This window comes from Pelmatolapia mariae, linkage group LG16_19 (assembly GCF_036321145.2).
Source record: "Pelmatolapia mariae isolate MD_Pm_ZW linkage group LG16_19, Pm_UMD_F_2, whole genome shotgun sequence".
In the NCBI taxonomy this organism is placed as follows: domain Eukaryota; kingdom Metazoa; phylum Chordata; class Actinopteri; order Cichliformes; family Cichlidae; genus Pelmatolapia; species Pelmatolapia mariae.
Window position 1 is genome coordinate 58,306,704 of NC_086241.1, and position 243,793 is coordinate 58,550,496.

At 40.4% G+C, this 243,793-nt stretch overlaps 5 protein-coding genes across 8 annotated transcripts; all 5 read right to left on the reverse strand.

Annotated features, from left to right (window-relative positions):
- Nucleotides 1-480: 480 nt before the first annotated feature.
- On the reverse strand, nucleotides 481-81,862 carry LOC134646014 (ephrin-A2-like). Of its 2 annotated transcripts, none has more exons than XM_063499674.1 (4): nucleotides 80,804-81,862; nucleotides 9,536-9,828; nucleotides 4,442-4,507; nucleotides 481-2,941 (listed from the first exon to the last, which is right to left on the reverse strand). In XM_063499674.1, the coding sequence occupies exons 1-4, from the start codon at nucleotides 80,944-80,946 to the stop codon at nucleotides 2,817-2,819; spliced, it is 627 nt and encodes a 208-aa protein (XP_063355744.1). In that variant the 5' UTR covers nucleotides 80,947-81,862; the 3' UTR covers nucleotides 481-2,816. The 2 variants fall into 2 exon arrangements, with proteins under 2 accessions (XP_063355744.1, XP_063355745.1); XM_063499675.1 differs by having other exon boundaries at nucleotides 481-2,937; nucleotides 4,441-4,507.
- Nucleotides 81,863-85,341: 3,479 nt separating this feature from the next.
- Nucleotides 85,342-99,931, reverse strand: LOC134644791 (polypyrimidine tract-binding protein 1-like). Its single transcript, XM_063497863.1, has 16 exons — nucleotides 99,872-99,931; nucleotides 99,043-99,096; nucleotides 98,754-98,784; nucleotides 95,364-95,424; nucleotides 95,024-95,196; nucleotides 94,478-94,624; nucleotides 94,045-94,218; nucleotides 93,709-93,819; nucleotides 93,340-93,517; nucleotides 93,148-93,225; nucleotides 92,822-92,979; nucleotides 91,349-91,382; nucleotides 90,178-90,270; nucleotides 89,679-89,895; nucleotides 89,370-89,447; nucleotides 85,342-89,078 (listed from the first exon to the last, which is right to left on the reverse strand). The coding sequence occupies exons 1-16, from the start codon at nucleotides 99,877-99,879 to the stop codon at nucleotides 88,946-88,948; spliced, it is 1,728 nt and encodes a 575-aa protein (XP_063353933.1). The 5' UTR covers nucleotides 99,880-99,931; the 3' UTR covers nucleotides 85,342-88,945.
- Nucleotides 99,932-101,978: 2,047 nt separating this feature from the next.
- On the reverse strand, nucleotides 101,979-127,844 carry palm1b (paralemmin 1b). Of its 3 annotated transcripts, none has more exons than XM_063498780.1 (7): nucleotides 127,015-127,844; nucleotides 114,780-114,838; nucleotides 111,813-111,855; nucleotides 111,045-111,125; nucleotides 106,574-106,689; nucleotides 106,171-106,241; nucleotides 101,979-105,916 (listed from the first exon to the last, which is right to left on the reverse strand). In XM_063498780.1, exons 2-7 carry the CDS (start codon nucleotides 114,824-114,826, stop codon nucleotides 105,537-105,539), a joined length of 738 nt encoding a protein of 245 aa, XP_063354850.1. In that variant the 5' UTR covers nucleotides 114,827-114,838; nucleotides 127,015-127,844; the 3' UTR covers nucleotides 101,979-105,536. The 3 variants fall into 3 exon arrangements, with proteins under 3 accessions (XP_063354850.1, XP_063354851.1, XP_063354852.1); XM_063498781.1 differs by having other exon boundaries at nucleotides 114,780-114,881; XM_063498782.1 differs by lacking the exon at nucleotides 114,780-114,838 and having other exon boundaries at nucleotides 127,015-127,838.
- An 8,826-nt stretch (nucleotides 127,845-136,670) lies between these two features.
- Nucleotides 136,671-156,761, reverse strand: LOC134644998 (phospholipid phosphatase-related protein type 3-like). Its single transcript, XM_063498211.1, has 9 exons — nucleotides 156,298-156,761; nucleotides 151,601-151,704; nucleotides 150,957-151,142; nucleotides 148,437-148,566; nucleotides 147,511-147,706; nucleotides 145,116-145,173; nucleotides 142,801-142,974; nucleotides 141,151-141,972; nucleotides 136,671-140,727 (listed from the first exon to the last, which is right to left on the reverse strand). Exons 2-9 carry the CDS (start codon nucleotides 151,679-151,681, stop codon nucleotides 139,774-139,776), a joined length of 2,601 nt encoding a protein of 866 aa, XP_063354281.1. The 5' UTR covers nucleotides 151,682-151,704; nucleotides 156,298-156,761; the 3' UTR covers nucleotides 136,671-139,773.
- Nucleotides 156,762-160,676: 3,915 nt separating this feature from the next.
- Nucleotides 160,677-243,256, reverse strand: LOC134644995 (glutamate receptor ionotropic, NMDA 3B-like). The gene is made up of 12 exons (XM_063498210.1): nucleotides 242,471-243,256; nucleotides 198,230-198,930; nucleotides 191,735-192,231; nucleotides 190,389-190,660; nucleotides 189,502-189,738; nucleotides 184,754-184,900; nucleotides 183,335-183,480; nucleotides 180,422-180,537; nucleotides 167,241-167,392; nucleotides 165,866-166,030; nucleotides 164,502-164,569; nucleotides 160,677-163,691 (listed from the first exon to the last, which is right to left on the reverse strand). The coding sequence occupies exons 1-12, from the start codon at nucleotides 243,002-243,004 to the stop codon at nucleotides 162,734-162,736; spliced, it is 3,993 nt and encodes a 1,330-aa protein (XP_063354280.1). The 5' UTR covers nucleotides 243,005-243,256; the 3' UTR covers nucleotides 160,677-162,733.
- Between the last annotated feature and the right edge of the window lie 537 nt (nucleotides 243,257-243,793).

Here is a 243,793-nt window from a genome sequence, read left to right on the forward strand (position 1 = left end):
CAGGTCTTCGAAGCGCCTATTGTCATAGCCAGATCTGAGTACCTTAAATGATCATTTGAATGATTTATGATTACAAAAAGCGTAATAGGTCAACTTTGAAGACACTGCTTGGTTATTAGCACTTGCAGGCCACCCTTCTTGAAATCTGATGGAAACAGAAGAGGAAAGGCTATCAAGTTATTCACTCTCCTTGTTGTCAGCAGTTCAGATTAGCTGTCACATCACTGAGGGAGAAACAGCTGAAGATTGGAGAGGGTGATTTCATCTGAATAATTTCATGCTTTGACTGGCAGAGCTCACTGCTCACCGTCCCACAGCTTTGATGTCAGAGGAAGATAGACTGGGCAAAATAAAGACCCAGGTGCAGTATGATATATATATGAATACAATTATCAGCACTTTGGAGGAAGAAAACAAAAAACAAACAAAGTTAATTCACATTTCCACTGAAGAAATTCCACTCACTTGGCTTGATTTCCGAGTAGACAAAAAGACAATCTTTATTTGTGTGTTTCTCTCCTTGCTCTGACTTCTGTGTTTACTTTTGACTGACTTTAATGACTGAGGTCAGCGTCCACAAGAACACAACAAACAGAAAAGGAGACAAACTCATACATGACGCTCAGCCCTGGAGGCATCCTACCACTACCAACCATGGATCACAAACCAGAGAAGAAGAAGAACAATAGAAGGACAGCATCAGTGGAATAGAAGAAGAGAAGACACATTTTTTTAATCTTCCACAGGCTATACCCCATCACTGCTTTCCACACAGGAGTAATTAACAGTGATTTTAAATGCTACAAAAATAAGATGAAGTTGGGAAAGAAGTGCTTCCCCTTGTTTGTGTTTTCTTGTGTGTGTGTGTGATTGTACATGTGTGTATGTTCATGCCATGTCTTTGTAAATGTCTAGATCTGCATTCGCTCTTCTACATGTCTTTACGTGTGTATATCTGTACATGGGTCATCGTGTGTATGCAGGTGTGTGTTCACAGTGCTTACTCATTATGTTCACTTCCCAACATTAAAGAGGTCTCAGTCCCATCATACACACATGCTTTCTCTCCCCCCCTCCCTCCTCTCTTCGCTCTCTCTTTGTGCTGTTCCCTTTATAGTCATGACCATGAATGCTCCCACCATCTCAGAGGAACAGTCTCGTTATCAAAGACTAAACATGTGTATGTGAATACGTGTGTGTGTGTGTGTGTGTGTATACACCCATATGTGTTTTTTTGTGATGCTACCACACACTTACACACGCACACACACACACATCTCGCCTCATTTGCCACAGTCTATGCGCTTCCCTTATTGGTTTAACCCTCAGACCCAGGACCAGCTTCAGTCAGTGTTTACGTCCATTGTGATCTGGACTGGGCTCTGAGGGCTGATTTCCAGTCAGTTTCACCCTGTGGGTCCATTTATCTCCGGGCCCAAGCTAATCCATCAACGACTGAAAGCCAGACAGGAGAAACCGTGTGAGGAGAGAGGTTAAATTTTCCTTTTGATGTCTGAAAAAGTCTCAGGGAGAGCAAAGGAGCGGCAGCAGGGTGTTTCTGATTTTCCCCATGAAAAAATATATATCATCATTAGAAACAAGATTGATCTGAAGGTTTCACAGTGGTCATGCAACTTAAGTGTCGCCTCCTTTTCTCACCTGTCCTCCGTTCATCCTTGCTTCACCCCCCGCCCCAACTCCCACATGTCATCTTTTCAAATCCCCGACTATTTCATCCTGCCAGTCTGAGAGAAGGTACTGTAAGTGACCACAGTCATAATAATACAGAAAGACAAAGAGGTGGGTGACCAGTGGTACATTCATACATGAGAAAATCATGGTTCCAAAAGTCACCCGACCCAGTCAACATTAGACAGTGCTGAAGACGCCTGTGCTGGCCAGGCTGTGATAAATGCTTTGTTTAGAAACACGAATAAGACAGAACACATCCCACCTGAAGATCTACATCTCATCGAACCTACCCCGAACACCCCCACACCCTCCCAATGAAACAGGCTATGGTTATACTTGTCATTTAAATGAGTTATCTGAGTCTCTTCTAAAACTGCATGAGTTTCGTATCACATTGCAGTGACTCTACACTGGATCCGAAAATATCAACACGTGTAATATTACATTTCCCATATGGACGTATTCATGTAAATCTGTGCTCGCATTGTTTCCCCTTTTCTTTTCTGCACAGCCTGAGCCACTGTGCTCCTCTCCTCTATGCAATTGCTCTTATTGTTGTTGCAGCTGGAATTGGTCCAGATAGCATAGAATTCCAATTACAATGCAAGCTTGGCCACTTCCAATTCTTGGTTTGAGGATGGGATAGCAATGTGAGCAAAATTCAATTTTTGTGCATCCAGGCCTATCGCTTAATGCATCCTGCCGTGATTGCATGATTGGAATTGCCCCAGAACGACAAGTTTAATCATAGCCATGGCGATATCTACCCCATCAGTGGCCAAGAGTCAATAGTCAAATCAAAAGGACCCTCTGATATGAGTGCAGAGACATTTCTCTTGTGTTTTTCAGCTGAGAGGTGCTTTTCCACCTGGAATTCAGGGACCAGAGATAAACGACAACTTCCCAGACAGCTTAAGACCCAGCCCTCTTAGTCAGGCCTGTGAAGGGTGTCCGTGGCTGGGCCATAAAGGATGCTGGCAGTGGGGGTGGTTGGTGGTTGTATTGAGGTGGCGGTGGGAGCGGAACGGAGACAGAGGGCTTCCCTGAGGGGTGGTGGATTGAGAGGGACAGCCAGCCCAGCCCATTATCCCTGGGCGGGAGCTCCATGAAGAAGGAGAGAAGGGTCACAGCCAGTAGAAGAGTCCCAAGAAGAGTGAGGCCAGAGCAGCTAAGAGGGTCATGCACCCTGCCCTCCAGCTTGAACCTCCATCAGTCAGGAAAGGCTCCGGAGAATCATATCCCGACCCATCTGAAACAAAGAAATGAGAAAGAGAAAAAAAACGACAAAACATCTGAACTGAGAGAGGACGCACAGACAAAGACAAAACAATCTAAAACACAGCAAATGAACGAGGGAGTGGATTTAGCCAAAGAAAAATGGTAGACAAGTGAAACGATTACAGTTGGGGAGAGGTGGAAAGCAAGCAGCAAAGCACAAAACTCTCATCCTTTAACAGCTAAGGAGCGGCAAAGGAGGAAGAGGAAGAGAAGACGACGGCAACTGAGCTCTGCAGGGGGTTTAACCAACCTAATTACAGTTTAATCACAGAGACTCAGAATCTGGAGCGGCTGACACACACACACACTCACAAAGACACATCCACTCACACACATGTACAACTGCTCAGAGCTCATTCGAATGACAACATTTCACAGAAAAGATGGAAGCTGCAATGTCAGACACATTGCTTTAACAGCTACTCAAAGAGGAGCTGGAGCAACGACAGAATGTACATTGTTTCAGTAATTATGAAGGAGGAGAGAATTTCCTTTTCCCTTAGCGAGATATGGAATGATCTGAACCTGGAAAGCTGTGTAAGCTGACTCTCTTTTATGAAGCTCTTCAAAGCCATGTCATTATCCAGGGAGACGTGTAACTACCCAGGTTTGATTCCTTAGTGGGGTTTAGGCTGGGGGGGGGGATAGAATCCACATTTGTAGACATACAGGTAGATTTTCAAGATAACGCAAGTATAATGTAATGCTTGCCATACTCTGATCCCCATGTACGCTAGGCTTCTCTTGAGTTATTTTTAAACAGCGCTATCATTGGACAACATGGCTCACTAGTGTCAGCGCTGCGCTCTGCCTATGAGGAAGCACTTTTCAAAGGTGTGTGTTTTAGCAAGCAATTCATCCCTCATCTTCTCATCATCTGCCTTGTCAACTTTAAAAACAAACCTGAAACATTAGGAAAACTTTAAATCTTTAAATTAAACTTCTACAGCATGCAGCTGGTTTATTATTAGATTGCTTTCTGTTTCCTATGAGTGATTCAAGCAAGTCTGATGATGTTGAGGCTTGGTAACATTTTTAGAGAGCACTTTCAGCTGGCTCTGTTCTCTTTCTACAAGGACAGAAGGTCTCCCTCACACCCAGTGTGATGTGATGTGATTTGATGTGAAGTGCGTATGCCACTTTTTGCTTATGTGTGTGTGTATGTGGATGCACTCTTCTCTGTGCCTGTAAGTGTGTGCTTGCGTCTGCGCACGGTCGTGTGCGCTTGCATGTGTGAATGTGTCAGTATGCGCGCGCGTGTGTGTGTGTTTTCAGCGTGCGTGTCTGTGGGTAAAGGTGTTAAAGTGTTGCCTGGCCGGTCTGTGAATCAGAGCGAGGTCTGTTGCCGGGGCATTCTATCAGACCTCTTATTCCCCCTAATTTTACTTTGATAGCCAATCTGGACCTCTGTGTGTATATGTCATTGTGTGTTTGTGAGTGAGCGTGTGTGTGTAGATAGAGCGTGACTTACCTGGAGGTCTGACATACACTTTCAGCTTTAGACATGCCCGCCCCACATGGTTTGGGTGAGGAGATGCTGTGAGAAGAGACATTGAAAGTGGAGATTAGTTTAGAGATAACGTGATTTTTGCTGCTGATTGCAAACCGAATACATTTAATAACCCAGATAAAAAACAAGATTATTTTGTGTTTATGTGAACCAAAAGTAGATTTGACAGAATTTTTTTTTATATATAACTGATATATTGCAAGCCAGTAAGAACCAACAGTATTGTGTGAAAGTCTTGAGATACTTTAAAGCTCTTTAGACTTTGCTTCCAAGGAGCCAAACTTTCTTAGAACTTTTAGAAGTTGTCACGAGCCATAGTTCTCCAGAGGGGCGTACTGTGAAGCGTGATCAATGGCTTAGTGAGCTATGCTGAGGTTAAAGCCAGAGTTTTCAGTGTCACGAAAGTGGCTGTCTTTTTACTTGGCTAAATCATTGTGGTAACTTGTGCTGGGGTATGTTCAGAGTTTTGGTTTTAAATTGGCTAGGAGTGCCACGTTTTCACTGATTCTCGTGTTTACAGCATTCTTTATGTGCAATTGAGATTCTCTGCTGGTGGCATACATTTTATATTTGCAAGTTGTTAAGTCTTACCCTACTAAAATCACTGAATAAAAGTGCACAAACTGTGCATTGCCTAATGCAGAAAATGTAAAAAAAAAATTGCCTGATTGCAAAAAATTGTAAAAGTCTCTTTTACACTGCTGGAACTGGAGCTACTAGAAAACAGAACACACACTAAAAATACCTGTTCAATCAGTAGAATTAAATCACTTTGATTTGCAAATAAACTTTCCTTTATTAGGCTATAGGACAGTAACTTTGATGATGACCTCCCCTTTAACCTAAATCACGAGGTTTGATACCTCTCTATATATACACAAATACAGATGTGGTTTGATGACCATAGATATAAACAGAAACACAAAGGGACATGCAACGATAAAATAATGCCCACATATTAAAATGCTTATTTTACTGCTCTGTGAAATAAATCCAAAGATGGCTTTTCTTAGCATTAGTCTTTTCTCTTATTTGTAGCAGTATTATTGTGTTGAAAAAGAGTCACAGGACATGTGAAACAGAGAACGGCTTAACAGAGAAAGTTGATAACCACTGTTGTGATCTCCAATGGATGGGATTTGGGGTTTTGTTGAGCCAGTGCAAAGAAAGAAAGAATGCAAAGAAAGCCCGGCTGTGTTGAATTTCATTTGTAGTAAACCCCTCGAAAAGTTCGAAAGACCTTTAAAAAGGCTTTCAGTTTTTTCTATGGACATTGTCCTTTTTTTCCCACCCTTTTTCAGTCCTTGTACCTGACCATTTTCAGAGGAATTTTTATTTTTAAGCCACTTAATACTGAGCAATGAATTATTTAGGCATAAAAAAGTCACCTAACTTGAGGAACAAACCAGAGATGTTGTGTCTACACATAAAAGATAACTTAGCAAAAAACCAATTTCAATTTGTATCTTTATGCACTTTGCTACTAGCAGTCTGTATCAAAAACACATCATAATTTCTTTAGCTGAGTCTACGAAAAATACCAAAGATAGCATAGTTCATGTTTGTAACAGCAAGGTGGTTCCTGCAGAGCTATTATCAAAACCTTGGTATATCTCAGCATGGTGTGCGCAGCGTGCCCTTAAAAACTTTAATTTAACTGAATATGTCAGATCACATGTTCCAAAAGATACATTTTTTCAGTTAACATGTTAAACATTTGTCACAATTTAGCATTAATCCAGTAATTAATGCAACTTATTACTTTCTTAACAGTGTTTAGAAGTTTAAGCAAGTGTAGAGTTTCATATATTATGTCCTCATACTATGTGCTCCCATAAACACACTAAGCACTTTAGGCAATGTAAACAAGTTTGTAAGGGATCACTGAAATTCATTCACACTCACATTCCTAAGGGAAATAACTGACTCTCAAATCAACCTGGCTTGAATGTCTTTGGAATGGGGAAGGAAATCCATGCAAATTCCCCACAGTCGCAGGTCTATCTTGCCGTGAGGTAACAGTGCAAACCACTGAGCCAGCTTGCTGCCCAGATTGAATGCCAAAAAAAAGAAAAAGAAAAAAAATGTTAAAAAGTTAGTGTGATTCAAACTTCAAAGTAGAGTAAATGAAATTGAATCTGGGTTTTTAGTCCCACCTCGCTCCAATGTGAAATAGAGCTGGAGACCCTAAAGGAGATTGTGTCCAAGTCTCTGACCAGTCATACATGCTGACGAGCACAGCCACCCACACACATACGCAGATGTGTAAAAGAATGTGCACACGCACAGTTGGTTGCAGAAGTGTGCGTGGAGACCTACTGGCCTTCTCCCTTGAGGAAGCCACAACCCAGTAGTGACCCCATAGAGAATCATGTTCGAGATCCACAGTGCACAGGAAATAAATCTGACCCCTCATTTGCCCTCTCCTCCCTCTTTTTTAGCCCCCGACTCCTCCCTCCATCTTTCTCTCTGACCTTCACCTCCTTTACCCTTTAAGGCCTTACCTATAGGCCACTTCCTATCCATCAATTTTTTTCAGATTATCTCCCTACACTACTTGTAGTGGGGAGAAGAACTTGGGCCTAGCATTAAGGCTTGTTCTCCTAGTGGACGTTTCTGTTTTGGCTTGACTGAAAAAGGCAAAAGGGCTAGAAGGGTTTTTTCCCTCTTCTTTGTTACCCCCAACAATTTCCACCTGTGTCATTTTTAAAAGTCACACCAATTCACCCAGTGACTCATTTTCCCAGCACATCCACAATCTAAAGTCTCCTAAAAACCCATTGAAAACCACTCAGCCTCATCAGATGACAGCTGGGAGAAGCAAGGGGTGGAGCTGACCTGTCAACATGTCAGCCCCATGACAAATACACACACCAGTGTGCACTCACAGGGATGCACTCTCATGGATATGACCACAAATGCCAATCAAATATGTGCTTCACAAGTATGTTCAGAGAGGACGCACACAATAAGGCACTTAGCGGAAAGGCCGGGTGGTTAAAACGGTCGGCACGTTGTCGTTCCACATCAGTACTGACCTGTGCATGAGTGTGTTTAATGTGAGCATGTGAGTGACGGTGAGAGGCAAGAATGTGTGTTCGCCTGCCAGTCAAGATGATGGACATGGCCTTTCACGGACTCACAATCGCTTGACAACTGACCCCCATGACCAGGCCTCCCCCCGCAGCACACACACACACAAATATATATTGAAACACATTCACAAGAATTCTAGTCATGTGGAACACACACTATCCCTAGGGGTCCCGTGAACACAATACCATAGTCAGCAACTAACTAGAGGGGCCCAAACCATCCCTACATGAGACTGAAAACAGAAGAATGTGTGCTTGTGTGTATGTGTGCCAACTGGGAAAAGTGCAGTGGGACATCGGGTGGCTGTTATCGTTGCCTCTTCAGCTCCCTGACTCTCGCCTGCTGTGTCTTTGTGGTTGTGCAGACAATAGACTTGGGTAAATATTTGTAGATGACAAGTAGCAATTTAAAAAAAGTTTCTTTACCTACAAATAGTCTTAAAAGCAAACTTTTCAGTAATGCAAAAGCGTTGTATTTTCGCATTGCGCATTTGTTTTTATATTAATTGTATTGCAAAACAGTTACTGTTACTGCATGAGAAATAAAACCTGAAAAAACTAAACCTGTTTTAGAATCTGCCTATCTATATCTAACTTTTTTTCTTTGCTTTAAGTCTCCTTGCACTCTCAGAATGAAGACAATATCACTGTAAAATGAGAATCACTATCCAAGGACAAGAAAACTCCCTCTATAACCTGACCTGAAACTGGTGCTACAGGACCTTCTTCCCATTATGAGTCATGGTGAGAATGCACCATCTCCTGCTAAAAAGGTCAAGGTCAGTTTTTCAGCCAACTGTGCAGCGATAATGTAAGGAGAAATGAAGAGACCCGTGTCAGGCTGCATACTGGCAGAATTCCACGCAGTAAAAAAAATAATCTTTTGGACAAAATAAGATTTTTCTTAAGAGAATCTCAAAGGTCAAGTCAGAAAAAACCCCGAATAGGATGACTTTCCTCAGTCGTTATCCAGTATAGTTATCTGCTGGCAAACTGAATCCTGCAAGTGCAAAGTATTTTCCCTAACACTGCTGACTGACGTGTACTTATTAACAATTAAACTGATCAAAAACTAATGATGAGTTTACATAACTCATCAAATGACTGTATGGTCATTTGAGACTGACAAAGAAAAAGAAATCAGCCAACCAAACAAATGAAAGCAAAAAAAAAAAGCATAACACAGCATACATCGTTTTTTCAAATGCTTTTGGTGTCCTTGTAATTGTGCGCTCTGTGAAAAACACATTTCTTCCCAGGTGGTTTGGATACTAAAACAGACAACTGCAGCTCCTACAGCAAAAAAAGGAAAAGTGGTGCTTTCCTGTGTTTGAACATTGACAGTAAAGCTTTCCAAAGTCAATTTAATGTTGCTTTTCTGTGATTACCAACTGATTTTGCACTAAACAGTCTGGATGCGGTAAATCCATCCCACACTGAGAAGTTGAAAACAATGTTTAAGAGTAATTTGAAGCTACTATATGTCTCACGCCTGCTGGGGGAATGATAGCTTTTAAACTTTGTTCAAAAAAGTAGTCTCAGGGGGGTAATACTAATACATCACTTGTTGAAGTGAGGAGAAACATCAATAGAGCTAATATAAAAATGATTACAAACTACGCCTGGTGACATTTTTACCACTTTGCCGAGCACACCACTTATGATCTCGACAGAAGCAGCGAGATGCGCTAAGAAATAAAGCGAGGGAGAGTGAGAGGGGCGAATAAGAGATGGAAGGTGTATTTGTGCGGGCTGTGTTTGAGAACTCTCTCAATCAGCTTCTGTTGATTGCATATTTACATATTGTTTACAAATGCAAATTGAGCAGGAGCGTGGATACCATGCAAACAGACAGACAGACACACACACACGCACACACACGCAGATAACGAACATCTTTACCTACACACACAATCTCCCCAAACACAGAGAAACACACTCTACTTGGCTGATAACCTACAGATATAGTAGTACTCGTGTCCAGGTCTGAACTCAAAGCCCAGGGAGAAAGGAGTGAAGAGCTGGAACTTCTCTGAGAAGCGCAGGGGCCCATCAGGACCAGTGGGACGGTTGCACTCCCAGCGCTTAAAGCCACGCATCCTGTGCTGGCAGGAAGTGTAGCCCTCATGGTTGACCATGAATAGGATGTAGCGCTCCATGCGTCCGTGGGATGGAGGACCCTCGTAGTATGGACAATAGATGTCTAGATAGTCATTAATGTTCACTGCCACCCTGTACTCTCCATGCCAGAACCTGTAAGACACAGAAAAAAGGAAACATTCTTCATGAATAAAAAAATAATCGAACAGACTCAGGGATATGCGCAGAATCTGTGAGGAGCTGTGCTTTCTGTGGTAAAATGAGACTGTGGAAGTCTTACGTTTTAAGAAAAATCTTTATATTCCTGAAAAACAATCAATATTTACTACAATTTCTGTATGATTGCACAGCACAAAGGAAACTATCTGCCTAGCGTAGTCATCCGGTGCAATGTAACCATATGAAATTGTGCGATTGTTGGAACATTTTTGTGTTTACACATCTTCAGAGGCAAATCAAAGGTCGCAGAACAACACTCCTTAGAGTTTCCATATATTGCTCAAGGACACTGAAACAATTGCTTTTCTGATTTAAACCACCTGAGTCAGTGAAAAGAAAAAAAATAATCCTAGAGGGCATTTAAAAAACAAACAAAAACAAAACAATATATTGTTAAAGCCAGAAAAATCAATGATGATCCCTCTGGTTATGCCAGTTTACATAGCAACCAATTTTATTTTAATAAAGCTTGGTAAACTACAATTTATGGGAATTCGAGGCATGTTTCAAACACAGGTTTTTTTTCCAGTCGGCGTGCTTGAATGAGCCTTGTGGTATGATACTTAAGAGAAGTAGGTCATCATGGTAGAGAGCACACATTGCTGTTGTAGGTGTCTACTTAGTTCAGCAAGCATGGAGATCAGTGAGGTTGGCATCATGAACCGAAACAAGTTATTAAAGAAAAAAAAAACTATTGGTATTAAAACGCTCATCCTGGAGTTTCTACACTGCGGCAGTCCCTTATAATATTCATAGAATGCAGGTGATATGGAAACGCATGAGATGCTGGCCCCTTCATCCTTTTTCAGCAACCTCTGCTAGTCACTTTTAATACATTAAAAACATATGGCTGCATATTTTCCCTTTATAATACAGGCTCTATTTATGTTTATATTTTGGTGCCAGTGCTGTTTATAAGAGAACTGAACTTCTGTTTACAATCTTGAAGTCAGTGAAGTGAAACAGTCTCTCTTTAAAGGATGAGGCTGGAGATACTCTATATTTTTGTTATTGTCAAAAAAATGCCGATGAGGACTAAAACCAACAGCATGCAGCCTGCCTCTCTACACTTCTGGATTTCCCTGCCTTGTTTTTCTATAGACATAAATTTCAAATAATGCACGGTGTGTTTATAATGAATCGTTTGCATTTGTTGGAGGGTATTTTTTTGTTTGCTGATTAATAAACATGGCAACTGGTGCTGATTGCTCTGGGATGTTTATATCAGCAGGACAGAGTATATGTTGACTCAGTAGTTAAGTTAAACGGGCAATGAGTTAAGTTAAGTTAAATTAAAATAAAATGTAATGTATTGTTTCCTGTAGGACATTGCATTTAATTCCTTTCTATTAGTAGAAAATACCTTATTAAAGAGCACAGCAGATGTGTTTTAAAAAGCAGGGCAAAAATGAGCTCTGTAGAGTAAAAGTATAAACATCTTTTCAGTAAACCATCAAACATTTCGATGCATTTTTAAATAGTCAGTGCAATATCCATTTTATTCTTTGTGGTCAAGTAAACCTGTCGATGTCTGCAGCCGCCACGTCCTCCGGTGTTTTTCATTACCTTCATTATCATCACCATAGCTACAATCAATTCAATTCCAAATGTACCACCTCAAGTACATTTAAAATTCATTACACCGCGTTATCAAATCTTGTATGTCGAAGCTCGGTAAATTTGAGACGCAGGAAAATGTCTTCAATCAAATAAGCATAGCCTAAACAAAACCAAGCTGTCGTGCAATCTAGTTGTCACAGACAGCACGCACACAGGCGGCTTGGGCTTTTTAAACAAATTCATCATTTTCTCCCTCACCTTGGCAGTAATTGATTGCCTAGAATGAAGACATTTTGGTCTAAGCACTCTTGGTTAGTGGGATATTTAGCTTTGGGACAAATTATCCCTATAACGGCAGTCCTATCTCTCTCCCAGAGGGCAAATCAGGAAGTGAGTTAGATGTGAAATGAGCGTCTTCATGCTTCGGTGCCCTATCAGAGTACGTTTTGCAGCTTCTAAAGGGATCCTTGAACAGATCATTTAGAGGCATTGATCCACCAGGGAGCTCCTCTTGGCTCTCTCTGCTCCCAATCAACTCTTATTAACAACTAAAGGGGGAAGGCAGAGGGAGAAACAGAGGGAGAGATGTATAGAATGAGAATAAAAAGCCTGAAAGCAAAGAACAGAAGGGATGAAACAGAGAGAAAAAAGGTGGGGGAGGAAGGGAAATATGTGCGAAGCTAGAACAATAGAGAAGAAAAAGCAGAGAGAGGAGGGCGACACTCAAATATGGGGTAATGAGATTGCATGAAATTAGTTTAGAATAAAGCTGAAAAATGAGGAAAGAAAAAGCAGAAGAGGAGGTGGAGGCCAGATGGAAGAAGAGCAGATGGAAGAGGAGTTTTCTATATTTCATTTCAATTTATATGACTATGGTTTTTCATCTGAGACAAATGTGCTTTGCCTATTGATTGTGCGCTGATACATTTATGGATGACTACCACTTGAGCATTAGTACATTGGATATGCAGTAAAGTACGGATGTGTGTGTGTTCATGCAGGCAAGCATGTGTGTGTGTGTGTGTGTGGCCGGTTAAATGGTAGCATGGCAAAGTGGGTCTCACTCGGTGAGGATGCTCAATCCAAGAAAGGGCTAATGTGCCAGGATACATTAGGTTGTATCAGTGCCCTGCCCTGCTCCTGTGACACTGTCTGCATTCCTAATTTGCCGAGGTGAGCCGAAATCGCGTGTGCAGGTGAGTGTGTGAACGTGCAGGTGTGTGCCACTGCACTGCGAGCTGTTAAACAGCGCATGTTGGTGTGTGTCACAGTTTGTGTGTCCCGTATCTTCCACTCTCAGGCTGAGTGTCATTTGGAATTAAACACACACACTGCACTAGCCAAAAAAGACATGGGAATGCACTCACATATAAGACACGGCTCTTTGAGAAAGAGCTGTGTGCGCGTGTGTCTGTGTGTTATTGATGTTTGTAATGGGATGTCTTTGAATCTGTATGTGCGTATATTTCAAAGCTGTGAAAGCTGTGATATAACAGTATTGTGCAACATTATATTTAAAGAACTCATAACTTAATAAAAGCTGACATTATGAAGCTTCATAAATGTTTCTATTTAAGATGTAATTTATTTGCAACTTAAGTCTTGAAAATTACATTTCACTGAACATCAGGGCTTTAATTTCTTAGTGTTATGAAAGTGTAATAGCTCATAGTCAGAGCACTGTAACATCATTGTTACATCTGCAATAGACCAGTCTTTTAAACACACTTAATCTCTATAAGCGGGCATCTTCTTGTCCCTTATTGGCAAAATCTGCCAAGAAGAGCTTTATTATGAAATGTTTTGTGGTTTCTGCTTGTTGTTTAAGTACCATTGCGCACCCACGTTTGAGCAAGCCTAGGTTGCATGCAGGTAAACTGTTGGACAAACCGACAAACAACACATAGTCATTTCCCAAATATCTAGGTGCAGCTTGAGTCCCGAATATTAACACCAGAATGGTTCATTGGTTCAGGTTTAGAGGCTTAAACCTCTTTAAATATAGTCATTGCTGCTTTTTTGAAGGGTGCGCCATCAGTTGTGACATCTCCTCGGCACTGTTTTGGCTTGTACCTCTCAATTTTTTTGTGAGACAGACGATGTTGCTAGTTTGTAAACACAAGTATACAATCCTCCCAGCTTAAAAGTATCAAACTTTGTGAAGTTTAATACACAATATTGTGATGGCTTTGGTTTGCCTGTTTTGCCTTCTTTTATTCCTTTAGTGTGGAGGTTTTTTTTTCAAAGTGCGGACACCGATAATTCAGGAAAAGACTGCAGAAAGTATGGCAAACCTCATGGGGAATTTCTGGCTCAGCTGTGGTAGCACATTGGCAGTCTATTAGCGATCCGTGGGCAGCTTCGGACTGCTCATCTACCTGCAGAGAGCATCTGTTGTCAGATGGGGGCAGTGTCAAAAATATGTGGTGCAACCAGTCTGTGTGCTACTCTTGCTTGTGTTGTTGTTGGCCATTCAGTGGAGAAAATCTAAATTATAACATTTTTTCTTGTGCTTCTCTCACTCCTGATGAACTCCACTGTCACTCCCTTCCCTGTGCCGGCCCATTTGTCAACCAATCAGCATTAGATCAACCCACCACCCACACTGAGCAACATGCAGATGGGATTTTGGAGGAATGTAGAGACGCATGTTTGCATTGGTTGAAAACCCTTTTCTGTAGGCTCTCTAAATAGGCAAAACCTTTCTCAGTAGTAGTAGTAGTACTCAGCTACTGCTTGCAGTAACATAAATTAAGCATCTGCACAAACAGTGACTGGGCTATGCAAAAGGATCTAATTTACAGAGTTAGTGAACTGGCTGCAATGAAAACATCAGAGCTACCTACACATTATACCTACAGGAGCAGCTGCACCATGGAAACCCATGCCATGAAGCTCCTGATACACAGTTTGGAGGCTGTTGTTAATGGCAGAGGAGATTTGTAGCTCTGCAGTTACTGAGTCAGCAGAGCTTTGATGACTTTTATGCACTACGCGACCATGCTCCGAGTTTCTGTGGTTCCTAAATGCCTCCACTTCTTGGATCATGGAATATTTTGGAGGGAATTTCAAGTGACTGAACAGAATGCAGTATGGATTGCACCAATTTTCATAGTGTCTCATTTTTGACAAACAATAACTCCCCCCCAACCCCATTTCATCATAATAATTCAACATTCGGCACAAAAGAAGCTTTAAGGTAGCTTACAACAAAGTACAGAGCAAAATTATAAAGTTTCACTAATCCTTTTACTCATTCAGTGTAAACTTTTACAACCGGTACAAGAAATAATGTCTATGCTTGTTATTTTACGGCTGAAAAAACTTGATTATCTTTCATTTCCAGGGAAAGATATGTGTTTGTATTTCTAGCATATTGATAATTAAGTTCTGAAGGGGTAGAAAGATAAAGATTTAAAACTTTATGTTTTATGCTTTTGAAATTAAGTAGTGTCTATGAAAACACTGTCTTAAATTATGCCTGTTAAACAGACTGCTGTTGGAGTGCATGTTGTTTAGTACATGGTCTTTTCATATTTTTTTGTTCCGCCGCTTGAAGCAATTTCTTTCTAATATTGTCTGTGTATGAACCTGAGCAATATGATATCATTCCTAATCCTCTGATGCCTCACAAATTCTCCTCACTCTCTCAGTGCAATTGAATTGTCTGGTGAGGTTAGCCAGATGCAGCTGAAAGACTTGGCTTCTGGCTGGTGGCTCTCATCTGGATATAAAAGGATCATTCTGAGGCTTGGACCATAATCAGTGGAAATGGATCTGCGTTAAAGTGTTTTATGGTTTTGTGTGCACATATCAGGATGAAAGAAAATAGAAATGGGAGAGCTTAAAAGTTGAAATAAAAGATCCAAACAAAAAGGGGACGAGAGAAAACACGTCTTTGAGTTTTTTTTCTGGATGTGCGTATCTGCTGCAATCGCAAGTTCTGTATTTTTCCATACAGTAGTAACTGTACTCCTGCGTGTAGTGGCCACTCTTTAGTATTCTGACACCAGTGAGTCATCAACATCCTCTCTCAATATGGCTGTGATCAAAGCCTCTGTTTGGAGAAGCCTTGGATGTTTACCATACCTGCCTGCGTCCTAAACAGCAGGCTCCATCAACCACCGAACATCAAAGGATGCTTCTCTCTCTCTCTCCCACTATGTCATCCCACTCTCATTCTATAACTTTCTCCTTTTCTTTAGCTTTACTTGATCTGTCTTTGTCACTCCCACTTATGGTGCACTCACACCGTGGCCTGCAAAAAAAAAGAAAAGAAAAAAAAAAAAGAACAGAAAAACCTCTTTCTTCCGTTTTTGGTCTGTCAGTCAAATTCTGATCCAGTTGCTTTTGGTAAAAATGGGAGCTCTGAGGAGAAAAGAGGCTGGCTGCACAGTTAAGTTTCCAAACCCACAAAAACTACAGGGGGCACCATTTCAAAATACAACGTCTTCATTTGGTAGACATTTCTCGACACTGGATTTTTGGACACGTCTTCACTTCTTGAAATAACTTATCGCTTGATTTACTTAAGGGAACAGCTTTCAGATTTCACTGTGCAAACAACTTTGTTTTCCCATTGCATGCTCTTTTTTCTTGTGTGTGTGCAGCATCTGTGCCCAGATAAAGTGCAAAGCATAGGGCAGTCAAATTAAGCCAAGTGACAGAACATGCAGTTCCTCTAATGGCAACCTGAGGCTGACTAAGGAATTAATTCTCCATAGACTCCCATGTTAAAATGCCCAACTTACGCCAATAAAATAACACATTTAGAGCCTTCATGCTATAGTTAATTTTCCATAACAGCTGTACTGGGTATGATTATTATTATTTTTGTTATAAATAATCATGACAGCTGATTGCTCTCTGCTGAACACCATCACTGCTTATTCAAGCCAACGATTTGAGGCTCTCAACCACATTTGTGGTGTATGTTCATTTTGTAGCATTTCTAATGTAATTATCCAACAAAGAAATATGTTGGATATTTGGGAGACGGACAGTAGCTCATATTAGTAGTAGTAGCAGCAGCAGTAGTAGTAGACAATCAGGCCAACAGGTCTGTGCTTAAGTATTAGTAAGGAAAACTCTAGTATTTTATTAGACTGTTACTGAGACTAACTTGCAGGTATGTGTCATAGTGAGTTGCACCCATTCAGCTTATCATTGCTGCTTTCTATCTGATAACTTGGGATCTTTACCTTTCATTATAAAGAGCCTTGAGGAGACTGTTGTTGTGATTTGGTGCAAATTGAATTGAACCTGACCTGTCAACACATGTAGCAACTCTAATGTTAAAATGCGCAACTTACACCATGAAAACAACACAAAAAAGCTTTTGGTCTCTGTAGTTACTTTTTCTGTACAGAGGTGAGTTTCTTTTTTTTTTGGTTGCAAGCAGGATAGGTGGAAGAATTGGATTTGGCTCAATTTTTAAATCCAATTCACTGTCACATCTTCAGTCAACTCAAAAGTTGTTGTCCAACTTTAGTTGCCAACTCCTATCTTGAGGCACAGTGGGTGATGCTCTCAGCCAGCAGTTTATCACCATTCTCTCATTGAGAGTAATAAACATCCGGTTTGCTCTCCTCCACACACCAGCACAAAGAGACTCCACCAGTATTGCTGCCTAACCCTGGCAAATTCTGTGCACTGTTGGCCAAATGAATATGTGGAGTCTTTTAAATGTAACATTTCATATTCAAAACAGGCACGATTTCACCTCATTTGGCTTTCTGGCAGGAAGAAATTGCAGGCTTTTGTAGACGTGTGTGGCTGAAAGTAGCCTCAGTTATGTTGCTGTCTCAGTCTCCTACACCATAACTCCAGTCACTCTCAATATCTCTCCAATTAACTCCACATTACTCTCTGTTTCTATCTCTCCATCTTCATCTTCTCCTGACTTTACTCTGTCTTTTCCTCCTTTTCTTTACTTTCGTTCCCTCAATCTTCATCTCCAGTCACTTCTGCTTCATTTACTCCCTCTCTATTCTTTCTTCTTCTCCCAGCACTTTCCTTTCTGGAGCTCAGCTCCAGCATCTTTTGACATTCTTGCTATCTCCTCTTTTCAGTCTTCGCGACTGTCAACGCCCCCACCCGCCTCTTTTCTCTTCCTGTTCTCTCCTTTGTCTTAACTTTCTTCCCCCATTATTGTATTTTTATTCCCTCACCATGGCATCGTCTGCTTTCTGCTCATTCTGTTTGAATGTTTAAAAGGACTCCTTCGTGCACACAGACAGACACACGCACACATACATCATCCTCTGGCTAGGACTCTTTAGCTGCTTTTTTCCCAGCATGAGGTGTTCCTTTCTCATGCTGTTGTCTTCTCCTGTGTCTCCCATCACATTGCTGCTGATGCTTAGATACGTTAGGAAAAGTAAATATGTTACCTCCCTGGAAACAAACACATTGAGGCTGACATATCTAGACATTTCCAACACATGGATGTATACTATAGTGTAGAGTACAAGCTCATCTCAACAAAATAACACATGTAACACAGAAAGCATTAATGCATTCAGTATAATGTAAAGCCAAATTAACACACATCGAAGTACTGGGATTCATAAGCACAGATGTACATGTTTAATTATGCAGATTAGCTCTTGATCCTCACTTCTGTGTTAAACACATGCAAACAGCATGGAATAGAGCACATAACACACACATGCACATCTCACTGTACGTGCAACGAAGCAAACATGAAAAAGAAACCATCAAAAGCCACAACCCACAACCGGCACACACTCCTGAGCAGCTCAAACTGTGTTGTTTTGACAAGTTCCACATCTGTCACTCTGAATAATGTCACCCATAGATCACTGTGGTGACATTCAGCACATCTGAAAGGTTATTATGTATTTCTCCAAGACGGGCAACTTAGCCCCCCTGCGGATTAAGTGCTGCCTGTGTCAATCCCTGGGAAATTCTTACACATATGTACACATACACACAGTCAGACATAAAACAGGCTGCCCATCACTCACATATACACATACAACCCAACGCCCACTGACTGGATTAACATAACAAACCTTGTTCTTGAGCCCCCCACCCGGGAAGGATAATTACCACTTTGGTGATGTGTTTGCTAAAAAATACACACAAAAAGTAAAGACAGAATAGACCCAATGGCAGTCAGATACAGAGACAAAGCCACTGATGGATGGGCAAGCAGGTTGAGTTAGTCAGACCGACAAGATGAGAGCTCGGGCACACGCGGTATTTCTGACAAGCTGACAGGCAGAGTGCATGATATGCCTATATCAGTCTCCTTGTTTTCTGAGGGGCATTCACCATGATGCAGCACCAACGCTGGCACTGTCGACAGCACGAACAGCAGTGGGGCTCTATTGGTATCGACAAGGTTGGCTCAAAAAGATGTACGAATGAAGGAGCTGATGGCTGGTGTCCAAGTTCGCCAATGGGAATCTCTCAACAAGGGTGGGGAGCGGCAGAAATGTCACGTATCCACAGAGTCAATGTTTAAAGAAGGGAGAAGAACTGGCTGACATTTTTTATTCCATCAATACTCATGCATTCTTCAAGTTTGAGTTCAACTTTTTTTTTCTGACGGATTGGGGGCCATCTTTGGCTGTCATTAAAACGCACCGCAAACATTTTGTTAAGAATGATGAAAATAACAAAGTGTTTCCACAAAAATGGCCAGCCTACATCTGGCCAGGGGTATACAGTTTGTCTTCTGGGAGTACAACTACAAAACCAAAACCTTTAACTTTGTTTTGTACATTAATGATTTTTTTACACCCCATATTCTACAAAAAACCTTTCAAGTCTGGCAAGCAAATAATATCAATTCTCCATTATATAGACTTGGGACAAATGTGTTTACTGTTTTAGCTCAATGTTGGTGTAAGAACCTTCATTTTAAAAGTTACAGATCAATTTTTTTCATGTTTTTTTCAGTTTGACCACCGAGTTGCATTTAGTCTGTGCTTGAGGAATACTACTGTTACTTTCATATATAAACAAAAGGTTTGCAGTGTTTTTCCGCTCTCAGATTTCTGCCCTGATCAACAAAGTGATTTTGTAACTGACTAGTTTAGCCAGTTTGACTTATTCGCCTACCAGTGGACTGATTATCATCTTTCAGTCTGCCTGACAACTACTTTCACACCAGAATAAACTGATAGAGTGTCAGACTGACTGACATATTAACTGTCTGCCTTGCTTTGGCATCACCCTCTGGCTTAAGGATCTTGATCTAATATGGATGGGTTGATCCAGATTGACGAGGTGAACTAATCCATGTAGTTTGGGTCAAAGCGTTTGAGCCTCTGTGGGTTGCGAGTCACAGAGGGCAGAGAGAGCGAACGGGGAAAGCTGGTGTATAGATTGCTTTGCAGCATCTCTAATGAGTAATTAAACACTTGAATGGAGTCCAATTAAGATACACGCTGTGTATGCTGGCGAGCACGCGCACACATACACATAAATCCATGTGTTGACACGCAGGCAAACATCAGCATGTAAACAAAATCAAAGACACACATACAGAAGCGTGCACGCTCATACTAATAGTCACACTCCTACGAGTAGATCAAAAATAGAAACACAAACACACACGTGTATATATATATACTAAAGCACACACATACACAGACTCAGGTCTCGCCACATTAAGTGGAGCCATATGTGCTGAATGTTGTACATGGTTCAGCATGGAGTGAAGGTCAATGCTGTCTGACTCTAATAGCGAGCATCTCTTTTCTGACTCCCTCCCTCCTCCCCTCAATTTCTCTGATTCATGTGTGTCTGACTCTCTGCCTTGATCTCCTTCTGGTTCCCTCCTCAAAACTCTCTGGCTCTCGTTCTGTCCACTTCTCTTTGTATCAATCTCTCTCTCTCTCTCTGTCACTTGCTTTCAATTCAATCTCAGGGCCAATTCCAAGAAGCAAAAGACAAAAGAAAAAACCCCCACATAGCTGGGTAACTGTGATTGCCCTGACTAGAACAACATCAGCATTGTCTTTTGGATCCATGGTTATGTTGACTAGTCAGGACCTCTAGTTCCTGGGCTAGAGGTAAGGAAAACACTCTGCATTAACTCAAAAGGAGAAATGCTATTTACAGATGTTTCAAGTGGTAGCATTCAGACACAAAAAGAAGAAAGTCTGCTATACACTGAGGGAAAACAGGTGACACTTTTTGGTGGTTTCTTCCTGGGAGCTTGTTTGTACTGGAAAGTGACATGCTTTGTTGTGTGAAAGGTGAGCTTTAGATAGATTTCTCTCCACATACCTGATCAAACAGTGATAACCTTTTCACACCGACGAAAAACAGGTTCTGCAGTAGTTTGATAGCCTAATTTCGAACCATTTGGAGCATTTCAACCAAAAGTAAATTGGTTCAGGTGGGACCAGGAAAATAACAGGTTTTCAAGTGCAGAGCTGAAGTTGGGAATGGGTGTGTCAAATATGCTGGAGTGAGAGAATGTGCAAAACACCCAACTAACACTCATCCTTACAATGGTCTAGATTAAAATGGTTGGAAATATGTTAAATAGCACTAAAGTTGCAAGAATCCTCAAAGGAGCTGGTACACAACCAGAGCTGTTTTGACATGCAAAAGTTAACCTGAAGCATACTGATACCTTTACAGCATAGCAAAACCTGATGGTCGTTTCACAAAACCTCTGACTTTTGGACGTTCTGCTAAATCTGCTTAAACCAGAGGAAGAGATAAAAGACACATTTTGTGACTGCCTTTTATAATGGATTTGTTTCGCACCCAGAAGAGAAAACTCTCATTTGGGTCATTTGTAAGATATTAACAACAGTTGTTTTTCTGGCCTCTAACACATAACTGGCTAAAGCTCTGCCTCATTTCTCAAAAGAGACACATTTTTTAAATAACTGTAAACATGATTTCCATGTTTTCACATTTCCTATGTGCAAACACCTTTCTGCAAAGTAATATTTATAACTGGACAAAGAAATCATTTACTGCACTTTATCTTCATTCAACAAATACATGAAACCAGTGCAGTACACTTGAGTCATTACCATCCACACTGCAAGTGCACTCCTACTCCCCAGGTGTAAAAACAAAGCCACTGAATCAGAATCATGCGAGGTCTACAAATAGGGCCATTTGTTTGCCAGTGCTCTGAAACAATGGATCCTAACCGAGGAGATTATTAAGATGATCTATTTCCGATGCAGTATACAGTATCATGATTTCCTGATTTCTTCTTTTTGCATATTTCTCACACTTAGATATTTCAGGTCATCAAACAGTTTTTAATATTGGACAAAAATAACCAGAGTAGATATAATATGGAGTATTTAAATTATGTTATTAAAAGGAAAAAAGCTATCCAAATCTACCTGTGAAAAATGTGAAAAAGTAATTACCCCCCAAAACTAATGAGTGGTTGTGCCAACCTTGGCAGCATGAACTGCAATCAAGCCACTGCAATAACTGGCAATGAGTCTTTCACATCGCTGTGGAGGAATTTAGGTCCACTCTTCTCTGCAGAATTGTTTTAATTATACCACATCGGAGAGTTTTCAAGCATGAATTGCCTGTTTAAGTCCATCATTTAAGTCTAGGCCTTGGCTAGGTCACTCAAAAAGCTACATTTAGTTGTTTGTTTTTTTTGTATGTTTTTCACGTGGGGCCAGGCAGGTTTGGATAGCTTTTTTGCCTAAATAAATGCAATCTTTATTAAAAAAAACCCCCTCAATTTCAATATATCTAATTCTGATGATCTGAAATATTTAAGGGCAAGAAAAATGCCAAATCTAAAAAATCAGAAAGTATAATTTTTCATTGCATGGGAATAACTTTTCCCAGCACTGTATGCATCTATTACTCGATGTTCTCATATGCTGGATGATGTGAGGCTGGCTGTTTCAGTGTCATATTCACAAACTTTTATTTTTCCCCCTGCATTTCTTTCTATTCCTTTATTTTTTTTGGCGGTGGAAATTCCTACATAAGAGAAAGCCTCTTGATTTCAGTGGCTGAGGTTAATGTGGATGCATTGAAGGCATTCAAAGCTGGATTTGCCAGGGTATACTTCCAGGAACAGGAGCAGGTTTCACAAAGGAGCATCCTTTGTGAGGTGGATTAAATTTTGAGACCAGATCAGGAACAGAGAAGAAATGATGATGCAGAGTAGTTTTTCAATAGATTTACAGTATAGAATTACATTTAAAAAAATCTTATGTACACTTAACCATCTATTTTTCTAACCCCGTGTTTAGCTTTTTATCTGTCCTAGCTGACATTCGACGAGAGGTGGTGGATAGTTTGCCAGTGTATCACAAGGCTAACATAGATTATTGACGCTTTCATCCACATCTAAAGTGAGTTTCAATCAGTGGTTCACTTAACATCTGTCTTTGGAGAGCCAGATAGAGAAAGCTCCACACAGAAAGACACTTTGCTTTTGTGGAAGTAAAGGGTTGAAAATGTTCTGCTCTCTTTAAGCAGTGTTTTGGATAATCTTGCAAAGGTGTGTCAATAAAGAAATGTTCTCAAATTCAAAATAGAGCAGATTCTCAAAATACTTATTACTTAATGAGTACTTAATACCTCAGTCATGTGGTCATCAGTAATGTATGACTGCTTGTTTGTGTGTTGTCTAATGGGAAAGACTGATTTTGACTGCAAAGTTAGCCGGTTCTATGAGACTGAAGCTTTGACAGTGTATGTACGTTTACAAAATGGTGAATGGTTTCATAAGACGTTTCAATTTAGAAAAGAATTAGGCCAAGCAGCTCTTGTTCCCAACACATTTCCATTTTTTAGATAATATATAACCCTAAATTGCTATAAACAGGAAGTCTCTTTCCTCTTCATTTTTTTATTTTTTACTACAAATCAAAAAGAAGTGCTGCTGTCTTGGTGTCTCCCCCCTCTCTGTCTTTCTGTATTCCTGTCTCCCACTCACCACGTCTTGGAGTAATCCCACTGTGCCCAAACCCTCTTTTCTCATCTTCTTCTTTGCCACTGATCTCCCAAAATTCCACCCCCCACTCCTCTTCTTTGCGCTCTCTCTCCTTCAAAAAAATGTCTCCTCTGCAAATGTTACAGCTCTAACCGTGCTCTAAACCGAAAAAAGATTCTTCAGCCGCGCAACCCCATTTTAGAGCGATAATGAACACTTTTGCAAATGCTCTTTGTAGCGTCATACTCGAACCGTTTGCACAGACCCTTTACAACATCGTCATTTTTCTGTAAAAAATTCAAACACTACAAAATCAGCATAGTTAAAGTGCATTTTTAAAGCGCTACTCTTTGATTTTCTGTTTTTGTAATTTTGAAGTCCAATTGAAGTTTAACAGCATGATCTGCTCTAAGAAATTTATTCTGTAACCTCTTTTAAGAAAAATAAATTCCCCAAAAGGGAGAAATCTATCATTTATATACTTTAGCCTTATGACAGTAGCCTCGTTTTGGAGCGGCAGCATTGCACTTGACTGTACGATGTGCATGTAGGCAATCACACCATTGTATTTTAAATTATTTGTTTCTCTGCCATGAAATGATGATAACACTAACAATCAGACAGCTACACAACACCACATAACACAAGACTAACATTCCAGTGAATTCGAAGTATTGACCCGTTTGTTATTTTCTGTAATAAAAGACCAAACAAGCATTCGTGAGGAGAAAAGTGCATTTCCAACATCAGTCTGCAGTCTTGAAAACTACCCATTGAACACCCCCTAAATAGCTATAGTTACTAACTGGCATTTGTTTATATTTTTTTATGCACTCAAAGGCACCCTGTCGAGTTTGTGATTACTGGTGGACCAGTGTTTAATTTTGTTTTTCATATCATGCAAGTTTATAATGATATGCATGCATGATACAAGCAAAAACACAAGCAAACAAACTTTGATGTAAACAATGCATAATTGAATTGTGTTTGTAACGCGTTCAAAACAGCGAATGCAACATGTTTGTTGGATATCAAGGCCAGACATGCTTTGCTATGAAATGCTGATGTTAAACTTTACTTTTTAAAACTAAAACACACACTATACTTTTTTTGCTAAATGTTTTTATTTTTCATTTAACTCATTTTTTGTGTAACTTTATCAGTCTCTCACATCATTGTGGAGGAATTCTTCTTTACAAGGTTGCTTCAGTTTATTGATGCTTGATGCACAGCTCTCTTAAATCCCCAACACACCATTTAAATCAGGATTAGCTCTGGACTTTGATTGGGTCATTGCAACATCTTGAGCCTTTTCTTTATTATCACTATCCTGTTATATGACCCGGTTTCTGCCAAGTTTTAGATGACCTCACATTTGACTATAGAATATTTTGGTATAATTTTGGTATAAAGAGGAGTACATCAACCTTCTACTGCTGTGTTTCCATGAGGTGTTTCTGCCGATATGCTGTGTGTGCTTTTTGCCAAATGTGCCGCTGTGCAATATAGACAAACATCTATATTTTGATGTCATCTGTCCAAAAGACATTTTTCCAGAAGTCTTGTGGTTTGTTTAAATGCAGTTTTGCAAACCTAGGGGGAATCCCCTGAGATTAGAAAATCTCTTTTACATGGATGTAGTCTATCCAGAAAACTGAAAAGTTAGGTGTCAACAGGTTACTGGCCAGTGTTTAATATATAACAAAAACATATATATGTTGTAAATATGTTGGATGAAAAATGAGAGAATTAAGAACCTTACGCAGAGATGCGTTTATAAATCAGCTAAACATTTACTTTTAATACTGCCTCACATCAATTTTAGTCTTACTAAATGATGAGATTTTAACACTTTGGTTATATTTTAATGATTAAGATTTGTTCGTTTTTTTATTGCACAAAATGAATTGAAACAATAAAACAAAAATTACATTGGAATCTGGAAATGTGGCCAAAACTGGATGAATTTGGGTAAACGTATTGTAATAGGCAACAATTTCATAGTGGGTGCATATACACTCAGGATGTAGAATAAACATGTCTAAATTCATTAACACAGTTTAAACGATTATATGAATTCATAGCTGCACTGATTGCACATTTAAAACAACCCAGTTATTCTAATTATTGTTACTGTGGTTTTTGTGTCAGTGTAAATGTACTGATGTCGTTGTCTCTGGTTCTACATCTAAGTCATATACCCTGACCATGTTTTTACAGACCTTTTTGTTTTTATTAAAAGATGAATTTAAAAATCAACTTGAAGAGATTCACAAAAATGACTCATTAATCAGGGGAATTTCACAAATCATTGCCAAAGCCAGAATCTACAGATGAATCCACATTTCTTGGAGTGCAGGTTCATTCTCTCATTTTCTCTCATCATCTCCATTTGTTAATGCTAATCTTTCCCCCCCCCCATGCCTCTGTTCGTCCTTTTCTCCTCTGTCTCCTGCCCTCTGATCCTCTCCTTCCACGGTGCTGTTCTCCCCCAAATTTCCTTTTCCAGCCTTTCATTTTCTCTCTCCCTCTTTTTCTCTCTCTTTCCATCTGGTGTCTCTCTATGAGCATTAATCAGTGCTCAAGCACCATGACCAAAACAACTCCACAGAGACGAGCTGCTTCTCTCTTCCTTAGTGTCGTTCCTATTTTTCTCAAATAGTCACAAATAGCCCCCACCCTCTACACACACACACACACACTCACTCACACACACAAAGAAATCCATAAACATTAGTCAATCTTGGTTATGATTTCACCCTAGCCCAAAGCTCCTTTGGTTGTGATGGTAGAAGTCTTTCATCCATCTCAAAACTTGCTGTTGTGTGCAGAGAGCTGATTTTCACAGAGTACGCTAAAAAGTACAGGGGACAAATTGTGCAAAGATGTCCTGCAGTAATATTTTTCATAAAGTTGTTTTGAGTCCATCCATCACAGCCGAGTCAATGCAAATCACTAACTGGGTTATGAATTTACGCTATCAAATGGACCTTCAATCTTTTTTTCATTTTTTTTTTGGCTGGCAGCAGGTTCAGCTGTAATGGAGGCTGGAGCTGAATACGGCATTAAAATTCACAGCTGAGATCACACGTGGATGCTGTGAATCCCCTGAGATTCCAGAACATGGTTGTGCTCTTTCAGCAACAGGTCACAGCTTGTTGATAAGGACATTGCTATTTTAGATGACGTGCTGAGATCAATATATTGCACTGTGTTAGGGCTTGAAAAGATTATCTTAGCATATAAAGGTTTAATGTTATGTCATCCCCTGAGTAATCTGTGGGGCACGAATGGTATTTTTTAAATAACACAGAAACATGCAAAGCTTAACTTTTTTTCCCTCCATATTCAAGGGTGCTCTAATTATCATTGTGCTTTTAATAATGACATGCCAGCTAGTTTGGGGATGAATTTTAGGGCTGGGAGTCATTATCTCAGGTACAACTGAAATATATCATTAATACCAGGAAATATATCAAAATAAAGCCAGTTCAAACGGCACTGCTCACTTTCATTAAACTTTAAGGTGCAGTAGAGTGATTTTTTTTTTTGCATTTTCTGAATTTTAGGCCTTTTCAACTTGCCACACACCATTATTTCCATTAAAATATCTGCCAGGTTACTCCAGCTAGAGGAATGGGGCAATTATGCTGCATACTCCACAGAGCATCACAAACAGGGTTGGAAAGTTGACACTATCCGTCATATAAATACTGCTTAGTTTGGGGTTTGTTTAGCATTCTAACAGCAATTATTTCAGACCCTTTATTTTCACTTAAAAGTATATGTGTTTGGCTCGATCATGAATATTGATGATGATGATGATGATCCTTTCTGTCCAGCTCAGTCTGATTCTTCATTCTCTTGAGTTCAAACTCTTATGAGCAAGAAGGTGAATTGCACATTTATCTCTGCCCAGTTCTGCTGCACTACAGAATGAATGCTCATGCAATCTTACTGCAGCTAAAAGTGAAGAGTTTTGCCCCAGTTTTGAAATCTGGCATTATGTTATGTCTTAAAGAAGCATTGTTTGGATATGCATTCTGTCTAGGCCTATAACGCCTCTCCTTAGTTAAAAATTTGATGCCAAAAAGTCAGAATGCCATCATTACCCATTTACCAGACAGCTAAAAGTGTCATTTTGTGTTCAAGTAAGAAATTGAACTAAAAAATAACTTTTGGTTCTGTCCTTTGCTTTACTCAAACCGTTGTCAGTATAACTAAATGGTAAATTGACTCAAAACCACATTTACCCATGCATACACCCCTTTATTCTATGCCTTTAAGCCCTTTCTATAATAGACACAGTCCGATGCATGCAAGGGCATCATCAATTTGGGGCTCAGTATTTGCAGGGGACAGTTCAGCATGCTAACTGGAGGAGCTGGGGATTGAGTTACTGACCTTCTGGTTTTTAAACCACCTACTTTACTTCTACCACTAAACCTTTGGGATAGAAATATGCTCTTAAATTTAAGAGTTCTAATGTTCAGCAGTCATATTTGTCCACCTTTAAAAAAAACCACTTTCTGCTATTGTTTATAACAAAACAAATTGGGTATGTTAATTTTACCTGTTAATTCACCTGCGTTCAGTTACATCTCTGAAATCATATCCTGCCTTGCTCCCTGTGTTTTCTCAGTCAGTCTGTTTACTTAGAAATAATTGTCACCTGTGTTCATTTCAGCCTTTCTTCATATTTTTGCTTCACTCTCAACTTTCAGCTGATTTGTGAAAAATAATTTATAACTTCCAGATCATGTGATGCTTAAAACAGGTCTTAAAGGTTATTCCTTCTTTAAATTCTAAGAAGAAATGAAAGTGTCAGAGTGTTATTAATATCTGCCTGTTTAAAGATTTTATAAATATGGACCCAGGCTTTCACATCACTCTTCAAAAACCTACAAGTGATGTCACCAGTGCTCTAACCCTGTTTATCTGGTCTAATGGACTTCAGGCCAGGGTTAAGCTATGAGTCAGAGACTGAGTCACCACAATCATGACTCTTAGTTTATAAATGCTAGAAGCAAATCCTAAGCCAAGCGACCAAGGTTGTGTATCATCACAGTTAAGCATATTGAAGGTCTACCGTGTGTTAATCATATTCTAAAAGTTTCCGTATTGAGCTACGAGGCAGGTGAAGAGTTAAAGCGTCAACGTTTTCACTGATGAAATCATAGCTGCATCAATTTGCTCTGTTGCCTCCAGCCTGTGCAAACAAAGATCCATTTGAATTGAAATTTTAACAGCTTGGCTTAATGGTCAGTGAAATGTCATGCATGGCAGAAGCTGCGGTTTTTATCTCATTCCTTTCATAGGGGATCTGTTATCATAGCCGCACTTATGAGGATCTGTGTAGCGAGACGCTATGTGGCAGAGCAAGGGTTAAGGCTTTAAGGGGTTGATGTGTGTTCGGACTTCTTTTCATTGTGAGGCGAGAGCAAGAGCTTTTTTTCCCTTTTAAATGGGAACACAGCTTTTCTCCACCGGTGGCCAAACCTTGACCCTCAAACCGATCTAGAAATAGGCATTCGCTAAGGGAGGAAAAGAAACACATGCACACACATAAAGCCTCCAGCCTTTCCTTTCACCGCACACATTCACTCCCCATTGCCTGAGCGTAGATGGATATAGTGCGCACAAACACACACACACACGCGCACACACACAGCATGGTTTTCCACTTTTTCACTCTGGGGAGAAGGTGAACTCATATTGTCGACTGCTGAGTAAAACGCGGGAGAGCACACAGACACACACACATATACAGCCCCCATAGTCACAGACCCAGACTGTTGTTCTCAATGTCTCTTTCTCCTTTTTTTTTTAACCCAAAGTGTCCCAGGAGATCAGCCTATAGGGGGGCAAATACTGAGTGTGTACTGTACCTTACTGTCTTTTACTTACCAGCTAGATACACTGATCAGGCATTACATTATGACCACTGACAGGTAAAGTGAATAACACTCATTATTCTCCATCATGGCACCTGTTAGTGGGTGCGATATATTAGGGAGTAAGTGAACATTTTGTCCTCAAAGTTGATTTATTAGGCGCAAGAAAACTGGGCAAGCATAAGGATTTGAGCCACTTTGACCAGGTGTGATTTTGTCATGGTTAGACTGGGTCAGAGCATTCCCAAAGCTGCAGCTCTTGTTGGGTGTTCTTGCTGTCTGCAGTGGTTAGTATTTATGAAAAGTAGTCCAAGAAAGCAACAGGGTCATGGGTGGCCAGGACTTATGTTGGGAGTGAAGGCTGGCCCATGTGGTCTTTTCCAAAAGATGAGCTACTGTCAAAAAAGTTCATGTTGATTTGTATAGAAAGGTGTCAGATCGGTCTACATGTCTGGAGTATGTATTTCTGTGCCGTATGACACAGTAATTTGACAGCAAGAAGATCAAAATAATTACACAGAGACTCTCTCATTACTCCTGTGCAATATCTTAAAGTCAATAAGTATACATGAGCATGAAGCAAAACAACATAAAATGAAATGAAAAACTTCAGATCTGCTCAGTTTGGATTCAATGTTCTCCATCGACGTAGCTTCCTTCCTGGAGACAGTTAACACAGAGGACTGGGTTAATAAAACATTAACAAGTGATGCTGCATATCAGAGATGTTTTGGTGTGCCTTCAACTTGAAAACAAATGCAAAGTTCACTAATACTTTTTCAGCTAGAGTCAGTGAGCCATTCTATAAAAATATGATTCATGCAACAATCTGGTTTTGATGAGAATGGCACTCAGACTTCTAAAAGCATCCAAACAAAGTCCCACTGCTTTAGCTCACAATACTCTCTCCTCATTTTCCTCTGGTTCATCTTCCCAAATCCACTCATCTATCCCTCTTCTCCATAATTCCTTTTCCTTTGTTATCCCCTTGACACCAGGCGTTCCTTCAGGCCAGCCTAAAAGGAAGTGAGTCCAGAATGCAGCAGACTGCCTCTGGCTGGTCGACGGAGTTTACGGCTCCTGTGTGGCGCTGTGTGGCTGTAGCTGTGTGAACAGCTGCATACTGGCAGGGCATGACATCTGTGTTTACCAGCTAAACAAAGATGTAGCCTGCATAGAGGTCCCAACTTCTTTACTGCCTTCATTTCATGCTACACTGAAATACAACTGATGTTGTGCCCCCCTAGAGAAGGAAGTAGCAAAATGTAAATTTTGCTCTGTTGTTAGCTGACTGAGGGCATATTATATGATTGGGAAACACTATTTTTCAGCACCAGCATGCCTGTCGAAATCTATTTAATAACACTGTTAAATAATGAATCTAGGATACTGAAATAATTTAGAGCTTAGAAATTAATAGAGAAGCAGGATAAACGAATGATGGGAATGTCCCTGAGCTTTCACTATCACGACTCATGATGGACAGCACACAGTGCTTCCTAAATGATTAAAATGTGTCTTATCGCGATTTTAATTCAATGTGATTAGAGTAGATATTCAAATTACAGTTAAATAATGAAAAAGAGAATGGATTTTCACTTAGGTTAAAGATCTCCTCATCTCAGAGTTCAGCGACTTTTTCATTTAATTGAAAACCACTTCCTTGAATACAATTAATTGAAAAAGGAATAGAGCCTTAATTTGGAACTAAGGGCCCGTAACTGTGGTCAGCAGTGAGACTAATGGCATTCGGCTCAAACAGAAGAGCCTGAAAAGTGGACTGGGAGTTGTTTGCCTAAAATTCCCCTGGCAAGGCAGGCATTGATCCTCAGCAGCAAACTTTGCAGCCTTGGTACAAACAGAGACTAAATGGGGGCACGAGGAGAAAAAAATCAAGATTTTAGCTCTTAATAGAATGTTGGGCAGCGGGGTAAGCTCCACGCCTGAATAATTCACTTTAGCCAAACTGTTGCTTCGGGTTCCATTCATTTTTAATGCTGTCTTTTGATGTTGATTAATTAAGCAGTGCTAGCGCTGCTTTTTCTCCGCCGTCACTGCCTCTCGCACGCACGCCCTCCATGCACGCACACAAATATGCCAAACACACTACTGCCTCTCCTTCTTCTCCTCTTCTCCCTCGCCTCTATCCCTCTAAACCCTGAAGTCTTAACACCCCCAACCCTCCCCTCGCGCCTCCTCTCCCCACATATGCATACACACTCATACATACACATACGCACAGGGATGCACACAAACTCCTAGTCACAAACAGACGCACTGTAACACACACATTTACAGTGCTGCATATCCTCTCACGTACACACCCTCTAACACCCCTAAGCCACCCCAAGAAAGTGTTAAGATCCGTAAGTCTTAAAAGTCTTTTCTTTTAAGGCTGTTTGGGACGAGGATATATGTGTGTGTGTGTGTGTGTGTGTGTGGGTGTGTGTGCATGATGAGGAAAGAGAAATGCAAGTGAGAGGGAAAGGGAGGGAAGTAGGAAACGGGGATGCCTCTCAGCAAACACGTAGAGGATTAGCAGAGAAGTGTGTGTGTGTGTGTGTGTGAGAAAGAGAAGGGCGGATGAATTTATTGTTAAAGTCTGTACTGTACGTTACAGCTTGGGGGTTGGATGTTAATTAGGAGACATGCATGCTAAGCTGGTGGAGGTATCTGTGCACATTTGAGGGCGCGTGGTCGTACTGGTGTGTGCTCGAGTGTGAGTGCGTTCACCAGCATCTGCGTCCGTGTGCATGCTCTCTGATTCTTTCATGTGTTTTTATCCAATGAAGACAAGAGCAACTATGCAGCGGCCAATCAGCACAGCGAAGTTTATAAATAGAGTTTAACTGACTGAATTCTTACTTGTTCTCTCAGGAATCTTCTTTTCGGATTTGCTCCTTAAGTGACACTAAGTGTGGGGACTAAATCTACTTAAACCAAAATGCAGTTCCAGGGTAGGTTTCTACTAAGATGTCATAGACATGGCCTGATTTTCAATTTTAAATGGAAGGAATATAGTGGATTTTTGTGCAGAGGTGGCTTAGTGAGAAAGGTATGAAGCGTGATTGGAAGATGGCTAATGGTTGACCACCCACACCTCGGTACATGCTAAGTGTGACCAGGGACAGGCTGAAAAAGCAAGCAAGAGCCACTGACATTCTTTTTCACTTTCTTGACTGGCTCCCCTACATCCCTGAACATGAGCGCACACACACTGTGAGCGACTTGATTTGCTCCTGATAATGAACTGTCTGCGCGAGAGCAAGAGGCCATAATGCTGTAGTCTATAAATACCTGGGCAAAAAGCTCCCTGTCATGTTACATTGATCTTAGCATGATGGTGTGAGCCTTTCTGATTCCATTAGTAGCTCTGTTACACAGCTCAGCTCTATAATAAGGAGCTGGAAGGAAAGAAAGGAAGGAAGAAAGACAAAAAAGGTATCTTTTTATCAATGCTTTTTAAATTTGCCAGAAAGTAAAGGTCTCACGGTAAAGGTCTCATTTATCTTCGCCAATGACTAATTAGAGCAGGGAAAGAAAAAAAGGAAAAAGAATAGAAAGAAAGTCTTTGCACTGTCCAGACTGATTCTTACCTGCAGCTTTTCTCTAACAGGGAGTATACACTTAATGAATACATAATAAGTAGCTATTAGTTATGCTATTCTACACTAGTCTTAACTAAATCAGCTGGGAATCAGGCGGTCTCAGGTACACTGATGGCCATTCTGTTATAAAGTCCTCCTTTCCTATCATGTTATTTAAAGCATTCGCTACTAGAGACATTCACCAAAGACTAATTTATCAAACAGACACAAAACCAGTTATAGAAGGTTATGTTTTTTTCCTAATGCCTAAGCACAGAATATGAAACCAAGTACAAAGGCGAGACTCAAAGTAGGACAGAATACTAAACAGCCTCTATGCTAAGATAAAGTGCAGCTACATACCTGACTGTAGTTTGTCTAGCTGTGTATATATATAAGCTAAGCTGAGATCTTATCATCAGTGTTGGTTCAAACAACCCAAATGGTCAACATGTGTGTGAAAGAACCACAAATGCAACCATTTGTCAACCTGACAAGTATGACAGCCAGCCATTTTTTTGTGGAGGCTTTGTCAGGTGACTGTTAGCGGCTATAGCGGTTGCTTTGATACGCTTCTGAGATCAGTTTTTGAAAATCTACACCTCAGGAGATCACATATTTGGCCTAAAAATGTCTGTGTGCATCTCAAGTGGATGTAAATATGTGCTGCTATTACAATGCCCTGCATTACTTGTGGATTATCTTGCAAAATCTTGCCGTTTTAAATCTTATTCACAAGTGGGGGAAGAGGGGAATGCCAGATTGACAGATGAATTGGCGCAGTGTCTGCTATCATACAGGCAGTGTGCTGGTTTGATGTGGTGAAGAGAGAGGCAAAGTCGGTTGGTCGATCTATGTTCCTACCTGCACCTATGGACACCAGTTGAGAACAGAAACCAAAATTATAAGATTGCAGATGCAAGCGAGAGAGATACTTAAATATTATTTTTATAGATTTCACGAGGAGCTCAATCAGTCAGAAAGCGACTCTTCACACTGGGGAGTTGAGGGGGTTCAGACATCTGGCTAAAATGCCTATTCTTCTAAGTGAGGTGTTGGCAGGAGACACAGGGCATGCCGGGCAGTTCATCTCTCTTTATTTACTAGGGAATTCCTGAGTATCGCCCTGGAAGAGGTGTAAGCTGTGACTGATATGGAGGAAAAGATGGATGCATGGATGAATAGGTGGTTGGAATTTCAATCATGCTTCAATTTTAACCTCGTGGAAGTTTTGATGATAATGGTTGAAGAACAGACCTGTCTTGGCATAATTAGTAGTGAAAAATGTTATCAAAGCAGCAAACATGGCCAGTGTATCACTGTTAATGGAGCTGATTTTTTCCCCATGCTACACTTACTTTCATCTAACAGATAGCATCGCTGTGCTATGATCTGAACACTTCCTACTGCTGCTTTAGTATCAAAGACTTTCCAACAGCAAACCACTGGAATAGTTTTATTGTGCAGCAGCTTCCAGCGGTGCTGGACTGATGCACTTATAACCTTGTTATATCAGAGATATCGTAATGATGACATAAATACTCAGCATTAATATGATCTTCTAAGTCACAGTGTCTTCCAAAAGCTCTAAATTATCCTGCTTAGTATTTGCATCTTTCTACAATTTAATCCTCACATGACAAATTCTGTCAACAGCCATCCTGGTGATTCAAAGGACTCGTCCCTCTCTGCTATCCCTCTTACGTTAATGCAATATAAACCACCAAGATATATAAGATATATCTAATTTCTTTCATAAAAGCTGTCTTTTCTAGAAAAGTTTATTAGCGTCAGTTTTAAAATATGCAGTAAGGATTGTTTTTCATTCTTGGATGAAAATCATTTGCGGTCGATAACTGCCTGAAATCTAAAATGCATGGACATCCTGAAATGCTGTTCTTCCTTTGAGATACTCTGCCAGGCCTTTAGTGCAGCCACCTTCAGTTGATGCTTGTTTGTGGGTTTCTCTGCTTTCAGTTTTGTCTACAGTAAGTGAACAGCATGTTGGTCGAGATCAGGTGACTGTCCTGGCCATTGAGGAATATCTGATTTCTCTGCCCGGAGAAACTCTTGGATTGCTTTTGCAGCTTGCTTTGGCTCATTATCCTTTTGCACCGTGAAACATTGTCTGCTAAGTTTGGCAGCATTTGCCTGATTCTGATCAGAGAGTATAGCCCTGTGCATTTCACAATTCATCCTGCTACTTCTATCAGCAGTCACATCATCACTAAACACTAGTGACCCAGTCCCACAGGCAGCCATACATGCCCATGCCATAACATTCCCTCCACTGTGTTTAACAGATATGATATGATATATATATGTGCTTTGGATCATGAGCTGTTTCTCTCCTTCTCCATAATTTTGTCTTCCCGTTATTTTCTAGAAATCCTTTAAGTGTTTTCTGCCTAATCTGGACTTGTTTGCACCTTGCTCCAAACTCTCTCCATTTCTATGAATGGAATATGCAATCATCCACTTTAATTGCCTTCTGTAGTCTTTCAGGCTTCTTGGTGTTGGTGAGCTTGCCAGTACAGTTCTTCATTTTCAGAAAATACCAGACTGTTGAGTTGGCCTTTCTTCAAGTTTTGTTTTATTTTGGTTTTTCTTCCTAATGACAGCCTCCCTCATTTGCATCAATATCTATTTGGACCTGATATTAAGAGTTTCCGAGAAAAGAGACCAAATGAAAATTCAGCACTTGATAAATTAACTCCATATCTTTTATCTTCTTAATTTGTCATGAATTAATAAGGAAACAGGCCTCACCTGGCCATGAAACTACATGTCAGTCAATTTTAAAATGACTTTTGAGCCTCTGATGGGGTATCATGTATTAAAATGGTTATAATTCCTAAACAGCTAATGCTAACTCATTGATGACTAATCTAATATCCACTGCACAGAGACGAAATTAAAAAAAAATCTGCCATTGTCCAAATACTTATGGACCCATCTGCAGCTTCTATTCAAGACAAAGAGAACAAGAGATTTTTATTATAGTCTAAGTAAACTGGAAGCCATCAAAATGACAATAAGGCAAACACGATGACAGTGATGGTTAACAGTCTTTGTCAAAATCGCTTCAGTGTGCCTACATGAGTGGAATTGATCATGTGACTATACCGAATTTGGGCAGTATCAGCAGCAAAGTTAATACATGTGAATATGTTCTTGAAACAGGAAGAGATTTTATTAAACAGAGCTGAAGAAACCTCCCTGAAATGTTTGCTTTTTAAAGCTTCTGCCAAAGGGCAGGGTTGACTTTCTCTGTTAAGTGACTTTTTTTCTGTCTGCACAGTCACTCAACAATGTTGGAAATACCAGAGCTTCTGTTCTTACCTGCTGAAAAAAACCCTGTTGGTGCCATTCATTCTTGTAAAGTGTGGAAAACAACTTAACACAGACTTGAGAATTGCCTAAGCTGGATAATCTGCCTGTAAAGCCTTCAATTAGCTTTGTCAATTTCGCTGTTTTATCATTTCTGCATTGTGCTGCATCATGTTACGCTCTTCTTACCCATATTCACCTCAGAGCACATTGTGGTCTTGGCTAAGAGTTCAAAAAAAACAGTGTCAATCATTGTTTGGCTATAAGAACAATGATAATTTTATATAGGTTGTTTGCATACCCAATTAAGCATTGTAAGTTACTGCACTGCAGTCGGAGTTAGAAAAAAAAATGCTATGTGTGAAGAAATGACCAAATGAGTGATGTTTGGGTCCTAACTCATGGTTTGAAAGAAACACAGTTTCAGTGCTTTTAAATGCACAGCAAGAGTGGGAAACAACCCAAACTGCATGTGAAAGGCTGCGTGCAGAACCCAAGATAAATAAAAAAAAAGCTGTCAGGCTCACAAAAATAAGTTTAAATGCGTTTAATGGAGCAAAGCGTGCCTTGTCCCTTTGGTGCAAGCCAGTAAAAGCTCCTTTTGGGTTTGTAGTCCGAGTATCTCTGAGAGTCCAGCGGGCCACTAATGGGGTGGCTTGTGAACAGAGGCCATCAGAGGGGAGCGAACACAGAGATCACACAGGACCGTGTCAACACACACACTCTTCTCGAGGCTGACGCACATCACTCTGCGATGCAGGAAGACACAGAAGCACACTGTTGACTGTTGAAACGGAGAGGGTGTGACATGTGAGAGTGTAGGTGTAGCGTGTGTGTGTGTAGTCCCTCAGCAGGGGATAACAGCTGGCACGCTGAGAGCCCCAAGAAGCTGTGGCATAGGGGAATGATCATTATGCAAACACACATGCGCCCCTGCACACATACCTACACACGCACTCCTGCACATCCCTGTTAAATTAAATCTAAAAAGTTGCACATCTAAACTCGCATGTTTAGAAAATACTGTCACAACCACTTAACGCTGAGAACTAATTATAAATATGCGTAAAATTAATATGCATAATAACTATACCCCGCTTGCACTGATAAAGGAAAAAGCTTCGAGAGCAAAAGCTGCTTTGCTGCATATGTGTGCAGGTGTGTGTGTGCGCGCGCGCGTGCAAGGGAGCAAGGGTGTGTGTGCGTGTGTTCCTCTCCTCTCCCTTTAATCTGCGTATAGGGGCAATGGTGGGAATCTGCACACCATGCTAAATCGATACACTCCCGCCTGCTTTAGTATGCTTCTGTGTGTGTGCCCGTGTGTGTGTGTGTGTTTTGAGTGTGTTTCTTAGTATGCAGCTCAGATACAGATACAGAGAGAGAGAGAGTGAGAGTGAGAGAGGTTACATAAGAAGAAAGAGGGACACACTTAAGTGCTTTTGACCTTGGGTACATCTTCCCTTCCTCTCAAACCAGTCTCCCCACCACCGCCAACCCTCACCCCCCCACTCCCTTTTCTATGGGCTAAATAAATAAACTTTATTTTACGCCTGAAGTATGGACATGAAGGTTTAAAGTGTGTGAATATGAGGCTGATGCGTTTGTTCATATAGATTAAGAGGCTCAAAGAGAAACGGCATCAAACTGCGGGGACTCTGGGATTCCTCTCCTCCATCTCCATCTTTCTCCACTTTCTTTTCTTCCCTTTTGCTTCACTCTCTTGTCTCTCCATCCTCCCCTCCTGCCAATCTCTCCCTAACTTCCTTTGTTCTCCGCTTGTCGGTCCATTCTTCTGCTCTGCTTAGTTTGGCCTGTTTCACTCCGCTTAAATCTATCTCCCTTCTTCCCCCTCCCCACTCGCGTATCTTCTCATCCATCCAAATCTGTCCTTCTCTTGCTTAGATTTTCTTCAACTACACTTCTTTCATTTTGCATTCCTTTTCTGCATCCCTCCTTCCATCCATCCTCATCCCTCATTCTGAGTGACCGCTGGTCCCCGAGGCTGTGAGCACATCAGACTGGCAAAGCTCTATCTTCCATCACCCGCCATCTCCCTCCCCTCCACACTCTCCATCTCTTTCACTCGCTCTTTCGCTGCTGGCAGCATTGGCAGCATGACAGTGCTTTCCCAGGGCAAGGCCTTATGTAAACAGCCCCATAGCACCAAGCAGTGTGTGTGTGGGTTCATGCATGTGAGAAGGAGCGTTAAATTTCCTACTATGTGTGCTTGTGAAGAGAAAAACAAAGGCAGGGACAGAGTGCATTTGTATGTGTGCTGCATTTTGTGTGTGTGTGTGTGCATGAGAAATGCTCGTTAATAGCCGTGGAGGTCAAAGTCTGCTCAAGTCGCTGATAAAGTATGTGGATAAAGGTTAGGATCTCTCTGTACCCACCTTCTGAGAGAGTGAAGCATGCTCACTAGCGCTTCCTTTCTTTCATTCCTCCGGCGTGTTTTGTCGATTGAAGATGATACGGTGACTGCCGTTTGATTGGTTGACAAAGCTGTCTTTTGATTGGCCCTCCCCCTGGGCCCGTCCCAGCCACGCTCTCGGACGACCTTCAGGAAAGTTTACCAAACTTCGCTTTGATTTACCCCCTCCTTTTCCCTTCCCTCTACTTCCTCCCTCGCCTTGTCTCCTCCCTCCAGCCTCCCACTGGATTCCCCAAATAGTCGACAGCCTCTCCATGATAATGAACAGCAGTAGTCAATCTGTACAGCTGACAAAGCGCGGGAGGAAATCATAAGGCTTCCATAGCAAGCCCTGCTTTACTGCAATCTCATCTCAATCAGCGGCAATCAGACTGTCTAGGGCGAAATATTAGGGTCATGCTGCCCTCCCACTGCATGGGACGCAGCAATCTTGAGCGCACAACTCTAGTCTGGAGTTAAATGTAAGGGTGCTGATGACGGAGATAATTTATGGTGCAGTTTGATGACGGTGGTGATTTTTCTGATTCTGAAAATCTAAATGCTGAGTATGCTGCGAGAATGTTGTAAATCTTTGATGAAGTCATGCACATCATTATAACAGAAGAGCGTGACGCTAAGAATAATCCAAAGAAGAAAACAACACCGTTTTTCTTCCTTTCATTTGTCTCAGTATTTTAAACGTGTGACTCTCTTTATAGTGATGTTAATTAATTACGAAAGAGATACTGACCTCTATGATTATACTGGAAATGTTTACGAACATGTCTCCTCTCATTCTCCAATAAACTACCCTTATCTTTCTCCCTCAAGAGCAACTTTGAGTGTTATTGACAGAAAGGCAGAAAGACGCCTACTGGCATCTAAAGATAGCTGGAGAAAACCCTTATGCTGCTTTGAAGTGCTAATTGATGCTATCATAGTTAGAATCAGAGAGAAGTCCTCGGCTGCCGCCAATTTGTTGTGGTTTATTTTCCAAGAGGAGTAATCTTGATGTAAGACTTTGATCTGCCTGAACCTGGGTCTCTTTGCTTTTTCAGCTCTGTGTTCTAACACAACTTCTCGCCCAGAGCTTATTAACCTTACCCTTATTTACCTTACCCCTTATTATCAGACTTTATTAAATCTTATAAACTACTTCCCTCTCCTGTGTTCAATGTCAAAACCCCCCAGTGTTCTAACCTGGAGGAAATGAGGGTGATGCTGAAGGGGTTGTCTGTGTGTGTGTGTGTCTGTGTGTGCATGTGTGTGATGCTTTTATGTGTATATTTGCCTGTGTTCCTGCATCAATTACCCATCTGTGAGTGATTTGATTGCATTTTGTGTGTGCAGGTGTGCGTCTTGGTGTACGCGTGTGTTCCTGCCTCAATTATCTATCTGAACAGATTTTGTGCCTGCAAACGTCTGTGTGTGCGCGCGTGCACGCACTTGCGTGGGTGTATGAGTGCTTGCATCAGAAGACGCGTGAATACCTGTGTGCATAAATAAGTGCGGGTAGGCATTAGCATCTGTGTGTGTGTTTGTGTGACAGAGAGTAGTGCAGTGTGGAGCAGAGGGCCGGCCCTGTCTGAGACTGCTAGGCAGAGTTATTCACGGATCACGGCAGACATATGGGCAGACTGGGACTCGCTGAAGACATGCCCTTACTGCTGGGACTGATACAATGAGATAAACAGATGTGGAGGAGGCCACACGCACACACGCAGACATTTGACAGACGCGCCCCGAGATGTTTGCCACGCACCAAGACATTCGAGGGGGAGCACAAACTTTTCAGACGCACAAATATACACAAATTGCATGCACACACTAAAACATAAGCACACCAAATGATCCACAGTTGTTCATGTGCACCGACACAATCGCAAAGCCTTGTCAGACACATTTTTCACATAAACATTCAATACAAACACAAACAACCCCCCAAACCCTCAAAGATTGATAACTCAACAGGGAGCTCTTCATCAGGACAGGCGTACCCTTATCGTCTACTGTTCCAGCTCAGTGGCTCACACTTCACATTTTCAGACTGTAACCCCTCACCAACGGCCCTATTTCTGCCCACTGCCCCTCGGCGCTCTCCGTAGGTTCAACTGACTCGCTTTCTTTCTCTAACCTCCCTCCCCCAGAGCAACTCCCAACTCACACACCTCCCCTACCCCCTCATCCCATCTCTTCTTGCTTCTTGTCTCTGCGCCAGCTCGGTTGAATAGCGAGGGGTGGGGAGGGGAGCTGGAGGATGCAGCCAAAGGAGCGAAAGGGAGAAGGAGGAGGCGTGTGAGGCTTGAGGGGGTTGGAGGTTTGTGGAGAGGGTTTCATTCAATATGCCAGCTGTCCTGAGAAAAATACACACAGCACTGACTGGTGGAACATTTTCTCCCTGAACAAGTGTCTGAGATATCCATAATCTGTTAGCGAACTTTATAAAAGATGCACAATCTACAGTTGACCTGTTGGCAACGTTAGTGAGATGGACCTAAATTCACTTTCCACCAATGACCATAATGAGGGGACTAAAGATATGTCTAATGCCTAAAATTATTAGAGGTAGCTATAGAAATGTATGGTATAAATTTAGCATAGAAGAATTCAGTACCTTACTCAGCTCAGTTTGAGCTGTTTTTCCATGTTCTATCTATACAGTCTGTACACACAGGGATGTAAATATGTAGAATCAATAGGCAAGTAGAAAGATTGTTGGTACTAGGGCTTTCTGGTTATTGTCTGTAATCTGTTTTATATTTTGCTATAAAAATGGGAAATAGGCTGGATTTCTTGTAATTTCATTAAGTAGTCTTTGGGAATAGTTTTTCATGCTTCTTGAAGGATATTCAATGCTCTCTTTTTGATGATGTTGGCTGCCTTTTGTTTGATTCTCTGTCAAGATGATCCCACACTGCTTCAGTAATATATAGTCCAGTCCTTTGGGAAGACAGTTCATGAGTGATAGTGCTCCATTGTGTTTGTATTTATTTATTTATTAAATAATCCAGATACACCACTGGCAGAAATGTAGCCTTAAACCATGACAGAGCTTCACTGTGTTTTACAGACGGCTGTAGACACTCACAGTTGTATATTTCTTATTCCTCTTTACATATTACTTAAGGACATGACTTTCAGTTACTGTTCACCTGCTGTAGATTTTTGTTTTTATCCCTGCCACTTCTTCTTTTATCTCCTGATCTAGTTTATTCTTTTAACTTTTAAAGTCACACTACACACCATGCTGTGATATGTCATGTTTTCAGCCAATAGCTCCTTGAGAATTTAGTATGTCAGACTATTCTATCTTTGGCATTGTTCTTAGATTAGGTAAATAAATGTGTATAAATCATGTGCCTAAGTTGGTGTTATATGTAGACACTACTTGGAAACAAAATACAAAGAAGGGAGGGATGGCACAATACAGTAGTGTACAGATTTACTCATAACAGACGGGAAACCGAGTTAATGATTAAAAAATAACGATAAAATCCGATAAAAACCCTGAAAACCATAAATTTCACACCTGAGCCTCAACTCCTGCAGCCCGGTACCAAACGACCGGTCCGTGGCCCGGGGGTTGGGGACCGCTGGTGTACAGTACTATACTCTGAGCTCTATGGACCAATCATGCTTGAGAAGAATTTGATTGCATCTAAAGAGGACACTGATATCTTCAAAATGCAATCTCGAAACCATTGGCTATTACCTGATGACAGTTCTTAGTATCTTTAACGAGACCTTAAGTGAGTTTTTAATCATCATTTGTAAACAGGAACAAGAAGTCTTGCCCCAGTTATCTGAATATCCTCACTGAAAACCCCACGATACTGTCCGTTGTCCCTAGAGGCAAATTCAGCAAACTAGCTGATGGATATCCATAATTTTTAACTGGTCACCAAGTCATCATGACTGGTGACCTGCTGCATTCTCAGCTCAGCCATGATGTTAACATATTGACCAATGACAATTTTTTTTTTTTAATGATGCATTGATTTGTTTCTGATTTACATCAGTTTGCCCCTGAGAGTAGACTTCAGTTCTGAAAAGAGAAGATAATAAAAGGCAGTGTGTCATGAATGATAAAGACGTGAAAAAGTTTGAGGGAAAAGTTCACAATTTACTCTTATTTTATACCACCACGCACTTATACTCTACCTCACTGTTGCAAATAGATAATTTATAGTCTCATTAACCTCACATGCACACACACTGTTGATATTGGGCTAATAATGCACTGCACTGAGCAAAAAATCCAAATTTCCCAGACTTAAAGACTGTTTGGAGCTTAAGTGATCCCTTTTTATTAAATGAGTGGCACTTGGCTAGAACACTTCCAAACTCAAGCTTATCGTGGATATTTGAAAAGAAAAGAAAACACGAACACTGAAAAGTAGAGCTCCTTATACAAACAGTGTTAAAAGTATCTTTTTACACAAGCACCTACAAGCAAAGCTTTTTAAAATTTCTTTTTAATAAAGTAAAGCTTGGTTTGCGTATAAGAGCATTAGAGTTTCGAAGATGGGGGAAATAAAACTTGTAACAAAAGAAAGAAAGAAACTGGATAACAGAAAAAGACAGAGGAGGAACTGGGTATAGCATGCTGTGAGTAATTTGTCAATTCCAGTTTGTGGATTTTTAGTTTTAGCTTCTTGCAGACAAAGAAATGGGAATAAGAGAAAAGAAGAAGAAGGAGACTGTTTTGATGCAGAGTTGTGCACCTGGGGACTCGCTAAGGCAGCTTGGTTTGGAAAGACAGTTTGAGTGTAAGAGAAAGCCTTTGAGAAAAAAACAAAAAAACAACATGTTGTGTTTCCCTGTGTGTATGTGTGTGTACATATGCTTGTGTAACTTGTGCATTACTGTGGGTCAGCGAATGCTTCTATTTTGGTGTTTATTCTGTGTGTGTGAAAAGGAGATAAAGTTTGTGTGGGAGATTGAGGAAGAGAAATTGAAAGAGTGGAAGAGGTGGAGATGGACAGATATAGAGAAAGGTGAAGAGCTAGAGAGATAAACCGATGGAAATAGATGGCTTTACAGAGCTGGAAAGATGAAGAAAATGATAGATTTGGGGTACAGAGAGAGAAAGAGGGACCTTGGGGAGCCACTAATTCAAGGACCAGCTAATGCACACATCCACGAAGACCTGGAGCTTCCACTCCAAGTACAAAGGCGTCTGCTCTGTTTTCCTCTGAGGATGCCCAGCAGCACTCTTAACACTGTGAGGTCTTTGTTTCCCTCATTTCCTCCCCCCTTACTCATCTCCCCATTCTTGTCTTTCCATTCCACTCTCTTTTTCCACATCTGCACACCTCCTAATCCTCACCGCGTTTTTCCGCTGAACTGGCGAGTATATCCATTTTATTTACTCATCTGCTTCTTAGCTTGTTTTCTGCCTTTGATCCTCTCCTTTCTCTTCTCCTTTTCACATCGTACTAGCCTCTTTCTCTCCATCACTTTATGTGTGTCTTGTATCAGTGTTTGGATTTGGACTGTTTGCTGTGTAAAACATCTTGTTGCCTATACTCTGCAATGCAGAGTGTCAGAGTTAATGACTGTTTACTTTCCTGCAATTATTTATGTACACCAACTCTCCAAGCTAAATTCCTAATGTATAGTGCATGCAGTTTAATGAACACTTATTTAAATTACAAGTATCTCGACACTCGTTGTGTAAATGATCTGTGCGGGGTAGGCCGTTTTCTTTCAGTTAGGGCCCATCAGGGTAGTGAATCCTGCTGATTTTGATTGCAGGTTTATCAGTTAGTTCACTATAGTTCACATTTGGACCTTTTTGTATTCCACTCGGTTTTGCTTTGTTTCTATTTCATTTTCTTTTTACAATTATTTGCAATAGCTGGTTAGGCTGAGGAAAAAAGACCCTTCAGAACAGTAACTTTGCCATAACACCTTGTGCATGACTGAAATATACAAACTGCTCTGACAAAATGGTGTTATTTGACAGGCTGGCTAAACTGATTAGATTGGTTGTTTCAGATATGATTGTTAAGTTGGAGGTTTTCATTTTTTTTTGTGTTTGGGTTGCTGTTTGGAGAAGCTGGAGAGAAGAACATGCATTGGTTAGCAATGCTGCATAAGCATAGTCCTGGGTTTGAATCCACCATCTGGCCGGGACCTTTCTGTGTGGAGTTTGCACATTCTCCCCATGTTTTTGTGGGTTTTTCTCTGGGTACTCCCGCGGCCCACCACAGTCCAAAAACATGGACTTAGTGGGGATTAGATTAATTGGTCATTCTAAATTATGTGAATATGAGTGAGAATGGTTTTCTGTCTCTCTGTTTCAGCCCTGTGACAGACTGGCGACCGGTCCATGGTACCCGACCTCTCGCTCTGTGGCAGATGGGCAGATAGGCTGAATTGGTTAAGTAGAAGAAAATGGATGGCTAAAGTTGTAGTTGTGAATAAAATGTCTCAGCAACTTGAATACGCATTACCCTCAAATTAACACACAATCAAGTTGTCAACAAGATAAATGCCCTAATCAGACATCTTACTAATTTTTCTAATTGTGCAAATATAAACAAAGCAATGGCGTTCTTTTAACCGCAGCTGCAGCTCTTGTGTAGTGCTCATTAACAAATTTAAGCATGTTAAGAGTAAGACAAGTGACATAGGTACCACTGTTCCTGCTAAACATCAGCATGTAAGTGCTGCTGTTACGATATTGCGAGGCTGTTTTGCTGACTTTAGCACCACTGTGCCCTTGCACCACCACCGCAAAAAGCAACTAACAAGGGTCTTTGTCTTCTTGCCATATAGCGTTAATTTGAAGAAGAGTTACACAATGAGTATGGATGGTCAAAGTGGGAGTAAAAAGAGCTCTTTTGAATTTTTGTGCGGTCATGTACTTGCAAATATACCTGCTGATTAACCTGATTCAGAGTCCCAGCACCCCTCTTGATTTGGTTTGCTCAGACTGATTTATTTGGACCTCACTGTTTCTCTCGACATCACTAATTCCCTGTGTTTCTCTCTTTTTCTCCTTGTTATCCTCTGCCTCCCCTTCTTTCTGACTGCCCCCCTGCTTTTCTTGGTAATCCTAAATCGAGTGAAAAGATAGAGTTTTCTCATTCTCTCCCCTGGCCTCTCTCTTTTATTTCCCCACTAAATCTAAAGCTTCCTCTGCCCTTCAATCAGACAGGATGCTTATGTGAAGCTGCGAATTAACTCGAAAACACTAAATAGGCACTTCAAGGAAGATGCTCTGAACATACATTACATTATTCAAACGCATCAACACACACATTGTGATTCCCCGAAAGAGTTCTATAGGGGGAAATCTGCCCAAATTCCTGTCTTATCCCAACATTCCCAGCCAAATATGGAGTACTGCCTGCTCAATTCCTACCGGCATCATCCAATCCTGCTCTCCTTTCACCGTCGGAGCATCACAAGAGCCAATCAGATTAGTCGTGGAGAGGAAATTGGAGAAGGTTTGGCTGCGAGTCATCGAGCCTGCTTTTCCTTTTCATGTTCCTCTTTCACTTGCACTCTTCCTCACACACAGACACACATATGCATACGCAAACACACACTTTCAGAGACACACACACATGCAGGGGACAAGAAAGAGAGTTGCCCTGGGAGACAGAGGCCTGGGTGAAAGAAGGATGCTGGCAGTGAAAGGGCCTGACCCATCTTTTGGCAACATGGAGCCTCTCACCCTCCTCTAATGCACTGAAAAGAACAGTTCAACAATGCAGGGCAAAGCATTCTGGGTGATCCCTGGACCCCTGCACGTGCCTTCATGGGGGAAAAGGAGATAGGCCATGCATGTGTTTGCATGTGCTTATACTGGTGGGTGTATGTGTGAAAGTAGCAAGAAACTTGAACCGTGGGATCCGCTTCTTCTTCTTTTGCTTTCGCGAGACAAAAAGAAGGGGGAGGGAAAAAAAAGAAAAATCCTCCCTCCTCACATTCTCCTCCCTCCAAATTAGGGCTCCAATCATTACCCGCAATTTATATGCAAACAGAGTCATAATCACGGTAAATTAAGAACTTCTTTCTGAGATGTCTTGTGGAAGATGATGAATGGCGACGATGGGCTGTAAGTTGTGGGAGTCAGAGGAAATGATTAGAAATTTTAACTCAATGCCGACAGCTCTACCCCTTGATAGCTTCTGTGGGAGAGAGACTTTACCATGCTGCTGACACCTGTCTGGTCCGCTTAGCTCTCCACATTGTACCGAGTTGATTTGGGAACGGGGGCATCTCCCTTCTGCCCTCTCCCTCCCTCTCTTTATATACAGTAAATATGTCTTATTCACTCCCACTCATTTCTATCACTCCTCTCACCTTTAGCAGGTTGGACAGCAATAATCAGTCAAAGCCTTGCAGATACTCTGGGCTTTGCTGCTAAATCCATATGGAGGAACAGGGGCCATATGTAAATCTATATCAGAGAGAGCATATCTGCCGGCTCTGCGCCCCGCCTGTCACGGATCGATACAGTGTCTGTGTTTTATTAATAACTCTAAACGATGCTGCGCGCAGTCAGCCATTTATCAAACACACCCCACCTCTGCTTGCAAACCAGGCTCTAAACTATCATTTCTCCACCCCCCTTTTCCTCTGACTGTGTTAATCAGCAACTCCATAACTTCTTTATTAGATGGGCGGTATTTTTTTCTTACAGGACCTTATTCTGAGTTTTGCATGTTTGATCATATAAACTATAAATCATTTTGGAAATAAGCCTAAATGTTCTGTAAACCACAGATGCAAATTGAAGTGTTTCTTGCACAAACGATGTGTGCACACAAAAACAAACTAATATTTATAAAGGAGGGGTAAAAATACAGACATGTGCACATGTTTTAAGAGAAGGTGAAGCCTAATACAGTGGGGTGGAGATTAAAAAATAAAAATAAAGGGGGACAGACTGTGATATAAAACAAGGGCCTAAACTTCTTATAATCATTTTTATTTTTTACGTACCTAAATGGAAAACATTTATTGTGTGCTGTGTTTCCATTTTATTATTATTATGATTCTCATTAATTGTGCTATAAATAGCTGTGAGTGTGCATAATGGTCTGCTTTTGTTGTGTGAACTGATGTGCTTTTTTTCTTGCCTCCTGTTTTTTCTATTCTGACTTTTTCTTTTTTACTCTGCCAGGATCCTTTGCTTTGAATTTGCAGAGTTGATAGCCTTAATTATTTTTCCCCTCACATAGTTTTTCTGCTGTTCTTTATTTCAGAACCGAGACCACCAACCACACATTCCTCTTTCTTCACTTCTCCATCAACCATGTCAGTTTCACATTAAGTAAAAATGCATTTATTATTGGCTGGGTTTTTTCACTGTGATAACTTGAGGTGGAAACAGCAATTGTATATGCAATTGATCAAATAAGAAATTTTCTGTAGCCATTCCAAGGTAGAGGTGGGAGTGGAAATCAGATATTTAGGCATGTGTACAATTTCCCAGTGTTTGGGATTTATCAAAGAGGTGATTTGTATGCACACGTCTACCTTTGTGCCATAGATTTTTATGCATTTGGCTCTCAGGTATCCACTGTTTTTTGTTTTTTATCCCATTTTCAGTCAATATAAAAATTAACAACTAGGCTTGTGCACAAACTTGTGTAGTATATTAGAGTTAATATTAAGTGTGAATTCATTTATTGGTAGATTACATTAAAGTACATTAGATAAGTATTTCCACATTATGCTCTTTACTGGAAAGCTGTTTTATTTTACACATACAACATTTGATCAACTGTTCTGCAGCATTAGAAAATATCAATCTCTGTATTTTGCTGCATAAATCTTGACCAGAAATGCATGCAGGGAGACAAACCCACAACCTTATGATAATGCAAAACTACAGAAGTCCCAGATTAGTCTCCTGTGTGCTCAGTATTTATTCTGTTCACAAATCATGTTGGAGTCACGTTTTGCAAATAGGTGGTGCTCTCAAACTGAGGACAAACAATTCCTACGGATCTCTTGGAAAATAAGTAAAAGGAAATAATCACATCATGTTGCACATTTGTTGTAACAGGCTTGAATTCTTGTTATACAGCTGTTACTGTGATGCCGTTTCAACTCAATCAACCATAATTCGCCATAATTATAGAACAGACAAAAATGATTAGACTTCGATGCACACAAACAAATAAGCAAGTTTTTAAAGTTTGAAAGAACTGGAGGATTAGCTGGGCTACAGCAATGAATGTGGAATCGCTCTGCATTTGAAATTATGTTAAGTCTACATGATTTGCAAAAAAACCCTGCAAATCCTCAACAGGATGGTCTTTTGCTACATGGGGATTGTGATGCTGCAGGATACATCTTTGGTGTGTGGATAATGGGCTATTGGGGCATTGATGTTAAGTTTGCAGATCCGCGGAAGCAGAACATGAGATGCCTCCACTCCTGGAAAAAGTGTTTAGAGAGAATATTCAATTTGTCAGGGTGGAGGAGTGGAGGAAAGTGCATTTGAGAGGAGGAGATGATGGCACAATTTAGCATCACCTATACTTGTGGGTCTAAGAAATACGGGGGGGGGCAAGAGACTGAGGAAGGGAGGATAGGAAGCAACAAAATGGTGCGCGCCACTGAGCAAAGAAACATACGGACGGAGACAGAAGCAGAGACAGAGAGAGGAGATGCAGAAGGAGGGAGAGGGAGTTAAGAAGGTGGGAAAGGAGGAGGGAAAGACAAATTGAAAGAACAGGGTGAGAGGTTTTATATCCCTCCTCTCCCAGCTCTAAGACTCTCATTAGCAGTATTGATTCACAGTTTTTCAGGTCTTTAGCAGTCAAATGCTCATCACACACCCACATATGGACACATACACATAGAGGGTGGTGCACACATGTTCAACCTTCTCTTCCTACACACACACTGACACACACACACACCAGACTATTATGGTTGAACGGGTTATGAAGTACCGTGTGATCCACCCTTGTATAACACTGAGGTTTCAACTCCATAAATAGCAAAGTATGCATTTTTAATTGCTCTCTGAGCCGGCGCAACAAAAACTAAACCTGTAAAAAAAAAAAATTCAAAAAGTAAACACTTCTAGTATTTGACAATAATTCTTGTGAATATAATATAAAACATTCTGCTGCAGAGACTGTCTTTGAAACAAAAAAGTCTTTAAAACTTGTGGAATTAAAGAGTGTTTTTGTCAGGATGTGTATGATAGTTTTATTTTATTCATTTAAGATGAATAGGGGTTAATTTAGAAGATACCTAATATGTATAATGTAAGGTACATACACACATACTTTTCCACATGTTGGCAGCTGCACTAAAACATTATTGATGAAACAGCAGCAGGTGAATTCAAGCGGCACCGGTCATTAACAGGAGCGACACCTCTTTAAATGCTTTTCTCGTTTTGCAGAGCAGCACACACATCTTCTAAACAGCGCTCTCTGTCTTCTTAAACAGCTCTTGATTGGACATCGTAGCTGACTGGGCGATTTCACTTGCAGCCTCTGTGTGTGTGTGTGTTTGTGGTTGCTGGGGAGCGCATGCATGTGTTGTAAGGCAATAGCTATTGTGTATTGATTTAGTTTAGCAGAGCTAAAACAGCCTCTAACAAGACTCAAAGTGACAGAAAGCACAGTAAGACCACTAATGCCTTGTTACCCCACCTCCGTGCTAATATGATGCATAAATACACGCGTAGCACACAAAGATACACACTTGCTGTGGGACGGTGAGATTTATGCACACTCTTTCTCATTCACACATACAGATTTACAACAATGCATGTTGGAAAACCACTCTTACAATTCATAGTCTGATTTTTTTTTTTTTAGCTCAATATGTTTAATAAAATAAAAAAATGAATCCATGCATGCAAACATGTTTTGTTGTGCTTTCTTCAAAGCGAGGCCAGGCATAGCTGAGGAAATATACCTTGTAAAACACAGGGAAGAGGAAAAAAGGGAAAGAAGGTACAAATGAGCCGCTGATTATGCACCAGTGCCAGCCTGAGCAAGGAGGGAAAGGTTAACCTTTGCACTGCAAAAGGTATTTTAAAATCCAGTTCGGTCTCAGATTTTGCTATGACTGCATTTTAAAAATCCTTGTTTTCTGTCACTTTTTAATTTTTCAAAAAAAGAAAAAAAAAAAGAAACGGTAAATATTCTGGAGTTGGGTATAAATATTACAGATAAAAATAATGAGGCCCTTAGTCATCGAAACTTCACAAGACACCCACATGCAAACATGCTGGCTCACAAATGTTCGAGCATGCATAGATAAACGCAGTGGAGCTGCATGACATGCAGTTACAGTGCACACACACAGACACACATGCACTCCCCCCAGAGGAGTCCAGAGGTATCTGACAGCTGTTCTGAGCGTTGAGACACAGAGGGGAGGTAGTTTATGTGTGTGTGTGTTGGTTTAGTGAGGCAATGTTCTCTCTGAAGTGGTAGACGGCTCTGACTTGAAGGTCTGGAGGAAGACTGGAATTGTTAGTCCCAGTGGAGCGATGCATGTGTTCCCTTCTTCTTTCTCTGTTGTCTTTCCTTTGCTTTGCTACCGTGTTTCCTGCTACTTCCTCCCCCTTTTTCTCTCACCCCATCAATTTATCTCACACCACACTGCTCCCAAACCAGCATACTGTGTACTCCTGTGAGCATTTTCACTGACTAATTTTCCTAGCTTTCTCTTTGTGTATGTGTAAGTTGGAGACAAGCAAAGACTGATAGGATCAGGCAGGTTTGAACTTGGTAACCTTGGTGCCCCTTGATGTGCCCCAGTGCTTTCTAATATAATCACAGCTATAGAGTGAAAATTTGCTTTATTGATTTAATACCTAAAAAAAGAGTCTTTTGAGTCCTTCTAAAAAAATCCTTCTACTTTTTAGAGTTTTAAAGATTTTTCAGCATATCTATATTATTGTCACTACTAATGTGTGGTAGGTGCAATTTGTTATTCTAATTACTACAGCTACTAGATTCATCCATCAACCTTTCTTTACATTTCTTTATTATTATATTACTTTGATGAACAAACAACTTTGATGATTTCCTTTATTTTACTGGTTCAAAATTTGTGTTTCCTGGATACAACTTAACGACAGCATCACAGTTCAGATTTCTGCAGATGATTTTCAAGGCTCTTTGTAATTGCATTTCGTATTAATTTATATATTATAAATGAACTGCAAATTTGGTTAATGTTCACTGGCAATACTTCTAATTTGTCTTCTCGAAGCAGGAAAAGCATTTTAATCAAAACATATGTTGGAAGATGTGAATCCCGGTCTCCATCACTACATTTTTGCTCAGTTCATTTACCCTCCAAATAGTTTTACAAGCCATTGTCGGTGCATGAAAAACCAAATATAGTTGGCTCTCATCAGCCAAAGCCCTTGAGTCAAGGTAAATATATGTTAATTTAATGGGCAAAACTGACCATGCACAGCCATCATATCAGTGATGCATTATACTTTATGTTTTAAGTTTTACTTTAAAGTGATACAGTGAAGCTAAAGATGGCATTCCTGCACTTACAGTTAAATGAACTGATTAACTGTGCACCATTTAAATTGCAATAATAACAAAAAAAAACAAGTTACTAAAAATCTTAAAATCTTTTAGTAATTATTAGTTACTAAGAAATTAAGACCCAGTTAAAAAAAAAGCAATCGTCTTTATTCTATTAGATTATTATTCATTACTCACAACAGCCTAACGCTTGTCTCCAAGATGATACAAATATTTCACTGTTTTAAATTGTTAATGTGTGCTTAATGCAGTATAAAAGGCAAAATAAATGGCTCATTTCAGTTTTTAATGAGAGACAAGTGTTAAAACGGTGTTAATACTCCCCCACATTTCTTCTCACATCACTAATTGAACATCCGCACATTTAAAACGTTTCTACCGCTGTCATCGTTTTCCGTGTCGTCTCAGGCGTCAGCTACCCACACACTGACATTAAATAGAATTGTATGGCTAATATATACATTTAATATGTGTTATTGTACCGAAACGAGACAAGAAGACATATTGGACAGGGCACGCGGTTTTAAACAAGCTAATTAGTTAAAGGAAAATGTCAAACTGGAAAGATAGAAGCTTTCTCCAGGACAGTAATGATTTAATAATACTCAGCGAGCGAATGAGATAAAACGACTTGCCTCTGTGATCTGCCTCTAATCCACATCTGATAGCAGCAGTAAATACCAGAGCTCACAAATGAGGTTGAGAGGATTCCTACGTCTCCAGCGGCTCGTTTTTCATTCAGCTCATCACTCTTGCATCGTTCTCTCACTCTCTCTTCTCTCCTGGACTTTTTTGTCAATAAAATAGAGAGCTATTTAGTTACAGTGGCTTGGGGAAACTAAATTGACTTGGAGACACTTTTTAAAGCATCTGCCGTGTGTATTCTTCTCTCCGTCTCTCACCGTCTGCTTACTTTCTGTGATGTACAGAGGTGCTGTACAGTGAGCGGCACAGTACAGGGTTTCATTTTTCAATATCCAGCCCTATTACCGTGTATCTGTTTCTTCGTTCTCCCCTCTGTTTGCTGTCCATTAAATAGAAAGCTATTTAGTTACACTGACAAGGAAACTCTAAACAGGCAGGAGGACACATTTTTTCTCTCTCTTTCTCTGACATCTCTTCATGGATGTTTCTCTCTTTTCCCTCCCTTCCCTGCATGCTGCCAGGTACACAGAGCTAAGATAAAATGCGCAGAAGCTTGTTGTTGTTGTTGCCATTTCGCTGTTGGCTGAACTTGGGTTTCTTCTTCTAAGAGGAATTGTTCAGATGTTTTTCAGGTCTTGTACAATGCAAGAGCTGTGCACATGTCTTGAGCCAGCCCTTATTTCTTTATATTTTGCTTCCAAGGAAACATATTTTGTTGTAATTTTTTAAAATATACTTTTATATACTGGTTGTTTCCTCACTTTTTTTCAGTCCTGTCCTTTTCATCAGACTTTTGAGCCATTTAAGCATAAAAAAGGAATCTAACTCAATGGATAAACCACTGTTGGGCCTACATATAATGAAGAAATTAAAACCGAATCCTTATGCACTTGGCTATTTGCAATCTGTCACAAAAATATGTAATTTATTCACATTTCTTTAGCCGATTCTTTAAAAAATAACTCAGTTTGACAGGAATAAAATAGTACTGCATCAACATGGTGATTTCCAAAGAAATGTTAGCTGAAAACTGAATTCTGAGGTACGCTAAATTACACAAGAACCGGACTGAAAATCAGTGGCATGGAGGGAGATAAAACAGTGACTGTTGTCTGTGAAAGTGTGTGAAACACACACTGATTTAGTACTATTAAATCCTGGCACTGCAGGTTCAGTGTTAAGTATGTAGTTTTTGTTACATTGAAACAACAATTACTTGGAATTAAAAGTTTTAAAAAGCTCAATTTTGATTCAGGAAATCATCTTCAATGACAAAATTTAGTAACTCAGTTCTACAGGTTATGTTTTTGGTGTCATCTTAATTTATGAGCAGTTATTTTGAATTGCAACTTGACTTGATGGGAATATGTATTACTAAAGCACACTACCAGCTTTTATGTAGTTGCTGTTTTATTGTTTACTTTTAAACAGGGCCATGGGAAGTAGTGGCGCTGTGGGTGCTGCAGCACCCCCTGTCACAAAAGGCAGACATCACAGCACCGCCTGACAAATGCAGAAAAGTACATAAACAAATAAAGATGTTAAAACACTTCAAATAGCATTCCTGTTTATTTATCTATAAAACACTTGATTTCATACGTTTAAATAAATATGTAACATTAACAAATCTTTATTATTTCTTAAAATAACTCCAAGCATTACAGTCAAACGATGTTTCATAGCCTAGTCACCAGTAGCTAATGGTGCCTCACTGAAAATTAGCTAGATTTTTATAACATCACACACTGAGGAATTGTACCTGTGTTTACCCCCATCAGTGGCCTCATCTGTGATCACTCTCCAAATTGAGGTGATTAAAACCAAGGCTACTGTCCATCATGGCACAGAAGGGACTCACACACCTGTACCTGAAGACATTTTGAACACTTTGGGCATCAATGCCCTCAAGAGGGACTTAATCTCCTTAAACCCCTGAGCTCCAAGCCACATTTTAAGCATTATAAGTGGAGCACTCAGATGAAGGTAAAGCCTTGGCGTATTATGAGTTGCCACAGAGCAATTTTTCCTATTGATTCTTCTGCAGCAAAAATGTTTACGACTGTGTTGCATGCTGCACAAAGTGGGCCTTTAAGTCTGTTAAAATATCATATTTAGAAATTTTCTAGTCAGCTGTGTGCACTAGGCGTATAGTATGTTTTTGACAGCTGTGTATAAAGGGATCTCATAGATGCAATACTGGCAATACCTTTTTTTCTGGTTTCATAAAGGTTTTGCTCACCTGTGTGTGTGTGTATCGTCTCAGAGAGTGGAAATTTAATTAATGTCATATCTGTGCTGTTAACATTTTTCCTCGTTTTTCCTCGTCTTTCCTGCAACACTGTTTATTCTCGTCTGCAAAGTATGCTAGACTGCAAGACTGACATACTTTGATTCATCCTGGAGTTATATAATGTTGTGTATTGATGATAAAACTTCAAGGCTCTTCCCAGGGCTCTGCTCTTCAGTCTAGGGAGTAAAAAAAAAAAGAGGCCTCTCTATCAAAATCCAGTTTGGATACTTTAAATGCTTGAATACAAATTCTGCTTAAGTTAACATACTTAATGAAAATACCACACAATTTTAGAGCGTATAAGCCGATTTTACAGCCGTCGTTTTGACGCGAAACACTCAATAAACACAGGTGTCACTAATCACATTAACAAAGAGTCTGCTCTATTTAGGTACAGAGCTGTAATTAATGTGATTAGTAACACCTGTGTTTACCTACTATTTCATATTAGAACGGTTGTGGTGAAACAGGTCTCTGTTGTTCACAATCACCAGAGAATTGTTTGCTGTGCGATGAATAGAAATGAGAAGAAATAGAAATGAAATAAAACATTTGGATCAGTGACTCTATTCTTATGGAGCTGCTATTATGGTGTTTCTAAATTTGGACGAGCATAAACTGCTTTTGTGTGTAGCAGCAAACAACCTATGGGGCATGAGCGATGATTGCTGTGAGTGAAATTTTGCTTATTTGACATTGCTTTTCTCAAAATCCGAGTGTGATTTGAGGGAAATCCTAACAGTGACTAAAATGTTTCTTTTGCTCCTGTTTCTATGCTGTGGTGTTGTTTCTTGAATAATAATATGTATATAGTAAAATTTGTCTTATATCCATATATATATTATTTATTTATATATATTGTACAGTCCAATGTTGAGTAAATGCACAGAAACTTTGCTCTGATCTGCAATAACTGGTATTTATTTATACTAACAGGTATTTTATCAGACTGTCAGACTGCTGTCAGACTCCCAAACTCTGCCTCCTGACACCTCACCCACATTAAAACTCATGGACTGAACATACACACACTTACAACTACCCATAACTGAACATACACACAACAAATCGCTGACTGTACAATCATACACACAATAATAACATGGACTGAACCACCACTTACAACAACTGGCACTTTATATATCTACTGCATAATTTATCCATACATCTCAATGATTTCGATTGCACTATTGTAAATGCTGTATAGACAATCATACTGTACAGTACATTAATTTTAGTTTTACACCTTGTTATTAATATTCACAATTGTATATCTATAATCTGCTATAGCTTTTCATATTTATAACCATACATATAACCTGTTCATAGCCTGTACATACTTACAGTTATAGTATATTCATAAGATACCTTCATACCGTGCACATTGTATTATGTCTATAATAGATCCATATTCTGTAATATATCGATATTATTGCTAAAGCCCTTTCTGGATGGATGCAAACTGCCTTGTACTTGTGACGTGTGCAATAAAGTTGAATTCTATTCTATTCTAGTCTATATTATTCTATTGTATAATAAAAGACTTTTGCAAGTTTGCAACATTACATTTAAATAAGATAAACATGCCTCAATCAGTTATTGTCCATTTGTGAATAAAACTGAATGGAGTGAAGAGAAAATTGTCCTAATGATGGATCTAATACAACTTTTGATAAACTTCTCGCAGAGCGGACTAAAATGTTGTGAGGGTTTTCAATCGTCTCTCTCTCTCTCCCTCTAACCCCCTCTGCCTTATGTCCACTGAAGTGAGCACTAAGCAGCTACAGCCAGCGAAAACACTAAATGAGCTCGGAGACACTTTCTCCCACCTCTGCCTCTCTTTGCTTTGCTGTCCATTAAATAGAGAAATGAGGCGCTGTGCAGCACGTATCATTTGCTTTATTGAACAGAATTAGCCACGGTCACCCGCTCTCCTTAGTGAAAAACACGCTCAAAGTAATAAAAACACCAAGATCCCAGGATAGGAAGCAAAAATGTTAAAGCTTTGAAATTCCAAACATCAGGGCAGCGCTTATATCTAATGCATTCCTATCACCAACTGCACTTTGATGTAACTTTCCCTCTCCTCTCCTCCCCTCCTCTACTTGCCTGCCATCTATTAAACAGAGCTACAGCGGCAGCAGCAAGTTACTCTAAATGAGTTTTGAGACTTTTTTTTAATCAAAGCATCTCCCATGTGAACCTCCTCTTCCTGCTCTGTTTGCAATTTTTCAGATAGTGAGCCAGTCAATTCCTGCACTGAGTCCAGCTACACTAAGAACTACAGTAAAGTACATGAATGCACTTTTTTCCTCTACTTTTCAATTGAAACATCTCCCCGAGTCTCTTTTCTACCTCGTCTATCTTTCCCCGCTGCTCTGCTGGCTGTCCATTAGTGCGTCGGCTGTCTACAGTGCTGTAGCGGCGGGCTAAACTGCGCATGTAAAGCTCCGTTCTAGTTTAGGTTCTTTTCCTCTTGACATGGACTCAGCTGACTGTTCCCAATACTCAGTCACCCATAAGAGGGAGAAGAGTCGATGCTCCCTCTCCCTCTTTTTTGTCGCCCTCTCACTCTCTGTTTCTCTTTTTATCTCTACATGTTCTCCTCTTGCCTTGTGCCTTCCCTTTTGCACTTTTCCACCCCCATCCACCCCTATCCCATAACAGTTCTCCCTGCGCTTTATGCCTCACTCTCTCGTGCTCTTATCCTGTTTCCTTTACATGCTTTAGGTGGCTTATAGCTCTTTTCCCCATCTTGGCCTCCTTTTTTTCCTTCTTTGTTTTTGCTCTACATTACTTTGCTCTCTGCACATATACCTCCTCTGTGTTCTTTTCCTTCCACCCTCTCTCTTGTTTGCTTCCTCTCTTTATGGATTTCTGTATCTGTATCCACCAGCAGTTGGAGAAAAACTCTGAATTTAAGTTACTTAAGTTATACATTTAATTTTAAAGCTGGTCAAGGAGCTCATTTCTTACTAACTAATGTAGATCTTTTGCAGAGATGTTCTGACTCGTCTCTACAAGAAACACACAGCTGTAATGAAAAACCTTAATGACTGCTGAGTTCTGGTGTGTATCCCAATAATCCACCACTGCCAGGAGCAGGGAAAAGGCTCGCCTAAGTGGAATTCAGTCATCATTACTGTTTATACTTACTCCTCTGCTTTCCCTGTAACGACATGTCAAAATGTCTGCAGTGAACAAGTCTTTCTCTCAGTATTTCCAAACTTCTCCATCCTGTTAATGACTTCCAGTCACTCGTTCCTACCGAAGATCCATTTTCCATCCATTTTCTTAACCGCTAATCCAACGCGGGGAGCTGGAGCCTATCCCAGCTGTCACAGGCGAGAGGCGGGGTGCGCCCTAGAGCAGGCAACCACACACACACTGGACACATAAAACAAATGTAAAATGCATAAAATGTGTTTGGATTGTGGGAGGAAGCGGGGACTCCAGGAAAGCACATGGAAAACATGCAAGCTTCATACTAAAAAGGCCCTAGTCGGCCTTTTAGCTGTAGGGCGACAGCACTAACCACATTATTAAGAAAAATATAAGTTATAAATATATAATATCACAGCTTTCTGACTGTTAAGGTGATGGACACTAGTTTTTAGAAAATGTTATGGAAACCAGAGTGAATCATACAATTCGGATATATTTTTCTGCAGTACATATACATAATGTCCATATACATAATACTAACACAATACATAATACTGTGTTTGAGCGGTGAGTCTTCTGAATAAAGCTTTGTGGCACCAATGGATGGGTGAAAAGTGTGCTCTATGGCAAAGGGGAATCAAATAAAGTAGTGCTTCACTGATAAAACTCATAGAATACTGCCAGGAAGAAGGCCAATTTAAAAGGAAATGTCACAAAAGTGGAAGCACAATCAGTCTTCTTTATTTTACACCTTCTTCTTGTCAAAAACTGGCTGCTACCTTTATGACAATAGAACTCAACCCCTAAAAATTCAGAGAGAGATTTTGGGGGGATGTGACAGGTGGCCTTATAGCTCTGGTGAACTCCACAATTCCAGATTTCTTTCATTGCTGAATCACTGTGAAATAAAACGTGCCATAAAATGCATTAAATGAACTTGAGCATTAAGCTGTAACTTTTCATTCTGGCAAAGCAGTTAATGTTAATGTGACTCAACTAAAGGTCAGTTTGTGTTATTATACACTAAACTTGATTCTTTTTATTTCATACAGAGCAGTGATCCATAGATTGCTTTCTGCATGCCGCAGATGTGCGGCGACAGCACAGCCACGCAGACTCGTGCGTGCCACGTATTTTGGGTTAAACTGAGGAGCTCTGACATTTTGGACTTGTTTAAAAAAAAAAGGAGACATTTTCAACTTCAAATACAGAAGCTTGTTAAAACTCAAAGCTGAGATTTTACTTTGGTACCACTGATCAATAGGAGCACCTGCCTCGGCAAACAGTCTAGTCTAGCCTGTCTTCCCAACATACAGACAGCCAGACAAAAAAAACAGACCTAAAAACATACCTCACCTCAGCCTTGGCAGACTATAGCTAGAAATGTAGTCTCACACAGCCAGATATATCCCTACATTTCAATAGGGTATACCCTCAAATATAATTCAACTTCAACCCATAATAAAAATGTGAATTTAATAGAACTTGAGTTTCCTCAGCTATCTACTTGCTGCTACTCTGACCAATGCCCCTGTTGCTTCTTGTGCTTAGCTACAGTGCAATAGCCTATGCAACTGAAACGATCTTGACTGTAATTCAATGACATCAGTGCCACTGAGGTATATAACAACTTTTAATAGCTTATCCAAGACCTTTAGTGAGACTTTATGTGTATCTAGTGGGACAGATTAATTCTTGGTCTCTTCAGAGAACTTGTTGACATTTTAAAATATAAATAGTGTAGTAATGTATTATAGCACAGCATTACCAGACCTTTAGTCTGCACAGTTATAAATTATTATGGTCACAGAAATATTATTAAGGGTGCAATATTTTAATCTCAACATCTCCCACTTGTAAAGTGGTAGTAAATTACCGTCCTGTGGAAATACTGGGGTTAGGTTCATCTACCTTAAAATGGGATTTAAATGTATTACTCGAGCAGATGTATCCATCCTCTCTTTTTCTCGCTTGCTTCTTCTTTGCTTCCGTCCCTTTCCAGCCATTTCCCTCTTTTCTCCCCTTCCCTCCTTTGCACTTTATACCCCTCTTTCATCGCTTCTCTCTCTCCTTCCTCCCACTCCCGTACCTCGTTCTTTCTGCCTCTCTCCTCCCCAGAGGGAATGAGTAAGTGTATGGTTGAGTGGAGAAGAGAGGTGGGTCTTGCCCTACCAAATTCTATTTCAGAGAAACTCGAGCTCAGAGAAGCATGTCTGCCATCAGAGAGCAAACGCTGGCCTGCTTTTACAGTTTCATAAGCAGTGCGGGAGAGCACGCTACGCAGAGATAAATGTGAATCCCAAAACCAATAAATACACCAAAGGAAAACAGACGTCAAATGTTTTACCCACGCTCACTCCTTTTAACCCCGAGCCATGTAATGAAACATACAGCAAAATGAGCGAGTGGGAGTTCCCACGACCATGCAAGATTTATATCAGTGTAAAGACACACAAGTGCACAGGAACACACGTGTACTTAGATGACCCGTTCTTTCCGCTTTGCATCTTTGGGTGAGAAGTAATGGTGGCAGCGCAAACACAAACATGCACACTCTCACATAGACACACACCGAGAGGAGCACGGCTGGCAGAGGGGATATGAATTATACATCCACCCTGTCTCTGTGTATTAGATATAAAAAAAGGAGAGATGGAAGGAGAGAGAAAGAGAAATGGCAGCAAAAAGTAGGAGATAACGTGTTCCGTATATATAACATGTTACCTTGTGATGAATAGGAGTGGAAGGAGAAGAAAGAGGAAAGGAGAAGGTTACATCCATAAAGTGTCTATCACCTCCACTGTATGGCCTTAAGACAGAGACATTGTGTTTGTTTTGGATGTGTACTAGACGTGTGTTTAATGTGTGTGTGTGTGTGTGTGTGTGTGTGTTATGCATAGGTCCACAGCTGGATGTAGGAACCGCTCCTAGCAGCATCTTTCTGCTGCTGAGATGCTCATTGGTTCACAGTTCAGCGAGTTCTTTCCTCTGCAGATGGGGGAAATGCTGGGAGAGGAATACACACACACACACACACACACACACACACACACACACGCACGCACGCACACAGACACACACACGCTAACTGATTTGGGTAGATTTTCTTTTTTTCCCTGAAAGCACCGTCCTCGGTTCATATTTGTCCATTTGGTGGAAAAATGGCAACAGTTCGAAGCTAAAGTGCTTCAGGGATGTGAGAGAGAATCCTGCGTTTGAGATGCAAACCAAATCAACTGTGGTGAAAATGCAGGGAAGACTTCCTGCCTGTCACTGCTGTCAAGAGAAATTCCTCACGTCTCTGAAGAGTCAGCTTCTTGGGAATAAAAATAAATTCACATATTTTCAGAATGAAAGATGTCCAGTTTCGGTTGATCTGCTGGCAGAGCCTGTGATATCGGTTGATGTTTACTGCACAGATTCTCGTTTTCTAATTTGGTTTGCCTTTTGATTTCATTTTTTTTGGGTACCGTTCATGTTTGCTTCATTTGTTTGCTTTCAGAGATGAGAGGGCCTTTTATCAGCTTCTTATGCTTTTGTGTTAATCTCTGCCGACCAAATTGGGTATTTTCTCCTCTCAGATTAATGTTTCATCAGAGCCTTGAAATTCGCGCTCTCTACATATATAGAAGACAAACTAGTACCATTTCCACAAAAGCACCATGTATGTTGAAGAAAGAGTCACTTAATACTATCGCAAATTAGCATTTGAACTCCTCTGTGACTCATCCCCTTTTGGGGGTTATATTCTAATCTATTTAATGCTTTATGTTACATTTTCCCTGCATGCAGTGTTTAGTTACAGCACCTAATATGATATGCAGTCATGTGTTTTTCGCTTGTTCTTGATTTTTCCAAATTGAGGTATGGTTGACACTGCACCTTCAGAAAGTTAATCTTTAATCTGAATTTCCATCTTGTCTTGTTTGTTTTTAATGCCGTTATCGCTGCACAGATAAAGAAAAATCAGATTAAGCTTGAAAAAGATTTCATAGCAATTGATTTAAGTGATGCAGACGGGGATGACAACGGGAAACTAAAGTTTGTATTAGTCTTTCTGCCTGTGCCTGAGGCCTATACTCTATCCGTGTGGTGAATCTGCACAGTGCAGAGGGCTTAGATTTGAATTCTCCAGCAAAATTTGGGCCAGCTGATAATAAATATCTAAATATCTATGACAGAAGGTATCATTGGTGTGCCATGCAGTCCCAGGAGAAATCATGCATAATCTGCATGTGGGTAAAACATGGAAAAAAGCAACTAGTCACCGCCTGCAATTCATGCATGCACACTCATGTTTGAATAATTTCTCCCTTTTTTTTAGATTTTCACAGCGAATGCCAACAATCTCATTGAGAATAGAAGTGTTTTGAAAGGCTGAGTCTTTGTTACACTCATACTTTCTGATGGTTGTGAGGAGGAAATCACAGAAACGCTTTGAACAATGGGAGTGAAAAAAGAATCATCATTAGAGAGAGAGAGAGAGAAAAAGAGGAAGTTTAGTGTTAGAAATAAAATGGATCCCAGAACAAAACGCGTCTGACGATTCACATCATTCAACGAGACAAGCATTCAGTACACATGTAATTGAGCCGATTTGAGCCTCACAGAGTACAAAAACACGGCATCCTGCGCAACTGACTTTTGTCAATAAAAAGTGACAACAACTTTCCAAGTGATCCTCTCTTTGTCTTCTGACGACAACTTAAAACTCACCCATAAGCGTGGCCTAAGGGTGCGTGCCTGGTAAGCAAGTCCCTTCCTGGGAAGGATCTGATCTGCAGTGGTTGCCCACAGCTATTTGACTTGGATTATCCCAAAACCTTCCTGGTAGGCATATTCTGCCGAAAATGTGAGCTTTCCTGCCTCTCCGTGGGCACGTATAATTTGGATGCAGATGGTGACAGTAGGTGTCACAGCCGAGAGACGCAGCAAGACAGAAAGCCATCAGCAAACTGGAAAATGGGTTTAAGAAAAGGGAGACCCTCTGCGGAGAGTGATGCTACCTTCCTCATTACTGACTCCGAGTTGTTTGCTAAGTGGCTCCCAAGATGCTTTGGTCAGAGTGTGTTTAGAGGCAGTCAACAAATGGGGCTTCTAAATAAAAGCTCAGTAACTGACACTCAGGGCCTATTTGTTTCCTCTTAGCAGGGATGAGACGAAAAGTAGTGTCGTTAGATTTATTATCCTGTCACCTTAAAAACTCATTTGAACCTTGTTTACCAACCTTTGCACAATGAGCAAAAAATTATTATTTTTTTTTTACTATTTAATCATACGGTTCGACTTCTACCTCATAATCCAAGAAACATATAAAAAGTTATATCTGATCAAAGACTCTACTGCAGTCCATAGTTACATCCAAGTGCAAAAGTATCATTAAGCTTAAATATGGAGATCTTTTTAAGTTCTTTATCATCTCATATCTTTTCCATAATTGTGGAGTGGATAAATGCAGTTTATAAGCATAACCAGGCTTCAGAGAAGAAAATTAATTGTGATGACCTTGGTTAAAAGCGTGGCTTCATCTATGGGCAATAACAATCATTTGAAGCCTTTGTTCTGTTTCACCCGTTTAAAGCTGCACCCTCCAAAGGTCCCCAGAATTACATGCAACATTTGAATAATTCACCCACTCCTTGCTTTTATCCAAATAATTTACGAGCAATAAAAAATTCATTCTTGTGATATTAAAGGACATTATGAAAAACAGAAGGAAAAATTCAGCTCTGCAAAACTATACCTTTATCAGTTTCTCCTCAACAAGTGCCACTGTCAAGTACCTGACAGCTCAACTGCTAATTGAACCCTTTTCCTGTCAGCATAACCATGCAACTTAGCACTTGGCTCTCCTTTGACCCAACCCTCCATGTATGCAGCCACTATTTAGAAAGATAAACACTTCAAAAGGGCAAGAACGCTCATTTTTAAGCTGGGAATATGAGTTTATGAGAGTCGGTGCTTGCTTGCCTCGGTCAAATGCTTTTGGTGAGAAGTCATTAATACAACCTGGCAGCACCGGCGGCACACTTTTCTGTTAGTGGATAATGCAGAAGATGAAGTGCTTGTACAGCAGCTGAAGAGCGGTGACAGCAGACACGGTCTTTCCATCATTTGTCGAGGTGCTCCACACATGACCCAGATACATATTTCCCTAAATGAATTGTTTCCTACAGTTCCATCACACTGCTCAAAGACTTCCAGCGGTCGTCTCCTGCTTTATTAATCAAAAGTAAGCTGACTTACAATTTTGGACTGGTGTAGCCTCTTGCCCACCTAAATATTATTTATTGGGGAGTTTTTGTTAAGTGTATTTTATGGTGCATTGCTTTGGTCCTCCCTCTCTCAGTCTGTGTGTGCACGAGTCTGCTTTTATGTGGTTTACCCTTCCAGGGTATATGTCATTTTTAATGTTAATGAGCATGTTTGTGGAATGCTTGATTAATTATGCTGATTGGTCATTTGTGTGTGTGAATATGTGGCTGCTGTTCGGGGCTACATCAAGTCCTACTAATGTTGGTGTTGGTGTCTGTAACCTTACCTCTAAAGGTGTATAAGGTTTATATAACTGAAGTCATTGAACTTTAGTTAAACAGAATGATAGTTGCCTATTTTGGTCACCATAATCTTGTCTGGTGTTGGATGGCTGGGATGGGACTGGGACTTTCTAATAAACATCTTGATGAAGTGTTTAATCAAGTGCTACATTATATAAATGACAGAATGCCATAATACCCTGCTTTATATGTATATATTAATATGAGGGTGCTCCAGTCAGGGGCTATGAAAGCCAAAAATCTTCAGATCACTTTGTAGAAGTCCAGTTCTGTTCACTTGGACCTGTGCCTGTGCACCCGATCTCTTGTAGCCTATAAATCAAGTCATAGATTCACAGTGTGCCGAAAGTGAACCTTTAACTCGATTTTCATTTTCAAGAAGCTGAAGCAGTGACAGGGAGGCAAACTGTGAATGGTCTAGGTCAGGAATGTCAAACTAATTTTACATCATGGGCCACATACGGCCCACTCTGATGTAAAGTGGGCCTCACCAGTGAAACGACATGATAAACGTGTAATGTTACAGATAGATCATTGCTCAGACTGTAATGTTTTTATTAATTTACAGAAAATGTCCTTGTACTTTGGTGTTGTATGCATGACAATGGGCAGTGGGGGGCCTTTATCATTAGGAAAATCTGTAAAACTTATGAAAATACAGCTAAAAGTTTCAAATCTCTGCACCAAATCATGTTTTTAAGGCTGTAGCGTGGGCCGGATTGGAATCTTTGCTGGGACGATTCTGGCCCATGGACCTTATGTTTGACACCCCTAGTCAAGGTGGTACCCAACAATTGTATTCATGTGAGAAAAAGCTATTGACAAGGCACCCTGTGTAATCAAGAGCTGGCACAAAATAGCTCAGTTGATTTCTGCTGAATGTTCACCCCCAACCCCCTTAGGACATTACAGTCGCCCCGGGAGGATGAATTCATGTGACCTGATTAATGTTAAAAAATAAATAAATAATAAAAAAAACCCTGCATGCTCCTCAGTCTTCTGCTTGGAAACTGTCCATCCTTTATTTGAAAACTGCTGGGTCATTACATATGATATGAAATCTAGGTCAAATTGTCTGCAGTGAAATCAACACACAGTGGAACTGGTAAGAATGGGACTTCCAGCGATCTAAAAATGAGATGCCTGAGGAGGTGACCTTGAACTAGAGATTGACTAAATTTTAATCAGGTAAGGCTTTTGATCTTCATGGACCAGTTCCAGAATGTTTTGATCGCACTTTATAAATATACTCGTGCTTAGCTAGGTGAGCTTTTAGTACTCCCCTCATGCTCCGGCACTACATCCATGTTTTCTATCTTCTACAGAGCCCCGCGGCTCTGATGGGACAGCTGTTTTGACTTCATGGATCCTAGCAGGCAGAGTTACAGATGCAGTCACTTGTAATCATATAAACAATTACATTTTCACATTATCTAACACCTTATCCAGCACACTGTTCACACATCCACCTACAGCTGATTCAACTGACCAACAATTATGCAACTACAGTTGGTATATTCTGTTCACAGTTTTGTAAATGAACACGTTCTATTGATTCTTTGCAAAAAACTGTGCGTTTTGTCTCAGATTTGAACTGTAGCCTTTTTGCAATCCATGCAAGACTCACACGGTGAGAGACTCTGAAATTGTTCACATCACAGAGCATTTTGAATGATCTTCTAACACAGAATCATTACTGATATACCATCAACCTCAGCCTGAGTTATCACTTTCTTTCAAACTGATAAGCATGCTGGGTTCTTCTACGTTTAGCAGATAAAATGCACTTTTTTTTTTAAACAGATGACCACAAACTCTCATATATGCACTCAGCTTCACCTATGCATATACAGTCCCATGCATGTTTTAAACACTCACACAAACAGGACTTCTTGACTCGTGTCTAATCTACTCGACCACAGACTTCCCACCTTGCTGATCAATAATTCATCAATCTAATCTTCAATAATGTTCCTAATCAAACTTTCATGTGACAGGATGAGCGTGGTAACATGATTTTAATAGAGGAAAATTAAGGAAATCATAGTGGGCCACAGTATGCACATTATGCAGCATGCATGACCTAAAGGAGGTGACGGGCAAGCAGATATAAGTGGATGAGTCAAAGGTTGGTTAATCTGTACTGGAGCTGTTAGCAATATGAAATGAGACAACAGCGAGAGAGCCTAACTATTCTGTGACTTCTCTCTGCTAATGGCTTTAATGAGCTCTCTGGAGTCATGGTTCTTTAAGACGTAGAGTTGCACAGCTCCACAATAGGGGAACATGGAGAAAATGAAGACATGAAATTAAGTCGAAGTAGAGAGCATTTAATGGCGAATAACTTAATAGAGGTGAAAAACGTGACTGGGGCAAAGATAATAGAGAAATAGTGCACACACGCTCAGCTGTGGAAACACACACACACACACACACACACAGAGCAGTACAACTACACACACACAGGGTCATTCGTCAACATTATTCACTGGATTGGGAGCCGCAAGGAAACCGCAGTTTACAGCAATGAACATCTCAGCCACTGTAGTCACTGTGCTTGTTTTGTTTAGGGTTGACCCATTTTAGATAAACAAAACATCAATAACGCTTTCCTCAGCAAACACGCAGCCGCACGCGCACGCACATAGAGGAGAAGACGCGCGCACGTTCGTTTCCCAACCCTCTGCAAGAGGAAGTCAGAGAGGGTGTTTGAAGTGTGTTTGATCAAACACAGAGTATGCAGCACCACTAGCGGATGCCACAGCCTATACTCCTCACTGCACCCAGAGACAGCCATACACGCCTCCTGTCAATTTTCTCTCTTTTTCTACATCTCTCACGCTCTTCTCTTCATTCTCATCCCACTTTTTTTTCCTTGTTTCCATCCATCTTTCCCCCAGGTTTTTGTCCATCACATCACCCTTTCTTCCCTTTTAAATTTTGGATCCATTTGAAACATTTTTGTATTCGTCGCTTTAAAAAAAAAATCACGGAGTAATTGCATCAGACACTAATCTCATTACGATACATGGCTGACAAAAAAAAAAAAAAAAAAAAACTGTAAAAAATTCAAACTTTATTTAAACTGGAACAGTTCGTTTCTGTTTCTTAACACATCCTTATCTCCAAAACGAGGAAGCTCCTTAGAGCCATTTTCCTTATTAGGCAAATATAATTCAGCACTGTGCATGTACTATAAATACATCTCCTACTATCTTGCCTTTCCTTCCTGCCTTCCTGTCTTTGACTGCACCTCAGGCTTTGGATGATTGGTGCCACAGCTGGCTTCACGTTATCCACCAGTGTCCACAGTTGGAAAATAAAGACTGCAGACCTTCACAGTTTCTTCACAAGCTCTGCTTCTTCAAAGACTCCTATAAGGAAACACGTGCTCGTAGTCAGTGCAACAGCTATGAAGGACGTCATCGAAAAACTCGGTGAAGAACAGAGCCCTCCTGCAACCCCTTCAGTAATCAGAGATGAGAGTAGGCGGGAGAGGAGGGAGTAAAAAAAAAAAAAAAATAGGGAAGCTTCGGAACTACACAAGAAGCGAGAAAATTTTGCCAGCCTTTGATTAGACTCTTCAAACCGGTGTAAGGACCGTTTTTTGCCACTGACGCCAACACACTTACACACTCCTAAGCTGCACCTAAACACTCACATCAAATGAACAAAGAAATAAAGACCCATGCACGCACGTACGCGCGTACAGAATTGGCAGGCATGTGCACACACATACATACGACCAAAGTATAAAAAAACGGAGGACACAAAAGAATAAATGAGTAATCTCCCTCTCATTTGTGACAAAACACCTCCCGGCGGCTGCGCGAGGGAGTTAAAGGTGACGCCTCAAAGAATGAAGCATCTCATCAGTGGTGAATCTGCTCATTTTCCCATTTCTATCAGCAGAAAAGACAAAACTGCCAAAAAACTAGTAATGTTCTCACATCTGCCCTCTCCTTCTTCATTTTCTTTAGAGAGGTAACACAAGCGAAAGAAAAGGAATCTTAATGGAGCGCTCTGATTGTCCTCTCATGAACCTGCTCAGTGGGGGGAGAGGAGGGGGACATGGGTGAAGATGGTATGCAGTGGGGAGTCTTAAAATTGGACAACAGGAGGGGGAGCAAACAGCAGAGAGGAGGTGACTCATTATGCTCCTTTCATCTTAGTCTTCAAAACCATTACTAATCGTACTATCTTCGACATCATCATCATATTCATCATATGCGCACAATCACTGCTATCATCGTCATCATCATTTCTTTTAGTATCAGTGTCATTAATCTTGTTATTGTCAACAACTCAGCTATTGTATTCAGAATCATCACCCTAGTGCAATCATTGGGAATTATCACCATCATCTCTTCTAGCATCAGTGTAATCCAGCTTCATCATCAACAAAATCACCCCATGAAAATCACTTTTTTTTTTTATCCATTTCTGCTTTTCTCACTCTCTTCACCACTTCAATTACCGTCATTATGGCTTTTTTTTTTTTTAACCGTTGTCATCATCGTTCCACAGTGCTCATTTTCTTCATCATTTTGCCATTTTTCTCATTCTTCTCATCAACAATGCCGCCATCGTTCACATTTTTTTTGTCACACTGGTGCAACGACTACCAACATCAGCGTCATTATCACTGTTTATATCTACAACATAGCTACTTGTTGTATATCACTGCCATCATGATGCCATGATAGTTATTGCAGTATTTACTGTGCAGTACGTATACACAATATTCTTCCCATCAGATTTTGCACATACACCCTTTTTTACTTTTTATAGACATACCCCGACTGTACACCTGTTCAGCTGCTTGTTAATGCAAATGTTTAATCAGTCGACCACATTTTAGTGACTTGGTGAATCAAGTCAAGCACTTCTTTGGGTGAAATGCCCTGTAGATGCCACAGGTCAGAGGAGAATGGCTATATTGCTGTGAGCCAATAGGAAGGCAACAGTAATGCAAACAATGATTTGTTACAACCAAGGTATACAGAAGATGATCTCTGAATGCACAGCCTGATGGACAAACAGAGCTATAATCCACAAACAGAGCCGTGGTGGACCAACTGACCAACAAACTGACACTGAAATAATATTTAGATGTGGTTTTTATGATGTTTTTGAACAGTAAATATCTTTATCTCTCAGACAAATAGAGTAATTAAAAGACCACAGTTTGAATTGCTGAATGCCAGTTTAGCAAGTGGCTGCATTCCATTCAGGTGTTACAGAGCTAGCCTCACTGTGCACGCTGCCTCACAGAACCAGCATCATTAACGTGATTAATTACACCTGTGCTTTTCTGCAGGGATGAACTGTCTGCTAAGAGATCTGTTAGGAATACTACCTTGCGAGATATATATATATATATATATAGATATATATATATATATCTATATATATATAGATATATATATATATATATATATACATAAAATCATCTAACCAAATGTATGACACTCCCTATTCTCAACAATGGTGACCAGTGGTCACCATGCTAATCTCCTCTGCCAACCATATTTTCTACAGCCTGCTGTCAAAGCATGTAACAATTAGAACTAAAATGTTAAAAATATATCCTTTCCCACGATTTTATTTCTCAGTGGCAGAAATCTCATCATTTCACTTTAGGATTATTTTACTCTTTCTCTTATTAAAGGAGTGGCTTAGAATGATAATCCTTGTCTTAGAAATGATTTCTTTTTCTCAAAAAAGGAAAAAAAAATCCCCCCAGAGCAAATGAAATCAGACCTTTCCTTTGCATTTTTCACAAAACAGTGCTCTTTTTCATATTTTCAATCCTGCCCTGACAGAGTCTGTGCTTGGTGGAAAATATCATCATCATTTCATCTGCTCATAGGAGTGTAATGATCTGTTTAGTATGTTAGCAGCATGGCACTGAATCAGTAATGCAATATGAAATGTTTACTTAACTTCCCCTCCGCGTTTGATCGTTCATGCAGAGGAGCAGGTTGAAAGAATGAGTAAGGATATTACGCTGCAGAGCTGCTGCTTCTGTTGCTAGCTTCCGCTAATGAGGTTTGTTGATGATAATGACTATGGCGGTGATGGTGATGATGATGTAAGTCCCCGAAACAACCTGGGGGAGATCCCAAGAGTTGTTGTTTTAATGAAGAGAATGAAATAGTTGGAGCCAGGACATAGAGAAACTCAGAGATCCATGGGTCTTAAGAAGGAACAGAGAGGCCAACAGACAGGATGAAAGAATGAAAGCATGAATAAAAGAGGACAAAATAGGGAGATACCAGCCCAGAATATGAAACATGCCAGACTGCACTCAATACATCGTGAACAATGGGCATTGTCATTCCTGCTCCATCCTTGTTTCTGCTTCCCTCTAATACTTTTCCTCAGGTCCCGGTTGGTTGTGCCGATTGTGTTACCCGAGCGGAAGAATAGCACTCTTTCAGTTCTGCCTGCCTGATACTCTGATGGGACCCCTTCTGTTCAGTGTTCATATAGACCAGTTGGAGACTAATAATAACACATATTCCACTGTCTGGCTATATGCCTCGGACTGGCCCTGAGAGACAAAAAAAGACAAAAAATGTGAAAGGGAAACAGAAAGATCTACTTGAAGGATTAGACCCAGAGCGCGGATATGAAGAAGGACAAAAAGTTGAGAGCATAACAAAGACGAGGCCACTTCAGCTTTTTCACAAAGAAGAAGGAAGATGAAAGTTTCTGGAAGAGGACTGAGAATCAAAGCAACGGAAGGGAAGGGAAATCAAAACAAAAGAGAAATTAAGCGAAAAAAGAGGGAAAGTGGAGGAAATCTGTGATGCCGAGAAGATGGAGGGAAGGGAAGTAAGAGTCCAGCAGTGTAGTTGGACGGAGAGCACATGGTTGGATGGTCTCAGCAGGTGAGAAGCTGGTATTACAGGAGAAACAATGGCCTTTAGCATGGTGCCTTGCCCAATATTCAAGATGCCCTCTGGCACGCAGAGCTTTTAGGATGAGAAAATTGGCATTTAGAAAAGAAGAAGAGAAGATTCGTTCATTTTCTCTTTCCACTCGAGGTGAGACTAAACTGTAAAAGCTGACCCTGACAACTTTCACGCTGGTATTCGCCGAGAAGCAATTTTTTTTAAAAGCCATGCAATTTGGCAAACAAATTCATCCAAAAGAAAAAAAACAACCTGTCTTTTGGCAGGGTTATTTTCACCATGCACAATAGCATCACGAGACTGTTGGCTTGCATTCGTGTGTGTATATATGTCTGTGTGCATATAATACGTGCATGAGTTGGTACAATCATAATAATAATTTAAAAAAAAGATCATCTTCATCCAAAAATATCCCTGGTAGATTTTCAAACAGCAGGAGTGGAAGGGTCAAACAAAAGAAGGAGCGAGTGAATCATTTGCATGTAATCCATCAGACGAAGCAGGGCGAAACTGTCTAATTCCTAGCCAGCTATGGACACCCCACTACCTTTGTTTTATCCAGAATGGGGGCACTATAAACAAACTCCCCATTTTACACTATGCTAATGGGACATAATAAGGCAGAACCAACAGATGTTGCAGCACTCTCGTGATTTTGTCGCTACTTAATTGTGCTTGGTGCTGCAGAGGCTGCAAACTAATTCAGTCCATTGATTCTTATGTCTCTCCAAGGTGTCTGCATGTATTCCGCCTTCTGGTTGAGAGGATTTGAACTTTTTTCTCTGCAGCAATCCTCCTTCTGACCTGCAAAATCATCCTCACCTCAGGTCTAATCCTGTGTAATTCTAATAAAGACTCTGAGGGCTGTATGCACTAATCTGATATGCCTCCAGAAAGAGAGGAGAAGAGCAGGTGATGACAAAGGTGGTGACGATATTGATTATTCCGATATGATGAAGGTGATACTGAATGCATTAGTGATGATGAACATACGGATGAGGATGACAATGGAGGTGATAATGATAAAGTCCGTCATCATTATCCAATCCGGGCTGGAAATTTGTCTTCAGCCTCAGCTCAGAAACTGTAAACAGATAAATTAAAACTCTACAGCTGATAGATTAAAGATTCAGGAGAGGTACGCATCCATTCACTGCGCGGTTGTAATAGTTCATCTGGTGTTGTCATTGTCCCTGACAGCCCAAAGGACAAAGACCTTTAACAAAGGTTGTTTTGTGGGTGCATTTTCCACTGCCAGGCTGAGGAGTTGGAAAATTAAAAATCAAAAATCATGCAACTACTTTCAAAACCTTTTCTACACCTGGACTGTACTCGGTTATTGCAGCTGTATGTTTATTTTTTCTCCAGGTTAATTTAAAATGCTGTTTGATGAATATCTGCTTTTTGAATTTTAAGTTTCCAAAGCAGGTACTCATACCAGAGTGTTGAGCATGTGGTTTCTTAACTTAAAAAAAAACAAAAAACATTTGGTGTTTATTTACATACCTGAAATCAGTGTTGATTATGAAGGTGATGCTAATGATGTCTATGAAGATGATGATGATAAGGATAATGAAAACAGCAGGGAACATAACAGCAGTGATTAAAGTTTTGATGAAGAAAATTAAGGTGGTGACAGTGAGGGCGATGGCTAAGATTACGGTCATGGTTAGTGTTTTCATTTGATGCTGATTATATTAATGTTAATGATGATGATGCCGATGATGGTCACGGTGAATAAGGAGAACAGAATAAATATGTATTGACCCATCAGGGCAAGAGATTTCTATCTCACTAATAGAGACCACAATAAAACACTGTTAGTAATTCAATAACAATTTCCTCAGCCTATAAAAGTCAGGAGGCTACCAAGGATGTCTTTCTGCTGCTTAGAATTAATTAAAGAATTGAGTGAACCTGAAGAAGTTGGAATATGGAAGGTTGTTTCCACCAGTTATTTTTATTTATTTATTTATGTAGTATCTTGAAATGTACTAATAAGAATGCATACTGGTAACACTTTTAGTTATATTTCTATCTGGGTTTTTTTTTTTTACCATGGTTTTTCATGTATTTTTTAATCATAGTCTTTCAGTCATTACTTTGATCACTACTTAAGTCAGTTTTTTTCTAAAACTAAAATTATACTAAATAAAAGTACTTATTACTTAACAACATAAAGAAATGAAAGTGTTAGATGCAAGATAAAAGTATAAAAATCTTGAAAAAAGTTGCCAATAACACTTAATTGGAAATATACCTTAAAGTAGACTGCTTCACTTTGCGCAACTATTTTTAAATATAGCGCAATATTTTTTTATTTGCATATGGAATCAGAGAAGTTGTACTTACATCTTATGCATTCAGCTGTCACCACATATGGCTTTGCAAAAATTGCACAAAAATCACCTGCAGAAACAAAAACATGATATTCCAGAAGCACGTTGCGATCCGATCAGCTGTTCATAGCACTTCCTACTTGGAATAGAAGAGGTCAGCGGAAATATCGCATGTGCGCCATTACCTGCCAAAACCGGAAGTGACGTCATATGTATTGAGAAACGCAGTTTTTCCCTTTAGGGCATTTATACACGTATACTGGTGTTTTAAAAAGTCATGTTTGACTTTATGTTTTTCTGTATAGTTTCTGGGCTGCTTAGAACTCAAATTGCACTGTTGGAAATAGTTTATTTTGATGCAGATGTAGTTTTTTTCTGCAAATTTGCATTATAATATTTATTTCGTTTTTTCTGCAGCATGTAAAAATTGGTGTATCTCAAAAATAAAACTATGAAGACACTCAAAATAAATTTCCTTTGGTTGGAAACTATTTTGTGCAACTTTTTTGCATTTACAGTTTTGAGGGATATACCTCAAACACCTGAAATGTCTCTATTTTCTATGATTTAATGCATACATATTATTAAAATTTGGGATATAACGGTTGTATCAAAGTATAGCAACTTGAAATGCTCCCAAAAATGGCACTACAGCATGTAAAAATATAAAGATAAGCTCTGGCGAACTTGGTTCTATGGTGGGTCTTAAAGGGTTAAGAGATAAATAAAAGCCTATGAGCTAGCTCAACCTGTGATATACATGTTCACTCTTCTAACTTACTATTTTATGGAAGTTTGTTTCCACCACAAAATTTGGAAAAAGAAAAAAAGAAAGAAAGAAAAGCGTAAAAAAAAAAAAGTGAAGGAAAAATCAGGTGGTAAACACATCTGGTGGTAAATTTAAGCCTCAGTTTCCCATCTCTTCCTCTGACATGTCAATGACACTCCTGACCAGCATTCCCTCCTGCTGTTTCAAGCCTTCCACTACCCCAGCATCCTCCTGTAGGCTCTGGTGAGATAATTATTCATTACCACCTATTTTTATGTGTATCATGCTGTGGGGAGTCATGCACTTGGAAGCTTGATGCTAAAATTTAACTATATGCCTTTGCTGTAATAAATCATTTTAAGTTGTCTGACTGACTATAATAGAGAAATGGTAAGCTGAAACTGGTCCAGATCGAGTCTGAAATGAGTTCAGTTGAACACATTTGAAGATGTCAGATGCTGTTGAGGAATGACTTTTTGTCCATCTGACAGGGCTGTGGGGGTATGTCAGATGAAAAAGGATGGGAACCTCTTAGATATATAAAAGTGTCTTAGCTTACCTCAGATGTTCCTTATCATTACACTGCATGCTGTCTTTCTCTTGGCTTGCATTATCATTCAACAGACATAAAATACCATCCGTGTCATCAAATATCATGCACCCATATTTAAAGCAGCTGTACTGGTAGAGCTTTTAACATCAGCAAACACACTGTTCCACCTCGATGCCCCTGGATATTCAGATGACCCCCTCCTGCCAGTCACTGCATTGAATCTGCTGATGACTAAGGTCTGCTACACTAGATCTTCTTATGTAACTGTGTCTCTCCTGCTGAGCTGGGAGAAATAATTTGCGAGGTAGCAGCCCTGACTTTAATTACTCTAAGTATTGTCTTTAGCTTGAGACCAGAGGGAACGAATTCCAAAGACAACTTCTGAGACAGGTTTCACTCAACATGACCCAAAGCTGTGCTGACATTTTAAAGAAACCCATACAAGGTCATATAGGTCAAAGCACAAACATATAACCTGATGTAGTACAGCTTTAATGTACAGAAAAATGTTGCCTGAGGCAAGGTGGACAGTTCAGGGTCCTGCACAAGAAAAACATGTAAACCACATCCCAATGGGATAAGCGAGAAGTGGTGATAAAAAAGAGAGGAGATGAGAGAGTGGAAGATGGGAGCTTGATAGGGAGACATAAAGATGGAGAGGAAGAAAGATGAAGAGAAAAAGAGGTGGAGTGGGTGGCAGTGGAAGATAGATTTAACCCAAGGGCAAGTTTGAGTCTGACAAACTGTCAGTAACTGAGCGGGGGTGACTACAAGTCTACATGTAAATTGGATGCAAATCTTATGTGTGCGTGTGTCTGTATGTGTGTGGTATGGCTGAGGAAGTGTTAGTGACTACACATATCACAGTACGCCACAGGGGACGCAACGGTAAGACAGTGAGTGTGTGGGGGTTTATGTGCAGGGACTTGTGATGTGCTCGGTGTGAGTACCGACCGCATGTATATGAGGTGCGTGTGTGTGTACGGACCCGAGCTTGCATTTTAAAGTTTCTGTGGGCAGTATATGTGCTCGATGCATAAGTCGCTTCTTCCTCAAAGGCTGTGTGGGTGCGTGTATTTCTGTGTGTGAGTCTCCAAGGAGATAGATTCTGTCCCATGGAATGAGAGTGTCGTCAACCATCAGCGCTTCTCACTGACACGGAGTTCCTCAAAGACACAGAGATGAAGAGAGAGGAGGAACAAAGAAGAAAAGGAAAAGAAAGTCTTTTGAAGGATAAACCATGGGATTAGATAAGGTGCTCCTTCTGGACCATTGAGCCAGTGTACTCTATGTGTGTGTCGGAGAATGTGTGTGTGGAGGAGAGCCCATTGCACTGAGCACATTAGCTGCTCGGGGTGAACAAAGCCCCTCACCTGCGAGCTTTATAATATGGGCCTGGGAGCCAGAAAGGGGCTCAGTATTTGTGTGTGTGCAAGTGCAGCCCTGTGTGCAAGCCAGCAACAGGAAAAAGGATGGGTTTTTACTGAATAGAAAAACCAATCTGGCTGCGCATGTGTGTCCCATATCTAGCTTCCATTGATGTGTGTACGTGTATGTGTGTGCATGACAGCAAGTAAATAGAAAAATGGGGGCTGCCTAACCTTGTATTCAATGGGCAGCCATTCTGCTTGTATGTGATTGTGTGTGTGAGTTTGTGACCTAAATCTAGCTGGTGTGTATAAGTGCACATGTGTGCCTGTGTGTGTGTGTGCTTCTCATACATTCCTTCTTGCATGTGGCATAAATCCCTTTATGTGAATCTGGGAGATTTCCAGATGCTGTTCTAATGTTGCACTATTGTTGTGATAATGTGTGTTATGGTACTTTGTTATTGTGCAGCGCCATGTATCTCATCACAATAGCAGAATGGACAACAATCTGAGAGTGCACGAGTGTTGCTCCCCACCGTGACCAAAAGTGGCCAGAGCCATTTGAATTGGATTATCTCATACATTTTCTATTATCCAGCAAGACCTTGAAAGAGATAGGCCTGCTGAGAGTCACAGCCAGAGATTTAAAGGGTTTGGCCAATTTGTAGGATGCCGCCTCTCTTAAATAGGAACATTTGTTTAACTTATTTTTATTTTTGTTGACTTATCCAGGTTAGTTTTGTTGAGAACAAGGCACTCCTTAAAAGCACAGCTAACTTACTGGCAGCACAATTAATTAGCAGGTGAAAACAATTAAAAGATGTCAGTGTGGATGATGATTAATCTCAGAGAAATATGCAAGAAAAAAGTAGAGCAAGAAGGATCGGGGTAAACAGAGATGAAGCTCTTGCTACAGCAGCTGAAAAATACAGGTATTGGGTAAAATACCTTGTAATGATGGCCTCCCAAACTACAAAGATGGGTCAATTCTTAACACCGGTGGTGTTTCACCATGTAGTTTTTTTTTATGTTGAGATTTTGATTTGACTCAAACGTTACTTCAAGGTAAATCCATTGAAGGTCTACAGCCTTTTTCTGTGTAACTGGGACAACATCTCTAGGGATGGCTGCTGCTGTTGAATTGAATGTCATGACATAATTTTATCAATGCTTTAAACACAGAGACTATACTTCAGAGGCAGCCGGAGAGCCCAACATAGAACATTTCCTTGTTTTGCAGTTTTGTTCTGCGGAAAAATTTAATTGCATCTTCTCTACCTCATGCTCCACTTCTCTTCCAATTTTTTGTGGAACTTGGGTAAGTAGCTTTAGCATTTAAAGAAATGCAACAGTCAATTAAATTTACCCCTAAGTTCATAGCTGGATGCATAAAACCATTTCCAGGTAGAAAAGCTCTTCTCATCCTAAAACTCCGATGACTAATTTTCTGCTCTTTTTTTTTTTTTTTGGCAGCACATACATACACATACAATACAAAGCATGCACGACCATATCTCTGAATACTCCATGCAACCGTTTAGCAGCGTAACTACCATCTCCAGCTGGTTGCTAATTCTGCACAATGCATGGTGAAATTTATTTGACTAAATAAAGGGGACTGAAACAAAAATAATCAGGTGTTCTGTCGTTAATAGCACACATGGGGTTTAAGATATTCATTGATTAAGTTTAAAAGCAAAAAAACCCAACAGATGTAATCTTCATATATTTTAGTATGGATGAATAAAAGTTAGGTTGCAGATTTTCTTCCAAAGTAATTTGTCACTTCATGCCTTTCCAGAAAGTTAAAGCTGCACTTCAGGTTGACTGATTATCAGTTCTACAAATTCCAGCCCAGTACTTGTGACCTTGCAGAAAACACCTTTCTAGAGCGGTTGTGGTGTGAGCAAACTTTTGATGAACATGTGAAGAGGCAACCCACAATACAAGCTGCGTGCTTGATGTTGTGTGATCAATTAAGACACACAGCTGTTCATTTTCCAAGATGTTTGTGTCATTTCACTGCCTCAGACAATAGCTGCTGCTCGGATGCAATGCAGTACTGTTGCATTTGTTCTCTGAGCTTTGGTTATTGGTGACTAAATCACAATATAGGGTATTAATAGGTGAGCGATCTTTTGAAATACTTATCCTAAAATCATATTTTATACATAAAGCTGTTTTCACCTTGAAGAACAAGCTACGTTAAGACAAAGCTTGTCATCTTTAACATGAAAAAGAGAATCACAAGGAAGTGCTATTCTTTGCTGAAATATATATGTGCCTATACTTTATAAATACTTTGAATAAAGGACTTTTAGTAATTGTAGTGGTTTTATATTTTTGCAATGACAGTGGTTACAATAACCTTGATTTCCCCTCCCTGATAGGTTTCTTTATCTGCCTGATCACCTGATTGTCTGCTCTTGTTTCTTGTCTTGTTTGACTTTATTGCTTCCCCCACCTGGCAAATAACTTTGTGAGAAATCCTTAGTTTAACAGACAAAAACGTTCCAAATTTAACCAAAGTTGTTAAAAAAGAAACAACGCAAATATAAAAAAAAGCAGATCCTCCTTTAAATTTTACATAAGCTCCAATGATTTTAGTGTCAGTATTCTCATCTCTTTTCGCCAGTCTTGAGTCTCTCATAAAACTTCCTGTAATCCTCAAAGGATTACAGCAAGGGATGGACCTGCATGTATGTGTGTGTGCAGAAAAAGGCGCAGCATGAGCAGTGACAGAGCCAGAGTCTAACAGGGGGAACCAACCTCGCCAGGGCTCCAGAGCCTAGATTCATTGCTTTAGCAGCAATGCATTTTTGATGTACCCCCTTTCTGCTTCAGCTTCACCATACGACCCTGACGGAATAACAGCGCCCCCAGCAACCATCAGTATAGCTTAAATTTTCCCTGTGACGTTTGCAATGTGTTGGTGTATGTGTGTGATGAGAAAGCAGGTGCACAGAACGACGAAAAGAAAGACAGAAAGGGAGAGGGAGACATCGAGAAAGGGAGAAAATGTTCCCCCTTGCCTGTTAAATATTTGAGAAGCCTTCTGTGGAACAGTGATGCAGTCAGAGACAGGCCTGTTAGCGCTCTCCGTGTATGTATGCGTGTGTGTGTGCGCGCGTGTTTGGTTGTTGCAGAGAGACAGGGCAGTTAGTTTGGACTAATTCAGCCGTGAGTGAGAGGGAGCACTTTCAATGTTTATTTATCTACCTGGGAGAAAGAAGGAGGCAAAAAAAGAAGAGGAGGAGAGAGAGGGGAGAGAAGAGGAAGGGGTTGGAGGGAGAGAGATGGAGAGAAAGAGGCTGGCCAGGTTGTCACAAACCATTAGACAGACGGACCCAGTGTGCTCTGCCCCATGTCAATGAGAGAGAGCCGGCTAAAGACAACCATTTGTGTGTTGTGTGTGTGTTAATGCGCGTGCATCCTTGTGTGGCTTTGTGTTTATTTATGGATGTGGGTTTTGCACAAGTGCTTGAATTCACAAAGAAATAATGTGCACTTGTGTGACTGGCACAGGAGCCAGAAATTAGCAGAAAGAAAGGTAAAAGCTTTGAGTGTGTGTGTGTGTGTGTGTGTGTGTGTGTGTGTGTGTGTGTGTGTGTGTGTGTGTGTGTGTGTGTGTGTGTGTGAGTGAGAGAGAGAGAGAGAGAGAGACAGAGAGAGAGAGAGCGAGAGAGAGGAACTAAGTCTCTAGACACTGTTGAGAAGAGGAGGCAGGATGCCCTCATTGTTTAAAACAAAAGGAGCTCCCTGTGCCACAGAATAAAATATCCAAGGTTCACACAAACACACACACACTTTCATTTGCCTCTGTTTGTGTGTGTGTTGTTAAAACATCAATATTGCAGCTCTCTGCCAAACCGCTGCTTAAATAGAAATGAAATGTAAATAAGACTGATGTGATCAGACAGCACATGACAAAAGACCGAGAAATGTGTAGGTTCTTAAAGATTTCAAGGTTCAAGTGTATGTGAGTAATGAGAGTTTTTGAGGGGCATCTATAGCAGGCAGGTAGCCTAGATAAACAATGTTTCAAACACACACACACACACACCTTCAGGCCGAACTCCTACTAAAACTCACTTGGGGTTGGAGCTATTCCAGTAAACAGCGTGTCTGTCAAATATGATCTTCTCCTCCGCCCACACGGACACCCAAGACAGGATGGCCAGCAACACCACCTCCATCACACACTTCTGCCCGAGCTGGCACAACATCATAGACATCTAGGGGGGAGTCTTTTATTTCTAACTGATATCAGGCTTTCACTGCGCTGCTGCTGCTCCAGAAATCCTTTCTAGATCATCAATGTCCTTCTGCGCGTCTTTTGATAAAATCGGCTCGGCGGTTAACTGGCTTGATGCTTGAAGTTCCGATAACCTCGGGGGTGTTTCAAGTCATACTGAATGTTTGAAATTCACTCTCAAACTTGGCCAATTGCGTATAAAACAGAAGAATTCACATGGTATTTACGAAAGCGTCGTCGGCAGGATGCTGCTGGTGCGTCTCCTCTGCAAGGTCCGAAAGTTTTCTCCCATTACGCGCAGCCGGAGAGAGAGATGCGCTACCTGGATTAGGTCCTGTCTCTCGCTCGCTCGCTCTCTTTCTCTCCCTTTTCAGAAAAATGGTAATCAGACTCCAGAATTCATCCGAGGTTTACAATTCTGTCGGTGATATCGTAGCTCATCAGCAGACCTAAGACAACGCCAGAACCGGCCGTCATATTTGTTTACCCAGATTTCTGCTGCGCCTGGCGCACGCTTTGTTCCGCTCGTTCCACAGTGCAAATCTCTTTGCAGCCTAAAACTGCGTCCACTTGACCTTTTCTCTTATTGCAGTTCAAGAAAATGCATTCCGCACAAAAAGCGCGCTCCTTTTCGCTATTTTTTGTTCAAACTTGTCACAAAATAACATTTGCAAGACGGGAGCATCCTTGTTAAACAACCGTAAGCTCTCACGGCGTCTCAACTTGGTGATCCCTCCGCTGCCACTGGCTCCAATCCAACGTAACTCCAGTTACTGCGCGTCTTTCCGTGCGTCACGCTGACCGGCGCAGGCAGGGAGCCGTCGATGATCACAGCTTTAATCCCAACACGCTCCCGTGCAACCTCCACCTATAGCGGCAACATCACTCAGAGGTACCCCGACTCGGTGTAAGTAACCCCCACCCCCTCTCTCCATCTCCCGCTCGCTTTTCTTTCTGAGCGGGCGGGGTCTGGAGCCGTGCTGTTCTGCGCTCCCTCTGGGGACTCGTGGCTGGCTGACTCACTGCGCCCTGGCCATATGCAGCCGGAGATGTATAGTGGAAAGTCTGAAGTCACTTAAACGCTTCATTCTAGGTAGTTAAATTACTTTTTCATTGTGACACGAATTCGAAATCTTGGTATAAATAGTTGACATTAAGACCCCCCCCCCAGAGGGAAATGGTAAATTATAGCTGAAGTTGACTTTGTTATTTTTCACCACAATCATCAATTTGACTAAAGACTGTTTATTTGCATCTTATCGGGGCATGTAAATCGCCCACGAAGTTCACTGTTTGAAAGCCGCTCTCTGATGAATGGAGAGTGAAAGAGGGCGTCTGATGGATCGCTGGAACAGTGGAGTCATTTTCCATCAGTGTCCATTAGGCCCAAATGGCAAGCGGAGGCAGCACCGAGTCTAAAACCTGTGAGCCATAAACCTCCAGATAGCTGTTTGACAGAGCCCTGCCACCCCTGATGCCTCTGTCCTGCGAGGATGTGCAGACTACTCTGCGAAAAACGTATCCATCGCAGGTACTTAGTCTCCCCCCAAAGGAGGACGAAATAGTAACTACACTTGTGGTTCCCGCAAAGCGCTCCATGCGTTTTCGAACACGTGTTGATAAGGCTATGTTGTGCAAAATGAGCTCCAGCGAGGATCAATCCAGTCTCAACAAGATGAGAATTGATTGCAGAAAACAGTTTTCAACAAGTTCATTTGCATTCTTTAGAAGGGCATTACCACGTTAAGAAAATGAAAGGAGAGAAATACAATTTGCAGAACCACGAGCGAGTAAAAGGGTTTTCTAGAGCGACCTCTAACCAACTTTGATGTTCCTACAAAAGACAGTTTCCCCCAAATCAAACACAAATTACTTGTTCCAAACTTCCCAAACCTAAAAGGCCCTGTTATATTAAATCCAAGCTTTCTGCTGCTCCATCCTTCACATCTCATTGTGCCTCTTGGTTGGACCCTTTATGCAAAGTGGCCTAGTTTTTCCTCTGCCCTGCTCTGCCTGCAAAGTAATGTCTATAATTTGGCCTTCAAATTCAGGCAGGGAGAGAACCCATGCACCCCCATAACCCAAATACAGCTGCATGTTGTCCGCCTCTGTGTATGAATTATTCAACATCTGTCTGAGGCGTGCATATGTAAACAGGTGGATAGTCTCCTGATGGCTTCCTTAAGAGGAAACACTATAGACCAAAGACATCCTTCACCTCAGTTTCATACTTTTCCTCCTCAACTGTTACACTCTTAATGCGAGTCTAAAGCTCATGTAAGTGACACAGACTAAACAGTGTTGAGTTGATTCTGATATTACAGCCTCTTAGGTGAACCTAAATCTAAGAGTGTTGGTCAGAGAGTCAGCATAAGGGTGCATGCCTCCTTAATGTGGTGTTAAATCCTAGAATTTATTGCTGTTTAAGCCTGTGATTGCACTGCAGTTTAACTCTGCTCAAGAGAAATAAATTATAGACATGAGTAAGCTCCAAGATTCAAAAGTCCAATGTGTTTTCAAATGGTTCATTCACAAACCAGCCATTCAAATTCAGCGTTTTCCTGACTTAAATGGCTGCTTTAGGGATTGAAAATGTCAGAAATTGTATACAGAACAGCTCCTTGAACCACTTGTCCACCCTACCCCCATTCATTAAGCATGAGGTTTTCATTTGTGTGTGGCCTTTATGTTTGCCAGGGCGTGCTTGATTAGAGACCGCAGTACTAATGTAAATAAATGTTGCCAGATGTGGTTGAATTACTACACCACATGGTTTCATTTAGTCCCATGCACATGGGCACTGGCGGGATCAAGCAAGGGACACCCCAAGGGTCTGTATTTGGGAAACAAATGGGAGGGGAGGTGGGGTATGATTACACAAATTGCACACTTATGTTGAAAGTGCACATGCAGTGCACTTTCTGTGTGCTTTAGACAGTGCAAAGGAGTTGAGCAGTAAAAATAAATAAAATAAAGGCCTTCTTTGGTGTCGAGTAACTTGTGAATCAGAGCAATCTTGGAACAAAAATGTTCTGCATGAAAGTTTAAAATTAGATCAAAGCACCATATTCTGTGAGCTAAGAACATTACGCATCTACATTTGGATCATCTTACTTTGAGTTACCCTTCCACCCAAGTATGTAATGTCTTTGTGTTTCTGTATATTCCAAAGAGGTTTCTGTGCACACAGGTCTCTGCTTCAAATTAGTCTTAGTAGAGAGTGAAATGGAAAGATGCTGCAAGCAAACTAAAGTCTCTGAGGCAGCATCAAAAACATAGGTGAACATAAAACGTGAGACTTGTTGCAATTTTTAATGACTTTAAACATGAAAATGCAAGTTTGGGCTAGCACCACCTTAGTTTAGCATGCCAAAATATCATGCAGATTTTTCCCCATTTTGGCTGTGCTCATCAAATATTCCGACTGACATCTTTCTTCAATATGACCTTCAAGGCATGCTCTTCTGCACAATGTAATGGCACGGGAAAAACGAGCGTGAAATTCAAACCAAGCTGGCGCTCGCTATATTTACGATTGCATTCGATGAGCTGCTGGCTCTATACAACAAAATCCAGGTCTTCTCAGCCACAAATACAGACACCACTGGGCTCAATTCTATTCTCATCTGTCCCCCCCCCTCCCTCCAAAGGCAAGGAAGAGCTGAGGTTAATCCTCTCCACTGCTCTGTAAGGAAGTAGTAGAAGAAAAAGGAGGATAGCGAGACAAGGGGAAAAAAAAAAGGGTATAATGCCAGAAAGCCATGGGAAGCACTTGAGATTAAGCCACTAACTATTGACATTGTGTGAGTGGCAGGTAAAGTCACCTCTGTTCAGAAACCTTTGATCACCACCAGAGAACAAGACCTCCCCCTAGTGGCCAAAAAGGTGTACACCTAAAATTACTCACAGGGGTTTGGGGGGTTCACCTCTCCTCGCATCCCAGTGCACCTCTGATAAAGCATGGATGCCAGATATGCTGGGCAGCTATACTCCAGTTTTCTTAATTATTAATCTTATGAGATACAGTACCTTGGTTTCCACAGCAACACCCCTCCTTCCCGAGTTACACCCGCTAAACTTCAAAAGGTCAAACGAGAGCACAGGATTACTCTGAATCAGTGAGAATAGTGAGTATCCAGCACTGCATCGCCAATTAACTCACCAGAATTTCATCAAGGAATTGTAACAGGATTGCGCTGAGTCCAGATGAGCAGTCAGTCAAGTTTAGATGGGATGAGTATGAAGCTGGAAACGCAGTAAAGGACAAAATACAACCCACCAGCAGTAAACAGGATGAGAAATGTTGAAAATGTTACAAGATGTTAACCGGTACAGACGGAAAGCGAGGAAGAGACAGAAACCAAATGAGGCCAGATGAAAGAAAGAACAAACTAAAGATTTATTGAAGGCAGCAGAAGATGCAAGAGACAAGATCAGAATGGCAAGGGGGGAGTGGGGCACATACAGAGACACTTCTGTGTTCATATAGGTTTAATGTCTTTGTGTTACAAAAGTTTTTTTTCCTGTTTTACAGCTCAGGAGAGCTTAATAGGTCTGTGCTGTTTTATCAAAATATACATGTTTTGAACGTATGTGGATATAGTCCAAATGATTTTGTGGTACAAAAACATGAATATATACAACCATCAACCCCCTTCATACAATACCCCCACCCCCAGCCCCCATATAAAAAAAGAAAAAAGAAAAGTAAAAGCTTTTAACAAAATTGAAAGGCATACAATTTTTCTACACAACATCACAGCTAGGACTGCGGTTCAATTAAGTATTCATTCTAAGTGATCTCTACCAAAGTAGGCTCTTTGTAAAGTCAATCAAACAAAAGGGGTACAATATACAGTATATGTTGTTAATCAAAAGACAATTTAAATTAATGTGACTTTTTCCAAGGCATCTGAGGAATAGAAATTGGAACTGCCTCGTATTTGTTGTAACGTAACGTGGGGGTGAAAGACGAGACAAAAAAAACTCCTAAGAAATCAGAACGCTACAAAACAGCAGGGGTAGAACATACTTTGGTCCTTAACAGCAATAACCGTCTGCAGCTACATGAAGCTTTGTTAAATCATGCATAAGAATCTTACAAAAATAGAGAGAGCACATCTGTATCTGGTCCAAGACAACAGTGGTCAAGGCTGTGGAAACTGGTGCTTGAGGCACACAGGAATGTGACAACGTGTAAGACTTCAGCGTGGTGGATCTATTGTTGAGAAAAAAAGTGCACTAAACACACCTGACTGTGGCATAAGTGTACACAGACAGGGTACTGGGTGAGGACTCTCTCACCCTGCAATTCTGGTATCATAAATTTAAGGAAAAAAAAAATAGATATACTGGGGTTTCAAACACCATTCAAGACTGTTATTACCATCAATTGACAAGTGAGTCAGAGCTGCCCTCTCACAGGTACGATTACCTGAATATAACGGGGTAAAGGCATCTTTGTAGACAGGCTAAGATACAAACACCTGAATGAGAGGTAAACAAAATCAACTAATCGTGCCTGTTTCAGCCTTAAATTAAAAACTTAAGGAGTCAAGGCACTGAGATAGTAATTAAACCCAGCCACTACAAATAGCTATCAGTTAAGCTTAGAAGTGATACAAGTAAATTTTAACATTTAAAAGAAGAGATAAATGAATATATAGGTGTCCACATATATTTATATATATATATGAACGTAATGTGGTTAAATGAGGCTCCAAACAACTGTCCTGAGGACTAGGTGATAGGAGACTGTAAGACAAAAAGGCTGAATACAGCTCTACACCTGCAACGATACACCTAACAGAGCTACATCACCTAGCAAGGATATTAAGCATCTAACTGACTTACATTCATAGTTTCTAGATACATATAATGGGGCTATATGCATACAGAGATAAACATTTGTTGTTGTTTTTTTTAAACAAGAAACAGAAGATTAAATGAGCCACTCTTCCCCATTTTAACAATGCTGGTACAAACCAAAGGACAAAAAAATAAAAATAAAAATTGAGAGCCATATATTACCAAATTAAGCCAGAGCAAATCTGTCTGGAACAAATTCAAAGTAAGGCACAAGACTGTAGAGAGAAAGCCAGCGAAAGAATGCATTCAACCAGACCTCTTTCATAGCAGTGACTTTGTTATGAAATAGGAGGGTGTTGTTAATCACATTAACTGTGGCTCTGCACTTAAACCTTCATTAATATCATTAGTAACACTTGTATTTACTTCCATTTCACATTAAAACAGCTGCTGTGAAACAGGACTATTGAATAACTTTTGATAGTGGTATGGATCCCCAGAAGTAAATAGGTGGAAAGTCACACAGTAAAATAAAAGTGGATGCTGGGAAATAAGTTTTATGTTCTCCGAGTCAAAACTAAATCCTTTGTCTCAAACCGTTTCTCACTGGCCAAACAGGTTCTAAGTGGCATTTCAAAAAGGCAAACACACACACACGTATCTCAACACAACTACTGTAATAAAAAGGAATGCTGAAGTGTGTCTGGTGCGGATACAATTCATCCACATAAGCATACATCTGTGGCAGAGGGTGTTTAAGTGATTTGGTCTTAAAAGGACAGTTCAACAGCTGCCTCTACTTTACCTCCAATTTTAAAAAAAGAAAAAAAAGAAAATACAAACATGTTTCATTGTAGAATGTTGCCTCTTTCCCAGGACCCCATATGCAAACTTATGGTGGGGGAAAAAAAATTATTAAATGTTAGACTGGATTTGATCCCGACCTCCTAATAAAGCTTTTATCAAGTTTTAAATGAATTGTTTCATTTGCAAGAATGCATGCGTTTCCATTGTTACAAGAGCTAGCAAGTGTAACAAAGCTTAAAGGACAACACGATAAGCCCTTTTCAGACACGCAATCCCTTCCAATAATCTGACGGCATCCAAAGGTGTCGGGTTTGTGTTAAATGAACACCCTAGCCACTTAACCCACAAAAGCTGTGACAGCATTCTTACTAGGTTGGACCTTATGTAAGACTTTCAACACACGAGCGCGTGCAGTCACAGCATTATCACTGTGCATGTCTCTAGTACATTGTTAGATGCACAGCTCACTAGAGAATGTCTTAAACAGCAATAATGTAGATAGTAACATTTTGCATATTTGAAACATCTGTGAGAGATCTCTGAGCCTCTCTGGGAGGAGCGGTGTACAGTCCTATGATCAGCATTGTGCAACAAACACACACCCTGCTCTTAGTGACAATGGCAGAAAGAATATTCCAAAGTGCGGTTACACCTCGCTGGCATTGTTACTGACAGTACTTGTTCATACAAGTCTTTTGCAGGTATTGTGGCTCTCTCCGTCATTGTTGTGGATTTGTGAGAACGAACGCTAGAGTTTAAGCAAGTCTCTAAATGACAGAATGCTGTCAGATAAACAGATAAATTAAATGGGCAATGTTTAGTAACTCATGAAAGGATGCCAGTGTTCAAATTCAGGAGCTTTTCTTTTAAGGATAATGCAGAAGAATAGATGCTTTTCATAACAGGCATTCTGAGTTGTCACAGTGGGGAAGCAAATGTATAATAATGATTACTGTGAAACAGCTTGTATTAAAAATAGGACCTACATAAGTGGAGCCCTCATTAATACATCCCTGCTTTCCCCACTTTGAAAAGTCAATAGATCTACGGAAGTCATCTACCAGTTTATGTCAGTCATTTTTCTACACTTTAATTTAAAAAGCTTTGAATCAACTTAAGACTTTACAACATAAACCAACAAAAAATGAAGTTGTTCCCCCCCGATTTTCTTAAGCTTAGAAGAGAATCACAATGAATAAACAATGTTGAACCTATTAATGACGGTGAATGATTTGTTGTGAAAGGAGCAACATTCATCAAAGAAACAGCTATAAATAGGTAATGGTGGCCATTTCCACTGAAGGCAACCTCGAGAGTGGTAGCATTCAGATGGCAACAGACTTGGAGGATGAAAGGAAAGGCACTCAGATGGTGGACTTGGAGAAGGACACTCGAAGATGGTGGTTTTCCCCCAGATCGTGGTTGTGGAACTCGATGAGGGACTCTATTGCCTCCTCGACTGAGCCCATCTGAATCAGAGCCATCTTGCGATCTTTTCTGTTTAAGGAAAAAGGAAAAAAAATAAATACATTTTTTTGAACAATTTGTTCTCAAAGTGTAAGATCCAGCCCACTTGTGTGTGGGTGTTTTCACCATTTGCTTTGTGGTACTCTAAAAACTAGGTTTAGTTCATGTGTCTAGCAGACTAAAAAGGCCAACACTTTACAGCAGCTCTTGGTTAAATTGCCTGCTTTAAATTAAGGTTGTAGAGTGTTCTGAAGAAAGAAGAACTCAGCCGCAAAAAACAAACAATTTGAGAAAATTGGGTTTAAATGGACTAAAACTTACTGAAAGAACTTGAAGGCCTTGACTGTTGCTCCTGAGCTGGCAAATAGCCTCCTGAGATCATCCTCCACCACAGAAGGCCTGAAAGCAAAACAGCAGAGAAGAAGTTAAAAAGCTTTGTAGGTTCATGTTTGTTTACTAAGCTGCAAGTTTCTGTTTCTGAAGTTGTAAAACAACAAGGCATGATTAAATATAAAAACCACCCCCTCCTCCACATACTTAGAAATAATGTCACGAACACCTGAAGGAACAAGCTTAGTGTGCAAAAGGTTGCTGGGTTAGAGTAGAAATGACGCTAAGGTTAACACTCACGGTATGTTGGAGAGGTGGAGTGTTGCAGAGGGTGGAAAAATGTTGGAGTAGTTTTTGGAGCCAGGCTTCTTAAAACGGTGCAGTGGAGAGTTGCTGAAATCCTTTGTGAGGCCCTGGTCCTCGTGGCCTTCTCTGGGAAGCTGCACTGTTGTGTGTTTTGACAACGTCACACGCATGGCCCTGCCATGAAGACGCTGGCCATTCAGGTGGCTCATAGCTGAAAAACATAAGTCACATAAACATGGTTTTAACACACTATTTTCAAGTTGTCTATCAAATTTGTTAGCACATTCTCCATCACTTAATTTAGCTCTAAACAGCCACAACAATAAGCAGATAATCAGCCATCTATCACAGGAGGAGCTGAATTACCCTTCTAAGCAAAGGCTCGAAACAATGCACAGTATAATAACGTGAGGAGGAAAAAAAGAAAAAAAAAAGATGAAAGTGATAGATCAAAGACAGAAAATTGTGTTTTGTAGGGCTGCAGCGTCTCTACCTAGTTGAGCCTGTGTGCCATCAGACATCTGGATTAGAGCATTCTCCTTTTTATTGAACAGGATCTTCACTCTCATCACATCGCCATACACACCTAAGGAGGAAGGGGAAAAGCATCACAATGCAAGTCCAGCAAATGCTACACACATCATGCCTAAACCAGGAGCCACACAGTCAATCACAGCAACAACAACAATTTAAACCATCAAATCAGATATAAATATTCACACTAAGCCTAAGGAAACTGTGTGATTGAAGTTACCGTTAGGCTATTCTATAATCTTTATGTTCAATTCTGCATGGGTGTCCTGTAACCATTCCTACATAAGCCCTCTTAAAACTAACTACACATAGATGCTAAAATGCCTTAAGAGGGGAGAAATCGTGATTTGAAGACAAAAATCAAAGATTAGTAAAATGAGTAGTAGTGATCAATTTGATTGCTCTACTGTGAAGATAGAGTTGATTACTTCCCCAAACTTGAGGGTCTAAACAGAGACATGCAGAAATAAACTAAACATGCACATACCTACATTTGAATTACTGAGAAAAACTGCAAGAGAATAAAATGGTGACATAATCCTGAGATTATGTCAACCCATAATCACAAAAAAAGCAGCAGCATTTCATCATTCTAGTGCTGCAGAGAGAGAGAGAGAATCACTGAAAAATCAGCATGTAAAAATGAAATTTGACCACTTTTTATGGCTAAATTTGGCTGGTGCAGAACCAATAAAGGTTTGACTTTTATCCTCTTCTTTATGGTGATGCTTTAAAATTTAGATCAGCCTCCTGCCTCATTGCCGAACAAAATCATTCCCACATTTCTATTTAGCGGGGCAATATTTACATTGAAGGGCTTTGCTCTTTGAAGATGGAAAAAGTGCAAATGTTTTTTGCCCATGGACAAGTATCATAGCTTTTAAAAATTAAATGAAATGCTGCAGCTTTATGTGGCGTTCTCACCATACTTTTCTCACACAAACCCACAACAACCAAAACAGGTCATACAAACCCTCAAACAGACACCCCCACCCACCATAGCCCTGTACTCTGATGATGAGCCATCAGTGGTTAAAAATAAATAAAAGCCAACAACATGAGACAAGACATGCCCACCTTGCCAGGTAACAGTAGTAATAAAAAAAGGAGATGAAAGGATGATAACGTACCGAAAAGAATAAAGAGGCAGTGTGGCGTAACGCTCTTTAGAGACAGCAGGAGGGAGCAGCGGGGCAGGGGGCCAAAAAGGGGAGAGGGAACAGGGGACAGGGGAAAAGAGACGGAGCGGAGTGGAGGACAGTGGAGTGGAGTCGGGACATGTCCGCAGGCCACAGGCAGCGAGGTCCACAGGAAGGCCACAGTACCATGGAGGAAGGAGAGGCATGAGGGACGAAGAGAATGAAGAGAGGAGGAGGATTTGAATAGCATAAGAGGATGAAGAGAAATGTGAGGATGGGGGGGAAAGAAAGATGATGGAGAGGTAGATCATGGCAAAAAAATAAAATAAAATAAAATGAAAATCAGGGTGTCAAAGAGGTGCCAATGTAGTGTATGTGTTTTCAATTTGTGGTGGTGGTGGGGGATTTCCAAATTAGGGATAATGGTAAGGGGAAGGAAAAAGGGTTGGGTGGATGGAAGGAGGTGGTTACAGTAGTAATAACAGAGGAGTGACAGGAGGAGAGAGGGAACAATTGGTCATGGGGCGTGCAGTCAGTTGGCAAGATTTAAAGTGAGGGGTTTAAAAAACAAACCAAAAAAAAACCAAAAAGAAGGATTAGGGGGACAGAAAGGAGAGAGAGAAAAGGAAGTAAAAAAAAACAAAACAAGGTCAGTATACACAAAGAAATGTAGTGCTTCAGACAGTAGAACTGGCTAAATTAAAATGCACTGTCACTATGGGAACACTAGGAGAAAGAGAAGAGAAAAAAAGATTAACAATGAAATACAGGAAAAAGGCAGAGACAATATGTACTTTTAAATTAAATGTCATGTTTGTTTAGATTACGTAGAGAATGATATAAAACATAAAATTCTGAGCATCAATTTTAATAATTCTCGAAGAACTTAAACAGAATCCTTAAATAACCAAACTAAGTGTATTGACTACATTAACTACAGTAAATGTAATGAGCTTAAAGACTACTTGTATATTTATACACTATTAACGAGAATAATGTACATGATGTGTTGCTTTAAAAACAAGACCAAAAAAGTAATATTGTCTCCCCAACAACTCAAGAATGATTTTAACTAATGGACAAAAATGAAGATATGAAATGGTAAGTTTTCTTTAAAGAAAACACAAAAAAAAGAAGTTAGTTTTTTGAATAAACTTAAAATTCACAGTGAGCAAAGTGGCAGGGCAGAAACGCAGCAGGTTTGGTCAAACACAGAGAGGTCCTGAAAGGGAAGAGGTTTTGACTTAATGACCCCCTTGTAATTAAAAATAGTGGTAAGGGTAGTTCCTCGTGCAATCACGTGAAGTGGTAAGACACGAGGCGTAAAAACATTCGTTTCATTTGATCAAGTGGATCCACAAGCCAAAGTGTAAACAAAAGGCAATATAACTGTTGAATGAAGCTCAGCACTGAACTAAAACAAAAGCAAAGGTAGTAGAGCTGTTTAATAGCATGTGTACTGACCTCAGGGTTCAGATTGCTGACCAACAAGACATTGTGGCCCCCAGCGGCAGCAAGCCCTGACAGGCCGAGCCGGCTAGCGGCCGCTGCTGCCGCCGCCATGCCAGTGGGGCCCACACCGAGGGATGCCAAGGCACTAGGAATACCGGGTACTGAGAGACCTAAGAGCAGTAAACCACAAATTACTCTCAACTCAATGCACTCCGTAGATAAAAACCTGAGAAATCACTTAATCATGAAGATTATCTGCTATATGTACGTCCGAATAAACTACTGAAAGACAGACATTCGAATTAGAATAGCAGGAAATATATTTTTTTTGTACTGACCTGCCTGTTGAATAGCAAAGGTTGGGGGGAAGGCATGAGCGCCACCATAGGGAGAGGCTGAGATTATACCTGGTGCAGCTATAACAAGATATAGAAGAAAGATTTTTTTTTTTTATATATATAAATTAAAAGAATGACAGTGAAGTAAATCCTGCGAATTCTAATTCAAAAACGAATGGACTACATTCTTACCAAACGCTGCTGCCATGGTCTGGTGGTCAATGGAGGGCTGTGAATCTGCAGTCGGAAGGTCTGGTCGGGTGTAGTCCCTGCTCTTGTCGTTGTTATACTTGACATTGAGGCTGGTAAGCTTGGAGAAGCTGATTCTCAGAGTACAGCAAGCATTGTAGATGTTTTGCCCATCCAGAGACTAAAGAAAACAGCGTTCTGTTAAACTTGAGATAACATATCTGGTGTGTTTTTACAGTGGCGAGTTTAACTAGTGACGTCTGAGCAACTGTTCCCAAAGTGTACAAACTGCCCTATAATGATATTGCTTTGTTTCAAAATGTCCTAATCTTAGTCCCATGTTGACAAAAAAAGTAAGTGAACCAATCGTACCATCTTGGCATGCTGTGCTGTCATGGCATCAGCATACTGGATGAGAGCCTGGAACTGGTTGTTCTTGGTAAAAGTGATGATCTTCAGCACTGTACCAAATTTAGAGAAAATCTGCAGGAGAGACACGATTATAAAGGTCATAATTTTAACACACCTAAAATAAATAAGAATTTGAGAACTGCAAAATAGCTTTACACTTTAGTACTAGACAATGAGTGGTCAAATCAGTAGCTATACATCTAAGATTTGAGGGATGTTTTTTTTGGGTGGGGCATGCCCAGACTAGTTACTTAAAACATCTCTGACCAGTCAAAAACCTGCAGTAGCTGCCTTTACCTGGTGGAGTACATCCAGGGTAACAGGATAGAAGAGGTTTTCTACTATGACCCTGAGCACAGGGCTTTGGGCTGCCGCTGCTCCAGCCATGCTACCAGCATCAGCAGAAATGGCCACACTTCCCATTCCTCCTCCATGAAGGGCATTAACTGCCTGCAGAGCTGCCTGGGCACGCTAAGGAGAAACAGAAATACTTCTCAACATCAGTAGTGAAAGGATAGTACCACTGAGTGAATGTGTGCAGCATAATGTTGTAAAACAAAACGATATTTTTAACAAATGTAAGTTATTCAATATGCATTTTTTCAGTACGGAGCCAAAACTTGAATCCCAGCATCAAGCAATAAATAAAACAGCTGATGAAGCCTCAAATGCAAACCATTAAAATAAATATAAAGTGCACAGATCTGTGCCGCTGCTGTGAAACCCTTACCACTTGGTTTGGGGAGTTGTCCGTCTTGAGCTCTTTGTGGGTCGAGTACTGCATGTAAATGGGGTGGTTTCTGATGACAGGGGTAACAGAGGAGTAGTAGCTCACCATCGTCTGTGCACACTCCTCGCTGTTCAGTTCCAAGAATGCCTGGAACATAAACATACTTATTTTGTTTATCCCATCACATACAACAAAGGTGACACCCTAATGCAACAAATTTAACATTCTTATCAATTCTTTTTGTCTGTTATTAACCATTATAAATAACACAATTAACATGGTTACAGTATTACTGGTTATAGAACTACTTCAAACAGAAAACAGGTGTTTCATGATCTGCTGTATTCCTCCAGGAAATCTTAACATCAAGCAGTGTCTATCTACCAACAAAGTCACAAGGATGTAACAAAAGGGTCATTGTTATAATTTTAGGTCAGGACAGAAGGATAGAAAGCTGATCCCTCGGCTCAGGCCTGGGAAAAAATAATTCAACCAAAACTGCAAGTCATACAGTTTGGTAAGGAGACAGGCAACTGTCTTTCCTACCTGGTTTTTCCCTTTCAGCATCAGCAGATTAGTGACCTTCCCAAAGGGCAGCCCCAGGCCAATAACTTCAGCCTCATTTATGTCGTTGGGCAGCTTGCGTACATGGACCACACGTGATGGAACACCAGGACTGCGGACGTCACCTTTGAATTTTTTGCTGTCGTTGCCATTGGCTGCAAGAGAAAACAGAAGCAGATACAATCAGGGAGGGAACAGAAGGCTCCGGTTCTTCCTGAATAATGGATTGATCACCATGGTAACACAAACACGTCAAGCACTTCAGTTAAAAAAAAAAAAAAAAAAAAAAAAAGGGATTCACCCCTCCATGGCAACCCCCTACCTGAGTTCATGATATAGGGTCCGTTGGATATGCAGGAAGAAAAGAGTTCGTCGGATCCCCTCTGCAGAAGGAAAGGAAACAATGGTTCACTTCAGTGCGTTCACCCAATGAAGGCACAGCTTGGCAGGTGGAGAGCACGGTTCTCACATTACTAAGCCATTGTGTGATAAAGCAGGAAGTAATCTGATAACCAAAAGAGAACTGAGCAAACACACTTGAGAAGAACTCCACCTTCCTCACTAGGAGGAATCCAGTGAACTATCATGTCAGCAGGAATATCTGACTTCCCATTCCATTAAACGCCTTTTACAGTATTGCCAAACCTCAAGCCACTGTAACAATAGGCCATATTTTTTTTGAGACAATGTGCAATAAAACACAATTATGCATAGCACATTTAAGGTGGAACAGGTAGTTTTCAGCTTGAAGGACAATATTCAGTCAGGTTTTGGCCAAATAGCTGTCGGTGAGTACATCCCATCTTCTCATATAATTCATCAGGAGCAGGGATAACACACTGAAGCCCTTTGGATCGCAAGACAAGATGGGGACACTTCCAGTCCACACTAGACTACTGTCTGCCTTTTACAGACTCCCTCTCTAGTACATAAAAAGTGCTGTTTCAGGGCTGTTCACATGGTTGTGTGTTTGTGGCTGAGTGAGATGAAGTATTGCAGTCACAAGAAGTGGCTCAGCAGCATAAGCTCTACAACACTCTACAATGAAGGTCCTGTTCAGGCTGAGACTAGGGGCATTGTTACGCAGCAGCACACACATATGTAGCCCGGGGGACTCTCTGGGAGTTGAAGAGCCCCGCAGCACTTTAACAACAACCAGTCATGCAAGTTTGCTAGCATTCTTCTTCACCTTGTGAATCTAAATAGAGGGTGGGGTCAGGTAAGCCTGCATACAAAAACTTATGAGAGACAACATTTGGTCATGCCTCCAAACAGTAGAACAACACTGCAGTAAGACAGTACTACAAGCAGTGGTATAAATACTCTGGCTTCTACACAGCCTGACAGAACTGATCAGTCTAAAATATAAATGAGTAATGGGTTAGTGTACTGTTTAGACTTATGATCCAAAAGTTAGAAATATTAATAATAATAACAAATAAAAAAAATAAAATAAACAAGACAACACTGATTACAATGAACAGATGAGAATGGTGTGTTCCAATTTGTGGGAAGAAAATGGTCCCGATAATTCGGCCAACAGCAGATGCAAACCATGAGAAATGAAGGAAGTGGCTCCAGCCTGACTCGCTGGTTGTGGGCGGGCAGCGGCACACTTATCACTCAGCAGACTGGTTCCAAACAGGAAGAGCAGCAAGATGAGGCCTGCTTCCAGAGTTTCGCTAAACTTCCTCTGGGGAGACTGTAGGTTACTGTTAAATGTCGACTCCCTCCTCCTTCTTCCTCATTCTAATAATAACAACTGCAGAGCTAAGACAGTCCACGGTGCAGAGCAGGAGCATCAAGTCACTCACAAAATGGAGACTTGTGTTACAATTGAGCATTTAAACGGGATGTGTCAGAGTGCTTGCTAAGCCTATAGAAGAAAAACAGACCTGACCACGCATTTGCTTGTGAAGTCCAACACAGCCCAAATAAATATGTATCAACGTGTTCACTTCCTTTGTTTGCTTAGGATGTGGACAGGATAACAATAATCTTCAGAGTGATGACACACTGCTGGCAAACACACCAAAACTTCAGCTTCCTTTCACTGACAACGGCAATACTTTGAACTCTATTTTTAAAAGTTAACATGTAGCAGAAGCAATTTCTCTGTCCCATTCACCAAGTTAAACCTGGTTTGCATTGCATCAGCAAAAGAGGGAAAGGGACACATACTCTCCAACTCTACTGCAGCACATGGGGAAGGGAAAGAAAAAACAAACAAACCCCATTTTCATCTTGCAAGGAAACTAAACCTGAGGTGATTTATTTGTATGTGCCCTGCCTTTTGCAAACAACCTTATTTAGGGTTATAGGGGGTTGGCTGGTGTATTCTCTCAGGAAAAGTACAAAGGAGAGAAGCACAGGTATAGGCATGTTTGTTCACTGTGATCAGCCTTCACACTTGGAGGGGGCAGGGAGCTGTGCCTCGCCAGGGGGCTGGAGGGGGGAGATTGGAATGTGACCGCGGAATGCCAGACACTCTGCCCAGACGGAATAATTACAGATTCCAGCAAGGCAGGGCTCCATAACTCAGCGTCATCATTACCGCAGCACTTCAAAATCCAGAAAACAGGAGTAGTTAAAAAGAAGAAACAATCTCATCTGGAGTTAAACCCTCACTATTAAGCAGCAATCATGAAATCGTGTATTAGTGCACATGGTGAAAAGAAACAGGCATTACTGAAATGAATAGAGGGGGTGGGGTGTGTCCCATGTATTGGGGGTGTGTATCGGAGTGCTTGTTCAAACAGTGTAAAGACCTTTGGCCGGGAGGATGGTTGCGGGAGGATGGCTACAGATCTAGGTTGAGCTCAATTAGTCCACCTACACCGAGCTGCTCCAGGCAATGTTACCAAGGATTACAGCAAAAACAGGAATTTTAACAACCAGCAGCATACTGAAGAAACGGTGTGTTTTTTTCCTGTCAAGTCTGCATGCACAAACATTCAGTTTCACAAGAATACAACAGCTCAGTGACTAATTTATAAGGTCCAATTCTTGCAAAGGATTTAACATTAGACAAGACTTTGTGGTTTTGTTAGAGCAATGATGGTTGCATAGCCCTGTAATTGAAACACAACTGAGCAACAACAAGAGTCAGGGCAGAATTCAGCTTTCCCAACATTCCAATAAGACCAACAGACTATTAAGGAACACACAAATAAACAACAGGAAGTTTCATTTCAACAGCCACACAGGCAAACGGAGACAGAACAGGAAAACATGAAAGCCCCACCTCTGAGAATCTATGCTAACATAATTATTGAATAATCCGCTTCCACCGTCTTTCTGTAACCTCTGTGCTGACCATTCAGCTCTATTTCATGAATGTTTAAAAAGCAAGTCAGTCTTCACCTGCAACTTCATTACACATGAGAAAAAGCTTTGGAAAGGTATTCTGTATTATGAAGGAGGCTTGCAAAGTGAGATACACTATGTGCCACCAGAGCTGGCTCAGTTCTTTTAAATTTTCACTGTATTCTGAAAAACACACCTTTGTACAAAATTACACATCTCTCTCTCACACACACACAAACCAAAGGTCACAACTATATATGTTACAAGACCATATTTGGAGTTAAAAACACTACATACTAATTTCAGCAAGTGGGAGTCATTACTTATGCTGTAGTAAAGGAGTGCAATACTGTAAAATAAAAAAGGAAATAAGCAACCAAGAGGAAGATGACTCAAAACTGCCTACCTTTGTGCCAGCTGATATGTCATGGACACTGCTGCAAAACAGAAAGAAAGTTCTCAGTAAGAAAATAAGGAAAACCATTCACAAACTATCCTTAAGTCATTGTTATCAATCCGGCATAACATTCAACTGCATCGAAAAAACAAAAAACACCAAACAGAAAAACACACACAATCCTACAATACTGTTAGCCCAAAAGGAAAACGACTTCCTTATTTAAAGCCATAAAGAGCAACAGGAACCCAAATGAGTCACACACAAAGACAACAAAACTATACAAAAATTTACTTACTCAATTTCAGGGACGTAGCCGGATCCCAGAGGGTACAAGTCAGCGTCTAGGCGGCTATAACGGTTTAAAAAGAGATGCAAGTAAACTTGTGAGTTAAAAAAAATGAAAAAGAAAAACACCTATAATGACAACTAGACGCCGGGGGCGAATGCAAAGCTGTCTATGAGCTACTTTCGAAGTCCTTCAAACTATCGACATCAGACGATCAAAAGAGAAGGACACGTTCGAACTAAACAATACGCTATCATGTATCCTACTGCGATTAGATAACTCGGTGTAGAAGTCCCTGATTCAATCAAATGTTAAGGCCAGACATCTTCAACATGGCCCTGGCGCTCCGCGAACAAATGAATGCGGAAATGAGACACGTTGCTTTAGCTAGCGCTCGAGTTCCCGTGAAACCAAGTTACAAAGGTACAGTTAGCCAAAAACTAATGTCCGTCGTAGCAAACAAGAGGCTATCATTGTCTTCCTTAAATAAAGGCAAATGTTCCTATCACAACTCAAATTAAGTTGCTCTTCCTTAGAGTTACTAACGTTTACTATAATTAAATAAATAAAATAAGTGCATTAAAACATTCACATTAGTATTGACTGTTAGCCAACGCTAGCGACGACTAGCAGCTGCTAGCTAGCTTACGCTCCTGCTAACTGTTGCATGTTTTGATGAAAAAAAACTGTTTGAAGTTAACTTTTCTTTTTAGACGGTTAGGCGAAGGCACTTCAAACATCACAATATGTCCATAAGCAACCGAAATAAGATAAGAAGTTACTCCGCGATCGGTTTGTCTTAAAAATATAAGTCTTAAGTGTGGCTCTTTTCACTTACCCGTCCATTGCACAAGAAAAAAACTGCAGGTCTGAAGCGAAGGTAGGGCGGCAGACTTGCTTGATTTTCTTACAAAATGGCTGAACACACGGAGGCGAGCCCTGATTAGTCCAGGCACTTCCAAGAGCTGAAAACGGGCGGTGACCTGAGCTGCGATTGGATAAGAAGGCTTTCATTTTGTGAAAAAACCAGGGCCGCGGCAAATTTCCAGTGCATCGTATCAGAGACTCTTTTAGGAATTAGGAGTTTGTTTTGGCTGCACCCAGATAAAAATAACAGCCAAACAAAAAAGTGTTTTAGTTGTACAAATCTACTCATACACAATTTCATCAAAAAAGTGTTTAATAATATACCCTAACAATCATACACACACTGCTGTTAACACACTGTTAACAACTTTATTAGGTTAACAAGTGTAAGGTTTATGGTGTCCTAAATTAATCGTCCTGTTAATTGCAATATCATTTTTATGTTTCTGTAATAGTCAGTCCACCAGTATGCAACCTTTTTCAATGCTAAAATATATTGATTTTTTATCCATTAATTTTCAAATGTACTGTTCTACAGAAAAGCAGAAAAATAGTAGTAAATATTTCAATTCAGATGCCAAATTACAGTTAATTACTTGCATGCCTAAGAAGAAATAATTGTTTAATTATTAGCATCCCTAAAAGAGCAGAAGGACAGCAGCAAAAGCAAAGAGACTACATTTTTGAGTCAATATTGAGCCCACTTTGAAGGAAAACAGTAACAGTTAAGTATAGATCTATTGTCGATATATAATGTGCAAAAGTAAAAGCAAAAAGGTGAAATCTCTCAGCTATATAGGTACTCTAATAAGTACCACACACACACACACACACACACACACACACACACACTAAGTTTAAAGTACCTAATCAGTGTATAAGTAAACAGAATTAGCTCTACTTTATTTAATTCATACAATATAGCAAATTGTCACAGTTGGTGATGTAGTATGTGCTTTGATTTGTTTCTTGATGGTTTAAAACATTGCTGCTGCACTGAGGTTTGCGTTTTAATTTCACGTTCATCAGTGGGATAAGTAGGGATGGCTTTACAATAAAAAGGGAGCTATGTTGTTTTATTATGTTAGTATACCTTTCCTAATGCTAGGCTCATAATAGGATAGCTGAAGCATCCATTTACCCAACACAGAAGAAAGGTAATTACTGGTGACTGATAGCATGGCAGCAATTAGATTTTGCTTTGTCTTTAGTGTTGATTTGCAAGATGTATTTGCTCCATACTTCAATAGATAATTGTGTTAGAACTCTCTTTTACCATTTGATTTTATTTTCCATGACTAGCTATATCCTTCTGGTTCATTCAGGGACATTTTTTTTGTTTATGCTTCTGTCAGCAGTATAACCTCAAAACAACACGATAGTAAAATTTGTTTCATCAAAGGGAATACACTTCTAACAACCTCAAGAGCATTTTTAGATTTCAATTTATCTGATATAAACATTGTAATATATGTATGCAGGATAAAGCAGGACAATTATAGTTATGCTGAATAATGCATACTTAACCCCCTACTTATGAATGCCATTAAAATGCATCCAACTCTTCCTAGTGTCCCTAATTAACCCTCTAATCTTTCTCTTTCTCTCTTTCTCTCTCTCTTTCTCTCTGTCTCTCTCTCTCTCACACACACACACACACACACACACACACACACACACACACACACACACACACACACACTTAATAGAATTTATTACAACAGTGTAAAATGACGAAATTAAAAAATAGTAGATGTATGCTCCCTAGTGGCATGTTCTGTGTAGTGCACGCTACAAAATTATGACGTCAGAAGACAGAGAAATTAAAATCGCGCATGCTCAGACTACTTCAACTGTCTAAATCCCACCTTAAACTTTATTTCTTCTTGCTTCATATTTTTTTCATTAATTATTGTTCAATTTCATCTTCTTGTCTCTTGATTTTTCTACCCAGTTAGCCCAATAATAAATAGATGGTTTATCTCCTCAGGAGGGTGTCCTGTACTCATATGTGCCTCCTTCAAATGGCAAAATCACACATTGTTCAGCTTATATTTGGTTACCACATACACACTCAATTTGACCTGCTGTAACAAACAATAGTTTTATTCAAGATTAAACATTTAGACGACCACAGAATAGATGAACAGGCATTGGTTTAACACAAGGTTGATTTTTCTGCTGCTGCCCTGGAGACCCACTATTAAGCAAAGCTTTAGCTCACCAATTTTATGCATTTCTATCTATACAGATGCATACAGACATACACATGTGCATGTATTGTATATACATAGGCTATCAGTTAGTCTTCTGTATAAAGTTTGCATCCCCAGATAATGTTAAACATCGGGTCAAGGTTGGTTTTGATTAGAGATTCTTGCATTTCTGGAATTAAAAAAACAACAAAACAAAACAAACAAAAACCTTTAAATCTGTCAGTTGAAGTGATGTCATCAATTTTAAAGAAGTTCATAAGACGTGTTACAAAGTTTCTTGGAGACTCTAACAGTAGTTTGCATATTATCAATTGTCCTAGCTGTGTTCATTTATAGTTATCACTTAAAGAATGAGTGTAGTATTCGAATATACTAGTGACACTTCATAGTAGAAGGCAGTGTTTCCAAGTGGGTCATCGTAACCAGGAGCACAGCAAGAAAAACCCTGGTCTGAAAATGGCATCAGACAGACAAGTCCAGTCAAATGAACCTGACAAAGGCACCGACAATACACAGATGTAGTAATCTTTTTTGTTTTGTTTTTTAAAAATACACACATCAAATACGACATACTGCCTTGCAAAGAGACCATAGAAAAAAAAGGATGAGAGGCAATATAAGAAATAAAGTTGTACAATTATTTTTGAACTATACATAGACTATAACTTATCCATGCCTGTTGTCTTCCCTCTGGAATGTAAGAAGGGATCATTTCTCTGATGTTAAAAATAGGCAGGACTTGAGAGAATGCATCTGGCACTGAAGGTTGAAAAAGACTCTTATTCATCAAGCAGGAGACAGTAGAATCCCCCTTACCAGCAATTTGAGTAAGACAGATGGGACAGGTTGAACAATAGTTGGTGGATGAAGAGTTTTAGAGAAGATTTTGGATTAGCACCAACTTCAGAGATTTTTTTTTTTAACTGCGTGTCTCCAAGCATAGAAGGTGTGGCTATGATTTGACAATGACAATGAAACAGTATAGTAAGGAAATAATGGTGATGACATTTAGGTGATTCAGTGACATGGATGACCCTGGGGAAGGAGAAGCATTGGCAGCACAGTTTACTGACCAAGCTCATCCAGAACTGCATATGTCTGCCAAACACATCTGATTTTTTACTTTGAATTGCTATAGTGTACATGCATATTTTGTCTACCATTAAATGTGGCTGAGATGCTTTTCTTCAAGAATTTAAACTATCTATAATAGTGGAAGAAAGCTAAATGCTTGGATACCCGGATAAAGCTGAAGTCTTTATAATGTGTCCAAAGATATAATTAATATTTGCAAAAAATCTACTCAAATGCCCTCATTCTCTTTTCTTTCTCTGTAAATCTACTCAAGCACGATTAGACCCAGGTGTACACACAAAGAATCAGGGGTTAAACTGGGAGTATAAGCAGAACAGAAACCACCAGCCAACCAAGACACAGTGAAATTACTGATTCATCAAATTTTATTTGGTACATAAAAACAAAAAGCTATTTTTTTTATAGTGAGCTGAGCAAGCCCTCCTCTTCTCATTATGCTAGGATGAATCCCAGTTTAACCCCTGGATTTACATTCATGTTAATGTGATAGTGTATGCTACAGACCTAACAAGTGACAAGTTGAAACAGTTGCAAGGCTTCATGCAGTGCTACCTCATTAAGACATACATTGATTCTACTGTTGTAAGAAGAAAATTACTTAGGCCTTCCTAAACACTGTGTAATGATCTCATGAATCTAATCATAAAGTGATTTCATCTTACAAGCCTTTTCTAAAAATGTTGAAACACTTCTTCAAAAAGTAAATAAAATACAATGCAATGAAGAGCAAATTATTTGTATCCTTTTATTTTATGTATGATAGACCAATTGACGTAGCTCTGGTAGCAAAATACGGCAAATGTTTTAAATTGAGTGACACGTCTAGATGCACTTTAGCACCGGGACTCATTTCCTTTGTAGCAAGCCCATGTTATTGTTATATGTGCACAATGTGTATTGGCAGTGTTCCTTAAAAAAGGCCTTGTCTAGCTGGGAGTATATGGTACTCCAATATCTGTAGATATCATTCAGCATTAATGGCGCCTTCACAGATTAAACAAGCCATGTGCAAAAAGCACTCCATGTTACCAATTATGGCTTTTAAATTGCGAACAGATTAATACATTCTTTCAACTTTTCCTTGTATTGTTGAACTATTTGACTATGCAGACTTTTACAGAGTGGTGAACCCCTCTGCATCTTCCCATCTTTTACTTCTAAAGGAATTAGGCACTTTTTATACCCACTCATGTACTGTTTAACCGTATATTACAGTCAAATTGAAAATGAGCATACATTTTCAAAAATACAATCGTATTTTTTTAACCTTTTTTATCGTGTACTATTCAATAACTGTACAGTTTTAATGACATGCAAATCATTGCATTGGTTTTATTTACATTTTGCACAGCGCTGCAACGTTTTGAGAAACAGAGCTGCATTCAAAAAACACAACAGCCGTGATCTTAATGTACATGTGCCACATACAGTACGAAACTATTGTGATTTGCAACCTAGTTAGTGATCTTATTTATCTTTGTCTCCTTGCTGTATTTTTCGACATAATGCATATCTCTAACAATGCCAATTATACTTACTGTTACTGATAGAAAGACTTGCGTGACTAAAGATATGAGCACGTATGAGTCTAAGAAAACACAGACACTTGAATGAGTGTGACGCGACTGTGGTAGTGCTTACAAGCTTACATGCAGTTAATGGTTGAAGATGATACAGAGAACCAAAAACAATAAATACATTGTATAAAACATAATTTCATATCAATATATTAAAATACTATTTAAAATAATATCTTAGACAATATTGCAATATGAAATTGACCGATAAATAGTTGTTAGGCCTAAACAGAGAAATATATATATCTAAGTATCTGTGTCCTTCATAGTTTGCTTTTTTTTACTTAAATGATTTAAAGTTTCCAGATTTTCCCAACTGAGTAGCAGTACAGTCCAGAGAGCTAATACATTTTCTTTTTTTCCCAACAATAGTAACAATGAACTTACAGTACACAGTCCCATAATAAAGATATACATACTGAATACAATATAAATGTCAAGACAGAAAAATAGAAAAATATCAATAGAAATCAAAAGTCAAATACATATCAGAGAAAGAATATAGAGTAAAGTGTACTTATGAGTCTTTGTGGTTCTTGTTGTAGCTGGAGCTTGGATTGGCTCTCATTGTTGGTATATTGGCTGTGTAACTGTACTTTTTGTTTTTTTCCCAGTCCCGATACACACACTTCCACACAAAAACAAAAAGTTACACACATTTGCAAATACAGACACATGCAATGGCACACATGCCTGCAAAGGTGAAAGTGTGTACACACCCACGCGCACATACGCACGCACATACGCCTCACATGACCGTGCAGCATTTGCAGGTCTGTTTCTTCTCCTTTTCCTTCTCTCCCTCCTCCCCACCTTCATTAGGCTTCTCTTTTTCTGCCATGCTCCCGTTAGGTGGAGGCTGCTCTTCTGTGGCTGCGTCTCCGCCCGCTTTCTCCTCCCCATCCTCGATCACAACAAACTCAGCTTTGACATTGCCATCCACCCCGTCCATTCCTAAGGCCGTGCGAGTCTCCTGTTCCTCCTCCACGGTCTTGTAGCCCATGAACACTAGAGTAACTGGGTTGTCTGCACTAGCCTGGTCAGGACTAGGGCCGAGCAGCTTGGCCTCAATCCCTGTCACTTCTCTCTTGGGTGTCTGACCAGAGGTCTGCACTACTCCATTTTCACCTATAGAGAGCACCAAAGCATCGTTGAGAGATTAGGGAAGTGCATGAGAAAAGAGTGTGGTCAGGGTAAGACAGTAGGACAAAGAAAGAAAGGAAATATTGTTTAAATGACCTCCGGCATGGAGAACCGATTTAACAGAGTAAATCAAGAGGTTATTATGAGCACACTTTCTCTTTGTGACACTTGGGCTCAGGCTGCATTGCCATGGTTTCCCATGTGATGATACAATATGTTGCCATGGGCACCAAACTTACCTCCATTTTCTTTGGCCACACCCTTATTGGCTGGTACGCCTGTCTCAAGTTCTTCAATCTCTTGCTCAAGCCTGGCTCGGAAACACACACACACACACACACACACACACACACACACACACACACACACACACACACACACACACACACACACACACACACACACACACACAGAAATGAAGTATTAAAAAAAATCTGTGGGTCATTCATGACCACAAATTCTATGATATTTGAGCAAACTCTGAGTGCAAATCAAAACACCATTAAATCGCACTGCTACTTGCTACTCATGTTTTTTTTTTTTTTAATATTGTAGCAATTTACCGGTTAATTTCAAAATAAAAGAATAACAATGGATAAACTGCTTCAAAAATGAGACATATGGGGGATTTAAAATGCTCACCTGAGGATGACTTGTTCCAAAAGTTTGGTCTTCACCTCGTCCTCCTGCAGACGCTTCTGAGTCTCTTCCTCTGCTGGAGCTCCATCTAACAACCAGCGCTCTCTCAGTGCCTTTGACTGCAAGGATAATATAGATGTTGAGAACACAGATAGAGTGTAGGTAATCCAAAATATTTAACTTATGTTCTATAAAATGGATCTAGCAATGGTAAGACAAGGAATATAGTTTTACTGTGCATGTACTTGATGTGTCCATGGGTGTTGATGCATTTGTGTGCATGCTTGCTACAGTCAAAGGAGCTTATCTTTATGCATACATTATTATTGCACAAGTTGAGTGGTTAAATCGTTAGAAGCACCTCAATTTCTCCACATGCTGCACTGAGTCAGCCTCTCTTTGGACATTGATGTACTTTCTTACACAAGAGATTAGTGACACTATCTCTGACACTAATGATGAACTCTTTAGTTAATCTAAAGCAACAACATCTTCTTGCCAGGCAGTCTCGTACTTCTCTGCTGACTGCTGAAACTCAGGGATTCTGTCAAACACTTTAACTGCTGCCAAATAGTTTGCCAAGTGGATTAAATGGCACCCGGCCAGCGGATCAGGACTTATGGTATCAAACTGGAAAATCAAAAATAACATTTATTTAATATCATTATACTAAATTAAAGACAGGAATGGGTATATAGAGAGGTCGCTGGGAGATAAAAAAGGAAGTGGCTCTAATCTTGAACTAGATCAAATATTTCTTAGAGCTTAATTCATTCCAAGTAATATCTTTATGAAAAGCTTAGAAAACTAACAGTGACTACTATTATTCCTTATTATTTTCCAAACAGGCCAGTATTCTTATCTTCAATCCCCATCCACGTTCCATCCTCTGGATGAGTTAATATCAAAGCAAATACTTGGCGTGCTCTGAGGTAAATATAACAGTGTGTCTTACTCGCAGCTGTTGGACCATGCAGCAAAAGACAACCCTGCCTGGCCATATGGAAAAGTGTTAGAAAAAAAAGCTCTTGTTTTCACAAGTTAGGCTGAAAATCTGGACATGTGCTTGATGCGAATTCCTCTCCAGTGATGCAACTAGAATTTCTACCAAAAAAAAAAACCCTCCCCCTTCCTCTCTCGTGTAGCATATGCCTCTTTGCCCATCCTAAATTTTAGGAACCTAAAAAGGGTTGCAAATGTCAGGGTGTATCTCCCTCAATTTATATCTGTGTTTAAATTTTTTTATCTGCTGTTCTGTTTAAAATCTTACCCTCTCCATTGAGTAATTCAACTTCAGACATCCAGCTGCAGAGCTTTAGAGCACACACTTAACACTGTGTAATTCAACACTCTTCATTCCTCAGTCCTGCATGGTCTCTTGGGCACTGAATCTAAACCTGCTTTGCCCTCTTACTACTCTCTGAATCTTGCTTGCTCTCATGAGCCACACCCTACTACACCAGTGCCTGACATCACTTTAATGTGCTCACTCTTGCATATGGAAGTACTCACACACACACACACACACACACACACACACATGTCTGGTTTGCTATCCTCGTGGGGACATCCCATTGACACAATGCTTTCCCTAGCCCCTTACCCTAACCCTAACCATTAAAAATGAATGCCTAACCCTAACCCTTACCCTAAACCTAACCATAACCTAATTGTAGCCCTGACAGTAAAACCGCATTTTGAGTGTGAAAATTGCTTTCAACCCCGAGGGGACCTGGATTTTGGTCCCCACGGTGCAGAAAGTCCCCACCAGGATAGTAAAAGTCAGATTTTGGTCCCCACCAGGATAGTACGAACCCGTACACACACACACACACACACACACACACACACACACACACACACACACACACACACACACATGTCTGGTTTGCTATCCTCGTGGGGACATCCCATTGACATAATGCTTTCCCTAGCCCCTTACCCTAACCCTAACCATTAAAAATAAATGCCTAACCCTAACCCTTACCCTAAACCTAACCATAACCTAATTGTAACCCTGACAGTAAAACCGCATTTTGAGTGTGAAAATTGCTTTCAACCCCGAGGGGACCTGGATTTTGGTCCCCACGGTGCAGAAAGTCCCCACCAGGATAGTAAAAGTCAGATTTTGGTCCCCACCAGGATAGTACGAACCCGTACACACACACACACACACACACAAGTCAATGTGAACAGTTGAAAAGCTAGGAATGCTGAAGCTATGTCTCTCTCTCCATTGTTCTTTGGAGTAAAAGCTGCTAACGTAGCAGACAAAGGGCGGAACTGGGATACAGACATACGCACACGCAGACAAGCATCCATCCACACATGGATATGTTATGAACAGCTGGAAAGAGAAGAAGCTTATTTCAAATCACATTGTGCATCTATCCAAAAGTCAGTTTTGTCAAAATAAAGTTTCTCTGGTCCGTGTAGCATAAAAGTTTTTCATCAAACAGAGGATTTAGATTTTTTTTTCTTTCATTTTCATTTTGAGCTAATGTCTGTGGTATAATAAGAGGATGGCGAAAGTGACTTAGCGGTCCAAAGCTTAAATGTGGTACTTTTAGCCTTTGTCTCTTGTACAGGTTAAGCAAATGTCCTTGGTGACATTTAAACCTCAAATGAATGAGGTTTAGATGTGGTTTTAAAATTAAATGCTCGCTTGATGCATGCTCTCCTTTCCCAACTTTGTAAAAGTCTGTTAGCTGTGAGTGCTAATTGTTTTATTTTGAAAAATCACAGCTTGTACACACCTCTGCCAACTGCTTTTCTCCTTTTAAGAAAACATGTTGACATTTACTGACTGCTGACTCCTGTTAGCGTAATCATATCTCACCACATTTTCTGTGTTAACAACGCTAATACATCATCTTACCATTTCGTCAGCACTAAGCGTGCAAGTCTGTGTACATATATGTGTGTGTTTAATCATGTACTAGTGTGATTTAATGGTGGGGTACATGCCTAAAAAAATGTACTGCGTAAGCTAAGACGTTCATTAGGATTTCCACATCGGTCTGCCTCTGAGTCAAGAATACTTGCTGTGGTCCACACAAAGAGCCTTCTAACAACCCTGGACAGCATGATTACACTTCCCCTCTGTGTGTGTGTGAGACCAAAGTGGGGTGCGGTGGGTGTAAGAGCTGTTTCCTGTTGGTGGGAGTGGGACAAAAATCTGTTTCCTCTGCTAAAGCCCACTGCATTGTCTGGAGCTTCTGTGTTCCTTTATGAAGCAACCTACACAAAACTGGACGCGACATGTACAGATACACACTTACAATGGTTTGCCTGGAAAATAGAAAAATTAGGAGCACACAGGGACAACAGTACAGGTCACTTTTAGAAACACACACACACACACATACTCATGTGCACATGGCAAATACACACCTCAACCTTTGCTCTTATCTGTGACCTGCTGAATTGTCGGTGGCTGAAATAGCTTTGATAACGCTGACACATACGCTGACAAAAACCTTGGCTCTGATATAATGAGTGTGTGTCTACATGCATGAGTGTGTGTGTGTATAAACAGCATGTGGAGGAGCTTTTGGTATTATCTGTTATCCATTCTGAACATTCCGTGACAGCAGCAGTTGGGGAGTATCTCACTATGTTGGACAGATATATTTGAAGGGAACTGCTGATTTTAATGTTGTGTGGGTGTCTAACATTGCTCACACACGTAAGAGCATGAATCCCAGAAACACGCAGAGGGCTGACCGGCAGTATTTCTGTTAGCTTGTTAGAAGTTCTGTGAAGGGAGAGGCATGTAGGAGTACAGATGACACATACTGTACATTAGTTTTATCAGTGAAGAGCTCGAGTGCATTTCAAACAAAGCCAAACTGACATGTTCACGAAGGATGAGCAATGTGATGCTGGGGTCAGATATCCCAGTTTATGCACTGCAAGCACTCTTTTGGTAGCAGATGGAGAAATTCACAAGTGTAGATGGGGGGTGATAGTATTAAATAATAACATTTAAACATGTGCAACAAAGATAATTAGTACTATGATTACTGTGAATGCAAAAAAAAATCTACTGCTCAGGTTCAACTAGCTCTCAAGCTTCTCTGTATACCAACTGAATTTCATTTGCTTACTTCAACAAATGGAATAAGAATACTTGATATACAAATACACATAAAAAATGGTGGATGGATTTCTTTCCTGGAAGAAATCCAACAAACTCAATATGTGCCTACACAAGGTGGAAAAACAGTTAAACTGGAAACATGTGGCCAGCGGCAAGAGAAGCAGGGGAAATGTGCTGATGAAGTAGTGAGCAGGAGGTAACTGAGAGTGCCCTGTGCATACTATGAGATCAATGTGTTGTGGACACCAATACTTGTGTGTATTCTTGTCAACCACCAAGTATTCTTATGGGATACGTGGAAAATGTGTATGCCTGTGAATGTGTGTGTGTGTGTGTGTGTGTGTGTGTGTGTGTGTGTGTGTGTGTGTGTACCTTGAGATGCTGGAGTTGCCGTCGGTCATCATCCAGCTGCCTCCTCTTGTTTTCAATCTCTGTCTGCTTCTTCCTTTTCTCCTGTTATGATATACATGCGTTAAGATTGCTAGGAAATGCGCAAATGCATATTACAAAGATTAGAAATAGAAATAATATCATAACTTTAAAGAACAATATGAACTATATATTTATTTATGAGGTACTAGTGTGGCAACTTGGGAATTTTAGTAACTTCAAATAAATAGAGCTGCATATACGGCATCTTTAGTAGTCAACCAATATATTTTTTATATACATACATACAGCTTGTTGACCATAGGCATAGGAATGTAGTACTGGCATTAAACTGATATCATGTAGTAATATAAATGTGTTTCCCTATATCTGCCACAGGTAAAATAAAAAAGAGATTGCAATATACAAAATTTAGCTAAACAGACACCTGGATGTTAAAGCAGAAAAGGCAACAAGTGACAATAAAACATTTGTGAAGTATAAAAGATGAACAGAGACAGAGGAACAGACAGAAAAGGGCAGTGAGCTGTAGCTACTATATTAGCTTTTGATGTCCTCTAATGGATGAAGGAGATGGGATCTAAAAGGTTGAGTCATTAAGACTGGCAGTCAGACCATGACAAGCAGCAATGATTTGTTGTTTCTTCAGCCATCAGTGTGCATGATGTGCACTGTGTGTGTGTGTGTCTAAGTGTGTGTATGAAATAGAAAATAGAAAGCAGAATGTGTCTATGTGTGTAGATAACTTACAGCGATGGCCTGGAGTCTCTCCTCATGTGACACCTCAGCCATCCTGATGAAGGGCAGACAAGTTAAGGGGCAGCATGAGAGAGAGAGAGAGAAGGGAGGAGGGGGAGGGAAAAAGAGTTACGCCTCATAATGACCAGCGACATCAGATATTACACACAGCGTCAAGCAATATTCTGTGACCCCAGTATTTGCTCACTGGTCATTTACCTTCCAGTGATTTCTCAGTGACTGAGGTTAAATATCTTTCTGTTTGGCACTAAATCACAGTCTCTTTCCAGTCAGGAAAAGTTGGTGCAGGCATGCTAATGTGCAGGGAGGGCTCTGCTGGAGATTCCTGCTTTAATAAGTTCCAGACAAGAGCTTCAGGATGGAGGATGGACAGATGAAAACTTAAAGCCAGAGGGAAAAGACTGCACACTGTTGCTTAACGGAGATAGGAAAAAGCTATTGCTATGAAAAAGTGATAAATCCTGCACTGAGTTCCACCTTTTTCTGTAGTAAATAGTTGAGATTATCAGATCGAAAAAGCAGCACTTATCGTGACCTCTAGAGCAAATTAAACATAGTGATAAATTCATGATCCCAGACTGGAAAATTTAAATTTATAAAGACTATATAAGACAGAATCAGCTGGGTACAAGAATTCAGTACAAGGATTTTAGTATGCAAGCTATAGACACCTTCACTAACAACTGTGAGTGCTATATACGGGATATTATGACGTTGATACATTCATATACTATATTTAACCCTGACTACTTTCAGCTCTCTAAGGACAGCACTTGTTATGTGACAATAATAGCTAATGTCTCCACACATGTTTTATTTTGGTAAGTATTATTGTGCTGAGAGGGAATTACTTCTCTTATAACTATGTCTAATGTATTGGGATATAATCTTCCATTTAAAAACTACAACTAGTCCGTTACTTCTTACATTAAATATAACATCTAGGTGAGAAAACTACTGTTTTAATAAATGCGAGATTTGATTTATGTGACTGTAAACGGATGATACAGTTCTGGCAATTTGCTGGTTTTATTTAAGTTTGTATTCAAACAAAGTCTCAATCTCCCCAGGAGTGGACGTGTACAGAAAATCTGAAGGTCAGGCTGTGCAATCCCCCCCCCCAAAAAAAAAACCTGTGCAAAAAACAAAAACAAAACAAGCAAACAAAAATCAAACAAACAAACAAACAAACAAAAAGCAACCAAAAACTCAGATACTTGACGTTAAGTTCATGACAGTACAATTAGGAATAGACTGAATATGTCTGGCTTGTTTGGAAGGGTTGCCAGGAAATAGCCTCTCCTCTCTAAAAAGTCCATGGTAGCACGACCTAGGTTTGAAAAGTTGTGAACAAACCCCAAAACTTCTGGAACAATGCCAATGCTGTGTTTGATGAACACTAAACACAGTATATCAGCAGAAACATCTCATCCTAACTGTCAGGCACGGTAGTGGAAGGATGATGATTTGAGCTTTTTTTGCAGCCACAGGACTAACACAGTTTGCAGTTATTTACTCAACCATAAACTCTTTTATATATCAAAGTATTCTAGATTCAAATATAAGGCTATGTATCTAAAAGTTAATGGCTGGCCAAAACTGGGTCATACAACAGGACAATGCCTGCATGTACACCAGCAAATCTACAACAGAATGGCTGAAAAAAACTGCAGGGGCACAGTCCAGACCTTAACCCAATTGAAATGCAGGACTTTAAGAGAGCTGTGCATAAATGAATAAGAGCTTTGAAAAGAAGAATAGACCAAAATTTCTTCACAACAATTCAAAAGACTGATAAAGTCATATACAAGATCTACATGCTCTAGAGGTGTTTCTACAAGCTCTCAAATCCTGGGATGAGCTCAGTTTGTCACAGGACTGCATAGAGTCCTTTGTAAACCTTCATTTGACTCTATAAATGATGGAAAATGAGGACAAACACAATATGTCTCATTTAGGTTTTAGACAAAATAACAAATTAAAATATTTTTTATAAAAATCCACTATTCAGGAAATCAGCAGGCAGGTTAATCAATGTTAAAAAAATATAAGAAAAGTTGCAGTCCTAATTAAGAATTACATCCGTAGGGCAAACTAATGACTTTTTGGTTTTTCATCTCTAATTTAAATTATTACTATTATGTACTGTAAAAACATTTAAAAGGTGACATTTAAAAAGGTGATTCACATAAAACCTTAAGGGGAAGTATGTCTCTTTCGCCACATAAAATTACACCCCTGCACAGATATAATTTGCTATAATAGCAGGAATCTTTAGAAACATTACAGTGATCAAAGTAGCCCAAGAATTAACGTACTTATTAAATACAGGTTCTGAATGACTTGGTGTCAAATTATCCATTTTCTCTACTCCCAGAGAAGAAATTAACTTCTCTGACTCTGACTAGAGTTTCTGGTTGCTTAAGCATTTGATGGAGAACAGAGGAATGTTGTGCTCTCTCTAGACCAGAATGAAAGTTTACCACAACATATATGGGCTCATCATCTTTATACTCATCTAATCCAATCTTTTTAAAAACAGCTATGACAAAAACAGCTGTCAACCTAACCTACAGCAAAGCCAGTAACATTTCTAAAATTGTTTGATTGTGTTGTTGTTGATGAGGAACGAGGAACAGCATCCCTGCTTGTAACAGATTGTATCATTTCTCAGCTTAGTACATACAAAGGTTGGATTGTGAGTGGAAAAATGCAGCATATCACCAGTTCACATCCCTCCTATCCCACCCTTTTTTGCGGCTGCATTTTTATTTCCCACACAAAGGCATGCAGGGTAGCAGCGCTGACCTAAAAAAGATAAAGAAGCATCTTTTTTCATGCTCAGTGTGCAACCATTGATCCTCTAAGACTTAGGCATGCATAATGGAAGGTCAATCTGTAACATGTCCAATTACTGGCTTTCCTGTGCATTTACACACATATAATCAAACAGCTCACTTCTCTTCCATTCCCTCTTCTGTTTTTCCATCGAGCCACATCACCATCACATGGAGACCCTTGGGGGGGAGAAAGTAAGAACCACAATCATCTGATCACCTCCTGAAGTACACACAAACACAGACATATTGTACCGTCTAGACACATTTTTCCAAACTTCTTCCTTTCCCCAGTGATCCAGACATGTGGATGTACTGAGTCAAATCAGCCTTTAAATGGCTTAATGTGGTAAGATTGCACTCTCAAAAATAAAGCAAATCTTAATTTTGCTTATAATTGTTTGTTTAGAACAAAATTAAAAAACATATTAATTATGTTTATAGTTTTTTTTGGCGTCGTTATATAGCGCATTTTTGTCCTAAGCCTTTGTCCCTTCCCATCCCTCAGGTTATAGTGGAAGATGGGCCCTTAGATTAGTGCACATCTGGAAACTCATCTGAATCATTTCATCGGTGGAATTTGACCAGGGAGGAGCAGCTGACCTCTGTCGTTTTTAAAGGACCAAACATCTTAATGTGGAAAAGGTCAAGAAGCAGGTCCCACCCGCAGCTGAACTTGACAGCAATTATACAATGAACACATTACCACTGTTTGATACATTTGTTAAAAATGCAGGATAGAGACACCATTCACAGCTTCACATTTAGAACACCTGAAATGTGCCAAATCACCAAGAAATTTTTGCAATTTCAACTGCTTTTTAGTCACACAGAAATGTAGTTTTTGTTTTTATTAAGTAATTATGCATAACAGGTTTTGGACATAATTTTACTATGTATGTGCAAGTTACAGACTTTTATTAGCAATGAGCTGATCGACCAGCTACGGACTGAAATCAGTCAATTTTCAGCATTCTTGGCTCTGATTGGTGACCGGCTGGTCAGCCTCATCTATGTCAGATTATGCAACATGCACACTGTGGTGCAGGCAAATGGTTGCATTCGCATTCTAACAGGTTGTTGGAATGGAAGCTCTTCACTATGAGTTAAGACACAAAGTGTTAGAACAGACCTAATGAGACACTTAATCTTCACCCAGACGAACATGGACAATTTAAAGAAAGTAACAAAGCTGCTAAAGCTAACCAGAGCTCAAAGGATCAGAGCAGTTACAAGGAAAAATTATGGAGACAAGAAAACAGAAAGGGGCTGACCTTTTATCTGGTGAAATTATAAACATACTAGAAAATTATTTAAGTAAATGACCTTTGTTATGGAAATCTGTTAAAGGTTCTTTTGTTTGGTGTACAGTAACAGTTATTTGCACCTCTTTCCAGTATCAGAGCACTTTATTTTCAGTTACTTCAGCTGTTTCAGTGAGAGGACATCCTGCAACTTACTCAAATTTTGGGGACACTATAAAGTTTAATCTTTTTTTTGTTGTTATGAAAATAATATTTAGCATTGAAGAAAAGTTTACTTTTGTTTGAATACGCTGTCATTTATAGTTTTTACAAAAAATGTGAAATTAGTAGCTGGAAACTGAAGACTGGAAGTGATACAATTTCTATGCCTGCACTTAACTCTTGGAAATTAGCTGGCAGTTAGCATTTCTAAACAGCTAACTGAGCATTAGCATTGCTAATAGACTTCTCTAAGTTCTTCTGTATTTCCCTGTTTACTTTTTATTTTTGATGCTCTTCCTTGTAATTGGCTTCGTTGTAATTATCCACTTGTTTACTAATTGGGTTACTATTGAGTGATTAGACCATTTTTTTCACATTGTTTGCCATCCATTTGTCTTGTTGACATTTGATCCATTTCAGTGTTGCACTGTCAAAAACTGAAACTGAAAACAAATTTATCACATGAGCACTACATAAGCTGACCATCTTAATAAGAGAACCATGTGATTTTCTTTCCCTGTGATTGCCCAGTGAGCTACTGCTGCTTTAAAACATTTAATTTGCAGTTAGTATATTAAACATCAGCAAGTAATATAGTTACATCAGTTTCCATCAAGCTGTCCTAGCTGGATACAGTTCAGCTAAAGCACACTGTAAATAAAGTTAGCTTTGCATAGATAAGTGTAATGAATTTTAATTTAAAAGTTGTACAAAGGTTGTATTATGCATTTATCTAAAAACAGGATGGCCTCAATTGTGATACAGATATTCTGCCCATGTTTTAGTTACAAAGACAAGAATTCTGTAGCGGTAGTGTCTGAAATGTATCAACAGCTTTCTGCACACTAGTTGGTTTAGCTGGTTTTAGCAAACAATAAATAGGATGAGTGAGTGGACAAGTGAAAACATCTTACAGTTTCTTCTTTGTGTTTAAGCAGTCCAGCCTGTTTACTATGTGTGGACTTTGCTTCTATCCTGCCAGTATTCATGTAGTGCTTTTTATTTGGGAAGTTTCATTAAAGATAATTTTTTTTTGCTCAACTGACTACCAAGTTGTGACTGTGAAAACGTAAATACAACAATAATCTAAAATCCAGATTTAATCAGATGGACATGATATCAGGTGATATTAAAAAGTACTGATAACAATCCAGTCACTGTCAGGTGCATCTAAACATCTACATTTAGCAACAGTGAATAATGCTTACAATCTTGTGCATGCAAGACTTAAAGGCAACAGTCCAAAACCAAATGTTAGTGCTAGTCCTGATTGTCTAACCTCTGGGATAATATTGCAATGAAATTTTAAGGACATATTGGAAAACTGTGTCTACCTTGTTGGAACACTGGGGGCCTATGTCCTACAGCCTCTCTCATAAATTATTGACGCACAGGGAGAAAGGAAAGCAGGCAGCCATCTTTGCCACAGTAAAAAGAGTAATTACATTTATGACAGAGAAAGACATCAAGGGAGGGAGACAGTCACTAAGAGACTGGTTTGCCTGACACAGATAAATGCAAGAGATCAAAAACATCACTCAGACAAGACTAAGCGATGGATGGATCATAACGGGCGGATTTAGAGACAACCAGCAAGCTAAAACCACATTTTTGACAATATGTAAAGGTAGGTACATATCAGAAGAAGTCTGAGAAACACATTAATGACCAGCCCAATTCCCTATTGAGTGCACTGCTTCTGTAGCATTTCCAGGAACACATTAACTGCCAGTGTACAGCAACAGCATCCTCTCTTCTAATAGCATTGTGCTCATGGTCCTCTCGAACCAGCAGTCACTTTACATACTCTAACTGCACTATAATGCACTAAAAGTAATCAATTTAATGCCCATAAATGTAAATGAATTATAACCCAGTGGTATATCTTTGTTGGGGGTGTTATATTGGCATAAAGTCTTACTAGGATAAAAAAAAAAAACTCCTTCAAAGGTAAAGAAAGTATTTTCATTCCACTTAATTATTAAGATACATAAAATCAACATTAGGTTCTTCTAATTAAACCCCCCCCCCCATTTCATCTCTTCCTGATCAAACTAATTCTACCTTCTGTAACAAAAACACCACTTTTTAAATGTTTACATGTTGCCTTTGTAGAAGGAATCAAGTTTGCTGTAGAGAATTTCCAATATGTGATGACAGAGAATAGCTATTCTTTGACTCCAGACAGCAATAGGTCTGCTCTCTGTCAGCAGCGGTGGCAGATTGTATCAGTCCCCATTACCTCGAATTATCTTAAACAAACACCTGTTGGGCAATCCAACATGCTGATTCTGAACATGCCTCCTACGCTCACACATACTCAGATGCACAAATTTATTTAAAGCTTGTTTGTGCAGCATCTGCTCTTCATTAGGTAGTAAACACTTTAATGCACCTATACTGAACTGAACACCTACTGCACATTAGGACCAGGCGGAATCAGGTCCCTTGACAAAGAGAGAAAGACGGATAAGAGCACTTTCAAATGATAGTTAATAACTGGAGTTAATTAAAGTTAAATCTGGTGATATTTCTATATCACCTTACTATAAGCTCAGTCATAAAGGGAGGTTTTAAGCCTGATCTTAAGAAGTAGATAGTGCCTGTCTCCTGGATCTAGACTTAAAGCTTTTTGCATAGGAAGGTGGCCTGATAATTCAGTGCTCTGCCTCCCAGTTTGGAAACTCTAGGAACCACAAGTAATCCTGCAGTCTGAGAGCAAAGCGCTTAACAAATTGTCTGAAACACTCAAAGCCAGCAATTAATTGAGCCAAAAAGTATCATTTATATAGTTAAATCCTGTCGACGCTTATTTCTGTGGTCCACAGAGACCCGCTGCTGTTCGAAAATTGCTCCCCAAACATCAATGAGCCAGCCGCACGCACTGGGTGACATGTTCCACACTGAAATATTTACATATATGACCATGAACATGGCCAATTTAACTCTATACTCCATCCTCCTACTTTACTATGCCATGTGCACAATCGGATTGTTGTTGTTTTTTTAAATATGAAATATGAAAACCTCCTATAGTGAGATGTTGATAATCACACCAATGATCTGGTGCCGAAAGTGACCAAACAGAAAAAGAGGAAAGACAGAAGAAATTTTGCTGTTCTTTCTTATACTGTATTGCCACTAATGGCAAGTTACAACAAATAAACAAGACATTTGCTAACTTAGGCTGTAATTCATAACAGCGAGAACCTTTAAACTAATATTTTGCAGCTATAATGAAACTCCTGGGTACACACAGACACAATCACAAAAAGAAACCCAGGGAAAAAAGAAAAGGTGACTGAAACGGCTGCAAGCCAAAAAAATAAGAAAACAGAATACTATTTATTCTGCAAATCTGGAGAAATCCCAGATGTGAGCAAGACTGTCATTTCTGGCTGCTTCCGAAAGAACAAGCATGCCAGACACAGACAAAATAACAGAAAATGTTTCCTCTTCAGAAAGAAGGATGATGGTGAAAATGACTCTTGAGTTAATGACACAGACCCTGCATTTAAGAAACGCTAAAACGCTCTGGAAAAGGAAACTGATCTCGAATCCAATCACACTGACTGTGTCGGAGTGGCCCTTCTTTCTCCTTCTCTCTACTCCCCACTTCCACGGCTTCCTTCCTTCAGGCCAAAAGAGCACAGGGACAACAATACTCCTCCCAGCCTCTCTGCCCCAGCCACACACTTGTCCCAGGCCATTACACACATATACACACCAAGACTTCTCAACCACCACCAACACACACGCAGCTCTGCATCCTTCTATCTCAGGCAGAATACAAATTGTGCCAAATATAAACAGTACAGTGCCTATAAAAACTAAAGGAAGTCCGCTGAGGTCACGCGTTAGTATTCAGGAGTCAGAGGGCAAAAGTCCTTTCCCTTTGAGGCCAGCCATAAATAACAGCTCTGTTAGCACAAAAGAGAGTGAACTACTGTGTAACATCTATGTCGAGAGGGCAAATGGCAAGTCGCACAAAGACTGAGACACATGTGTTGGGACGGGGGAAACTGGGAAAGTTCTGATGTCTTACTTGTTTCAGTGTCAACAGCATGCAAGAATGAATGAATCCTGACTTTACGTATGTAGTGGCAGGATTTCTAGCAAAAAATGAGCAACCACTCAAAAGTATTCCTGTGATCTTTATGACTCTTTTGTCTTTTCTTCTGTACATAAATGGTCAAAGTGGACTGCTTTTTATGTATCACTTTTCTAGTCTTATTGACCGCTCTAAGCACTTTTACGGTTTGTCTGTTGGCAACATTAGGAAAAAGACAAATTTCATTAAACTTGGCAGAGAAGTGAAGCATGGGCAAACAAAAATTCAGCTAAATTTCACTTGCTTAAAATGGTACATCAGTGAATTAGCCTTGGCAGACCATGTGCTCTTCATACGGTCTTCTAGTTATAAAAAATAATTAATTCAATTACATTTGTATTAAATCCTTCACCAGTTTGGAAAGTGTTATTTTTTGTATTGTCTAACAGCAATATTAATGAAGTTTATTTATTGGGGCCACTCATGTCACTCAAAGTCAACAACTATAATGGAAAATTGTTAAGGAAACATAAAATAAGCAACACAACACTAAACATGAATGAGTTACAATGGGTATTATGGCATTACAAAGAGATTAAGCTAGTTAAGAAAGATTACCTTAATTTAGGTCACAAAAATAGAAGTTTTAAGAGTAGGTTGAGGATATGACAGGAAGCTGAAGGTGGTAAGTTTTTTCAGTGGGAGTGGCCAGAATGGCTCGAAATGAGTATTTGAGAGGGACAGATTAAGGCAAGGCTGAGATAGTTTAGACATACACAGAGAAAGACAGTGAATACACTGGAAATAGGATACTGAATATGGAGCTAAAGAGGAGGAAAAGAGGAAGATCATACAGAAGATTCATAGTGAAGGAGACAGAGTTTGTGTGACAGTATGCTATGGATGGGGTGAAATGGAGGCAGATGATCCACTGTGTTGATCCCTAAAGCGAGCAGCCAAAAGAAGGAAAAAAAAGATATGCTTTGAGCAAGCAAGTTCCATCAGTAGCCAAAAACTTGTTGTCACAGACTGACGTCAGTCCACAGCAATCATAATGGCACAAAAATGGGAACAATCTTTTCTTGTATGCAATTATTCTCAAACTTGTGACACAAGGCAGTGGAGAAGGTGTTGCGTAACCCTGCCTTATTTTCTCAACCTTCACACTGCTGGCCAATAAGTCAATATGAAATTTTCGCTTTGGAAAATTACAGAAATACTCGGATGCAGCCAACTCTAATGTGTGAAAAATCTAGGTTTTCAGGCACTTTTCAACAATGGCCACATTTTTTAGGCATACAGACAGGTCAGTATTTCTTCTACTCAGTTCCTAATGTGCAACAAATCTCCACTCTCACATTCTTTCCACCAATTCCTTCCTCGTTCTGCCTTCTACAAATACCTAATGAAAAACCTTTAACAGAGGCAGTGTCCCTACCCTGTGCTGCTTCTCCCTGGAATCTTCATCAACTAGTCTCATCTGACCGATCTTGACCTCCATTATGCTACGCTGCAAAACTGATGAGTTTTGATCTTTGCTTGTTAATGTTTAGATATCCACAGAGTGCATGCTGAGTCCACAACTCCTGTGACACTTTATGATCGATCCGAGTGTTTTGATTATAGCTGTAGAGGTCAGAATGCAGGTTTAGCTTGTCAAAGGTAGAACTATACTACATACACAGTACACTGGATCTTTAATATCACTGATACCTGTGTGACAGGATATAATGAAGACTGACGTTTGGATCACTGTTTAGATCAGCGGTCCCCAAGCTTTTTTGCGCCACGGACCGGTTTGTGCCCGACAATATTTTCACGGACCGGCCTTTAAGGTGTCGCGGATAAATACAACAAAATAAAACTAGTACCGGTACCGAAAAAAAGAAGATTTATTCATAACACACGTGAAAAGACCCAGGAAAACCGAGTTAACGAAAAAAACGATAACAAAATAACGCTAAAAACTGATAAAAACCCTGAAAACCATACATTTCACACCCGAGTCTCAACTCTCGCGGCCCGGTACCAAATGGGGTTGGGGACCGCTGGTTTAGATCATCAAAATTCATGGAGTGGCAATCGGTATAGCAAAAGGTGAACTCTTTTAACTCTGAACCTGGGAAACATTTTGTTCTGTATTGGAAGCCCAGTTTCGTTAGAAGGAGCCAAGCTATCACACAAATAAGACTGGGATGGAAAATTGCAGATGTTTGTAAATTATGACCTAAAGGTTCATAACCACAATTTAAAAAATGAGAGCAGTGATCATCCTAAATGAATTACTCAGAAGATTATTTGCCATGTGATTTAAACTCAAATCATATTTGCTAAGTTCCACCTTCTCACATTTGAGGATTTTATGCTATACTTTTCTGAAACGTCGCTGAAATTGTTTTATACTGCTAGTTGGATAAAACAAACAATTTAGCTGGTCCTCTTTCACTATTTTTACAGAATATTTAACAGACAAAAATCTCTCCTTGAAAAAATATTTGATCAATGGATCTTAGCAGCCATTGTTTAATATTTGTAGGTGTGATTGAGGCCTGGTCTTGCTATTGAACAGCAGTTCCTAGGATGAATAAGAGTTCTGGACAAAAGCTCAACCTTTTTGGACAGAAGATTAAAAACCTAAGCTAGAATGAGTAAAGAACAGGATAGTGATCCCAATTATTGACTTGTTCTTCAGCCTTTTTGCAAAAACAGTGTAACATGACCTGCTGACAACACTGTCTTTATGCTTACAGAAAACCCATTTCAGTAGTGGCCTGTCTCCTGCATCCTGGTGTGTTCTTGTTGGTCAATAAGCAAATTCTATATATCCGGAAACCTATGGACTTGCATTACGGGAGCAGCCTTTCTATGTTAATGCAGGAACCATTAGGCCTAATAGGTGTCTTCCCTTATGGCATGATCCCAATATCTACTCAAGGCTCTCAAGGACTTGTTTATACTAAGTATGTTTGTCCAAGATCAGCCTGTCCAATCTCTTCTCACAAAAAAAAGTTTGATTTACAAAGGGGACAAGGACTAATATTCATCCTACTTCCTCCCCTTAAACCATATTGCCATGTGTGCACCCTGTAGATGAGGTTATCAGCAGAGCAAAACGAAGGGTGATCTACTGCTTATCAATAGGGCTTTTGATATTATCTCTGCAACAACACTGATGACAGTCATATGAGCATGTGGGAGTGCACATGTTTTGGGCAGTAGGCACACACACACAGGCGCACACACACACAAATGTACAAACACATACTGCTGAGCACACTTCCCTCTGAGATTAAAATGACTTAGTGGCTAAAAATGACAGTTTATCAGAAGACACACTATCCGCTGGAAAGAGATTGAAAAAAACAAATCCTCTTTTGCCTTATCTGTCATGACAAAGCAGCAAGGAGGGGGATTTGTAATAAGAGATAGTCATAAAAAAGAAAAAGAAAAAGTGACTATCCAGGAGGAAAAGAGAAGGCAGAGATTAAGAAAAAGAGAAAAAAAAACAGAGACAGAAAGGGCGAGGTGGATTGCAAAGCATTATCTAAGAATATCTCACATCATCATCATCGGCCCAGATGTTACTCCATATCACTTTGCATGCTTGCTGAGCAAGCTTTCACTTCCACTTCCTCTTTTGCCCTACAATACCATCTTTCAGAATGGGACAGTAAGTTTAAAGACATTTGGAATGTATGACATTCATTTTCCACGACTAGCTTACAGATCTGATTTTGTAACCACTGCATAAATGGTTTCTTAATGACAGCAAGGTCAGAGAGGGTAATTGGCAATATCCATCACTCTGGGGCTATTTGCTCAGGGCAGGATGTGAACCCATGAGAGGCCTCTTGTCCACTTGTAATAATGCTGTACCACCCAATTCTGGCAAAACTTCTAGGAAATTGCAACCCAACAGTTGTCGAGGGTTCTACGTTAAATTAGATCTATTTACTCATACACACCGCTCTAAGACAAAAGATTTTCATGAAACCTGCATTAACTGATATTTATACAAACAGTTAGTGTGGATCCTGATAAGATTTTAATTATACTGATGCCAGTATTGACTCTGCTTATAGGTCTGAGTCTTTATGTTATTGATTTGTTATTGGTTTTCTGTGCAGGTCTAGACAGGTTTTTTATTTTATTTTTTGCATCAAAACAGCTGTTTTATTATCTGAGAATTATCTGAGAGTCTGACAACAGTGTAAGAGCTGCATATGAGTCAAGTACCAAGAGTGTGACGCCACTTTATTGCAATGTTTAAGTGCCAGAAAATAATAAAAGGAATTGATAAGCTTGGAGTCATTTGATTCACATCGGTATTCCTAAGGGAAGACTTATAACTACTAAATGTTCATCAACTGCTCACTGAGTTCTGTCTGTTTGGGTTGGCACTGGGCAGGTAGTGTACAGTTGTTCATCATAGTTGCTTTGTTTGAAAACCTGCATTTTGCAACTGGCTATATGTGGTGACAATGAAGCAAAACATAAAATCTGGGAGGGGGGAAAGCAAAACAATCAGATGAATAACACTAAAATGGTCATGTGTCCCAATGTTAATCTGAAAATGCTGATTATAACCTCTTTAATTTGTACAGGTTATGTCATTGTGACTTTATAACTGTAAGTGTATTTTGGATGCTGCTTACTATGACTTGTCTCAATGAGGATTTCTATTATTAGCCTCTTGGCTTCTCGAAAGGCACTTTGATTGCAGTTAGTTGAGAGTAAAGAGTGTTACTCATTCACATTTCACCTCGCCTTTTTTTTTTTTCACTGACTGGCCATGAATAGGAATGAATGACCTTCCAGTTACCAGGCTCATTTCCCCTAACTAAATTGGTGAACGCAGACCCATCCCAGTACCAAGCCTGCCAGTGCAGGGCACAGTCATCAACACACGCATGAACAATCCATCTGTTTGTTCCATTCATACATGCAAAATGACTGGCAGAAATGCACAAACAAAGCTGCACGTATGCAGAATTCAAAAAGACAAAGACAGAAATGTGACTGTCCAAAGTCATAATGTCAGATAATGTTTGGGTGGGCAAGACAAGTGCTGTCGCCTCCACTGTGAGTTGCTGACACGACACAGAGCAGCCAACTGGATATAGACCCTCCACTTACATGTGGCCTGGCTGGGGCCTTAGGACTTAACTGCTTATAAAATGAAATGAAACAACAGAAGGCAGGAAGTGCTGCTAATAAACCAAATATCCAACCTCTTTTTAAATGTTTGACCAGATAATTAATTATCTTAAATCTTACGAATAAAATCTTAGAATATTAAATGATATAATGCCTAATTGATATCTATAGTCTTACACGTTTATTAATACTTAAGTGGTGAGGATTACATTTTGCGTTATTTTCTATTTACTAGTCAATTACACTATTAGACAATAAAGACTGATGTTCATTGTGAAGCAAACAGGCTCTCGGGACTTGAAATCAATTAATTTTGTCTCCTTTTCAACATCTCTCTGATGGCGATGGCTGACCTAGCAAGAGGATAAAATGTCTGGCTGGAAGTAACCTCAGAAATCAATCCCCCTGATGCACTTTTTTCCCCAGCATTTATAAGAATCAAACAGGTGTCTCTTAAGCTTTTTTTGAGGAACATACCTAAGAGTGTGCTGTGCTACTTCAGGGAAATCATGATCCCTTATGTTTATGAACTCTCAGCTATCACGCAAGGGCTGGTCTTGTCAACAAAGGTGTTTTCTACAACAGTCAACAAGCCCCGCAGAGCAACAATGAACACAAGACCAAACAAAAACACACACTTTGTCCGTTTGTGCCTATGCATGCTGTGATCAAACGTAATTACAAAAAAAGAAGAAAAAAAATCAGGGCAAAAATTAAGGAGCTGGTCCAGCTGACATTGTTCTATTCACAGACAGGAATAGAAGCAGAAGAACACACACAAGCCCGGGCTACGTGATATTCTGGGAGGATGGAGAAGCCAGGTTGTGCCACGGCTGGCAGCCTGCGCCTGGATTCATTTGAGCTAACGTCGTCTATTTAAGAGTTTCATTCGCCGCTACTACAAAGCCAAGCGCCTCATCCACTGCACGGTGTAAATTCCAGACACGAGTATGTAATGGCCAAGGTTTATCAGCTCATGCGCGCCATGTTGGAGGGGACTGCTCACATCACAACACACACAGAATACCCTGTTACTCTCCTCTCCTCCAGTCTGTAACCAGTCAGCATCTCTCCACCCGTGCAGTGACGGCCATGCACGGCTGGCTGGCTCCACTGGAAATTCACCATCGAAGCAACAACAACAACAACAAATAAAGAGACACTTGCTTCGCACATCAGATCGATATTACATGACGGATCATGAAAGGCATCCGCGTAAACACGTCTTCCCATTACACCTGTCGCCCCCATTGGAAGTACAGTAGTGTAAGGCGGCCCTCTAGGCATGCAATAGAGGATGATATGACATAATAATGCAGATGTTCAGTAACTCTCAGCCGCTGACTTAAGCCAAAGCAATGCTATTTTCAATTTGCTCTTATCTGTCTTGAAGGATGCTGCGCCTCCTGTGATTACGAGTTGTAACCTCATAGCATATTAATGCAGCTGCACAGTGCTTACACAGTAAGGAATTTCACTATTACAAAACAGCCAGTATTTTGTTAGATATGCATATTTCATCCACCCTCTCTCATCCCTCTATGTCAGCCCTCGTGTCCGAGGCACAGGATTGATGCTTAAATGTTCCGCCGCTGCACAACCAGCCGCTGGACAAATCACCAAAAGCAGGTCAGCTACAGGAAAACATCACCAACCGCAGCACACTGAAAATCACGACTTACTCAGTTTACAGATCCCTTTTTGCTTCCCGCCGCAGACGTCTTCCAAACGAGGTGTCGTGTTGTTTATTTTGCGAGCGTCAATTCGGAGCACTCTCACACCCCTTCCTCTCCTCCCCCCTTCTCTTCTTCTTTTGGATGGCACCCCTTGTGCTATCGCAGAGGTGATGCCGAGGGCAGCTTGCGCGCACGGCCCGGCAATTATAAGACACCGATGGCTTCCTCTCGGGCGAAAAAGACGCACGGCGGACTTGGTTCCGCGCTGGGTGGGAATCTCATGGGTTGTGGGGCGTCGTCTGAAGCAGGTTGTAGACTAGTCAGGGTACGGGTGTGTGTGTGTGAGAGAGAGAGAGTCAGAGTGGTATGTGAAGGGGAGTGCAGAGGGGGAAAGGATACGCCTCCCAGCCCCGCGAAGATAAAGGGGGCCCTGGCTGCGCACCACGTTGACTAAGATAAGGGTCCTTCTCTCCAAAAACGAGGCCCTGCTGGCTCTGCTCCAGCCTCACCATATGACGTGCAAGGAACCGGGCTGTCTGCTTCAGCGGTGCTTCAAAAGTACGTGCAGCCTGAGGCTGGGACCACATCCAGGATTTCTACTAGAGGAGAGAGCGCCATTCTTTCCAGTTTTACTGTTTCTCCGTCTACTCCATCTAGTGGTGAAAAGGCTCAGTGTCAAGACTCCTTGAAATTTTTTGCACGAGGAATCGCATGCTGAAGGGTGAATGCTTTCACTGGCTCAAGGAGCGGGTTTGAAATGGGATTTCGTCGCCATCTATCTGCTGTTTCTTTAACAAGTCAGAAACACTCGGAGGAATCAGTGTATACTTAAGCTGTTTGCTCAGTTTCGATCATTTACATTTTATTTATCCAATTATTTGACATCTGCATCCTCTAATCATCCAAAACATGTTGCACCTGCACACAGTATACAGTAGGTGGTGCTAGACTTCCAGACATGTTCTCTTGTCCTTTCAAGTTTGCTTTCTCATAGATTTATGGTCTGCAAATTCATTTGAGGTGGTTAGGCCATAAATGTTTGTGTGAAAGAAGTAAACGAGATATGGGTGTCTACATTATTCTGTATTTTCATCTGTTTTAGGATTTATGTCTTTTCAGGGAGCTTAATCAATTCTTTTACACAGGCGAGAAGAACAGACACAAAATCACCTGTGCCTCTGTTAGCTTATTGATACCGCATTGAGACCTTAACAATGTATTATAATAATACATTGTTATAATGTATTATAATAACACATTGTTAATTTTGGCTACAGACAGTTTGCTATTTCCCACCACATTTCATAAAATAACCAAAAGTGTAGAGTGTTTAAGAACAAACAAGGGCAGAAAAATGTGCTTGTCAAAAGACATCTGTTTATCTAAATGGAAACCGGGTTAAATTTAATTGGAAAGCAAAAAGGTGAAAGGTTAGAGTACACAGTGGGCTATTTTAACGTAATGCAGCTGATGTGGGGGACAGAGAAAAAGTTGCTGCCTACTCTTTAATGTCTGTACAGCAAAGGAAAAAAAGAACAAAAATAAAGATGCTTCCTTAAAAACATGATTTAATATTTTTAATACTAAGTTAAACCAGGAAAGTATAAATGTGGCCGGTTATTTTAGGCAGATCCACCACTGTGATCAAATTGGTGGTGCTGCGATGTCAGGCTGATGCATTTCTGAGTTCACTCCTTAGAATTTTTAAAGGAGCAAAAACTGTAGAAGAGTGACTCGGAAGGAGATCAGATTGTCTAGCTTTTGTCTAGAGACTCAGATTAATGTCTAGAAATAGGAAAGTGGCTAAGCAGTTTTTTTTTCTTTTTTTGAGCCTGTGAGAGAGAATAAAAAGGAAGCACTAAAACCGGTTTTGGAGAAACAAACACCTCCATTTCGCTGTCTCTTGCTCATTTCATGCACTTCACGTCTCCTGTCTTTCACACCCTCTAGCAGTTTTACACGTATGCACAAAGCAGAAAGCAGGCAACATACAAACACAACTATATGCAGGAAGGAGGGAGGGTGAAAAAGAAACTCAGCCTCCCATGTGGTATGTGTGTGTCTGTCATGACATCATGATAAACACTGCTGACAGATAAGGGTCAGGCCTGTTTTGGTACTGACATCTCTAAAAAAAAAAATCTCTCCCTGACAAACAGAAACAACAAAGGGAGGGAGCCGGCTCAATCGCAGTTTGATAGCGTTTTGGGAGTTTCACTCACAAAATATCTCAGTTTGATCGTGATACAAAACCATACAGGCAAATGTGTGTTTTTGTGTTCTTATGGGCCTGCACCCTGAGAGCTTTCTCATGTGTTTACATGTGTGCATGTGACTTGTGTCATTGTGCATGCAGCGTGACTTGGAGCCCTCACAGCCCTCGAGGCCAGCTCAGCACTTGGCTTCTTATCTCTCTTTCAGAACCTTGGTCATGAATAAACATAACTGGAAAAAGAAATGATCCAAAATGAAAATAACTGAGTGGAATTTGGAAAAGCCAGGTTCAATCCACAGCAGGGGAGGAGTGCTGAGAAAGTGAATGGATAAGCGAATGAGTGCTGAGAGAGGGAGACACTGAAGTGTTTCCTCCATCCTGGAATACCCTCGGTGTACTGGCTCCAGAAAAGTAGCAAAATCTTTCACTCCTTCCTCCTCTCTTCTCTTTTTTGCTTCGTCTGCTCTGGACGCCATCTCTGTCTTTCACTGTATGCTTTAAAATACCAATCGTGCCTCTGTGGGCTACTCTAGATTGTTTTGTATTCTCCTATGCTGTTGTGCCAGTGTGTGTGGGTGTGTGTAGGAGCCGGAGAATTTTTGTCTTTTTTGTTGTTGCTCTGGCTTATAATGAGCTGTTTCACTGAAATACACAAAACGATAATGTTTCTTTTGAACCCCACCCCCCCATTCACACACACACACCCCTTTCATTTTTACCTCACCTCTGTCTTATTTCCTCTTTTTCTTATCTTCCATTTTTGCCATTCCTCTTCACGTCCTTTCTTCTCTCTTGTCTCACTTTCTTTCTTTTTTACTTCTCTTTGTACTTCTCTCCAGAATACTGCTGTTAGAACAGACATGAATAATTGAAGACCAGCTTTTTGGTGTCCAAATCAGTAAATCTGTTTTTAATATCATCCTTAACACTTTGGCTGTGTTTTTGAATATGCCCACACAATGCACCCTGTTGCCATAAATGTAGGGAATAATGAGGGTCATGCAGTGGAAATGTGTGAGTGTAAAGCAATGTGTTGGCCCCATTATAAGGTGGCGTCATTAGCTACACAGCTACTGTCACTGTCCCATCACTGCATCTGCCCACACACACACACACACACACACACACACACACACACACACACACACACACACACACACACACACACACACACACACACACTGCTTTCATTTTCTGCTCTTTCTCAATCTCTGTCTGTCTCTCTGTTACCTCCTTTTCTCCCTTTGGTGCAGATCAGGCTGGCATCAGATGCGACAATGTGTTAATCGGTGGCTGTTACACGGGTCAACGAGTTTTGTGACAAAGCCAGTGATCCATTCTTAGGCTCAACTGGGAGCCGCAGTGGAGTGACAGCTCTTTTATTTTCACTCATGAGGTCATTTGAAACTTTTAAAAGAACCTTTTCTCCTCAGTAATCTTTTAGCCATTTCTTTTTTTCTGCTTCCCCTCTCTTACCCAATCGCCTCTTTACATCAGTTCATTTTCCATGTCTGCCTTTTCTTTTCCCGTTTCTCGCTTTTGCCTTAAAGTTTTCTATTCTGTCTTTCATTTGTATTTTTTTAAGTGCTCCATCTTCACTGCTATCAGTTTATTCTTTTATTATTCCATTTGTTCCTTATGTTTAACATGTTCAGTCATTCCCACATTCCTTCTCTTGTTTTTGATGTTTTTTCCTGCTTTATTCCCTACACATACTTCTCATTTTCTTCCCTTCTGTTCATCCTTCTTTTGCTTTTGTTCATTCTGTTTCCTTTTCACGTCACCCTCACTTCTTCCCTTTTAATCATTCTCTTTTATTTATAATTTCATCCTTCTGTGCATCCCAATTTTGATTAGCTGTTCATCCCTGCATAGGTTTCTTCTTTGTGTTGTGCCCATTTATCCATCATTTATTCCTTCTTTTGATTCCCTCTTTCCATCCTCTTCCCTTACTTGTTCCTGTACTCCCGCTTGTGTCATTGTTTTCTTTGTTCCCCTTTTCTTTCTTCCCTGAGGTCTGTAGCTCATCAATTTCCATTATTTTGTGAAAATTGTAATTCAGATCTTTCACCTCTGATCACAGCCCACAAGTCCTGTCATTGCAAATAAATGGAGGATGGGAGCCAGGTTGGAAAATACCAGGAAACATGCATTTAAATCAAGTCATATACATTAACATGCAGTCATTGTCTCCGCTCCCCTGCTTGTAGCTGATATAAAATAGGATGGATCACAGGCTTGAGTACAGATGAGTGTAGTGCCACAGCGCTCTAATTTACTCATTAAATTGATGCTCCCAGACCGACTGATTTAGACGGGATTAACGATGGAACTTCTTCTTCTTCTTCTTCTTTTTTCAAATTTAAGCCATATCAATGTGCATGCGTGCATGCTGCAGATTTGGTGAAGCATATTATCATGGCATAGCAACTGTGGTGCATTGTGCAATGAGCAAGCCTTAGCTAAATGTTTGTGTTTTTTGTGTATTATGCATTATTTCCCCCAGCATCTTAACCGTAGGGATGTCAGACCTAAAACTGGGTCAGACAGTTGTAAGAGTGCATGATCCTCTGCCAAGAGCTTCCATAGAAACTCTGACACATCTAAGAGATTTTCCTGGCTGGAAAAATATTTATGAATATGAGAAGACATAGAAGAGTAGAGGTGATACAGAAGGGACATTTGAGACAGTATATCTAGTCATTATAGATGTGTAAAGGGACGCAAACACAAAGCGCAGACGGGCAATGACATGCATATCCTCACAGTCTTATTTCTTGTCCACATTTGAGAAGAAGTGAAAGAGTGGTGAACAGGCATGCAGTGATGTGCACATGGTTTCCAATGCACGAAAGGATCACACTAACATATTAAGACATATACAAAGGTTCCCCTGCACACATGTAAATACCCATAGTCCCTGACCCAATTAGTCCGGTCTGATAACTGTGTCAGTGTGTTACTACCAATTCCTAAGCCTGGAGGGTATTGAAGTCATGTACTGTAAAGTCTTACTCATGCATGTAAGGCCACAGCAACATCAGTGCTCAATGCTCATGTACTCCATCCCCCCAATTTTCTCTGTATACATGCAGAAAAAGCACTGTGTATTTGTATATGTATGTGTATATCTGAATCCATGAACTGTATACATGCAATGCACACACACAGATACTAGGTAACGGCCAAAAGAAACAGACAAATAAATCACTGGAATTTCAGTCACCAAAAAATTGAGCATTTAAAAATGTTCAAAAACACCCTATTCCAGTGAAGTGAATTAGCAAAAGTTTAACTAACAGCTAACAGCTAAGTTTCCTGCATAAAGACATCTGGTAAAATGAATGCCATGTACAGGTCTTCTGTTTCTGTTCCATTGTTGAAACTTTAGTTAAGTTGAAACTTCATCCCCAAAAGATGCTATATTATATGTACATAGTGTACAAGTGCTTATGTGTATGTTCTGTATGTACCCATGTGGGCTACAGGAAAACACTGTTTCCATCTCCATCATTATCTCCACAATTCTCCTAGGAGACTTGTGGAGATGAGGCATGAGCAGACAGCCAAGCACACACATCAACAATGATTAGAGAAGCACAGAGAGGCAGAGTGAACGACTTGCATACATTCTCTGCTTAGCAGAGTGTTTCTTTAAACTGTCACATGAAAGCCTTGCAACTTTGCAGAGTCAACTTTCAAGGAATTTTTAGAATACTGCTTTATTTTCACATTTTTCTGCATATATATTTTTTAATTCTAGGTGGATGAATTTCATGAGTTTTTAGCTATGCTTGTACTGCATCTCAGGTCAGTCTGCTCCTTTGATCCAGAGTGAAATTTCTCAACAGCTGTTACCAATCATCCAAGGACTCCAGGGCAGTGAAGGACTAGGACCAGGTCATCATTGGTCATTTTGAGGGAAATTTTCTAAAAGCTACTAGACTGACATTTCATACAAGCACTCATGTCTCCCTCAGAAGGACTTGTAGTAATTTATATGATGATTATCAGGCTTTTCATCAAATGTCAAGATGAAATTTTAATTTCAGTTTCCCATTGAGTAATCCCCAAATACCTGCTAAAATAATGGAGCTCCAGTATACCATTTCCTTATGAATTTACTTATTACTTTACACTCTACTGATTAAAAATAGGTACTTTTCTGAAACATTTTGATGGTGTGGTGCACGCTGGTATTTCCTGACCGTGCTCTCTGTCATTTGTGGAAAATTACCCCCCCCCCAAAAAAACCAAACAAACAAACAATAATGGATTGCAGTTATATAGCACTTTTCAAGGCACCCAAAGCGCTTTACATTTCCACTATTCATTCACACACTGGTGGAGGCAAGCTACAGTTGTAGCCACAGCTGCCCTGGGGCAGACTGACAGAAGCGCGGCTGTCATATCGCACCATCGGCCCCTCTGGCCAACACCAGTAGGCGGTAGGGTAAGTGCCTTGCCCAAGGACACAACGACCAGGACAGAGAGCCCTGGGATCGAACCGGCAACCTTCCGGTTACAGATGCGCTTCCCAACTCCCTGAGCCACGGTCGCCCCAAGCAAACAAGTGTTTTCTCAAGACAAAAGGAGTGGAGGAGAAGAAGAATGTGCACCCTGAGGACCTGTGTTGTCAAAGTGTTGTGTCAAAGCCCAAAAGATGTTCTGATGGATTAGTAGTTTGTTTTTGTGTACAGGATTGAAACAGTGTTAGCACTTATTGAGATATGTTGAAAATGTGCACTAATGTGTGCGTGTGTGATATCTAGACGGTGGCCCACTGGAAATTATTTGGTATGGTGACCCAGTCCAGTCAGTCTGTGAGGACCTGTGGTTACTGGGATTCTCTTATTTGTTCCTTGACAGCTGTCTATATATCACTTTATCCAGCTACATGTAAACCTGTTTTGGGTTTGTGGTAGCCTAGCCTTTTCCAGCCTCTGACTGTGGTTGTTGTCTATGGTGCTATTGATATTTGTGGTTACTGCTAAGATGTTATTTTTGCACTTACACACTGTAAAAATGTATGTGCGTGTGTGTGTGTGCTTATGAGATAGAATGTGTAAGGGCCCATGTGTAAGGAGCAGTAAGGACCCCAAAAAATCTGCCCCTGAGCCTATCACAGAGTTGTTATTCCTGTGCCTTGGAACACCTTGAAAACAGAGGACCCTCTGAGAAAACCCACGCAATGCAGGATCCTTTTTCATATCTGTATTAAATGCTATATAAATCTCAAGATCACAAATCCTGGGAGCAGATTAATGACCTGCTTTTAGCAAAAGTAAATGTTAACACCCTAAAATCATAGTCATTGTAAAGACTGCACCTGCTTCATGTTTGCATGGCCATTGTGAACCTTTTAGCACATAGCTTTAACCACTTCCTTGTGAGGTGAAGCTGGTCTTAAAAATAAATGTCAGCTTCCAGCTGGACTGTAACAGCATAGTGGATATCCTGGTAAGACATTTATCACCTTCCATACCCTGTGGGTTAAATAGTAAGACAACTAGCAAATATCCTCAATTATATATCCATATGAAGTTTAATGATCCTGCAAGCAAAATCTTGGGAAATTCCTCTGGTTGTTTATGCTACTCGCATAACTGTTATGGCAGGTTATTAGTCACATAAAACCTGAAATATTACAGATTTTGCTTTCTTCTTCTGGACTCCTAGGTAGAAACAAGCTTTGGAAGTAAAGCTGCTCAGTGAATCCAACCAAGTAGAAATGTCAGTCTTAGCCCCCAGCTGCGGTGGTAGACAGCTGACTGGCACATTAAGGTCCGTTATAGTTGGAGCTCCAAAAGAGCTCGCTACAAGGCCTGTGTCTGGTGGGTCGACAAATAAAAGGATTTAAACGTCCCTAGTGAGACTAAATTTAATTTTCTGAGGATCCCAGGCTGAAAATTTTAACAAGCATCACACCATGGGAATATAAAAGCATCACTTTCATTTCTTTTTCATAATTGATGAAGCCTTTCAAGTACATTAAACACAGGTTCTTTGAGTATTTCAGCAGCGGGTCTTGATGCAAAAAAAAGAAAAAACTCTTAAGGGCCAAGTTATTTCATGTGGATGTGAATCAGAAGGCAATATTTTGTATGTGACAACCTTGCTATGCTACAAAGGAATCAATACTTTATTTCTCAGAAAAATAACCCTCTTTATTGATTGGACTCAAAGTAAAATGATCTTTACGATCCTTTTGAACCGTACTCCCTCACTCAAGCCACTGAGAGCTGAGGAATTTCATAGCAGAGCTGTGGGAGCTTCAAAGCCTTAAATCCATTTTCTCCGTGTGTAAAGGTTCATAAGGAGCTGGGCGAGATGGCAGCAGGTAGAATGAGAGTGACAAAGAGAGTACGATAAAATTAAAGCCGCGGACAAAAGGCTTTTGTGCGTTTCTGCAGTGGTAAACCAGTGCTGAAAAGGATGTCAGCAGCTTCTCCTGGACAGCCACTTTCACACCCACACACACACACACAAAAGTATAAGCATACACAAGCACAGGGTCACAAAAATAGACACATGCATACAGACAGCTCAGTCTGCATTTTGTGTTGCCTCCTGCAGTCACACATACTTACACACACACACACACACTTGTTGTCTCGTGCTTTCTGGGCCACTGAGGAGAGAGAGAGGGGAGAAGACAGGGAAAAAGAGCTGCTGGCTTGCTGAGTGTGAGTCATGGACAGGCTGACTGTCCTCAGGCCTCGATACACCATCTGCACCCCCCACTACCTCTACACCCTCATCACACAGCTCAATGCTCCACAGCACCGGACACACACAAATATGAATACATGCAGAGACAGACAGAGATGGATTCAAATGAAAGAAACAAATGCCCACATCTGACACATATCTGGAAGGACTCACAACCTTGCTAAATCTGGGCCATGCACTACTAAAACACCAAAACTCTAATTTATATATTAATAATCATCCAATCTGATGCATGTGGATCTAGAAATAAAAAGAAAGGCATCTCAGTTTTATACTGGAAAAATATCAAATATTTTAAAAATGACATTTTTATGTAAAAGTACACATTTGCACAATTCTTTCCATACTAACGCACACAGGAAAAAAAGACCACTGAGCACTGAATCCCTGCAGGTTAACTGGGATCTACCAAGATTCTAGCAGAATTCATTATGGAAACCTGACACTAGCCCACAGGAAAGGCGCAAATGTGGCTCTGCTGCATCCATCTGGCTATGCGTATTTGTGTTAGTGTGTGAGCGCGAGCGCATGAATGAGCACGTTCTCGAGGAATCAATGAAAAAGATCTTTTTCATTAGAGTAACAGTAAGCTGCTTCGGCATTGACCCCCTCTTTATTTTCAGCCGCACCATAATACACCCCCCAACTCTGCTTTCAAGTACCACAAGATAAAAACTGTATTTAAGAAGTCTTATTTTTTATTCAATGAGGTTATTAATGTTACACATCACAACAGATAGAAAACATTAGTCCAAAAAAGAGGACTGTGGAATAGTAAGTATTAATAATATTAAGTAATGGCAAATATTTTTACAGTCAAAATGGCATGATCACCGGCATGTCTGTCTGTCAAAATGTAACATCGCAGACTCGAAGCACAAAAGGTCAGGTTATAAAAAAAGGACACACTCGTACACACATGCAGCACAAACTGACGAGCAACTTTATCTAACAGCTCCTCGCCTGAGGAGCGCCACTACAAAATACAACTTGTTCCATTTAGCATAGCCTCTTCCTACTTTACAAAGTATCAGTCCATGTATCCTTCAGGTGTTGTGGTGCATGGGTGCAAACCAACTTCATCTGTGTGTCTGAGTCTGTATTTGATTAAGGTATGATCAAATAATGGCATAATATAAAGCACTTGTCATTGGACAGAATATCTGCTGACAGAAAAATGAACTGGATAACAACTTTATACAAAAAAGTATAATTACAAAGAAAGGGCAGGAGTGCACTGAAGGAACACAAAACTAGTTGTGTTTACTTTTCCTGCTCACAGATCTTGCTCCGAAGTGTATAATTAGGGCTGAAATTATTATTTTTTAAAGAAATGTTTAACTGACTGATAACACCACCGCCTCTTCTGACTAATCAAGAAAAACGTCACTCACGGTTTTCCAGAGCCCTAAGTGGTGTATTGAGAGTGCTTTTTTTGAGAAACCAATTAAAAACCCGCCACATATTCCTAATCCTCATGAAATCCTCAAACAACATTTTTTTCTTTAGCTGAATGGAGTTAATCAGTTATCGATATGGTTTGAATATCATTTCTGTAAACTAATTATTGAAGGCCTAAACTCACTGAACTGTATTTGACCAGAGACAGTATAAAAATGAAAACTAAAAACTTCTATCTTAGGTTGCCCATCAGCTGATGGATGACTGATGTTTATGGGCTCAGTCACTCATTTTGGGACATAATGAATTAAAAATTAAGGCTGTTTTGTAAATTTTGCTTGTTCTGTGTTTTAAAATAGATGATTATCTCTGGTATGAAACCGCACGCTCATTGCCTAATGAGGTGTCAATTTAAAGTCTTTAGCCAATGATTCAGTTCAATTCAATTTAATTCAATTTTATGTATATATTGCCAAACTATAACAACATTCACCTCAATGAGCATGCATTTTCACAGTATGGCCTGCTTTTCCTTATCACATCCATTTTTTATTTTTTTTGCAACCACAATGGCGACGGTGAAACGCTTCAAAACTGGACTTCAGAAACCAGTGGGTGACATTCCTGTAGATGCATCCATCTTTACAACTGTCTATGATTTGAAGTCATTTTCCAGTGCAGTGGGCAAATCTCACTTCAAGGCCCTCTTGCTCAGTTGTACTGGGCCTTTCCAACGTATTATATGGTTGTCAGCAAATGCATGTTGGCCATAGTTTATCTGAAGATTATAGTTCTACAGCAGCTATAGAAAATTACATTTGCTGATGTAAAGTCTAGAGGAAGTGAATTTTTGCGTTAAGATTGTTTTACCAACATTTATTTCAAAGAAATCCTAGCTTATCATAGTGCTGGTTGGCTGTTTTTTTTAACTGGGAAGTTTTTAAATATAAAATAGAATAATTTAGCCTCATATTGTAAAAAGGTATAGTTGATAATCTCTTAAAACTGCAAAGAAAAAAATGGTATAGATAATGGATAGGTGAAGTCTGAACTTGCAGGTATTAGTAATTTATGAATAGAATGATTTGGGTCTTTCTGTTTGGCTCTTCCTGATAAATTAGAAGCAAAGTGAAAGTCAAAATGCTAGTGAAAAGACTTTCAAGACCTGAAAACTTAAAATTTACTCATAAGGATGTTTTTTTACTGAGCTATAAAGCCAGCTCGCCCATCCAACTGGTACCTACTGAAGCCACCTTGTTCCAAGGTTACGGTGGGCCACACTACTGGCTGGGCAGCTTTCCATTAACATTCCCTTTACTATTACGATTTGCAAGAGGACCAAATACAAAGAGTGTACTAGCATGGTTTGATAAACACGTTAATCTCCTTAGCGCGGCTTCAAGCTCCGTTCCGTGGAAGGTTTCGTGCACAGAAAAGACAGACTGTCTGTCTGGCTTGCTGTGCTGCGTCCAGCCACATTCTTCATGTTAGGAACAATTCTCTTTCCACTTGACTGCCTCTCATGTTTGCTACAGTAATCCATTCAGTGACGTCTGTATAGGGGTGCCCAACTGTGCACGATCCTCCCCACATCCAATCATCCTTTCTCCTCCTTCTTGCTTGCCTTCCAGAAGCAATGTTTCCTAAATCTGCTTCTTCTGGTAAATGCAAGCGCATCTGGCTGATGTCAAATTTAAGAATTTGTTATGTGGTTTGTTTATTTGGAGGTGTAAGAACTTGTGGTTTTGTCAGTTGTTGCTACTGGCAAGTACTCTTAAACCTGTGGTTGAACTTGACTTTATGGCATCCTTATAGCTTTTGAATGCTTTGAAGGATGATTTTTATAGCTAGTAACAAGAGCAAATTCTCTGTGTGTAATGGTTGGCAACCTCAAACAGTTATTCAACTTCAAGAAAAGCTAGTATTGCCTGTAGTTGTTTTGTTTTCTGAGTCTCATCCCCATCTCAAGGGAAACTTGATTTAGCAAATCCCAATCCATTCATTCAGCTCTTTCAGCTGCAGCCTCTTCGACTCCTTTGAAACACAGAGGATGTGCGTGCTGAAACCAGAGGTAAACTGGGGTTTTTAATTTCTCTCCCTGCTCTATTTAACATCCGTTTCTTTTCTTGTCTGTTCTTTTCTCAGTGAGGGCTGCTGAGCTAACACTGTGGGTAGTTTGTGTATGCAGGAGGTGGAAAAAAAAAGATTCCCCCTGCTGAGTTTGTATTCTGCCAGACTTTCACCTAGTCCTCAATCCCATATCCAGGATCTCTAAACCACTTTATCATTTCCCAAAAGTCATAAAACTCTGTTCACCTATCGCTGCCTACTTTTCTTCAGTGTCTCTTTGAGAAGAGTCCTCCCTTCTCTAGTACAATCTGTGATTTTACAATGGTGTCTCTTGTCTTCACGCTTCACTATAACATCCTCTCGTTCTGCATGGCCTTGTAGTAGTGCTCCTGCTCAGCATGGCTTCGGGCGGACACAGACGGCCGACGGGGCAGGGTGGAAGTGCGGGACAATGACTGGTTGTGGCCGTCTATCAGTAAGTCAGGGTGGGGAGGTGGAGGAAGCATGCTGGAGCAAGACTGGTGAGGAGGTAGAGGCATGGAGGAGGGATGCGGAGGAGGAGGCAAGGGCGAAGAGGATGGGTGTGGAGGTGGAGGCATTTGGGAAGAAGAGGGGTGAGGAGGGGGAGGCATTTGAGAGGAAGATGGGAGGGGTGGTGGAGACATCTGAGAGGATGGGTGAGGAGGTGGAGGCATATGAGAGGAGGTGGGGTGAATGGGAGGCGGAGGCATTGGGGAGGAGCTTGGTGGTGGAGGGGGAGGCAAGGGCGAGGAAGATGGTTGAGGGAGCGGTGGTGGGATAGGGGATGACGACAGCTGAGGTGGGGGAGGAAGAGGGGATGAGGAGGTGGGAAAAGGTGGGGGAGGCAGATCAGCTCCTCCTTCGATACTGCAGCTGACCGAGGAGGAGCACAGGGAGTCTGATTTCACTGGGAGTGTCCTGTAGTCCCGGTAATGACTGACATTGTCTTGTCGCTGCAGCGCGGCACGGTGTTTGTCACCTGTCGGGTCAGCGGCCATCATGTTGCCACTGATGGTGTTTCTCCATTCCCACGGCTTGCCATTAGTGGCCGACACACGCACCACCGGGTGGTGAGGGGCATGAGCGTCGATTGTCACGATGCTCCCGCTGCCAGCGATGCTCCCTGGGTTGCTCCCAGTGCAGCTGTCTCGATCAGATGGTATCCGGTAGTATGGTGACTCTGAGCAGTTGGAGCCAGGACCAGAGGAGGAGCCGCCTTCTGATGTCTTAGTGGAAGGAGTAGTAGGTCCTTGACCCTGCTGCTTTGACATGGCTACGACCTGCAAGAAAGAGACAAAAATCCATATATAAGAGCAGCTGCAAATAAATTACACAACAACTATCCAGGAAGAGGGACATTTATTGGTGTGGACATGGCAGAGCATGATAATAACCTATTATATACCTCTAAAATATTTTCAGAAGATTTAACTCTAGTTATAATTAGCATTTGAAGTCTTATGAGACTGATTTATATTGGAAACTAATCAGTGAAATTGCTCCGACCAGTGTTGTTTTGATTATACCAGCAAAAATAAATCATAGATGTGTAGTTTACACAGCATATGGCAGCTGTTAAATCTCCGTTCCTGTCTAAACTGAATTGGCTACATGCCACGTGACAATAAAGTATGAAAAATTATGGCTCAAGATAATATCGTTGTGATCGTTTTTAGGCTTTCATTTTCTAATTTCTACCTCACCTGTGTGACTCTTTGCTGGCTGGGAGGCTGGTTGGGCTGCGTGTTGGGCACACGGGGAGTCGATACGGCAATGGGCCCTGTTCCAGGCTCTTTTAGTCCTCCTCCCTCTGTGAGTGACAACCACTTTGCCCGGGTCTTGGCACTCTTAGGGGAAACAGGAGGTGGCCGAGAGGCCTCCTCAGGGATGTGAACAAGTGGGGGTGCCACCACCATCCTGGCTCCAGTCGGTGTGGTGGTATTGGCTTGCACTGTGGGATAAAGAGAAGACGGCATTTGTTGGTCGCCCCCTTCCCCTGCAGCTGTGCCTCCTTCACCTCCTCCATCTCTTCCATCTCCTCCCTCTTCCTCATCTCGTGAGCTCTGGCTGCGGAGCTCCATCGAGCGCTGCTTCCACTCTGACACCAGCTGCCGAGACCTCTGTGGGTCGAAGGGCACGTGGAACGTCATGTGACGCTGGGTGGTGACTGGCTCCTCTGAGGGTGAGATGGGGCTGTTGCCGTTTGCAACTCGAGGCAAGGTGTTGCTGAAGGTTACCATGGTTTCCTTGCCCATGGGACGACTGGTCGCCAGAAGCTCCACATCAGCACTTGCTCGTTTGAGGGAGGCCAGGGATGCCTTCTCCCTCCTCACCTTACTCCGTGCTCCAGATCCCAACCCCAGCTCTTCCCTGCTTTCAGACACCCTGGGAGTCTTCCTGTACAAGGAGTCATGGCTCCTCTGACTCAACACCCTCAGGCCATCCTTCTGCTGTGCTGAAGCTAGTCTCTGTAAAGACAGAGCATCTTCTTCCGAGGCTTTGAAGTTTCCCACTGCGTACACAGCCTAACAAGGGACAGAGGGACAAAGGAGAAATAAATGAGGAAATAGAACCACTCAGGGTGTTAAATAAAGACTAGAGCATGAAATTGTGTTTTCTTTAATCATTAGGAGGGAAAATTTAGATTTTCATATTAGTGGAGAGAGTTTGCGTGAATAGACATCTCTCTTTCCTGCTATTCTCCTGAGGTCAGCATGAATCCCTCTCTAACCCCTCTCTTCATCCTTTAATGACAAGGGGAAAAACTCCCCCTCTTGAAAAGTGAAAGACGAGAGAGACAGAGAAGGCAAGGAGGAGGGGAGCGTGGAAAATGGCAACGACAAGTTTTCTTAAAACGAAGTGTGAAATTGTTCCAGAAAATTCTTATCGGATTATTCATTCCCTCTCCCTTCCCTCCGTAATAGAAAAGGCTATATATAGGCTGCCAGTTAAAAAAATGCTCGGAGAGAAATATATGGAAGCCACACAGGGAGGAGAGGTGATGAAAGAAAGAAGCGTTTGTTAGCACATGCTGTGATACTGTTAGAATAATACAATGGGACAGTTCAGTCACAGCAAAACAACTAAACCACGTTAATAAGAAAATCTATTTATGTGCATTTTGTCATTCCCACCCTGCTGCATATTGATGGTTAACTACTCCTCATGGATAACAAATCCCTGAATGGATCCAAACACATGCTGATGCTTAATTCACAAACATAGGCCTAAAATAGAAGATTTGTAGACATCTTCATTAATTCAGATTTCTTTTAGCAAGTTCTATTATTAGAAATAAAGCAATTGGGAAAAAAAGCAGGAGCAAATATTTTTGTGCACTTTGTTGAACTAACCAAGTAGACTCCAATGCCGGCTCCTATAACGTATCCCACGTAGACGTCTATAGGGTGACTGCGGTGTTGAGTTATCTGCGTCAGGCCAGCGAGGCCTGCTGCCATGCAGAAAGCAAAGACGAGCATCGGCTTCAGCAGCTTAGTAGTGCTGTTGATGCTGGCATTGAAATACATCTGCAGAGAGAAACAAACACACACAGTATATCAGCAAAGAGCAGACGTTTGAGACATATGAAGCCCGGGATTAAGATTAAAAGGCATTACGATAACTTTACCTCAGGTGCACATAGACAATTACTTTACAGTGTGTAGTGTAAATGTAGATTTCATTACCCGGTTAATAATAAAACAATATGCTAGTTAGAAGAGATATCCATACCAAACTCATATCTGTTTATTAGATATTAAGCCAAAGTCTGGAGCTTAGCCTAACATAAATGGAGAAACAGCTCTCCAGGCTGTATTCTTAAAGACGAATAATTTGCCCATTACCTCCAAGAGTTACCTCCAGGACTGAAAAATGAAGCCAACCAGGATGTGAAGGTTAAAGCTGGATGCCAGTTAAATAGCCACAAGCTGTCTGTTAGGCACCACTTAAGCTGAACTGAGCATGTGTGCATTGTTGCTACCTTTTGAATTCAATTACCTGACAATTAATACAGCTGGCTATGCAGTAAATTGTATTAACAGGCTAATTAAATACTATGTGCTCCTTGGACCATTCTGTTCAAATGCGGTCACTTTTGCCAACACAGTCTATGATCAGCACTTATAAAGTTTTTCAGTCTTATCTGTACAGTTAAGATACTGAAATGTTAAAAAAGTATTTTTAAAGATACAGGCTTTTCCTCCTTTAATCCGCCTTTGTACTAAGAAAAGCTAAAGTAAAGCAGATATAGATTCATATTTAATAACAATTATTCCAAAGACATCCATTATACAATAGCACTTGTTTCCTGTGCAGCTCATCTTACTCGAAGCATTCTCTTTAATATAACTCATATTGTCTTGAAAAAGGGAAATGAACTTATTTTGATCTTATTTGTATATTTCTTTTTTAGCTCAAGTGGTAAAGTAGTTTAGAATTCAAATGCCTTGGCAGTAAAGCAAAGTTGATGAGTGAGAAAGACAGGATGTGAAAGGGGGAAAATATATTTACAGTTACTGGCCATTCGCATACTCTGCATGCACACCATATTTCGATTATATAAAATGGAGGACAGCTGAGTGACAGAATGCAGGCTTTGCAAAAAATATCCTTTCTAACAAGCTTGTCTATCTAGTGCTGTGCATAAAAATCCTGCTTTTCTTGATGCAAGAGGGAAAATCTGTCAGCCTGGAGAGATGAGAGTTATTTTCGATACAGATTTTCTCGGCACTTCTTGAACCAACTATCTGCCTTTTGTGGAGAAATCTCCTTAGGTGCCTTCTTTATTTGATTTCAGTTAAATTTAGCAGAAAAGTTTTTTTATACTGAACACAATAAATACATGAATGTCTGAATTTGCTGGACAGTTATGACCAGAACTGAAAAAAAAAATGACCTGGCATCAGCACGAAGATCAGACAACATGTTGTAGTGCTAACAAACCCAACAGCTGCTTTTCTCCATCTCCCCTGCCTTATCTTGTCAGAAATCTGTCCAGTGAGCTTTAATGAGCTCATACAGGGCTCACTGAGGCAGCAGTGATATGGCCAGTAGCTTGCAATAGCCATTGGTGGAGGAGTGTGTGTGTGGGAGGGTGTTACCTTGTGGAAAAATGACAGTGCTACTTTGCCGTACAGTTCACATACTGCTGCAGTCAGTGCCAGATTGCAGAATGGCAAAAATATCCACTAGAACGTAACAATGAACCCCCAAACCTGACCTCAATCTGACAGTTACTGTTATTTTTTATTTGAGTCAGATGTGTGTCCAGCCTGAGGATAATATGCAATCTGAAAATCTATGAACTATGTTTCAAATGGCAGTTAATTCCAGTTGAAACTCGTAGATCATACAAGTTGTATGATGCCAGCAATGTTTGTTATGAATTAGTGGAAGTTCTGGATAGTTATCATGAAACAAAATTAATTGTTGTGCTAGGACAAGGATACAAAATGTTAATGTATCATTCAGGCTTTAGAAAAAGTATCAAACTAAACATGGTTACCTTGTATATAGTTTTTCTCCTGTTTTAAAGTTGCAATGAATCAGCTATTCATAAAAAAAGCACCAAATAAACCACACGCATATTCACAAGCAAACAAACATCATGCAAATACACAACACTTAAGCAAACACATGCGGCAATTAAGGCGAAGGGAGTGCTTACAGAGATATATACAGCAGCGAAGCCAGAGAGCGTTGCATGCTGGGATGGGAATGTTTTCCTAAAGGGAGAAAAAGGGAGAGTTAGAAGCGGAAGAGTAAAGACAAAAAAAGAATGAGATTCCTGTTTTCATAAAAGGCTTTGTGTATTCTGAGAGCGTTTATTGCCTCTTGAATAAACCTGAATAAAACTGTCGCGGCTGCTCTTGTTATGCCAGGATTGCATTTGACATTAAAACCTGTGTGTCTGCCCGACTGAGAGTTGTCAGACTGAGTGCGTGTCCTTGGATGTGAACATTAATAAACACAAAGAGAATACCACTGGGCATTAGTGGGAACATTAAAGGGAGAGTGATTGAATTGAGGTCAAATTTAATTTAGGAATACCGAATCAGAAATGTTATTTAATTTTTTATTTTTTTTAAATGAAAGAAATCTTGTGTTTGCCCTTAACTTCTGCTGTTGTGTTATCGTTTCCCACTTTTTTCAGGCTAAATTTAAGGAGTATTCTTTAAAGGCCATGTTTTCTTTTAGACCTGGAGTCTGAATACACTTTGGCTGGCCCAAAGGTCTATTTTATGAATAGATTTCAGTCATATTGCCCTCCAGGCACAGAGCCCTGGACACCATTCAAACATGCAGGTCAACACTGGACACTCCATAGAACTCCAGCACAGGCCTGTCAAATTTCCTTCTGTTTCTGTCTGTGAATATTGCGATCACTTCTCAAAGTAAGAAAAAAAAATGTAGACACACTGCCCGTTTTGGACACATCAATCCACATGCAAGAGCCTCTGTGGTATTTCTAGCAACAAAGAAACCCCCCAGCCAAGTTTCTGCCAGAGCTGCAATTTACTGATCTATAGATTCCTCTCTGAACAACCCTTTCACTTTCACGGCCAACAGGATGAAAGTACAGAAAAAAATCACATTACGTTGTGCAAATTTTGCTCTGGATGTGTCATTATTGCTGCTTTGGGAGGTAAAGGACATGAAACTGCTCACTGTCAAAGCAAATGTCGGTTGTAATGTTAGCAAGCTATATAACACCGATCCACCGGTTGTTAGTTTCACTTGGAGTCGGAGTTACAGGGCAGTAGTGGCAAGCCAATAATACTGTTAGATTATTAAAAATGTTATGACTAATCTAATCAGGCCTTATTTCTGTGTCAGTGTAAATGACTGAGCATTGGTAATCTGTGCTGGTGAGATTTTTCCACTGTTCTTGTGAGCAGGTTTAGGAGAAGTATTTTCACACACAAATAATTGAGAAGCAGTGGAAAAAAACACACATCTTGCCTTCTGGGTGGGCATGCCTATAATGACGTGATGTTAGATGAAAAGGATGAATTTGAGGATCAAGGCTGGAACTATATTTAGGTTAAGATGATGTTAGTTTTGGCATAAACTGCAAGTGTTTTATAGAACATGTCTTGCTAATCCTTTAGACACTGAGGTGAGTAGCAAGTAGAATGCATTGTGTCAATAAGAGTCACGGCAAGTAAAGCAGTACTAACATATGCACTTGTACTACAAGGATTATCCCTGTATCAACTCTATTTAGCTATAATCTTTCTTGTGTGTGTGTGTGCTTAGTGCCTCTCATACCCATAGATCGGAGCTTATTTGTCTAGCCTATGTCTGCTTGTTAGGAACTGCACTGCAAAAGAGCATTTACAAAACCCAAACTTAGCGAGGGAGATTCTGCAGCTGAGTGGCAGGTCTTCTTATACAAATAAACATTTGGCTTTACTATCAAGTACGCCATTAAGGGGCGATCGTGGCTCAAGAGTTGGCAGTTCGTCTTGTAATCGGAAGGTTGCCGGTTCGAGCCCCGACTCGGACAGTCTCGGTCGCTGTGTCCTTGGGCAAGACATTTCACCTGCCGCCTACTGGTGATGGCCAGAGGGGCTGATGGCGCGATATGGCAGCCTCGCTTCTGTCAGTCTGCCCCAGGGCAGCTGTGGCTACAACTGTAGCTTGCCTCCACCAGTGTGTGAATGAATAGTGGAATTGTAAAAGCGCTTTGAGGGTTTCGAAAGGCGCTATATAAATGCAATCCATTATTAAAAAGAAAAGCCTTATTATTTTAAGCAACCATTTCTATCTATTTTTATCTTTTTATCCCCTCAATAAGTTGTCATTTTTCCTTGTGCTACTAGGTAGCACAACATTGCCTTATTCTTATTACAAGGCAACAGACCATGGAGCCAGAGCGCTGACAAGACAGGTAAGACTCTGTACAAGTACACTGATGATTTACATTAACGACTTCATTAAATCTGTTTGTCTTATTAGCGTTTATGTTGTTTTTATATGTGCAATGATGCAAATTTTGATTTTAAGCAGATGGAGACATTCTGTGTTTATTCTCCTTTAGTTATAAATCAATGCCTTACCGAGCTGACATAATAGCATACTGGTCTTTGCCCATGCAGATGTCCTGTGTGATGTAGGCATTGTTGTCACATGACACTCCCGGGGCCGTGTAATTAGGCTGGCAGACAGTAAGGAAGAAAGGGGCGTGGTAGCCAGTAGCTAACTGGATGACATCTGTCACCAGGGCTGTTGCCAGGAGACCGAATACATGAACACCTGAGGGAGAGAGGTAAGAGGAAGAGATAGTAAGGCAACCTCAGTAAATGAACTAAAAGCCTCTGGTGGTTTCCGGACATTGAGATGTTCATTTATGAATGTGTGTAGTTGCGCAAACTATGCTTAATTTGCTCCGACCTTAAGTGACACCAAAAGCCTTCAGTTTGTCACATTTTGAAGCTTTCCCGCAGACAGAGAAATTTGGCAAGGTGAATTAATTACTGTTTTCACTTCAAAGCTCAAAGTCAGCCTCAAGATATTTCCTGTAGAGTATGATATCATGCCTTTTTCATTTTAAGCCACCCTTCATTTAATGCATGTAATTAGCTTATTTCTCTACTCTAAAACAGGGATAAAGTTGCAGGCTCAGAAGGATGAATAATTTGTCAGAGCTAAAACTGATATTCATCTTAAGAACAACAGCATTTTGCTCTAACTTTGTGGTTTGCATAAAGGACAAAATTTAACCTACGCATCTTCCATTGGCCTCAGTTTGATAAACTGTTCATTGTATTAATATGACTATTTTAATTTTATTTTGCTTGTTTGGGTAGTTACAATACAAAAAAAAAAATAGAAAAATAGAGTTCTCACATGTGTCCTCAGAGATGCCCATCAATGATTTGTCCTGAACTATTACACCATGTAACTAAGTGTGCTTTGAATAACAGTGTGGCCTTAACTCCTGCAAGCAGCCCAAACACTCCGAAGGACTGGCAGTTATACGCACCGACGAATCGCACAGTCCTGCGTAGGAAGGAGTTGAAGCTGCAGCCTCCAGCATTTATGCTGCCTTCTGACTTTGGACAAGTCTTCAGTTTGGACTGCATGCAGTACATCAAGCCTTCCCCCATCATAATCTGCAGACAGAGAGAGAGAAAAAAAGGAGAATAAAAGATATGGAGTCTTTCTTCGTTACACTTCAAACGACTAAGAGAGTAAATGAAAAAGAAAAAGATTTGAAAAGTTTGAATCTATCATTGTCAGATACAAGATATTGTGATCGATGGGAAACAATGCATTGTAGAGCGAATGGAGCAAAGGTGCTATTGAACAGTGATCACTTTCAGTCAGAATGATAGATGAGTTTTGGAGAGGTCTGCTGAAGGATTAGGAATGTGTGCGTCTGGGTGTGAGTGTGCATATTGATTGGAGGGCCTGTGGCGTGTTCGATGATGTGCATGGGAATGTCAGGTATATATTTAGTGTCTACATTTATCTTGCTTTGTGAGTGTTTGACAAGCTGTACATTTGTGTGATCTATGCATTTGTCTATATGCACAAGTGTATCTGCGGGATGTATATGTGCAGCACTCACAAACCCTCAAAGCTTCAGACATATTATAGGTCACTGAATCTGTGACAGGATTATGTTCTGGTAGAGCTAATCAACACTTTCATATAAGGAGTTAATTAAATGTTAATTAAGTGCTCATTGGAAAACCTAAATATAATTATTACTCAAACTTTTAGGTTCATTTAACATGTTGTTTTAGTTCAGCCTGTAAATCATGCTCTAATAAGTTTTCAATCAATTTTCAAATTAAAACAATCCCAAAATACCAACAGAAACTGGATGTCTGGAAACAGGGCACCAGAGTATTACTATAACAAGTCAAATTATATTACATAATATCTAAATATGGATAAACTTGTGGCAGAAAAATATTTTTAATTACAAAAATGTTTTACAGAACTGCTCATTAACACAAACATCTAATCAAACAATCACATGGCAAATAAAAGCATTGAGCAATGCATTTACATGCGTACATATGGTCTAGACAACCTGCTTGAGTTCAAACTGAGAACTCAGAATGAGGAAGAAAGGTTATTAAAATGTCTCTGATTTTGGCATGGTTTCTGATGCCAGATGAGTATTTGATAAACTGAAGGGATTTTCCTGCACAAACATCTTTAGGGTTTACAGATAACGATCCAAAAAAGAGAAAATTTCCAGTGAAGGGAAGTTCTTTGGACGATAATTTCTTGTTGATGCCAGAAGACAGAGGAGAATGGACAGACTGCTTTGAGCTAATTGGAAGACAACAGTAGCTCAAATAATGTGAATATGTCAAACCTTGAAGGAGATGAGCTACAGCAACAGAAGACCAGTTGCCACTCACATCAACTAAAAACAAGAAACTGAGGCTACAATTCACCCGGGCTCGCTAAAATCAGACATTGCCTGGTCTGATGAGTCTCAGTTTCTGCTGTGTTACACATTTGGTTGGTGGGGTTGTAATTTGATGTAAACAATGTGAAAGCATGGATCTTTCCTTTCTCAGCAGTTCAGACAGTGTACCCATTATTTTTAATTAAAACAGGACCATGTATAATATTAAGATAAATGTTGCCATTTGATGCATTGCACCTGAAAAGCTCATTTACATCTGCAGTCTCTTGGCAGGTTTAATGCAGAAGATCACAAAAATGTCACATAAAAAGAAAACATAAAACACACAAAATATTCACACACCCATAACCACCAAGCAAGAAGCAAAATCAATCAAACTGCCTCCACAGTCACCAGATACACACACAGTCTCCAGTAGAGCACCTTTGTGATGCGGTGGAGTTGATCATAGATGTGCAGCTGCTACGTGATACTATCATTTCAGCATGGACCAATTTCTCTAAAGAATGTTTCCAGCATGTTTTTGAATCTATGTCATTAAGAACTAGTTCTAAAGGCAGAAGGGTTTCAACCCGATACTAGAGAGGTGTACCTAACGAAGTGTCTGGTGAGTGTAAGCAGGAAGTACTGCACAGATTGTAGATAGTAATTGCACTGAATGCCATAGAAATATATGCTTAAAAGAAAGTTTTTCAATTTTAACCTATTTATTAGGTATGACTAGTATAGAATAGTTTATTAAAGTATAGCATGTAACCTATTTTTATACAGGCAATATTGTGGTGTGATGGATGGATGGATGGATGGATGGATGGATGGATGGATGGATGGATGGATGGATGGATGGATGGATGGATGGATGGATGGATGGATGGATGGATGGATGGATGGATGGATGGATGGATGGATGGATGGATGGATAGATAGATAGATAGATAGATAGATAGATAGATAGATAGATAGATAGATAGATAGATAGATAGATAGATAGATAGATATTTTTATACACAATCCAATGGAGATCCATGAATTGGTCTGAAGTAACTCTGGGACTCGGTAACACAGGAAACTAGCACCCCAAATGATCCTCACATGTGTGTCATATAGACTTACAGAAGCTGCAGGTCCAGCAAAGGCCAAACTCAGCAGCATCAACAGAGGGATGAGCTCATCGCCTGTCTCCACATAGGGCATGGAGAGGTCGCGGTCATGGCAACGGAAGCCCACCATCGCCGGGGACAAAACATCTGTCAGCTCCAGGAAGTAAAGGGACACCAAGGAGGATAGGACGATGGGGAGCTGGATATGCATGCACGCACACGAACACACACACACACACACACACACACACACACACACACACACACACACACACACACACACACACACACACACACACACACACACACACACACACACACACACACACAAATGCGACCAAGGACATAGCAAAGAGTGACTCGCAGATAATATTTGCTTGGAAAAAGTGATTCATCCAATGTTTCATCTTCAGTACAAACAAATACACACTTTCAAACACACACAAAAGGGCAAGTTATACCCGTCTTGCTTGCTTTACAACAGATGTCAGATGCCTCCAAATGCAATCAACACAAGGCACTCACTATTGGTATCATTGTACAGAAAAGGGAATGATTCAGTAGGGACTAATTCAATAAATGCAGTGAGAAATGTCAAACAAGCATCTGTATTTTAAAAAGGTGACTCATTCATGCATCTGATCTAGCGACACATACCTCTACAAAATAAAAGCATGGCAACAGTGTCATGCTGTCTTTTGGTGGTTTCTTCTTGGCTTTATTTTTGGGGGATGTCATCTTGGGATGGGACCAGTCACAGCCTGTGGGGATAACAGATTGCAAAGAGATGTCAGAGTGGAGTTTCAGAGCAGGTTCATGGATTTCCACCATCAATCATCAATCTAAAGCTTCAAAAAGATGTTTCAAAAGTCTGCCAGGCCCTGGCTTATGAATGAAACAGCAGGTCAAAAAGTTGTCAAAGACTGGTTGGTGCTGCAAAGTTTTCTGTATGAACTAGAAAGCATTAGAGTGTTAGAGTATTGTACTAATAAAAAACACAGACATTAAAGGTATTCTATGCAGTTATGGTATAACGTTGCTTTAGCAATGCAGTAGTACTACAGAAACATTTAATAATTCAGTCTAATTTTTTGCACACTTAATATCCAAAGTTGTTATTTTGACTTTGTCTGAATACACGTAAATGGGCTGGTTCTTACATAGTGCTTTTTAAATCAAAACAACAGTCGCCTCAAGGCACTTTATATTGTAAGGTAAAGATCTTACAGTAATAGAGAGAAAACCCCAACAATCCGACGACTCCCTATGAGCAAGCACTTGTTGACAGTGGGAAGGAAAAACTCCCTTCCCAGTGTCAGGAAGAAACCTCAGACAGAACCAGGCTCAGGGAGGGGTGGCCATCTGGCTCGACCAGTTGCAGGAGGAAGGCAAGACAAAACAGACACTGTGCAAGAGAGCCAGAACTTAATAATACCTAATAATTAAATGCAAGGTGGTGTATGTTCACATACACACGAGCACTTTTTTTCTATGCTGAAGTGCTTTCTGTCTAACACTTGCACACCAATGGATACATCAGGAATAACTTGGGGTTCAGCATCTTGCCTAAAGGTACTACAGGAGCAGCCAGGGTTTGAACCACCGATCTTCTGATTAGCACGACTGTTGTCGTGCTAATCTCCTTAGCTGCAGCCACCCAAAAATGCAGGGAGACAACAAAACACACAAGACTGTCATATTTTGAAAAGTGGTTTTTATGTCACTAGGAAAATAAACAAATAGGGGAAAAGAATTAGAATGAATTGATTAACTGAAAAAAGCCTCTCCTAAAAGAAGCCCAGTTACCATTTACTCAGGTGCTTAGTATTTAGAATAATTTCATTAGAAATTAATCTTCCCCACAAAATTATAGACGTGCATATATAGAGATATCACCTTCCATCAGTAACATGCAGGCAATCAAAAGGCCTCAGAGACAAGCCAACGCCAAAGGCAGGAATGGAAAACTAAACAGAGTTAAATATTCACAGCTCTCTCTACAGAACCCCATTCCCCCCTGATAAGTGCCTGTCCCCTCTTTCTCTGTCCTCTACCCAATTCTCCCTTTCCCTCCCTCTCAATCTTCCCTCTCTCCTGGCTCTGCTTGTCCCATTTTGCTTATCTCTCCTTTTCAATCGGTTTCATTTCCCTACCACATTACTAACACTTTCCTCTTGACCTCTTTTCTTTGTGAGTAGTTCTTTATATACCAACATTCCTGTTCCTATATGTTACTTTGCCTTTGTTTTATCCATATTTATCTTCATTACAATCCATGCACTGACTAATATGATGAATGTGGAGATTTGGCCTGTGGCCACATGCTTAGTGGCCCCATATGCAAATCTACTGCACCTTGTGTCAAAGGCCTGCTGACCTAACTGAATGGATTTATGCTTTCCCAAATGAGTTTCAGTGGAGCGCTTTGGTCTTTAATGAAGGTATGAACATTTTGTACTTGTAATATCCTTCTTTGTCACAGAAATAGTCCACTTTAAAAGAGAAGACCCAAAGGTTTTTGTGAAGCTTGAATCCAAAAATACCATCCACATCACCCTTCAACAAACTCACGTTTTCTGAAAGCTGTCATGGCCTCTGTAAGTCTTTCTACCTCTGTCACCTTCTACATCTCAGTACTTCTGCTGAGCTCTTGTTTGTTTCTGTCTCGCTGGTCTCTCCTGTATCGTTTCTCAGCATATCCCCATCTCTGCCTTTTCACCCTTCTCCATCATTTCACGTTTCACCACCTGTCCCTCTTTCTGCACACCTCTCTCATTCCCTTTTTTAATCTCCTCCCTCTTTTATTTTTTTCTGTTTCTCTCGAAGATAAGGGGGGGCCTGACCCTGAGGCAATGTAAGGCGCAAAGAATCAAAGACTTCTACAGTCTAATTTCCATGACCGCTAGAAATGTATTGGAAACGAGAGAAGAGGACAAGATAAGCACAGATCAAAGAAAAAAAATATTTCAAAAAAAGCCAAATGTGTGTGTGTGTCTCTCTGTGTGAGTGTGTGTATTTGTATGTCTGGTGGCGAGGGTAGGAAGGGGGTGAAGATCATAGACGGGGGGGATATTGGGATGGATGGATTTCAGTGTAGCTAAAAGCAGCTTAGGAAGACGCTAGGGTCTGGGTCTCACTCGCCCAGCAGCTTGGTCTCAGTGACCTACTCCAGTCAGCACTTAAACCGCACCCCAACTCACATTACACACACAAACATGCACCGAATGAGCCTCTTGACTGAAGAAATGGGGGTCGTTTATCTATTACACCAGCATTCGTCCTCTGAGGCGCATCTTTTATGTGTGTGTGTGTGTGTGTGTGTGTGTGTGTGTGTGTGTGTGGCTGCACTGTTTGTAGTTTGAGCTGCTATGCTTGTGCTTGCAAAGTGTCTGAGTGTGTTTATAGTTTAAGCGATTTGTGTACATCTTGTCTGTGTGTATGTCTGTGAATGAAGTGGGTTGTATAGCCCATGGCATGCAGAAACAGTCTGTCAGGCATTGAGGAAAATATATGACTCAGGGAGCATCAGCACAGGGGTGGGGTTAAAGATAGTGAGCTAATGTATGGATGGGTGACAAATTAAAGGATAAACCTACAGTACTGACAAGGTCTTGGGTGACTATAAAATCCTCCAGGGCAGCTATTATGGTATATTTGTAAAAGCTCTTGGAGAACTGAGCTTAATTCTTCTAAAAAAGACATCCTGTCGTCGTTTGTTTGATAGAAAAGAGTGCTGGCTGACAATTTGAATTAACTGAGAATGAACTTATTGTTTTATCTTTGTGTCTTTTGTCTAAATTGGCCATTACATCCTCCCAGAGCCCAGGTTGGCATCATCACGTCTCATTTTGATGAACATTAAGCCAACTGGCTATGCAATGAGATTTGGTAAAAACATATCTAAAACAATTAACTGGTTAGTGATCAGATCAAATTTATTTTCTATCTACTGACTGATAAATAATCACTCAAGCACTGTAATATAACCTACTTCTATACTACAAAATAGAACAGTATAGGGGAGTCATTCAGTAGCGTTCATGAGATGAGGGATTTTTTTGGTGGGGAGTAAATTGAATCAAATGGGAACAAAAACAAAAAATCAAAGCCAGCAATTTATTTCTCAAAAGGGAATTTTTTTCACATACTTCACAGCATCAGCCACAACATTAGACCACCTGCCTATTACTGTACACACCGCCCTTGTGCTGCCAGAAAATGTCAGACTTATCAGGGCATGTACTCTTGACCGCTGAGAGTTTCTTGTGATGTCTGGTATCAGAACATTGGCGGTGGATTTCTGTGGGTTGCGGGAATTGGAATGTGATCTGGGGAGTTTGCAAGCTGGGTTGGTGCTTTGGGCTCTTAGTACTGTTCCTTGGGCTGTTTTTGAGCAGCTTTTGCAGTTGCCGAAGGGTACTGCTCTGCTGAGGGAGGCTGCTGCCATTGGGGAGTGCCTTTGCAGGTAAGGGGGTTTGGGGTTAATTGAAGGGGCTGGCACATGCCAAAGAAAGACAAATCAGAAGCAGGATCCAGTTCTAAGCAAAGCAAAATGATTTTAAACCACTTCATCATCAGTGGTTTTAGAGTAATGGCTGATCCGTGTATGTCTGCTATCCCTACATCCCTATAGTTACTACACTATTATTCAGAGTAGAAGAGTACAGGACAGTACAGAATAATATAGTGACATAGATTTGTGGTGTCTCCCTACTCGTTATTCATGCGTAGTTTTCACAAAAATGAACTTGGAAATTAATTAATGAGATGAATATGAAGTGGAGAACCACAGCTCACCAGTTTTCCATTCACTGTATTCATGGATTCAGCAATAAAGTTGCTGTGTTGGCTAATGTAAAGCCATGTCCACTGCAGGGCCCTTAAACAGAGATACGCAAAGGGCTATTTGCTCGACTTTATACCTTGGTCAGTTTAACTTAGCTGCTTTTACAGCGAAAGAAACAGCCGTCCTTTAAATGTAGCTTTATCTTAATAATATAAATTAAGATGGATGTAAACGGTGATACTGATTTCATCTTTCATGGATACGAATCATGTGTTTTTTGATTAAAAAAATGAAGCTTTCATTTGTTTTAGATAATCTATTGAAGGCTCTAGTAACCAGAATCTGATTAAACACTATATTAAAATGACCACTGGGCAGTTACTCCTCCACAAGCAGAAATCAGCAGATTGCGTATGATATCATCAACGATGGAAACGTGAAAACCATGTGCTAATTTTTCTTCTGTCGCCTCTCAGCTCCTGCCAGCAGGAGAAGCATATAGGTTCCTGAGCTTTCTTTGGGTTGCGTACGGGAGAAGAGAACCTCTATACTACCGGACAGCACTCACCTCTGTCCCGGGGGCTCCGCGAATTCACCGAATCCCGTCGCCCCCTTCCCCCTCTGCGTGGTCGTGCGTGCTGCTCCAGTTTTGCGGTGCACCGTCCCTTTAATCCATCTCCAGAGTCACCCCGAAATCCAAAACCTTCACTAATATTTAGAGAGAGCTCCGCCGTGAGGCTATTCTGGGATCATAGGAGGTTGGAGGAATGATGGAAGTAAGTGAGGAGACCTACAGAGAAGGAGCAGGGATGGCGAAAGAGAGAGAGAGAGAGAGAGAGAGAGAGGAGGGTTGCTGATGGTGGAAAGTCCAATTTGCCGCACTTGCTGGTAACGCGTTCCTTTCCTTTAAATTTCCTGGCTTTGAATAAAGTGAGAGATTCACGTGCGTCCACCCGGTTCCTCCCCTTTATTTGCCCATACAGGTTCCCCCTTTCTTACAAAATACAAAACAGTAATAAGTAAGAAATTCCCCCCAAAAATTAAAAAAATAAAATCTGATTTTAAATGCACAGCATCCGTCACAGGGTTTTCGGGTTACGCAGTCAGCCTCACAGAGCGCACATACACACACAAAGGCGTGGGGGGCGAGCAGGGGGTACAGGGGGAGGAGAATCGTGGTGTGTGCGCTTACAGTGGGGGGAGGAGACAGTCTGGTCCACACACTTGCTTCTATCCCCGCTGAATTCCTGTTACGGGGCTACCGCCGTGAGGCGACCAAGACAAAGGGGTAGATTTTGGTATGTGTACGTGTGCAGTGTGTGAGAGGAGCACACGAAACTTGCGCATGTGTGCGTAAAAGTGAGGGGGCGGTTTGGAAGATAACCTCTAATCTATTAGAACGAGCACGTTTCACAAACAAATATGATTAAGGCTCAGCATCAGCTACGCCCCGTGCTTCTGTAAATACCATCAGAGTCATTTGTTGGCCCTGAGATTTTTCGGTCATCGCCCAAGGATCGTGGCTCAGTTGTGTCCGCCTTTGTTTACTCTAAAGGGTGTGGCAGGCGGATGACCACCGTGGTGCATTTAAATTCCCCTGAAGGAACCGGTGCGGTGAGGACCGTGAACACGCGCTCACGCACTTTGTGATAGCTCTACCGACACCTCTGGTTTACTGACTCATCATGAATGACATTGCGGCAATTAACATCAAAGACTCGGCTGTGCGTACACACGTGCGTGCATGTGTTGTGTCGGTGGCACACGTGCTTGCAAAAGACGCTCTCTAAGAGATCTGTAGTCTTCTGCTCTCACGGTTATCAGTTCTCCGTGGAAGTGGAAACTGAACTTAACCATCCACACCCACAGCACCCACACACCTTCACTAATTTAAAGACAGAAATTCTTTTATTCCACGTCTGGCAGGTCAATAATTAAGTGTGATACATTCAGGGACACTGGCATCCCATATGTTAATATCGTGGCAGACTAATTTGAGTAGGTGCAGTTCAGGAAGTCTCCTGCTGACCAGCCTCCAGTGGCTTTACACTCATTCAGATATTTGCACCCCCTCCACCCACCCCTTCTCTCTCAATCTCTGTCATTTGGCTGTGTGACACTGCTTGGTGCTAGGTGAATGGGGGCGCCCCATTTAGTGTTTATCCTGTCTCCAGTTGCCAGGGAGTTTCTCTGGTTCTCATGGGGTACTCCCCCGTCTCCGCCTCCATCCCCATGCGCCCCTCCTGTTCCCCCTGCCCTGCCTGAAGCCCCCACCTAAACAGCATCGCATACAAACCATGCAACCAACCCACCAATAATACCCAAGGGCTGGTCACAGCTGGCAGGAGCTAATAAACTCATCACTCACACTCTCTGGCTCCTATTTACCCACTACACAAAGCACTAAAAGGAGGGGGGTGGAGGTGCTTGAACGCTCTTTTCTGCTTCCCACAGACACTTACACTTTTCTCAAGGTGGTGAATTTTGATAATTATGAACACAGTTATAGAACTTGTGAAAGCCACACATCACCACAATTGCATTTTCTCTAGTGGAGTTAGTGCGCTATCAGCACTCTTTACCATTAACCCCAGTTGGATGGTAATTGATTGCTGGAGGGGATGTACAATGGGGATTCTTAAGTTTGATTAAAATTTTCCTCGACTGGTGTTCACACATGTGACCCAATTATTTCGTCTGAGCGAAAGGGCAACCATCTCTGTTCAAATACAAACATGTATGTGTGTGCACATTCAGACCCAGACTTGCAGCGCATGTGCATGTTTACATGGCTAATGCATGCACAGAGCTTCTTGCAGTGCGCACATAGCATACACATGTTAATACAGTAAATGCAGACTTTCATGTCGATCAATTTAAGTGCACATGAAAGATATTAATTCTATCATTGCATGCCAGCACATTTACCCATCCATCCATGCAAACCCCAACTTTACAAATCGATTCTGATTGATTTTTTTTAAACAACCTATTCAGCTTACCCTGCGTGCATTGAAGACACCTGACACAGAGGCCATGCTTATTTTATTATAAGGGAGAATCCAACCATGTGAGTGCAGAAAATGAAAGATTGATCTTCACTTTATCCAGCGTGGTCGACGTAGTGGAACTAAATCAGCGCCTGCCCCCATCCATCTATCTATCATCTCCTTCAACCAACACACAAGTTGTTATTGCTCTTCTGTGTTACACAGTTGTGGTATCAATATCAGCTTTGGCTTCACTAAGTGTCAGGTTTCATATAAGCACTCAATTTTCAGTGTCAAATAGCAAACGGGATTTTAAAAGAATATTAATATAGCTCTGATTGTGTTCCCTTGTAATTTGAAAGACAATCAATAGAGAAATCTGAAACAGTGATTTGTTTTGGCATGTTATGTAGGCCAGCGCTTCATGGGGTGGTTGATGTTTGGCTGACTAGCAAATGAACATGGGGATGCAGAGATAATCACATAATATAGGATGCACTCTCACTGAAGGTGGCTTTTCTTTTCCCAAAAGTAAATAAGTGCACGTCTCTGTCACACTGTCAACATAATGTCCTCAGTGGTAAGTCATTCTGTGCAGGTAATGCCACTCCACAGTCTATGCTCTTGTGCTTAGGGACAGCTTCAAGTGCCACTGTGTGGCTAAGAGCTGTCATTACATGACAAGTTAAACAAAGCCATTATACCCTGAGGTGAAGTAGTGCTTAAACCTTTACTTGAGTAGCCTCAGGAACACTGGCATTTGTTTGACAAGTCTCTTAGGTTGTGATACCATTGATTCTGTGCTCTTTTTGTGTTTCCAGACTGCACTTTACTTTGATAGGGCTTGTGGCAGATAAGAGGAGGATTTCACTGTGTTATTGGCTCCAGCATGTTAAAATGTGATAAGGATATTGATTGAGGGCTTACAAAGTGTTCACATTTTATCAACATTTCGACAAGCCAAAAATCATAATCACCCACAATTCTCACACAAATCAAATGCTTAAGTGCTCCATGGTAATAATTTGCTATAGCAGAGGCACAGTGGTTAGGATTTGTTCAGTTAGTTTGATAGAACAGATATATTCTGCAGCTTGACTTTGACTCTGCAGTCCTATGCTGTCAGTGTTCGTTCTTCTTAATGCATTTGTTGTTGTGACTAAAATGGCCTTCTGCTACTAACATTTTAACAGTTCTATCAAGAGATCAGATACACCTCAAAACGTCATTGTTTAATGGAGGACTGGGAACACTGTGGCACATTAAAAGGAAAGAGTGCAGGTTTACTGCTTTGTTTACCACAGTGGCAGACAGCCCAGACTATCAGTACAGAAAGAAAGATGGATCTCCTGACCATTAAACTAGAAGGTATAAAAAGTCCTCTGAGATAAAAATTTTGGTCAGTAAAAACTGTCCAAAAAGTAACAATATATATAGGATTCTACTTATTTTTTGTCCATCAATGATGCCAAACAGACCAACAATCCTTTAAGAACCTGCTAATCATTTACTGGGTCATGCTTACTCACACCGGATAGTTGTTCTAAAATAAAACTAATTGGTAGAAAACACATGTTAAGTCTGATGTGCTGCTATGCTCTTACACCTTTAGAGAAAATGCTGTTTCCTGATTACAAAGTTTTTTTTATTGGCATTTTTGGTTCTGAACTTTTTAATCACTTTGACACTTGCGACAGGACGAAGCAGCTTTATCTGTAAAAAGCATTAAATAATAAAAACAATTAAATAGGGTTGACTAAGTTCAAATCCATTAAAGTAACTTGCTTACAGTGTTTACTGCTGTTTCCTGTCCTTAAATAATAAGAAAAGCTCGACATTTTTTGCTATCCTTTGTTTCCATTCAAAGTATGAAATAATGCCAGAAAAATAAGTATATAAATTTTTATTTCAAAACATGAGAATGACCATTTATGGTAAAATTCAATAATATGCCCTATATAATTTTTATGACGGGTAATTTTAAAAGTATTTCTTTAAATATCCAGTACAACAAGCTCTTTCTCAATAAAGATTTAAAATGTTTTTTTTCCTCATAGACACCATGGGATGTGAACACAACCACTTCACACCACACCAGATTTTGAAAAATTTAAATGTACACCAGTACCATCATCAGCCATGTTAACTTTCACTGCTATCAATTTTTTCTTAAACTTGCTGTCAAATCCCCAGTGCTTGCTTAAAGAACCGAGAGACACACAAGACTGACTATCCCAATACAGTTAGGTGTCGTTACATTGTATAGTGCTGGAGCGAGTTCGTAAAACCTTATTTCCCAGATCCTCTGCTCTCCATGAGAACTGCATGGCAATATTCAGTTTCTGTCTGTCATTGTTTCTTCAGAAGTTGATTGCTTAAATTCATCTGTTTGTCATTTTGCTGGATTAAAACCTGAATCCACACACTCGCCAGTGTCCATAGCCGCAGGAAGCAGGGATTCAGTGCCATCCAGTGGTGGACTGAGTAACTGAAAGCGAGTCCCACATGCAGCCAGTTTCTGAAGAACCTCAGATCTTCATAGCTCCCAATGGCTGATTTAAAGCATGGAACTTAATTTACGTTATAGAAAAAAAGTGAAGAAGAAAATGTGTAAAAGCATACATCTATTTCAAAGATATGTTAAAAAGATGAAATCTCACCTATCAGATCTGCAGGTACTGCGTAAATTGCAATCCACACTCAGTGTTTTTTACATGATTGTTTTAGTAATGAAAAATAGTGGATATATTTATTCCAAACCCATACCCCAGACACACGATTCAGAAAATTAAAGGGGTTTTTGATTTAGTATTGCACTTTTAATAAAGGTGGTGTAGTCACGTGAGGCAGCTTATAAAAAAAGATGCTAAAAACTCAGCAGAGGCTGAGATGAACAGCTCTACCATTGGCCAAACTAGAAAAACACAACACTAGAACCTGCATTGTCCTGACTGCATCTTTTTAATAGACCTTCCGTGGCCTTAAGAGCTAATATTTGTGGTACAAGCTGAAGCTGAAGCTGAAGCTGAAATCCCTTATGTGTTTTAATCACTGGGTCAGGGGAAAGTCACCTTTTTTTAACTAAACATTTCATGACATTTGGGTTTAATGGCTTTAAACTATTTCACTCTGCAGACTTTCAAATTATTGCAAATTCAAAAACAGTTTGTCTTTTTAAAGTTACTAGCAGAGGAGAATTACCATCTCACAAAGTGACGTATTGTAACAGGAGAGAAGCATATAAAAATATCCAAAAAAAGTATTTGACTCGTTGGGTATATCTACTGCAGAACAACATAAGCAAAGATGCAAAGCGTCAGTGCACGTAAGGCTTGCTTCAGTTTCATGGGATCTGGATTGTTGCCCCAAAAGAGAATTGTTTTGGGACTGTGCAACACTTTTATTTTCATTATTCATAATTTTAGGAAATTATTATATTGGTTAATTGAAATATGCTATTTTGTTTCTTTTTCTTATCCTATGTATTGGATGTGTATGTGGATTGATTCAATTTGGTTAAAGTTAACTGTGATTTTTCTGTGCTTTTGCAATTATCCATATGTGCTTGTAGGGCTTTTCAGCCAGCACAACACACCACATTTTTGATTTATTATAGTTCATACAGCGATTCCTCATGTGACCTACTGTTTTCCACAGTAAGCACCGTGGTTTCTGGATTCCCATTTCAGTTTGTCGGATCTGGTATGCTGGGATATTAATGGGGTTATGTTCTGCTTTTTATTTAAATATTACATTGCTTAATTAATATTTCATGGATGACATCAGCTCTTCACTTGCAGAAAAATATTTTTAGTTGCATTTTTAAGTAAGTGTGGAAATAATTCTCAGCATGAAAATTATTAGGTTGCAGTAAGTAACATTGTGAGTAAACACGTACTGTAATAGTTCAGCAAACGCCACATAAATGTAACCCATACCAATAAAGCCATCTTCCCGCGGCTATGCAAGCAATACCTCACTAACCCTGTTGCAGTCCTACAGGTCAGGAGTTAATCAAGTCTCACTGCTTACAGTCGACTGGTTAGCTTTTGTCCTCTCCAAAGTGTTCAGTGCGCGTGATAGGTTAGCCTTCTGTCTGTCCAGGCTAGAAGTATTCCGTGTTTGGATAGTTGTATTTCCAGCACCTTGTTGGTTGGCTCGACTTCGCTCCAAACTAGTGGAAGTGCGCGACTGGACAGTCCTTTCTCCTGTCAAAGTATTAACAGGGCGCACTTGGTTGGCTCTGCCTCTGTCCAAACTGTTAACTGTGTTTAACTGGCTACTTCTCCCATGCTCCACAGTCCCAGGCCCACCTGACTGGTTAGCCCGCCCAGTCTGCTGATTATTCAGGGTTTGCAGCTGGCTGGTCCTGTCTCTCTCAGGGAGCCTGGGCTGAGTGGAGCTACTTCTGTCTGTATTAATAGTTTGTATCCTCTGTCTGTCCCTGTCCCTATCAAGACTAGTATCCCTGCGTACCAGTCCACTCCTCTCTCTCTCCAGACTGCTCTGGATCTCAGCTCTCCTAGCCAGAGCCTCTCTCAGCTGGGTGCGGAATATCTCGATCTTTGCCTGCAACTCCTGGAGCTCCCCTTCCCATAAGCTGGTCTGAGCACCTCTGGTTCCCATGGGAGACAGCACCAAACCTGTGGAAGCCAGAGTCGAGACAGGGCCCCCGTTGACATGGAGGCTAATCTGTGGAGGAGAAGTAAAACTCCCCAGGTTGCCAAGCCCCAACCCTCCCAGGCCAAGTCCAGGACGGCCAACCATCCCAGGCCTGCCGCGCACTGAGGCGGTGTGTGTGCGCAGGCGGTAGCTGTGAAGCGTTTCCAGGTCAAAGTGCACGCGTTTCTCCTTGGGTTCATTGGATGGTGAGGAGTTGCCCGTGTCCCCAGCTGACGTGGGAGGGGATGGTGGAGGAGGCTGATGCTGTTTCCTGTGTAGGGTGCAGTTCTCCGAGATACAAGAGGAGGGGCTGGTGAAAGAGAGAAAGATCACAGCAAAGGGAATACACAGAATGAGATATGCTGTACTGCAATGCAAGGACTTTTATATATAATATAGGATAATTATACCCAGTAAACCAAATGTCGATTGTAGTGATATTATCTGACTTAACACTACATCTTTTGTCTCAATTATAATTTATCTGTTAGGGCTTCTTTTTTAAATTAAATAAAAGATTTAAACCCATTACAGGACTTTCACAAAAAAAATATCTCCTTCACAATTAATTTTGTTATCAAGTCATAGAAATGTAATAATCTGCCACAGTAGCACGGACGGTCTAACCTGCTTCTAATATGATTATTTAAGAAAAAAATAGTTTGACGTTTGGGCAAAATATGCTTATTCATTTTCTAGCAGAGGGTTAGATGATGAGATTGATAAGGCTCTAGACTGTACATATGAAACTGTCAGCAGCTGCCAAGCTCAGATTAAACAAGATATAACGGCTTTAATTACTGAGCTTTGCTGAGAGGTGCTGGTAAGTAGATTTTATTGCATTTGGACAGAGTCTGCCTAGCCGTTTCTCTCCATTTCCAGTCTTTATGGCTTTATTTTTAGCTTGCTGCTTCATATTATTGTTATTATCCAACTTAAAGCAAGAAAACAAATAAACATTTGCCTCCCAAAAACAAAAAGTCATGCTCTCTTTTTTTATTTTTATGAAGTAAAATAATCAGTTTTTGCGCTTCCAACAACAAAGTGACATCTGTTAAACACACAAACAGAAGAAAATAGACAACATAATGGTGCATTAATCACTTAGTGAATTCATTACTTTTGATCAAGGCCGGCCATCTCCTTTCCAACATCCTCATATGTGGTGTGCAGGGCTCTGTGAATTTTCTGCAAGCAGAGAAGATGATTAGTAACATGGAATCTGTTAAGACGCCATCAGATTTGAAATAAATCAGGAGAGATGAATTTGCAAGGGTTATTATTCTATCCAGCTGCAGAGAACATCTGTGACAGCCGTTCCTGCTATAGTGCACTTTTGAATAATTTACTCTAATAATTGTAATTCAGTGAGAGACGGTTCCTTTCTGCTTAAAGTTAACGCGTCAGTTCCTTGAGGCCTTTTTCATTTAAGTATCAAAATGCTTAGGTTAGCATGATCAAAAAAACAACTTTAAAGTGTGACTATGCTTTAATATTTCCTGTGGGAAATGAGGCTTATTCTAAAGATAAGAATAATATTGAGGGTCTGACACAGATGCCATCGCCTCATAGCGGAGCTTCTTTTGTGATGAATGCTAGAGGCTGCCCGCGAGTGGTTGCCCTTTTAGAGAGATGTAGCAAACGAATATGAGCAATATGAGCAGTCTTGATATTTACACTGCTAGTTCCATTATTCACTCAAAAAATGTTGCCACTGGCACCTCATTTGGTAATGGCCAGAGCTTCATAAAAAAACCAAAATATGACCTTTAAATATTCAATTTGTTGTTTCTTTGGTGGATGTTGTCATAAACACACATTTGCTGTCAGAAACTTTCTGCAATTCACATTTATACACTGACTTTGTGAAGAAAATATAACATATTTGAATTTTATGAAAAATAACGAATATTTTAAAATAATTTTGCAGATGGAATCTGTATAAATAGCTTCATATAACGATCTGTCTCTTCATCTGTCTGAGAAAAGGCTAAACAAACAAAGGCACGAATGCATAATGTATCTTTATAAATCAATTAATAAACACTGCCAGCGGTAAGATTTATTAACTTTTTACTTTTTTTGTAAAGCATATAAAAACAAATTGGGTATTCAAGGACCTAATTTGTATTAATTAATGTAATTAACTTAATGGAAAGACATGTTTAATTGAATATGTCCGTTATCACAGACAATTCAGCTTTAGGAACATTTAGTCTAATTTTTGACTTTTTAATTTTTAACCAGTAGAGGGCATTGGTTATCTGCATGAAAAGTGTGAGCTCATAGGGGGTAAGGATGTCTCACCAACAGCAATATACATATGAGCACACATGCATATAGCCTTTGACTGTGCTCCTATGCGTGTCTTTGGTGTGCATGAGAGATCATGTGAGTTTTAAATGTCTGAGCATAACTCTTTGTGCTCAAGTGCATGGCATGTCTTGCTAGCATGAAAGATGGTGTGGCCTTATGTTTACTCACCTGGCTGGTGTGCAGCCAGTACTGAAGTGTGTGGCTACGCCGGAGGCGAGGGATGACCAGGTGATAGAAAGTGTGTTCACCTGCCAAGGTCAGCAAGGCTCCACCTACCCCCATGCATAACAACACGAACAGGCCTGAGAAATGCTGGATTCCCATCTGTAGAGTCTGAGGGGGCGGTGACAGAAAGAGAGCATGAAAGAGAGAGAGTGAGGGAGAAGTTGGGGGGAGTGACACAGATTACTGAAGACTTAAGCCGACAGAGAGGAAAATACAGAGATTGATGATTTATATTTACATAATTACCATTTAGGCCACTTTTTGTAAACGAGCACTTGATATTCTGCTGTTGTGTATCTAGTTTGGCTGTGTAAGCCCATAAGAATATTAGTCAAGAGAAGAGGACAACAGCGTAAAAGACATTTTTGGAAAGAAAAGGGTGTAGAGCAGCGAGGCAGCAGAGAATACGGGGGAGGCATAAAAGAGAGTAATAGAAAGAAACAGCAGTTAGCACAGAGATGGTAAGAAGAGACGATGGTTAATTGAAGAGCAGCTTTTCCTTATTTGATTTGCCTAAACCCACCCTGACATAATGTCTATCTCGTATGAGGCATTCATCGGCCTGGAGGAAGTGGAAGAGGCAGGGACAAGAGCAATGCTCTCTAATCATGTTTCCTCCACCCGACTCATTTCTGCACTGTCTCCGATGGCAATTAGCCCCATGCTGACACCACAAATTCATCAGTGACAACACTGACCTCCTTTTGCTCCTAATCCAGAGGGCAGGTTCACACCAACGCCTACATTGTTAGAAAGTAGCCAGCTCTCTGCGCTTCAAATGGGATGAACAGTAATAGCTTTCCGATGCAGGGTGAAGTTAAGGTTTTCGTTTCACTGGAGAAACCTATGACTGCATAATTGCATTTGTTGCTATATTATGGTTTAACTTTGAAGTGGGATTTAAAAGAGATGGCCAAAGGGAGTTGAATAGCTTCTCTATTCGCAAACAAGAGATATAGATACGGACATTTTGCTCTGTCTAGAGATTTCCAGTTCTTTAAAAGGAGTGCAAGTAAAAGGGAGGGCAAGAACTCCGAGTACTGTAGCACCCACACGATACAAATAAGAATCGACACTCAGACAGTGCGTGCCTGTAACTCTGGTTAAGGTCAGTAAATAGGCCTGAGTTTATGTGATTGTATGTCTTTGTTTGTGTGTGTGTGAAAGTGTCTGTCAGTGTATGTGTGCCTAGCTGGCAGGCAATCCAGTCTGTGTCCCAAAGGGAGACTCATTTATAGAAGTACAGCAGCAGAAGGCTTTGCTTAACACACAACACACGTACACAATTCATGAACACACACTCCCACGGATGACTTACCTCAGTGACTGCAAAGACTCTCTTTCCGCAGGGTACAACCTTATACCATTTGTCGTGTAGCATGTCCATGAAACCGTCAGACTTGTAGCGACTGACGAACTCTGACACATTACGGGTTAGAGGAGAACCCTGGGGAAGGCCAATACCATAGCCTGAAAGAGGACACAGACACAGATGTAAATACGTGTGCTAAAGGTAACCAACCTGAGAGCTACAGTCATGCCTCAGGAAGATAGTGTCTAACTCGGTGTTTTTTTTGCAGTAAAACCAAAGTCAGACAGTTGCACTTTGCCAAAGGGCAGATGGCCTCTGGAAAAAGAAGATTTACGGTTTACAGTCTTCAGGTTGAATCATAAATAAACTATGTTTTCTGGCAAAGTATTTCCACCTATAGAGTGCAAATACAGTGTCCCAAGATTCACCTGGACAACAGCTCTGTATAAAAGTGGAAACCCCCCCCCAGCTAAAGCTGTTGGAGGTTGTATTACAGAACACACAGTGGATCAACTTCAAGTATTGTGTTGTTTGAAGCTTCTTTCGATATTGCCCAAGGAGTTTATAACTACAAACTCTAATCAGATCTAAAGCATAGATAAGATTAGATGTTATTCCCAGAGGTATAGCAATAGGTGATCAAGACACACAACCAAGTGGTCTTTCATGACCGTGTGACCTTCAGGAAAATGTAGCAGTCGTTCTTCATTAGTCTTTCCTTTTTAAAGTTCCCATTCAATTAATTTTCCCTACTAGTGCTTGTTTTAGATGCAGAAAGAGCTGCCAACCATCAGGGTTTCAAATAATTATTCTTAAATGTTCTAATTTAATATCATCCCCGCTGAGACACGATTTAGTCTTTTCTACTCTTTTATGTTTGTTTGGTTTCAGACTTCAGGGTCAGAGTGTAACAAGCTGGCAGCTCTGTCTGATATCAGTCTGCTTCTGTGTCTTGAGTTTGGGGAAGAAACCTGCTTAAATGCGCATAGATGATTAATGATTTTATCTCAATAACTTAGATGTGTTTCAGAAAGATTTCCGCATATGTTCAAAACTTCCTGTGATTTCAAAACATGTCAAACACATCAGTGATGAGCTTATGGAGCGAGAATCGAGGCTGATTTAAGATAAAATTATTTTCTTCTTGTACTGAGAGTAGTTAGTAAACTGGGAACAACCTTTCTAAACTCTCAGCAGTGCCTTAGAACTTGGTTTTCAGACATTTTGAGAAAAAAAAACATCCTCATGTTGGTACTCTTCCTCCTTTTCCATCTGGCGGAGCTGTATTAACTCATAATTCATAATCATATTTTGGTGGATTTAACAAATACCCAGCCTTATTAGAGGCTTCTTCACCGAGTAATGGTGTGGTGTTTCTTTCTTTTCATGTTTTTATCAGGGGGATGAATGCATGTGTTCTGTCCCCTTCTTTGCTGCTGAAATAAATATACCTATGAAAAAAATATACCTGTGTGACACGGTATGAGATTTTTCTATGTAACAAAGTGGTTCTGGTGACAAACCCTAACAACATGAGAGTGGAAAGGAAACAAATTTAAGATTATATCTCCACAGTCTACTTTACTTGCTTACACAGTCTTCATCAGTCTTGTAAGTCGAAAGCTACGTTGCTGGAGAGAAAATATGCTTCTCTCAAACATAACTCAGAATGGAGTTTGCAGCTGTTTGGAATGTCAGTTTTAGAAACATGTATGATTCTTTGGATTTTTAATTCTATTTATGATAATGAAAATAGTTAGGTCTGCCTCTTGAGACCTTATAAGGCATTCTAGACTTGTACTCCATTATGAAATTTTATATGTCACATCTGATACTCCTTTCCATTCCAAATGCTCCAACTCCACCCCATTCTCTGTGAGCTCAGGCCATTTTAAGGCTGATATCAAGTAGTCTGATCCCAGCTTAAGGAATGGAGTGGGATCAAATCTGACTCCACCCTTTAGAGTTCCTTCAGTGGAAAGTATGCAAATATACATATTTTACCTGACTGCTTCTTATGTCGGTTAGATTCCCTTTGGTTACAGTCACATGGCAGTGCTCAGACTGTGGTGATGAATTATTGTCTTGTAAATTACTTTTATGTAAATGAAATTCTCTTTATGAGGTCTTGGTCCAACACAACATTTTGGACTTCTGATTCTGCTGTGAGGAGTAAATGTAGTAGGTGTAAAAATGTCAAAGTTAACTTCTTGTGTTATTATTCTTCACTTGTACACCAAACTCCCTTCCCTTGTCCCTCTAAATGAATGTTAATGGTGTCTTCTTTCCATTTCATTTCTCCTTTAGCCTTTTCTCCCTTAAATTTCACTACATTGTGCTCCACTGTAGAAATAAGATTTATAACACTATAGCATATTACTTTAGAAAACTGTCTTTATAGGTTTTACTCCATTTGCATATCCTGTTTGAAATATACTTTAAAGTGAGTACAATCTTTCTAAATCTGTAACTAGACTTACAGATTCTGTAAAAAAATAAAGCACCTCCTTCCTCTCACCAAGCCTCACCAGACCTACTAGTTGCAAAACACTTTTCAAAGCCTGATGCTGATCATCCACTCTGTGCTCACTTCACATTCGCACCCTCCAGTTACAGATACAAGACCTTATTTTGTTGAAAGGCCAAACAAAGGTTGGTTCCACTCCATGTGCACAGGAAATTGATACCATACTGATATTATAGCCCTTTTATGAATCCCCTTCTTCTGATGACAGTAAAAAAGAAAGAAAGCTACTTTAGCTGCTCCCTTATTCACGAGGGGTCGCCACAGCGGGTAGCTCTGATGATAGTGTTCCTTTTTAATTATGTAAGTGTAGCTTTCTGTAAGAGGTAGTTATCGCATCACTTTCTTGACAGTATTAATAAGTACTTTTCACTTTCACAATCATGGATGGTGAAGAAAAAACATCTCGAAGTGAAAAAAATACAGAATAAATAAAAGTATGTCTTTTTTTTATCTGATTAAATATACAAAATATCAAGATCAGGTATAGTTTTAGTGTATTTTTCCATACGCTTTTTTCATACACTTCTGTGGAAGAGTCTTAAGCCATCCTTCATTTCTTTATATTTTACTAACAAGGAGCCAGAACATATATTTTTAAACTGGTGTAGAACATAGTTCTTCAGGTTTTCTTTGACTCATTTTCAGTCCAACCTTTGTATCTGACATTTTCAGATGAATTTGGTTTGTTTGTTAAGCCACTTAACACTGACCTACAAATCATTCAAGCATAAAAGGAAATTGGACAAGTGGAGGACAAAAAAGGGGGTAACTACAACACATGAATACTATCTGAAAGTAATTTCCTCAAGAAATAGGAAAAATTCCAGTAAAGAACTGACTGATGCATCTGGTTGATCAGTTAATCCATGTACTGTCTGTAAAAGCCTCTCCAGAAATGGTCTCAGTGGAAGGGCAGCTGTGAAGAAGCCATTCTTAAGAAATGGAAACAGGGAAAAAAGGAATTTGATATCTCTGGGTCAGATCATTGTCAATGTGATTGCAGGAGGTCAGGAAAGAGGTAAAACATGGAGCAGCTTCTGTTATGATTTGGGGTTAAATTTCAGCCAGTGGCAAGGCTGTGGGAAGTAGGGCTGCTGGGGATGCATCATGCCAAATGCAAAAAATAGATACATAAAGGTGTTGACTGCTGTGTCTTAAGATACCTTATAGTTGGAAGATACTACGAGGTTTCTAGTACACCTCACCCCCAGCTGTGCTCATGCACACACACGCATGAGTGTGCATATCAACACCCTCAATTCCAAGGACTTTTCCACAGCTCTGGCCAGTGGAGATCTTGTCAAAACTGATGGAATTATGAACAAAGAAAAGTTCAGTCAGATTTTGATCCATCATGCACTAGCATCTGAAAAGAACTTGAATGGCAATGGCTTAATTTTTCAGCATGACAATGATCTCACTGTCATTGCAGTAAAAGCATACCTGGCTAGAAAAACACATAATGGAACACTATCAGTCATAAACTGGCCTCCTTAGAGCCCAGACCTCAACAGTATTAAAGTAGCGTGGGATCATCTTGACAGAGAATAAAAACAAAAGGCAGCTGACATCCAAAGAAGAGCTTTGAATGTCCTTCAAGAAGCCTGGGGAACTATTCCTGAGGACTACCTAAAGAAATGACAAGCTTGCCTGAGAGAGTTCATGCTGTGTTGAAGAAAGGTGGTCATACCAAATACTGACATCCAAGCTCATAAGAATTGCGCCAACTCTGTTTCTACCTTATATACTGTGTTTCCATTTATTTTTTTCACACTTCATCACCATGTCTTTTTTCCCTAGTAAAATATAAAGAAATGAGGGGTAGTCTGAGACCTTTGCATAGTACAAATCTTTTGCCCATTACATGCTATATACTGATGCAGTCATTGTTATGTTCCAGAATGCTGTTGTAATGCTGCCAAAACAAAGTTGAAATGTTCTGTAGAATATGAAAACAATAGATGCAATCCAATTTGCAAATAATTTACACCTTATTTTTAGTTAATTTAGTTTCAAATATTGTTTCAAATATTGAAACAAAAGAAATTAATTTTGTTCATTTTATTTTATATATAAAAAAGCTAATTTTAAATTTGATAGTACCAACATTCATGTGTAATATTGTTTGAATGGCTATCATGTAAATATGGAGGTATGCCTACTGTGGTAGCAAATGTGTCCACTAAGGTCATCAGTAGTAGTAGGAGTTAAAGTGGCTGCCTGTTTTTCATTGTTGTGCTGATGTCGCTGATGCTGGTGGAGTCCAAAGGTGATCCTCAGCCACACCATGTTTTCCTGTCTATGAATTGTAAATTGTTTGGGGTGAATGACTCACCGAATGGTTGGTCTGCACCATAGTCTGCCTCTGCCATTTGAATCCATCTGCTCAGTGGTCATTCATCACCTAGTGATTTCCACTTCAGGATGGTGCCTGTTTTAAATGCAGTGCTGCCTCAGGGTTCGAAGATCACGGCCATTCATTACTAGTTTCAGTCGTATCCCTTTCAGCCTTATTTCTGGATTCTCTGAATTTTTAAATACTATTTACCACAGATGCCAAAATCCTATTTTGTCAAGTATTTTCCCATGCACCGTTTCAGTAGTCATGTCCTAGATAGAATAGATCGTAATATCCTCTGTTTTTCTTTTTATGCCAAATCATCTTAATTATCTAATTAAAGTTACTGTGTGTAAAATTTTCGCCACTAGATGTCAATAGATTGCAGATTGTTGTTAACTGAGTTCTGTTTTCTTACCTTGCCCAATTCGAGTGCATAATCCCTGCTATGGTGGCTCCTATTAGGACAAACATAGACTGTGCACAGACTGTATGGCATAAGAGCTGGGCTGAGACTAGCCACTGTATTTGTACTGCTGTCTGGACCGAATCTGGATCAACCCTAGATTTGTTCCCTGACTGTGCAGGCTGTCGATCTACTGTTTACCTCAGCTGCCAATGCCGGGTGAGAAACATCCACCTTTATTTACTCTGTTGGAAGCTGTAAAACCTTGTGACAGGAGTCCAGTACGAGTCCAATATGAGTCAGAGACGCTCATTCTGACCAATGACAGCGATACTGAGGTGAACTGAGGATATGCTGAACTTTTCTGTCAGTGAGACTGCTGTTCTTGCTGCTCGTAGCTACTGTTAGCAGACTTTTAGGACACTCAAGCCTAATATTAGCTGGCATAATGCTAGCTTAAAACCAGCTGTTGTTGTTTAGCCAGCTCTTGTCATCTGTCCAGAAATGGTTGCATGTCTAATCTGCTCTTCTTTGCCTTTGGTGTACTATTTATAAGGGTGGTCTCTAGCCACATTAAGTTAAAAAAAAAAAAAGACTTATTCCATCAAATACAATTAGTTGGAAGGGAGATGTCCTTTTTGGCTGCTGCATTCAAATTTAGTGAGGAAAATGGTGGCTTCCACAAACCTGTGCCTGCTCCTACTATATGTGTTTTTTAATAGTTTATTTGATAAGATAAGATAAGATAAGATAAGATAAGATAAGACTTTATTGATCCCACGCAGGGGAATTTTTTGCGTTAGCTCAGCTCAGGTACAGATATCAGAAGGAAAATACAAAAAATACAAAGAAAATACAAACAAATAAAAAATAAGTAAGATAATACACTATATACAATGGTAGCATACACAGTATGTGATTATGGATATGGTTGTGGAAATATTAAAGACATAAACTATATAGCTTAACATAACTATTTTACCACTACTATTCCTATGCATAGACATGTACATGCACACACACATGTACACACTTGAGACAGCATCAGTTTGTTGGAAGATGTAATTACACACTAATCTAAGTATATTTGTGAGCACAATATCTTTTTTTCCTAATAAATAACCTAAATAAAAATTACTAACTGCACCTTTAAATAGTTGTAAGATACTCCATTAAATGTGTTATTTTTTTGCATAAACACAACTTATTCTGTTTTTTATTACCCTCTTACTACTTCCCGAGGTTTAATGTGATTTGTTGTGTTTGTACAATTTTTAATGACTGCATGATTGTAGTTATATTCATTCTTTTACACATCCTCCCAGCTTTGTTTTTTTTTTAGACAAACCAAGGGGTGTACAGCACAGTGCAACTAGAGTTAAGTGTCACAGATGTGAAACTGATAGCTTAAAAGGTCTATCTAATTATGCAGCCAGTAATGCAAATCATTATTGTAGTGCATTAAATATTAATCTGTTTTTTATTTATAGAAATTGTTTCTTCGTCATCATCATCAATTGTTTGGTAATGCCTTAGAAGTTTCCCCTTTTGCTTAAAACACCACCAACAGCAGTTGGAATAATGAGAGCAGACAAAGCAATAAAATACAGAGTAGTTACAGCAATAAAATTATATAACTCTAATATTTTTAATTAAGTCACAGATTTAAGTACAATCTTCCACCAGTGTTTATTGCTTTAATTTCTATAGCAGCACATTCAAGTGTTGTTTAATAGCTGGAGAGGATTGCCTCTCTGCCCTTCACAACTTACTCAAAAGGGATCTGTTTTGCATTACGACCACTATTTCTACAGGTTAAAAGTGAAAGAAATGCGTTCCTCAGCTTTGACTCAAAAGAAAAGACCCTCTTTAAAATTTATTGCTATACAAAACCTCCAGGGATTGTTTGTTTCATTTCATCTGTACTGCAGTCACAGACACAGTCATACCAACAGGGGTTTTGTGTGTGTCTCTGTGTGTGTGTGTGGCTGGCTCAGACTTGGCAGCTGTTTGTCAGTGTGTTTATGTGTGTGTATGTGTGTTATGGGGCTGTCAAGGTGTATGAGCCCGATGGGGGTTGTGGACAGAAACAGAGAATAGCGAAGGTTCACGTAACTGTCACACTCTGCTTCCTACATGACAAAGACTGCCAAAGCCTCCATCCCTTTGCTCTTTCCCTCCTTTACCGACCCTTCTTTTCTCATTTTTCTTCCTTTCGTCTTCTCTTCCCCCCTCATCCTTTCTCTTTCCCCATCCAAGGTCTTTTCTCTCCCACCATTGCCGCTGGTCTCTTCCTCTGTTAGTCCACTCTTTATCTCTGTCATCCCTTCGCTTTCGTTCAATTTCTGCTTCAGTTCATTCTTCTCTTTATCTCTCGGGTCCTCTCCCGAGTCCACTGCTTTGTCTCTGTATGTCTCGCTCCTCATGCTTTTTTTTTTTTTCAAGCAGACAGAGAGCATTTTTCTGTCATCAGCATATCTCCATCCACAATTCTTTAGAGCACTCAGTCAAATGCTGAAATGCAAGTGGGCAGTCACTTGTCATTTGTTTTGATTCTTTCCCCCAGACGTTCGCATTTTCCATCACAAGCTTCATGTCCCAAAGCTGTCACTCAAATCCCCCCACACACTCAAAGACACACCGGTGCCCGTCGAGTTTTACTTAAAAGCACTGGGTTTGTAAAAAGCTCAGCTTATTTCAAAACACAGATGATCTGTTCAAACTTTACAGTCACATTTTTTGTAAAAAGTGCATTTAATATTGGGTTCGTGTTCCCCTAAGCACACCAGCTTATTAGTGAGTATGGCCTGTATTAAGTCACTTTCATTGCTCATTGCCTACATTCATTGCTGTTATTGAGGTTTGACTATTTGCAGGTGTTTTACTCTTACATTAGTTACTGTTTGAAAAGTAAAGCACATATTTTTTGTGCACAGGTGGATTTTCTTGCTACTTTGTAGGTGTAGTTTTTCCAATTGTGTGAAAGCTACTAAGAAGGAAATTTAAAGTACAGTTGGAGGAATATTATAAAATATATATCAAGGTGAAGTAATAGATGATCCAAATGAGTAAAATAGAGAAAGACTGTGACCAAGGTGCTAAAGTTGAAGCTTCCAAACAAAGCCAATGTCATGGTGCCTACAGCCATCATTTATATAAAGTCTAAGAACACAACCTAAAATTTCACTGAAGAAAAACAAATGGATTTGCTGTAAATTTGACTTGTGTTACATTAAACATCAAAGAGCATACTCCCTATTTCATATTTTTTTAATGTACTTTTACTTCAGTTTTTTGGAGATACAGTAATTTAATAAAAAAGGTTTAAATACGCCCTACTCTCCAAGCAAAACTTGAAATGTGGACTCTCTAAATAAATGCATAACCTTGTGTAACCCTGCATGAGTTAGGCAGTTACAAACTCAGGTGCTTCTGTGAGAGTGGTTGCATCAATTTAGTTTTTCAGCAGCATCTCCTAGGCAACATAAATAGCATGTGTTATCCCACCAACCTCTTAAAATATGAGAAAAATCCTGTTTGGTGCATGGATATGTGACCTTCAAGTGACACTGGCTTTCAGCTTTAATCTGTAATTTTGTTTCTTCAAATTGGTAAGAGATGTGCAGGTAAAAGCAGCAGGGGCAATTTTTAAAAGAAACAACCAGCACATTTCGAACTTCAGCTATTTCTGTATTTAAGTCTATTTTAAATAGCTGCCTGAGAAAACAGGTTTTCAGACACTTTAAATATTGCTGGTTTTCAAAGTCTGAGGCCATGTTTCTCTGCTGGAAAATGGGTTCTGGTGAGAGAAGCAGAAAGGGGAGTTCAACTATCCTGGGATCTTATTCATGAGTGATGGGAAGGTGGAATGTGAGGTGGACCAGCGGATTAATCCAGCGTCTTTGTGGTTGTTTTGGGACTGTTGTAGTAAAGAGAAAGCTGAGCTAAAAGGTGAAGCTTTCAATTTACCAGTCCATCTAGATTTCAGACCTCACTGATGGTCATGAGATCTGGGTAATGAGTTTCCTCTGAAGGGTGTATGAGTTCAAAGATAGGCTGGGGAGCTTGAAGTAGAACTGCTGCTCCTCTGTGTTAAAAGGAGCCAGTTGAAGCCGTTTAGGCATCTGGTTAGGATGCCTCCTGGGTGCCTCCCTCTGCAGTGTTTCTGCACATATCCAAGTGGGATGAGATCCCAGGGTAGACCCAGAACCCACAGGATAGATTATATATCTCATCTGGATTGGGAGTGCCTCAGAATGCTCCAGGAGGAAATGGAAAGTGTTGCTGGGGAGAAGGACATTAGGAATATCCTGCTTAGCCTGCTCGACCACAACTCAACTTTTGATAAGTGGAAGATAATGAATGGATGTTTGCTGAAGCTTCTGCTTATTTATACCTGTTGATCTCATGGTGTGTGCGAGTTTTTATTTCACTGAATTTCAACTTAGGCCATTTTTAAAAAAATTTTTGTTATTGACTGGGGCTAGGAGGCATGGATTTCTAGCTTTTGAAAGAGGGCAAAACTGGATTCAATCAAATATTAATCTTTTCAGGTTTGATAAAAAATTCTTAAGGTTTGTGTCTATGTGTGAACAAAATCCACAGCTATAGGGTTGGATCAAATATATATTTTCATGATTATTTTTCTTGATTAATCTCTTCTTCAATAACACCCCCCCCCTCCCAAAAAAACCCAAAACTGTTAAGCTAGTCCTCTAAATATTTCAGAAGGTGACATCTTTAATCAAAAAACTGCTATCACATAAGATAAGATATCAAACTAAATTATTATTAATTAATCACAACAGTTGCCCATTTCTACTAATCACGTAATCAAGTCAGTAATGCTTAATTTTGTTTCAGACTCTGCCACATTTCTGCATGCACACACACACAACTACACACACAGAAACGTGTCTGTACGTCACTCTCGTCAGACGTGAGCTGCCCGACCAACAATACTTTCACCCCGCCAATAGGATCCTCTGCCATCCTCATTTAATCTTCAGACATGCTTTGTTCTGCTTGACTGAGCTTGTGCAGACCACTTATGCACGCAGGGACACATGCTCCACATGCACACCAACCCCATACACACACATGCGTGCGGGCAGCTAGTGGCTGCATGTTCAGTGGCAATATTATTAATGGGGTGTGTCTAGGCTGTCGTAAACATCTCCCAACAGCACTCAGCGAAAACAGACGCACGGCGACACCCCCGCATCTCCCTCCACTTAAGCAGCCTGAAGATTTCAGCAGAGCACCTTGCCTGGAGCGACTCCACAGTCCCAATTCCAGCGTCTCTCTGTATCTCCTGACCACAAACTGCTCTATAAATCCCGCCTGCATCCACATACAGACAAAATAACACTTCCTCTCTTTCTTTGCTCCATTCTTCCACTCCGTGTCCTTTCTTCCCCTCCCTCATTCCATCTGCTTGGGGTGAAGGTTTGTCTTGATTAGGAGACTCTGTTGGCTGCCTCTTTTATCACTAGCTGTGCAGAAAGGAGCAAACTGGCAGTGGGCAAATGAAAGCCCTCTATCTCCTTCTTATGCTCAACTCCCACCTCACTCACTGGCCCCTGATTTCTTTACTTTTGTTGTCCTTACTTACTTTTTAAAATCTTTTATTCCGTCTCATGTTTTTTTTCTTTTCTTCCTCTTATTTGTTTTACTTGTCTCATGTTTCCTGTCTGGGTCATTTCCTGTTCTTTCTTTCTTTAGCCCCATCCTACTCTTCCTCACTCCTGCAAAATAGCTACTCAAACAAGTGTAGATTCTCTGCGTGACTTTTTTGTGTAGACGGTGAATCAAGTAGTCATCAAACTGACACGCTCTACATATCAATGAGACCTGCTTTCCCTTCTTCACATTCATGAGTAATGGCTCAGCGCTGTCCCTGGGCTCATTTTGTACAATGCAATGAAGAAAGCACTAGATAATCTCCAGTGAACAAGGATTGTACAGGAAGTACGGAACGTGGGAGTGGGGTCTTTCTGAGGTGACACTTTGATTGACAGAGAAATAGTATCAAAGATAGTTTCTGGTCCCAGGTGGCACCCTTACTAGTTTCTATTTATTGTCTGTGTTTCTGTTAGTGCCTGTATCAGTGATATGAGGAGAAAAGAAGACTGACATGAATCAAATACACAAATGCATGCACCAGCACACAAACAAACACACACACACACACCTACAGTAATATGCTTGGACATAAACAAACATATGTGGTCATGCATGAGCTCCCAGTGCCAAATCTATCCTAGTAAAGAAAAACCTCCTGGTGACTAAGCTACATTGGGTTAGAGGTTAAATGTTTGATATATCCAATAAACGTGTTCCGCTAGCAGAAATTTCACTTCAAAGTCACCTTCAGAATGTGTATATGTGCAGACGGCATGTGACTAGAATACTGTAAAACTTGCTATAATGGCTAGAATGCTTTATTTATCTCGGCAAACGGCAGAACCTGAGATTTATTGGCGCTGGGACATAATTTCTTTCGGCAGGTCGTCAGCAGCGTTTATTTCTAAAAGTGTTATAATTTACTCCTGTGTGTGCATATGTGTGTGTGTGTGCACATCACTGCAACTCCTACTACTGCTACAGTACTGCAACTTCTTATGTTGCAACTTTTTCCAGTATATGGGGCCATAATAATCACGTAAAGTAATCAATTACTTGGCCAAAAAACATGAGTTATTGTTGATATAAATGATCAGTGGCTACAGTACACAGTGTAATTTGTCTTGTATTAAACCCTCCAGAAAAGAATGATATAAGCCCTTTAGACTTTTTTGCAAATAGGGGCAATGCTGTTTACCTTGTAAACAGATATATTATATATTTCTTTGCATACATCAATCTTATTTACAATATTTAAAAGCTTCTATTATTGTAATATTTCTTCTTTTCCAACAGTACCTCAGTGACACGTGCAGAAGGAAAATGCTGGAAAGAAGGAAAAAAATTCAAATTTAGCTGCACATGTTTTCCGTGCACGTCTTTGAAAATATTATGGTTTTTGGGGCAGAAAAATAAAGTGTACCAAGAAAAGGATCACGCACACACATCAGTGCCAGACTCTCAGATATAAGCATGCGTAAGCCCACATATTCATGGAGCAGTGTGCAAGAACTTGAATCTGATATACCCCTGTGGGGGTCATTAGCTATTTTCTGATTGGCAGTGGATTTTTTTTTTTTACATGTTTTTTAAATGTTCTTGGAATGTCTGAGCATCAAAGTCCAAAGTGTTCTGACTGGGCAGTCTTGTTAATAATAGATGGTTGAATACTTTTACCCTGGAGCGTTATAAGTTCACACAGTGAATCACCGTGTTATTCTGTCAGTCATGTTGTTTCCTTAGCTACTACATGACTGACTACAGCATTTGAAATGAATCTGTATATATCTATATCTATATGGGTCTCCCATTGCCTTAAATTCACTTTGACCTGCCTTGAACAGTCAACTTGACCAGTGATAACACAGCAAGGAGGAATGAGCCTTTAAAAATGCATGCATTAGCTAGGACTCTATCCTCACAGCATTGACTCTGGAGAGCAGGATCATGTGGCCCACACCTCATGTGTGGCCTTCCACACATATCCTGTGGATATATACTATAAGCAGTCAAAGAGCTAGACTAGCAAAGGTCAGTAGAAAATTTTAATATATCCCCCAACCCTGAGTTAAAGTCCTGACCTGAATTATTGTTTCAGTGGACCTCTAAGTGTGTGACTACATGAATAAATGTTACTGTTTTATAGAGTTTTGGGGTGTGCATGTGTATGTATGAGTGCTTTTCAACGCCTTTCAAGTTGTTGTTTTTTTTTTAAAACTGGCTTCAAACAACAACCATGTGCCCTCACAAGTGATAAAAACAAGTGTGTGCGTGTGTGCTAGTGTCTGTACCTTCAATAGCAAATGGCTTTCCCACAGTAAGTAGTTTGCAGTCTGCATCGATAGAGACCTCATAGTCCAACAGGGCTTTATCCATGATGAATGCATCCAGGGCAGGAGGATCTGTCCTTCACCACCAACAACACACACACGCACACACACACATCACAAGAAGTGAGAGAGTAACATTAATTGAAGACGATTAATCTTCAGTTTTACAAATCAGATTCTGTTTCCACACTATTCCTAAATCTCCAGACCTGCTCAGGAACCTTGGATTTAGGGCTGTCATGCCACTGTGTCATTTATACAGGGGATGAGATTAACTGCATTCTAATACGCTATGTAAACACATACATCATTACCTAAACCAACATCCTCTGTCGCGGACTGATAAGACATTATACACACTGCTGAAGACTCTCCTACTCTGGCAATATCGATCCAATTGACCCTGATTGACCCTTAATTATAGACTGTTCCTCTGTGTGCAGCCTGTGCTGCTGACCATGGCTGGCAGAGGATTAGTTCCAGCAAATGAAGCTCAACAGACAGGGTCTGAATGATAGACCTACACACAGATGAAGAAGCAATATGTATACATGTTCGATGCAGAGACATCCAAAGTCATAATAATGAACAAATAAACACAGATTTGAAAGGCATAAAGAAGGCGTGTATAAATATAGTCAGTCCAATGGAAAAATAGACAAGACTGATCAAATTACCTGAAACTTGTTGTTATTCAGGACATTTACCACTAAACACAGGCTGACTTTACAAAGTCTTTGCAGTGCTGGAAAGAAGGAAAGTCTGTTTTTCTCTGTCTAGACCTGTCAAATACTATGCACAGGGAGAAAAGTGAGGATAGAGAGTTCTTTTGGGACTAAAGAGGTTTGGAAGCTACCCGATGCATGGCCTTGGAATAAGAGTTGTGTGTGTGTATTTGAGCATGCCTATAAATATATAGGCATGAGAGTGTGCAGGTACAACTGTAAGCTCTAAGCTTGTGTATGTGCACACGTGCGCACTATTTCCTCTGAGCGTATATGTTTGTGTGCACCTGCATGTGTATCGTGTCTCTCCAGGAGAAGGCTTGGGATTTTTCTTCTTTAAGATTTGACTGCAGTATTGGGGTCAGTAGTTCTGCCAACACAGTATTTTACAGCCTTACTCCAGTTCTCTGCACTGCTGTGACTTCCACTTCTGCTTTGCCTCACACGCAAACAAATGCCGCCTTCATCTTTTCTGTTCTCATCCTCTTTCTCTGAACAAGCGCTTTCTATCTTCCCACTTGAATCACAAAGTCAGCACATGCACCATCTCAGTAGCTCTGCTGGTGCTCTCTGGAGTAGGCATTGTGTCTGAGAAGTGTGTGCGTCGTTGTGGTTGTGCTTGGTACAGTACATGGGCAGGATAAAGTTTTGTTTTTTTTATTACTATTTTTGTACTCTGTGAATCCAGTCTAGTGTTTTTGATGTGAAGTTTAAGGGGTCTAACGTGGTAAAATGATCTGATTGACTTAAAATAAAATGATAAAGTAAAATTTAAAAACCTGCCTCAAAACAGAATCTTGTGCCCAAACATTTAATCTTTCTGTCATAAGCCCTTTTCTTTATTCAACAGCAAAACTATGAGTGATGAGATGCCACAAAAACTAAATGCGAATACTAAATGTTTTGTCACTCTCATCCTCGATTGCTGGTAATCTGATGGAGAAGCTAAATCCAGAAGACCGCTGAAGGCAAAACTGTTTAGGCTGCCAGAAACCAAAGTGGGTTCATCCTCAACTGCTTAAGGAAAGCCAGCTGGTACGGAAATAACAGATGTGCTAGATGTGGAGGAGTGAAGGAAATGTAAAATAAATAAAAAAGTAAATATACAAAACCAACATAATTTGTGAATAACTAATATAATGAATGAGGAGTGTGAACATACTCTAATTAACTGGTTATTCAGAATGATTATTTCTTGGATTCCTCTGTATGACCTTTTTTCAGACTTTCAGATCATCTTTATAACTTCTGTAATGAGGTTCAGTTATTTCATCCACATCCTTTGCATGAACCTTATGAACAGAACTACTTTCTGTCACCCTGACTTTTTTTTTTTACCGTTTTCCTTTCATTTTCCCCATCACTTAAATTTGTTTTTTAAGTGCAATTTGTTGTAGCTCTTTCTTTTCATTTTCAATGATTTATGTAAAGCATTTTCAATTTCCTTTGTAAATTAAATGCGATACAAAAATAAACTTGTCTTCTGTGCTTGCTTTCATCTGCTTTCTGTCCCCATTCGACATCAGAGTGAATAATTTTTTCTCAGCACTCCCTACATCAGCCTGCCCCTGACCCTTATTCATCCCTCATTAAAAAAAAGTCTAATTATTTCTTTCTTTATAAACTACAAGGACTAATGAAATATAATTTATGTGTTTTTACCTCAGTTACACCTTATGCTGAAGCGTGTCTAGATAAGGAAAAGCTCATGATTATGCATGGTTTAAATACATGCGGCTAGAGCACTGAGCACTTCTTCATATTTCTGTCACATGCACTTGCAAAACAGTGTGTTCTCTTAATAAGAAAACACTGATAAATGGGTTGCACACAACAGCACTGCAGGTGTAAAGAAAGCAGAAATCATCCCCAAAGCAAAACTTACATTAAGCTTGTAGCTTGTTCTTCATAATAATTCAAAATAAATATTTAAGCGAGAGAACGAGTAACATGCAAATTGTTGGTGCAATTAGTAGAATTGTTTTGCACAATGTGCATAGAAAATAAGTCCACTGAATATAGAAAGCTACAAATACGAGATGTGAACGTGACTAGATTTTTTTTAGGTTAGCATTATGAAAGGAAAAAGGTAAAAATGGTTATTTTCAATATTTCAGACACTGTGTCCATGGATTTGATTCTTTCTTACTTTAACATGTGTACACCTTCTGGAGTGGTGGGTTGGTTGAAGCGTCTCATGTAGTCGTGCATCTCCGGGAAACTTTTCTTCATGTAATCCTCAGCACTGCTCTCCCTCACTGTACCAAAACGGAAGCCCAGGGACGGATGGTGCAGCTGTGGAGATGGAATAGGAAGGCATGAATATAAGAGAGGGTGGATATGTAATGTAAGTGATGAATTCAGGTGATATCATCCTATTTAGGAGTTTAGATAAGGTGCTCCCTTATTCCCAAGGCGTTGCTACAGGAGATGGATCTCCGCATTTGATTTGATACCAATTTTTATACCGGATGTCCGTGCTGATGCAACTCCGCAACCCTCCCATTTATCCAGGCTTGAGACCAGAAATAGCGTGGGACATCCTGAGCCTGGGTTTTTGTCTCCTTCAGGTCTTGAACCCAGGATCTTTCAGGTGTTAAAATAAGTAAAATATGTACTTGAGCTGATTTGCTTGACTACTGTTTTGATTTAAGTATTTATTTACTTTGATTCCACTCTTGAATAAGCCCCTTGCTCCACCAGGCGCCACATTTTGCTCTGATTTCAGGGTTGAACAACAAGTTTCCTTGAAGGATGGGAAACAGTGTATATACCAGGCTTTAAGGTATGTTTTCTCATATTGGTGAGTGTGTGAGAAGTGCTACCCAGTCAGCAGTGACATCTATATTAAAGCCCAGCAATTTTAAAGGAGGCAGTGCACACAATGGATCAACTGCCATGGGTGTGTTTCTTGCACAAAACACAACAAACAACACACCACTGCATCCATTTAAATAATGGTTTTACTACATTTTGCTGGGGCTGAACACAGCCCTATTGTCGGCAGTGGGTCTCCAGTGGGAGTGGAAGGAAGTCTTTTTCCCTTATTAAAATTAAGTCTTGGTTGGATAGTTTGTTATATAGCTATTGCGCATATTCAATGCCTGAATACAATAAATTCTGCATAACTTTAATTGTCTGTTTTAATTTACCCTTGCCATTAGCGGTATAGTTTGGGCAGGAAGCTTTTAAAGTTATTGTTTGATTCATGTACCTTTTTAACTGTGGGCTGGGAACCTGCCTCAGTGAGTTTCCTTTGATAGGCTTTCTTCGATGCATACTGATGTTTGGAAACAACAACAATTTTGGTTCTCCAAAACTCCCAGCTCCCATTTTGATCATCTTTAGCCCAAGAGAGGGCAGCTATCACGATGGGGCACATATTAAATACACAGTACTCCTGAACTCCCTACAGAGTTTAGGGAAATGGAAAGCAATAAGACTTCACAAATATTTCACTGTCTTCCCATTAGTTCGTCCTTGTGTAAGATAGTTATGTGTGTGAATATGTGTGTAGCATGCTAACATTTCTGGAGTTGCATGTTTGTGACCTCGAAAGTGGTCTAACCTTGTCATCATGAATTCCTGAAACCTGCTCGAACGTCTTCTCCCCCACCATTACTGCAGCAAGGTTGGCCGTATAGCTGGACAGCACCAGTAAACAGAAGATAGCCCAAAGGTTCATCAAGAAGCGTCCTGTCCAGCATTTAGGGGTCTGTAGAGTGGAGACGTATGACAGGTGAAATTTGAGTTTGGCTTACCTTTGACAGAAACTAGGTTTGAAAATATATATGTGAGAAAGGACAAAAGCAAAAAAAGAAAAAGTGTTTACAAAGGTCCTTTCAAATGTGTCCCAGCTTCAGATATGTACCCTCTTCATCCTTTTCCCAACAGAGCAGTTCTGCTCCCCAAGGAAAGGCAATCCCATTTATTAAAACAGAGCAAAAGAACATCTAATGCAAAACACAAAATCTAACAAAATGTGACTGTTAGTGTGACACGTCAAAAATATCTCTCCGTGAAATTGGCTGCTTCGGGGAATGAATCCACCTGAACACTGTGATCATTTATTTATTCCACCAATTAAAATCCACTTAAAAGAAGAAAAGAGATGAATTTCCAGTGTTGTAAGGGCTCGGGATTAATGAGATATTAATTATACAAACAAGGTTGTAACCCATTATAAAGGTTTTTGAAGTGTTTCAGAACTCTTTGCACAATTAATCGGGGAATTCAAAAGGGAGAAACATAGAATGGCATGCACAATAACAAGCATAAATTCTTGTTGTTCTATTTGTTGAGCTTTTTGTTCTATAAGCCTGTCGCACTAATAATAAGGGCAGAGTAACAAGTGGAAATTTGAATAAGGATCATCTCAAATATTTTTTTTTTAACATTACCATTACCCTTATGCCCTGGAATTGCAGTGTAGCAATGACAGTCTTAAAACATGGATTCAGAGAGTCAAAGTTTCATGTCTAACAAACCTAAGAAACCACTACCATCAACCTGCAGTGTGGAGCCAACGGTCAGGACGAAGTTTTATCAGTCCTTAGCCACACGTAATTAGCTGCTTAATAACTTGGTCAAAACTCATGTTGATGATAGATACTCTCAATTCACTTCACAGCTCAGACTGAAAGTCTTAACAGCATGGTGGTACGCTCCTTTCTTTCTTGTTGTTGTTTCCACTGCTGCACATGTGGATGGAGCAGTACAGAATAAATGCATTGCTCAGTAAATTATGGTACTCAAACTAACACTACTAGTGGCTACTACTAGTACAGTAAAGGGTTCACAACAATACTGTAAATGCTTCATTTGTGTTCTGTGTTAAGTTTAGCTCTGACTGAGCGAAAGTAAACAGAGCTGTCACAAGAGCTTCAGGGATTATATTTTTTTAAAGCTCTGTTATTCTTTTCTTCCCCTGACACAACAGAGCTGGATTTTCATTCTTTGCACTTTTCATGGTAGTCAAACTACATGACACCAGAGAGATACTGCACATGTACAGGTGCAAATTGATTGTCATAGTCCACAAATGTGCGTGACTGGTCTCTTTGATAAAGAGTGACTGTTGTGATCGAGACAATTACAAAGTACCATCCTGAAATAAATCTCATTTGTCAAGCATATGATGGAGCGAGACATTTGAAATGCCAGTATGCATTGTTTATTCACTGTCATGTGCACAAGTTTAACTTAGCCCTGCCTCAGGGAACAAACAGTTTTAAGAAATTAAAATCTCTTTTTGCCTATCGTTACAGCTTTCACAACTTTTTCAGCTATTCAGATAAAAAGACAGTGCTATTCACTGAGGCGGACAATAATACCCGAGAAGATGGTGGAACATAAGAAACCTGGCTGTGCAAGCCGTACATGAGGTTTGAGATAATAAAAAATATTGCTTTTAACATCATGTGTTATCATTAGGCCTGGATGGGATCTTGCCCTGAAATAAAAGTGGAATGACTTTGATTTCATTTTCATGCCTGAGGTTTTTTAAACCAGGTCATTCGTGTGTATGCCCACTTTTACAAGCTGCCGGATGAGCTGCTGGAGACGTTCATAAGAAATGAACTGACCGCTGCTTTAACTGAAGTGTGCAAGCTGCTGAGGCTGATGCTCACCATTCCTATTACAAGCACATCTGCAGAGAGGTCTTCTCCCTGCCTGAAAAGGATTAAAGTCTACCTAGAAACACCTGTGGACAGGAGAGACTTGGCAACTTGGCAACAAGTTCAATGAAACCTTTTGATTTCATTGACAGAGTTGCTGAGAATTTTTGCCAAAGTGAAAGATAGGAGAATGCCCTTCATCAAAAAGTAGAGGTGAGGAACTACAGATACTTACATGGCTTGTCAGATCTCTGTTCCAATATTGTGAGTTTGCTTGCTAGCAATCCACTTTGGTTGTGAATGGTTAGCTGATGGTGAGCTTTTTAAAATGCAACTGTATTTGTAAACTGAACACCTTTTAAGATTTTCTGTTGCTCCCATGAGGCTAAGCTAGCAGCCTTTTGCAGCCATTGCTGACAGATTGGGAATGTAACACAGGGTGTAAAAAATAACTTTAAGAAATAACATATATTGGGTGAACTTGGACAAAAGCATTCTTCTAACTGCTAAAAATGCAGCTTTCACTGACATTTTAGCAGTACTGGCTAGAAAGCTAATTACGCTAACATTGGCCCCACGGGATGGCTGACTTCTGTGATGTTTCTAGCTGACTGGTTTTAAAACATGAATCGTTTAAAGGGGCTGTAACTGAAAGTGAACTTGATGGCTACAAAAATGATACTATGGTCAACTTGTGATTTTATTATTAGCCTAAATAATAAGGCTAAAGCTGTATTTCCTAGGCAAAACATTACAATCCTGCAAGTTAATAATGCACAGATAAAATAAACCCCTGTTCAATTTAAAGGTCAAGTATCACTTAAAAGCGACTGCTAATTCATTCTAAAAGCAACAGTTCATCAGCTAACACACTTGTTTCCAATCTCAAATGGCTTTTAAGGTTATATATGTTGACAAGCACATTGCTATCTCGATTATTTTTACCTGGGGTTGCCTGAGTGTAAAATCAAAGGAAACGAAGAGCAAAACAGAGCACCTAATGTTACTCTAAACCCTGATAGCAATGGCAGCTTCCTATAGTACAATACAGTGAGGTCCTTGTTGTGAAACACAACCACACAGATTAATGGTTCTTGTGCTTGGCCTCGGAAGTGATGCTCAGTTATTGCTATCTGTAGTAGTCAGGTATGTTGAGGATAACAGCTTATGTTAGAAGAGGAAAACCTAAATATATTCCTTAAGCGTTTGTATTGTAGAAAGACTAAAAACAGCCAAAAATTTTCAGTTGGTTTCCTTGTCTTGACATTCTTCTGATCATTAAAGTCAAATTGTAAAACTCAACCCAGCAGTAAAGGTTTAGCAATCAATTTATTTCCCCTTTTCTTTCCCATAGCCTGAGTAAACCTGACTACTTGGCTGTGACCCAGCACACAGAGGTTCAGAGAGTTGCTCAAGGACATTTTAACAGGTCACAGGGCTGCTAATGAACACAACCTGTTAATTGACACATCGCCAATGCGATGATCAAACCTGTGACCTTTCAATAATGGGAAGGTCTTTCTAATCACTCGACCGTTCTTCCACTTAAGTCGTTTTCTCAGCTTGCTTTAAGGGTAAAATGTGGTTTTATATTTATTTAAATATTATGAGTGGCAATCTCACTATAAGGACAGGAATAATTTAAGGAAAAGATGTTACTGCACGGAAACTTGAAAAGCAAGCAAGTTATCTTAATGATTGATTCTGGAACAATGTGAGGCTATATAAAACAAAGAATGCAGAAGACAGAGTCATTATTCACTGGCAAATACATTGAGATTGTGTTTGTGCACCAGTGTGACTGTGGGTGTCACACAATCTGTTAAATCTGACAAGTTTTTGAAGAATGCTGTTACTCCAAAGGTACATTTAATATTTGTAATTTACATTTTCATACCAAACAAATGCCATGAAAATAAGTTGTCCTTTTTTTTAAAAAAAATCTCTGAAGTAACAGACATTGTTTTTCAAGTTGCTTTCAAGTTATTAGATAAATTTGCCTCAGTCTGAGGATTTGACTTCCATTTATCTTTCGCAATTCTATTTCTCCCTGATACTAACCTATGTCGCTATGCTTTTCAACTTTGCCCGCTCGCATGCCCCCCCTCCTTTACATCATCCCCTTTCTGCCCACCTCCACGTCACTGTCAATCTGTTGCTTTTCTCATCCCTGCTTACCCACTTACCCTTTCAACCTCATCTCACCATCCCTCTGTCAGCCTTTCTAATACCGTCTTTTTGAAACCTATTTCCTGATTCGCCTTCTCACCTTCCTGTCCCCCTCACTGGCCCTCTTCTCCGTGCCTTCTTGTTTTTAACTTTGGGTCTGACTGCGTTGGGGAGCTAACCTCAACTTGCTCCCATTTTCACCACCTTCATCGAGCCCCATCATCCTCACCATAACTCCTTCACTCTCTGTCACTCACTTACCCTTTCCCCTTTCTGTCCCTGTATGCGCATTATCCTCCCTGTACCTTTCTACTTCATCACTGCCTACCTTCTTAACCTATCCCCTATCAATCTTTTCTTCTCCCTAGCCATCTCCATCATTTTTCTCTCTAGCACCCTCTTTCAACTTTCCTTTGCCATTGGCGTACACTTTCCCATAAAGCATCCCCTCCCCCTCTTCTTTGCAATGACTTTTCCTCGCCCCACCCCACATGATGCCAATTAATCACAGAGAGAAGAGCTTTGTTACCTTGGTGGCGACAGTGCGTCCAAACAGTATGGCGTAGCAGAGATTAAGAGCAGAGGAGTAGGAGAATACACGTAGTCTGTTCCGGCCATGGGGTGTCATGCCAAAGGGGCTGTTCCACTCATACAAGGTGAGGAAGAGCGCTGTGAGATGCAGCGTGACAAAAATACCCACCCACATGGACCAGTGGAGGGGCCACATGAAGGCTCCAATGGGAGCTGCAGTGTCCCGGCTACGGACCTGTTGGATCAAATGCAAACACAAGAAGCTGACTTGAGACCGTTGATTGCCATGCACTGTTTGTATAAACTTCTGTTAATGACTCCCCGGCAAATTAGTTTAAAAAAGAATTGCACACATTGTTTTTATTCTGTGCTATTTATTATTCAGCCAGGAGAAGAAATCACTTTTTAAAATGATGAATATCTCATTTTCAAATGGAGCCGTATTGTCAGATCATATCATGCATTGCAGATTGTCAGCTATAGAGGGAAATGCTAACCAATCAAAGAATAACTACAGCATGTTTGAGGACTCTGTCTCTCAAATGCCTCTTAGACTCATTACACACTCTTAAACTGCATCCAATTTTGAAGTTCAGTAATTAACATACACTCTCAAAACTCCATAAACTAATTATTCCCCAACTAATGATCTCTCACTCCTTACTACAATACCAAGGTGACGGGGCTTAGGGTGAACAATAAGTAGCTGCAGGCCAAATGATTAAATCATACCAGCAGAGGCATAAAAAGTCAAAGTAACACTGAGGACTGCAGTGCTTTAACTTAAAACAGAGCACATTTTTAGGACATGCGCCATTAATTCTACAGTCGTAAAAAATCAAGTTTAAACTTCCAACAATTAATGATGACTTCAAGCAGTTGTACCAGAATGCCCAGGCTGGTGGAGTAGAAGGGTGAGGTGAAATCTATGACTCTGCTCCTGGCAGAGTTAATAGAGAAAGAGGTGACGGCCATGTCGGCGGTTCCGCTCAGCAGATCTCCTACCAGTCCCGTCCAGCGTCCTGTCCCACTGAGCGCCCCATACTTTCCATCTCCCACAATATATAGGTCGAATGTGAAGCCCATATCTTCTGCTAACTTTTCCAACAAGTCAATGCAGTACCCATAGCAGCACTTTCTCAGGTCCTCTGGTAGTTCTGAGAGGAAAGAAATGATGATGGTGTGATATCCATTCGGACATTCATATGCATGATTTGGATGTGGTTGCACATGGAAATTGTCTACAAACAACCATGGCTCAAGGAAAATGTTGATAGATTCTTACATTACACTTCAGCTTTGGCATTTTTTATGACCTGGCATGGGCTACATTTATTCACATTAAGTACTTGGATAAAAAAAATTAACAACCCTCAAACTCATTAAAAAAAAGTAGAGCTGGCAAGATATAATGGAGCTACTACAATATGAATTTTTAAGTTCTTGCCATGTTTGCCATTTTAACTGCTCTGGCAAACATTTTCCTTGCAATATCGCTTAATCAACATCAGCAGCGTCCCCGTTGCTCTTGCTTGGCTTCGGGACTTCTTTTACAAATGAACCATCATGAATTTTATTTTCGATATTTTGTAAGTTATGTTATGTAAAGGAGTAAATACCCCTCTGCATTGAAACGATTAATCCTATCAATGGCAACTGAATAAATTCACAGTACACGTCAACATTTAGTACCTGCATCATCGTGAAAAAAATTTACATTTTTCCTATAGCTTCCATATGCAATCGGCTGATTAAAGTTAAAGAAAGTCAGGTTGACTTTTATTACTATGCTGTGGACTGGATGTATAGCTGCAGATAATCTCATGTGTGAAGGAAAGACCGTAGTAGTACATCTTTGACAAGATACTCTTGATCTCTTATTGATTTAATTCCTTTATGCTCTTCATTCATGAAAGATGTAGCTGGTGAGTGTAGCCCTTGACCCTGACCCTGTTATATTTTCAACTAAACTGACCTGGTGCAATCCCTTATTGATTCTACTTCAAATTTCCACATGTGCTCTAGAGACATGGCCAGCCAAATACAGCAACACTGAAACTGAAGGGAAAAGATCTGAGGGCTTATGTAAGAAAAGCTTGGAGAGGCCATAAATTAGAAGTCATAGATGCTCACAGTACAAGTTAAAATGTTTCTGACAAGTATTACACTTCTACAGTATAATAGTTCTATAATCACAGTATTCTATGGACAAATGGCAAAATAACACTCACCTGTGCCATCCCAGTCTACCGTTGTAGTATTTGAGTTGTGAAGCTGGTTAAAAAGGCCATGTATTATACTAGACTGGTTAGTTTTGGGGTCCAGACAAAGCTGTCCAGCTGGACACAATCCATCCTCGTCCACCTCCCGTGTGAAGACAAATGGGTGTTCCACCAGGGTCACAACCCTGAGGCGGTGTCCTTCAACCGAAAGTCCCGGCCTCCAGCGACCTCCAAAGTTGCCGTCACCCTGGCCATCCCCTCCCCTCACCCCGGCTCCAAGACCTTGTCCCTGGCTGGTCATGAACCCTCCCACCAGTCCCAGAATGCCACCCTCCAACTCCAGTCGACCTCGGGTCCACTGGCCTACAGTAACCCAAGCAGGCTGCCCCAGAGCACCTCTCTTCAGACTCCATACATGAAACAGTTGGGAGGACAGGATCCGAGAAACACCAGCATCGACCTGGATCAGGCCTGTGGCCCCGGTGAAGGAAGTGTTGGAGAGAAACCTCGAGGGACAGAGGAAAAAGAACAGATAATAAGTGGAAGCCAACAAAATATAGAAAATAAACTTGACATCCACCTTAAAAAAGTGCAGCCTGCAATATTATACAGATGACACTAAACATAGTCTATGAAAAAAGGCTTATGAAAAAAGGAAAATGGGGCTAATGCAAGAAAAAAGTTACAGTGTGGTTGCAGAGCTTAAGCAAGTCTAGTCTCTAATGGGTAATTGCATCTTCCAGAGAGTCATAATTAAAAGTTAATGCAGTGCAGTGAGGGTCTTCTCCTCCTATCTGCCAGTCCATACAGACAGTCATTGCTATTCGGCTCACTCGTCTCCACACATTAGGAGGAGCAATCCCCATTCGCACATAAATCTCTCCTGGCCTCTTGAACCACGCAGGGATTTTTTGCTCATGTCTTAGCAGTCGATCACGCGGACATCGTCAAGCTATACAAGTTCTGTTTGATCATGTCCTGATTAGTAAGGGATTGTCATGAGGTCATTGTAAATCATAGGGGTGGTTGTTTAAATGTTAAAGTATGCAGGGATCACTGCATTCAGTATGGGTGTTGAACCGTGCCGGGACTGTTGATGATGTCTGGGTCAAGGCTAGAAATGGCAAGTTTTCCTTCCGTATAATAGAAGCGGGTGGTTGAGCCGGAGTCCTTTCACAGAACAGAAAACAGGTTTATCCTCTTGCGCTTAGTTTTTTTCCCCCCATCTTTTCTTCTTTTCTCACTCTCATCACTAGGTTATATGCATGCATTAGCTTAGATTGTGGCAGCTGAGAATATTCTTCATTAAATATGGAATATCCAAAGGATAATGAAAAGGCTAAATTTATCTTGTGGGTCATTAACCTGTCCTCCAAGTTTAGCCTTTACTAAAGCCTGTCTGCCCCACACAGCGACTGATATAAAAATGTGAATATATGTAAGGTTTTATGTATTCCTTGCCCTATATCCTCTCATTGTGATTTACTATAACATCAACATAATTGTAAAGAACTTGATTAAAAATGCCTCTGATTGGAAGCCATCCCCATTCCCTTTCACATTAACTTATGTTTCCTCATCGGCAGCTCCCTTCTGTCTCTGTGGCCATAAAGCGAAAGTGCTAGCCTTGCCTTGAGCTGAAATCACTCATGGTAATAGCACGGCTGAATCATCATATCCAATAGACAGCAGATTCATCAAGCCAACCAACTCCAGACTCTTAGTCTAAGCTGGCCAAAGAAAGGAAAAAAAAATAGCCACACTGTAAGCTTTACATCTTTTATCCAAGGAGAAAAGTGCAAAGTCTCAAAGGGTCCTCTCCCACTGTTTGTGACACGTTTGGATTCACGCCCAGAGATAAGAGGTGAGATAGGAGTGTGACATAATATAGGGATAAGAGCAGTGGTGTAAAAAGAAATGTACTGCACACTTTAAAACTGCACCACCTTTTAGTTATGGGTCCTGCGGATTGTTTTTGTAGCATCAGGCCAGAGGCTGTATTTAAAGGATGACTCTGGATTTCACAGCAGGTTGATAAGTCACCCAGCTATGTCAGAGAGGGATGGCTTCCTTCCCTAACACCTGGCCCAGGTTTACGCACTCAGAGTAAATGTCAGTGGAGTGGTCGGTAAATGATGACTCTATAAGACTGTCCCAAGCATGCGTCTCAATCTCTTGTCAGTCCACCTCCTTCAGTTTGGAGGAAAGTTTACTCCCTTCGTCTTTTTCTGCCTGTCTGTCGGGAATGATACAAGGCCTGCTTGTTTCATTGGTTTTAATCTCTTCGGGGGAGATGGAATCAGCGTGGCAGCTGTGTCGAGTGAGATGGCACTGACTGGCAGATTTCACTCTGATAACAACAACCCGCTATCTTTTTTCCTCCTTTTTCTCCTCCCTCACATCCTTTCCCACACAAGTGTGTCCTTCCTTTCCTTTGTTTTTACTTCTATTTTTCTTTAGCTGTATCCTACTTCCTCTCTTTTATCTATCTGTTTGTCTTTGACCACATTCTCCCTTCTCTCTAATGTATTTTTGGGAATAAGCACCTAGGGATTCTATGATTCTGGACATTCGGAAGAACAACATCAAAAGTGGCTAGTTTCTCATATTTTTATCTTCATTGCTTTGAAAGAGTAATTTTGTAACTTTTATTTTTGTAACCTCTCATCCTCTCATACCTTCTTTACTTGCTAATATCTCAAGACATCCTCCCTCCCTCCCTGCTTTCCTCACTCTGTCCCCAGGGCATTGAGCTGTTAATTGCCTTTTCCATGTGGAAGTCTCTCACTTCCTCCAGCTTTGTTAAGGCTCTCCGGAGAACTGCCGTGTCTGGCTGTTGGAGGCGAGGGATAAGAATCAGGGAGTACACTGGAGAACAAGTGCATGAGTTTGAATAGTGCAATAGAACAACCCCTTTTATCAGTCTTTCACTGGCCATGAACAAAGGTCACCGAGACTATATTGTGGAGAACTCTATTATAAATAGTTTATTCTGATAGGCTAGACCATGTGCCAATTGGTCGCCCACAGAAAGATTGCATTTTTCCCTAGAGTCCTGATGAAGTTTGAGTCATTTAAAAATGTCTTATTTTCTTTTCTTCTTTAAATAAAAAAACAAAGCAAAACTTATATCTTCATAGAAACATGCTTAAGTTGAACTGATAAAATATATACCTTGGCTGCAGTCTTAGTTTAGCATGCACAATGCTTCATTAATTGTCCCTAAAATATAGTGTAATAGAGAGTTGCTTGAAATGATATTCATTTGGCACATGGGGAAAAACTAAAGTGTTACGCAAAGTAAAATTTTGACTTGATACAAATCTAAGATTAACAACCATGGTGTTAAAATTCATACAGTCGTAAAAGTAGAGAAAAACAATACAATTAATTTAGCCAATAAACCAATAACATATAAAACACAAGGAACAACTTATAGAAAATCAAAGATTTACTAAATAGCCATTACTAGTCATGATGTGATTGTGTGGTGTGATATTAAGATGAAAATAATGTTGTAGTCCCCTGGGAGGCCTGTCTGTGACTTACAGCATTCTGCTGTGTGTTTTTATATGCTGGTATCCTTTTACTACATTGGCAGTGTGTTTGGGATTATAGCCATCCCGAAAAATGAAGCGGTTACCAATCAGATTCTTTCCAGATGGCATTACATAGATCAAAATCTGACTGTACTTTTTTGCATTCATCAATTTCATTTCATCAACCCCACCCGCCCAAAAAACCCTGTACCACTGGCTAAAACACTGGCCCAAATCATGACAGAGTGTTATACAGATGGCCGTAGACACTCAAAGTTGCACTACTCTCCTGACTTCTTACGTATATGTTGATGATTATTTGAACCAAAGTTTCACATTTATATTCATCACTCCTTAAAGAACTGTTTCAGTCCAGTTCTTGTATAATTTGTCATACCTCAGCCTTTTCTTCCCGTTTTCATTCCTTTAAAATTGCTTCTTGAAAGCCAGTCAGACAGTTTCTAATGAGGTTTCTGATAAACAGTAGATGGATCATGTGAAGGGCTAGATGCATCTCTCTGGTCCCGTGCCAGGTCTTTGCTGTATGTTTTCCTATTTTAAGGATATTTTTAGTCCTGCCACTTCTTCTTTTATCCTCCATTTGTCCATTTTATTCTAATTTTTTAAGGCCCACCATGCAGGGATATGCGAAGTTTCCAGCTAATAGCTCTTTGGAAATCACCTTGATAGTGAAAATGTAATTTTACACCTGTCAATCCGTACTATTTTTACCAGTTTTTTGTAACTTCAACTGAATGAATAATTGATAGGCCAGCGATAAGTGATTCAAGAGTGAAAATGAGTGAAAAACCTTGAAGACGTTCAGCAGCCATTCAGAACTTTTGCACTTAACAAAAACTGACGAGTTAAAGTCTGGCTCCTTGGAAACAAAATATCAAGAAATGAGAGGCGGCTAAGGAATTTTGCATAATACTTTACAACATATTAAAAATATAGATATGATAATATCATAAACGGTCCATCAAAAGCCAGTTAGGGTTATAAACTCTCTTTCCAGTTTACCTCTTCAGTCTCTTCTATTTCAGTAACAGCCTTGCACTAAGTAGGACTACACTACAGCCTCAGCTTATCAGTGCATTTCATGCCTGACTAAAGTAAAGTGACTACCACTGTTGCATGTTTTCTGTCTCTGTAGCTTCTCTGTCACACATCGCCTGAGTCATTTAAAGCTGGTCTGTTAAACTGCACTAACATCTGCATGGTTGCTGGCTTGATTGAGTCGCTACAGTTTGGTGCTCTTAAATTCAGATTTTGTATACATACTGGCCCCTGCTTTCATCAGCGGCATTTGTTTGTAGTGGTTTAGGCAAGTAATTTATCAAAATGTTTGCCCTATTATCATTATTGTGAGTTGTTTTGGCCACAATAACCATGAAGTGAAAAATCTATCGTGGCAGCGCTACTCTGAACCTAATTAACTTGTTTCAAACTCTAATAATGGATGTTCAATAACACAACTTCCACAAAAGCCTGTGGCCCTCCATGCCCCATGGTTCTGAGATCCCAGTGCTCAACTAAACTGCTTTACGGACAGAGTGCTGTGAGAATCCAGCTTGTGATTATGTGGCTGTTGTCTATGATCACTCTCAGCTGGCAGGCACCATGTGGGCTCAATATTTGCTGTAGACCCAGCTCCTACCACAAATCCTTCCCTCACCAGTATCACATGACTTGGATGCGTGCTGTTTTATCCATTGTACCCTTTGAAGTATATCCATGTCAACTGTTAGAGAAAAAATATTTAACTTTGTAGTGAGTTTATTGCATCAGGCTTCAGTGCATCATGCACTATCAGCCACATATTGCTTAAGAGGGTTTCTAGAGTATGCGAGTGTGACGGGTTTTTGCACTCCATGTCCAAATGCGAGGATTTACGTTTTTCTGCTTTAAATGAAAATGTTTAAGGTTTAATGTGTATTTCAATCAGTTTTTTTTCCCCCATGTGTCTGTGGTTATCATCGTAGACCACACCTTGTCAGACCCGTGAAAGCTGTCAGAAGCCTTTTTTTGAAAGCTGCAGGAGTTGGAGCAACAGCAAACAGAAACACACAAAACCCCTCTGGTGTCAGTCTGCCAATCTGTATGCCATAAAGACCTCCTCCCCACCTCCAGTATGACAGTGCTATTCAGAAATTACCACCCCCATGGTGCAAAGGACAGACAAGGGCAGCAACCAGAGCATACAGTACCACAAGTGGAGCCAGCAACTCCTCACAAAAATGTCAAAATGTCACTCAGAAAGCTAACGACCTAGCATGTATTTAGTGATGTGACCAGAGAATTTTAAATGCAGTTTTTCACTGTCTTCTATGAATCATTCGGTGATTTAAATAGTAAAACTATGTGCAAAAATTCAGAAACGCAGGAGTCATTTAAGGTGAACCTGTAGGTGCAGGGAAGTATAGAGTGTAGAGAGTATAGAGCTAGTCTTTTGCCATTTGAAACAATACATTTTATTTTTAGAGGAGGTATTACTATCATCTCTAAACTAAACTATACAACTCTGGAGTTGATCTCAGTGCATGAACATTGACAGAGAGTGGGGTTTAATGATGATCAAGTAACACGAGGCACTAATTCTAGACTTTGCTAAACAACCAAATTGAGATTAAAGTAAAAGTGGAAGCTTATAGCCAGCATCAGCATCATCAAATCAACCCATACCCCCGACTGCTATCTGTAAGGGCGCCTATATCAACAAACTACACTGCATAGGACTAATAAGAATTACCAGTTCCTGCAATGTCAGTCTGTATACCAAAACAATTACAGTACTGTCTCTGTCGTGTGTACTCACTAGTCAGATCAAAGCTGCCAAATAGAGTAATTTGTTACAAAATACCCTATATAGCTAAATATTATTAGAGGTGAACAAAGACATTATTTTAGCCATTTTTATGTGAACTAACCCTTTAATTAGTTGGTGTATCCTGTACATTCTTACCTGGCTAGATATTGTCCAGAAGAGGGCTGTTCATGTCGGTTTGGTTTGTCATAGCAATTTACCATGTTCTGAACGAGTGCCAAATCTGGCCTCACCATGGTTGCTGCAGTGACCGCCCGGCCAATCAGCTGCAAAGCATCCCGTATATAGAAGCTTATTGGCTTGCGGCCGACCTCCCCATAGGCTAGCAGTCCAAGAGGACCTCCTAAAGTGTGCAGCGAATCTGGAGACAAGGGATATCCCATGATCCACTGCAGTGCTGGTAGTGATGGTGCGAGGCGCTGAGCAGCCCGAAGGACGGAGGATAGACACTCGGGGTCGGATCCCAGGAGGAGAACAGACGAAACAGGTGAGGGGGAGCGCAGGAAACGGGTGGAGATGATCTTCAAAGCCTCTTCTTCCATCTGCTCCTCCCTTCTCTCCTCACTGCTCCCCCCTCTTCTATCTCTGCTCCCTGTGATGCGAGTCAGGTTGATTATGTCCCACAAATGCCAGGTTGAACCACTGTACTTCTGAAGGTGGGTCAGTAAGCCATCACCGCCTTCGTCCCAGCCTGGGCAGATTACAGCTGCTCCTCCCCAGCTGTCCCCCCGTCTTCCTCTATCCCTATCACCACCATCTCCCCCCTGCAAAACTGCAAGGAGCAAACTTCCCAGGGTTGATGGAGGCACACGGGCTGACATCTGCAGGTGAAATCGGTTCTGTGACAGAGGACAGGAGTAAATAAGAAGAGTTGAAAGAACCAAAAGAAAAAAGGTAGATCAGTGAAAGAGTTAGGAGAAAAAATACAAAAATATAAAAACAGAATAAATAACAAATAGAGAAAGAAGATAAGAGAGGAAATAAAAAGCAAGATCAGACCAGAGATTAATAGATATCACCAAAACTAAACACCTCAGGGCTGAATAACATAAAATCACATTAAACGTAGCTTTTGTATGCACCAGAGCTCTGCAAAACAATTCCTGATGCGGCAGTAATTTACAGCAACACAGATCAGAAACAATCAGTCACATTTGTTCATTATCTCTCACTCTGAATGAGAAGAGTCGCACTGATACAAACAAGGAGTCAATGATTCGCATCTAATCTGCAACATCACAGTTGGCTTGGCAAGGCAACAGTAGCATCCACAGTTCATCCAGAAGCCCACATTTCCAAACCCCACTGAAAACACTAGCTTGTTTCATACTGTTCCAAAATGGATAACACTGTTGTCCTTGAATGCAGCTCACAGATGGACCTTCCCCCTCCTTCCTTTGGGGTTTCTATCCATTTTTCATCCTATCAGTGCTCCAGGCAAGGTTGAGGGGGGAGACTGCTTTTATATAAAGAGCTCAAAGTTTAGCTTAACATGACCTGAAGTTTGCTTTGAATGGCTCCACCCAAATGAATAGAAGAACATCCTCTGGCACAAATGCATACACATTTTCAGGATCTTTGTAACATATATCCAGAAAGACGTCTGTGCAGTATAAAATAAAACACACACAGAAGTTACCTAATTGAATCTGTATACTATTAATCTATGAGCTTATGTCCAGCAACACTTGTGGAAAGCACACACATGCCTGTATATCTGAAGATAAGCTATCTGAACAGAGATGTAACCCACACTGAGACACATTTATTCAAGTGGAAATATCCCACCCAGGAGTACAGAGTAAACAGAGCGACCCTCTGCTGAAAGTCCTTGAGTCTCTTAAGAGAGTCAGAGAAGTCTGGAGAGACATGGATGAATTAATGCCGTATGTTTGTCTTCCCGGAAAGGCCCAGGTGTGTGCAAGGGGACAACTGAAGATAGGTCTTCTCGTTTGAACTCCACAGGGGAGCTAGAAATGTGGGGGTATCTGGTAAGTGGGGGTTGTTGGCGAGATGGTAATGGACCACACAGACTAATAGAGATAGGAAGGTAGTGCCTACAGGTGCAAGCTTTATTCAGCGTATTTCTGATAGGAATAAAACTAATATTATGCATATTTTGTCAAAGGAGAAAATGTGACGATAGAAGATCAACAGAGAGCCTCAAGGCAGCTGGAGGAATTAGTATGTAAATCTATATCTGCTCTCATCCTAAATTCCTCTGAGTACGATCTATCTAAGCTAGCGCTTAAATATTAATATTCGACTAAATGTATGGTTATGTTTTGATTCTGAGTCCTGAAAAAATTGTCAGAGGCTACAAAAATCTGAACAGACTGAGTCTGCATAATGGAGAAAAAGCTGTAAATTATGTTCCTTGTCTACATAGCTTGTTAGAAAACGAGAGACGAATTGTTGCTGCATTTATCACTGTCAGATTAATTGTGATAATGTTCATCTGCGGGATATCTCACTGCTGCGTCAGCTGTTTTGTACCAGCATTATTTTATTTTTTTTTCCTAGCACAATCATAGATAGCTTGTTTGACTTTTAAAGAGATTCTTTTACAATTTCAATTACATTTAAGGCATTTAGCCTGCGCTCAAGATCAATTTACAGGGAGCACGACAGCAGAACTACTTCAAGGGTGAGGACGTGAGAATAATAGCAAAAGCTCAGCAAGGCGTTAAAGAAGTTGTGTTTGTAGTTGCTGGTGTTAGAAGAGAAAGCAAATTAGAGAACTTGGAAGAGGCAGACATGGGGGCCGTGATGTGATTCTGGAGAGATAAGGTGATATGAGCCATTTCGAGAGGACGTGAGTTCCAGCCCATAAGATAAGGAAGCACTCTGCTGTTTTGACTTGAGAGGGAAGACTTCTGAAAATGTTTTGTAGGCAGTCGAATGTGTGATCCACACAAGTGGACCCAGTGAGAAAGTTCTTAAAAAAAAGAAAAGAAAAAGCACATCAGTAAGGCTTATTCTGGTTATTAATATAATCATTTCTTGTCTCTATTTGAATGTTTCATCACAATTGTGGTATTAGAGTAAAAGAGACATGTTTTTGATGTGCATATTGGTGCAAAGGTGATGTAATGTAACATGAAACAACATCAAAAAAGAAGGATCACCAACAAACAGACGCCTTCAGCTTTGTATGCTGAAAATACTCTCGCCTGATATAACACCATTTTATCTCACCAACTCCTTTTCTACTTTTGCAATAAGATCAAGAAATTCTTCTGTAATGCAGTTTTGCTATACCCAATCCCGAGGAGAGATCTCTCCCTCAGCCTGTGTTCAAAGGTCAGGGGTAGCAATGACTCGCTGGAGAACACACACAGACACACTGCTCTTAGTGATAATTGTGGAGAGAACTAAAATTTTAAAAGTGTGGTTACACTTCACTGGAGTAGATAACAATGCTCATTTCCACGGTTTTTTGCAAAGTGGCAAAAAATGAGATAAAAATAAACATGGACAGCACTAAACACATCTAAACAGAGCCTGGTAGTGACTAAACTTTGGCTTTTGGGTAAGGAAAAAATCCAGTGTTGTAAACGAAACAGTTGCACTGGATTTACAATGCAGGAATGAGAGCATCATTGTGAAGCAGAATGTAGCACATTTTTCTAACCTCAATTATCTTGTTTTCAGAAATTTTGGAAGCCAAAACCTTAATTAAAAATAAAATGTAATTGCGATTGCCAGCCTTAAGGACTCAAGCAAACAAAATTCTTCGAAAACAACTCTTAGTAAGGTAAGTTGGCAAGGCACTGCACTGGCCAAGCAAATACATCAAACACACCTTGCTGCGTAATTCAAACTTTTGAATCTCATATCTTCCTGCTTATGTCACAGTGTTGCAGTGTAAGATAAAATGATTCAATGACCTAGCTGCTGATGCCAACTCATAGTAAGCTTCTAACAGCTTACTGCCAGTCAGCCTTTTATTCGTCATTATGCTTTTCTATTAAACACACATGCACACTGTGTTCTTTTTTGGATTATAAAAAGGAGGCATTTGCCACTCATTCTCAAAAAAAAGCTGAAAAGCTCTTCAAAACCCTATATATAGCATTTTTAAGTATTGCAATGTATCCAGAACAATGAAAGCTCTGCCAGTCAGCCATCGCTCCAGCTTAATCCAGCGTGTCTTCAAAATAAGCTGGAAACATCAGTGTTTATCCCAGTGACACACCAGATTTAATGTATGCATGTGTATATGTTTGCATTCTGGCTTGTGAATGCTTACAACAGTCTTCACTTCGAGCTGTCTGCATGAATCTGTGTTGTTTTTGACATCCTGGTGTTCTTGCCTCGGGTTGAGTCTGATTTTATTATTTTACTTACCAGACTTTGAATTTAGCGGACCTGAGGACACCTGAGTCATTATCTAGAGGAATACATGTGGCATATTTGCTATGATGTCAAGATTAAAAGTGGCTGCGCTGTCTGGAACTAGGAAGTTTAGCGTGTGTTGGCAGGCTTCTTCCGAAACACAGATTCACTTCTGTGCTATTTTGTGGAATTTGCTTTGGAGTGCAGGGACCAGCTACAGACAAACAGTCCTGATCTTGCTAGCTGTAGTTCTGAGCCCCTCTGTGCCACTCAGGTCCAGACCCAGGTTTATCTTTTTGTAAAGTACACAGGACTTTTTCAGGCTGGGTTAGAACTGTAATGGATTCGCTAAGCAGCGATAGATTTTCACCTGTAAGGACCTCCAGTGTGCGTATGTGTGTGTGTGCTTTTGTGCGTATGCTCTTATCTTTTTCTATTCTCAGGTAAAAGCTCTATCCACAAGCATGAGGTTAGAAAGACTCAGAACTAAGGATGCAAGATAAGCAAAGCTAAAAGAGTGTCAGCATTATTCCAATGAAATATAAAATCCATAGCCCCTTTCACACATCTGCAAATTAGGATCCTTGAACTAAACCTTTGCTTCTACTTAACAGTTCCAGTGTGCTGTTAGCCAATGATTTTCAGGTCTTCAAACAAACTGCAAACCTAACACTCCCAGGCAGCAGAGAGGCGCACACGCAGTAGGCAAAAACAAGCAGACACAGATACAGTGCAAACACACCAAGTTGTGAGCATAAACCCAGAGGGATCTTTGGGCAATGTGGAGTAAGCAAACCGACAGGAGTGCGTTGAATCAGAACAGGAGGTAGCAGCTCTCAGTTAGTTAGCTCATTCCTTATTTAGGTCTCCATAAGAAAAGCTGGGAGACTCAAAGGCGTGCACTCAGTTGTAGACTTTCGAGAGCCAAAAATGGGGGGGGATAAAAAGATTTCCCTGAACAAAAAAAAAAAATAAATAAAAAAAATGAGCACAGAAAAAACAGCAGCACCTGCAGTTTCAAAGCTTATTAAAAGTAAGTTGGAAGGAAAAGCAAAGGGGTGGGACATGGGAGCAAGTGCATTTTCTGTGTTTGTATTTGAGAATTTGGTTTGTTGAAGGAGGCAAAAAGGCCCAAGCTGAAGCACTTAAAAACCAGATGTCTCTGCTTGGCCTTCCGTCACTGCTTCAGGCAACGGATCACTTTACCTTGCTGCAGCTTGATTTATTGCAAAAGCTCACTCTAGCTCTAGTTGGGTTTAACATTGCGGTCATGACTCATTTGCATTGAGCTAAGCAGTGGTGGATAGAGTGAGGGCCTGCTTGGAGCTGTCCTCGCTGCTACATCCAGCTGCATGGACCTCTGCCTGAGCCTCTGAATGGCTGCTTAGCTTTTTCCTCTGTCCAGGAACAAAGCTCATGGTCAGGGCAGCACTCCAGACAACAACACTTCACTGAACACATTAATATTTTACCCGGACTGTCACCAGGCGAGTTGCTTGTACGTAGGGAGGATGGAATGAGAGATAGGAAGAGAGACAGAGGAAGAGAAATTCGGATGTAGATGGGAATATATGTTTGAGATGAAAGCGGGAAGAGAAATTGATATGTGGTTTAATATCCGTGTTTGTGAAAGGAGGTAAAAGGCGATAGTTTGCATCTGAATGTGTCTGCAACACAAAAGAACACGAGAGATAGTGATGGTAGAGTGCATGCGTGTCTTGAGGAAGACAGAGAAATATTTTCTCTGCAGGATGCCAGCGTTACATTTCAAACACCTGAGATGAAAACTGAGGATTGAAAGCTGAATGTCAGACTAAAATGTCAGCAAATGCAGGCTTACACGCACACATAAAATAATCTAAATCCAACTTAAGCGGAGTGATTTAACCCTCAGTGCACAACTGGCGAATGAAAACATGAGCACTGAACATCATACACTTGCATTAATGCATACATAATGAATAAAAAAGCTGTTGAATTTGTGCAATTTTTTACCCTCACAGTCCAAATAACATCCATGACTGAATAAGGCCAGTCAAAGCTGTTTGCATAAAGCAACACTGACAGCCGCACTTTTTAGTTGACCAGACAGTGGCTAACTGGGCTGTTTGCTTTGCTCTTGAGTAATTGTATGCAAATGGCATTGTTTAATTTTCTCCTAATTTCCTTACGTCTCCTGGCGGTAAGTGTAATATGGGTGACTTTAATCTTACTCAGCCATGCTGCCGGGAACTGGAGCTAAGCTTGGTGTTGGAAAGAAGCTGGCACTGCTACACAAACATATGCAGCTGAGGCACAAGTGGCAGTGTGCGCACACCTAACTGCAATACACACGCAGGCGAGCAAATTACATTTACGTGCTCACACATGCATGAAAGCATGGCACACACTCACACATGCACGCAAAACACGACTGTGAAGCAATCAGCCACTTAACACAGCAAATGACTATGGTTATCTAAGCATAACAGCCTGTTGGCTCAGAGAAACAGTGATAAGCAGTAAGATACACACTATTAGGCTCCACCACGGGACTGGCCACAGACTAAAGGATGGCTAAATCTTGTTTCACAGTTAACTGTTGATGGAGACAGTGCCATGTCTTTCTGATTGTCACCACTGAATTATATATGCAAAACCCTGACTCCATCCAATTCCACCCACCATCTTCAATACCGTGATCGAGCGGAAAAGTATACAAGAGACTGTGGCCCTTGGGGGAGCAGGATGAAACAGCAGGCATAAAGTGTAAAGCACACTTTGAATTAGGTTTGATTAGAGGGAAATGGTTGCTCATTGCTTGGGCAGCTCGTAGCTATGACGATTTGAAGACCGCTGGAGGTATGAGCGTGTTGAGCCCATTAAACATAAGGGCCTTGTTAGTTTCCTTGGTGGTGTGGCGTGTTAGGAGAATTGGGGGCTGTACTGCAACATCATAAAAATACCACTGTAGTCCTGAGCGATTGTGGGAAAAGCCATAAAAGCCTTGACAGGCCATGTCTTCTCTTTTTCTCCAGGCTCTCGGTTTATGGGAATCGTTCTGCGTGGGGGAGAGAGAGAACTGAAATAAAAGGGGTTTCGTTCATTGTGCATGTTGGTGTCAAACCAACTGTAGCAGCCGGGAAGTGTTTGTGTGAGTTAAAACGTGTATATGTGTACAGGTATGCTAACTATTTGTCTGGGTGTGAGGGTGTCTGCAAGAGTATTTGCGTGATAAATGTGAATGTCTAGAATTTACAAACCATTTGATGGAATATTGTTCTCAGTGTGGTTTCAATTTAATTTGAATGATCAAGACACAGAGCACATCAGCGTTTTTTTTTGTTTTTTTTTCATTCCCTGAAGCCTTGCAAGCTACTGTAGAACAGAAAGGACCAGGAGGATACAACGCACACACAAGCATATTATGACACACAAACCCAGACAGACTGATCACATACTCAAACCAGCAAAGTGCTTTGGGCTTTACTCATGAAGAAGTTTTTGCTACATGATTCCACAGTTTAATCAAATGGCGATCCAGGGGGAATAGCTAAAAAGCAAGCACATATCAAAGCATGCAAATTCTTCTGTGCTAGTCGTGTTGAGTAAATTAAGTAATCCAGTGCAGAGTGTTCACTTTCATTATCAGTTGACTTCTGTTTTAATGAGCCTCCACGGGCTTGCGAATGTCCTGATGTCATCAATAATAATCAGATAGAGGAAACAGCAGGGGGGGACTAAATGTGCTGTTCTGGACTGGTTAGTCAGGTCTCTAGTCAGCCAATGTTAGTGCTGAGTGCACTTCTAGCATTGGTGAAGGCTGTCATCTCAGCACGCTGCATCTGCGCCTCTTTTGTCAGGAGCTCCTTTGATCCCCTCAGTTGCAGAGATACAAGCCCACAGCAGAAATATGCTGAATGGATTCATGTATCATCCTCCCCCCTACAAACAGCCTCTGGCCCCCTCACTATTTATGATCATAATAGCTGCCGTTATTTATTAAAGAGAGCGATTGCTGTCCTTGCTCTATAGACAATGTTGTTTTCTCTACCAGAGAGAATAATATTTGTCCTTTTGGTGCGGCCCTGTGTGTGATATGAGGCAGCGTAGTGAATGTGATGGTGATTGATTCCCGTGTTGAACAGTGGAGAGAGGTACAGAGGAAGGCTAATCTGAGTTATGATTGCTACTGTAATCGCATTTTTCCCCCTGCCTCATCCATCTGCCCTACAGTAGCGCATACATGCTGTATTCTGATTACGCCGCACATCTGTCAATAACCAAAAGGAAGGAGCGGCAGCGTGCGCCTGCTCTTTCATGAACACCTTTCACTGGCTTCCCATCACCATGATTTCCAAGATCATGACTCTCTCACTTCTCGCTGTCCAGTTTTATCTTCCTCGCTCACTGATTTGCTAACCTGCCGGAGGTGGCGTCAAGCATTTGGAGTAATCATGCCATCACGTTGGGGGTAAACTAAGCTGTTTCAGATGCAGTGGCGCAGGGCAGAAAATAGCCTCTCGCTTAGCTGTAATTTGACCAGCAGGCAGCTGGACTTGTGAGATGGGAACATTATTTAGTTACCAGGAGTATGATACTAACAGTTTCCCAAGTACAGATGCAGAATGGCGCGATGTCATTAACAGTCAGCCCACGGGGAGCAGAGCTGCAAACAGCAAAAACTTCAGGAGGGACACATTCATTCACAATACCCCAGCGGTGAAAGCACACCATGCCAGTAATGAGATGTCTAGAGCTTTGAGCACGGGGTGCGTGCCTGACTATGTGTGATATTTCTTAGTCTTAGAGCGTGTGTGCATTTTTGTTTGGGTGAACGTGCATGCTCAACATGTGTGAAAGAACAAATTCCTGATGAAAAAGATCCCTTTGCTCCAGTCAGCTTGAATATTTAAACTCTGGCCAGGCTTCCTAGGAGTGAAATAATACACCTAGAGAGATGGAAGTCATTTAGGCGCAATGTGTTTGTGGGAAAGTATGAGGTGAGTAAAGGTGTGTGTGCATGTTTTTAAGTGGGTATGTGTGGGTTTCAGGATGGATGGGCTTGTGGTGAGTAAATGACCTGCCTTGATTCAGCCTATCAGCTGAGCTCTCCACCCAGGCTCCCTGATATCCCCTTTCATCCATCTCTATAAGAGAGAGATGACGGAGAGATGGAGAGGCAGTGGCAGACAGAGTGTGGGGATGAATATGCACAGAAGAGAGTGAAAGATTTCAAGTGCAAGAGCAAGCATAAAGGGGCTAATTAGAGAAGAGGGAAAAATTTGGGAGCAAGTGTGACAAAGGCAGAAGTGAACAAAAAGACTATTAGCCTCAAGTATAAATCTGGAGTAATATGTATGACAAATGGCACCCTGCTCGCACCAGAAGTGCCTCTCTAATATGACTCTGAGTTCCAGTCGATTAAGGGATCATTTGGGGTGAGTTGATTTGGGGCGCATATGGTACTGTGCAAAAGTCTTGAGCCACATTTCTTTATATTTTGCCAGGAATATGGGAAATAGCTGCAGTGATTCAGTGAATGATTTGCAAACATAAATGGAGATATACTAAGGCAAAAACAGAGTTTGCACAATTCTAGCAAGCTTGAAAGTCAGTATTTGGCATGACCTCCTATTTTCTTTGGCAAAGCCTGAACTCTCTTAGGCAAGCTTTCTAATAATTTCTTTAAGTAGTCTTCAGGAATATTTCCCCAGAATTCTTGAGGGACATTATAAAAGTCTTAGTTGGATCCCTCACTGCTTGATTAATGTTGAGGTCCAGGCCCTGGGGAGGCCAATCCATGACTAATAGTGTTCCATTGTGTTTTTTTCTATCCAGGTATGTTTTACTTTTCACAAACACACAGTGTTTGTGATCATTGTCATACTCAAAATTGAAACCACTAGGAGTCAGATGCCTTCCAGATGGTCTTGCATTTTCAATTCAAATCTGATGGTACATTTCTGCATTTATAATTCCATCAACTTTGACAAGATCCCAAACACCAATGGGTGAAATGCAACCCCAAACCATGACAGAGCCTGTGTTTAACAGATGGCTGTAGACACTCACACTCTCTTCTAGCCAAAAATTTCAAATTTGGATGTATCACTCCATTAGACCTGTTGACACTCATTTCTCTTTCCTTAAGAATTACTTCTTGAGAGCCACTGAATAGCTTCCTACAGTAGATGGATCAACTGACAGGCCAGATGCATCTCTCATGTCCTGTGTTAGGTCTCTTCTGAATTTTTTCCTGATTCTTGATGACATGACTTTCAGATGCTGTACATACTTCTTTTGTCCTCCACTTTCCAAGTTTACTCAAATGTTTTTAAGGACACACTCAGAATCACCTTGTTGGTACAGAAAAAAGACGTCATGTCTGTCAGATGCGCTATCATCAGTGTTGGGTAAGTTACTTTAAATTAGTAACTAGGGATGGGTATTGTTTAGGTTTTATCCGATACCGGTGCCAAACCGGTACTTTTGAAACGGTGCTGGTGCTTAAACGGTGCTCAAACTGGTGCTTAAAGAATGGAGAACACAAAATTGGTCCAAAAACCTCTCATGTTCAGCTGTTTTTTGTAAAAAGACAACAATGTTAGCCTTTTCTGCAGCTATAGGGCATATATGGTATCACTCTTGGCTGGAAGCAGTGCCTAAACAATGGAAAAAACACAAAATTGGTCCAAAAACCTCTCATGTTTAACTGTTTTCCACTTTTTCTTTTGGTCATTTTAGCCTTTTTGGCCAGGGTGAAGGGAGTATCTGCCATCAAACAAGAAGACAGTGTTTGCTAGTTCACCTTACATGCATTAATTTAATAACGTGGTTAGCCTACTCAACATAAATTACACACGAACAACATTAAGCTACTCACGCAGAGAAGAACGGCGGCTGCTGCCATCATCATCCGTCATCATTTCTGCTACACTGGCAGGGCTAGGGGCCAGGACTCTACTCTTCGAGTTTTTGGGGGATGTTGCTAACTCCGGGTCCGATAACAGGCACCACACCCGCAGTAGATGTGCTCGGTGTGAGGTCTCGCAGCAAGCTATCAAACACGGCGCATTTCTCGGCTTTAAAAAAAACGCTATGCGTCGCCAGGTGTTTCATCGGATTCGAGGTGTTACCTCCTTTGACAGTAGCACAGTATCACCTTAAAGCACTTGTTGCAGGCTGCTGAGTTTGCATCTTTTGCTGCGAAGTACAGCCAGACTTTTGACCGCTTCGTCTTGGGCATTTTTAATCTGTAGCTCTGCTCTAAAAGAACGTACGTACCTGGACCCGCCTACTATCCTCGGAAACGTAAAATGATTGGCTAGAATTGGCTCAGGAAAAAAAAAAAAAAGCACCGAAATAAAGCACCGAAATGTGCGCTGCTTTTCGGTCTGGTTACTACCGTTTACCCATCCCTATTAGTAACTTAGTTACATTACTAGTTACTTCTATCAAAAGTAACTCAGTTACTTCAAGTTGCTTGTTACTTTCAAAGTAACTAGTTACTAGGGAAAGTAACTTTGGTTTTACCCAGAATTCTCTTGTTAATGTGTTGCTTCCCTAACTGGATACCCAGCAAGATTGCCAGTCTTCTAGCTTGCACTATCCTGCCACAAGTGCACTGTGCCACCTACCAACAGAAAGGAAAAAAATGATGTGCATATTTCCACAAGAGAAATCCCACGCCTGGACCATCGTCGACTGCTGCCATGATTCTAGCCTACTTCAAGTGCGCTTTTTACATCCAACACAAAAACTGCAGTCGTGGTGCTTTTGATTGTACTCAGAACTCGGAAATTCTGCCTTCCGAGTAGGGAGATGTAGGTAACTCCAGACTGCAGATGAGCTGCATACAGGGCTGGACTGGGACAAAAAATTGGCCCGGGCATTTTGACTAGAGACCGGCCCACCATTATAGGAAAAACCATAAAGCCTTTGAATGAAAACAAATGCTGTTGTGACAGTGATGTACACTGTCTTGTTGGTATATATGTATCAATCTATCAACAGTTTGTTGTAAGATTCAGATAATTATTTGTTAAAAGCTAGATATTTTAAATGAGAATAAGAAAGAAAAGTATTTCTTTATGCCCCCCTTTCCCTGTTAATGCCCTACCGGGCCCCCTGGCAAAACTTTGCTAGATCCGCCCCTGCACAGTTACCAGCTGTCAGCTACATAAAAAAAGAATCCTGGTGTTATTTGTCTCTCAGAAACAGTTCATAACTTCCCTTCAAGTCATTCATGCCACCTAAAAGGTAAACCTGTTTCTCCTTCACCTGTTCAGCTCTGATGATTCAGTAAGGACATCTCCTGGTTTCATCTTCATGTTTCCCTCTCACCACATATCCAAACCGATATCATGACCAGCAGCTTTTACAGCTGTGGCTCCAGCAAACATCAGCTGATACTAGAAGGTAATATTAACAAAATTCTAAAAACAGTTGATCAAGCTTAAACGTGCTGCTGTTGTTTAGCGCGACATCCGCTGGTTTCCTCTTTCTGGCGCAAAATGGGAGATAAACAAACAAGAGAGAAAAGCCGATCAGCTGATCACTGATCAGTTTCATGATTGAAGTAGCAGCAGGAGAGGAAGGGGGAGAAAATGAGAGAAGAAGAAACAGCTGTGCAGCGTAAAGACACAGAAGAACTCCAGCTTTGTGTCTTTTTCCATTCTAGCTGAAGTCCGGGACAAACTGTGTTCCTTTTCGCCTCAATACGAAACCCGTAATATTTTCTCTGAATACGAGACGATTCCGTTGTTTACGGGACGGTTGGCAACTCTACTAACTAACCTTGTGAATAAAATAAAGTTCACTACCAGTAACATCATAGCACCCGCCCAGCTGTATAGAAACTCCATCATGCTAGCTAGCACGCAGTATGGGTTATTGTAACTGACTGTAAAAAGTGAGCACAACGAAAATAAACTACACCTAAACTTGGTTTATATCTGACCCAGATAGACTGCAGGTCATAACTTCTTACCTGAAGTTCAGTTCACCTGACACTCGGACCGAAGGCCGCCTCGGGTCTCTCCTCCTCCTGCCTCCCCTTTCCCTCATCCACCTGCTGGTCTCCACCACTTGCTAATGTTACACTCTAAAAAGTAATTCAGAGGCTTGGTAAATATCACTATAAATATAAGTTAGATGAGCCTGATAAAATCTATGAATATCCTTTTAGTAATTATTTGAGTTTGATAAGTTGAAATAAATGTCTAAAATGTTAACGTATGTGTTTGTGTTAAATTAAAGTATTTATTTACATTTATCTCAGACAAAAAATTTCAGTATGTGGTTCACAGAATACCTTCTTTGCATGTACTTAATATTTTTGTTTAAAATTGAATCAAAATATTTGAGAAATAGGTATCTATACTCATCAGTATCTTGTACTAAAATCATTAATTATTCAAATCAATATTATTTATTGTCAGCAACTACAGCTGAAAAGTGTAAGTAAAACGTAGAGTAATTGACTACCATGAGCCTTTTTCATTGTTTTGTTCATTTTGTTTTTTAAATACTCTGAGCTTTTGTGTCTGCTCTCCTGGTTTGCCATATATCCTTCAAGTATGTAAGGCTTTGAACTAAAAGGGAAAAGGCTCTTGTCTTTTTAGTGCTTGTTTATTTCGAGTTATTGCCATGTTTATGAAAATTAAATTTTCGTTTGGAAAAATGTTTAATTTTTCCAGGTCATTTTTCATACATGTATTATGAAACACACAACTACATATTAGTTTGTTTGGTTTGTTAGACTTAGACTACCAGTGAAATACAATAACATTCATATTTGAATGTTAGGGGGTGATCGTGGCTCAAGAGTTGGCAGTTCGTCTTGTAATCGGAAGGTTGCCGATTCGAGCCCCGGCGCCGACAGTCTAGGTTGCCTACTGGTTGCCTACTGCTACTGGTGGTGGTCAGAGGGCCCGGTGGAGCCAGTGTCCGGCAGCCTCGCCTCTGTCAGTGCGCCCCAGGGCAGCTGTGGCTGCAATGTAGCATGCCATCACCAATGTGTGTGTGAATGACTGAATGATACACACACATTCAGGATGACTGAATGTAGTGTAAGGCGCTTTGGGGTCCATAGGGGCTAAGTAAAGCGCTATACAAATACAGACCATTTACCATATTTAATATTAAGTACAATTTTGATTACATTCAGTTTACAATATTAAGAAAATGGAACAAAATTTTGGATTAACTGACCATCTATATTTCAGTTACACTGACCAAGCATGTCAGTGTTATTTACTCAATTTTTTCATGTTTGTGTAACAACTACAATTATTAATTTCAACTTAATATGTTTAAGCTTTAGTTATTCAATTGATCAAGTATATTGAACAGATTTGACTGGTTTCCAATCTACTCAATATTTTTAAGTGTAAAAGTGTTGCCTCAAAAATTTTAAGTAAATGTCAGTTTTAGTTTTTAGAGTGTACTGAATCTGTGGAAGCTCCGATAGCCACCACCAAACAATTGAGTTATTTGTACACATCTGCCAGCATCTGGCCAATCCACTTTCACTGTTTATACTGTTACGGAAAAAAAAAGAAGAAAAAAAAACATCGGCCCATCAAAACAACAAATCACCATCGGCCCACCGAGTCCAGCTATGGCTGCATATGTGTTTAGTAGTAATTTCTTTTTGTAGAGGGCGAGCAAAACAACCGTTTTCGAAGGCATTGCCATATTGGAATCCCGACTTCTCTGACGAGGCTAACCAGAAAGCCGTTTACTCGAGTGTGACATCATTCCCAGGTCCGTATTCCGATTTCCGAGGTAAGCCGAACGCAACACACGAAGTAACGAATAACGACCCTATCTAAATCCCAGTAACGATTAACACGTTCCTGATTTTGGCATAATAACTAGTTACCGTGCTCATTACCACAATAATAACGTAGTTACTGTAATGCGTTACTTAATAACGCGTTAGTCCCCACACTGGTTATCATTGATGTCTTGATGCATGGTCAATCATCCAGGTAAGTAAATCCCAAAAGGTTGATTCTGTTCACCTGGACGTAGCGTTTTCAGTGGGAGAAACATTTCATCACTCATCCAAGAGACTTCTTCAGTCTCATTCAGCCCATTCAGTGGGCTGTTTCAGTGCACAATAACTAAAACCAGCCCACTGAATGGGTTTCAGTTTTTGTGCAAATGCACTGTTTATAAGATTGGGGAAACCTGCAGTCTGCTGAAACTGAAGAAGTCACTTGGATGAGTGACGAAACATTTCTCCCACTGAAAATGCTACATTGAGATGAACTGAATCAACCGTTTAGGAGACACAACATTAGTTCAACCCTTTAGTTATTGCCTTTTTATTTCTTGATTGATTCATACATTAGTTTTAATGAGTCTAACAAACAAGCCAACAAACAAAACCACTCTTCTGGTTGGATACAATGACCAGATTGAAAGTAAGTGGGAAAAAAAGAGTCAATGCCCAAAGTAAAACTTTCAGAAATCTGAAGAACTATTGCTCAAGACTACTTTAAAAATAACAAGGGGTATGGCTCAAGACATTTGCACAACACTAAATGAGTATGCTGTTTGACCTCACACTACCACTTGTGCTACATGTTCAGACACACAGTATTAATTTCAGAGGTAGCGAGAGCAGAATGAGCAAAGGAGAATTGGTTATTTGGAAAAAGAAAACAAAGAGGACACTACCTCTATACTATAATAATTTTACCATAAACATGAGTCACCTGAATGCCTTTGCTTAGAAAATTGTTTTGTTTACTAAATGAATACAAAGTCATTTAGAAGGAAATGCATCCGGTGCTGAAATGTCCTTGCTTATCCAAACCAATCTTCTGGTCCTTGTACCTGACCCACCCACCTACCCGCGGAGGTACGACTTCGAGAGTTGTGATTTGTTCTGAGTGTCAACTTTATTTTTAAGTTGGAGACAATGACTCAGAGAAAGTAATTTTAAAACACATGAGCTCTATATTAGAAAACTGTGGACAAGGACGGCGATGCGTATAAAAATTCAAACAGTATGGTTGCCCTGATAACACAGAGAAGGAAGCTCAAAAGCAAAATTGCAGATTATTACAGGTTTTTCCTATCAGTTCTGTCAGTTATACAATGCTCTCCTAAGTGAGGTCTGAGATTGGGGAGCACAGAAACCCATTTACAAAGTCTGATGGAGAAAAAAAAGACAATCAGACAGACACAGAGGTGACAAACTGACAGTTTAACTAAACGTATCTAAGACCCTGTTGTCTGGTAAAACTTAAATTAAGCAGGCTTAAAATGACATGAATGATCTTTCATTGTATAATAAGCTCACAACTAAATATCACATTGAAAAGTTTAATTCAGTAAGTTAGTCTAAAAAATGGGAAGTATGGGTAACAATTTGTGTAAAAATATGTTTTTTCTTAGACATAAATTTGGCCAGTCCAACAGCTGAACATTTGAACAAGTGGGATCAACCCAGCTTGTATTAAACTGGCATTTCCTTTGAATTCAGAGCTCTCCTTTACCGGCTTTCCTATCCTGCCACATGGGCAGACATAAGGCACATAGCCACATAAATGTTGTGCATCTGTGCCTGTCATTAGCTCAGCCTGCCAATAAACTGTGAGTAAACTGTGCTAATGTTGTTCTAATGAATAACTTTCGAGAGGGGATTACTTGCAGTGCCTGCTATAGCGCTAATTCAAGATAGATGTTGACATTTTTCTACAGCTACAATTGCGATATCTATATTTAAGCCTTTATTTATCCAGGGATGATTTGCAGAGCATGCTGAGACTGCAGGTTCCTTTACAGCAAAGCACAGCTGACACACATTCATACACAGAGAGCTGCACAGCCCAACCGCATCACAAGGGTCAAGAAGTGTGCATTAACTTTCCAGTCTAAAATACTGTGGGATCCCAACCAGTGACCTTGACCACCAGCTGCTTGTGGCACTAACAGCTGTGTTATAATTATATATCCTTTACACTATGGTTTTCATCAGAGAGTAAACCAGAAAAGATAAACTACAGCACTGCAGCTGTCAAATGCAGATTTCAAACTACAGTATTTATCTCTACAGTATTTTTGTCATGTTAGTCTTTCCTTTGGGTAATTGCAAGCAGTCATATTTTTAAAGGTTCCTTGATTACTCATTCAAACACAGGAAGGAATGCAGATTACTCCTCTTGGTTTCAAGGTCAACTCTCTGTAGAAAAAAGTAAACCCGCATATATGGTGCTTTTGTAAAATGTGTGATGTTGTTAAGAAACTAGCATTTTATTTATGAGCCTAGAGCCCCAGTGACTACAGATTAACGCTACACAATTAATCGAATTTTAATCTCGATTATAAGTTGGGCTCCCCATGAATTAAATAAACGTGACTGAGTGATACTAAAAATGCATGCTTCACCAATAGAATGCAAAGCAAAAGCAAATCAAGCAAGATGAAACAGCAGGCATAAAGTGTAAAGCACACTTTGAATTAGATTTGATTAGAGGGAAATGGTTGCTCATTGCCTGGGTTGCTTGTAGCCATGACGATGATGATGTAGCTTGAAGTTTCCTGGGCTAAACTCAATGACTAATGCTATGTTAAAAGATATACAACAAAATTGAAATGTCAGAAGGTGAAGAACATCTCCCTCAAAGCAGGTCACCATCTGTTGCTTGGGGCAAGTGATGTTAACCAGGAACAAACCATATGCAAAGAGTGCTGTCGAGGTGTGTCTGCACTGCAAAGCAACACAACTTATTAAATCCCTCGAGAATACACCATACACTACAGTATAATTAATGCATGAGGGCCAAGAAAAACAATGCAACGCTTGCTAACGTGAATCATTCAACGTCAACTCAGACATCCATAAAAGTGAGCCTGTACAGCATGTCAGGATATTCATGCAGCTCACAAAGGCTTACTGAAATCTCCAATGCAATCCCATTCCATTTGGGCAAAGATATGCGTCCTCTAAAGACGGCGAATAACGCAGACAAATTTCACGACAAAGGATATGGTTTCACTCCGATCAGTTGTTTTTTCAAAGTAGCAAAACCTTCTCTGTATGCAAAACGTTGCATGGGAAATGGAGAGGGATCCCACACCTCTCCAGTAATTTGCTACATGTTTAAGTCACGACCATCATGCAGGTGCAATGAATGGAGTGAAAGATTTTATATTTTGCTTTTAGCAGATGCGTTTAGGCCAGGTGAACAAACACCCTTATTTGTTTGCAAAGATTAATTTATAGAGCGGCAGCTCAATCTATAGGTGAAAGCAGTGGTCTGTTGATTTAATGTTGTGCTAAATTTTGGTGCATTTTATTAAAATGTATATTTTATTTTGATGCAAAGATTTGTACAGATGTGAAGATGTGAAAGTAGTTTTTTGTTTACATGACAGTGCAATAATGATTCCCACTAAAATCAATGAATAATCATGACAAATGATTGTGATCTCAATACTGATCAAAATAATAGATATATTTTATTCATTTTAGCCATAATTGTGCAGCCCTACTACAAATAATGTCATTATCAGAGGAAAGAAATTCTGGTGCAGCCAAATCCTAAATGGTAGATGTAAATGGTGGAAGTTCAGCAGTATTAGAAGCTGTCGCTGTGCTCACTGTGGGAAGCTATTAAATAAACAAGGACTTTTTCAGGGCTAAAGTGGTGTAGTTAGCATACTCTGGAGAGATGAATGAGGTTAAAAAAAGTAATATCATAAGAACTATGCACTTAACATAGCCCCTGAGCCCCTTTCTCCTTGTGAATGTGCCATTAGTCATTTTGATGATTCATCCTGCATACAATGGTCTAATTGTCTGTAGCAACCGTTCCCTTTAGATATGACCTTTACGCAACCTTAAAGAGGCAAGCACATGGATTTATTTATAAGACACAAATGTGCCATTGTTTCATTCCTGCCCATAACACCTGCAGCAAACACCATAGACGAAATATACCCCAAGGAGAATGCCTAAAAAGACATTTCAGTGCTGTCTCTTTAGTTATGACGTATCATTACAACTAACCTTGTTTGGTTCATCCATGGTGGTTAATGCGCACACTAGGGGTGGAGCTAAGTGACCTACTATAGGGGCTTTAGGCTCATTTGGATTCACAGATATGGAGGACATGGTACAGTGACTATCTGAGGTTAACAAAAATCAGACTTCAGCACAGGGGGATGTTGGTCAACCGCTTCCTTCTGACATGCACAACTGATTTCTGTTAACCTCTGACATGATTATCTCTAACAAAGTGGGTGGGTAAAGTGAGAAATGATAAAGCAACACCTTTATGTCTAATTATGCAGGGCGATGACAAACGATGTCTTTTGTCATTTAATATAGGAGACTTGATGTGGCTATCAGCCTATATAAGCCAGCTTCATTATATTTTGAGTTATCTCATCTCTGCCCTTGGTTTCTTATTTTCCAGTTAGTTGTGGAACTTGATTAAGCTGTTTATCCAGGTATCCCTGTGTTCTTTGCTTTTGTATCTGCAGGAAACCCAAGGGGGTGTAGTGCTGAGTCTGAAGTAAGTTGGATTGGCTTTTCTTTTTTCTTTACACTATACCAGTCTTTAACGTGGCTTGACTGTTCCCACAGTATGAGTTAAAATGAACCATTACCAAATTTTCAGCACAGCTTATAAAATATTTTCCTCTCTTCTTTCTGTCTTTCTTTTTTTAATCCTGCATTGAAATTTTATTATGCTTTAAGATTGATATCTGCAGGGAAGGTAAGTGCGTAAAGGAGTCTGTGTCAGGCTTCTGCTAGTTTCCTTCAGGCACGATCTCATGCATCAATTTTTCTCATGCTAATCTGTTACTGGCCAAAATATATAAAAACTGAGGAAGTTCTACCTAATCAGTCAGTGGTGAGGATAATATGTAGACATGCCATTGCTCCAATGATAAATTGCAAATTTTAACTGAAATCTGTCAAAAGCTAGCAGTAAAGATAGACACAGACATTATAAAAAGTCTATAAAAAACACAATAAAATGAAAAAAACCTTAAATGCCAGATGTTATTCAAGTATTACAAGTATTAGTCCAAATTTTTTTATTTCAAATTTTGATTTTCCTTTCTCTTATTCACACATTGTATAGCATGTACGTTTGCTAATACAACAATTAAGCCATAGAAGACCTGAAGGATTATTAAGCTAACCATAATAGATTGGGACTTGGGAAGCCAGCAGTGGCAGGATGTGACTGGGGAACAGATGGAAAGCTTCTCTCTGCTACTGCTGACTTTGGCATCCCGTGCTGCTGCACTTGGCTCATTGGAGACTGGGTCCCAGTATGGTTGACTACCTGCTGCACATGCTGCACAGAATGCATAAAGTTTTGGTTTTGCAATGACTTTGCTCTTTTTCTGGGAAGATTTGACGCAACATCTGCGCTCATAATAGCTGTGAATCCATACCCCCAACGTACAGAGTCAGAACAAACCAACTCCCATGCAGAAAAACTCATAACATACTTAATTTTGGCTAGATATTTAATTTTTTCCTATTATAATAATACCGTATGAAATTCTTCAACCTTCATTCTGCTCTGCTGCTGTTATGTTCTGTGATGTTACATCAGTAAACTGTCTACTTTAAAACCTCAATTTGGGAAGCTGTGTAAAACACTTATGACACATGCTGCTCTAAAACCTGTGTATACCTTTCAGCATTGATGGTGCCTTTCCAGATGTGCAGGCTGCCAATGGGCACTAATGCACCCCCATACCATCTGACATGTGCTCCTTTAAACTGGATGATGACAACAAGTCGGTTGGTTTCTCACAAAAGGTCCTCCAGACTAGAGACTAAATATCAGTCTTCAATGTGATTTTTTTCACAGGACCAAACCCCCAAAATTTACATTTCAACAGTTTTCCCATGGTGCATCAGTCCATTTTAAATGAGCTTGGACCCAGAGAAGACAGCAGCATTTCTAGATCATGTACACATTTAGCTTCTTCTTTGCATGTCAGACCTTTAACTAGCTTTTTCAGGTCCTGAAGATCTAGTATTGATTTTTAACCCTTCCTACAGAGATTTCTCCAGATTCTCTCAATTTTATTTGTCAGTATTCAAATTTGATAATATGTGTGTGTTATTCTGTAATTGTTCCACAATTTGGTGATGCTGTTTCTTTCAGAATTTGGAAACTCTAACCAGCTTTGCTAAATAACCAATTTACCAGTTAACCTAACTGAGTTGTTTTAGTACCACTTACTTTTCCAGCCTTATGTTGCCCACATCCTAACTTTAGAATAGAATGACAGCAGTGACAAGAAAATTGGATTGGATTATTGAATGACTGCACAAAAAAAGTTACAAATTTTAAATTTTATGATTAATTTGACCAAAATGATTGGTTATAATACATAATAAACACTATGTTTTAACAGTTGTAATTCATGTAACAGTTGTTACATTAATCAACTAAAAAGAAAAGAACAGTTAGATTAAGTGGGAAAACTAGTCATTAGGTGGTGCTCTAGGCTATGTTATATATGTCGAGAGAGGGTCATATTTAACCTTCTCTCTCAGCTGTGCTATACGTTGTCAGCTAATTTGAGTTGTAATGTTAGCGTCTTGATGACCCCAAGCAGTCAGTGTAGTTTTAAGCTTGGATGAGCAGGAAGTCAATAATATTGACAAAACTGCTATCAGCAATACTGGAGCGTAAAAGGCCTGTTTTAAACAGGCACAGACCTGGTCTGTTGTAATATTCGGAAATATGCACTACGGTAACATAGTTAGCACAGTAACACTTGTGCTGATTAAGTCGCTAAAACTAGATTTTCACAAACCTTCTCAGCATTCTTTTCACAATAGTCTCAAATTGCCACAAAGCCTATATATCAAACTGTTATGTGGGACAAAATCCCGGAAGGCTGGGGAGGAGGGAGTGGAATTAGCCTGCCTTTCTTTTTCCAGTCTTGATCACGGACTAAATATCAGTCTTCATTCATATATGATTTGTAATGGAATTTCTATTGATCAAGCATCTTTTCTGTATTTTGTACAGGCCAAATTCACTTGCCTTTAGTGTTTCCATTTAACATCTTTGAATGCAGAAATGGGAACAAACAGAAAAGAAACTTCTGGCACAATCAGCAAGATTCTGAGCCAACAGGACCCCCCCTCCATTTGTAGGGTACAAATGTAATCACTGTGCCATTTTTGTCCATTTTGCCTCCTCCATTTGAGCCACAGGAAAATTAAGTAACTAATCTGTCTCTCTCTTACCTCAGTTTTCATCTTAATTGCTGCATCAAATAAATAGGACAAATCTCTGCACCAGGTCCTAATCACTTATCTGCCATTAGTACGTCTAGCCAGGGGGTGTAATTGGAGCAGAGGAAAATAACTTATCATCAACACAGGTACAAGGGTGGCCGGCTATGTGCAAGGCAACTATTGTCAGTTCAGAGAGAAAAATAAAGGGATTACGCTGCAAATTCTGCGGTGCTGTAAGCTAAATGTGCTCTCATGTAGGAATGTTTGTGAGCTCTGCGTTAACTTGTGTGAGCGGATGTCCACGCGTGTGCGACTTATCTTTAATATTTGTGTGACTATATCACAGGATCTCAGCGCACTGCGTGGATGCTGTGTGTGCCATCATTTTTCGTGTATACTGAAAGCCAGTAGATACATCCAGAAACAAAGTCAGCTAGAGATAAGACGCCTTGGGGCTAGAAATTTCGCCTGTCTCCTGACAAAACCCATTGATAACTATAGCTCAGCTCCTTCAAGCTGAAGAGCAGAAAAGAAAAGGAAGAAAAAAGAGAGAAGGCAATAATCTTTCTGTAAATGCCAACTCAGAGTTTAACACTCTACAAAGTCACCTCTAATTTAGATTCATAAAAAAGATTGCATGCGTCAGATCTTTCTAAGTAGATAGACATTTAGGAGCCAAACTTAATTTCCTTAGTTGGCAAACACCTCTGCAATGTGTGATCTTTCAATTAAAGGGAGCAGCTGTGAGTCTCAATGATTTGTGTCTGCGTGTGGTGTGTGCAGGTCAGCAAAGTTACTTTGGTCTACAACATTTAACCCTATTATGTTGCAAGTGAATGGAAAGCAATATTCACTGATGTGTGAATATTCCCTCCCTCCCCCTCAGCAGTTGTATTTTTCATTCTCAATTAATATGACGAGCCGCATTCCAAGTGTTGATTGATGTTGATTGAAACATGTAAAGGGCATCAAAGAGCAATGAGAGCTGAATTGTCGGCCCACACACACACACACTGGGCAAAGTGAATTTCTCTCCACTGTGTGTATATGTCTGTCAGCTTGCGTGCATGCCCCAGTGTGCACCCCCTTGACTCAGTGTGCCTGGGAAGGAGCACATAATTTACAAAATATCACAGATAATCGTGTCGAGATTAACGATCTCATTTTGATTAATGCTTAATGTTTAATTAACTCAACTTTAGGTCTTCGGCTTGTCGGAGGTTCCCCTGCATAGCAAATAGGCTTCTTGCTCAGTGTCAGGTACACCACGGGAATGAGTACATGCCAGTGAGGAAGTGGGACGGATAAATTTCATATTAATCTTCTGGGATGATATTTGTGGGTGCCAGTAGCAATGAATAATTAATATTACCTAAACAAAATGAAGAATAACAAAATAATAAATAGTACACGGCGGAATGTGTAAATGTACAGTAGGTGAGAGATTGTGTGCATACTTCTATAAAATATGTCCCACATCTCTGAAACCATATTTTACATTTGAACCCTTGAAGCACTGACATTCTATGTCTAATGTGAAACATACATAAAAGTTTGCACACTTCAGTGTGCAGCCATATGCCAGAGCAGGGGAGATTATGCCAATACTGGGTATAGTATGCACGAGCATGTGTGAGCGCATAGTGTGCTGGTGATTATACGCTCTGCCTTTTATCTAAGACTTTTCTTTGAAGCTTACGTTGGCATACAAAACAAAGTAACCACAAAATTGACACGCCATCCTTTGGTCCGACCACGTGCACATCCAAATTATCCATTTGGTTGTCTGGAAGTCCTTCTAGTAATAATTCATCAATGTAAAATCTCTACCTTTCAATATGTGTTATGTTCTGTAGCCAGGATATGAAAGCCTACAGTTGTCTCAGACATTTTCCCCCCTCCTGTCTCTCAGCTCCTCCTCCTGCTGCTTTCTTCTCCCAGCTGGCATACCCTGCACCAGTCTGATAACGTGATTTCACGCAAAAGTGAAATCCTCCTCATGTCTGATGTGTGCATCTCTCACTCAATTCCCTTCTTTCCCCAGCATCAACCTTTCCTCTTCCTTCACCTCCTGTTATACCCCACCTGACATTTTTAGGGAGTCTGCTCAAAGGGAAAAGATGCTTTGTGGCACTGGCAGGTCAAAGTGTGTGTGTGTTTTGTGTGTGTGTGTGTGTGCGTGCACGCACGCGAGAAAGGAGGTGGTGGAGAAATCAGTGCCTTTGGCAGGTGTGTCCCCATATGTATAAAATACTCAGCAAGAGAGCAGTTGCAGGGAAGAGAGAAGAGGGAGTGTAATTGGCAGGTATGCATGTGTCTTAGTGGTAAATGGGAGCTCTGAAGGGTAGTTTCGCATTTGGGAGTATCTTTAATATCAGATTAAGCATCTGACGGATAAAGGAAAGGGAGGGAGAGAGAGAGAGAGATTGAATGCGTGCAAGTGTGTCTGTGAAAAGCTACACCCTTAAGAGAGAGAGAAAATGAATTTTTGAAAGATAGCCAAGAGATAAAATGACATTTACGGATCAGAACTTCACAAGTCTTCCATTCTTGAACATCAGGCAGTCTGTCCTTTCCTTGGGAGCGATCTGTCACCTCAGTTGGGCCCCTGAGCTTGGTAAAAATCATGCAGATGGAAATGGTGTGCAAAAGCAGCTCTACTTTGTGCCAGCTCTTCTGATTTACAAAAAAGAGTGGTTGTGGTGAGGAGAGCCTTTTCAGAAAAGTTTTTCTTCTTTTTAACTGCATTTTTTTCCAGGAACCACATTCAAGCTTTGTCACGTTCGCCCTATTTCTCAATTTGCCTCTTTCACGCCACTTCCACTTTGCTTAAGAAGATCCTTACACTTTACTCCCAACACATTTTTTCCAAGCAGTAACAGTCCAACTCAAACTTGTATCCATGACCACAAGAGTGGTATACCTACTGCTTTACTGAAGCATGAGCAAATCGATCCACGGGGGTGTTTATGGTTCTAGGACTGGCATGGGATCCTTTCAGAGTGTGTGAAATGTTTGGAAGTGAGTATAAAAGCAATAGAATCAGGACCTCTGATTCCTTTTCTGTTTGGTTATAGAACACTGAGTTTGGGGGCACCACAGGGAGCATAATCTACTTTTTGTTTTTATGAGTTGGGGTGACCAACTTGTCTGTTACCAAACAAACCTGCACCACGCTAGAGAACGGAGATTTGGCGAAAGCATGAGCATCACAGACAAAATTTCTTTGGATGCAACTTCAAAAGCCCTGCTTCTGGTTTATCTGCAGCCATTTTGAGAATGTCAAGACTCTGTGACTACTTCTGTGACTCTGTTTTTTTCTAGTATCTTTGGTTTGCAGCATAGCATAGCTACAAACTGAGCAGCTGTCCTTTCTATCCCTGATCAAATACACGAAGGTTTTAAGAAAAATGACCAAAACCACCACCCGAGGAAATTCCACCCTATGAAACATTAATCTAATAATGCTGAATTATATTACAAACTGGCAGTAAAACACACAGACAATCAGTCAATCAAAATTAGGACTGAGTGGCCATAAAAGAAGAAAAAATCTATTTAAATTAAAACCAAATTATTCCTTTATTTTAATATATTTCTTAAAAATTTATCTACAATCACAATATTAGATAGTTAAAAACAACAGCTCCACTAAATCAATAAATCAATATGGCCAACTTGGGGCCACTTAAGGAGGCAATCGGCACTGAGGAGTGCCCGGGGCTGCTACCCACTACTCACTAAACGGGTCTCACTGCAAATCTTACTGGTGCACTTTATTTTTGTGTCCTGGAGTTCTTACTGACATGCATAAGTGTAAAGAGGGGACCTTATCAAAAGTGCCTAGCCTAGTAACAAGCTGATCTTGCACCATACTAAAAGGAAAAACTAAAAAGCATCAGATTGCTAACTCTAAAGCATACAAATTAACAAGACAGGGCAACTCAGTTAAAATGCAGAACATAAAAAGGTGGAAATGTGATTAACGCATCAAACACAGTCCGGGTAAATTTTCATTAGGAAATATAAGAGACAACCCATGAAAAGGAGAAAAATCCTTGTTATCCAGGGTTTACACTACTTTAGTCCAAACTATAGACAAAATACCCATCCATCCTTTCTCTTCCGCTTATCCTTTTCAGGGTGGCGGGGGGCTGGAGCCTTTCCCAGCTCTCTTAGGGTGAGAGGCAGGGTAACACATACAGACAGACAACCATTCGCACTCACATTCACACCTATGGGCAACTTAGAATGAACCTATTCCCACTAACGGCATGTTTTTGGACTGTGGGAGCAAGCCAGAGTACCTGGAGAGAACCCACAAAGACACGGGGAGAACATGCTCCACACAGAAAGACTCTGGCCTGATGGTGGAACTGAACTCAGGACCTTCTTGCTGTGAGGCAACAGTGCTAACCACCGTGCTGCCTCGAGGCAAAACAGTGTGAATCTATTCACTGTCAGGTAATAGACAATATTTCTTTCTGTACAATGCTGATGGGCCAGCTGAAACCAAGCCTATCCTAAAACCAAACGACAGTGGTATATGAGTCCCTAAATCCAAACCTGTAAATGAATTAATACGTTTATCATCATTCATTTGTCAGCCAAAAGCAGAGTCGGAGTCGACTTAATATAATATGTGATACACAACAGTTTTAAAATATTTATAATATATATGTCAGGCAATGCTGGAGCGATGAGAGAGAGAGGGGAAGGTGTTTTTTTTTTTATTCATTCCAAAACACCACTGCAGATAACATTCATCAATCCCGCAATCACAATAGAGAATTTCTGCCTAAGTGAACGTCTGGTGGACGGCTTTTACAAGCCAGTGAGAAGGTGGCAGCTGACTAAAAATAGCCCTGCAGCAGGGTCTCATAAATGGGAAGGAGAAACAGTAAAGGGGAACGAAACGAAAAACACACACACACACACACCCAAGTGGTGATTTCATTTCCCTACCTGTCATATCGCGGCTAAATAACTCTGGTCAGGGTATTACAAGCGCTGGGCTCGATGGCTCTGAACAGCAATCCCATACAGGTGGGAAATGAGTAGGAGGAAAATAGGGGGAAGGAAAGCGATAAGCAGGAGGGAAGGGTGAGTGAGGCAAAAACAAAAAGGGAGAGTAGAGAAGATGGATAGACCGAGAAGTAGAGGTGGAGAGGGGAGAAGAAGTGAGAAAAACGATGCTGCGAAAGGAATGAGGAAATGGAGAGGAAACTGAGAGAGACGGAGAAACAGAGAGGTGAGAAGACAAGTCTTAATAAGAAAGAGAAGGATGAAAATGGGACGAGGAATCGGAATGCCCGAAGGAACAGGAGGGAGTCCTGCTGTGCGTGCTCGTGCGCGGACACACACGTAAAACACGCACACACCCAGACTGAGGTAGACTCTGACAGATGGAATTACACACTCCTATAACTCTGTAACTGTAGTGGAACACACACAAAGGTGACAGTTGACTTTCTGCAGCCAGAGTTCTCTGGGCAAGGTTACATCCTCAGCAAGTTTACAGTTATCTCTCACCCTCACACAGACTCTGTCACACACCCACGCACAGATAGAAACAAAGGTACTCTCACTGCTTCCAGTACCATATTGTGACAAACTGCAGTGGTGTCCTGCCAAGTGAAAGACGTGTGCATGTGAGTGGTAGAAATGAGAGGTGGAGGTGGAGAGCAAAAAGTGTGGGAAGGAGTAGAAGAGAGTGAGGCTCACTTAGAGGCAATGACAAAGAGAAAAAAATGAAAGTAAATGGGGTACATTTTGTATTTGTGCCAAAGCACAGCAGGGACAGGACACTATTTGCTATTAAATGACAGGACTAGACTGACAGTCATTAAAATCTGTGCACACAGTGGGCAGTGCAGGTATTATTATACTTAAAGGTATCCCAGTCTTCGAGCCAGGATAAGAGTGCATGATCTGGGTGTATTTAGGCTTCAAGGACACTTGATTGAAGTCATAAAAATGAAAGATGACTTGTTGGAACGGAGTCACTGCGGAATCTCTCCCTTAACTTCTCTTTTCCTCCCACCCCTCCTGCCTCCACCCTTCTCTTTCCCCTCCCCTCTCCCCTCTCTCTCTCCTCTGCGGGCTCTTTATCCTGCCAAAACAGTGCCTTCGTCCCTCACCCTCAGAGGTAGAGGCAGGGATAATTGAAAAAGTTCTCACACTGGGAGTTTAGTAAAGGAGATAAGAGGAGAAGTTGGAGGGTGTGAAAAGTGTTAACTGCACAACAAATATACAGGATGAATGTGTTTGTTTGGTGAGAGGGAGGGAGACAAAGTACGAAGAGCAGGAAGAGAATTTTTCTGCCTTGAGTAAAAAAAAGAGGGGGAAAAGAAGTCAGTAAGCAATAAATGGAGAGTTCGTGTGTGGCAATCGGGCAAGGGAGGGAGCGAAAGAGAGAATGAAAGCATTATCTTATCTACTTTAGCCATCGCTACTGTCCACTGGCTCAGAGTATAATACCCACTTATGCAAATACATCCACATCTCTGTTCCCATGATACAGTGGAAGCCCTAACACCAGTTTAACAAAGTGTGTTTTTGTGTCAGCATGTGTGCAAATGCACCTCTTGGGTCTGTGTCTAGTTGTGTGGATTCTGTGTGTGCAGGAAACTGCCGTGCCAGAAAAGACGCCAACATCCCCTCCTCTCTCTCTCTACTCCTCCCTCCAGCCATCTATCCATGCCTTGCTTCCCTTCATCCCTCATTCTCTCTTCCTGGCTCCATACAGTACTTCCCTCCCTGCTGATATCCCTCTCTCCCCTTTCTTTCCATCTTTTTTTCTTTCCAGCCCCCTCTCTCCCTACTTTCTTCTTCTCCTCCTCTCCCATTCCCTCCTTCTGTAACTGTCTTTTTTCTTTTCATGGCCACCTCAAATAGCTTCAGATCAATCAAAGGCATTCACCGGAGTTTGTTAGTGAGCCTCTTTTGTGAGAGAAAGAAGCCATGGACCCAAGGGTCTGTTGCCCTCATAATTAAATAGCTAGAGGACTGAATGTTTTCCCTCTTGAGGACCTCCTGCACTCACCGCTGACAATCTACTTCAGAGCGATTTGTGCTGCTGTAAAACTAATCACTTAGGCTTGTACAATCCCAGACATGCTATAGAGAGAAACCAGCAATATTATTAGGTTTTGGAAATGTCCACTGTTAATAAAAGCTCTTGGAGAAGTAACTGATGCTAATTTGAAAGCAGGGTTAAACCACTGGTAGGCTGGAAAATGGATATAGGTATCAACAGTCAGTGGGATGGACAGCTCCGGGTCCAGAAACTGTCAATCACAAACTGATTTACGTAAAGCTGGAAAATAAGTTGTGTGTGTTGCGATCAATATCTCATTCTTTAAGTGCCACCAAGGAATAAGAATTGACCAGCATTTCTTTCAGTGTATGGCCTGCTGTACGTATATATCCACAAATATGTGCACTGACTTTGTTGAAGCAGAAAGGAGCCAGGTGAAATCACATTTGTTCAAAACTCTGAGCTGAAATTAATTGTTAAATGTGAATACTTCTGAATCGTTCATGGAATACATTTGGCTTTCAACAATTGTAACCGAGTTAGAAATAAAGTTATCAGCAGTGGATCAAATTAGTATGTGAAAGCTGTCACTTGTAGTGACAAAGCGAAAGAGAATTGTCACTCAAATCTATTCTCGTTTGATGCTCATTCTCACGGAGCATCAAATACTGGTGTTTATTAAAAACTGCTGTGTCACAAATATGTGCATGCAACACACTGGGTTATTGCAATATTAGATCTCTGCTCCTCTTGGCGGTCACTCATGAAAAAGAGATTTTTAATCTCAGTGAGAGTTTTACCTGGACATAGTGATAAGATAACTGACCAACCAGGAACCATAATCTGTGATTTCTAGCGAAATGTCCAATTCCAAAATGGTCTATTTCATTCATGCGCAACATGCACACAGCAACTCAGGTGCACACTCACAACCACATGAGAACACGTCATTAATGTGGAAGCTCTTTGTTGTTAACGAAGACTCGAACACTGTGAAAATGTTTGTAACAACAAATGTAATTAGACACTTAACTCACCTTCACCAGGTTTAACATGGAGATTTTAATAAAAGCTAACAAAAGTAAAGTGGCTAAAGCTAAAGCTGTGGAGACAAGTGATAAAGAGAAAAGGATTGATGTCCTTTATCTGGTGAATTTATTTTAAAAAATTGTGGAAAATTATGCAAGTGCATGACATTTATTTAGTTATATAATTTTGTAATATAATTTGTTGCACCTTCTCTTGTTTGGTAAGGTAAAACGTGTCAGGTAAATGTGGGTGTACAACAATTCATATTCAGGGAATTATTTGTACCTCTTTCCTGTAGCAGAGCTCTTTATTATACAGTGAAAGGACATCTGGTACCTGAGATTTTGGTTAAAATTGTAAGGTTTAATTATTTTTGTAATTTGTATTATGAAAATAATATTTTGCATTGAAGAAACAATGTTTTTCTCTGTATATGCTGCAAGTTAGAGTTTTTAAAAAGAAAATCAGAATCAGGAAAAAATAAATATCAGCAGGGTACACTTCAGCCATGAATATTGCAATCGGTGATAAATAAAGGATAGATGGATCTCTCATTTCCACTTGCTATAAATATAGATGCTTGCAAAGAACTACATCAAGTTGTGAGTTAAGAGACACCAGTAGAACACGACCAGTTCAGTAAGGAGAGGTCATATGGAAGAACTGAACATGATTTATTGAGACAGGGAAATGTATGAATGTATTTGGTGATTAGAATCCGATGACCCATCATGGCAGATCCGTATCCCAGGGGTGACAGGACAGGACACCCCCTAGATGCAGAGGTGTGGTGAAGATGAAGACTGAGGCTTGGATGGAGCTCTGGGTGACTTGGTTGAGGTGGAGATGGGAGGAGGTGGGTTGCACAATTCTGAAAGGGAGAGTGACGGAGAGCACAAATTTAAACCATGCAGAGTGGAGGCTGACTGGTTCAACGAGGGCAGGCAAGAAGATGGCTGGACTAGGGTAATGGTGTTAGCACTGAGACTGACAGCATGGGAAAGTGGTAGTGATGTAGAGAACAGACTAGCAGCCAAAAACTTAGGAAATATCTTCCTTCCTTATTGAACTTGTGCATACACGTCATTACAATAACATGCAGGATTTATGTTTTAACATAATCATATATACTTTAACCCACATCTTGATCTTTTCCTTAACCTAACCAAGCACAGTGTTCCCTTCATCCAATGCAGCCAGCCTAGGGGAAACACTGAAGTAGTGTTTGGTGCCCAAGCAGTGAGTGGAAGCAAGTAAAATAAGCAAGCAAGTAAAAAAGCAAGCAACAGTCACAATGAATCAGCATATGAAAACAAAATGCAAAACACTAAGGTCCTTAATAGGCTGTGAATTGCGATACCCTGGCGGGCAAACAAGTAACTTGGCATCACTCTTTAAAAGAGGACCGTTATCTCTCTGTGTCTAAGACACAGACATCACAGAGCATATCTCGCTGTATTTCTGAAACACCAGCACAAGTGATAGAACATCTGTGACATTTTAACATCCTGGAATAAGAACGCTTTGAATTTTTAGTCCCATTTAACACCAACTCTTTATTTGTTGAATCTTCCTTTCCAGACGCTGAAAACAGACTCGGATTAACCCACTGTACTCCACCTGTCCATCACCAAATACCAAGCAAATGAAATTTGCAACTACTTCTTCCAAACAAGATCAAACTACATGTATGCAAAGAGTGACTGTTAAGCTTGCATTAGTTAAAAAGCCATTAATCCAGATAAATGCTAAGTGTAATCTTTAGTGTCTGCTGGGCAACTCGGTGTTCATTTTCAGCTTGTTCCTATCTCTCTGGGTGGCTAAAAAAATCAATCTTTTCAGAAAGAAAAAAGTAAAAGTCAGCCTTAAATCCAAAATGAACACGACATCTATAAAGGACTCACAGAAATGAACAAGTAAACATTATTATTTTAAAAGATCCAGGCAATAAAATCTGCAGAGGAAGCTCGTGTGAAACTAAAATGAAACCTGAGCTCAAACTCAACTGTTTATACGGTAAAGTGAGGACAGCGCATTCATGCCAAAGCTGACACAACAAACATTTTTCACACCCAATATAACAACAAAAGACACAGGCGCACAAACAGTGCTATTGGCAGAGCTTCTGCCTTGGCAGTCAACTTGTAACCCCCTCTGTTGATGCAGCGGCGATGGTTGGATTGAGACTGACACAGAGTGGACAGGGAAGTGGAATGTACAGATCAAGCACGTACTGGTCTATCAGGCATCCTTTAACTACAGCTGACAAGCGTGCCAATGAACCCTGCATCTGTACTATGGTGCCATTTGGAAAATTAACACTGTTAAACAAAGTCTGAGAGTGACTGCTGCGGGAATGTCCAATACCACGATTGCTTTGCTGACTCATAAACTATGCTTTGTTTCTTTGCGCCAAAAAGGAAAAGCAAAACACACAGATGGCAGGAAAGTCCCATTTCTCCTTCTTGACTTGCATGTAAATCCAACTATTTATTAAGTATGAGTAAAAATAAAACTCAAAACTGTAATTTCAACACTTAATCTCTCTTGCAAAATGAACCCTATTTGTTCACTGCCAGCAGGAGAATTGTGGGACTTGTATTTTAAGTTAGCGAGTTTCAGAGGATTACATTTATAATGCCTTATGTAACCTTGGCCCAACTTTGCTGTTTCATAATCATTTAATTAATTTGGAAGCTTTAAGCCTGCAATTGATTATTTCGATGTATAATTTTAGATTGCTATTGATATTCAAGCGCAATGAGCCTTTTGGACAAGGACAAAGTGTGACTTCTATGCCTTTCCCATTTTTTCTGCTGAAGGAGTCATTTGATGAAAGCTAATTTTCTTCTTCTGTGCACTGCACTAAAGAAGGAATTCATATTTTCAGATACTCCACTGCCTTCCTTTGCTTTTCATACCCAGCTAGGTGACAAAAGGCAACATAAAATGCTTCTACTCTGGTGAAACAGTTCAGTCGTTTCAAATGTGTTTCATTATCACACGTCGTATGCCAATCCTCCTAAATGAGACTTTACATCTTTAAAGGACAGATTTCGATCCACTCGTTCTGCAGCATCTCAACTAAAATTGAGATATCGCTCCTCCAGTCCAATTTTATACCTGACAAGTCCCAGTCAGCAGTAGTCAACAGCGGGCTGCCTGAAAAAGATATATCCACCCAACCATTTTGCCCAGCTGTCCTGCCTGAAAAGGATCTTTCTACCAAACCATTCCACCTGCATGCCTCAGTGCCAGTTCACTCTGGTGTCATGAGTTGGGAAAATATAAACAGTTGGTTTCCAGCAAAACCTCACGGCCACTCTACTGCTGAAACACACAGAAAAAATAATGCCACAAGCTTCTTCTTTTTTTAAACAAAAGAAAGAAAACAAAGAACAACACAATTCAATGTTTGTTCATTCCCTTTTTCTCAATTAAAAAATCTTGACTCCGTTTCCTTGCCTGAGGTACTTCACAACTTATTGATTCTGCTCAGTCTTGTACTGTTTGCCGGTGCAACAACCTTGTTACATCTCAGGGAATCTGTTTTTTATATAGCATAAAAATGTTATGACATGACAGCCCAAGTGAAGTTAGTTGACTGTTCACACCTACACGCCTACACTGTTGTACCGGGAAAATATGGCACTCAGGCATAAAGTTATCAAACAACAGTGATTTGTTTTCTTGTCATGCTATTTGTCATTTTATTTGAATAAGTGTCCAAACAGTCCACATTTGGTCATACAATTTATCTTGAAAGGTTTTAGAAATAGTAATTTTATGGTGTTCTTCAGTTGTCCCTCAACCACAACAAAGAAAATGAGCAGCTAGATGCAAGATATATGCATGCTACTACCTGAATTAGAGTGAAATATTGCACCGCTCTCTTGCGTGACTTGGCAGGAGATAAGTGCGACAGGGAAGCTGCTTTAGCGCTATCTGGAGGACGGTCTGTCCTCTATAGTGAAGGACAATGAAGAAGGAAAATTGATCACATCCTATTTCTCTTCTCTCTATCGCACTTTTTTAGCTCTTTATTTCTCCATCTCTTTGTTTCTTGTGGGTCATCCCATTTAAACTCACTTTTAAATTCACACATCACTTGCCTTCAGTACTCGTCCTTTTAAATTTTTCCCTGCTACCTTGTATATTGTAGTGACTTGCTCTGTTGTGCCATGTCTGCATGTCTCTTCTCATCCAATAAATAGTATTTATGTGTTAGATGTTGTGCAAATGAATATCAGATCATCTTGACGTTTCCCCTGCACCTGCAGTCAGACGAGGATTTATCTGTCGTTCCGCTCTGCTCTACTTTATGGAGCCAGCTCAAACGCAGAGGTCAATACAGAAAGGGAGAAGGTGAGAGAAACATGACTTCCCAAGAAATGACAACTGCTTGTGTGTGATGGATGGTCCCAGATACAGTTTGACTGAGGCATTCCTATCTACGTATGTGTGGGGCAGAGCTGTGACTGTGACTGTCGTGACGTTTGAACACTAGAGTTTTTGTATGTGAGCATGATTCGATTTACATCAGTAGGTCCCTGCAATCACGGGATAGGACATGCATTTTACAGGGAGATCGTGTCAGTATTAATGTAAATGTGGAATTGTGTGAGAGTTTTAGAAAAGTCAGAAGGCATGTGCCGTAATTTTGCATTTGCAGCTGAAACAAGTGCCAAGTTTACATAGCTTTAATTTGAGGGTGTTTTCACTCACGTCAGACATAAAATTCCGATTTATTCATTTTTGTTTGCACTTTCTAGTGCAGCTTCCAGTGATAATGTGGTAATAGGGGAACAACAAGGTGGAAACAAAAAGGCAAGAATGTGGAAATAGTAGTTTATTACCACTTAATTGCCCAAATAGATGGTGATCCCAAGTGACTACTGTGCACAAACAGTGGTTCTACCTGAGTAATATTACACTGAACTCTATGTATGTGGTTAATCAGAATCAGAAAGACTTTATTTATCCCCAAGGGGCAATTAAGATACAACAGAACAGCATGACATTGAAGATAAGGACAGGGCATAAACAGGCAATAAGAGTGAGATAATAAATACACAGAATATACAGTATATACACAGTTTTAAAATTACACAGTTTTAAAATTAAAGTGACTGAATAATAACAGGTTAATTAATAACATTAATAACAGGTCAGAAATTGAGGGAAATGATATGAAAAAAAGTATTTCTAATTTTTCTACACTGATGCTTTGACACCTTGACACATTAGAATGCTATTAAAATTTTATGTATATGTTATCATTTTATTGTAATTACATGGTAATGACATTCTATGACCATATTAGTTATTAACTTCTTGTTCCAACCTTATTACTCCACCTTTACCACATTATTTCTAGGCTTTAATAAAGAAAAGTCCTACCACAGTTATTTACATTTTTTATTACAGTCAAGCTAAAAGCAATAATCAGCAAACTTGAAATATTTGACTTTATGTGACATGAATGTAAAATATGAAAAGGTCTGCCTTTTTAATTAATTTAAGAAAAAAACAATTTTCATAATATTTTAATTTCTTGAGACATACTAGTACAATTTAACCTGTATTAGTTTTCTGTTGTTTCTGCAGTCTGACCACAAACACCACAAATTGATTTGAAGAAAGCGAGCTAATGGTAGTTTGACACCATGAACATACAGAGCACTAAACGTAGCATCCAAGTCTTTTCAGGATTTGTAGTAAAACCGTTGTTTGCCCAGTGGCCCAAACCAGTTTGATGGACAATCCATTATTAAAAACAATGCACTGGAATATTAGCTGTGCTGAACTGTGAACTGTGTTCACAAATATCGTTAACAAAATTTTCCACTTAAAAAATAAAAAACTAAACCTGCAAGCTAGTTACAGGAGCCCCACTTGAGCTAGATGCTGCATTTAGAAAAGCAACACACAACCAAATGGAAAGGGCCCTTTCAAAGCTCATGTTCAACCAAGGCCAATTCCCTGATTTTTGTAATTTTTAAACAAGATAATCCAGATTTATGCCTAATTTTAAAAGTTCAGTTTTGGCCATGCTCCATATACTCCTCCAGGTTTCATAAAATCCAGTTCTGTAGTTTTTCCTGTTGACAAACAGACTGACAAGCAAAAGGCAGCGATCACATACCTCAAGAAACCCTTTCAATCACAGCGGTGTACTTAAGCTGTCAGTGCTCTGCTCATTCTTTTGCTGCATGCCTGCACACACCAACACAAATCCCTTCTCCCTGCTGAGATGAGTAGAGTGTTTCCTTGTGGGGAGTGGCGAGGTCAGAGTGTAGTGAACAAAAACGCTGCACAAATTCCAGATTTCCATAATCATCATTCTATTCTGTGATCTGGCTAAAGCGGTAGTAGGCTTATAGTTTTTATGGTCGTGCTTCATTACATAAAGATTTTTATTACTTTAAACAAGGCGATCAAGTTTTCCATCCACAAACATAACTGGTTTCTCTTTTTTCAGTGCTGTGACCTGCTATGCAACCATTTTCATTTTGCCCTTACTCTTATCTTTAGCATCCAAAACATACACTAAATTGGACCAAAATATAACTTTATGATATAGTTTATGTTTAGGATCCTGTGCATTGCCCTAAATCCCAGCATTTAAACTCAAATTTAAAACGCCAAAACTGGAGGAGAGTCAAATCGAGGGAAATGGTTCCATTTCTACACATGTAACTGATGTAACGAAGCATGTTTGCATGTGTACACGAGTGCCACTGGTGCACTGTTGTATGTCTCCTTACAGACAGCTTTTCCTCTGTGGGCAGGTGGTGTTGAAGCCTAACCAGATGGGCTCTAAATCATGCCTGTTTTCTTGCCAACTCCCAACATAAATATCCCAGAAGGAACACAGAAGTTACCTTGGGGTCTACCATCCTTCAATCTCCTGTCTGTGCCTCACCCGCCTCTCAAATAACTTCATCCCTGACAGCTCTTGGCTCTGTCACACTTTCTCTGACACCTCCTGGTCCCCCCTTTCCTTTTCTATCTCTAACTTACTTGCTCACTTCACTTTGCTATTTCTTTCTCAGTTTTTAATCTTTCTTTGTTTCCCACCCCACCCTGTCGGAATTGCTATCTGTCTTACTCTGTTTGGTTCTCTATATGTTTCTCTTTCCTACTCTTTTGCTTTTATTACTTGAATTTTGTCTTACCCCTTTCTGGACATTTACCCCATTTTCTTATCTTCACTGCTTGTGTTTGGCTAACCTGTCTCTCTGGCAGTGGCTCAGCTATGCCCCAACGCCATCTGTCAGCATCTGTTTAATCTCACATCAGCGCATGTCTTTCTCACCTTCTCTCCCCTGTCTCGCCACTTGTCTGCCTCTCCCGTCTGCTTGTCTTTCACCCCTGACCTATGCCTATGGGATCTCCTATAGGGTCCTACAATGTGTGTGTGTGTCTCTCGATGTGCCCTTATCACTGAAGCCCACCTGGCCTAGATTTGTGGTGTTCTGCCTCAGTTGCCACATAATGAAAAACTATAACACACATTCTCATGTGTGTATGCAGGCAAACAACTGCTGCACAAGCGCAGGTTCTGCAGACCGGGAAAGATGGCACTAACTTTAGGTGGATGGGATAAGTTTGGGAAGTTGAATAAGTTTGCATGAGTACAATCTATATGTGCACAGTGTGTGTTAGTGTGTAAACAGAATGTGTGTGTACATGTGCGCATGTCCACGTGTGTGCACGTGTTGAGTGAAGGTGTTTTTCAATCACAGATAACTTTTAGTTATCACTCACTAATCCTCTAATGAACCGGCACAGTGTAGATAAAACTGCCTCCATCAGACTGTGCAATGGAAGAGAAAACACAAGTCGTGGGACTGCTGTCAGCCTTCCCCAGCATTACCACCTTCCCTCCCAGCACCTCCACCCTCTCTTCTTCATTTCTTGCAACCTTTGAACTCTCCTTCCTCTGCTGATCCCTCTTCTTTTTTTCCACCCTTCACTAGTTTTTCTATTTATTCCTCTATCCCACTTCCCTCCTTTTGCTTTCCCTTCCTTTTTTTCTAAATAACCACTTTCTCCCCATGCCTTATTCTTTAATTCCTGATTCTTTCCTGTTTATTTACACTAAGTTTATTCCCTTATGTCTTTACTTTCCTTGTTTTCTACCTGGTGCCTCCCTTTTTCCATAGTCACTTTCTTATTCTCTGAGATATACTTCCTTTTTTCCAAGATTCATCCTTCAAATGTTCCTTAATTTTTGCTTGATGAGTAGTTTTTTCATGTGGTTTCTAATTCCACATATTCTGTCCATTCTCATATTTCCTAGCACCTGATTACCTCCTCACTTTCCCCTACTTCCATATTCTCTCATTCAACGTTTTCCCTTCTTTCTGAGTATAGAATGGACCAATTCCTGCTTTCTTTATCCCTATATACCTCCATCAGTTCCTTTATTAACTCATTATAATGAAAACCACATCTCCTTTGCTTGCTGATATATACAGCCATTCTGGTGTTTTTTGCTTCCATCCATCACTGGTCTACTTCATTTACTTTTTAGCTCCACTGAGTAACATAAAATTGGTGTGGAACTACTGGAGACATTTGTTTTACCAGAGGCAAAAACACAAGACAAACATTAGAACACTAACTTGAATGCCGTAGTGAGCAGCTCAAACAAGCCCAGAGTCCTTTTGGTAATACATACTCCGCTGTTTCTGCTCTGCTCAATTAATCTGGCTCAGTCAAGACCGCGCTGAACTGTCATCATAGTACTAATAAAGAAAAAGCTTTGAGCTGTTTGCATTAAGTGGCCTGCTTGTCCCAAGCTGTCAGTTTCCCTGCAGCTCTGGCTAGGCGCAAGTTTTTGTCCCTCTCTTTCCACTCGTTCATTCCACTGTGGTTTTACGGCACAAATCCCCTCCTCATCTCAAAGAAAACACTAAAGGCAGCATGGCCTTGTAAAGCCTCATTAGACTTAATAACCTTTAGTTAGCACAGGGCAGACTCTCTGTGCGTGCATGAATCTCATATATGCAAGATACATTTTTGCGTGAGGCCAGTACTTGCATTTCTCTGCAGATGTGCACGCGGGAGTGCAGATGTGTGTGCGAACGCGTTTGCAGTATGTGTGTCCTCTGAGAGCAGGGCTAGCTCCGAGCCACAATGCGTCTTATTCAGCAGGGTCCCAGGATTAAAATGTAATTTCATTCAAAGTCGCAAATTGGGTTTTTTACTGTACTAATCTTCATTTTACTAAGCAGAATGAGGTATGTCATTAAAAAAAGAAGAGACTTAATGAAAGAATGTGGGATGGATAGATTGCAGAAGGGAAAGTAGTTCACCAACAGAACGATAAAGGTTGTTTCAAATCATAAACAGTAAAGACCTCATGAATAATACACTGCATTACTTTGTGGTGTGTATTGTGGTAATTACAGTTTAGGGATAGTGGTAATGACATCACCATTTGCAGTTATGGCGTTCTGTTAATGCTGCGATTCTGTGGGACTTGAGGTTCAGCAGCTCAGTTCAGATTGAGATTTAATTATCAGCATCACTAAACACACCGGCAGTGTAACAGGTGCAAGCTGGGTCAAGCAAAATATGCCTTTGTACTCATAATGCATGTATACAAGGCAAAATAGGCTTTGTGAAATAGGAGTAAAACACTCTTCTTTATTGAAAGGAATATAATAATATGAGGAATGTCTTGTGGAAATAATTGAGGTAAAGGAACTACAAAGGGGAAAAATATGAATGTTAGTCAGGATTAAAGTCTGTGAAATAGACTTCTGTACATTCCACCTTATGGGGAAAAAAAATCCGAGGTTTATTTCAATGGCAACTGGGAGTAAAGTGAGCTGCAGGAACTCAGTTCCACTTGTGGAGAATGACAAATAATGGATTCACTTCATACCACCCCTCTCACCTAATCACACTCAGAAATCAGCAAAACCATTTCCTTCGGCTCTCTCCGCTAATACGCTTTCAAAAAAAGAAATCATGATCTCACTAAATAATTCCTGTGATATTATCAGCAAATCCAGAATTGTTTGGTAGTACTGTGCATGAAAAAAGGCCGGCCACATTAAAAATGCATAGATGTTCTTTTTCAATTATGTCTGTTGGCAAATTGCACCAACTTTTAACAAAAAAAAAAAAAAAAAATAGAATTAAATTGTTACTATTACCAACACCCCAACATATGCATAGAATACCGATTTCAAACCCCATCCCATTTATTAATGGGTTAATCCAGGCTATTTTTGGACTTTTTTGCTTAAATATCAAATATGCTCAATTTGATTACTTACTTTGAATCAATGAAAAGCTACTGATGAAAAAATCAGCTTCCAAAATGCCCATAATGGCCCTAATGGGAATTAGAAGTCCATTTCCTTTTCGTTCCCCACCCCTCTCTGTCCCTTCTTCCTTGCTCCTCGCCTCCCATCCTGCATGCCATAGATGGATGAGAGAGATTTACAGTTAGGGGTCATACAGTGGTTCTAATTAGCTTAAGTAGGTTGGAAGAATAAGCACTTCCTTACTGAGACACATCACATAGTCCCAGAGCTCTTTCTGACTAAGCAGGGAGAGGAGAACGCAGACGGACAGACGACCCCTGTCTCTGGCTGTCTTTCTGTCCCCGTGTCTGTCTGTGCCCTTTCATGTCTCTGTTTCATCAGTGGTGCCGAATATTTTTCAGTCTTGTGACACGGGAATAATTGACAATAGAGAATTTCATGTGACAATTTGTGGGACAAATTTGCATAATGATGACAACCCTTCAACCCCTCAGCATCTGGTTGGTTTGGGTTTTTTTGGGCGAACTAAAAGGTAGTCAGGAAAATCTATCATCACAACCTCCAAGAAATGTCACACATGCTACATGACGCCCCCGACGTGGAAGAGTATTTCTTTTGTTGTTGTCGTCAGATGAAACATGAAATATGGCGAATTAGCTGTCACGAAAGAAAAATAAAACTGTGCCACATACTAATTAATTTGTGAAAGAATGTATTTTTTCCCCTCATTGACATTTTCTTTGACCTTGAGGAAGTCTGTTTAGCCTGTGAAGAAAACAAGTCAACAAGTCACCTTTTAGTTTTCTGTGGTGTTTTAAGATTGATGTAGTATTCTTTTGGCAGGTAAAGGGAAGAATTAGTTTTGTTTTTTCTAAATGTGCATGAACCTTTCTTTCTTTCTTTCTTTCTTTCTTTCTTTCTTTCTTTCTTTCTTTCTTTGTGTCTTTCTATCCCTCTCTGATGTCCAGGAAAGGTATCTGTTCACCAGAAAAACATGGGCTCAATTCCCAGTAGCCTGCAGAATTTCCACAATTTAAAAACCCCAGGAGGAAAGACTCTCTTTTGAAAAAACAAAAACCCTCCCCTTCTCATTTGGATCAATCTGTGACAGATTTTTTTTTTTTTTTTTTGGCCAAGTCGTTTGTTTTGTCTCTGCTGTTCTCCAGCCCACCTCCCCCATCTCTGGAGCTCTCCGCCCTCCTGATGCTAGAATGTAAATAGCATCTTTAATTAGAATGATATCTTCTGATTTGGGTTTTTTTCCCCTATCAGCAGTGAAACCTGTGCACTGTTCCCTGTTTGTACAGGCTAACAATTTGGCTCCCTGTTGACCTAACCCACTCGTCATTGCCCTCTCTGTGTGTGTTTAAGATCCTGTCCCACCTCCTGCCAGCGTCCTTTAATTTCCCACATTGCTCCCTTTCTATAGAGTTGCACCCTAGGGTGTGAGAGAAAGAAAACACACTACGATCCTTCACAGGCCATTCTCCTGAAATTCAAACTGTTTTTGGGCTGTGACTAAAGGCTATTTTATCGTCACCAAACCAACTGTATTTTTAATGGTGAAATTATCCTGATTTTTAGTGTCATAATTCAGGAAATTTGAAAATCTGACCTTTAAGATTTCTTACAGTCTCCTAAAATTACTTGATTTGTCCACCCACAGTCCAAAATCTATGACAGTAATGAGAACACACATATAAAAACATGAAATCACAAATAAAAAAGAAGAATCACAATAAACAAGAAACCAGCTATTAACTAACGAGCTAATGTTTTCACCAGTCTACCCCATTGACATGAAAGTTCAAAAAAACAAGATCATAAAGGAGGTTGAAATGTTTTACATGCAGCAGATGCAGGTTTTTTTTAAAATAAGTGTTTCAAAATGGCTGTATTTGTCTTTTTTTGTTTTGGAGAGCACTTATTGGTCACACGCTGTACTCAGAACTATTCTCTGGGGAGTAATTTCCACTTTCTGGTCCTTTTTTTTCTGTTAGCCATCATAAGATTGGACATTATCTTCAATAAAAAAGAAAGATTAGTCTGACACCAAGGAGAAAAAAAGAGAAGCTTTTGTGCAGCATTAAACACAAAAATTAACCAAAAAAGGCTTTCATTTCACAAATGCCGCTTGAAATGATGGCTAAAAATACTGGAGTGCTACGACACAGAGAGACAAAGAAAGAGAGTGATGATTGTTGTTTGCCCTCTGACTGCTTGGCACAGTTCTATAGAAAAAAAGAACCCTGTTCTCTCTTCCAGCTCACCCCTTCTATTCCCCCCTTCATATCTCCTAAATTTCTCTCCTTTTACTCTCCTCTGCTTATCTCCTTGCTTTGCCGACACATTCATCAAGTGGTTTGACTTCTCATTCATGCAACCTTTATTGAAATCGAATAAGCAATCCATTGTAGGCAAAGAGAGGTGGCAGAACAAAGATTTTAGACTTACCCCCACCCCACATGATGGTGATAGTTAAATATGTGTGTGCAAAGTGCGTGCATTCATATGTTTGTGGTGACTTAGAGATGCAATTGGCTGCTCAGTGGGATAGAGACATTTTTATGTAGGCAAATGTGACAGAAGCTGCACTGACTGACTGGCAGTTCTGCTGGGAATACTAACATTGCACGCACACATAGATCTGTGTTGTCTACCTAATTTGCACGTACACACATAAACATAGTATATATGTGATCATACTAATAGAGTGAGACACACTTCTCCGTGACATCTGTCTATCAGTATTTCAACTGCTGGAATGGGCTCAGAAAGGTGCCAGAAGCAATCTCTAAGTACACACATCCTTTCTGGCACAAACACACACACACACATACGCACATAGATTCACAGAGGAAAGAGCTTAGAAAGAGAGAAATTTTCACCTCGCTCGGGGGTTCAGTCCAATACCAAGTCAGAGTGACCAGATATTAAACATGCATGTTAAGGGCCTGCAGGTTCACCAGAGCTCAGCTAAAATCAGTCTGAACAGTAGTCTTTGCTGGAAGAAGGCAACAGTGGTAGAAGTTAAAGTCTGATACACTAAAATGTCTCTTTTTTAAAATTAATTATCCGTGTAACATTATCACCATTTCTGTCTGTATTATTTTAATCATTCTTTAGTGTAACTGCTCTGATGATCACGGTTCTTTACACTGTCCATTTGCCTTTAGCCTGCCTTAAAATCTGACTAGTAGGAAGCATTTTGCACCAACTCAGATAACAAAATCCATGCCACAGGCTAATGGGTCAGTCAAAGACTTACTGGTGAATGTCAGCTCTTGGAATCAGATGAAATTATGTTAGGTCATGGCATGCTGCTAATTGAAGTGCAAGATGCTGGAAAGATGAAAGCCATGATATATACACACATAACCATTTTTCACTGTCATCTTTCAAAGATGATTGCTACAGGTGCACAGTGACGGCCAGGAAAGACACACAGCGTCAATCCCTACCTTAGTCACAAGGGGTTCTGTGTCCTCCAGGATAGATACGAAGGGGATCTCCAGGAAAGAGGAGAGAAACTCCACCTGGATCAGCTCCTCCCTGGAGCGGGGAAAGGCGAGCACGGCTGACACACCCCTGACCACCAGGTCCTGGCAGGCACTACGGGACAATGACTCAGGGTCCCCTCCCGCGGGCGATCGAGCCACCATTTCCAAGCTCAGGTTGTAGGGCAGCAGAGGAGGTGGCTGAGAGGTTGTTGTGGAGGAGTCTGCCCCTCCGCCTTGATGCCGGAGGCTGGCCAGGGCGCGGTTGAGCGCGTTTTGTATCCGTGCCGGCTGTCGGGTCGGCAAGAGCGCACCGAGACGCACGGTGTGTCCTATCCGGGCGAGAATGTGGCAAGGTTGTGGGTGAGGGAAGCAGGCGTCCGGGGAGGAAGAGACGGTTAATAAGAGAAGCAGCAGGAGCGTTCTGGCAGAGAAGAAAAGGAGATGAGTTCTCCCCGGGGCGAGGCAGTAGGTCCAGAGTCCAGAAAGAGACACCATGCTGCAGCTCCGACACACAACACTGGAGGACTGGGCTCTGCTCGGCGGGAGATGGCATAGCTCCCTCTTTCTCCCGGCTCCACCGCTTTTCTCAGACTTGATGGTTCTTTTCTTTTCCCCTTTCTTCTTTGTTGATGCGCGCTGTCGACGGTGATTTGTCGGCGTTTTGACGTTTCGACTCTCACCTCTTCAAAGTTTTTATGTCAACAGTAAAAGACGCGCTTGGTGGAGGAGAGGAGAAAAGAGCGCTCACAGCTTAGTGCGGTCGCCCCGCTTCTGTCAGTCTCTGCTGGAGAAAGGCACACCAGCTGTGAAGTGTGTGTGTGAGCGTCTCTCCAAGTGTGTGTGTGTGTGTGTGTGTGTGTGTGTGTGTACGGGTTCGTACTATCCTGGTGGGGACCAAAATCTGACTTTTACTATCCTGGTGGGGACTTTCTGCACCGTGGGGACCAAAATCCAGGTCCCCTTGGGGTTGAAAGCAATTTTCACACTCAAAATGCGGTTTTACTGTCAGGGTTACAATTAGGTTATGGTTAGGTTTAGGGTAAGGGTTAGGGTTAGGCATTCATTTTTAATGGTTAGGGTTAGGGTAAGGGGCTAGGGAAAGCATTATGTCAATGGGATGTCCCCACGAGGATAGCAAACCAGACATGTGTGTGTGTGTGTGTGTGTGTGTGTGTGTGTGTGTGTGTGCGCGCGAGAGAGAGCCTGCCCGCCAATAATCTAACCTCTCACGGAGCTTGCCTCTTGTTGAATTTTAATGAAAATTCGTCGGGTAACATTTCCTTC

Excerpts from the sequence above, each read along its gene's own strand:
- palm1b (XM_063498780.1), bottom strand. The coding sequence starts at position 114,826 with ATGGTGATGTGGCTCGATGGAAAAACAGAAGAGGGAATGGAAGAGAA. Across the intron at positions 106,690-111,044 it reads GGCAACTCCAGCATCTCAAG|TCAAAGGCACTGAGAGAGCG; the intron begins GTACACACACAC and ends TTATCCTTGCAG. Across the intron at positions 105,917-106,170 it reads TGTGGCCAAAGAAAATGGAG|GTGAAAATGGAGTAGTGCAG; the intron begins GTAAGTTTGGTG and ends TGCTCTCTATAG.
- LOC134644998 (XM_063498211.1), bottom strand. The coding sequence starts at position 151,681 with ATGACATCCCCCAAAAATAAAGCCAAGAAGAAACCACCAAAAGACAGC. Across the intron at positions 145,174-147,510 it reads TATGCTATTATGTCAGCTCG|GAAAACATTCCCATCCCAGC; the intron begins GTAAGGCATTGA and ends TTCTCCCTTTAG. Across the intron at positions 140,728-141,150 it reads GCCAGCAAAGAGTCACACAG|GTCGTAGCCATGTCAAAGCA; the intron begins GTGAGGTAGAAA and ends TCTTTCTTGCAG.
- LOC134644995 (XM_063498210.1), bottom strand. The coding sequence starts at position 243,004 with ATGGTGTCTCTTTCTGGACTCTGGACCTACTGCCTCGCCCCGGGGAGA. Across the intron at positions 183,481-184,753 it reads CAGGAATTCATGATGACAAG|CTGCACCATCCGTCCCTGGG; the intron begins GTTAGACCACTT and ends CCATCTCCACAG. Across the intron at positions 163,692-164,501 it reads ATGGCCGGCCTTGATCAAAA|CCCCTCCTCTTGTATCTCGG; the intron begins GTAATGAATTCA and ends CTCTTTCACCAG.
- LOC134644791 (XM_063497863.1), bottom strand. Across the intron at positions 93,226-93,339 it reads GACCATGGCAGCAGCGTTTG|CTGCACCAGGTATAATCTCA; the intron begins GTAAGAATGTAG and ends ATCTTGTTATAG. Across the intron at positions 89,079-89,369 it reads AAGGCCTTCAAGTTCTTTCA|AAAAGATCGCAAGATGGCTC; the intron begins GTAAGTTTTAGT and ends TTCCTTAAACAG.
- LOC134646014 (XM_063499674.1), bottom strand. The coding sequence starts at position 80,946 with ATGTCTATGATGTTGTGCCAGCTCGGGCAGAAGTGTGTGATGGAGGTG. Across the intron at positions 9,829-80,803 it reads TGGAATAGCTCCAACCCCAA|GTTCTGGCATGGAGAGTACA; the intron begins GTGAGTTTTAGT and ends TGTGTCTTACAG. Across the intron at positions 2,942-4,441 it reads AGTGTATGTCAGACCTCCAG|ATGGGTCGGGATATGATTCT; the intron begins GTAAGTCACGCT and ends TCTTTGTTTCAG.